This window comes from Onychomys torridus, chromosome 15 (assembly GCF_903995425.1).
Source record: "Onychomys torridus chromosome 15, mOncTor1.1, whole genome shotgun sequence".
Taxonomy (NCBI): Eukaryota; Metazoa; Chordata; class Mammalia; order Rodentia; family Cricetidae; genus Onychomys; species Onychomys torridus.
In genome coordinates this window covers 74,151,794-74,440,151 of record NC_050457.1, presented here as the reverse complement: position 1 = coordinate 74,440,151, position 288,358 = coordinate 74,151,794, and the positions used below count along the sequence as shown (strand labels likewise).

Sequence of the window (288,358 nt, the reverse complement as noted above, 5' to 3'; positions counted from 1 at the left end):
TGTGACATCCAGAGTTCTTTCAATACCCAACTGGAGCAGGACAACTTAGAGTGTAAATAAATGCTGTAATGAATTCTTCATTGAACGGGATATCTAAAGAGCAAAAGAGCAAGTGAAAAGATTTCAGCAGGGTCATGAGGGAACTTTAAATTTAAAAAAATTAAACGCACACAGTAGAGCTGAAACAAAGATTAAAAATAAAAAATCCTCCCGATGTCAACTTTTGATGAGGATGCCCAGCTAGAAGGAGCCTCCTCATTTACTGCCCTGCAGAAGGAAACTCCATGTAGGTGCTTCAGAAAACACCATGGGAGCCCAGCAGCGGCGGTGCATGCTTTAATCCCAGCACTCAGGAGGCAGAGGCAGGTGGATCTCTGTGAGTTCAAGGCCAGCCTGGGCTAAAGAGTGAGTTTCAGGACAGGCTCCAAAGCTACACAGAGAAACCCTATCTCGAAAAACCAAAAAGAAAGAGAGGAAGGAAGGAAGGAAGGAAGGAAGGAAGGAAGGAAGGAAGGAAGGAAGGAAGGAAACACCATGGGAACCGCCTATGAAGATGAGTGTTCTCTTGCCTTGCAAAAGGGGAATGTGATCCCTATGTAGTTAGTTACCCAGATGGCTCTAAAACTTACAGCCATGAAGAGCAGACACGGAAGTGGCTTTGGTGGTGTTTACTCGTGGGATTCACACTTGAAAGTGGTCCAGCCATCCTTCAGTAAACAGCAGAGTGAGAGCAATCCACCAAAGTTAGTCACCAACAAAGGTGTGAATTGATCTTAATTCCACATCAGGAAAAGTTCAAGTTACTCTGAACAGGGAATTTTCCTTAGGAATTCAGTATTAAGAATCCCTTGCTTGTTGGGGAGGGGTGCCCTCTGCTTCAGTGGTATAGCCACAGGGAAGCCCCCCTTGACCCACCCAGTAACCTGCCAACAATATTCAAGCAAAAAGCCATTTAAACTCTCCCAGCTGCTGAAAGTAGGTGGGGAGATGGGGAAAGGAGAGAAGAAAGAGGGGTGACTATTACTGCATAGGAATTTTTAGAATGGTCAATTGTTGATATTCATAATGCCATCATCATGGACTCATGGCCTCGTGCCTTTTTAAATGCTTATACATATCTGCAACACCAACAGTGAAATGAGGCATCTGTAAAATGTTTGAAAGCATTGTTCAGAAGGTCCAGGATTCCTAAGTTAAAGGGATCATGTGGCAGGACGATTTAGCCGCATTACAAATGTATGAAACAATCTCACTGAAGGAGATAAGGGAAAAATTCCATCCCAGGCTAGTTTGAAGATAAGTGGAGTTTGTAAGAAAATGGGAAAAGAATTTGGACCGAGCCATGCAGTGTCACTGACGAAGCTCCCTACTTGGGGTTACAGGTTAATAAGCAGGATACTGCCCTACATGTGTATGAGAACTGTGTAACTGGGTACATGGCTGGCAGAAGGCAGGAAATGAGCAGGTAAGCAAGCAAGGAAGATGAGGTTTGTGTGTGCGGTGATGGATTAGTCCCCAAAGTATCGGTAAAAGTTCATATTTACCATGATGTAAAACATGTGGTTATACATAGAAATATTTATACATATATTTTTTATGTATAGGGGGTTAGAATACACTGCCCATAGATGCTTAATGTAATACGTATCTCTTGCTATGCCAGTTGAGAGAACTAAATATAAATAGCCCAAGAAATATTTATTTTAGACTCTGGGGAAATGTCTGTTTCTGTGATTGTGACCAGAGACAGCCTGAACTTGCAACAGCCTGTGAGGCATAAGCAAAGGACATGCTCATGATCAGTAAAAATGTAAACAAGTATCAGGGTGACAGGGAGATGTCAAAAAGATGTAGACGCCAGCGTTAGATAATCTAATCAACAGAGTCAAGTAGAGTTAGATCATAGGGTACAGAATGAGATCAATATCCAAGAGTTCTTCCAGATAGAAATGGATAATTGAATAAGTATGCAAATGGAGAGGGGCAGGGTCAAATGGCCAATCTTTTCATGCACAATAATTTCAAGCAATTAGTGTTCATGCTCCACCTCTAAGGCAGCAAACACCTCTCCTTACATGTGTACTCTGCATTGTAACTGCCTTCCAAAGGGCTCAATGCTTAGAACGGAGGAGGAGTAGCTTCCAGCAGAGGAACCTAACCAGCTTCTCTCCTCAAGGAGAACAGGCCAGAACCATGATGGGGAGCCATCTTGCTGGTACATACATTTGCTGTGAAGTAACAAAAAGGGAAACTCTTCTCCACAGTCCCTTGTCCAAAATCCTGAAGACTGAACCTAATGAGGGGAAAACATTGACAAATCACCATGATAATCAGTACTCCACAAAACACCTGGGCAGAACTCCTTAAAACTGGGATGTACCAAAGCCAAGGCGAGCCTGAGATAGTTGGGCAGAGACAGAAGAGACAGGACTATGAATTGTAAGCCATGCTCCATTCTAATTAAGGAAAAGCCAGGGCATCAGCCAAGGGTGCACATGTGACTCCATACCAACCCAGCAGTGCTGACCCATTGTCTTTACTTGTGTTCAGTCCAAATGGCAGGTTCCTATAATAGAAGAACCTGTATGGGAACTTTGTTCTTCACAAATTTTCTGTAAACCCAAATCCTAAATGCATGCTACTTTTGATATTGACTCCTCGGAGAAGGAAAAAGACAAAGATAATTTAAGTTGGACTCAAAAGCTATAGAATGGAATGGGTAAGTTCATGACTCAACCATAGTATGTGACTTTATTGTGAAACCAAAATAAGTTTAAAAAAATGTGCTTTTAAAAAAAAAAGTGGTAAGATGACTTTAAAATGAAGTATCAAGAATAATATTTCATATCTTCTGCTTGGCTTATTCAAACCATCAAGACATAGAGACGGTTTAATTGTTGAAGTAAAAACTAATACAAGTGATGTATAGTGATCTTTGTCCATTTCTAGCTACAAAAGTACACTTCTAACCGCTCTTTATGTTAAAAGGTACATATATAGATATGGTACACAAAACCATTGCTGTCTGCAGAACCACGTCAGCTGTGGTCACCTTCATCCTCACCATTGCTGCACAGGCGTCGTCACCAGCACACCTCTTGGGGAGTCATCAGTTGTCCAGTCTTCCACCACTGGGACAAGGTTTCTGAAAAACTCGATGTGAAAAGAGCATGGATTTATTTGAGGCTCATGGGCTCGGAGGGTCCATCCAGTCCATGGTGGTGGCTCCATTGCACTGAAGCCTGTCAGGAAGTGTACGGTATGGAAAGCTGCTGGTCTTATGAAAAACAAAGGCAGAGAGAAGGAGCCGCTATTCCCTCAAAGCCAATGACCTCACTTTCTTCCATTTAGCCCCGCCTCCTAAAAGTTTCACCACCTTCAAACACTACCTGAGGTTGGTGACCAGACTGTTAGCATGTGAGCTTTGGGGGAACATTGGCGATCCAAACCACAACAGGAGATTTATATGATTACTATTCACTTCAAACATCACATTATGTGTGTATCATGAAGGAAGCAGAGGAGAGCAGGAGGCTTCCTGGTTTTCCAGGCCATACAGTAAGTGCTGGATGTGCAAGCGTCCTCATCAGGCCAGTGCAAGAGTACCAGACGAAGATCCCCACTAGGAAGTTCTGCCTTCTGGGGGCAGCCTGACCCCAGGAGGACAACATCTAACCTCTAGGGAATGAAAAGGTCTAGCCCTGCTTTTCTCTATGATGATCAACTGGAAAGGTCATATTCCATCTTCATGCTGTGGCAGGCAGCAAGTCCAGAACAGAACCAAGTACCAGAGAGCCAGACAACTTCCATGGCATCTTAACATATTCTCATATAACTCAGTGCTGCAGTGCTCGGCAGGAGACAGGACAGAATCATGCTGTGGCTGTGGCTCTCAAGGAGCCAAACCCATTGCTCAAAAAACATATGTCTAACAGCTGGGGTAATGTGTTAGTTCAAAGGAAATAATAAAAGGCAGGGGGAAAGGGTGAATGTGTTCCACCAGTTATTTACTTATAACATATGTTAAATAACTGTAATGTGTTTGTTTTCATGGTTTGTAACTAGGAAATTCTACCTTATCTACAAAAAAGGAGAAGACAGCCAAGTCACAACATGTCTTGCTTCTTTCTAAATAAGTCATTTATGAGTGTGGGTGTAATGCTGACTCTGACTGTATTAGCAGCAAATCCTGGCTACTTAAAACCAAGAAAATCGCTTCCAGACGTGTAATAGTTAGCAGACAGCTTCTACTTGAAATAACTCCGAGCAATGCCTGTTATCCCACGTGTAGGGCCCAGCTAGATGAGCATGCTCTTTCGGATTGACAGACATCTTGAGGAAGTTGGTCTCATAATCCAAAAAGGCTGCCAATCTAAAAAAAAAAAAAAAAAAAAAAAACTTCTACCCAGACCCAAGAAACTAGTCAAATAGGAAGTCATGTTTTTTCAAGATGAGATCCTCTAAGAAAGAAAGATTTCAAGTTTGGAGTAAGGACACACATGATAGGTCGGTCTACACTAATCACTACATCCATATAAATCTCATGCCCCAAAGTAGCCTATGTTAGTTGATAGTCTTGGTATATTATAATCTGTATGACCTGAGACATTCAACCATGACATCTGTATGCCCAATACAGAAGACTCCAATTCTATTGATTTCTATATTCTTCTCTACATGATACCACCAAAACTGGAATGGAATTCAACCTAGTTGAAATCTTCATAGTAGTTTGAGGCCATTTAGAAGCAATATTTGAAGGAAGAAGACTTGCCACATAACAAAGAAGCATCATGATTTGATGGCCTCCAGGAAGCATTTTCTCTCACCCTAAACCAGTGGAAATTCCTTTTACCTGAGCTGTATTTGGGATGGGGGCGGGGAGGACAGGCAGAGTAGCTTCCTAGAGTAGGTGTAAAATTTTGAAATAGATGCAAAATAACTTGAACAATGAGCAAAAGTTCTAAATGAGAGGGCACACTGGAGGACAGAACCGTGACCGTCACTGGTATCTGCTGAATTCTGGGTCACATGCCATATGAGAGAGACAGTCACAATTTCCGACTGGTAGATAATAAAATCAGAGCCCCCTCCCCAACACACATAAGAACCCCATGCTCAAGGTCAACCAAAGGAGGAAGCAGGAAGTCAGCTGTGCTCAGCGAAGGACAAGAGTGCTTGCTTAATGCAGCGCTGTTCTGCCCCAGCACCCCAGCCAAGCTCTGAGCACACTGCAGGCCCTGCAGAATGGCTTATTCACATTGGCCTTGCTGTAGCCCTGCACCCAGACTGCCAAATGATAAATATTTGTTAGATGAATGCTGTCTAGGTTGTAACTGTTTGACCCAGGCAATGTCATGATCAAATGGGTGTTTGGGGAGCATTAGTCTGATAGACTGCAGGTTAGTTGGACCAGAAGTGTGGGAGTGGAGATGAGAAATGTCTTCAGGGACTACTATAGTGAACTGGTGTGATGACATCTCAGGCAGCCTCTGAGAGCTTAACTCTCCTGTTTCCACTGCATAGAACACAGCTTGGGAAAACGACAGCTTACCATGCTTTCCAGCTTGTCACCTGTTTCCATGTACAACTTACTATTTTTCTGTACAGTGTTGGAGATTTTTCTGACCCCTTGCTAGGGTCCCTCCGTGGTGAGAAACTACTGGTGATGTATTCATTCTAGAGATCCCACCACTTAACCTTAGATCACATCAGTGCAGAATTCACTTATTTCTTAGTTTCAAAGGAGTCTCCTGGCAAATCTACACATCTGATGTCCAGCACTGTGTCCAGACCCACGGAACACTTGATGAACTTAGTTATTTCTACTTGAAGCCTGAGGGTTTGGAGGGAGGAAAGGGAAGGAAGAAATGTTGTAGTTTTATTATGATCTCAAAAGTTATACAAAGGAGAAACACATGTGCATTCATTTACTGAAAATATATTTCCATATATCTACTATATGCTATGCATTCCCCTTCATTCTAGAAACAAAATGTGATGGTTGCTGTTTAGTGATCTACAGTTTATCATTTGTCATTTTACTTAAGAAGAAACATTCCTGCATGTCCTGGGAATTCCAGGGAACACTGACTCTCCCCTCCACTCCTCCTCAGTCTTCTCTTGTGCCTTTCTCTTTGTGGTAGTTTGAATGTAATGGCTCCCATAAACCCACAGGGAGTGGCACTATTAGGTGTGGCTTAGTGGGAGTGGGTGTGGCCATGTTAGAGGCAGTGTGTCACTGTGGGGGCGGGCTTTGAGGTCTTGTATTCTCAGGACACCATCCAGTGTCTCAGTTGACCTCCTGTTTTCTGCAAGACGTAGGGCTCTTCAGCTACTCCTCCAACACCACATCTACCTGCATGCCTCCATGCCCCCCACCATGATGATAATGGACTGCACCTCTAAAACTGTAAGTGAGACTCCTTAAATAAATGATTTCCTTATTTAAAAAAAAGTAACTCAAATCTCATAACTGTCCTGTGACACGGTCCTTGAAAGTTGCTTCTGTCCGATGTATTTCATTGACAACCAGTCATGAGATGCTGAGTGCCTGACCTCAGGTGATGGCAGTTACAGCACCACAAGACCATCCATCAAGGGATCAGCATGAAAAGACTCAACAGCAGCTTATCACAGTGCCAACAACAAAATCAATGACCGATTTCTGGGTCAGAATAAGTGATCAGGCACAGAAGAAGAGAAGCCATTTCTTCACGTAGACAATTGTTCACTGAGTGAGAGTTGGAGACTTGGGTTTTCATTTATAAATCACAGTATCCAAAACAGCCTAGAATATGCATTCATTTTTTTCTCCTTTTTTAATTTATTATATTTGTGTTTTAATTTTACACATCAGCTATGGGTTCCCCTGTCCTCCCCCTTCCCTCACCCACCCCTACCTGCCCCCCAGCCCTCCCCTCCATTCCCATCTCCTCACATATTAAAATAATTTCTTTAGCTAATTCCTCTCACTAAATAGATCCCTTGGGACGCTCACCCTCAGAATCAAGGCTGACTTCATAATCAGAATTTAGTTTTCTTCAGAAGTATTTTAAGGTGTTAAGTTATATAAAAATGTAAGTTTAAAAATGAAGCAAACATGAAAAAATATTAAGTATTGAGGTAGTTTAGTGTTCCATGAGGGTAATAGAGGTAGAGGAAGTCTGTGGGGTCATACTCTCAGAATGTAAACTAAAAGCATCAGGAAATAAGCACCATGGGAGATGTCAGGTTTGCTAAGGTTTCTTAGGGAAAATCTCCTGGCTGATTAAGGGTCCACAATCCTCAGAGGAACTGTGAGGTGCATGCATTTGTTCAGAACTGGGCAAGGGGACATTTGATTAAGGAAAGGGAGGTGGGGTTTTTCAATGGGCCTGAAGCCTGCAGCCAGAGACACGTGGACAATTACCTTCAACTTTTCTTGGCTGGTGTCAGTGATTATCAGTAATGGGGTATTCTCAACAGAGATCAATCTCAGGAGCTCAAGGGGATTTATATCTTGTTTGAAAATTCCTGTTCGAATCCCAGTTTATAGGACAATACTATAAGAGCTTCATCTGAAGTCTGTACACAGCTTCCTTTCTTTATGGGGTAATGGTACTTGCTATCTTCTGCTTTCTGTATCTGTAATGCACTAATCCCATCAGTAAGTTGGCGTACATTTCCGAGGCTCACACTGACTTACAACAGAGGCCGTAACTGTACAAAGTCTTGGGGGACCACTTTACTATTGTTTTGTCTGGACTAGTTGCATTTGCTTCTACTACTATTTATAATATTTTTATTATTGAAGTGTCTTTGAGTTTATAATGCTTTCAAATACATCATCTTCACTGGCCCAAGGATTTGGCACAGTTGTTAGGCATAGGGAACTATCTAGGGAATGTAGATTTACAAGTCTATCATTAAGCTATCAACAAACAGTCACTGGATAGCTACTGCAAGCCAATCACTGCATTGAATTGTGTGGGAAGTTGGAGAAGGAAAAAAAATAATATCACAATGACAGGTGCTTCAAATAACTTCAAAGTGAGGGATAAAATGAACTCACATGAATACTCAAGAATCAAGAAAAACTGCTGGTGTTTTCTGAAGTGTTATCCTTAATTTCTGTCATTCTTTCCACACACATATTTTCTCCAGATAGGTTGGCAATACAGATCTCCAGGACAGTTCCACTAGCAATTGGCAGTTGTGGTGATATATTGTGTACCTCAATATACTGTTTACCCTAATAAATTTATCTGGGGATCAGAGGACAGAGCCAGTCACTAGATTAGACATAGAGGCCAGACAATTATGGCACACACCTTTAATCCTATCACTTGGGAGGCAGAGATCTGTCGGGATTTCTGTGAGTTCAATGACACACTAAGAACAGAGCCAAGCAGTGGCGGCACACACCTTTAATCCCAGCACTTGAGATCTCATGTCCTTGCTTGGAAAGCACACATGCCTTAAATCCCAGAAAGTGACATGGCTGGGGGAAGAACAGTATATGAGGCCTGAGGAGACAGGAACTAAGCATCAGTTCAGCTAAGACCCTCAGGGGTGAGGACTCAGAGGCTTTCAGTCTGAGGATTGGTGGAAACAGGATCAGCTGAGGAGCTAATGAGGTGAGGTGGCTGTGGCTTGTTCTATCCCTCTGATCTTTTAGGATTTACCCCAACATCTGACTCTGGGTTTTCTGTTAATAAAACCACTTAGCAATTCATGTTACAGACAGTCCATGTATATCTTGAAGAACAGCTAAACACATCATGTCAATTTGGGATGGATTATCTCTCCCCAAAATTATCCTCATCTCACATTCCCATTTCTAGTTACTAACTGACTTTCAAGTGCTTCCTGTTAATCACCTAACCCTTTGTGTTGACCATCTCGTGGTGCACTAAGAGACGTCCTCACTGCTATCTAGGACTCATCACAAAAGTCAAAGCCCCGTCGATGGTGTGTATGGTGTGAGGACCGGAAACTGGAAGCATTGGCTGGTAAAGCTTTTAGGCTTTGAGCAGCAGTTCAGCTGAGATTCATTCTGGATGAGGACTCAGAAGCTTGTAGTCTGAGGAAACAGGACCAGCTGAGGAACTGGCGAGGCAAGGTAGCTGTGGCGCCCAATGTTCATTCATTCGTGGTACTAATTTGAGAAAAAGCTGCTTGCCTGTGACCTTGCGGTCCCCTGCTCAGACACAAGCTACCCTCAGCCAGTTGTGGTGGCGCACACTGGTAGAATTTGCTGACGGAGGTAGAGGCAGGAGGATACCGAATTTGAGGCAAGCCTAGGAGGTTTGCTAAGGAGAAGTTTTGGCCCGGGACCCAGCCACAAACAGTGGCAGTGGAACTATGGAGGCAGTGGTAGCTGCTCTGAGTTGCTGACTACTTCTCATCATTTTGGTGACTGTGGTGATGCTGCTACCTGGGATGAAGTGTTTACTGCTACTTGTTCAGAGAAGAATCACCCGGACCATCCTGTTAGAAGAAGGCATCAGCAAAGGTCAGTTTGGAAAAGTTTAGCAAGACAAATGGTGGGGAGAAATTGCTGTGAATATTTTCTCTTCTAGGGAAGAACACTCATGGTTCCGAGAGACAGACATTTATCAGACTGTGATTACTCCAAACCACATAAGAACCAAAAAAAAAAAAAAAAAAAAAGTCTGCAGGGAACCATAATCACACCTAACAGTGACTTTGAAATCTTCAAAAAGATAAAAAGATGACAGAATCCCACAACTATGATGCCATATGGACTATGGTAAAGCCATTAAGCTGATTAACACCACCAAAAATATCGACTTTGGACTACAAACTGCTTAGGACAATTTTGAGATGGCTAGCTGAGATGATCCAGCCTGACAGACTACTTGAACAAGGACTTGAAACAAGCCCTGCACTTTCTCATTAGGCAGTGGCTGGACAAATGATACAGGACTTAACAATTAACCCAAAAATAGAGTTTTTGTTTAAAAAAGAAAAAAGAGAATATAGATATGAGGTAGATCACTGAATCTACCCTGAGAAAAAAGATAAAGAAATAATAGGATAAATGGGTAGATCACTGAATCTACTGTAAAAAGAAAAAGAAGATATAAAAATGTCAAAAGGTAGATTATCGGAACTTTTGTGAAAAGAAAAAAGAGAGAATATGAATATGATAAGAAAAAAGATCAATTTTTGAATCTACTTTTTAAAAGGAACTACTTGTTTTACATAGGATAAGTAATGAAAATTTTTTTGTCTGAGTATCAAATGTTACTGGACTAGACATTGTTAATATATATAATGGAGTTTTTTGTCTGAATCTGTCAAATGTAAATGGACTAGACATCGTTAATGTAATCTTGACTATGTATATTGTATATAATTATTGGATATGATTTTTCTCGTATTAGTTATAAGCTTTTTAAAATTTTAGACAAAAACAGGGGAAATTTGGTGGTATTGTGTTCCCTGAAATATTGTGTGTACCCTGAAATAAACATAACTGGGGTCAGAGAACAGGACGGCCACAATATTAAACATGAGGATAGGCGGTGTCGCACACCTTTAATCCCAGCACTGAGAGGCAGAACCAGGCAGATATCTGTGAGCTCAACACCACATTGGAAATGGCTAGGCATGGTGACACACACCTTTAATCCCAGAAAGCGAGCCTTTAAACCCAGGGAGTGGTGGGAATGCAAGCTTGTACAGCCACATTGGAAATCAATATGGTGATTCCTTAGAAAACTGGGAATCTGTCTCCCCCAAGACCCAGCTACAGCACTCTTGGGCATATACCCGAGGAATGGTCAATCATACCACAAGGGCATTTGCTCAGCTATGTTCATATTAGCATTGTTTGTAACAGCCAGAACCTGGAAACAACCTACATGCCCTTCAACTGAAGAATGGATAAAGAAAATATGGTACATATACACAATGGAGTACTACTCAGCAGAGAAAAACAATGACATCATGAGGTTTGCAGGCAAAAGGATAGATCTAGAAAAAATCATCCTGAATGAGGTAACCCAGACTCAGAAGGACAAACATGGTATGTACTCACTCATAGGAGGATACTAGATGTAAAACAAAGATGACTAGATTGCTACACAACTCCAGGGAGGCTACCCAGAAAATAGGACCCTAGGAAAGACACAGGGATCACCCAATGACAGAGAAATGGATGAGATCTACATGAACAACCTGGATGAAAGTGGGAGTAATGAAGGGCAAGGTTTGATGGAAAGAAAGCTTAGGGGAGCAGGAGATCCCAGCTGGATCAAGAACAGAAAGGGAGAACAAGGAATAACAGACCATGATAAATGAAGACCACATGAGGACAGGAATAGGCAGAGTGCTGGAGAGGTCCCCTGAAATCCACAATGATACATCCACTGTAGACTGCTGGCAATGGTCGAGAGAAAGCCTGATCTGACCTAGTCTGGTGATAAGATGGCAAAACACCCTACCAGTCGAGCTGGAACTCTCATCCAATAACTGATGGAAGTGGATGCAGAGATCCTCAGCCAGGCCCCAGGTGGAGCTCCAGGTGTCCAATTGTCGAGAAAGAGGAAGGACTGTAAGGGCGTGAATTGTTGAGCCCAAGATTGGAAAAAGCACAGGGACAAATAGCCAAATGAATGGAAGCACATGAATTATGAACCAAAGGCTGTGGAGCCCCCAGCTGGATCAGGCCCTCTGGATAAGTGAGACAATTGAATAGCTTGAACTGTTTGGGAGGCATATGGGACCAGGACCTGCCCTTAGTGCATGAGCTGGCTGTTTGGAACCTTGGGCTTATACAGGGACACTTTGCTCAGCCTGGAAGGAGGGGACTGGACCTGCCTGTACTGAATCTACCAGGTTTAAATGAATCCCCAGGGGAGTCTTGGCCTGGAGGAGATGGGAATAGAGGGGAGGGGGTGGGGGGAAGGCAGGGGTGGGGGCGGGAGGGGGGAGGACAGGGGAACCCATGGCTGATGTGTAAAATTAAAACACAAATATAATAATTTAAAAAAGGAAAAAAATAAACCCACAGAGTGGGGGCAGAAAGAGGAAGATTATATAAGGCGTGAAGACCAGAAACTAGAAGCATTTGGCTGGTTCAGCATTTGGCTGGTTAAGCTTTTAGGCTTTGGAGCAGCACAGTTCAGCTGATATTTATGTGGATGAAGACTCAGAAGCTTCCAGTCTGAGGAAACATGACCAGCTGAGGAACTGGTGAGATGAGGAAGCTGTGGCTTGTTCTGTCTCTCTGATCTTCCAGCATTCACCCCAATAACTGGCCTCAGATTTTATTTTATTAACAAGTACCTTTAAGATTCATGCTACAATGTTAGAACAACGTTCAGCCAAGAGTGTGAGTCCTTTGTCCATGAGAAAGATGTGGTGATCTCATAATCAACTCTTATAGGCTCTGACCTATGGTCAGTATTGGGTCATAATATGAAAGGTATCCAGCAAATATGTGCTAAATAAAAGAATGTCAGAGTATAAAAACTACAGGGTCACTTTTTTCTGGTTAATGATTCTAAAAGGACTCCCCAGATTATGGCTCTTCAGCTGTGCTGGTTAGTTTTGGCAACTTGGCACAAACTAGGAACATTTGTGAAGAGGGAACCTTAGGAAGAAAATGCCTCCATCAGATTGGGGTGAAGGTATGGCCATGGAGCGCTGTCCTAACTGATGACTCGTATTGGAGGGTATGGGAGGGCCCAACCCACAGGGGGCGATGCCACTCAGGTGGTCCTGAGGGCTATAAGAAGGCAGGCTGAGCAAGCTATGGAGAGCAGTTCAGTAAGCAGCACTCCTCTGTGGCCAGTGATTCAGTTCCTGCCTCTAGACACTTGCTTGAGTTCCTTCCCTGACTTCCCTTTGTAATGGACTGGAAGCTGCAAGATGAATAAACCCTTTCTTCCCTGAGTTGCTTTTGGCCATGGTATTTATAGTAACAGCAACAGAAAGCCAACTAGGACACTAGTGTTTATTCATCTCCAAGTTATTCAATGAAATACCAATGAGGTCGCTGACATAAACAGATTTCTCTTACATGTAATTGAAGTCTCAAATTAGTGGACTTTAACCCCGGAAGATTGGAATGTTCAGGTGGACCTCTAACAATCACTCAGCATTTCCTGGCAGAAGAAACCTCAGATGAGAGGCTCTTATAAAACAGAGCTCATGTGGGTTTTGGCTTTGAAGATGGGAAGTGCACATCAGAAATTAGGAGAAACTTCTAGTAGCTGAAAATGTGACCACCCCTTGTCCCTTCGCCAAGCTGTAAGAAGCAGCAACCTCTGTCCTACAGCTACATGCAACCAAACGCTGACAACACACAGAAGTATATCCTTCTCCAGAGAGTACCCCAAGCCTTGTTAGCCTCACACAACCCTGGGTAAAGAATCCAGCCCAACATGCCAGACTTTGTATGAGCTGATGACTGGGAAATGTTTCAGGATTTTAATGTTTTGGTGGATATTCAGGATGCCACGGAAAATTAACACAATATCCTTCTCCTTCAGTTTGTTCCAGAAAAACAGACAAGCATCACTTACAGGGCACAGGAACAACATGAGTCTAAATTATCTAGACTTTGTTCAGTGTACATGGTCAAGGATGAACATCTGTAGGCACTCATCACTTGCCACAGTAATGCTCCTTAGCAAACCACACCATCTAAGCCAGAAGTCCTCAGGTTCTTCAGTGCTGGTTGGTTGGGGCTGAGCTTGGGAAGGGGGGTTTGTGACTATTTATTGGCATCCTCAGAGGTATAAGTGACCTGTAAATTTTTGCATCTACAGTGACCTTGGCTGGGTATGGCTCCACCCCATCTAGCACTAATCTCTATCCTGAGATAGGCTTTATCTGCCATGTATTTTTCATGGCTATTTAATATTATTTGGTGGCTTGCACACACATACACACACACACACACACACACACACACACACACACACGATAGGATAGACACACACCTTCAGCTGTTCAAAGGGAGTCACATGGAAGAATCTAGGAGACCCAGAGGCCACCCTCTAACAGAGGCAAGGAAGTGAAAGTACACAGGGGAATGCACATGAGGAAGGCTGGGGACTGAAGACTACATTGTCATAATGAGGGGATTCATGAGATGGGGTGAGATGCTGAGGATGAACTGACACCAGTCTCCCAGTCATTTCTCTTCATTTTCTCATAGCATTCTACTACAACAATGACATTTAAATGCACTTTCCCTGAAATAGCTCAACTATATCAAAGTTTGATAAATTGCACTAACAAAAGTGTTGCATTTGTCATTTGATCAAAACACTTAGTTTAATAAAAATTCCTCAACAAAAAAAAAAGGATAAAGGAAGGAAGGGAGGAAGGGAGGGAGGAAGGAAGGAAGGAAGAAAGAAAGCAAGCAAGCATGGAATAACCTCATTGAATATAATTTGGATTATCTGAGTCCAAAACCATGAAAATGTCAACATGTGCTTTGAATTAAATACAAGCTGCATATCCGAGATCCACTAATTTCTCAGGAGAGATTCCTCTGTAGCTGTGAAGAGTGCATTGAATTATTAAGAATTCTTACTATTATGAATTATTGAAGACCAGTAAAATACAAGTGGTAAAAGAAATTACAACAAGACACCAAATCATATTTAAAAAAAAAAACAAAACAACATTCCATGTTCCATTAGAAGCTTTAAGCTTTATATTTTTGGATTTGGCCACCCATGTAATCCACTAAAGCAGTAATATATCATCCTGAACCCAAAGTAACTCACAACTTTGCAGACAATATTGGCTTAAAAACTGTATTACATCCTTCAGCCAATTTGTTTCACTTCTATATAAATTAGGAGGAATTTGTCAAACAACAGTATCAATGTCAAGAAGTTAAACTGAAAAAGAAATACTTCCCCATTCGGCTTTCGTGCCAGAGGCCATCTGAATCCAGGATCATCTGACAGTTCAACTGTGTCCACTAACTTGCTTGCTCTAATTCACTTCTTTGTCACCTAGAGGAACCTTACAGCCAGAAATTGCAAATTTGGAAGAAAGGGTTTATTTGGCTTACATCTTCCCACCACAGTCCAACATCAGACAAGTCCAGGCTGGAACTAACGGCAGGAACCGGAAGCAGAGGCCATGGACAAGTGCTGCTTCCTAGCTTCATCCTTGTGGTTTGATCATTTTGCTTTCTTGCAGAACTTGGGACCACATGGGTAGGAGTGGTCCTACCTACAGTGGACTGGATACACCACATCAATCCTCAATCACAACAGTAACCACACAGGCTTGCCCACAAGCCATCTGAAGGAAGAAATTAATCAGTTGAGGCCCCCTTTTCCTAGGTATCTCTAGTTTCTGTGAAGCTGACAAAAACTAACCAGTGTAGAGCCTGAGCAAGCACATTCTTGCTCCCATAAACTGCTAACAAGCAAAAAAAGCACTCACGACAGACACAAAAGAACAATCAGATAACAACAACCAAATATCTGAGTGAGTACCAATTTCATAGTACTGAATGATTTTCCTTTTTCTTCAAAAAAATATTTCTTCTACCTTTTGAGATTATGGTGACATCATTTCCCCTTTCCCATTCCTCCTTCCAAGCCCTCCCAGACACCCCTCTTTGCTCTCATTCAAATTCATGCCCAATTTTTTCATAAATTGTTGTTACATACTCAGATGAATATACATTTGTAGTCTTAAGTACGTGAGTGCAACCTGAAGCTTGTATAATGTTACTTTTATGTGTTTTTAGGAATGACTACTCAGCATTGGATAACCAATTGGAAGACTCTTTCCCCTGCTCTCAGCATTCCTTAGTTCCCAATGGTTGTTTGTGTAGGGTTGAGGCCTTCCCCATCTACCTAGGTGGTTGGTGTCATCCATATTGAGCTCACGTTTAGATAGTCATTTTGGTAAGACTTTATGGGAATGTCTTCTTAGATTCCTAGGAGACACAATCTCACAGCAAACTCCCTGATCCTCTAGTTCTTACCATCTTCCACAGTGGTCCCTGAGCCTTAAGTGCAGGAGTTGTGTTATAGATGTATCTATCTATCAGGACTGGACTCCACAACTCTGCATTGTGATTGGTTGTGGTATTCTATAATGGTCATCATCTGTTTATCTTCATCAATGAGAAACTTCTGTGATAAGGGATAAAGATTATACTGACCTGTGGATATAAGGACCAATACTTAGAATGTAGTTAGGAATTATGCCAGTTTAGGAAAGTAAGGGGCAGTTGTAGGTTCTCATCCAAGATTCATAACTTGATTATCCCTGGATAGTTGTCGAATTTCCCAGCTCCAGGCATGATTTCTGTCTTATTAAGCATGTCTAAAGTTGAATTAGAGAGCTATTGGTTGCTGCCAGGATGGTGTGTGTGTGTGTGTGTGTGTGTGTGTGTGTGTGTGTGTGTATGTATGTGTCTATGTGTCTGTGTGTCTGTGTGTGGTGTACGCACACCAATATTGCATCCTCAGCATTGGTGGCCATTGCTGTGGTTCATAAGTGCCATAGCTCGGTGGTATTCTTGGTTGCTTTCCTTCTTGAGAAGCCTGCACAATTTTCTGTATAGGATGACATTTGTCTGACACTTAGCACCAAGAATTGACAAGTAGGACTTCATAAAACTAAGATGTTTCTACACAGCTAAGCAATCAATTGGGTGAAGCAGAAATCCACAGAATGCAAGAGGATCTTTGCTAACTATACATCTGACAGGGGAGCAATATTCAGAATACATAAAGAACAATAAAAAGGAAAAAATACATTCAAAAATACACTGGGACATGAATGATGAGTTCTTAAAAAAAACTGGCTAGGGAATGTCTCAAAATAATATTCATCGTCTCTAGCAATCAAGGAAATGCAAATCAAAGCAACTTTGAGACTTCATCTTATCCCAGTCAGAGTGGCAAAGAACAACAACAAACAAACAAACAAAAAAAAATGCTGGAGAGGAAGTGGGCGGAAAGGGAACCTCCATTCACTGCTAGCAGTACTGTAAACTGGTCTAGCCACTTTGGAAACCAGTGTGGAATATTTTCAGAAAGCTAAATATGTATCTTCCACTAAAGAATTGAACATCTTGGTCCACAGATACTTGCTCAGTCATCTTCATTGCTCTGTTCACAACAGCTAGGAAATGGAAACCACCTAAATATCCTCCAGCCAAGGAAGGGATAATGAAATGTGGTACATATGCTATGAGATACTACTCATCTCTAAAGAAAAATGAAATCATGGTTTTTGCACATAAGTGGGTGGACAGAGAAAAGGTTATATTGACTGAGATAACCCAGACCCAGAAAGACAAATATCACCTGGTCTCTCTCATTGGGGGCTCTGAGCTCTAAATCTTCAGGTATGAGTACATATTCTGGAGTAACTTCAGAAACCAGGAAAGTATAAAGGGACCATTACTGGGGTGGGGGCTGAGGGAGCAGTGAAGAGAATAATAGGGTGCATGTGATCTGAAGGGGAAATGGGAAAGGAGGGCTCTGATTGGGGGAGGAGGAAATTAAATACAGAAGAAGGAGAGAAGAGGTATAGTAACAGTAGAGATGTCTGAAAAAGTCATAAGAAATCATATTATTCACTATCTAAAAATACCTATAATACATGTAAGCCCGTGCATCAAAATACATATATAATTTAAATACAATTTTTCTATCTGAGCTAAAAATGCTTCCTCCAAGAAACAAAGACCACCAAAAAGACATCCCAACACCAGACATGATAAACACTCTTTTGTGGTTTTGTTTAAGGTTTTCCAAGACACTCACAAAACATACAGGCCATTAGTATTGTCCTTAATTGACTTCAGATGTGGAAGAAAAGTCCCAGGTGCTCAACACACCATGCCCAGTGGCCCCTGAGTTGGAATTGAGCTAAAAGCCTTCTAGAGTTTTTTTCAGTCACCCAGCAGAAGCTGGCCTCTCTCTTAGATACTAATTTTCAATCAATTTCTGCTGGCATGTAGACATGTGTAGGTATTCACTGTGTACACGCTTGTAAAAGAATATGTGAATGTGTGTGCAAGCTGGAGGTCAGTGCCAATATCAACTCTCCATCTAATTTGTTGAGATAGAATCCTTTAAAGAACTGATTAATCTAGATGAGCTGGCTAGGGAGCTCCATGCATCCTCCTCATCCTTCCCAGCACCAAGATTACAGGCACACATTTCTGTGCCTGACTTTTTACATGGGATCTGCCCTCAAATCCCAGTGCTCCTATAGCAAGTGCTGCAATGACTTGACTCACTCCTTCAACCCTTGTTAGATGCCTGTTTTATACCAAAGGAAATCTTACTTGTATAGTGTTCTTGGACCATTTACATGAGGAAATGTGTTGTCTTTTTATGCTGGTTCTCATGCATTCACAGCTTCTCCCCAGAGGAGATGTCTTGATTTAGAGACCAGCAGGTCACACACACAACTTTGTAGATATTCTGATTATAAGAACCATGAACTGAGACAAGCATTCAAGTCACTGAAACCATTTTGGGTGGTTTACTAGGCTACACTTATATCTAAGCCTGTATGAATGCCTGAACCTGTTCTAGCTCCACAAATACCCCCTCCCATTTCCATATGGGTGACTTTACATGTCACATGACTGTGTCTATATGTTTGACTTTCTCACCTCCACTTCCATGTGCCTACAACCAGATCTACCTCTAAGTGGTTTCAAATTTTAAATGAGAAGGAAAGTCATGCCCTTAACACTGAACACTTTGTAGTCACCCCCAGTCTTGCCCAAACAGTTTACCATAAGCACTTAAAATTGAGAGCTATAAGCCAGTAGGAAGTGGCTTGTTGGAATATGTGAAAGCAGAGTTTGATAGGGCTGTGTGCTGGTCAGGAACCATTCACCTTCTTGAAAAGCTTGTATTAAGTTACTGAATTGATTGCCCCTGTGATAGAGTAGTAACCTTGGCCACTTCTCCATTTGGAGATCAGGAGTCCAGAGAGGAAATTCTGACCACAGACAGCTTAGAAATACTGCCAGAGTGTCAACCACACAATAGTTCCAGCCTTGGACACAGAAAAAATTGGAAGAGTCCTGGACACAGAAGAAGTTGTATAATCCAATAACAAACCATACACATGTCTAGGGGAAAGACAGTGGATATGCCATGGAAATCTATAGGTCACCCTTTGCAAGGAGCTCGGATTCCCACCAAGAGTTTGAACTATGTGCTGAGCTCAGAATTAGCTTTGAAGAGATAAAGTCACAACATTGCAAATAAGACATCTGTCATATCCATCATAGGTGAAGAGCAGGTAAAGGTCACCTGACAGAGCTGTGACATTGGAACAAGGCTTGAGCTAAGGATGGCTCCTTGTGAATGAGTGGAAAAAGACCATGCCTGAGAAAGGCACCTCAGCAGCTAAGGGGTGAACAGTCCAGTTTGCGGTTGTATGGCTCCAGCCACTGCTTAAGGGAAGAGATGCACCTACTTGAGGGAGCTGAGATCACCTGGACTTAGAGATGTCTTGCCCCTCAGCACTGACATATATTTTCAGACATGACTCTGCTGTGCAGAGACCTTCAGCTGTATCTTATGAGTGCTGAGTTTGATCTCACTGCTGAATTCCTAGGAGCCTTGGCTATTTAATTGCAATTATGCATTTGAAACTAAGCAAAAACCAAATTCTCACATATACAGAAAAGCACTTGCACATGAAATATAAGAAGAATAAAATGCAACAATATATTTAATATCTATCCTGCCCTATGCTGTAAACATGATTTCCTTTAACCACACAGTAAGTGCAGTTATATGTATAGATTTTATTTTATTTATGTTCCCAGATCTCCAGTCATTCCCTCTATAATCACATCATGGATCCTGCTCATAAATGGATCCATCAGAATGTTCTCAACCCCACTCCTTACTGTTTTACATGTCAGCTCAAATGAGGTTGGAATAAGGAGCGTGTTTCTAATATTAAGAATAAAGTGTTTCCGTCATAAGTTTCCTTGGCTTTGACCCAAGCTGTAGAATTGTGGCTTGTTCAGTATTGAGTTTTGTTCCCCTAGTGCCATTAAACCTGTGTAAAAATGTCCATCAAGTGGAGCTTTCTTTAGGAAGTTTACTTATTTTAAGGGTGTATGGTCTTCATACTGAGTAGTGAAGGGCTATTGAATGTACCCCAGCAGACTCTCATAGACAACAGAACTCAGCTTCCCGTCTATCTTTAAGACTTGAAGTAAAAGGTAAATATCTAAGGCAGAGACATAGCAAAGTGCAGTAGGACATCCTTCATGTTGAGGCCAGATGTGACTTTCACCTCAGACGGAGGCAGACACATGTGACTCTGAGCAGGTATCGAATGAAAATGTGGATTCAGAGAGCTTCAGACAACACGTTCTGATATGGAAGAGGTTTTATGGATATTTTTCATTTTCAGAAGAAAACTTAGTCATCAGTCAGGACATTTATAAATAGATTTGTCAGAGTACAGCTGGACAGGTTCCAGGAAAGAGGGAAAACCTCTGTTCTTGGTCTTGCTTTCTGCATTGGTGGAGGCTGGTGCTGTATTCTGGTTTTACCTCTTAGTTGAAAGGCTGGTAGATTCAATAGAGAAACCAAGATCATTTGGCTATAGGTCTGCAACGTTCCAAATCTTCACAATCATGGAGTGCTGATTCACCAGACAGCCTTGTAGACTCTTTAGCACCAGCATGGCTTTTTCTTGGACTCTCTACTTCATACGCTAAAAATCCCTTCACCTACCTCCACAGCCTCAGGGAGCTCACCCGTATGTCCTCAGCCCTAGTAGATGAAGACCTTCATTTTCTTTTGTCTATTTTGTGAAAGGGGCTGTTTCTGTGTACATTCCTATTCTGCGAGCTGACAGATCCATTGCCCCAGGATGTATGGACCATCATCTGTACCACTAACACTGGAATAACAAGAATACCACTCGTCAGAGCATTAGACAGTGATGGGTGGATAACAGAATGGACACATGGGTAGATGGATAGGATGCATGGTCTGGCAGAGCACTGGAATTCTAAGTCAAGGAGGATGTTGACAAGTCACAGTATCATGTGCTCCATCTCCTTGCTCTTCCTTCTGTTAAAGGGTAAACAGGCTGAGACCTCCAGTCTACTCTGCAAGCTTGGTCCTCAACAGTGGACATGGATGACTACTGTATTTCCATTTCCCATAGTGTGCCAAAACATGTTTAATAAAGCAGAGTTATCATTCTTGCTTTTCAAAACACTTCACAACTCTTATCTTCCTTTGTTAAAACACACACACACACACACACACACACACACACACACACACACACAGAGAAAAAGAGAGAGAGAGAGAGAGAGAGAGAGAGAGAGAGAGAGAGAGAGAATTAGGTGTCCTCTTCAATTAAACCTCAATTTTTTTCATGTACTGTGTTTTCTTTTATCACATTTCTTTGTTTTATCCAAAAGTAATTGATGTTCCTTTCTTGTGGAAGTAATTTTTAGAAATCAGCAATTACCATACATAGTTCCTTCGTTAATTGTCCATAGACATTTTCATCAGGCTTTCAGAACCCATGCTGTCCTAATTCAGAGGCTGGACACGGGACAAGCATTACCTCATCATGCAGAGCACTGCTGTAGGAAACAAACAGGAGAGAAGGAGCAAGCCACACAGAGCAGTGTCCTCATTAAAATGCAATGGGGAATGCATGGTGTCCCTGCAGCCTCACTGCACTAGAGTGAGCAGATGGGGATGGAAACACAAAGCAGATGCCGTGAGGCTCTACAGCATCCAGAAAGACTAAGGCCTGACATAAAGAGGCCTCTGGATCAGGATACAGGCTAGACCAAACCTGACATGACTTATCTCTCCCAGGGCACTGTGTTCTGGAGGTGTGTGTGTGTGTGTGTGTGTGTGTGTGTGTGTGTGTGTGTGTGTGTGTGTGTGTGTAGGGGATGGTGAGACCATATGTACTAAGCACTTGATGAGCTCAGGTTCAGGGAAAGCAAACAGCTAGAGGGCCTGAGTGGTCACCAAGGATGCTCCTTTTCTACTTTCCCCAAGGTGTTTTATTCTCTCTGAATGTCTCAGGCCTGGTCCTCCAGCCTGTGCATGACTCTCGTGGCAAGCAACCTATACCACCATATGGAGGGGTTTGCAGATCCATAGTACTGATGGAGAAGCAGCTCTCTAATTTTACTTGAATTCATTTGCCTGTGCCCATCACTTACTTGGTCAGCTTCTTCCAAGTCCTCTTTGCCAAGTCTATGCCCAGAGCTTGTCTTGTCAGAAGCCTCCAGCCTTCCCATCTACATGCTCCCACGTGAGAAAGAATGCATAAGCTATGGATGGTGGTAGACAAACCTGCCTATCTGTAGCACATAGTTTCCACTGTCTCCTAAAACCAGCACACAAAGGCCTCTGCAAGTGCGCACTGAAATGTCTTGAGCTTCATTCTGGAAAGATATAGAACTCTGCTTGCCGTCAATCATGTGCCTGTCAACTCCAGTGATTCCTGCTTTTACATTTCTCCATCTCAGCTGTGTCTTATTTACCTGGTTCTAGCTTCCTTTGTGACTCACATAAGCTCAGTTCTGTCATCTGCTCTCTTGGGTATCTTTTCCAGTTTTGTATCATGTGCAAATGTTATAAGCATGCTTTTTGTGCCTTCATCCAAACCATTGAATAGGAGTTAGCATGTGATGAAGAACAGGACATTGCCACATGCTGTTAGAGCTTTCCCCTTTGCCTGACCCCAATTAATTAGTGGAGGTCTTTGAGCAGGTTAGTGGAAACAGCTCTGACTGGCTGCACTGTGGTCTCTCTGAGTACACAGGGATATCAGATGGACACTTCAAGACAGGTGATGCAGGAAGCCAGAGGCCCGAGGCATCTGGTGCTCCAGCTGAGTGAGCTCTGTCCATGCAGAGATTGCTCATCATTGCCCTGTTGAGATTTGTATCCAGCAAAAGCTGATTAGTGAAATTAAACGAGAAAAGCCACTGCCATCTGTGTAGCTAACTGAACTGAGTCTTGTGATCAGCGCCTCTTGATGAAGCCCTCATCAGCTTGTTCACAAGTCCTTCTGAATCCTGTCAGTGTGAGGCTTACAGGCCCATCATTTCTGGAATTCATCCCTTTGCCAGTCATAAAATTGAAAAAACATTGGCCTCATCCACTCATCTGGCTTTTCTCCCATACTTCAAATTTTTCTCGAGTAAAATAGCTCCTCTGTCCCACCTCAAATGCCCTGAGCTATGGTTTCCACTGCCTGGGGCTTTGCCCTGTCCCTTTCTTACTCACTCACTTCTGTGGGATACAGAATTATCACCCTAACATGTCTACTGCTCTACCTAACCTGTCTTCTCTCCAAAAGTGAAGGAACAAAATAGTCACCAAGAAGAAATGCTGTCTCTCTGTTCTAACCCCAAGGATGCCAATCCTCCTCTTCTTCTTCTACTCATTCTACATGCATCCAACAGTTCTGTGTGGTGGTTTATCCTAAATTGAAAGAGTTCTCAAAGATAAGATCCTGCCTTGGAGGAGGTGGGAATAGGGGTTGGGTTGGGGGGGGGGGTCCTGGGGGGCGGAAGGAGGGAGGAGAGGGGAATCTGTGCTTGGTATGTAAAATGAATAGAAAATCTCTTAAAAATAATAAAAAGAAGAAGAAGAAGTAGGAAGAACTTTAGGGAGCGGTCCTCCTTTCAGTTTTATGGAGAACTGGAGTGAAGAAATGAGTGCCAAGTCTCTAAACAGAATGAACCCTGTTACAAGTAAAACTAGAACCCGGGATACAGGGACAATGAATATACAGCTATATCCTTAAAACCTGGGTCCATAAAAGAGTCAAAAAATAAACATAAAATATATGGGTGGAGATGTCCTATTTTTTCTTGTGGATTATATTGAAACACATGAAAATAACCAATTAAACATTAGTTACACTGGTTACTCTTGAGATATAGTGGAGTGGGCTATGATGATGTTAAAAAGAAACTGTCGAAACATACAAGACAAATGGATGTACGTGTTTCTTCTGTGCTTGGACATGAATCTCTCAGAGGGACCTAGGCTGGGCAAGTTTGTTGTACCAGCTATTTTTCTAAGTCCCCGAATTGTTTGGAATATCTTCTGGTGACCGGTTTCTATTCTCCTGGCAAAGCACCTGTAAGCTGAGGCGGAAGCTGAGGAGTGGAATGGGTGGGGTGGACTATGTTTTCAACATGACTTCAGCGTGCTGTAATGCAAGCTCTGAGCTCCTGGGTCCACACATATTTCAATGGGGTGTGTGGTTGATTTATTAAAGCTATGCGGTTCAAGCAATCTGAGCTCTCCGTTCATTTAAAATCTAAGAAGAGGCTCCTTTAGAGATGCCTTGAGTGTAAGATACACATTAGCAGCTGACAATAGTAACATGAGTCCATTTAAAGTTTGAAATGCCAGAATAAGATTAATCTAGTTGAGAGAAGACTTAGTGCCTAGAAGCAACCATTCGTTTACACTCTATTATGCACTGTAATATAAGCAAGAGAGAGTAAGGGCAAGGCATTTCTCTCATTGTTTTAAGGTCTGAGATGTAATTATAGGAAAAGCAATTGACTTCATGCTGCCCTCCTCTTTACACTTGCAGTTGTGCTGTAAGGAAAGACAGGGGAGCTACCTGGTGTGCATGAGCAACAGTGCAGGGGACAGCACGTGTGCCTTCCTGGCCCTGTGACCAGGTCACAGAGGAAGACCTAGACCCATGCTTCTCAGTGTGAAGTCCTTAGATCAATGGCCTCAGGTGGAACAGGGAGACCCAATTCCACTGACTCAGAAACCTGAATATAGGTGCATGGTCCTGCTCTCTGCTGTCCTACAGATGGACCTATACCATGCCACAGCCTGCAGACCAGCCAGGGCACACTCGCCAAGAAAGAGGACTGAGTAGTTGTGTCAAAACAGCTTACTCCAAGTCTAGGGCTAGCTCATGCCCAGTGAACACTGAAGGACAAGTACAGATAGTCAAAGCTAACTTCTACATGTACCAAAGACAAGCTCAACAAGTCAGGGATTCATACAAGGCAGACAATAAGGTCTTATAAATGTAGTTCTGTGCAAAAGGAGAATACATTGGGGAGACAATGCAGTTAGTGGCCTTTGGGTGCTTCGTTAAAGATGGCGCTGAATATCAGGATGTCTGCATCTTTAAGGGTCTTCTAATCAAAGGAAGCATCATCTTTACTTGCACCTCATTGGCAAGGCATCAATTAGCAAGGACACTTGGTGGTCAGTATTTGCACTTGGTACACATCTGAGTTCAACTATGTAAACAGGGTTTTTGTCTTCTATTTAAAAATCCCTGTCAATGCCTTGATGAGAAACGAACAGTATGCAGAGGGCAGAAGGGAGGGCAATGGTAGACAAAGGAAAGACAGAAACTCACAGCCTTTCTTTGTGGTTAAATTGTTGGCTAAAGGCAGATAGGTGAAATGGAAAAGCCAGCTCCATGTTCTACTCACACATTGCCACCTTGTCCTAAAGTCTCTTTCAGGAAGAAGACAGACAAGACAGCAGAAAGTTGTCTTACCACTACTATGTTTCCATAGTCAGTCATGAAGTTCTCCTGAGGTTCCTCTCCAGCTGTGTGGAAACTTCTACAAACCCTACCCATACCTGTGGTCTCCTCCTCCACATTTACCATCACTAAAACATGATTTTCAAAGAGCTCATAAGGCGTGTGTGTGTGTGTGTGTGTGTGTGTGTGTGTGTGTGTGTGTGTACATTCACATGACATGCCCTGGCACATGGGAAGGTCAAAGGACAACTTGCAGGAGTCGGTTTCCTCCTTTCACCCCGGGTGTCATCAGACTTGGCGGGGAACACCTTTACCTACTGAGACAACTCAGAAGCCTATTTTAGGTCGTGTATTTTAAGGCTGGGGTTGGTAGTCCATGCCACCTGCAATCTCAGCATTTGAGAAAGTGTGGCAGTTTAGAGAAGGCAGTCAACTTGACAAGGAGGTTGTGTGTTTCTTTCAGCAGCCACATTGCCAGCTAGGATAAGACACAGACTTCTGAAGAAGGGCAGCTGGGAACAGTGTCCTTGCTGCTTTCCTGCAGGGCCACAGACATTTGCAGATGTCATCCCCACACTCTCCTTTCTTCCCATCTGTCCTATGAATGACACAAAAGTACACTGTGTGCCAACTCTGCTTCTCTTTCTTTTCCTATTCCAGTGCCTCTTACAGACCTGCACACCCAGAAAAATTATTCCAACTTTCTACCCATGCTTCATTTCCTGCCAAAGTTATGGTCAGCCCATCTGAAAACCTAAAGATGTTGCGGGAGGACCATGGGAAACAACGTGCAGTGTTTGTTGTAAGTGCATCTTGACCAGGTTGTGGAGGTGGAGGGCACTTTTGTGTAAACACCTACATCTGAATGACATTAACATCAGTAGACTGACCAGGTAGAGAGCCTCCCTAGCACTTACATCCATAGAGAGGCCTGATCTGACCACAGGACTGAGAAAGGGCAAACTCCCTATGAATTCTGGCTGTCTTTAAACTGGGGCATCATTCTTCCCTTGCTTGTAATATGAGCACAGACTGGAACACATGTAGCGTATGAAGAGCATATGTAGCCCCTCACCCGACAAGAAGCATACATTTACTTGCACCAATTAATATCTTAACAGTGGCCCTTTTCAACCCAACTCAGATAAATGTGAACATTACTACAAGGGGTTCAGCTTTCTACTATTTGACCCTGACTGGTCTGTGCTCATCCCAAATCTAGAATGGTCCACTTTGACCAGGCTCAAGCTCTCTGTCATTCCTAATTTGCTGGCAATTCTCAAATGAACTGAGGTTAATGCTCACAGGAATGGAATTTCCCCCAAGGCTAACATATTCTGTAGTCACATAATAACATCCAGGTCACTGTGTGCATGGGGCAGGTGCACCAGTACCAGAGTGGGCTACCCTTGCTCTTTCAAGTACCTTATTTCAGGTCTCTTTTGTGAATCCTTAGCCTCTTTCTGATGGACGGACTCACATGAAACAGTATGCATGGCACAGTGAGCTGAAAGCTCTTGAGAGTGTTTTTTTCCAATTAATTTATAGTGCACATTTTAATATGCTGTGATTTATGGGTCACTCCTTTGAAGTCACTCTGGGAGTTTCCTTTTGATTTGGGTTTTCTAAGTTGATGGCTATAAGCTGAACCTTATGGTATTTAATAAATATATCTGTGTATGTGTTTGATTTGTCATCAAGCAAACTGTTTAGTCTGAGAATCCACTTGCACAGGGCTGTGACAGTGCGCTGAAGTGTCTTACAACCTGGCCTGGGGCTGGGAAATGCCTCGTCATGCCTGACTCATGGACGCAGCCTGTAAATGACAGCTGGAGTTCTACAGATGGGGCATGCTGTCCCCAGCCTCCCTCCACGCTGCAGACAAACTCGTTGAAGTGAGCGAGTATTTTCCTGTCTGGTGAGCACAATAGTGCTCTAGTTGGTTCTGGGTGAGAAGACAGTGGGTGATTCCTGTTGGCCCCACAACAGCCCAGGAGCAGATTCTCTACTGCTGCACGTGCATTCTCGGCAAACACTCTGGACTGACACACTCCGTTCTCACAGAAGCAGAGCCATTGGCAAACAGATTCAAGAAGCAGCTAGGATAAAGTGGCTTTGTTTTCCTTTTAAATATTTTTCAGTAAAATACATTGAAAGCTCAAGCATCTACTCACCTTTATTAAATGAAGGAAATGTCACACAGCCTTGCAGCAAAATCTAAATTCTGGTCTTCTTTACTTAATTGGATGAATGAGTTTATTCAAGAGGTCAGGAAGAATTGTGATAGTTATTTCTTTGTTCACGGTATCTCTCCCTGTCTTATCATATGATAGACAGTCCATAACTCAGTCGATTCAGCATTAGGCGCCTATAAAGTCTCATCCAGAAACCAAAGGAAAGGTTGACTTGGAGTTTGGCCTTCAGATGATATCTAGACCAGAAATAACTGACCCTGCTGACACTGGCTAGAATATGGTAACAATAATTCCAAGTCTCTGACAGTAGGATGTGGCCACACAGTTGACATAGTTCAACTGATGAATGTGAACTTATTGATGTGAGTTCTCTAGATTTCTTTTCATAAAGCTGAACCTGGGAGACCATGTGACTCAGGGCTAACCAAGCTGCTGTCATGTCAATGTACATATCTCCTTTGGAGTCATGAAGCCTTTCATGACTAGAGTAGCATGTGTCCCCCACATCCCTACTTAGGGGACAACTGCCCTAAGAAACTGTTCTCAAGAACACACTTTCTATTTGATATGAGATGATAAGAAATAAGCATCTGTGCAACTGAGTGTCACACCATCAACAATGCCTTCCTACTGAGTGTCACACCATATGCATTCCCATCCCTACTGAGTGTCATACCATCAGCAATGCCATCCTACTGAGTATCACCCCATCAACAATGCCATCCTACAGAGTGTCATCCCATCAGCAATGCTGTCCTACTGTGCTAATTCTCTTGCTTGAGATGTGCTCAGGTTCTATTACCATCCCTTCAAAAAGCAGCTGCCACCAGACAGGTTCAAAGACAACTCCATGAGTAGTGTCCTACATGAGGGACATGGAGAAGTGAAGTCACATATGCAATTGAAAGCTTAGATGCTGAGTATGTTCTGCAAGTTGTGTACGATGAATGTGTGGTCTCCAAGTTTTATAGCCATTAATGTGAAGCAGTGCTAGGGTATGCTATTGCTTTCATATTTATGAATGACTTGAAATAGACAAGTAGATGCAATACACAAATGTATGTGTTTCTCGTGTAACCATCTGTGTTTCCTACAGAAGAGTGAACCTGAACCCTTCGAGGCAGGAGAGCTTCATTAGGATTCTCCTGCAGGAAGTGTCTCATTAAGTGCTTGTCACACTAACTTGACCCAGAACAGAATGGGATGGTGAGGAGCAGAATCCATACAGATCTGTTCTGGGTAACAGCTCTGTCTTCAGGTCTCTGAGTTTTCAACACTCTTGCAGAAAAGTTGTTTCCATTTTTTGTTTTGTTTTGTTTTTCAATACAAGGTTTCTCTGTGTAGCTTTGCGCCTTTCCAGGAACTCGCTTTGGAGACCAGACTGGCCTCGAACTCACAAAGATCTGCCTGCCTCTGCCTCCTGAGTGCTGGGATTAAAGGCGTGTGCCACCAACACCTGGCTTGTTTCCATTTTTAATACACTTAAAACTGTCTGAGTAGAACCACCTTGGATTTTATTATTAAATAAAATCAATTGCAAACTAAGGCTGGAGAAATGATGGCTCAGCAATTCAGAGTGTATACTGTTCTTACAGCACCGACACTGGGTGGCTTACAACAGCCTGCAACTTCAGCTTCAGGGGATCTGATGCCCTCCTTTGACCTCACAGGCACCCACACTCACATGCCCATACCTACACACAGACACATAACTAAAAATAAAATAAATCTGAAAAAGATCTCAAGAAAGAAAACAACAATAACCATTGGAATGCTCATCATTAAGAAAAGGCTCTATTTCTAATAGTGACAAGCTCACCTTGCACACTCTTTTAGAAGGCTTTTTGAACACTTGAGAAGGGTGCCTTCCACAGGCATAATAAAATTGGAGCAGAATGTAACATCAAGAACACAAAGCAGAGACGTGGACCTGGCCTCTTACTTGTTTTTGGTTTGGAGACACTTTCAGGACTGTTCTTCTTCATCTCTCAGCTAGATAGAGGGAGTAAAACACTCAGGAGGGGTAAGCCTGATGAGAAGAATAATCAAATGCACATAACAGATAATCAAAGGTTTTTAACTGTATAACCCAGCAAACCCCTAAAATAAAGAAGGGAGAAATTAGCACAAGCATTTAAATAATAATCCTAAATATAAACAGTCCTAACTCCTCAGTTTACAAACACAAACTTAGTGGACTTAAAACAGTCCCAGCACCCAGTAGGCTGGGGGAAGAGGAGGGCCATCTACCATCTCTTTCCTCAACCAATCTGAGAGTTCAAGGCCAGCCTGAATTACATAAAATGAGACTGCTGTCAAACAAATAAACACAGAAAACCAAGGCCAGTTTTGTTCTGTGTACAAGGAATGTACCTCACTGGCAAAGGCATAAACAGACAGGAACTCAGAGAGAAATGCCGTCCCAAGCAAAGGCAATGAGAAAGCAAGCAGCTGTAGCTAAATCCATAAGTGATACAATAAATTGTAAGCCAAAAAGAGTCATAATTTTTTTAAAAGTCACTGAGAACTGATAAAGGGAACAATCCAACAAGATGTGATGTGGTGTGTGTGTGTGTGTGTGTGTGTGTGTGTGTGTGATGCTGTTGTGGTCAACATATAAACAGTGTTACTGGGCCCAACATTGAATAGCTTGTAAAATCCTTATTTCCTTGCTTCCTTACATGTCTAGCAAAATTTTCTTGTATGCCAAAAACCTGGAATGATACAAGGTACAAGATTATTAAGGAATTGTAGTTTTGTACTAGAAAAGAACCAAGTTTGTGGTGGGTTCTGCCTGTTGTTTTCTTCCATTGAAATCCATCTATTTCAGTTTTCAGGTCACTCTATCCTCATTGGTAAGTCACAGCACCTCCTGGGCTTTTCACTACATGTCCAAGATGGTTTCCTTCAGTGTTGACATGTCTAAACTATGCAGAGTCTCTTATAATCCTGCTCTCTCGGCTCTTCATCAGGCCTCTGCACAGTTTTGGGGAGTGTGCCCCATGGTCATTCTAGAGTCCCTCCTCCATATAACTTCTTCTGAGTCAGCCAGCCCAAATGCCAAACCCTGATGTTTCAGCTCAGCAGCATTACCACACTGTATAGTTCCACCTCCCAGTATCTCCATAGCCTGAGTACCAGGCTGTGTCCAGTTCTTTCCAGAATCCATATCTTGTATTGTGTGATGCTCAGCACCCCCAGACCCTTTGGTTCACATGTTCTGATAAGTGTTATAGCTTTTCTTAATTGGAAGGAGAGACCAAAGATGGGTTCTGAGCTGAAGCAGACAGAGGTCTCATCATCTAGATCTAGATTTCCACAGCATCTTCCTTCTGGCTCCATTTCATCTGCTTCCCACCATCACAGTTCACTCTCAGAGTATCAGGGAGATTTATCCAGGTGGAGGGTGTAAAGACATTCCCAGCACTCAAAACCTTCCCTCAGCCTTCCAGAGGGAATGCTCTCAAGCCTTTATCTGACCTTTATTTACATTCTAGCAGGAAGTTAGAAGGGGATCTCTAAGTCCCCACCCCTAACTGAGGATCTGTGAACAGCTGATGGCATTTAGGAGAAGAGAGAGAGCTAGTTTTTAGTGAGGCTGTACCTTCTGATAGGGGGACCAAGCTCCAGTGATGGCCACACACCTAAGTACAGCACAGCACAGTCAAACCTATGTGATCTTAACAAATAGAAGACCCAAAGTTGGGGGTGTAGAGAGGTGACTGGATCTGGGAGGAGTTGGGCATGGGGGAGATGAATATGGTCAAAATGAATTATATGGAATTCTCTAAGATTTAATAAAAATGTTTTTAAAAAATAAAGGCTCAATCAAAAAAGTTAGCTTTACAAAACAATAATCAATACAGATTTTGAGTATTCTATATGCTTATTGGATTATACATCCAACACTTAAATCTATAATAATCTTTGTAATTATCCATTATATCACTCACAATGAGATTTAAATTATGTTCTTAAAAATACTATTATGGAATCAATCATAAAAGATCACTTTTTCATCTTGCAAAAATTACACTTTGTATCTTCCTTTGTTCTAAACAGATTACAAAGACTCTAACTCATTTTACCGAACAATTGTTGAAATTAAAATAAAAATACCTGATGCCATCAACTGTGACACAATTCAATCAGCAAAATCCCTGGAGCTTTTCAAGGCTTACACTGTTTAACTAAAATCCATGGGGGCTTTGCAAGGCTTACACCATTTGACCTGCATAAGTTCTTTTTCTTTTTCAGTGCATCAAAACCATCTACTTCTGATCCTTTTGAGCAAAGTCAAGCAATTATGCAAATCTTTCTAAAGCATCACATGATCCCCCTGGTTTGAAGGTGATGGGGAAGTGTTCTTCCTGCCAGTGGCTCTGCCTACCTTACTAAGCCTCCAGTGAGTTCTTTCTTTCTCTGGTTTTAATTGATTTGCCTAATGGTGCAAAGCTTGCTCTTAGCTGTAGGTCCTTTGGACAGATGTGACACTGGCCCTGGCAGGTACGAGATTTTGTCTTCCCTCTCTCTGTCCCAAAGCCACTGACTGTGTGGTGATCTCTGCTTCCCCAGAGATCAGTTCACTGTGCCCTGAGCACTCACAAACCCAAGGTAATGGTAACTGCCTTCTAGTGCCCATCTACAGATGCTTGAATTCCTTCTTTGGCTTCTAAACCCCCAACCCCTACCTGTGTAATGATCTCTCTGCACTGCTTTGTGGATAGAGACAGATATATAGCAAGAAAGATGATTGATCAATTGGTAGATAAGAAAGGAAAAGGACAGGCATGGTTAAGAGAGAGACACAGGGAATGGGAGCCATGCAAATGCTCGGTGTGGTGCCCAACCAGGGGTCTTCAGAGCAAACCCTGAATCAATGGCTAGTACCATGCTAGAATTAAGGTGCATGAATACTTCTGTGACCCTACCCTGTCTCAAGCTCCACTCGGGCCAGTGTCTAGCTGCCACCATGCACTTCTCTTTAGGAGTCCCTGGCAACCTGCTTGGCCTTAGTATAAAAACTCTTTGCCACTTTTACCACACAACTGCTGACTTCTTAAATGAAGGAAGAGACATGCAAGGAGCTAACTTCAAATTCCCTCAGAAATTCATTCTGTTTACATGGGAATGTCTTGTCCTCTTCAGCAACAATTTCTGCTTCAGGCCCCTGACTTCTTTCCCAGTCATCTCACAGGAGAAGTGAAGTTTTGGTTGAAGATCCAGAGCTTCCTTTTTCTCTTTTTTTCTCCACTTTGGTTGGAAATCTGTGTGAAATGGACAATGTTCTCTGATTGTTTGTATTGAAAGTTTCTGTGGGCAGAAGGCTGATGTTTGTAGTTCATCAAATATTTGGGGCCAGGATCCAGGGCTGATGAAAAGGGCTTTCTTCCCAGGGATGGGGATTACTGTGTGTAAATGGCCGTATTGGTCATGGAGGATCCTATTTTGTCTCCTGTCTCATTTACTTTCACTCTAGTTCTTAACCGCCCTCGTGATGGGCAGGGACAACACCCACCCACTCTCTGAAACCCTAATAGCAGCCAGTAGTGCCATTGTGTGGTTCACCCTGCCTGTACCCAGGTCTCAATCCCCACATTTATTTCTGTTAATGTCACTCAAAAGGGTCATAAAGGTTCTGATCCTTTTCAAGAGAGAAATGAGTGGCTCTCTTTTTTGACAGGTGACAATAAAGCTCCTCTCATGGAACCCTCATGTGAAAATGTAATATGCCACCATGTTCCTCAGATCTGCAGTGCTCTCATGGCAGCATTCAATGCTTACATGGTAGAATGGAGTGTTCACATGACAGCATGTGGTACCTTCACCTTTGCTCCTGAAGCATCAGAAGGAAAGTGACTGGCTCCCCAAGTCTGCTCCAGGGTGGTGATCAGCATCAGTGACACAAAACCTTTCAATGTTTTCCTGGGCTATTTACCTTGAAAATGTTTCTTATTCTTTGCCTTTAGACAGTTAAAAAAGATTCTGCATAAAACACCATAACACCCTGACATAGGTAATGGTCCATATGGAGGAAATTCAGATATGGAAGGGAAAGTAGCTGATAAGTCAAAGTTCTTGGATAAAGGAAGTCCAGAGCTTTGTGTAGGTTAAAACGGGCCAGTGAAAGAAAACCCTGGCCCTGAGACTAGAGCCAAAGAAATATACCCTGCCCCTAACAAATTCAGGAATTGAAAACCAACTAATCCCAGAGCACAAAACCAACCAAACCCTGAACATGAAATCCAACCAATCTCTTGAGTTTGTCCTAAGCTCTGGAATTGAAATTCTACTAATTGCCCATCCTGAAAATCTCCACCTTGGAAAGCTCCACCCCTAAGAAACCCTATACAAGCCCTGTACCTGTTCAGTTTAGAGCTGCCCTTTTTTCACCCTGGCAGAGGCAGCCACTCTCCTGGATTCTTCCCTCCCAATAAATCTCTCTAGTGAGGTTTTTGTAACAACTTTCTTTCACCTAAACAGAGTGGAGCAGAGATATAACAACTTCTGCCAGAGCAGAGCAGAGCCGTAATGACCCTCACCAAAGCAGAGTGGAACTCTATTTTAATACTTTGGGGAAACTTTCCCTTGCTGGAGCAAAGTGTTACACTTCAGGAAGGAGAGAAGAGCTGTAACATTTCTCAGGAGCAGAGCAGAGCTGTGATCACCTCACTGGGCAAAATTGTTACACTTGCTTTAGAGAAACCTTTCTCAGAGCATGGACTGTAACACTTTGCTGGGGAAACTGTCCCCCACCAGAACAGAGCTGTAGCACTCCTGTTGGGATACCTTTCCCGGCAGAGCTGTAACACTAACACCTTCTATGCCATCCTCCCATCTCAATGATCTAGCCCATTGGCATCACCCCTGGAAGATGAAAATGCTGTTAAAGGCACATCAAGTTAAGGATCATTTTGATCCATGGCTGAGGAGAAATGCAGGTGTTTATCCGTCAAATATAGAAATCAGCTGTGTCAGTTTCTAGAAAGTTCACCCAGAAAATGGCATCTGCCTATTCAATTTCAGATCAGATGCAAAATTTATGTACAGGCTAGAAGATAAATCTAACTAATATCAGAGCAATTATTTAAAACCATTTAACTTCAAAACATGGTTTCCAGGGTGACAAACATACTTAGAAATCCCTAGAGCCATTAATGCATGTGGCTTGAGGAAGGTTTTCGCAGATGTGGTCATTGAGGCTTTTGAACTTAGGGGGCATTATCACAAACTGAGTGGATGCAACCACACCTGCTCCTGTAGAGGAGAGAGAATGCACGTGCAGGAAAGGAGAGGCAGGTACACTGTGTCGGCAGAGTACAGCAAAGCAGACATAGACAGGGCCTCCATAAACAGGCCACCTGCCATGGACAAGACATGGATTCCTCCATGAGCCCCTGGAGATAGCAACCCTGACAGCATCTTCCTAGTACTAGAAACTGACTTTGGTCTGCTGGTCTCCAGAACAGAGAGAGTGACAGATTGTATTAAATCACTGGACTTATGAGAACTTAATGCTGCTGCAGCATGGAGCCAACACATAAACCACTCACTCTATTTACCCTCTCAGAGTATAAGCGCCCCCTCTGTTCTCTTTGTTTTTTCATGGCCTACTGCTGTGTCCTTGGTGCTAAGTGGGCATCTGGACACACAGAGCGTTCTATCACCCAGACTGCATTTCACAGACTTGAGAGTCTGTGCTGTCTAAAGCATGTAATGAAAATAAAATGAGTTTCATTTTGGTGGAGCAAAACGAATAACATCATTAAAATATGCTGGCTAGTCTCAGTCAAGTTGACACAAGCTGCAGCCAATCAGGAAAAGGGAATCCTAGTTATGAAAATTTGTCACCTGACTGGCCATGAGCAAACCTGGGGTGCGCTTTGCTAATTGGTGATTGACATGGGAGGACACAGTTCATTGTGGGTAATGCCACTTCTTGACAGGTGGTCCTGGGATGTATAAGAAAATAGGCTGAGCCAGGCGGTGGTGGCACACACCTTTAATCCCAGCACTCAGGAGGCAGAGGCACGTGGATCTTTCTTTGTGAGTTCGAGGCCAGCCTGGGCTACAGAGTGAGATCCAAGAAAAGCACAAAGTTACACAGAGAAACCCTGTTTCAAAAAACCAAAATAGAAAAAAGAAAAAGAAAAAAGAAAGAAAGTAGGCTGAGCAAGCCACAGATAGGAAGCCAGTAAGCAGCATTCCTCAATGAGCTCTGCTTCAGGTCCTGCCTTCAGGTTCTTGTCCTGCCTGTGTCCCTGCCCTGACTTCCTCCAATGACAGACCTTGATGTGAAGTGTCAGCTGAATAAACACTTTTCTCTTCAAGTAGATTTACATTGTAGTGTTTTCTCACAGGACCAGAAACCCTAAATAAGACAATGCAAGGCGTTTTAAAAAATGATTTAAAAAAATCAATACTTACTTTCAAAATTCCAATATTTATAGATCATGTATATATTGATATTGCATATATATATGTATATACATGAAGTTGTATGTGAGTTGTTATGGAAATCATAAAATGCTATAATTTATCTTTTACTAGAAATTTCTAATTACTTGAATTCTACCCATATCACAAACATTCCCAGGAAAACCCATGATACCCCATGAGAATGAAGCAGAATAAGAGGGTGAGTTTTCTCATCTGTGCAGTTACTTTTGTCACAGTTTTGCTCTGTGTGTCAGCTACAGATGACCATGATGTGCCAGAAGCTTTCCCGACAAAGGAAAATTATTCTCTGTTCTGACAGCTGATAAGTCTAAGGTGACGGCACCAGCAGGCTTGGTGTCTGGTCAGAGCTTCCTGACAAGCTCCACTTGTTGAAAGAGGGCATCTAATTTGAATCTCGAAAAGCAGTGATTTTTCCTGTTGCTTTTTTGTTTTTTGTTTTCCTAGACTGGAAAGTTTCCTTGACCCCATTTCTCTGTGATGTAGATTTAGGGCGTCCTACAAATCCCAGCCTGCACCCCCACTGATACTTCCAGCCTTGAACAGGATCCTGCCTTTCATACCTTCAAAGGTCTAGAGAGACTGCTCCGTGTTTCCTTTTACAGCAGGCATTTGGCATCCTGTTTCCTATAAACGCTGTGTCTATGTTTTACAGGATCCTAAGAAGGTTTAAGAAGGCATCTGGACCAAGAAGAGCCTACTGAATGAGAGTTGGACAGGCCCCCAGGAAGGTGGTAGGAGCCAAGAGAAAGTCCAGGAATGATCAGTGGGGTGTTTGACTGTGTGGGCTGGCAGACAGGGGAGGCAGCTCTCTGTCTGCAGACTGGATCTCAATTCCGAAACCCTCCAGGACTGCCAGCAAGTGTCATCACTCAGCTTCCCAGAGAAGGCATGGACTGGACATCAGTGTCTTCAGCTGAATGAAGAGTTTGTGTCAGATCTAGGAGGTCTCCTTACATAGGTCTTCCTAATTGAAACGTTTCTCCTACCCAGACATGAAAAAGCAATGGCATCTGAAAGTCCTGGGAAGGGAGGATCCCAGGCCAAGCTGAGTCTCCAAGATAGCTTCAGGGGTTCATGGGTAGAATCATTCTGTCAGTTGAAGACTTTCATGCAGGTTTTCAAGAGAAGGGTGCAGCTGCTCTGTATCCCCTGCATTTTAACTGTGGTCAGAAAATGTGACTTTTGTCTCAGTTACCTGGGAAAAGTTCCCTGGCCTCAGCGGTAGCCTCATTTGATATGGGCAAACACTTTCATTGTCCTTCTCAGTTCAGTGACCTGTGTCTTCAGGTTAAATATCCACAGCTTTGTAGTATCTAGAGGACTTAATATCCAAGAAGCCTTGTTTTACCATCAAACACACCACAAGTATGGATCACTGCTGGAGATGCTGTGCTTCAACTTTCCATCCCAGAAGGAGCCCATGCTGCCGCATCCCTGGGAACAGCTAATGACCATGGATGTTTCTGTGGGAGACAATGTCATGTTCTCTGATGGTGTAGCCATGGGGGGCGAGGTGGGAAGAAGAACGATTTCAGAGAGAAGAAAATGGATAGCAGAGGGTAATAGAAGGGTGAATATAATCACAATATATTGTATATATGCATGGAACTGTCCAAGTGATAAATAAAAAAGAAAACAAATCATTTAAAATCTACAAAATTGATATTTAAATACATCATTGAATAACTCCACTGAAAGTCAATGCTGAGGAGTTGTAACTGAATTAAAAAATAGTTGTAAGTGTATAAAATCAGAGTGAAATAGTCAAGGGTTTTGAAAGCTTTTGAATGACATAATGAACTGAATACTGTGAAGCAGAAATTGCATAGCATACAAATTCAAAATGTAAGCAAATAAAGGGGAAAATAAGTCCTGTCATACAAATGTTTTTCAAACCCAATGTGACTGAAACTCAAGACTTTGTTAATAAGTGAAAGTAATCAGATCAAATTACCAGCAATTCTGGGTTCTTCTCTTTCTGCTGCACACTAAATTTTGATTTCTGTGTTTCCTTTTATTATTTTCATGTAGTGACAGAGTAGCGACACTCGCTACCGTTTTCACACTTATCTCAGAATAACGGTTACTATAATTGCTTTTCCCTGGCTATTCAATAGCTGATAAAATGCAAGAATGCCCATCATTTATGATTTTGATAACCAAAATAACTTTAAACATATGCAATAAAAATACAGGTATTAAAAATAAATGTGTGAAAATTCAGGTTAAATTTAATTTATAATTTGAAGAAAATCATTGCCAGTGTCAGAGCAAGAACTACCACATGGACCTGGTGAGGGCTAAGCAGTAAGAAAGGTCATTTGCTGCTCTTGCAGAAGACCAGTGCTTGGTTCTCCTAACCCACACGATGGCTCACATCCCTCCTCAGTGCTAGTTCAGGGCATCTGATACCCTCCTGTGGTCACTGTGGGACCAGGCTCATGTGGTGCACCTGCATATATGTAGACAAAGCACACAAAATAAAAACAAAGAATTTGTTAAAAAGAACTATCAAGAGGGTTTTCCTAGTGTTATTTCCACTGCTGTGACAAAATTCCCTGGAAAATAAGCAAAACATGGAAGGAAAATGTTCACCTGGCTTGCAATCTCAAGTTATAGCCCATCATTTTGGAGGAGCCAAGGCAAGAATTCAAGCAGCTTGTCAATTCACACCTACGATGAAGAGCAAAAACTGAATGCATCTTGGACCTCTCATCCAGCTCTCTCCTCTCTTACACTGCTCTGAACCCTCTGCTTAGGGAATGATGCCACCATCAAAGGGCTGGGTCTCCCTATGTCAATTAATAAGCAAAACAATTCCCCATAGACACTCCCACAAATCGACCTGATCTAGACAATTCCCTCTTTAAGACTGTCTTCACAGGTGATTCTAGGTTGTGTCAAGCTGACAGTTAAATCTAAACAGAACGTGTCCACTCCTTGTCACCTCAATACACAAACTGCCATTTTAAGTGATAATGTTTTACCCCTTGTCACCTGTCTCATGTTCATATCATAATATAAAATATGATCCAATTCCAAAATGCTCCCAATTATTCAAGTATTTCAAAGTCCAAAAGTCTGAAGTCTCCTTACTCTGTACTCTTAAAAAAATTACATAGTTAAGTGTTCTTATTCCAAAAGGGAAGAACCAGAGCATCAAAACATTCATGTCAAACCAAAACCAACATCCAGCAATGTAAATCCTGTAGTTCAGTGTCTGACCTCTGGAGCTCATTCATAACCTAAGCTTCTATTCTCCAAAAGGCTTGGTAAGTTGCACCTCTCCATCTCACCCCCTCACCCACCGCAGCACACAGAGCTCACCTCTTCAGGTGGTACTGTTTTACACCTGAGCTCTCCTTGAGGAATGGCTCATGGTTCTGGACTATCCAGGATCCCAGAGTCCCCAGTGCAACTGAGGCCCCTCCTTCACTTATGGCATCTCTGCCCTCTCCAGAGACTTTAGACCTACCGTATGGTGCCTGGTCTCAGCTATTGTCATGGCCCCCTCATGTTTTCAAACTCAGGATCGTGTGGATGACTATTAGGTTCCCAGGTTCTGCTGCAAGCTTGAGATACAACCTGACCCCCACAGGCCTTACCTTTATTGGCTTCTGTGTTCTGACCCTGGAGAAAACTTTACTATTGTCCTGATGGAGCTCAGGTTTCACCTAAGACATGTTTGTCAATCATTTCTTACCAATAGTAGCTGCTTCTTCAGCTCCAGAATGATCAGCACACATAAATTCTTAGCCAAAAATATCACACAAATAGCCCATTTCCTCACAGAGTCCTTGCTCCCCTCTGAAAGCTCATGTGTTAGGCCTACTCTGTCCATGTTTCTCACAGAATTCTCCTTTTCCAAGTTCCCACAGGAATGGCCCTTATAGCTCTGTCCTCTGCATTCAATGGCTTTTCCAGCCTATGGCTCAGAAATTTCCGCATTCCACCCCCCCCCAAAACAACATGGCTATATTCACTACAGTAAGAACCTCACTATCCCCATTATCAATTTCTGTTCTGGTTTCATTTATGCTGCTGTGATTAAAAGTAAAATAAAGTGATAAAAGGGAAAACTTAAAAGGAAATTATAGGAGGAAAAGGTTTATTTGGCTCATAAAGCCAAGTTACAGTCCATCATATTAGGAAAGTCCAGCAGCTAGTCACATCACATCCATAATCAAGAACACAGAAAGAATAAATCCATCCTTGCTTGTTGGTTTCCATCCATATCTCTCTTTTTCATTTACTGTTCAGCGACCCCACTTTAGGAATGGTACCACCCTCAAGGTTCTGGCTCTTCCTAAATCATTCAGCAATCAAGAAATTCCCCCTCCAATATGTCCACAAGGAAACCTGATCCAGATAATTCAGCATTAAGACTCTTTTCCTAGGTCATTCTAGGTTGTGTGGAATTGCTAACTAACACTATCAAAGACAAGACCTAAGATGGTGTCATCATCATAATCTTGGTATCTCCCTGACCCCGAGATGGCAAATTCCAGTCACTTGATCATCCTGGAAATCATGTGGCATGCTGTTGTCATTACATGTTGAAGGATACAGCCTGTGAAGGCAGAATAGTTTTCTCTATCATCTCAGAGTAAAACTGTGTTGGAATGCAACAGGACGATTTTCTGATTCCTGATTCATGGTCTTTCCACTTCATCAAATGCTGAAATGCTGCTGGTGGCCAAGGACACATTGTTTTCCACTTACACATTTATTAAATAAACACTCTCTGTGTATCAGTCACACACCAGGCAAACTGCTAAGCCTTAGAGGGAAATCTCCCATATCTATATGGACTGCCCCATTTTCATCAAGCATTTGTTAAACAACTTGGATACACTCATGAATAGAATTTGTGTTGTACATATAGAACTCTCACCATCATGAAATTCATGACCTGGGGACAGGCTGGGGATTCACAAAGAAAATGTCTAAGATATGTCAGCAATATATTCTGGCACACAAATGTTATTCAAACCCAAGACCTTCATGGCCCTCTTTCATCTTATCAGCTGACACATACCCAGGGAAATCATTTACAGTAAGCCTTACTAGAGAAAAATGTGAGAGAGTGGTAACTAGTGTCACTTCTCCAATACTACATGGAAGAAAGCAGATAGAGGAGGTGAATGAGGGTTGAATCAGTCAGGGTCGAACGAGTGAGAGAGACCCTGATGCAGATAGGAATGGATCAGTTGAAGGTGGAGCAGTGAAACTTGCAATGGGATAAGACTGAAGACAAGACTATGAGTCCATCTTCCTCTCCCATGAGACTGCCAGGATCATGTCAGAGTTCGCAGGAGTGTCTTCCTCAGGTATGGCATGGGCTCATTCATGCTGTGAAGGTAATGCACCTGCAGCCTTGACCACAGTAAAGGGTGAGCATTGTGTTCTAATCATGGTAACAGAGAATGAGAGGGTGCAGATTTACAGGGTACATGGAGTTGGCAGAAGGAGCTCTATAGATGGGTAGACAGTATACTTGGGGTCATCAGGACACAGGCAGGTCCTTGTATAGAACTGGTGCTTCAGAGAGGGGAAGAAGGGATAGTAGATGTCACAGACTTCCGCATAGTGGACCTGGAAACCTCCAAAGGAGGCAAGTCTTGTCTCTATGGCTTATAAAATGCAGTTGCGAGTCCCTTCCAGCCTCTTCAGAACCCACTGCATATCTCACAGTGATGAGGGAGATGCATATGATTCTCACCCTGGGACTTCAGCCTCTTTAGACAGCTCTGTCTCCTGTTCTACGTATGGTCTCAGCAACTTGATCTTGACAGTTTCATCCAGAGGCAGAGCTGGCCTCCTGTTACTGACTCCTTCACATACCCAATAGTATACCTATGGCTGGTCCTTGGCTCCTCTGAACAGCTGAGCCACTATCATAGCCTCCACTGTCCCACCCCAGGCTCTCTTTGGCCATTGAGTCTAGCCATAGCCTCCTGGCCATGCTTGTTTGTGAATGAGCCATTGAGAATCAATACCACTCCCACCCAGAGGTCAAAGAGACAGTGGATGAAGGCTGACTCCCTTCACCTGAGGCTCCAGGTCTCAGTCTAGCTTATGAGCTCTGACTTCTGATACCTATATCACACTGAGGATTCTCTCCCATCTCTGCCAACTGTGTTTCTTTTCAAACATATATCAAGTCTACTCAGGAGCATGTGGGTTTTAGTCCCACATCACTGGAATAAATTACAGGAGGCATAGTTATCTCCTTTCTGTGTTTACTAATAAGAACACAAAGGATGCTTAGTGATCCGCATGAGATGGTGACCTGAGCTACATGCCACATGTGGCCAAAGGCATCTCAGCTGCACTGAGTGATGGTGTGCTTGGCACTCTGGAGGCACTGAAGATATTTCATGCTTATGGTCAGGGTGTTGGTGCTGTGTTTGGCAGGGAATGTCGTGTCCAGAGGAGCCTGGAGCTGATGCATTTGACACATAATCCCAGAGATTGAACTAATTGCCCCAGCATTTATTCTGTAGGAACTAGAGTTAATAAAGGATCTGATGAGCATCTAGGAAGGTTAAATGGTGGAAAGTTGAGGGTATGCTGAAGATAATCCAATTCATTTTAGTAAAATTTAGTAAACCCCAGAAAGAAATCAATTTGTGGCAGCTTTTAAGATTTCGTATGGATTTCATAGTAGCATTAACTGTGCTTTGCTTCTGGTAGGCAGCCTGCCATTCTTTTATTATATATTCCACCTTTGTGCCCATGTGCACAAGAGCTAGGGGGTTGTGTTTGTGTGTGTGTGTGTGTGTGTGTGTGTATGTGTGTGTGCATGTGAGTTGGATTTCTTTTGTTACAATAAAATAGTCAATAAAGACAGACTAAAGGGAAAAAGATTCATTTATCCTCTGACTTCTGGCATCAGAGGCTCCACAGTTTGAGATCATGATGAAGCAGAACCACTAAGACAGAATGCAAAACTGTTTGCCTCACAGTAACCAAAAAAGCCAAATGAGACAGGAAGGAGAAGGCAGGAGTCAGGCACAAAACAAACCCTCTAGAGGCTGTCTTCCAAGGATCATACCCCTTCAGTTAGGTCCCACCCCTAAGTTTCTATCACTTCTCAATAAGCTGCCAAATTATGAATCCTTCAATAATAATTTACTGATGGGGTCAGAGCCTCAGTGTCAAATCACAGCCCCAGAGGATTTCTTCTGAACATTGATGCATTGGAAATGAAGCCTTGAACATGTGAGTCTTTGGAACACATCTCAGATCAAATGTCAATGTTGCAGGCAGCCAACTTTATACAAACAGCGTTCTAGCTTACTTAAATGAGTACCGGTACACATACAGCTTTGCACACGTAGACATGGGCATAAGAGACAAACAATAAAACTGCCACAGCAGAGTATCTTGTCATAGTATCATTTTTGTTACTTGATGAACATCCATGTGGTTCAAAATGCCTTATTCTGGACTGTTCTGAGCAGTCTCTGCTATCCCCCAGCCTTCTCTTATTTATTCAAGACTCCCCTGCTGGATGAGGGTTCAGTGAAGGAGCCCCTAAGTGCCCCCTAGGTGGCAGGAAACTTTCTGTCTAGTGGTGTCTCACTATGGCCACCTGAGGCCAAAGGTCAGAGGACACACAGGAAATGAAAATTAAGAACATGACATTCACTGAACATCACCTTGGTAGGCTTTCCTAATTATTAATTTAGAACAAATTCTGTGTTTTCTAGGTATATTTTGTAATCAGAATGTAATTTCTGAATATTCATTTATCTCCTTAAAGAAAACTGTGTGTTCATTAAACCATCTTTTCTGAGTGGATCAATTTGTTCTCATTCAAAACTAACGAATCATGAAACCATACAGCCCCAGGTTTTGAAAACATCATGGAAGAAGGGGTAGAAAGATTGTAGGAGCCAGAGAATGGGGAGAAGGGCTGTGAAACTTGGTCTTATGGACATGATGTGGCCATTGTGCTCATAATGGCACAGCAGCCCTAGGCACCTGCACAAGGGTAGAACTGACAACATTCTTTCAGGAATGCATCCGAGCTTCTAGAGTCCCTACTGTTTGCTGTGAGTCTGTGGGTGGTGAATGGTTGTAGAGGGAAGGTATCATTGTCTTCAGCAGTATACCCACTGATAAGTTACCCACGCTCCAGTAACTTCTCATCAAGACTCAAGTGGATGCCATGAAAAAAACTCAGTGAGCCACTACCAAATGCTTGAAAGGAGATGAAGGAACTGTAGAAAAGAAGGTTTTCAGTGCCAGAGAGAGGACTGGGAAGCAAACTGACCACAATTTAGAATATATGAGATTGTCAGAGTGAAGGAAAAGGAATCGTGGCAGTGTGAAGGTGTGCAGAGAACACACCTGAAGGAAAGCTGTCTACAAGTGTTAGATTCATGAGTTTGTGAAGAATGTTCACCTGGTGAACTCAGTATTCAGGTGCTCCACACTCACAGTGCAAAGCTTGGCTGTCAATCATTTCTTATCCCCTACCACATGCCTGGCCCTTCCACAACCCAGACCCAAGAAGGGAGTTGCCTCCTCCCAGCTCTCAGTGATGGATACTGTCTTAGGGTTCTTGCTGTGGAGAGACATTATGACCACAGCAACTCTTATAAAGGAGAACATTTAATTGGGTCTGGCTTACATTTTCAGATGATAATTTCAGTCCGTTATCAACATGGTGCGATGTGGTGGTGTGCAGGCAGACATGGTACTGGAGAAGCAGCTAAGTGTCCTACATCTTTGTGCAGGCAATGAGAAGTAAATTGTGACACTGGGTGTGGCTTGGATATATATGAGACCTTAAGGCCCACCCCCACAATGACACACTTCCTCTAACAAGCCCATACCTACGGTAACAAAGCCATGCTTACTAATATTGCCACTCCCTTTGGGGACCATTTTCTTCCAAACCAACACAGACACTATTTGGGATGTAGCTATGAAAATGATGGCTGTATATTGATAAAATTCTTGGTGAAAATGTGTTTTTGAGAGCTTAACTTACTTTGTATGCATCTTCCATAAATGGAAGTTCATTTTAAATATTGTAACTAGAAATCACTTTGTGTCACCTAGAATTTGATTTTGTTTATATTTTCCCTTGTCTGTTAAAATATCAATACACAGCCAGGCGGTGGTGGTGCACGCCTTTAATCCCAGCACTCACGAGGCAGAGCCAGGCAGATCTCTGTGAGTTTGAGGCCAGCCTGGGCTACCAAGTGAGCTCCAGGAAAAGGCACAAAGCTACACAGGGAAACCCTGTCTCGAAAATACATATATATAAACTCTTGGGACCTATTTACAAATTACTCTCAGAAATTATACTAACCCTTGTAGTTTGTTTACTATTTATTTCTTATCATATGTTGCTTAATTTAAACTTTTATAAATACTGTTTTTCTAAAAGTAATATCAAGATCAAGCATTCTATGGGGAAAGTATTATATAAATATAAGCATATTATTCATTCTCTCATCAAAGTGTCTATCTTTGGATGCTGTCAGCTACCTAAGGGGCTGACAATTATTTGTTTTCATGAGCATTGTTGCTGAGGACACATGGCTCATCACATTTGGGAACTAAATCCATCCCATAAAATCTGAACACTGTTTTCAACAATCCAAAGGTTTGAGTATCTTTAGAATTTTCCATAATTATTTTCATACTGATGTCAAAAGGTCAACTTTTAGAATTCATAAGATCCTTTAATATAAGCCCTATTATTACATTTTAAGTTAATCCTTGCTCTACAGAAGGCCATTTTCATAGTTTATTTAATAAGCTACTTTAATAAAGTTATTGTTTTAGCTTTTAGCTGAGTCACTTGGATAGCCTGGGTATTTAACTGGGTAATCTGAAAATAATGATAGTTCAAATTTCCTCATTCCAGTGTTATTGGAAATAGAATACACTTCATGCACACTAAACTCCAAAGCTGTTGCAGAGTTAGCATTTGTAATCAGACAGGTGCTGGTAACCTGCATGCCAGGTCTCTGAGAATGAGCGCAGGCAGGGAGCAACTGTATTTTCTTCACTTGTGACATGTTACACGGGCCTCAGGCATGGCTTGGGGCAGGCAGCTGATGCATCAGATCAGTACTGACTGGTTAGTGGGGCGAGTGATGGATTCAACGATGATGTTCCTTGTGGGGCAGTAAGTGTCTGACCTATGAATGCTGCTCCGGAGCTCGGGAGTTTATGGGAATTGTTAGCTTATTTCCTTATTCTGATAAAACATCAATCATTTCACAGGAATAAAAGGAAGTACATACAAACCTTATGTATCTTTACTGTTATAATCATTCCTAGAGATTGGTAAGCAATAATCTTTAATAACCATGTGCTATGAAAATCTTGACACTGGCCTATGATTAGAAGACAAACACCAGAGCCTTGTTCTAGCTTGTTGGGACCCCTGGACCCTCTGGAGCTGTGCTCTGAGCTGCCACAGGCCCTGGACACACTCATCTTCAGTTGTTGGTCAGCTTCCCACTCAACTCTGTCCTCTAGAATTATCTCACAAATCCACAAGCCAATCTCTACCAGGCTCCTACTTGCTTAAAGAACCTCTTCTTCCCCTCTTCAGGGATGAAGTCTTAACTTCTCATCCCTACTGATATTAGTTCTCTGCTGGGCTTCAGGAGGAAGCGCATGAGGACACTGACTTCCCTGTGTGGAATCAATAGCCAGGGAGCACTGAGCTGGGCTGGAGCCCATGTCATCATCCACGCCTGGCAGCCTGTGCTGAAAAGCTTCATGCAACACCTTTGCCATTCTGAAACTGGGTCAGCAGAGGACATGACAGAGAAGACTCCTTTCCTAGCTATCAGCTCCCTGCTCTAGTATAGACATTAAACTCATCACCAAGCATACAGCCAAGTCTTGTGAGCCCACAATGAACGGACCTCAATGCCCCTCTTGGGGTCCAAGCATCCTGCCTTCCAATGGCCAGCTCATCCCAGACACACCTAAGGAATTACCATAGTACCTGCCTGTGAGGTGAAAACTAGACAGTCACAAAGTCTGAACCCAAGCTTCGAAAGCTGTTGGAAAAAATGATCCATCTGAAAAGGAATGAATACAAATTCCCATGGCTCTGTGGAGACAGACTTGGTGGGAAATCTGCAAGGACTGGCTTTTGTTCACAGTGATCTTCAGTTTCAAAGGGCATCCAGATGGGTCCACTACCAGAGCACTCTTACAGCCCAAGATAGCCAAACAGCAGGATGCCCTCCGCTTCCCTGCTGTACAGTGGCTCTAGGGACAAGTGTGACCCCTTCCCCTAACTTGGGAATACTGCCAGGCTTGTCCCAGAAATAGCATTTGTGCTTAAGGAAATGGCTCCAACTTCCTCCTCCAGTTTGGATTGATCCTTCTGCTGTAGACACGGCACACAATTATGTTTCATAGATAGTAGGTGTGTACATGTGCTTAAATTGGAAAAGAAGCTCCTCATTGTATGCAAATGATTTGATGCAAGAATGTACTTTAAATACTCTTACCACACAAAATGAAAGAACTCTGCTTTCATTTTCTTGGCTGCAGTAATCTTCACTGTGCGTGCTATTATGTGGCATTAAGTATCACTCAACCTCACATTGTTCATCTTGAGTTACAATGAACCGGTAAGGATGGAAGCCTTTTCAATTTTACATTGTTTCAACAGTTGGCAGAAGATTAGGCAGGAATTTGAAATATGGTTGCTGTCTATTTTAGAACCTACTAAAAATACAATGACTTTCCAACAGCAGCCTTCAGAGGCACTGTATGAACATTGTTTCTATACTGTCTCTACAGCTGGCAGCCCTCCAATGGGAAGCTTGGGCAGCCGGGGCCTTCCCAGGGGTTCTGCTATCTTCTCATGCTCTCCTGGTCTCTGCTCAGTTCACCAGCCTCTGTTCCAAGTTTCCCTTTATGGCAGGGCACACAGCAGAGAGGAACAGGTGTCTACCATCATCCAGCTCTTCCTCCTCTGGCACAATACATGTGGAGGTGTGGCTCTCTCAGCTACCAGGAAAATGCTGACAAGGAGATGAACAGCAGGGTCTGTCAGGGTACAATCAGAGGTAGTAGTGGAAAACTCTGTAGAAAGCACCCCACCAAGGATTCTGTAACCAGTTCAGGCCGAGTTTCAAGGATCAATGTTGTGGGATGTGTGTGTGTGTGTGTGTGTGTGTGTGTGTGTGTGTGTGTGTGTGTGCATATAGATATGTAAATATACACTTATACACCATTAAGTACATGTACATCAGCAGACACCCCTGTTTCTATTATTCTGTCTCTTTTCCCTTCATAGATTTATTTTGCTTGGAGATCACAAGATAGAATTATCAAAAAGTTTCTCAAAGCATTTGAGGTATTTAAAAACACACAGGTGGTGGCACATGCCTTTAATCCCAGCACTCAGAAGGCAGAGTCCAGCAGATCTCTGTGAGTTCAAGGCCAGCCTAGTCTACAGAGTGAGATCCAGGACAGGCACCAAAACTATACAGAGAAACGTCTCAGAAAAAAAAAAAACCCCACAGGCAGATATATAATGTAAGGAAGAGGAGTGAAAACCCACAGCAGGGACAACTGCTCACCTCTGTACTGAGGCTGGGAGAGGAGCCTTGCAATGTGCTCTGGAGGAGGAGCTGGCATTCCTCAGAGGACAGCAGGTTAAGCACTGAGAACTGATGCATGGCTGCTCTCCACCAATCCCTTCCATCCTCTAGAAAGCCTTTCCTCCAGATCAGCTAAGGCTGGGATGTTGACGAGGCTCTCTTTCCTCACAGAAGTACCACAGCCACCAATCTCTTCCCTTCCAGGAAAAGACAGAGGATCCATTGAGATAATGGCAGTCCACAGTACCTTGACATTTCTCTTGCTATCAATCCATATCTGCCATCTCCCTGTCTGTCCCATTGCTATAGGTACTAGGGCTGAAGGCAGGAGCCTGGGCAATAGGATTTAAATCAAAAGAATCCATTGGGGGGATAAAATCCAAGCTTGGAAGGAGAGCTTCACCACTCATCCTTGATCAAGCAACCAGGCGATATGGACAAAGGGTAAGTTGCCATTAGGGCACAGCTGAGGCTTCTTAACCCAATAGCTGGGTAGTTGTCAGCCCTGCAAGTTGGAAGCACAATGAGGAGCTGGAGTCACAGAGTATGAAGCCACTTCTGCCTTTCCCAATGGGCCAATAGGCAGTCAGTTCCTCAGAGGGAGGCAGAGACCAAGGCTGGAGAAGGATTTTCCCAACTACTGCTAACAGCTAATCCCTGGTGGCAGGATGTTGCCTTCTGTCTACTACATATGCTCAGTTCTCAGGTAACCAGAGTGAAAGAATTCAAGGGTGGAGTGTATGGATACAGTTCTGATCACAGGAAACTCAGCCATCATTTGCCTCTCTGTCTATACTGACCTGAGTTTGGCCCTTGGGTCACAGTACAGAACATTGATACAAAACTGCTCACAAGCACTTGCCCACATACTCTGTGCTTTTTTTTTTTTTTTAACCAGGTGGACTTTGCTGTCTTACTGGAGGCTGTAGTTTAGAATACAGTCCATGTTGGTACTATGTGGTAGTATTGTGTTCCCCAAAATATTGTGCACCCTAATAAACTAATCTGGGGTCAGAGAACAGAAATTAACAATATTAAACATAGAGGTTAGGCAGGGGCACTCACACCTTTAATCCTAGCATTCCAGAGACAGAAATACCTCTCTGGATCTCTGCAAGTTCAAGGCCACATTGGAAACAGCCAGGCATGGTGACACACACCTTTAATCTCAAGAGGTGATAGCAGAAAGTAGAGAGAAATATAGGTATGAAGATCAGAAACTAGAAGCATTTGGCTGGTTAAGCTTTTAGTCTTTGGAGCAGCAGTTCAGCTGAGACCCATTCGGATGAGGACTCAGAGGCTTCCAGCCTGAGGAAACAGGATCAGCTGAGAACTTGGCCAGGTGAGGTAGCTGTGGCCTGTTCTGTCTCTCTGATCTTCCAGCATTCACCCCAATAACTGGCCCCAGGTTTGATTTTATAAATAAGAACTTTTAAGATTCCTGCTACAGTACTATTCTCCAAGGCTACAGAATTGACTATCTGTCTTCATCTTCAGCGTTTCAGTCTTAGACATCAGAAAACACCTGAGAGAGAGGATTAGTGATGTGGCCCAGTTACCTACCACACAGGAAGTCATGGCTTTGATCCCTAGAACCAAATAAACTGGGCACCATGATGCACAGCTGTAATCAAAGCGCAGGACTTGGAAGTTCAAAGTTATCCTTGGCCATGTGAGTTCAAGACCAACGGGGATACAGGAGAAAGAGAGGAAGAGGATGGGGGAATGAAAGAGGAGTATTTGGAGGAAGGAGGGACAGATCCATGATGCTGTCAGTGACCCTGAAGGGTGGCATTCCTCACAGAGCTGGTGTATTGCTTAGTGTGGGACTCAGGGCTTATTTCTCTACTCTGTTCTTGTCTCGCCATCGAGAATAAAGCTTCTTAAAGACAAATGTCATTGTGTATCTGGGCCTCTGTATTTTGTAGTAAGAATCCACTCTATTCCACAAGCCTTTTACCCAGTGCTTGATTTTTAGGGTTTCTATCCAGACTTGGTTAAAACCCTCACCTCTCACCTTTATATTCTCTATCGACCAGGAAATCGCAGTGGCCTTGCTCTCAGAACCTTGTGTGTTATACTCAATGAACCACAGAAGGTGGGTCCTTGACAACACCAATGAGCCCTTTCAAAGGGTTCTGGGAATATGTAAAATTGAGGGCAGAGCTCTCCCTTTGGGGTTAAGTCTCTAAATACTACTGTGAGAGTCAATGGCTATGAATCTGTAGACTAGCTTGAGTCTTGCTGTGTGGGGGACAAGAATTTAATATCACAGAGAACTGTGTGGTGCAGGGGACTGTCTACGGTGCTTAGCTAGCTGCAGGTCCTGCCAACTCCAACTCCCCATGTCACTTGAAAAATAAATCTACCATGAATTTGCTAACAAACAGATAAACAAATGGCTGGAATTTTAGTTGTTTTCCCTGTAAGGCACACCCAAGCTATCTGAGAACAGTTTTTGCATGAAAGCTTTAGCAATGACAAACAATTTATTTGAGCTTCAGTTACGTGCAGAAGCTGAGTGCTGCGGACCTCAGCTTGTGTTTGCCATATGAATGTGTCTTGCTGTGTTTTTCTGAATAGTTTTTTTTTTTTCTTTTCAGTCCTGAAAAGCTGTTTCTTCAATGCTCTTGGCTTCTGTGTGAACATCTGAGCAGCCTGAGAACTCGAAGTGAGTTGATGGAAGCTGTTAAAAAGCTCTTATTCGACCTGCCACTTTTGTCTGATACCTGAATCTGATCCTGCAATATGGAAGGGCATATAAGGAGACGGCATGCCTCTGACCAGGTCTTCCCAGGCCTGTCTGGAGGAGACTGTGGGACGGCCACCCTCCCACACTCAGATCCTTAATTGCTCCCATGGTTTCTCCAAAGTTATCAGAAGATGAAACTCCTTACTCTCCAAGGTATTACCCAGAGTCCATGAAGTTAACTGACTTATCCATAATATTAAATATTAACCCAATGTCAAAACAATCACCCTCTACCCAATGTATACCAAAGTCTCTTCTAGAATTAACTTTAGATATCTGTCCCTAATGATGGTTTTAGATTCATCCAGCTGACAGGAGACCTTTGAAATCCAAGAATACCAAGAAGTAGTCTTCTCCTTTATGTCAGAATTCAACATGCAATTTGCAGATACCAGATGATTGAAAATCCTACAGAAGCAGATCAATGCAAAAGAACTGAAAAAATGCATAAATATATACATATTTGAGCTGTAGGTTTAGAAAATAGTTTGTTACAAAATGTAACATTTTAAAGGTGCCCATCTGCTTCCTCCATGCTCTCAGAAGGAATAAAACAGGCAAAGTAATCGATATAATAAAATACATGTCAGAAAAGAGACTTCTCTGATGAGAGCCGAAAGGTAACTAAGGAGTCATGGAGAGGACATCCCAACTTGCCCAAGTCTGGGAAGAGCACTCCCTAAAATTGGAGTGCCAAGTGTCTGCTGTTCAGTGAGGGCTAAATGGCAGGGGGCAGATGTGGTGGGCACCGATTTTCTTACTGATCCAAAGGCGATGTGGACACAGGAATACCTGCATCTTCCCCTGGCGACAGCTCCTCCCAACATGTTTCACTCCTGCCCACAGGAGTGGTTGTTGCTGCCGAAATCTGTCTTCCGATCGTTGCTGTATTGACATCAGAGAGCTGTGATTATGCCCAAGAGACCCTCTCCAGACAGGTACCACGAATGTTTCTTTCTGTAACGGGAGATGGCACTCAAGACTCTTGAAGTACAAATAGCTCCCTCTCTTTGCAGAGATACACACCATGGGAACAGTTCTGGGGAGAGGAAACACTGTTTTAATTTTCTTGCTGTTGTACTCATACAATACCCTGAGAAGCAATTTAAAGGAGAAAGGGGTTACTTCAGCTTAGAGTTCCAGGTTACAAGTCCATCACAGCCGGGGAGTGGAGGTGCTAGGAGCTTGAAACAGATCCATTATATCCAGGCAAGGGCAGAGAACAACAAAGTAACCCAGCATGCTTATCCCCACTCCTGGACAATCCCTCCAGAGAGTAAAGCCATTCCCAATGCATATGGCTTCCTACTTCCTACTACACCGTTGAGATAACCCTCCCACAAAGATGTGCCCAAGGTCCAACCTGATCTCCACAACTCGCCCTCCCAAAAGATTCTAGATTGTGTCAGTGTGACCACTAAGCCCAACCACCACTCCCTCCTTCAGCAGAATGGCTTCCTTTCCCTTATCCACATTCCTGTAACTCCCTTCACCTTTAAATAACTCCAATAAACCCACTGTGTCACCAAATTAGACTTGCGGGGATGTTTGTCACTGCTCTGTCTGGGTGAATAGATGCACACTCACAGGAAAAGTCACGCAACACTCATCTCATGGCCTCAAGCTCATAGGAGTGACATCCATCGGACAGACCTGGTTTATTAGTTACAATTCTGACCATAGAGTATTGGCCTTGGGCCAGCTACTTGAACACCTTGGCATTTAAAACAGCTTTTGTGACACATTCTCTGCCCTGCTCCGCATGATAAAAGGATGCCTGTACCAGATTTCCTTCCTCCTGCTTCCAACATGCCTCACCAGCCTCATCCTAGGGCACCCACCTCTCTCCAGAGAGACTGTTAATTGTGCCACCAATCTCTTTCCTCACATTGTGGATGCCCACGGCCTCTGCCACACTCTCTGCTCACACTCCTGATGCCCATGGCCTCTGCCACACTCTCCTCACACTCCTGATGCCCATGGCCTCTGCCAACATCTCTGCTCACACTCCTGATGCCCACGGCCTCTGCCACACTCTCCTCACACTCCTGATGCCCACAGCCTCTGCCACACTCTCCTCACACTCCTGATGCCCACAGCCTCTGCCACACTCTCTGCTCACACTCCTGATGCCCATGGCCTCTTCCACACTCTCTGCTCACACTCCTGATGCCCACAGCCTCTGCCACACTCTCCTCACACTCCTGATGCCCATGGCCTCTTCTACACTCTCTGCTCACACTCCTGATGCCCGCAGCCTCTGCCACACTCTCCTCACACTCCTGATGCCCACGGCCTCTTCCACATTCTCCTCAGACTCCTGATGCCCACGGCCTCTGCCACACTCTCTGCTCACACTCCTGATGCCCACAGCCTCTGCCACATTCTCCTCACACTCCTGATGCCCATGGCCTCTGCCACACTCTCCTCACACTCCTGATGCCCACGGCCTCTTCCACACTCTCCTCACACTCCTGATGCCCACAGCCTCTGCCACACTCTCCTCACACTCCTGATGCCCACGGCCTCTGCCACACTCTCTGCTCACACTCCTGATGCCCACGGCCTCTTCCACACTCTCTGCTCACACTCCTGATGCCCATGGCCGCTGCCACACTCTCCTCACACTCCTGATGCCCACAGCCTCTGCCACACTCTCCTCACACTCCTGATGCCCGCAGCCTCTGCCACACTCTCCTCACACTCCTGATGCCCACAGCCTCTGCCACACTCTCCTCACACTCCTGATGCCCACGGCCTCTTCCACATTCTCCTCAGACTCCTGATGCCCACGGCCTCTGCCACACTCTCTGCTCACACTCCTGATGCCCACGGCCTCTGCCACACTCTCCTCACACTCCTGATGCCCACGGCCTCTGCCGCACTCTCTGCTCACACTCCTGATGCCCATGGCCTGTGCCACACTCTCTCCTCACACTCCTGATGCCCACAGCCTCTGCCACATGCTCTGCTCACACTCCTGATGCCCACGGCCTCTGCCACACTCTCTGCTCACACTCCTGATGCCCACGGCCTCTGCCACACTCTCTGCTCACACTCCTGATGCCCACGGCCTCTGCCACACTCTCTGCTCACACTCCTGATGCCCATGGCCTGTGCCACACTCTCTGCTCACACTCCTGATGCCCACAGCCTCTGCCACACTCTCTCCTCACACTCCTGATGCCCACAGCCTCTGCCACACGCTCTGCTCACACTCCTGATGCCCACGGCCTCTGCCACACTCTCTGCTCACACTCCTGATGCCCACGGCCTCTGCCACACTCTCTGCTCACACTCCTGATGCCCATGGCCTCTTCCACACTCTCTGCTCACACTCCTGATGCCCACAGCCTCTGCCACACTCTCCTCACACTCCTGATGCCCACGGCCTCTGCCACACTCTCCTCACACTCCTGATGCCCACAGCCTCTGCCACACTCTCTGCTCACACTCCTGATGCCCACGGCCTCTTCCACACTCTCTTCTCACACTCCTGATGCCCACAGCCTCTGCCACACTCTCCTCACACTCCTGATGCCCACAGCCTCTTCTACACTCTCTGCTCACACTCCTGATGCCCGCAGCCTCTGCCACACTCTCCTCACACTCCTGATGCCCACGGCCTCTGCCACATTCTCCTCACACTCCTGATGCCCATGGCCTCTGCCACACTCTCCTCAGACTCCTGATGCCCACGGCCTCTTCTACACTCTCTGCTCACACTCCTGATGCCCACAGCCTCTGCCACACTCTCCTCACACTCCTGATGCCCACAGCCTCTGCCACACTCTCCTCAGACTCCTGATGCCCACGGCCTCTGCCACACTCTCTGCTCACACTCCTGATGCCCATGGCCTCTTCCACACTCTCTGCTCACACTCCTGATGCCCACAGCCTCTGCCACATTCTCCTCACACTCCTGATGCCCATGGCCTCTGCCACACTCTCTCCTCACACTCCTGATGCCCACGGCCTCTTCCACACTCTCTGCTCACACTCCTGATGCCCACAGCCTCTGCCACACTCTCCTCACACTCCTGATGCCCACGGCCTCTTCCACACTCTCCTCACACTCCTGATGCCCACGGCCTCTTCTACACTCTCTGCTCACACTCCTGATGCCCGCAGCCTCTGCCACACTCTCCTCACACTCCTGATGCCCACGGCCTCTGCCACACTCTCTGCTCACACTCCTGATGCCCACAGCCTCTGCCACACTCTCCTCACACTCCTGATGCCCACGGCCTCTGCCACACTCTCCTCAGACTCCTGATGCCCACAGCCTCTGCCACACTCTCCTCACACTCCTGATGCCCACGGCCTCTTCCACACTCTCTGCTCACACTCCTGATGCCCATGGCCTCTTCCACACTCTCTGCTCACACTCCTGATGCCCACAGCCTCTGCCACACTCTCCTCACACTCCTGATGCCCACGGCCTCTGCCACATCTCTGCTCACACTCCTGATGCCCACGGCCTCTGCCACACTCTCCTCAGACTCCTGATGCCCACGGCCTCTGCCACACTCTCCTCAGACTCCTGATGCCCACGGCCTCTGCCACACTCTCTGCTCACACTCCTGATGCCCACAGCCTCTGCCACACTCTCCTCACACTCCTGATGCCCACGGCCTCTGCCACACTCTCTGCTCACACTCCTGATGCGCATGGCCTCTGCTGACACTCTCTTTGCTTCCCAATATAAGTGAAGCTGCAGAAGTAATTTAAAACCTGTTTAGAAAACACAATAACATAAATAGAAAGTTGTTAATCTTGAGGAAACATTTAAATATATTAGCTAATAAGACATTATCACTCCAAAAATATAAAAATTACTTGTGATGGTTTATCAATTTTTTGCAATTTGAGGTCAAGTATAATTTCTACCTACAGTTTGTGGTCCAGATTGGACCAATTTCAAAAACTCAAGAAGCAGATTCCTCAATGTCTACCACTCTGATTCAGAGAAATCCAGATGCTGGTCATGCCTTTTAGCCCATGTGTCCCACCTGTACAGTACAGTGTGTTTTAGATTTGCTGTACCATGGTTATTTAAAGCTTTCATGAATTATTTGAAGGAATTATTTGGATAATTCCTTCCACCTACTACTAAAAATGAGACAAATAATACTTGAATTACCTTGGAGGATCCTCACAATGGGTGTAAATATGTTTCTCTTGCCTTCTTTTCTAATCTCTAGTCCTATCTTTTCCCCTGGTTCCCCACTGAACTCTTCTCTCCACCACAGGAGCTGTCAGAACCTGTGATGGTCGACCATCTCTGTTACCATGACTGGATTTGGAATCACCTGGGAGACACATCTCTGGGTGTGTCTGTGAGGGAGCTTCCAGAGAAGTTTGACCGAGGGAAGACCTGCCCTGAGTCTAATAGGTACTATTCCATGGGCAGGGACCTGGATGTAGTAAAAAGAAGGAAGAAAGCTGAGTACCAACATTCATCATTCTTTGTGTCTTGGTTGGAGACACAATGTCACACCACTGGTACCACACTTTTGCAGCAAGATGTATGTCTACTGGATAAGCAGGACTGTACTAACCATGACCTCAGTTCAGTGTCTTATCCGAGACCTCTGTCCTATTCCTACAGAGCTGCTCTGCTCACTCTCTCCTCACTCAGAAAGTCAGAGGATCACAATTTCACCTCCCAGCTCTGCCTTGGATTGGCAATCAGTTTTTAATAAGTCACTTTATCATTGAAGATCTAGTTTCCTTCTTTGTGGAAAGGGAGAAAATCATCCCCCACAATTTATCCCGACTTACACACATACACACACACACACACACACACACACACACACACACACACACACGATAGATAGATAGATAGATAGATAGATAGATAGATAGATAGATTTTTGAAAAGCAGGTTCTAATTTTATTGAGGCACTGTTGGTGCTTATCTGGGTCATTCATCTAACTTCTCAAGTTTTTGCCCTTCTGCAGTGCGGTCCCGTGGTTGCCTAGCTGGTTAGATGGTTGCGTGCTAATCATAGTGAACTTACAGCCAATCCCTGCCATCAGGACACCAGCTAGAAGATAGAGGAGTGATCTGAGTACATCAGAGCCATCTTATGTCTGTGAGCACATGCTCAGCATCTGCAGGTTTTATTCTTGTCCTAATATGAGTAAAGTCCTTGATAGAAGCAAAATAAAGCCCCTGAGGATGGCTGACCTTGGCTCTCCACTCTCCCGACGGGGAGGTTGACCTTGGATTCCTCATGACCAGAGCCCGGGTTCTGTGATCCTCCTCCCATGGGCAGTGTCATCTGACTGGCTTCCCTTGTCCCTTGGGGTGCTGCTTCGCTGGGCCCAGCAGGGAACTAAGCTGAAGCACCTGGTTTCCAGAGCAGATGACAGCCTCTGGCCGCTGCCCCCATTGCTCCCAAGGGAGGAGCAGCCGAAGATAATAACAGGGGGCTTAGTGCAGCAGGCAACCCACCATGTCCATGAGCCCCAAAAGTCCACCATGGTGGCACAGCCAGTCATATCAGCCGCTGGACAGTGGACAGAAGGCACCTGAGTCCCTGTCCACACCTCAACAGAGATTGGATTTAACCACCTGCCGCTACTTGGGAGGGGTCTCCCCTTAACCAGGCACTGTGCCAAGTTCTTTGTGAGTGTAATTTGGTATGTGTCTCACAAATCCTACTGAGGCACATGTAATCATTAACCACAAACAAGGAAACTAGATCTTCAATGGTAAAGTGACTTATGAAGAGCTGATCACCAATCCAGGGCAGAACTGGGAGGTGAAATTATGGTTCTCTGACTTTCTGAGTGCCACTTACAAGAAAATTCAGCCAGTAATTGCTGGTTTCTTACATACCCTCATCTTTCTGAAAGTTTCAGCCCAGTCACCCAGTTCTCTATGGAGTTTCTCTGATAATCATTTTACAAGATCTTTGGTAGTTTATTGTCTCAGGTCTCACTCCTGTCCTGGTGGAGCACTGAGATTCCTAGAGTTGCGATGAGCCGCACACACCTCTGGTGCTGTGCTCTGTGGACCCTGCAGTCCTGGAAGAAAAGGACTGTATATTAGCCTGTGCATATTATCATCCGGTTGAGGAATATTATTAAAAAAGCATTCAAAAGGAAATGAAGGAAGAGAGGGAGGAAGGAGGGAGGGAAACATCAATTTTGTTTTAACTCTACTATCTGTCAAAAGGCATCATTAATTACTTCTGTTATTTTATTGTATTTATTTGTGTATGTGTGTGTGTACATGTTCACCTGATGTTACGTGTATTGTGGAAAACCAAAACTCAGGCCTTCATGTTTGTATAACAAGAACTTTCAAAGACAAGAGAAACTTAGGGGCACCAAAGATGGCTGAGGAGACCAATAAACTCTCAGCAGTAGGTCTGGTGTGATGATGAAGGGAAGAACAAGGGGGTCATAATTAGCCCAAGTATCAGAGGTTGAGATGTTTTCAAATATAAAAGTCCAGTGCCTCCCATGCAACACTCAAAGAGAATTGAGAGACAATTGAGCATTGGGGCAGGAGGAGAATGTTAGGATACAAAGTACTGAAACTTATAGCAAGAAAGCAGAGAGGAAAAGGTAAGAGTTATCAACAGCAACAACAGAAAAGAAATTTAAAAGGACCAACCCAGATGTTGATTAGACAGATTCGACATCTTCCAAAGTTGCCTCACTCGATGGTATCCCACCAACTCCCTGACATGGGTTATCCCAGTCTCCTCAAGGACCTCTTCCTCTTCTACAAACCCTGGCTTCAGCTAGGATGGCTCCAATGACCATGTGACATGTCTCACCTATTCCCATCCATGTCAGATAAATTTCTGCCTGCGAGCTGTCCCCAGCTCTGTGTGGTAACTTCTACATGAGTTACCTGCTGTTGTGATAGTTTTTACATACTACCTTGAAACACAGTGCTTTTAAAGTATATGAATGACTAGTTGTGCACTGGGAAATGGCCAGCTCTGAAGTAAGTTATCTCTGGTTTTGGCCTTGAACTTACTACCCATTATTTGTATTTGACTGAAATTAGTGAATAACCAGACATTCAACAGGACTTCTGCCTCAACTCAGCCTCTGGAATTAAAATGAACATGTGTCAATAATGCCAGCTTCTAAAGAAAAATACAAAATGGTGTGGGGGTCAGTTGCACACAGAGTCCCAAAAGCTGGCTCTGGGACTTTGCACTCATTTGCCCCCAGAATATATAAGAAAATGTTAAAGATTTACAAGGAAAAAAATCAAATGTTTACCCAGCAATGGTATTGCAGTTCCCTGCATTCCATTCCTGCCTCAAAACAAACAAGCTCTTGGAGAGAAGTCATCAGACAGTGTGGATGACCCACTGGGGTGAAGAGTCATGCTGCACCCATTCCTAGGGTTTGAGACTATTCAGAGCAGCATAAGATCCTTGGGAAGTTTTAGGGGTACTCTGGGGAGGGAGAATTCAGAGCTTCCTTTGGGGTTATGTGGGGGACCAACTTCAAGACAGAATTCTCCTCCAGACAAGTGAAATATGGAGGCCTGTGAGAACAGCATCCCTGCTTCCACTTGGGGACATGCTCTCAGACTCATCACCAAATACCTTCCCAGAGCCCACACAGATGCATCGAGTGCACCTGGGTTTGCGTATTGGTAGAAGTTTACTAAAAGTGCCATTTTCTAAGGAAAGATTCCAACAGAAAAGAGCCATAAACATCCTCAAGTGGAAGATGAGGGGAGCACAGTCATGCAGAAGAGAAGGGAATAGGTAACACCAGGGAGATTCAGGCTCAGCAGTAGACAGGGAGCTTACAAACATCTCTGAGGAGACTGCCAGCTCACCTGCTTCACAGAGCGTGGTGCAAACCTCAGGTCATATGTTGTGGGATAATCTCTTTGTACACTGTAAAAATGTGACTCCGTCAAGGCACCTTCTGACTGGTTTTATAAAAAGCTGAATGGCTGATGGCTTAGGTAGGAGAGGATAGGTGAGACTTCCAAGCAGAGATAGGAACTCTGGAAAGGAATCAGAGAGGTAGACATTCACCAGAGAGATAGTGAGAAAACTGGATGTAATGAGCTATGTGGCAGAATGTAGAATAACATAAACAGGTTAATTAAGTTGTAAGAGCTAGTTGGGAACAAGCCTAAGCTAAGGCCAAAGGTTCATCCTTAATAAGAAGTTTCTGTGTCAGTATTTGGGAGATAGTAGTCCAAAGAAAGTCTGACTACAGTCACAGCTGCTCCTTCCAGCTGACCTGCAGATTTTTATCTTCCCACGTTATCATGGCCCTCACTCTGGAGAAGGAATTGTGAGGTCTCAAAAGCTGCATCCCTGCCTCATATTCTCAGTCCTGGGCTAGCCTGTTCTACAAAACACAGTGGTGTTCAGAATGTTGTAAGTATTGGAAGGGATGGTGTAAAACAGCCTTTGACTTTCTAAGTTGATGAAAAATTTCAGTTTACATAACTGAAAATTACATAACTCCAGAAAATGAAGATCAAGTGTGTGAGCACATCCCTGAATCCTGTCTGAGTGCCCCTCCTCTGTTCCTGTCTTCACAAGGATGCCAAGCAGAATAGGTACCTTTGCAGGACCTTACACAGGCAAGGGGGTGCTCTAGCCCTTGAAGCCCTATTCAGGCATGCTCAGAAACCAGCAGTGCTTTAGGGTGGGAACTGTCATACTTCACACTACGCTTTTGGTTAAAAATAGTCTCTAAATGCATTCACAACATATTGCATACTTGTGGGGATATTGTGTTCCCCAAAATATTGTGCACCCTAATAAATTTATCTGGGGTCAGAGAATGGAACAGGTACTAGATGGACATAGAGGCCAGAAAATGGTGGCACTCACACCTTTAATCCTAGCATTCCAGAGGCAGAAATCCCTTTGGATCTCTGAGTTCAAGGCCATGTTGGAAACAGCCAGGCATGGTGACACTCACCTTTAATCCCAGGGAGTGATGGCAGAAAGCAGAAAGATGTATTGGGCATGAAGACCAGAAACTAGAAGCATTTGGCTGGTTAAGCTTTGAGGCTTTGGAGCAGCAGTTCAGCTGAGACCCATTCTGATGAGGACTCAGAGGCTTCCAGTCTGAGGAAATAGGATCAGCTGAGGAACTGGTGAGGTGAGGTAGCTGTGGCTTGTTCTGCTTCTCTGATCTTCCAGTATTCACCCCAATAACTGGCTCTAGGTTCGTTTTTATGAATAAGAACTGTTAAGACTTCTGCTACACGTACTCTTCCCATTAAGGTGCCACTTGCCCCATAATGCAATGTTCTAAGATTCTCACAGAGCCTTTGCTGGAGCTGTGCGCTAACAACCAAGGGCTCCTGTTCCCTTGCAGTGCTTTTTCTCAGGATGGAGTCTCAGAAGATCTTTTGACCCTGTGGTGGAGGGTGAAGTCACACCTATGCCTGCAGACAAGCTCCAAGAGTTTTATTAGGAGAAGGGAACAATCTGAGAAAGATCTCACAGAACAAGACCTGGGAAAATTCAGTAGATGCAGCTACAGATCCTAAACCGCTTGCCTCCCAAAGACTCTCAGGTGATCGATGTGGCAGAATCTGTAGTCAAGAGCACTAATCTCCAGTGTGGGAGGAAGATAAATCTGAGGCACCCCCAGCCTGATGCGACACTACCCCGTGCCTTCCAAGACAGAACATGAGTTTGGAGATGCCACTCTGTTGACTGTTCTTGGCACTGCCAGTGAATCCAGAATGCCTGGAGTAAAGACTTCCCCAGACAATGAACCAAGAGAAGCAAATTGTCCTTGAGGACAGTGGCCTTTGAGAGGAAAGGAATTCCACCAAGGGCAAGGAAACCCCTTTCAAGGGTAGACACCAACCTCACTATCTCCTGTGTCTCTCAGCGGAAGCTGCCCTGGAGCCAGAACAGGGGTGGGTGTCACACAGAGCTTGCATTGTGACCTCCAGTCTACAGGCACATTTCTCTAAGTGAACACTTGGCTGACTAAGATGTTTAATCCCTGTTCGTAGCTTTTTTTTTTTTTTCTTGAATGATGTTTGTCCCCAGAATCACAAATCTTAACAGTCCACTTTCCATTATAAGAGAATAACCTTCTCTTCTGTACTCATGTGTAAAGGTGAGTAGTTTCCAGAACTTTCTCTTGATCTTCCTTTCTCTATCCATCATCAGCCACTAAATGTTCTCCTCTAATTCCTTCTCCAGATCTGTAGTAGTTATCTTTCTTAAGATGTTTGATTTTAGCATTAAGTTAAGATATATGAACCTGGAAGTAAGTGAAATCACTGCTGTTTACCATTCCCCCTTTTCTTAGCTGTCTACTTGCTACTTGAACAAATCACAGACCTTTCACTTTACGGCAAATGTCCAAGGGAAATAACACTGCCAACGAGAGAGAATCGAGAGCTATACTCCACAGAAACAACTACTCTTTGCCCAGCTATTGTACCCGAAATCCTCTGATACCTACCCAGAATTCACAGGACACACAATCATCTTCCTGAGAAGGCTGCAGGGCTTGCAGCTCAGGCTCCACATTGGAATGGCCAAGGTCATAGCCAACAGCCATGCTCCCTAGCTGTGAGTCTTCTCTTTGCCCCTCCTCCGTCCCTCTCTGCCTATTCTGCTTCTAAGTCTCTTTTACAAACACACAGAAGCAATGTCATCAAATCTCCATGCCACTTTAAATTAAACCATATCCTCCACAAGTTACCCACTCTCTCCCTTTATCCCGAACAATGGGGCCAGCCTGAGCTTTTGTTAGCATAATATTCCAATGGAATCCCAGGCCTATCCACCGCATGACCACTTTGTAAAACATCAAACATGGTCTTAATGATATTACCCTCAGAAGCTCTGCTGCCCCCAGACAGCGCCCTGTGACGCTCTCCACCTCCTGCCACCCCATGCTTCTTTTCCCATTGGGCTCTGGGGCCTTCCTTGACTGTTCAGTGTTCCCATCCTGACTCAGAAAGGCCACCTGGATGGACAGGAAGCTGTTCCTATGGTGATGAGAGGTGGGGGAGATTCTTGCTTCTATTTTCTCTCTATATATGAGGCAGGTGCCTCCTGCCAGCCCTTCTGCACCTGTCTTGAGGACCACAGGGATGCCCACCAAGGGGTCTGCTAGGCATGAAACTGGGGGTTCTCAGAGCATAAGCCAGGGGCCCTGATGACATCTGCAGCTGCCTTGCTGCTTCCTTTATTCTCATCACTATTAATGAATCTGTACCTTACCCCTCAATACCAAAGCACTTCCTGGTAATGCAAAGGTCGCTTCTCAGCTCTGGGGCTTCAGGGAACAAAGGCTAAGCTATAGGAAGAGCCAGCTCCTCTGGGCATCCACACACCCCAAACTGTTACAGAGATATTTTGTAGGGAGTAGGTAAGAGTGAAGACCCTCATTAGCATCACCGTTCTTAGGCTGGTCTCAGATTTTAGAACTATGAGAAAATGAATTCCCCTTGTTTCATCTGCATGTGGCATTTTGTCAGCACAACACAAGCTGAGGTACCCTGCTTCTCCATGGAGACTGAAGCTCTAAGGGATTAATTATCTTTGTCTGGGCACACAGCCAAGGAAGGACTAGGCTACAAATCCTCTCTATTTTAGCCTACATGCAAATAACCAATTAAACTGTAGTGGATAGATGAATTCAATTTCTATTAACTTTAGATAAAAATCACTTGATTTTATGTTAAGGATTTTGGTCCACTTTAAACAGACTTTTGTACAAGGTGAGAGATAGTGATCTAGTTTGGTTCTCCTGAGTAGGGATATCTAGTTTAACACCTAAGGAGTGGTCTATATATACAAAGGAGCTCTATTAAGCAGTGAAAGATAGTGCTATTTTCCAGACAATGGCTAGAACTGCACACCATCATGTTAAGCAAACTAAGCCAGTTTGGAGGACAGGACTATATATACATCCGAATAAGAACATCACAACTAACCCCATTATTTTGTAGCACACATTTAAAAAGTGCATTGAAAAGAATACTTGATGTTCTAGCTGATTCATTCACATTTAGTATTTCAATTTCAAAATAGATTTTAAAAGAATTTTGGGGCTGAGGCCATAGCTCAGTGGAAGAACATGCTTAGCATGTGTGAGGCCCCGGTTCCATCCCAATGACAAAAACAAACAGGCAAACAAACAAACAAATCTGTCCCCATCTCATTCTTTCCTGAGTTGCACACATTCATTTGGGGAGCATGTTAGATTTTAGTGTTACAAAGATGTTCAAGGAGACTCCTGTCTCCTTTGAACCAAGATTCTTCCCGCGCCCCTGCACCGTGTAACCAGCCTGCACAAGTGCAGTGACGTGTTAAGTAGGAAATTGGTATGAAAAGTGAAATGGCGTATATACGAAAACATTGTAATCAAGCCCGTCTCTTTATATGCTACCTTAAAATTAATATGGACCCTCAAAAAAGCAGCATTGACAAGGAGGAGAAAGCAGGAAGGACATGGTGTCTAAATTACACATTCCTGGGATTTCACCTCTTTGCCACTTCCCACCTTCATCCCAGGATGGAATCCTGGTACCACCGTGGCTTTCTGAGTGGCATCCCACGATGTGAAACCCATCCCTACCATTCTTTATGCTGTGTTTGGTCTTGCCTCTCTCATCTCCCCATCTACAAAATCTTCTCAGGGTTCCCTCCAACTTGAGAGTTCTGGGGCATGATGGCCAGACAGGCTGCTGGATGTCCTTCAGCTTAGATCTGCTGGATGATTTTTTGTGATTGGATTGGAATTAATGATTTGGAGATGCTATAAGCATGTGTGTTTGTATACATATATGTGTGAACAGTAATATATAATTATATGTAATATATGTTATATATAGTTTTATATAGATGTGACTACAAAACAAATATATGTATATATAAGTTTCTTTCTAGTTGAAATGAAATAAGGTTTAAAAAATGATGAAAAAATAAAATTACAAGACACTGAATAAATGCTATTCTTTGCAAAATGTGCTCTTCCTTGAGTAACAAAAAATAACAAATGTCTGTGAACTTCATCTGTTTCTGCCAGTTTGTTTATGCTGAGATGAAAGGTGTGAAGCTACCCCCTGTACCCGCACAGCCCAGTGTCACCGCATACATTCCCTGCAGTTCATCACTCTCTGTAGAACATGGTTTTCTGCCCTGTGAAGGAGACCCCATACATGCTAAGCAGTTGCTCCTCTCTCACCCTCCACTATCTGACCTGCTTACCGGATTTGTAAATTTACCTCTCCAGATACTTTCATGTAAACAGAATAAAAATGTTTGTCTGTGGCTGGTTTCCTGTTGAAGTGTAAGACTTTGAAGTTTATTGACACCATGGCACGTAATAGCCTTTCATCACTCACAGCCATTGAGTGGCTGTGTCTGTACAGTGTTTCCCTGGTCTCTGTTAATGGGGTTTTGTGGTGTTCCACCTTATGACTGAGGGATAGGCTGCAGAGAGTGCTCCTCATATGTTTCATTCCCACCCCTGTTTTCAGTTTCGGTTTCAGGATTTTGGGCTGCTGAGTAATATTCCAAGTCAGTCTAATAGGAGACTCTGAACCTTCAGACTTCTGAGAGGGGTTATAATTGCTGACACCAAGAGGACCTTCTGAATCCTGCAGTAAAAGTGGCACTGAGAACCTCCAGAATGATTAGAAATAAAAGACAGAACAACCTATCACCAAAACTTCCTGTGAGCCGCCTCCTCTCTGTGAAAAAAATAAAATGAAATAAGATAATTAGGTTGTCAAAGCAGAGCTTGTCTTCTCCATGCTTTCCTGAGAAGAGCTGCCAGTGGGACTGTGTCAGGGAAAGAGTCACTACACCATGGGAATAGTAAATCACACCCCTCATGCTTCCATTCTACTCCTTCCCAAGGAGGAAAAAGACAAAACACACAGAAGGGTGTCATGCTGATCACTGTAATTGATTCTCCAAGAACTATATCCAAGTCAGTCCTTTCCAGGGAATCAGAGGTAAAGCTGCTTAGTCATGTTTGATCACCACAGCCACTGATTGCTTAGTCATGCCTTGATCACCATAGCCACTGATTGTTTAGTCATGCCTTGATTACGATAGCCACTGATTGCTTAGTCATACTTTGATCACCATAGCCACTGATGCTTAGTCATACTTTGGTCTCCATAGCCAGACTGCTTAGTCATGCCTTGATCACCACAGCCTCTGATGCTTGTCTGAGAAGCATCTGCTTCTTGTCCCTACAGTTGGGAATGATCAAGGACTGATTGTGGTGGTATTGTGTTCCCCAAAATATTGTGTACCCTAAAAACTTATCTGGGGTCAGAAAACAGAACAGCCACAATATTAAACATAGAGGTTAGGCAGTGGTAGCACACACCTTTAATCCTAACATTCCAGAGGCAGAGATCTGCCTGGATCTCTGTGTGTTCAAGGATACAGCCAAGCATAGTGACTCATGCCTTTAATCCCAGAAAGTGAGCTTTTAATCTCAAGGAGTGATGGCAGAAAGCAGAAAGATACATAAGGCATGAAGACCAGAAACTAGAAGCATTTGGCTGTTTAAGCTTTCAGGCTGTGAGTAGCAGTTCAGCTGAGATTCATTCTGAATGAGGACTTAGACGCTTCCAGTCTGAGGAAACAGGATCAGCTGAGGAATTGGCAAGGTGAGGTAGCTGTGGCTTGTTCTGTCTCTCTGATCTTCCAGCATTCACTCCAATACCCGGCCCTGGGTTTGATTTTATCAATAAGTACCTTTAAGATTCATGCTACAACTGAAACTATTTTAGAAGTCTCATATTTAAATCCAAGGGCTCAACAAATGAGAGGACCACACGAAAAAGTGTGAAGGCAATATAGACTCTATCTTAGGGAAAGCTCACCATCTCAGACCACCTGCTGTGCTCAGTTCCAGGAAGGACCTAAGGAATGTGTTATGACAACTCAAACAGATATGGAGCAATTTGCTCCTGTAGGTTTATGGCTCTTGAAGCTATCTAGATAATCCCGCTGAGAAGCCCAGATAATCCTGCTCAGCAAGTTGTGGTTTCCCACCAAAAAGACTAACTCAATAGTTTCAAATGTGATTTTACACCATAAGTCTAGACCAATAGTTCCCAAAATCACCTTGCCCCATATTTCTTCTACGCAATCCCAAATTTCCAAAGCATGTAATTCCTGGTTTATGATTTTTTTCCTATAAAAACTCTCTACCCCTGCGCCTGCTGCTGCTGCTGCTGCTGCTGCTGCATTTTCCTCCTCCTGCTGCTGCTGCTGCTGCATTTTCCTCCTCCTGCTGCTGCTGCTGCTGCATTTTCCTCCTCCTGCTGCTGCTGCTGCTGCTGCATTTTCCTCCTCCTGCTGCTGCTGCTGCTGCTGCATTTTCCTCCTCCTACTGCTGCTGCTGCTGCATTTTCCTCCTCCTACTGCTGCTGCATTTTCCTCCTCCTCCTGCTGCTGCTGCTGCATTTTCCTCCTCCTCCTGCTGCTGCTGCTGCATTTTCCTCCTCCTGCTGCTGCTGCTGCTGCATTTTCCTCCATCTTCCATGCAGTGGCCCAGGTTCAAACCTGACAATAAAAGGGAATGCATGGGAAACTGGTTCCTTGGTGGTCTCTGGGGGTTTCTTGAAACAAATACAACAAAAAGAACCCAGCTCCAAAGAGGTAACTTAGGAAGCACAATAGCACCAGATATATCCATTTTGTTTTGCTTACTGGATTTTACTTTATGAAGTAAATGAACAGAATCTATAAGCAAATAACTAGGTCTTGGAATATACTAAAGCTAAGGTGTACCATCTAGTTATTTCTCTTCCTTCTCCTCCTCCTTTTCTGTAAGGTATATGTTATGTCTCAACATCATAAGAAAAAAAATCTAGATTTCAATGTGCACTTTACTGACCACCACTGCGAGCTGTGGGACACATGTCATGCTTGCAGAGACTCTTCTAGTATTCTTGGATTTTTAAATTGCCAAGACTAGCAACATGAAAGAATTTGTCAGTGACATGCTGAGTGGAGATCAGGCTCTGGTCTCTTAAGCACATCCCCCATGCATCTGAATGTCTGTGATGCAAATACACAAATGTCATTTGTTTACTGAGGTTTTTCAATTTGCCAGCTATCCCTTACTAGGATACCTGATGTTGGAACAGCAGGAAGAACTCTTTGCCTTGTATCCCCAATCTAGCACAGCATTTCCCAATGGACAATTTAGCAGGTATGAATTCCCTGGGTCTCTCAGGGGAATTGTCCTCTGTACAGTGAACAAGATGCTGTCTGATGCTGGACTTTCCTTCCATCAGTCAGCAGGAGAAGGGCTTGGACCTTTGTTCCAGGGAGCCCACCTGGTTGGTCTAACCATGCATTTCTGGAATTTATTTGATCACAAATTGCTTTAATCAAGAAATGACTCCCAGGAGTCCCCGGGAGGGTCTAATGATTCTTTGAGGGGGAACTTGGATACTGGTCATGAAGTTCAAATTCACCAAAGATTTTTTTAAATCTAAGATAAACAAACTCAACAAGGCATAGGAAATTCAAACAAAAGTGGGCACACGCCGAAGCACATTCACACGGACTGCTAAACACAGGGCATCCCAGGAACAGCATAGCATGAGGATCACACTTCTATGACTTTTGTTCCATTAACTAAGTGACCATCATTCACTTTCAAGTCACTCCCAGGCAACCCAGAACATTCCCTCAGAAACTAGATGGACCTTCCCCAGAAGAAAACTATGTTTTGCCCAAAATAAATGTGCAAATCTGAACCAAAAGCTGGTGACTGTTGATATTTTTGATTGGCAAATTACTTGTTTCGCTGAAAGGAAGCCAGACTGTCATTATGGTGATTCCTTTACACTTCCTCATTTCTTAGTAAAATACTAAATATATAAATAAAATAAAATAGAAAGTTTGAGCCATATGTTTGGCACAACAATTCATTTGCAAAAACTTAAGCAGCAACAAGAAGCCTGCGTCTCCCAGTCATGATCTCTGGGACGGCAAGTGGCCATTCTCAGAAAGCCCAGTGGGCAGACACATTAGAGAATGGAAAGTCACCAGGAAGGCTGTGGAAGATCAGATCTCAACAAATTGTTCTTCAAAAGACACTGCTTTATCGATGCACAGTGGTCAGGGGACAGTCACAATAGGAGCAACCTCCACGTGCGTGGTCAGCCAAATCAACTGAATAAGCTGGACTGCAAGGTTCAGAAAACCCGGGGTGTTCTGGAGAAGACAGAGCACCCTTTAGAGGGAGGCCTAGTGAGCCAGGGGAACTGTCAAGCCAAGCTTGGTGCCATATTTCCCTGTGTCCTTGACCTAATATTCCTGTGAAGGTAAATCACAGCTGTGTGATACTGACAGAGCTTCGGGGTGCAGGTCGGGAGGAGCCATGATGGTAAGTAGAGCTCAGCTCTTCTTTGAGCTGTTGTCTCATTGCTGTGGTAAAAATACCCCCAACAAAATCAGCTTGAGAGAGAAAGGGTTCAGGGTTCATTCTATCTTATAATTCCGCAGGGATATGCTCCATCATGGCAGGGGAGACACTGCAGCAGGCAGGGAAAGCCTGGAGGCAGGCACAGGAGGCTGCCTGCCAAAGTGCATCTGTACTATGGAAGCAGAGAGTGAACAGGAAATAATACTGAGCTATAAAGCCTCAGGGTCCACTGCAAGGACCTTGCTGGAGCCAGGCTCTGTTTCCTAGGGGTTTCTCACCCTTTCCACACAGCAGTACCAGCTGGGGACCAAGTGTGCAGTCACATGAGCCTATGGGGGACCTTTGACATTCACATCACTACAGCTATTCCTTAGGAGTTAATCACCAAAGGATGCCCGTGCCTGTGCAGCAGTGTGGCAACTCTGAGAGTCTCTGGGTTCCCAGGCTGCTCCCACTGCTGGTGTCCCTTCCACAGCAGGACTCACTGGCAGATTTTTTTTCAGAGTGGAAATAGAACAGCATCCTTCTCTGAAGCTTGGTGAAACAGACTTCTCCAGCCTGAAGTTGTGTCTTCCAGAGCCGTGGCAGTTTCACTGTCCCCAGGAGGGATGCTGGAGTACTGCAGGCATGGCCCTGGGTGTAGGAGTCTGCAGCCATGCACACAGAGCATGGCTGGCCACCTGAAGGAGTTAGTGTGAGGGTCACTGTCAGGTCATCCGCCTAACCCTGCTCATCCTCCTGGGTTTTAATTGCTGTGATCTTTGGCACACACCTACTATTCCATTGCCCATCCCTACCGTCCTTCAGACAGCGGGAAGAAAGGGAGAAACCATAGACAGGTATCACATGAAGGTAGACATAATGCATCTCAAGTTGTACCTGAGAGAACTTTTCTCTTGGCCATAACAAGCTTAGGGGGAAATTGAAGAATATAGTCTTTATTTAAGGTAGCTGCATGCACAAAAAAATTAAAAACAAGTCTCCTATTATTTAGGGAGAAAGATGCCACCCAATGGTTCACTTGAAAATGCTAGTTTTGGACAAACACTGAAACATTTTCAGTATTGCCATACTTTGGGGACTTATAAACTGATATACTGCAGCTACTCAGCTGTCAAAGAGACCCCAGCATTGCCCTCTAAAAAAAAAAAACACTGAGTGGATGTGGGAAGCATGCTCTGCCTCTGCATAACCCTTCCTGTCACCACAGAAAATATTTAGCTGTGGAGGTTCAGCTGTACCTCTCTAGACAAGGCCACTATAGCCCTGACCTCCTACCCCATCAGCAGCTCCCTGCCAGGTTGTGCTAAAGTTGGCTGCACAGGAGCTGGCTTGCTCAGAAGCCTCCATTACAATTCTCAGTGATGAGCCAGCCACCTCCCTGGCACTCCCAGTGTTCACTCTACAGGGATGAGGTAGTCATCTATCAGCTGAGGAGAACTGAATTTCCAGTGTGATCCATGCTAGAGGCCCTAAAAGTGTTAGAGGGACCAGTGTGTACTTTGTGCAAGCCTACAGTTACTAAATGACAGGGTGGTCAATGGAACAGTGGAAACACCACTTGAGGTTAGATAACTCATGGAATGAGCAAATGATTAACCCAGCTTTGGGTAGCACTCTTCTCCTGAGTGTCCTAATGTTCTTGAACCAAACAAGTTAGCTATGGCTAAGGTAGGAGACTCTTTTTTTTTAAATAAGGTCTGTGCTTAAGGGTCATGAGAAGCCAACATCAGTGTGCTATGTCACATACTTTCCCTCTCATGTACTGATGATGTCACCCTGTAGACAGCACTACAGTCTTCATCAGAGACTGAGGAGATGTCTCCACAATTAAACTGCTTGCTGTGCAAGTGTGAAGGCCAGAGCTCACATCCCATACACCCATGTGAATGCCAGGTGGGTGTCGTGGCGTGCCTGTAATCACAACCTCTGAGACCCGGAATACCCAGATCAAGATTAGTGATCCCTGGATTTGAGAGACCCCACATTAATGACTAAGGTGGAAAAGCATGGAGGATTTTCCTAACGTCAACCCAGGCTTCCACATCCACACAGATAAAAGATGCTTACATACATTCACATGTATATAACATACACACACAAAAATAGAAAAAAAGGAAAAACCATCCCATGGCAAAGGGATCACACATTTGTAGATTTCCAAGCAGAGCTTGAGTACTTGATGCATAAGGCTCCTGCCTAGTAGAAAGTGGCTGTAGCATAAAGATGCTGAATAAAGCAACAGATATTCAAACCAACCACTCTGACAAGGCAACAGATAGTGAAAGACATCATGTGTCCTCTGCACCTGGCTGGTGACTCTGCCCTCCTTCCTCACCATAGTCTCTTTTTGTTCAAACGTCCTGCCTAGCTATTGGCAGTTGGGTCTTTATTAACAATGAGAGCAACAAATCTCCACAGGGTACAGTACCAGTGTATGCATGTGTCTGGGTTTTCAGAGATCCCTGATCTCTGACTTGACCATGATCCTAGGAACACACAAACTAATTCATTGTCAATCCTAACCATCCTTCAGACAGCAAGAAAAAGAGAATGTGAAATGAGAAACCACATTCCTCCCTCAAAGATGGGTATCACATGAAGGTAGACATTCTGCCTAATAGAGCTTTTCCTCCTGACCTTAGCAAGCTTTGGGGGAAATTGGGGCATGTAGTATTTATTTGAGGTGTCTACATGCACAAGAAATTAAAAATGAGGACCCTATTACTTAGGAAGTAAAGATACTTGCTAGTGGAAAATATACATATTTTTCTTGGCCATGTTGCTTCTTAAGATATGATAAGATGATTAAAGTTCTTTATGCCTAAGCATTGGATATAAATACAACTTATTCATTCATTTCTGGGTCATTTTCAATGTAGACCAGCACTACTTTCTAGTTACCTGATATCAGATATATTATTATATCCATATAAATAACACTTCTAATCTTGCGCCAAAATCTGCCTTCCTATCACTGCTTCTGTCAAAATCAGTGTCTCATTCCAAAAGCTCATCTTAAAATGGATAACCAACACAGCACCCTGTGATGTAGCTGGAAGTTTTCTTGTGACCCGCAGCCACTTGGCCCCAAATAAACACACAAAGTCTTGTTATTAATTACAAACTGTTTGGCCTATGGCTCAGGCTTTTTTGCTAGCTAGCTCTGACATCTTAAATTAACTCATTCCTATTAATCTATATTTTGCCACATGGCCATGGTGTTACCCATCTGATGGCATCTTGTTCCTTAGGCAGCTGGATGGCATCTGCCCTGACTCCACCCTTCTTCTCACTTTCTGTCTACTTGGATTTCCTGCCTGGCTCTTATCCTACCTCACCATAGGCCAAAGCAGCTTTATTTATTAACCAATGGGAGCAACAAAGATTCACAGCATACAGAAAGACCATCCCACAGCACTGTGAGAAGCCGTCCTTCAGGTATACACTCCTATCAGCTCACCAGTGATACAAGGGTCATAGTTTTAAACATGGGGACCCCCCTGAGCCATGCGGCTTTCTCTTCTCTGAAGACACCAGATGTGTTCCCTTGTCTTAGGGCTTTAGATGGCTTCTATATAAATCCTAAGTCTTTTAATTCAGTCATTACCCTGGACAATTCTCATTATGGCAGGCATGTGAAGGTCATTGATTCTCATGAACTATTTTCCTTAAAGGAATTAAATGTTTGGTAAAGTTATTTCCTCAGTCACTTTTTTACAGATGTGACAATGAGGCCCAAAGATGTTAACTCTTGGTCCATTCAGCTCATAATAGGTAATGCAATAAGGAACTGGTCATTGAACTTATGCAATATGAATTCTGAGCCACATTTTCACTGTCCACTGTTTGTCATAGCTTTAAACATTCCCAAACTAAATTGAACCATTAACACAATGCCTCAGAATTTGTTCATGCCAATTTCCTGCAAACACTGTCAGACCAAGGTTATCATGGTATCCTACCCACCTCACTGATCTTCTTTCTACTATGGTGTTCCAAAGTCAGAAGTGGCTCCTACATGCTCAGCTTCTGTGATTTTTCTGTGGTGACAGATTCCTGTGTTGGAAGTTTCATTCATAGTAGAAAGCATATTTTTTTTAAATATTTGTATGTGTTTGTGGGTGGGTGTGTAGATGTGAAGGCAACAGATTCTGGAGACTAGAACTGTTGTGCCCTTTCTAGAGCTGGTTACAAGTTGTCAGCTGCCTGGTATGGATGTTGAAAACCAAATTCAGGTCCTCTGCAAGGGTAATATGTATTTTAATGCTATTGGATGTCTTTCTGTATGGTGTGAATATGTGTTGCTCTCATTGGTTGATAAATGAAGCTGTTTGGCCAATGGCTGGCAGTATATTTTGAGAAGCAGGAACCTGAAGGGCCATTTTTTGTTCTCATAAAGAAAAACTTTTAATTGAGGTGGGGGCTTACAGTTTCAGATGTAGTTCATTATCATGATAGAGGGGAGCATGGCAGAGTACAGGTAGACATGGCGCAGAGAAGGAACTGCTACATGTTGATAGGCAGCAACAGGAAGTAGATTGACTCACTGGGCATGGCTTGAGTATATATGAGACCTCAAGGTCCACCTCCACAGTGACACACTTCTTCCAACAAGACGACACCTACTCCAACAAGGCTACATTGTACCAGGCTGCAGAATGGAGTGGGGCAAAGAAAAACCTCTGGTTACCTTTTAACTTAAAGTATATTTTTGGGTGGAAGTTGATTCTCTCCTTCCATCATTTGGATTCTTGGAATTGAACTCAAGTCATCAAACTTGATATCAGGAACCTTTTGCTCATTGAACCATCTCACAAGTTCTTCTGAAGCACATTTTAATCTGTATTTTTGTATTGTTAAGTGTGTTGTTTGACATGCCCAATGTTTATAACACAATCTGATCACATCTGCCTTCTACCTTCTCTTATCCCCCTCCTAGCTCTTCTCCACAGCCCACCCCCCAGTTTTATGTCTGCTCATGTTGTGACCCACAGAGGTTTTTGAGACTTCCTATGTGATCCTGGGTATGAAGATATCCACTGGACCATGATTAACCCACCAGCAGGATTGTTACTGGATACAAGCAACTCTCCCTCCCCTGGACAATCCTCAGTGGTTTTGTAGTCACATGTGTCAGATTGACAAGGCTCCAAAATCAGGACCTTGGCTTCTACCATTGTCACAACGAAAGTATATCCATAGACATAGTTGACTACAGCTTAGGAAATTAAATGAAGGAACTATATCTATAAATATAAGTATGGCTTATAAAATGATAAATATGAGGAAGCTAAGAGAAAATAGAACAAATTTTCAGTCATTTGATATACAATGGTCTTCATTTTGGCAATTAAGAACCTTAGAGATTAATTAGCCTTTTCAAGATGCAAAACAAAGATCCCACAAATAGACATCTAAAGCCATCTAACAATGTGTTATCCATTCTGGACAGAAAAATAAAAGACCTATGTTTGATAGAACCAGTTGGCAATCCTGAATGTCCAGAAGGATCTCTGACAGAAGTAGGTGTGTTCATGAATTACCAGTGATGATCTTTCCATATTGATCCATGAATTTCTGTGCCTCTCACTGAAATATAGAGAGTGTTTGGTACAGGTAATTGATGGTCAGGGTTCCCATGTGCAGCAAAGGTGTTCATGCAGACCTTGAAGCCAATTGTGTCCTTGACTGACCTTTGGTAACACCATCATGTGAGGCTTCATGCCTTGCTCCATAGAAAACCCTTGATGATTCTGTCACCAAGACAATAGTGACAGGCTCAGGACCCTTAACTGATCCAGCTCTAGAAGCTCATAGCTGAGACTTCATAGATTCAAGAAATCCAGGTGCCTCATGTGCTGGGGAGCACTACAGGTACAGCATGGGCATGGATCCAACACGCATTTCCTAGAACTGATTCCCTCAGAAGACTCAACCTCCAAAGGGACCTGGGAAAGAAAACAGGCATCTTCTTCTGGGCTTCCATCAGCCTTGACTTAACTCTGTGGATATATGAGTGGAAGTATGGTCTCTCAGCTACTGGGTGTGTTTATATTTTGTAGTTTTAGCTTTGGGGGATTTTGAACACTCAGCCCCCTCTTCTAAGAAATTCTCTATAAAATCTATTTGTATATTTCAATAATTCTTAATGGATATATTTTGAGCCAGATTCAATGACTTTATTTTCATTATTTTGTGCTCTTCAGTTTTCATGTGCTTTTATATGGTAAGAAACCACCCAATGATGCTGAAATTATAACATCAAAGAGAAGAAAACTTGGGCCAACATTGTGAAGTGGCCATTTGCCAACATGAACTCAAAATTCCATTTTCTAAGGGCAAGCTGGGCACAGCAGGGGGTATGAAGATCAATTGGCCAGAAATTGGTTAGCAACTCGTGCAAGACCTTGCCCAGTTATCTGTTCCTTGGATGTTTTCCTAGCAATTTATTCTAAACACACACACACACACATACACACACACACACACACACACACACACACACACGCACACACACACACACCCTTTATTTTTTTTTAAGTGTCTGCTTTCTTATAAATGAATTCAAGTTTAAAAGTTCTCCCTTCAACCATGCACCTTTCTTAAATTTTCTTTTGCAAACTGTGTTTTGGCACTCTACTGGCTACAGGCAAGTGGCTCTTATCTATCTCCTTAGGTAGCTAGTTTGGAGGTAAGGAAATGGCACTCACTATATTCAATTTCAGCATTTGCTCCATTTTTACTGTAACTGTGTGCTAATTGCTCAATCTCACAGAACCTCAATGAACCTACAAAAACTAACAAGGTGATTCCATTCACCCCATCCTCATGCTGTTGGTACTAGGCCTCAGAGGGGACATCCTCCTAAACTGCAATAATGCGATGGTTACTTTCAAAGGTCAACCTGCCACAACTTAGCATTACCTGCGAAGATAACCTCAACTGAGAAGTTATCTAAATCTGGCAGCTTGTGGGCACATTTGTGAGGGATTGTCATGGTTGTTAATTGATATAGGAAGACCCAGTCCACTGTGGGCAGCACCATTCCCGGGGTTGATCCTTAAACAGTGGAAGAATGAAGAAAGCTAACATGTAAATAGGCAGGCAGTATGGCTGTTTATTTTACCTCAGCTCCTTACTAAGGACATGTTGTTTTAAATTTGGGACTTAATATCCAAGCATGAATGGACTCTAACTTGGAGTTTTGAGTCAAATAGATCCTTTCAGTCCTTATTTTCTTTTTAGGATGTTCTACCACAGCAACAAAATTGAGGCTAGGGCACACATTTCTATGCCTGTAATTTTCATTGGTTTAGATGAGAGTTCCAGTGCAGAGAGCTTGTAGGCAGGTTGAAAAAATCATACTGGCAGAGAAGCCTGGCACACAGAGAGAAGACTAAGAAAGGCAGTATATATTTGAGCCAAGAGCTTCCCAGTTGGGTGACTGAACTAACTCTAAGAAGGTGTTGAACTATTTCTATGGAGCCCACACAACAGGGCACCTCTTCAGAAAATGGGAAATCCCTGTAGCTACCCTTGCCAGTTCCCCAGTCATCAGGGGGCACATATAACTGTTCTCTACCCGTCTACCAAGCACTGCTCATGAGTGGCTTACTGATAGGGCAGGGTACCTGCTACATGACTCCATTTCTTTAGTTATGCAGAAAACCAACTGTCACCTTGCTGCTGGGGCATGTGACCTGAAGAATCCTGCAGAAAACCATTGTCTGGCACCAGCCATGTCCTATGTGCACTATCTTCTGCTGGCTTCAGCTAAATAAATCAAGGGGACAAAAGCTTTGGCCATCGCCCAAGTGTGTACAGTTCAGGGATGCCCTGAAAGCAGGCTGGCTTTCATCTCCTGCTTGATCCCTGGCAGGAACCAGAGATGAAAAGAACCAGGAAGGAGAAAACTTTCAGATATTGCTGTGTCCTCAGGGATGGTAGTTGAGGGACCTAAAGTCCCATTCCCTCAGAGACTTAGTGGCAGAGAATAACAGAACACTACAGCTCCCACTGGCACTGCACCCAGGCGGTGCCATGGTTCCTGCTGTGAACTTGCCCTGTGACACACATTGGCCAGTACCACTGTCTAATTAGAGGAGAAATCCTGCATGTGTTTCACCACCAGTACCACAGACCCTTTAATTAACAAAGCCATTATTAACAAAGGCTTGTGGAGACACTCGTCACTTTTAGAGGCCACCAACTCCACTGTAGAAGTCACCAAACTGTGTGGCTTCCTCATGGAGCATGTCTGTACCACAGCCTCATGGACACATGAGCAGACAGTAGATCTCCCAACCCTGACACACGATGATTTGTGCTTAAACTCATTAATCTATAGGGAGACTACACTATGGTGTCCAGATGACAAGAAACTCCACATTGCACAACAAATTGGTACCCCAGGAAACACCTTTGGGACAAAGCCACTTAATAAGAAATCCATCCCATAAAAGTATTGGACATGTCCATATGCAGTTTCAAGACACATGAGAGAAAACAAGAAAAAAAATGTTACCTGCAAAAGATTAGAACTCACTGGTAACAGTTCTGAAAGAAATTTAGATTGAGAAGATAAAGAAAAAAACAAAAACCTCAAGAGAGCAGTGTTATACTGTATACCTATAATCTTCCCAGCACTTGGGAAACTGAAGCCAGAAGACAGTGAGTTCTAAATCTTTACACTCTACACAGCAAGGCCCTGTCTAGAGAAAAAATACACAAAGAAAACAAAAAGGATAATTTTTTAAAGACCAATAGAATCTACAAAGCTTTTGGCTAAATAAAATTAAGAAAACTATTGAATGTGAGTGAGCAAGTCAACAAGATGCTTTGAAAAAGAACCAAATGGAAACTTTCTAAATGAAGAGATCAAGATGTCAAATGAAAATTTCAGTTAAAAAATCTCAATCAAAATTGCTGTAAAATAAGGAAATACTAGAGCTTGAAGTCAAGTATTCATAAATAAAAACGTAAGAAAGACAAGAGAGTATTGAAGATGTTTGGGAGAACAATAGAAGAGCAAACATCTACATCACTGTTATCTTTCTGAAAGCAAGAAGACAGAGGACAATAGCATAGGAAACAATTCTACAAAATAAGAACAAAATTACCTCATCTTGAGGAAAATACAGATGCCAAGTGTAGGAGGTTTGTGGAAGTTCTAACAGACTGGGCCACCAGAATCAAAAAAGATCTCTTCACTGTCAGTATTACAACCCAACTGTGTGGAACAAAGAAAGACTCTTAAATCATCAGGAGAAAAGCACCCAGGAAAACTCCAGGACACCTCTTTAGACTATTCCTTCTCAAACTTCCTAATGCTGTGACCCTTTAATACAGATCCTCTTGTTATGGTGACCCTCAGCCATAAAATTGTTTTCAGTGCTACTTCATAACTGTAATTTTGATACTGTTATGGGTCATGATGCAAATATCTGTGTTTTCTGATGGTCTTAGTTGGAATGGTCATTTGACCCCCAAAAGGGTCATGACACACAGGTTGAGAATAGTTGCCTTAGACTAAGAACAGATTTTTCAGAAGAAATTCTTCAGGCTGGAAGAACAAGGAATGACATAATTACAGCTTCTTTAAAAAGAAGAAGAAGAAGAAGAAGAAGAAGAAGAAGAAGAAGAAGAAGAAGAAGAAGAAGAAGAAGAAGAAGAAGAAGAAGACAATCTGAATTTTCATGCTCAGCAATGCCACCCTTCAAAAATGAAGGATAAATGAAGACCTTATAAGATAAGCAGAGACAGGGAAATTATACAGTCCAGGCCACTTTACAGAGGATGCTTAGAAGGGGTGGGAGAACATGCAGACATGACAGAAGAGAGGCACCCTCATGGTGATGGTTTTTGAAAGGGTGGAAAAAAAAACATACATTTTTATTACTAATTTTTTTTATTTATTTTACACACCAACCACAGTTTCCCTTCCCTCCTCACCTCCTACTCCCATGACAGCGTGAGGCTTATAATATAAGCAGCCTTTGACCTAGAAGGAGAAACACACACCAGTCCACAGATAGAGGGAGATTTCAGTTACCCACACTGGTCAATAGATCACATCATCCGAACAAAAACAATCCATACAGAAAACAGCACCAGTGGGGATGGGGGAGGGGAGGTGAAGGGGAGACTGGAAGAAGAGGAGGAGGGGATACTTTGGTTGTGATATAAAAACAATGAAAAAATACATAGAAAGAAAGAGAGGAAGAGAGAGGGGGAGAGAGGGAAAGAAGGAAGGAAGAAAGGAAGGAAGGAAGGAAAGCTCTGAGTTAGTGCTGCATATATGTTCATGAGCAGCTTGAGCATGGTAGCTTTTGGAGGGCTGGATTCCTGAGGAAAACTTACTCTCCCTCTTCCGGATGCCATCAATTGCCAATAGCTTCTTATCTGCCAATAGTTTTGTAAATCCCTCCCCCATCCATACCAGGGTCCTGAGCAGGTCTTTTGCATATGCAGTCCTAGCTGCTATGAGCTCATGTGTGCAACAGTCTTGTCATGCCCAAAAGTCTAGCAAATGTTCCATTGCAGATATATGTGACCATAGGCTCTTACAATCTTTGTGCTGTCCCTTGATCCAGGAGCCTTGGGGGAAGAGAGATTCGATATCGGCATGGCATTTAGAGCTGAGTACTCACAGCCTCTTATTCTCTACACTTTGGCTACTTGGGGGTCTCCATTATTCTCCATCTATTGCAAAAAGAAGCTTCTCCAGTGAGGGTTGAAAAATTCACTGATACAGCAGCGTAAAGACAAGAATGTAAGAGTGGTTTATTACTGTGTCCATTTAGCAGAAAAATCATACTAGATTCTCCCCTAGGGCATATGACTTAACCAGTCATAGGGTTCAGGCTCAGTGAACAGTGCTAAGCAGGAGCTCTGTGTTGGGGAATGAGCTTTAAATCCAACCAGAGAGTGGTTGGTTACTTCTATAACATTTGTGTAGCTCTTCTCTAGTGGAACCGTCTTAATAGACCAGTAGAGAGTAGAGCTTCCAGGAATCAAAGGTGGCTGCAATATTATTAAATATTTCTATTTCTTGGCCTGGAAGACCCAGATAAAGGCCTAACAGGGTTTTGGTGTCTGGTTTGGGTGTCTGTCCTGCTTTTCAGAAGACCACTATTAAATGTGTGCTCGGCTCATATACAGAAAGAAGGGAAGGTCAATTGTTTCATCCTATGATGGCTCCATCTGCATGTATTTATGACCTATTCTCAGGATATCAATAAACTTTCATCAGCCCACATATCCTATATAGCTACATTAGTGAATTGGGATTTAACAAACAGAATTGGGAAAACATGTTAAGTCTATACCATTCCATGCTTGGACCCCCTAATGCATGTCCTTCTTGAATGCTAAATGAACTCATTCCATCTGGAATGAGTCCCCACAACACTGACTCCCCAAACTATTGATCACCCAGTATCAGCTCTAAAGTCTAACACCTCATTTAAACATTACCTAAGTCAGAAATACATGGTAATGGAGGTGCACGGATCTCCCAGGGCTTGAGACCCAGTGGGTCTCAGTGTAAACCCCAGAGCCACAGCTGAACCCAACATAGGTGAGTGAGGCAAGCCTGCAGTCAGCAGGTAGAGCCAATAGGAGCTGTGGGGCTTGACCCGCTGAGATAAGTGGCCCTGTATCCCTTCTCTCCACTCTCTGGGATGCTTGAGAAATCAGGATACCTCAAATAGCTACCTGCCCAACCTTGCTTTGCTACAATGCCTTGTGTTATAAAATGACAGCAGAGACAGTATGTGAGTGAGACCCTATAACACGGTCTTGACATTTTTAAATCTTCTCACAGACATCAGAAAACTTATTTCTTGAGGCCAAATAACTAAATTAATGAACAAAGAAACAGCATAGAAACTTACAGGCTTCATCATAACCGTAATCCACCTAATGTGGGTGTGTGGTGTTCCAATTGTGGAATCCAGCTGATCACAGAGGGTAATACTCTATGTGCAGAGGAATATGGAATTCACTTTTGCTACAGTAAAAATGTAAATATTTAAAAGAAATTCTGAGCACAGGAGTGAGGGTATGGCATGAAATCAGACCTTACACGGACAGTGAGGAGGCAGAGGGCCCTAGCGTTGTACTTGTAGGAGAGACATGAGCACACTGAGAAGCACTGAGATTAAGTGACCTCAGAGCCACTTTGTGGGGAGGAAAGGCCTCCTATTGTGTCCTGATTCATGGCCTCTCCCCTGCCTGGAAATTCCAGAATGTCCACTGAGAAATCATGGAATGTCCAAATGTGTCATCCTTGGGAATATTTGTTCTTCAAGTATATACTGTGGGAAATCAACAGAGCTAGAAATAGGAGATAGTATTTAAAAGACAAAAAAAAAATACATTTCAGTAAATAGAAAATTCTATGCACCCATCTATGTCTTCAGTAATCCAAATATGTGGGAGGACATTCTATTAAAAAAAAAAAACACTCACAGGAGACAACAATGGAGACCAAACCTCCACAAATTGTTTTCTTGTTGAGGTTCACATCAGGGAAAGACAAGAATCTCCCTTCTCTGCTGCCACAGGGACATTCAAACCTGCCTGGAAGGGATCAATGACGAACTGTGTGCACATCACCAGTGTGACAGCTGGGCCTTTGGCAACTCCAGCTGTCAGCCACTAACCTCTACCCCACACTTACCAGTCACTAGCTTCTACCCATCTTACCTGTCAGTCATCAACCTCAGCTCACCCCACTCATCAATCACAAACCTCGACCATAAATACTCATTTATACTAACTCCAGTCCACCTCACCTGTCAGCCATTAGCCTGTGGTCACTTATCTCTGCCTGGCAGATTTAAAACTGACAGCAATTCCCAATGTGTCTCTCCCAACAGTTCTGCAGCTGCTCAGACCCAAATAAACATACAGAGGCTTACATTAATTACCAATTGCATAGCCTATGGCTCAATTTCCTTATGAGCTAGCTCTTATAACTAAACTCAGCCCATTTCTATTAATCTATATGTCACCATGTGTTCCATGGCTTTACTGATGTGCCATTACATGCTGCTCCCTGGACAGCTGGCTCATGTATCTTTCCTCTGCCTCTCTTCTCCTGTCTATCTGCTTGCATTTCCTGCCTGCCTGTAAGCTGCCTTGCCATAGGGTAATACAGCTTTATTTATCAACCAATCAGAGCAACACATATTCACAGCATACAAAAAGATATCTCACAGTATCAATGTGCATAAATGAAATGGGACTTCATTCATTTTCTGTATTTGAATTCTCCACATGCCTCCATTGCTTGAGTCATTATAATAATCAAAGAAAATCATACTAAGTATAGTCCTGCATTATAAACGCATTTATCTCTTAACTGAAAACAAAATTCCTTGTCCCCACCAAGCAGCTCATCCTGTTTTCTATTTTCCACTGGCTCAAGCTGTCTCAAGCTAGTTTTGGGATGGCCTGTGGTTCCTGAAGCTCCCAGCAAATGCCCTCTTCCCAGTGAAATCCCTGAGCTCTGTAGCTATTCCTATCCTCTAGCTCTGACAGCATGCCCTTTAAGGTGTAGTAATTCACCCTGGGTTCTCCCTCCTGGCCAGAGCAGGTCTGAGCCCCTCCAGACAACAGGAATTCCTTGTGCATTAGCCTAAGATGTTCCCCTTTTCCAGAGTTTAGGCTTAGGCCTGTGAACACTGCTCCTAGCAGCGACAGCCAGTTTTCTGAAGTTTTGAGGAAGATTGTCTCTCTCAGAAATTGAATTTCATCCTGACTATGGTGACCTCAGCAATTGTGAGGATGAAGTTAGAGGGTTGCTGTGAATCTAAAATTATCCCAAGTGCCTCTCTTCTCTTTCTTCTCTTCTCTCTTCCCCTACTTCCCCCTCTCCTCCTCTTCTCTTTTTGATCTGGTCCCCAATTCCTATACAGATACTTTCTGTTCCAAAGCCTAAACTCTCTAACCCAGTGCCACAGATACTCTGTACCAGTCCATAGGTGCCAGGTGCCACCAACAGGTATGCCTACTGATATTCATACATGACAAGCAGCTTCAATGACTGCAGGGCCACTGTGGTCACCTCAGCCCATTGCAGAGCTACCATGAGATGTCTCAGATTCAGTGTCCTAAGCCCTCATAGGCCACCTCTGCTCTACACCTCTCAAACCCCTTTTTGCTACTCCCAATAGAGAATAACTTTCTCTTCAGTAGATATCTGGCCCACTGAACAAGGCACCCAGATCACAGTCCTACCTACTCCTTCTTGGGAGTGGAACACATTGACTAATGACAGGCCTTGGGAGCAGTCTGTGAACTCCATTTCCCAAAGGTGACTTTCTGTACCAAGCACACACTCTGTTTTTCAGTGGTGACACTCTGCCCCTATCAAGCATACTGTTGTATTCTATGCAATATATGACCATAGGGGTGCGCCTGTGTGAAGAAAACAAGCCAGTCTTTGATGTAGATGTGTATAAGGACTCACAAATCCTTATTGGTACCTGCCAGGCTTTGCCTATATCAAAGCTGACTCATGTCTCTGTCTGGCTATTCTTTCTAACTCAGGCTGGAGGGTAAGGAATGGATTTGACACCCCATGTCCCCAAGCTCTGGCAGGCTCTTGGAGCTCAGACTCCCAGGCCCTCATCTCAGCAGGTTGTGTGTGGAGTAGCTATACCAGATCAGGGCTGGATTCTTAGGCACTTAACCAACACACAGAGATGACCATGACATCAGGAGGAATCCATTCACATTCACACATAGAGATTTGGTGGTATACATTGTTCTTGGCCAGAGCTCCCAAGAGACAACTCACAAAACACACACAATTAGCACTTCTTGGAATGATTGAGTTAACTGAATGATGGGGCTCAGAAGATCTGGCCCTGCTCTCAAAATCCATAAATTGTCATAATTTTCTTGACAAACATACTGAAATAACGTGAGAGGAGAGAGAGAGAGAGAGAGAGAGAGAGAGAGAGAGAGAGAGAGAGAGAGAGAGAGAAGGGAGCATACTTGGCTCTTGTTTTTACATAAGTTCTGCAATTACCAATAAAGACTCAGGAGTCAGATATTGGGGTGAAAACCTGATAGATCAAAGAAGCAATGGAGGAGACCCAGCAAGCGTGCCTCTCCACATGTCCCACACCAAAAAGAGATTGCAAAACTCTTAAGTCCTTCCCATAAGTCCCTCCCTATTCCTTCCTGTGCCTCGCTATCCATCTCCCTGGGTCCTCCATACTCTCTATGGATAATTCTTGTCAACTAGCCACTGGCTCCATCCCTTGATCCAAGGTTAATTTTATTAACACAGTCTAGGAGTTTCACAGTGCAATCAAATATTCTGCAACATGTGGCCCTTCCTATAGGCACAAGATGCAATCATGGATCCCCTTAATAAAGGAAGACAGAGGGATCTGGCCCCAAACCAAGGAATGCTGGTTGGCCACTGGGCAATACTAAAGGCAACAAACACGATTTCTCTGGAGCCCCTAGGGACATTTGCATTTCAGTGACATAACACTTTTTAAACCTCTGGCTGTTAGGAAATGGATGTGTGCCACTTACAACCATTGAATTTATTCCTGTTTGTTACTGTATTCCAGGGAAACACATGTTTATAGGCAAGAGCTCATGTAGTCCTCTGGATAGCTACATGGGCTTCTGTCACCATCCTTATAAGTTCTGAGGTATAGAAACTGAAACCCAGGGAGTCCCAGAGACAGGACTGACATTCAGGCCACCTGCTACGAAACATCTGAGGCTTCAGTGGAGGAAACTTGAGGCCAGGGTTGGGGCTGCCTGTTGAATCCATTCTGTCCCTGTGTGTCCACATGGTTTTGTACATTCAGGACTGTAGAAGCAAGCTACCCAGGGTTTAAACTCATATAAAGCGTTGGTTGCTCTCCAGCTGCCCCAACCAGCCACAGCATCCTGTTAAAAAGCATGGATTAATTTGTCATTTCTGTACAGCGGAAGAGCAGGCATATTGGAGAGATTTGGTGAGCTGATATGTTACAAATGACATATTGTGGCTTCGGCTTACAGAATGTCAGAGGGTAGGACACCCACAGAGTGTAGTAGACCCTTGGGAACACAAACATTATCCTACTGCCAATGGCGTTTCACCCAGTAAAGAAACATCTGCTTCCTTTGTATTGCCTTATCTCGACCCATGGTCCCACAGGCACAGACTTCTCCTTGTAAAAGCCCAGCACACATACAGAAGAACAATGTTCACTTTGTATCTTCTAGGAGTATGCTAGCCAGAAGTGTCTGGAAAGAGACATAGGTCATTAGACACTGGCCCATGAAGGGTACTCATGAACCCAGTGGGGATTATTGACCATGAACTTTATGACCTGGTACATTATAGGTGATGCTGTAGTGGGTGTATATATCATGAATAATAACCCACCCAGCTATAGGAATCCTATGCACATTGGGAATTGTATCAAAGACCACAGGTAATCCCAGAGATGAAGGTAGACAGCAGAAGAAATTACTGGTTATGATTGTAACCTTACAGTCACTTCATTGACAACCTAAGACACATCAAAGAGAAGATGGTCTTTTCTAGATAGCTGTCATCTCCAGAAGGAGCACTGGCATCTGTTTCCTTCGATTCTCAGGATTTGAAGATGGCTGCACAGTCAGTGCCAAAAGTTGTGCTAAAATGCACCACCAAGATGTCTCTAAATGAGTGCTTTACTAATACGCTGAAGATCAAACAGCCGATGCCAGTGAATATCCAGGCTTCGATGGGGCGGTGGCAGCAGCAGCAGCAGCAGCAGCAGCAACAACAACAGCTACCCAGTGCCAGAAACAGAAGACTAGCCCAGCAGATGGAGAAGAGAACCTCTGTCCAGGCAGCATTAAAACTTAAGCAGATCTTAAAGCAGCATCTGGGTGAGAGTAACATCCAGGCATGTTTATGCCGACCCACAGGTGCCCTGGCCAGGGAAGTAATTGGAGGAAGAGGCCTACTCGTAATCCAGAGAGACTTGCCCCGAGGAGGACTACGTGGGGGACGTGCCACCAGAACCCTGCTTAGGGGTGGGATGTCACTCCCAGGTCGGGGTATGATAGGTTGGAGAAGAGGCCGAGGTCATGGCAGAGGGAGAGGTGTCCTCACGTGCCCTGTATGGACAACCAATTGGATGCGTACATATGAAAAACTAAAAGACAGCTGGATGCTGAGTTGGAGGCCTACATAGCACAGGTAGATCTGGAAACCAATGCTTGAAGCTGGCCTGCCCGCCTGCCTATTAGACTCTTGTTTAAATCACCACATCTATAAAAAAGTAACCTTGAGAAAACGTGAGAAGAAACCTGGTTGATGCTGGAAGGACCTATCAGGGGAGGCTGTGGACGTTCCTGCCACAGCTGGCCCATTTAGTCTGTGCCGCCTGCTTTGATACTGTGCTATATGAAACCCCATTTTCTTTGGATTCGGTTAAGTTTGTTTTGTTGTTTATCCAGACACTCAGACTTCTGTTTGAACAGGAATGCATTGGCCTTGTGAGGAGAACATTTTTCCAGCCTGTGCCTCACCTGTCATATATTCTGACATTTTCAGATTTGCTCTGTTCATCTTCATGATCCCAGAAAAGGTTCCCAGAAGGAGCCATTGTTCTCATTAATGTGTGGTCTCTGGGATAGAGTTCTACATCTTCCTTAAAAGCTTCCTGTTAATAGCTAAAACTAAAGGTGTGCCTGCTATGTTAAGGGTGAAGGTAGCAAATTAGAAAAGTTGGTATTGCTTGATACCAAATTCAGAAGCTGGACAAATAATAATTGAATCTCTGGCTTTTGAAAATGCGAGTGCACAATGCAACAGGATAATTAGGCTGTTAAAGGCAAGAGCGACAGCGTTGGAGGAATGGATCTCAGATACAATGGACATTGAATCTCATGACCATCATGATGCTTGGAAAGGAGAGGTGATTTCCAGAGGTTTGAAGAAAAACTGAAATATCAAATGTTTCAATTTTAGTAAACAAGGTCACCTAAAAAGAAACTGCAAACAGGGCCTTCCTAGGAACAATATTTTTGCTAAAAATAATCTCAACAGAATGCCCCTCCCTTCTGGATTATGCAGAAGGTGTGGCAATGGCAAACATTGGACTAATGAATGTAGATCAACAAGCGACAGACAAGGGAACCCTTTGGCGTTGGGAAATCCCTTGCAGGGACTCTCACAGGCCCCATGTCAAGTGTCTTTTCCTGTCATCATGGAGGAAACTCCAATAGGGTTTGGGCCCAGGGTGCTAGTGTTTGGAGATGAGATCGGGACTCTGGCAGATGTCCCATCATCCCTAGAACAGCAGCAGTGTGTGTCTCCCACTGAATAGCGTGTCATCGGGGCCTGGGAGTAGAGGTGGGAGAGAATGATAGAAGGAGTGGACATGCTGTAAGATACAATCCTGGTTTAAGAAATAATAGGTCCTGGGAAATTAATTTCTTCAGAGAGGAAATGCAGACAAAGAAAGAAACCCATGGCAGCAAAGAGCTGCAATGTTAGGTGAGAGACCTTTCTGCACATTAGACTGCACCACTGTGCTGGGAGCTCACATCAAAGAATTTCAATCAATAGAAGAATTCTTTATCTGGAAAACCCAAGACCATTGGGTAATGCAATGCACAGAGAAAGTTCCCACAAGCCCCTGCAGCTCTTCAAAGTATGAATTTTCCAGTATATAGAGAGTAACTATGTGTGTCTTCCCATTGGTTTATAGGCTTACTGAGGAAGCGTTCTCCATTATGGATTCTTGTCAAATACTTATAACTAGTGATCCTAGAGCTAGGGAGGCTGAGGTAGGAGGATTGCTGTGGGAATCTGAGGCCAGCCTGGAACCACATAGTGCGTTCCAGGCTAGCCTGCATTGCAGAGTGAGACCCCCATCTCAAAACAATTGAAAAAAAAAAAAAGATTGCCAATTTTCATACAAAGAAATCCCTTTCTAGGAAATATACATTTTAACATATACATTTTAAAAGCAAGAAGAAAGAAGATACCCAGCCGAGTGGTATATGCCTGAAATCCCAGCATTTGGGGGCTGTAGACGGAATGTAATGATATTTGGGATAGCTGGGGATTCAAAGCTAGGCCCTATCTAATAAGAGAATAAAAGAAAGAGGAAAAAGAGAAAGGAAGGAAGGGAGGGAGGGAGAGAGAGAGAGAGAGAGAGAGAGAGAGAGAGAGAGAGAGAAACAAAGAAAAAGAAAGAAAGGGAAAGCAGAGAGGGAGGAAGGGAAGATGGATGTCACTCATTTTAACTGTCTGTAGACTTTGTCCCCAAACAAGCTTATATTTTGACACACAGAGACTTAAACACATTTAGCATGAGGAGTACAACTCAGCACCTGGATTTGATCTACCGCCTTCCAACAACTAGAAATGAAGGTCCTGCTCAGCTCTCCCTGGAGGGTGACTGGAAGTGGCTAGGGGCCTCCTGACTCTAAGGAGCTATTATAGCCCCAATGGAATGTGCTGCTGATCTTTCCTCAGCCCGATCCTGCCTGCTTAGTCACTCAACACAGAAAACACTCTCCAAAGGCTAGTCCAAATCTCAGGATGCTGAACGCATGGCATGGTGCTGAGGTTTGAGTCTGGAGCATCCCTGAGGCTTGTGTTTTGAGCACAAGTTAGTAGCCCTATTTTGGAGCTGTAGGTTTTGTAGAAGTTGGCACCTGGATGGCAGAAGTGGGTCACTGGGGAAGACCTTTGACCCTGGCCCCAGCCTTCGTTCTTTGCTTCCTGGTCCACACCACACAACAAGCCCCTGCCTCTGCTCCTGTCACCATGCACTGAAGGCTCAGCTTTGTTTCTCACAGTAAGGGACTGTGACCCCCTGGAACTGGGAGCCCAAATCAGTCTTTTCTCCTTGAAGTCACTGGGTCATAAAGGGACAAATATACACAGGGAACAGCAGCAACCACGTAAACTGGTACAAGGAGGAGGCTTTTAACAAACCTTGGTAGGTTGGAGGTATAAGAGTCGTTTTCCTCGACCCTTTTCTTCCCATGAGCCTCCACTGGAAAGCCATAGTGTGCATTCCTCTGCATTAGACAACTGGCGGGAATCACTTGGTCAGCAGAACGTGGCCGAGCGGCAGTGTGGCAGCCTCAGCCTCAGACTGAGGCCGCTCATGTCTCTCATGCAGCTACTCCCAGGGAACCTGGCAACCACCCTGACAATATTCCCATGCCAGCCTGCAGGGTAGGACCAGGATCACAGGCCAAGATGAAATGCAAGAGAGTGAGCCAGATGTCCTCTCCAAGGCAACTCTTTCACATTCCGGTGGTTCCTGTGTGTGGCTGCAGCTGGTTGACAGCCAAGGTTGCCCAGTTACCTCTACCTCTGGGCCCAGCAGAATAAAGCAGGTCAGCTAAAGGCCCCACTTTGGTGGACTATGGGCTTGGCTGAGAAGTGTTTTTACTTTCAAGGTGTCTTAGCAACGGCTCTATTACACAGTCCACATTATGGGAAGGGGAACAAGGGCATCATGGCAGGGAAATGTGGAACTCTGCTACACGATTTCATGTGTGATAGTGGGTATCACAATTTATGATGAAAAATTACTGCAGTGACAAGAAAGGACAGAAAGAGGAAATACAGGGGAAAACACACAAGAAGGAGAAGGAACCCCACAGTCGGCAGTCAATGGCAGCCTCTCACCAGCTGGGATTTAACAACGGCTGTGCAGCTGGTGTTTACTGCAAAGGTTGTCGACATGCACAATACTCTTTTCATATAGAGCTGTTTCCAAACAAAAATGTTAAAATAGCAACGGATCACACTTCATGTCTGGGCATATATGACCTTGAGTGTGGCCTTACTCCTTTCCCAGATAATTTTTTTAAGAATCTCACAATTGAAATGTTACATTGAATATATCCTAACTTCCTACACACCCTTTGTGATGTAGCGTTTTACCTTGTCAGCTGTAATTCTATACTGCCCCATGCTCCTTGGAAACCATCCTGTGAACTCATTCAAGTCCTAGTGGGCTTTTGAAGAGCATAGCTTCAGAACCCACCAAACACATATCTCACTAATATAAAGACCAACAATGAAGTGTGACGCTCATCTGGAACACGATCTTGGACATATCCTGTCCTTCTACCAAGAACCTCCCTTTCTATCAGCCATAACCCCTCACACTTAAATCTATGTGTTTAAAAAGAAACGCTTTAATAAACTCTAACTCGACTTGAGGCTGGCACCTTTTGACATTCCTTTCTGCAGTGAAATCATGAATCCCAGCTTCACCTGAGTGGAGGCCTCTGCGAGCACGCCTGGGCTGTGTGTCTCCTGCTGCACCATCACCTCTGTAACTGAAAATTACAGACTTTTCTAGAAACACAGATTGAATAAAATGCAATTACTGTCATAGACGGCGCAATTATGAGAAGGCAGCACACCGCACTGTAAACTGTGGTGTTGCTGTCCGAGTTCAGGGGAGTCTATCGCAAGTGCACAGTTTTGAACTCAAGTTCCAATGTTCTCTGCCCTTGCTGCTTTCAATTTTCCTCTCTTCTTTTGTCTGCGAACTGTGACATCTCAAAGCGAAGAGGAAAGGAAGACTTGCAGAAGGAATCCAGTATGGTTCTCCTGTCACTCTCAACCATCAGGACAGTTGGGGTTCACCCCAGAGACCCGGGACTGCAATCCTACCATCACTGCTGTGGTCGGGTTGAACAAGGTCTGGGGTAGGACTTTACTTCTGGCGCACCCTGATTTCCAAAGCTATACCTCCCCATGTTCACAGGAAACCCTAATCAATAGGATACATGGTTCCTTATTTTCTCCTAGACTGGAATTTTAAATTTCCTTCCATTAAAAAAATATATTTTTTATTATTTTTTACTATGCTTGATTTTCATGATGGAGGGAAATTCTGTTTCCAGGTCTAGAAATCGCCCTCTCATGGGGTCAAAGGAGCAGCTAGGGGAGAAGGGAAGCCTGGCCTGGTCCCGCCCTGCCATGGGACAGTGGCGTTAGGAGGTGTCAAGTGTGGTCATGGAACTGATTGCCCTCCTCTGTGGGACAGCTGCGCCCCTGGGACCTGCAAGGAGGAGCCAGGCACTTCTCAGACCTGAAACTGCAAAGTTACCTGGCAATACTACATCTCCAGGCCAATGGAATTGTGCTCTTCCAGTCCACACCAAGTGCTAAGTACTGACCCAATTCCCTCAGAAAAGAACATGAACCTCGGCCTTCTCCAGCGGGACCTTTCACTGATTCTCCTTCATTGAGATCCCAGCTACTGGGCTGACTTCTGTGCAGGCTAAACCAGGAACCACAGGACAGCCCAAGCAGCCATTGTAGCACACACACACAAACACACACACACACACACACACATATGCACACACACACACATGCATGCACACGGGGGGGGGGGGGGGAGATGGGAATGATGAAAACAAGAGAGATCTGGTGGAAAAGAGGGGAGATAAGAGAGGATAGTGAGGGGCTTTGATAAAAGATAATATATGTGTGTGTAATTACAAAAGAATGAAATAATAACATACACATGGTCAATCTCAATGCTGCTCCGACCTTTCTGGAATGTATGACACTTAAGGCCCATAAAGAGCCATCCTGGGGTATCTCATCTCAATGTAGGCTGGGGCAAGGACTCTGTAAACCACAACACTACTGTCCATGCATCCCCTTCCCACGCTTCAGGATTGGGCAGGTCAGTCCAGCTGCAAATGCGGGACACTAAAATCGAGTGCATGGGAGCCTGGGTCCTAAGATCTGCAGAGGGCAAGTGAAGGGCGACCTTGAGTTTGGGCCGTCGTGGGCCGTAATCGGCAGTCTTGCGTACACAAACACCGATCTGTCCACTCAGTGCTATATTTGTCTGTACCCACACGGTGATAGTCGCAAATGGCCTTCAAAAATATACAATGGTCAGGGATGGACCAGAACACAGGCCTGGAGGGAGAACATTCACTGGTTGCCTTGGAGGGACCTGGTTTGATCTAGATTGGCATTCTTAGACTTCCTAATAGGATACCTCAGGAACCCAGTCACCTGACATCTGCTCTCAGAACAGGGCAGCCAAATGCTAAGGTGAACCTGAAGGCAGCCATTGCTGTCCAAAACCAAACTAGAGAAGTGGGAGACCCAGCTTCCATGACAGCCTGTGCTGCCCTGCGCTGCCCTAATTCACCGCTTCACATCACATGTCCCAGGACAACTAAGGGCTCACATACATTCACGAGCAGACCCAAGGCTCCCAGTACATCCCGCACTGGAAGGGACGGTGGGCTCCAGAGGTACCATGGCCAGGGGACACAAAGCCTTGGCCCTGTGCAGCTCAGTCCTCCTGTCAGGTGAGAAGTCCCACAGAGCTTCAGCGGTATCCTATTCCCACACCCAGAAAGTTAGTGTCTGGGCGGTTCAGGGGCAGATAGATGACTAGATACGTCACCTTTGTCTCTACCCCAGGTTTGCAAGTAGGTGGACAAAACACCCTTTTGCTGGGTTGTGTGTGTGAAGGATGTCCCTACGGTGGATCTCTCTGTCCTTCCTCTCCTCCCTGGCCTTTCTCCTCCCGGTACCCCTCCCCCCGCTTTATTCCTCCCTTCTCTCCCCTCCCCTTTCCTTCTCTCCTTTGCCCTCCCTCGCCCTGCCCTCTCCTCCCTCTCCCTCCTCCCTGCTGTCCCATGGTTGGGGCGGGTGCTCCACCGCCCCCGCCACCACTGCCACTCCACCCCTGGTGCAGAGCGAAGCTGCAGTGATAACTCTGGTGTGCGTGCGTGGTGGAGTCGCCGCCTGGAATCCCTGCGCTTGTGCGGGATCCGGCCCTCTGCTCCCTGACACTCCACTTGCACCGGGACTACCCAGTGACCCAGTGGAGACGGCTGAGCCGAGTCCTGTGAGCCCTCGGGGTGGCGGGGCCATGCAGCCCCGCGGTTGTGCAGCGCTGTGGGTGCTGCTGCTGGCGCAGGTCAGTGAACAGGTGAGTCGCGCAGGGACCAGCGGAGTCCCTGAAGGCGGGAAGTGCATTCCTCAGGTGGCTAGGCTGTGCAGTCCCGCATTCTCACTGAGGTGCTTTCACTTTTCCTAGCACACACCTGCGTGCGCCCTGGGACCCTCAGCTGCAGCGTCTGAGAGTCTGCGAGACGCGCAACCTCCGCCATCCTCCCAATCCGGCTGGCTGGAAACCGACGGTAAGTCCGCGAGGTGGGACTCTTGCATTCTCACAGGTAAGCATCTGGCAACCCCCTGCCGCTGACCTGCACGCCCCTGGCGGGACTCAGAACGCCAAGAGCTTTGAAGATGCTCTCTTGCTTTTTCTTTACATTGTGAGCTCCTGCTCACGGATGACCTCCCGTCAATACCTGTACCATATTTTCCCAGTGAAACGGCAATGATGTGCCAGCGTTACGTTGGAGAAAGGGTAATGTATCTGTGCATAGGAAGACTCTAGGTCACTTTGTATATTGACGTAATAAACGCGTCGTTAATGTATATACACCAAACCTGTCCTAGGCAGCATAGCCTCCACTCCAGCATCTTCCCTCTGCCTTTCTTCTCCACTCTTGTCTGTCACAGCAGGAGACAGAAGGTGCCCTCGTTAGTATCGGGAGCAGGAGAACATCCCAAGGCACGTTTCGTGTCCTGGGTCATCTTGGGTATGAACTTAAATCTTAGTCTTCTCCAAGGTATGGCCTTCTCTGTGGTTCCCAAGTGGCTTTCCCTTGGGAGGCGTCTTTTGTCCTGGCAATGATGCCTGGTGACTGAGAAGGCAGGCTAGCGCACTGGACGCTAGGAAGTTCTAGTCCGCTGGGTCCGCAGCACCAGTGGGATGCTACTCTCCCTGTCCTTTCCCGGGATGAAAAAACGCAGAGTGTTAGCTGGGTTGGCGACCACAGGCGAGCCAGGTTTATCTTCTTGGTGGATTTTCAGAAAATGTACACAATTAAAGAATCAACACTTTGGAAATCCTCATTTCGCTTTCTTCGCCGTGGTAAACTTAACAGCTGAATGTGCTCATCGGACGCTGAAAATTCCCTCTGGTACATAGTAGTTCTAACTATATGGGATAGATAGAAAGGGATAGACGAGTCTCGACCATAGGCCTCTGAGTACCACTGGAGGGCGCCAGACGCAAACAGTACAGTGCGGCGAGCCCATTTTCAGCGCCTTTGAAAGCTGTTTGAAACCCACCTTGGTCACCTTCACCTCCACCATGCTTCTGCCTCTCTCCCCCTTCCGCAACATCATGACCTATGGGAGGTTTAACTGCACTAACTTTGGACTTTGCTCTACTTTCAGAATAAAATCTTGAAATTTCCTCGGGACTCATGACGTTTTCCACATTGGTTTATTGCATGTGTAGGCTGCAGGGTGCTGTGGAGGTCGTCAGGCTTAGCATGGAGCAGGCTGGGAAATCCAGCTAGCCCACTCGGGACATGTTTACTACACTAATGAAGGCTTTTCTAAGATAACATTATAGACAGAGCATCATTCAGGAAGAGAAGAGAAGCTTCCTGTCTGAGGTCATAGATCTCTCACTGCCTGGCATCTCAGTTCCCGATCCCAAGGGCTCTGCTTCCATGGCAGACACTGAGCAACCTGATAGGAGCATGCAGCACCCAGGGTGTGAGTGATTGCCAGGGTGGTGCTAACAGTGGAGACAGGATGCCTGCTCACCCACCTCCTGATGCTGTCGCTCCTTAGTGACCAAAAGACAAAGTGAGAGGGCAGATGACAGTCCCACAGCAGGGGCAAGATGTGGCAGAACACACAGTGATAGGGCCAGAAGTACTGGTGACCTTCCCGTCCGTCCGGTCTGCATATGGTGGGAAGCCCGGCCTCCGTGATACATGCTGACTGCTTAATTAACTTTCAAGCTAGGAGTTTGGTAGAAAGTGAGACTTGTATGGGTTCCCGCTACTCTGCTGGATGTATGAGGTAATTATGCAGTCGGAAACAGAGTCTCACACGCTCCTTGAAGCAATGATGGCTGCTAACTAAATTGAGATAAATATGATTATCAAACATGAATGTATCAGTTTACTTTTTTTGATGACTCTGTATTGCTTTTTTATTATTCAGTGGTTTTATTACATATTTATCTCTTTATATCTTTTTAATAACATCCATGGTCACCATCAGGAGCATAGCACAGATTTTTAGCTTTTTAAAAACCTTGGGCTTCCAGATCCAAGGCAAAGTTCAGAAGTTCTTTAGAATTTTACAAAGTGTGTTGGGGGGGAGGGGGACAGTTCTAGAGAGATGACTCCAAGGCTACCTGGGTAAAAAAAAAAATCTTTTTTAAAAGCACTTTACTTAGCTAGACATAAAGGATGCATATTTGTGCCTGTATATTCCAGGTTTGCAGTGACTTGCATATAGACATATATGCATAAATATGTATGTATGTATGTATATCCTGAGACAGAGCAGGCCCAGGCTGTGCTCATGAGTGTTTAGGGATTGTGGTAGGACTTGGGGCTCTGACTCATGGCAAATACTAATTCCTGTGCTGTGGATTATTTTTGCTATGGCCATTTTCAAACAACTAGTGTGAACACATGTGAGGAGTAGGTATTCCAGACCAGCCTTCATAGGAGTCTTCGCTGTTCCCTCTGGTACACCCACTGGCATGCCTGAACTTCATGCCATCATTTCTGGACAGGAGCCTTCCCAAACTTGAGGCTGTGCTCAAGAAACCTCTTGTAATCAAGCCACCGGGAGTTCTGAGTCAGGGAGCCCTTTGTGACCTTTTTCTCATTGCAAACAGCTGCAAGGACCAGGTCTTATTTAAAGGGTTATCAAACTGCAGGAATCTTGTTTCTTTTTAAATCACAAGTCATTGGTTTGGGGAGTGATTATCTTAACACATTAAACATTATGTTAGGGTATAGCTTTTGGTTTCTTGCAGTTATTCTTCAACTTCACTGGCCCAGCAAGTGCAGCAGGATGCTTGCCTTCTGAGCTCATTCACTGCATTCTCTGACCATTCACATGCATCTGCAAGTACTTGATTCTAGGTATGACTTTCTTGATAAAATCAAGATTACTGTGCCAGGAGTAACACTTCGCTCACGAGAGGCTGTCCTGTCCATGCTCAGTGTCCACCAGCCTCCTTGATGCAGGAACAGCATTCCCTTTTCCCTCTCTGTGACAACAAAACGGTCTGCACAAAAACAGAGCTCTTTCCTGAGAGAAGCAGCTACCAGGAGGAAGGTGGGTCCAGGCCACGGCAAGGCATTCTGTCCCAGGCCCAGCACACAATATCTCCTGAGAGCTGGTACTGACCTTTCCAGAGAGTTCAATAAAGACAGTGAAAAGAATTATATCCAAAACAATTATTAAATATCAAAATGCTCAAAGCCCACAACTTAAAAGTTTGGGACATTTAAACCTCCCTTGATGCTGAAGTTGTTGAGCCCATGGTGTTTATAACAGGGGTTTCCTGAATGTTTTCTCTTTGGTGACACACTGGTCATTAAACTGTCTCCAGTCAGAGTGTTTGCAAATGTTTATCAATGCCGCACATCAGGTCACTCACCCCAGGCAGCTAGGTGTCAGACATTTATCAAAACAAGACTACTTTATATAAAAGGAAATTAGCAAGAGTTGCTGAACACAATTAATACTATATGCCCCTTGCTCAGATAAAACATATTCACTCCTCCAAATCAAAGGCCATACGAATATAGGTTATGTCACTGGGGAGTTGTTTACATTGTTAGGTAGCACTCACTTTCTTATTCACTGATTGGCATATTGTACACGCTGGTGGGCTTCATAAGGTCTTTGGCACATGAATGTACCGTGTACCTTGACACAGTCACTCCCACCCTCCTCTGCCCCCCATCTCTGCCTCTCACCATTCTCATTCATTGCCCCAACAGTCTCACTTCTAACTTAATATTGTATAGGAACATAAAATTTACACATCTGTGGAAAATATCTGCTCTTCAAAACAAGAGAAAAGATAGTGTGTTTAATTTTCTGGGTCTTATTTTATTTATTATGATGATCTATGGTTACATGCATACATTGTCCTGCAAGCAAATAGCTTGGTTCTTTACCCCTTTGTGTATGTGTGTGTGTGTGTGTGTGTGTGTGTGTGTGTGTGTGTGTGTGTGTGCACGTGTCTACCAGCTTCCATATCTGTTCCATATCTGTTCACTCGATGACCTAGGCTGATTCTGTCACTTGGCTACTGTGAACAGTGTTCAGTGTCTCTGCCGTATGTTGACTGAGAGCCCCCCAGGCACATATTGAGGAGTGGTATGGCTGGATGATGTGGCCATGATCACCTTTCTATGCACAATGAGGCTCACTAATTAGGCTTACAACAAGATTTGTGCCTCTTGCCTTTATTCCACACCCCTGCAGGAGGAGGAAGAATCTAGAAGTGGTATGAGGGACTCCCCTATTGGTGAAATGATTAAGGCCACTCCACATAGTTAAAAGGGAGGTTTATTTTGTGGGCTAACTTACAAATGAAGGGGTAGGTTGCAGGGTCTGGCAAAGGTATAGCGTAGTCCGGCGGTGTTCTCTGGAGAACTCTGCTCGGTCTACCTCCAGCATCCAGGCTCCAGGAACCAAGCGCGAGCCCTCTTCCTGATCCTTGGTCTTCCGCTCCCTCCTCTGCCCTGCCTTGTGGGCATGACCATTACCGAAGCCACTATGGGGGTTGGAACTTCCAGGCCAATGCTGGGATAGCTATCCACTACACTCCCCTATGTGGATCCAGGTGTGCTAGCTAGCAACACCCCCGCAGACTTGCCTACCCCACAATGCAGAGAGCAGTGAAGGTGCTTTGGGGAACTTCAAACCAACAGTGTGTGGACAGAATGTGCCTTCATTCTCACTTCAGATTTGCTGAGTCTTGGTGTGCTTACCTGTCTCCCTTCACCATGTACCAACCTGTCTGACCCTCCACACCTCTGCCTAAAATTCTATATCAACCAGTGTGTCCTACACCACCAAAGCTAAATCACCTGCTCTGATGTGGATAGCCAATCACCTGCCAGAGCCCGCTGCCTCCCTAATCTATGGGTTGCTGCCCAGCTCACCCAGGTGTTCTCACTTGCTAGACCTGCAGATGAAGCTTGGGACTGGAGAGAGGGAGATGAAAGCTGGAGACCTGAAGAAAAGAGTCTCAGGAGCAGAAGCCTGGTCTACTCTCTGCTGTGTGGCAGGCACCAGGGTCCTGCCATTCCTGTTTCCTCACCTAGCACGGTTGTCAGGAAAGCATCCCAACAAGGCTTGGAATCTCCAATCTCCCTTGCCTCTGCTAAACCCTTTCGTGGCAGTCACTGGCTGCCGTCCGTGTTTCTTCAGTTTCTCTTGTTTATTGTTTGGGCAGGACAGAACAGCATCACAGACAAGTGGCTGTGTCCACTCAAAATAAACTGGTGGTAACTACCTGGATATCGCTTCACTATAATCAAATAATACTTTACAAGTGTGTCTGCTCATGACGAATTAGAAAAGGAGCCTGATTACCAAGAGTCTCTGAGTTACCTCTTAAGAAGGAGTCTGTTTCAGGGAGAAAACGTCTGTTTAGAATGTTGGAACCAGTAAAACTCCAAAGGTGCTGTGTCTCGAGTCTGAAGGGTGACCTGCCTCATTGTCAAGTTAGATCCCTTGAGCCTCCATACTAGGAGCGGTGTGCTCTGCAAGATACCTCACAGTACCTTCAGAGCTAGGCCTGACACCATGCTGACACGTTTTTAGCTATTAGAAAAAAATACAGGCACAACAGCCCACCAACACTCATATACAAGTGGACACACACACACACACACACACACACACACACACACACACACACACCATGCTTAATTAAATATTTTAAAGATATAGACTAAGCTAGCTAATCTCAAACTAAAATATTTTTTAACCTTGACCTCGACAAAGCTACCTTGGCCACAGGTCTCAGCTGATAACATGGCTGAGCAGCCAGCTGTGACCCTGATCTAGAAGTCCAGCCCTTGGCTTCTACCCTCCTGGAAATAGCCTTCCCAGATTGTAGAAACAGAGAAGATATTGTAAATGGTGGTAAGGAGCTGAGAAAGTCCTGGTTATCAGCTTAACAAATAAAAAGATGATTTCTCATAATGGCAGAAGATGTTTCAATATACATAGGACCATGGTAGAGGTCAGAAACAAAAACCCCTCTCCACTTCCTCTAGTGAATGGTGACTCTGGGCGTGGATACTAGATGATTCTGCGGTCTTGGCCATGTATGTCTGACAGTGTCTTTGGGAGTTTCTTTTACTGTTATGAATTAGTTTAATTGAATGTGCTTTAAAGCTAGACACCATAGAGTATAGTGGTAACACCTGACCCAGAAATGTGCTACTGACAATGTCATTAGAACCCAGATGGACAAAAGGGAGACCAGGGAAATAGGAAGGTCTATGGTAGTTCAGGAAGTTCAGCACATGAGAGTATCTCTGTATAGTAATCTATGAGTCCTGGGGTGTGTCTGTAGTCTACATTTCCTCCTATGTGTTCAATGCTTTCAGAATTAAATAAACGGCAAGAAAATTTAACATTTTTTCCCTTTTAATTATGTAAAGCCACAATTTCTTGTCAGTCCAGTATAGGTTTTTATACAAAATATAAAGTTTATGAAGAAAGGAATGCTTCACAACTATTATAAAACATAAGACCATCTTGCCATTTCTACCCAGTAAGAGATGGCGGGAACGGGGGAATTCAACATCCACCCAGTCCAAATTCACATGGTGAGATAAACAACACAGCTAAGTGAGGAAATGTTGGAAGCAAACCTCAGATAAATCTCTGCTGCCAGGACACTTTATCTCTGATACAGAAAATTCCACTGCACATAAAAGGGGAAACAAATGCCACATCAAACAAGAATTACTCTTTCAGGATTATATTTCATTACTGATGGAACAGCTATCATATGTAGTCAGTCTGAGATTCTTCTCAGAACTCTGGAATGACTCAGCGTCTTCTCCTTTCTCAATTTCAGAGTATGACCTGGTGTCTGCCTATGAGGTGGACCACAAGGGGGATTATGTATCCCATGACATCATGCACCACCAGCGGCAACGGCGGAGGCGGAGAGCGGTGGCTCAGCCAGGAGGAGATGCCCTGCACCTGCGCCTGAAGGGCCCCAGGCATGACCTCCATCTAGACCTGAAAGCTGCCAGCAACTTAGTGGCTCCTGGATTCATGGTACAAACTCTGGGAAAGGGAGGCACCACATCTGTGCAGATGTTTCCACCAGAGGAGTTCTGCTTCTATCAAGGGTCCTTAAGGTCCCAGGGGAATTCCTCAGTGGCCCTTTCTACCTGCCAAGGTCTGGTGAGTACCAACAGCAGTAGCTGTCCACTGGAAGTGAGGTGCCAATGGGGGGGGGGGGGGACAGGCAAAACTAGCTTCCCTGAGAACATTTTCATTTGTTCTGTTACCCCAGTAGACATTTTTGTGATCTGTGACAGCAGGTGGAAATTGCCAAGTAGCTTTTGAAAATGTTCTATGCTCTTTTCTTGGATTAATAGAATGGTCTCTGCACCTACCCTTTTGTACTCTTAAAAACAAACAAACAAACAAAAAACCTGCAAGAACACTTCTGTTTAAAAGAAACACATAAGAAATTGTGGCCAGGTCTTAATACATTAATGATTAATGATTGTTGTTGTTAATTTCGTGTGTGGGACCACAGTGGAAACTGTAGAAATTGTCATTGTTTTGGACCAGTCACTGTGTTAATGACTTGGTTGGCTTGACTATTTGATGGGATGTCTGAATCCACTAGAATGTTGCATCTGCTATCTCGACAACATCTGTGTACTGATAAATCAGGGCATTCACCCATGGTGGGCCCATGCTGATCCTGTCAGACTATGAATCTATCCAGCTGCTTCCAGATCTCTGAGTATCTAAGCAGACACTGCTCTCGGCTTCAGGGAGCTCAGAGTAAGGAGCACGTGACCACGCTGCACCTTTGTATCTTAGTTGATTGTCCTGTTGCTATGACAAGTTGCCCTCACAGAAGCAATTTAGGGAAAATATGGTTTACTTTGTCTCGGCTTTCAGTTCTGTCTGTCCATCATGGCAGTGATGCCACGGTGGTAGGGGTTTGAGGCAGCTGGTGACATGACATCCACAGTCAGGAAGCTGAGGGAGATGAATTGTGGTTCTCTGCTTGCTTTCCCCTTTTTGTACAGTCCAGGTCTCCTGCCCGGGAATGGTGCCACCCAAAATTAGAATGAGCCTTCCCACCTCAGTTAACCACTTCTAACTGGTCTGTCACAGGCATGGCCAGAGGTATGTTTCCATGGCAACTCTTAATCCTGTCAAGTTGACAATAAGTATAAACCATCACAGCAGGTATCCCTCAGGCTTATACAGGCAGAAATCTGGATGGGTTTTCTTTTACTTTTCTTAAGATAATTCCATCTTTTAAAGAAAACAAAAGGCAAATATAAATTTAGAGATGAATGAAAAAGTAGAATGTAGAGGACTAAAAATACATAGAGGTTGATATTACATTGAATCTAAAATTGAAAGTAGTGAATGAAAACAAAGATAACTACGCATATGTAAGAAGCTGCCGTGATGAAGTCTACTACTTGATATGCCAACATTAAAAATTAAATTAAAAGATATCAAAAGGATATTAGTCTTAATTTTGCTGACTTGTTCTCAAATATAAATCTCTTCTGGCTCTTGCTGTAGTTTGAATTCATCCCTCAAATTCAACTTTTGAAATTTAATTCCTGATGTGTCTGTTTGGAGAAAGCACCTAGTGAAAGTTGACTTTTTCACGAGAACTTGTGGATGAACTCCTGTTGTTACCGAAGAAATAGGTTAATTATTTTTGAAATATTTATGTCATTATTGCGAATTATCAGTGCATGGGGTTTGTGTACTGCACACAACAGTGCATGTGTGGAGGTCAGAGGAAAACATCAGTTCTTTCCTTCTACTTCTATATGGGTTCCAGGTCATCAGAGTTGCACGGCAGTTATGTTACCCACTGAGCCATCTTACCAGCCCAGAATTTTCTAAAACAATGATAAATTTCTGGAAAGCCATTTCCCTAAAATGATGAGGCTTTAATTCAAATGAAGGAATTTACTTTTCTTCATCTGCTTTATAAGCTTTTTTGTTTTGTTTTGTTTTTTTGTTTTTCGAGACAGGGTTTCTCTGTGTAGTTTTGCGCCTTTCCTGGAACTCGCTTTGTAGACCAAGCTGGCCTCGAACTCACAGAGATCCACCTAGCTCTGCCTCGCGAGTGCTGGGATTAAAGGCGTGTGCCACCACCGCCCGGCTAATCTAATTTAAAAAAAAAAAATACATAGAGGATGTTAAAGATTTACCAGAAAATATTTGGGCATTGACTGCACTTCTAGAAAAGGCTTCTAGTCTGTCTGATACTGAATTTCTTCCTTGGAAAGGGAGATTTCAGTCCCCGGGTCTCAAAAGAAATCTGTGTGTAGCATGAATCTGAAAAGTTCTTATTAATAAAATCAAACCTGAGGCCAGTTATTGGGGTGAATGCTGGAAGATCAGAGAAGCAGAACAAGGCACAGCTTCCTCACCTCGCCAGTTCCTCAGCTGGTCTTGTTTACTCAGACTGCAAACTTCTGTGTCCTCATCCCAATGGCTTTCAGCTGAACTGCTGCTCGAAAGCTTTGAATGCTTAACCAGCCAAATGCTTCTAGTTCCTGGTCCTCGTGCCTTATATATCTTTCTCTTTCTGCTGTCACTCCCTGGGATTAAAGGCTCACTTCATTGGATTAAAGGCGTGTGTCACCATGCCTGTTTCCAACGTGGCCTTGAACTCACAGAGATCCAGAGGGATTTCTGTCTCTAAATGCTAGGATTAAAGGTGTGAGTGCCACCATTTTCTAGCTCTGTATCTAGTAGATGTTCTGTTCTCTAACCCCAGATAAGTTTATTAGGGTGCACAATATTTTGGGGAACACAATACCACCATATCTGTGTATGTGTGTGAGTAGTAGATGCCACAAGGATGCTCACAGCCATCACTTTACAGTGCCTAAGCACATGTAAATAATTTTAAAATGCTTTTAGTATATAAATATTTTCTTTGGGTGAAATTCAATATGAGCTGATCTCATGCTTGCTTCTATTTGAATGAGATTTGGGTTAGAGAGCAGACAAAGCTGTGACCCGAGCTAGGGTGGGGGTTATTTAGCATTCTTGTGAAGCATGAAAACACATGGGTGATTTACTCCAAATTACCAAGAAAAATTAATCTTCTTCAATTAAAGACCCAAACTTCTCAGGTAATATACACACAAAAATTTAAGGCATCCTTGCCTAAAAGACTTCATCCAGAAAAGGAAAGTATCTGAGTTATGCCTCTCAGAATTTAGCCACCTTGAGTTTGTCCATAAAGATTGGGGAAGGTGCTTCCAGTCAGCCCTGGGATGAAGATGCTCTGATGACCTGGGGTTTCCCTGCACCAGAGCCCTCCACAGTAGCTTATTTATCCCCTGAAATCTGCCCATGAGTCTAGATAACTGGTTTGAGATTTTTGATTCTCTTTGAACTTGATGAGAATTAACATCAAAAGTTGTAAACATGTATAGTTGGAAGATAGAGAAGTGATAAAGGGTAGACCAGAAGGCTTCCTCTGGGCTAGAAACTATGGAAGCTGATATTGGGACCATGAAAATGTGCTTGACCCTTGACCTTCCAAATGCAAAGGGTGCGGCTTTTCTTTCTCTCCTAGCAAAAGAATTAGAGGTGTTTGATGTAATACAGAAAAAAATCAATGGCATTTTAAACAAAATCACACATGTCCTTCATCTTTAGACAATACAAACCTCAAGCTGGTTCCCAAGGAGCTGTGTGCTGACTAATTTTATATCAGCTTTAGACAAGCTAGAGGTACCTGAAAAGAGGTAACCTCAATTGAGAAAATGCTTCTATAAGATCTGCCTGTAGACAAGCCATTGGGCATTTTCTGAATTAGTGATTGATGAGGGAGATCCCAGCCCATAGTAGGTGGGGCCATCCTTGGGCTGGTGGACCTGGGTTTTATAAGAAAGCAGGCTGAAAAAGCAATGAAGAGCAAGGCAATAAGCAGCACTACTCCATGGCCTCTGCATCAGCTCCTGCCTCCAGCTTCCTGCCCTAATTGAGTTCCTGTCCTGACTTCCGATGGACTATGAACTGGAAGTGTAAGCCAAATAAACCCTTTCCTCCCCATCTAGCTTTTGGTCATGGTGTTTCATCAGAGCAGTAGAAACCCTAACAAAGACAAGCTGTTAAGTCTCTTCTGCATTCCTGACTGTGGTCACACTATCATTCAAATCTGTGCATATTAAATGACATCTCCTTTCCTATTCATTGTCATGTTGACTCTCATATTCAATGGAAGTCATTGGTAGATATCAGCTCTCAGATGAATTCTCTAGTTTTATTTACTGTTTATACTGAGGATAGAACCAGGGCTTCTCCACTGCCAGACAAATGCTGTTCCTTGTGAAATACCCAAGATTCAAGCTGAGATTTGTGCATGGTTTCTCCCATTGGCCCCCCTGCTGCTGCTCTCTTAATGGGAGGCTGGGAGCCAGAGAAGCTTTTGCTCTCTCCTTGATGTCAAGCCAGGGCTTACTGATGCACAATCACAGAAATGCTGGGATTGTTCTCCCTTCACTGACAGTCAGCAAAGAGAAGAGAACTGTAAGCTCAGCTTGGCCTCTTGGATAGGTCTGTGATGGGATTTTGTAAGGTAAGAGAGAGGAGAAGCTGTTCTTAATTGGATGATGAGGTCAGACTTTATACTTCTTTGTACAAACATGGATTGTCTCTGTGGTTTTATGCAGGTATGTCAGGTTCTACAGGGGAAATTTTGAAAGGCCTTTACATAGACAATCTGATTTCTAGGCATATCCAATCTTGTAGAGAAAGCTCTAAATTGTCTTCCAGTGGTATCTGGAGGCCTTTACTGGAAAGACAGTTTAAGCATTTTGTTATTTAAAGGATTTGTATCTAGTGTGCACAGGTCATAGCCATTGATTTTTATTATTACCCATACTTTGGCTGAGCCTAATGGATATGCTGGAGGCAATATCTTGTCTAGCAGAAAATACTGTGTGGCCCTGCTTAACCCACAGAATGAAAATACTACTTTTCATTCAAAAACATATTGCTTAATAATGTAGTATGTTTACCATTTGACTAGAGAGAATGGTGTATGTCTGTAAGAAAACACAGCTTTCAAATATATATGTGCAGATACACTGCCCCATCTTCCTCCAACCTCAAATTTTGATCTTGGAAACAGTCTTTTAATAATCCTCTAGGGAATGAGGGTTACTGTGAAAGTTAATTAATAGTGCTTTCCTGTTGGTAATAAATAAATATTCACCAGAAAAAGATTAAAAAAAAAAAAAACTAAAACAAGCAGTCATTTAGAAGTTACAGTAAGAGCAATGGGTCCTGTCCTGGTTAGTTAGTTTTTATTCTCAGCTTGACAGTAGCTGGAGTCACTTGGGGAAACAAAATGTCAGCTGAATAAATTGCTCCATTGGGTTGGCTTGTGGCCGTGTCTGTGAGTGACTATAATACAGGAGGGCCCAGCCCACTATGGGTGGCACCACCACTAGGCAAGTGGGCCTGAGCTGTGTAGGAGAGACCTGAGTATGAACTACAAAGTAAGCCAGTAAGTAGCATTCCTCCATGGTTTCTGTTTGCATTCTTTCTTAAGTTTCTGCCTTGATTTCCCTTGAAGGAGACTGTAACTGGAAGGTGAAACCAGAGATAAACCCTTTCCTACCAAGCTGACTTTGGTCATGGTGTCTTACCATAGCAACAGAAAAGCAATCCAGAATAGTTTCAACAATGAATGACCCCCAACAGAGTAACTCTGTAGCTTGCTCACTCTGCATCACAGGAGATGCTGGCTGTCTGAGACAGGGGGATGTGTGAGAAAATAAGAAGCATGGGCCAGAGGAGAACCAGAAAGAAGGTGCCTCAGCCCATCTTGGTAGGAAGTGGGGAGTGTCCAAAAGTCAAGTCCAAGCCCTGGTCTCAGGTAGAGCTGGGTTGCTATGACCAGTAAAGGAGGCACAGCAAGCAGTGTATGTGGGGAGGCTGCTCACACTGCTTAACTATGGAACCTGGTAACAACACTACCAGGGAGCCCCAGGAACTGATTTTTACATATTAAACTTAAGAATATTACACTGGATCAGAACTCTAAGTGCTGAAATTATTTCTAATCATCTTGGTACTACCTTCAAGTATTTTGATTAGGAATACACTTTGCTAACTATGCATACTTTCTAACAAAAATGAATCTGTTGTTCTACATTTTCTATGAAATTGACATCAGATGTCAGGGGTCATCACCTACCATAAATACACTGAGGTGCAGCACTCCGTGAGTATCTTCTGATACTTTGATAGCATAAGAAACATTTTGAAGGATAAAAGGAATGGCATGAGCCCTCTTGTCTCTTCTCAGATAATGAAATGTTTACTAAGTAGACTTCCTGGGCAAAGGTAATAATGGAAATGCAGTATGAGTAATATTAACTTATGGAATGTGTGTGTCCATGAAACCTACTCAGAGATAACTATCTTCTTGATTAGAAAGCTTTACTGGGAATGTATGCAATCTGGTTGTCTCACCTTAAAATGTGCAATGCAATGTGCCTTAGTGCAATCAGAATTGTGCAGCTAACACCACATACCTACTTTGACACAGACACATCAGGCCCCAAAAGTCCTTTTATATGGCTTGTCCCCTTTCTCTGGTCCTGAGCCCCTGGTTTCTGTCAGTGTGTGTGTACAACTACCCCATTGTATCTAGAAAACACTGTTTCATCATAACCATTCACTGCCTCTGGGTACCACAGTTTTTCATCTCCCCTCTTCTGTGATGGTCTCAGAGACTGAGAATGGACCTGATATGGATATTCCCCTTAGGGGTGACACTCCGTAGTCCCTTGTTCTCTTCTCGGTGACCAGATGTGAGTCTCTGTGCTGATTGCCATCTACCGTGAAAACACCCTTCTCTAGTGAGGCCTGAGAAATGCACTAACACATGGGCATAATAAGACATCAGGAGGAGTTGGTTTGGTACTATGTAAATTTTAACACAGTAAAACCTTCGGTTCTCTTCTAAGGCCCATGACCTTCCTAACTGTAAGTTCTTGACCATGTTAGAGATGCCAGGCTTTTTAGACTAGCCTATAAATCCTTCAAGAGTAATTATGTTCTTGCCTTTGTAGCCTCAAATTGTTATTTACTAACTAAAATAATTTTTCTTATAATGAATTATTGTCTTTCAAACTTATAAACAGGAATATTAAGTCCCAGAGGTGGCACACTGCCTGAATATGTACCAGACACCTAGCAAGCCCTGAGTTCAGATCTGAGAGTCACCGCTATTGAGAGAGAGGGGGGAGAGACAGAGAGAGAGGGAGAGAGAGGGGGGAGAGAGAGAGAGACAGAGACAGAGACAGAGAGGGACAGAGAGGAAGAGAGAGGGGGGGGGAGGAAGAGAGAGACAGAGAGGGAGAAAGAGGCAGAGAGAGAGAGGGAGGGAGAGAGACAGAGACAGAGAAAGACAGAGAGTATTCCCTACATTTATCTTGGGATACAAATGAGGATAAAATTAGTTTTATAATCCATTCCATCTGATTTCTTTCTATGATGAATGCTAACACTCTAAATTCTCCTTTGAAGTCTATAGTTAGAGAGGTTTGACTGGCCACTCAGAGTTTTGATAAAACTATTTTAGATGCTCTATTAGTCAATACTTCCAAAGGAGTTTGTTTAGAAATCTATCTTGTTGATTATGACAAGAACACACTTTCTTAAAATATTTCAGGCTAGTTCTATTCTTGGATTTGCCTTTTATCTAAAAAGTAAATATGATGTCTTAATGATATTTGGCATAATATTTACATGAAATTTAGTTCCCCTAATATATGCATCATTTTTGTTTAGGTATTGCTGTGTAGAATAGGAATCATTTCTCCTAAAATTAAATTATTCCCTTGCTTTCAAAAATAAGAACATATATATGTCACAATGATCCTTGGTGTTTAAGAGTCCCTTCACATGGTTGGAGAGTTGCTTGGGGAACTGGTTTGAATTGTACTAGTTTTTATTTCCAGCCACAAACTCCAGGAATTCCCTGGAAACTCCAGCCATTGAGAGATTTTTCTAAAGCAGCCAATAAATCCTAGAAAATGCTGAAGTTCTGCCAAACTTTCAACTGATGGAAAACCGTTCTTGGGCCAGGAAAATGAGAAAGCAGGAGTAGAAAGGAGGGAGTCGGTATTGAGGACAGACGACAGGGATGACACAAGTTTTGAGACATTGCCTGGCAATGGCATCTGCAGGTACTGACTCCACCTTGGGAGGAGGCAGGGCCTTTACTCAAAATGGGTTATGATGAAGACGTTTGTCTGATAGCTGTGGGCAAATACCAAGGGATTTTAGTAGTCTCTACTGGTTACATTGGTTACACAGGAATAGATACAATGGTTAAAAAAAGAAGTTTGTTTAATTTTTTTTCAGATATAATTACAACATTTCTCCCTTCTTTTCCTTCTTCCAAACCCTCCCATATGACCCTCGTTGCTCCCCTTCATATTCATGGTCTCTTTTTCATTAATTGTTATTGTATGTATTTATGTATATGTGTATACATATGTAACCCAAAATATAACCTCACATGCTACTCATCTCTGTTTCCAGGACTGGCTGTTTTGTACTGGACAACCAATTGATGTGCTCTTCCCTGGGAAAGACCACCTGTCCCTCTCCCAGATTTCTTTAGTTTCTGATGGTTCTTGTGTAGAGTTGGGGACTCATGGGCTGTTTTCATCCACTTTGGCATGTCCACTGGAGTTACCCTTGTTCAGCTCACATCTGGGCAGTCATGCCAACTGGACTTTGTGGGTGTAGCCTCAGATGTTCCCAGGAGACATAATCTTACAGAAAACTCCCTGAACCCCTGGCTCTTATAAGCTTTCTGTTCCTTCTTCTACAATGTTCCCTGAGACTTAAATACATCTTGTTTGTAGATGTAGCCATTGGATAGGGTGCTACAACTCTGCATATTGGTTGGTTGTGGTTTTCTGTAGTGTTATCCATCTGTTGAAAAGAGAGGTTTTCTTGATGATGGGTGAAAACTACACTTATATGCATTATGTAAACAAATATTAATAGATTGTGGTTAAAAATTACGCTGGTTTGGTAATTTAGTGGTTGTAGATTATCCTCTACTAACCAGGACTTCACTAGCATGCAGTAGCTAGCAGGGTTTCCAGTACCAGGCATGGTTTCCTTCTTGTTGAGAGGATCCTAAGTCCAATTAGAGAGCTGTTGGTTGCTACCAATATATATGTGCCACTACCTCACCCTTAAATTTTGAATTGGAATAAATATATCCTTTTTAGAAGCAGATCAAAGTAGTGTTTCATGAGATAACCTTTTGTGTTTGAACAGAATATGGATTTTTCTAGGGTTTTAACATGAGATGCAAATAAGAATTAAGTAGTCAAATAAATTTAACTATAAAAATATATGTTTTATTATTCTTACCTCAGTTTTTGAGGTTATAAAACTGAGATCTTAAGTGGTAGTGTGCTTGGCTAGCACTCCAAGCCAGTGGAGAGTTTAGACAGTGCAGGATGAGGCTACCAACATTATGTGTGAGTGTGTATGTATACAGGGTTTTGTTCATTGAAATGCTCTGGGTGATATTGTACTTTCGTTAAAACACAAGCAACTGAAAGACCTTAACGGTAGACATTGTACAAAGACCTTGACAGTAAAGCAACTGGAGCCTTTGTCTGGAGCATGCACCAAGCAGCAGGCTGGGGGACAGAGTGACAGGCTCCATCACGGTTACCCTGTGGAGGTTCCAATGTCCTTTTGTGATGAAGCCATGCTGCCCCTGACACCACCCAGGGAAGCAATCATATGCTTTCTTGCCGTGGTCAGCCACATAGCAATAATTTCTACAATGGTCATGGGGTCACAGTGCTCATCTGGAATTCCAGTGTAGCCAGAGATTCTTCATGACCAGGATCTCTCTAAAACCAGCCCAGAGGACCCCTTTAGATAGAACGAGCGTGCTACTGTGAAGGTTGACTGTGAGGGGTGTTTTTTTGTGAGGCTCTTGTTTCAGGAATCAGGCTGCACAAACAACTGTGAGGGAGAAGATGTGGGAGCAAGTCCCAGCCCAAAGCAGGGTCAAAAGAAGCACTTTAAAGCCCCAGCTTTCGGCTGTTGGCAGAGGAGCTGATTGTACCTGCTTAGCCCACATGGTCCTGTTTTCTGTGTGTGTGTGTATGTGTGTGTGTACTTCCATGAATTGTTCTTTATTTTTTATTAAGAAAAATTTTCCATTCATTTTACACACCAAAGACCCCCCTCTTCCCTCCTCCAGAACCCCCAGCCTCCCCCTCCCAACCCACCCCCTATTACCCGCCTCAAGAAGGCAAAGTTTCCCATGAGGAGGCCCATCCAGTAGAGGCAAGTCCAAGCCCCTTCCCCTGCCTCAAGGCTACACAAGGTGTCCCATCACAGGTAGTGGCCTCCAAAAAGCCCCCTCATGCACCAGGAATGGATTCTAATCCCACCACCACCCCTCCCCCAAGCAGATCAAGCTACACAACTGTCTGGACAGGCAGAGGGCCCAGCCTAGTCCCATTCAATCTCCACCTCCATTGATCCAACTGTCATGAGTTCCCACTAGTTTAGTTTGGTTGGCCCTGCAGGTTTCCCCATTATGATCTTGATGCACTTGCTCATAGAATCCCTCTTTTCTCTCCCTGACTGAACTCCTGGAGCTCTGCCTGGTGTTCAGCTGTGGATCTCTAGTCTTGTTTTTTTAAACATCACTGGTATTCTCTGCCCTACTTAACTCACATTGCCTGTGACACATGCAAGCATCCTCACTACAGCCTTTAGCCGCAACTCCACATACTTCATATCCCTCTCTTGGTTTTCTATGTATCAACATGCATTAAGTTTAAAAAGGACAGTCAATTAAAGAGACAGAAACTACATAAAATATTAGGAAAAACTGGTATAAGACACTAAGAAGCCATGAGAGAACTGAGACTTTAAGAGACTCTGAAGTCTCCATTAAACAGCAAGAAGCAGTGAAGGCTGAGGGAACTAAGCGAGAGTTTTGCATTATTAAAATTTAGAAACTGGCCTCAAACCTCTGAATATAAGAAGCTGGCTGTTACTAGAATTATGAGACAGTCATGTGTGTTAGGTGGAGGTGGGTCTAATTGAAATAGGAAATGAACAGGAAGTCTATAGAAGACAGACAGGAAGTGAGAGGGAAGTCTGGAAATACACAGGGTCAGAGAGGAAGAATCTAGAATTCCGCCTTCCTGGATCCAGTCTTCCTGGTCTCCTTGTGTGGACCTGGCAGAAGTTGTTAAGAAGCAGGCACAAAGCATTGTGGGATGTGAAGAGTGAGCTATCAGCAACAAAAAGAAAATGGAAAAGGAGAGACTGTAAATGAGCTCTTTACTATGATGACAGTGAGGACATAAAGGGATGTCTGTCTGAACTTTCTTCTTTCCTATCTTATATTTTAATTTTGCAAAGTGTGCAATAAAGTCTTCCATGAAAATTCATCAAATGAACGAATTGTTCTTAATGCAGAATCAAGAATTCTGTTCCTTAACAAAAATAATAGACACAGCCAAAGGTTTGCAGGGCTAAAGAAGAACCCATAAGCCCCCTGGCAATGGCACCAGGACTGGTCCTGGGTACACAAACTGGCTCTTTAGAGCCCATTCCTATGGTTCGATGCCCTACTAGGCTTGATGCAGGGGAGGGCTAGGTCTGCCCCAACATGGTATGCCAGCCTGTGTTGACTCCCCAAGGGAGGCCTTACCCTCTGTGAGGAGGGGGTGGGGTGGGATGGGGTTAGGTGGGGTGGAACAGGAGAAGAGGAGGAAGGGGGAACAAGGGTTAGTATGTAAAAGGAAAGAAAAATTTTATTAATTAAAAAATATAAATAAAAAGAAGACCCCACAAGCTACTCATCCTACTTCTACACCAAGGAGTGGGGGTAGTAAGCCTGTCTCAGGCCTAGGCCTTGTGAGGCAGGGCAAGCTTGTCTATAGGTGGGATGGAGCTGTGGAGACCTGGCGTGCACAGGTGTTTCTCTCCAGGCAGGCTGTGCTTGCCCTGTCTTACTGGTTAAAATGTGTGCTCTTTGTGTGAAATGAAAAGCAATGTGATTTTTTTCCCAGGAGGCTTTGAGGCTGTATCTAATGACATGTACAGGGATAAACTGGCGCTCAGGGGACTCATATGTACAAGTGCAAGTGTGTGTTTTCCATCTGTGAGCTTGGCAGCTCTAAATCATTCCAGAAGGAGCAACTGGGGAGTCATGACCCATGACCTGAGGCCAGGGTCTGAATCAAAGTGAGTTTAGACATCCGCAGAGGCCACCTGTCCTTCCGCATGGCGGATGATTCTTAGGCACCAACATATCAAGAGTGGACTCTAAACTACCAGCCACTGTTGTGCTTATGTTACTTCCTCAGTTTTTTCAAGTCTATATTGATGTACCAAATTTTATTGGAATCTAGAATAATGTCATCACTCAGCACTTTCTGCCATCTTGTTTTGTTGGTGATTAACTTTATTTTAATCTTTAGGAGATTCATTTCTTAAAAATTTTTAAGGAACAACATCAAGTGTTTTAAAAGGCACTAAATCAAATAAATCTAAGCCTTTAAGTCATTAGCAAAATTGGTGTTAATTTTATTTTTTTTACTTTGATAGAATTATAGAAAATTAAATAAAGGATAGCTGTTTTTTTAAAAAAATCACTCTGTTTTTTGTTGTGAGCCTAGCCTTTAAAAGTTGAGCCATCTCTCCAGCTCAGGAGGCAGAAGAAGGTAGATCTCTGTAAGTTCGAGGCCAGCCTGGTCTATAATGTAAGTTCCAGGACAACCAGGGCTACACAGAGAAACCCTACTCCCCACCACCACCCAAAAAAATAATGGATTTCTATTTCTCAATCAACATTAAGTGAACCTAATAGAGTGACTGTCAGATCAAGTCTTAATAATTTTGAAAAAAAGAAATGTTAATTTGTCACAAATTTAAACATTCTATAAGCTGATTGGTTTTCAGCTTTATGTATATGATGAAATGATTGACAGAAAACTTCATTAACAATTTCTGAATTACAAATTTGCATTGATCTTTGGCTGACATAAGGCACTGATTAAATATGCTTTAGGAGACTCCAGGGTATCTGTGCAGCTCTGTCTCCATGCCTTCCAGAGCATACAGAGAGGCCACAGTGGCTGTGTGAGCCTCTCAGACTTTCCTTCCTTAATCAGCAGGCAGAGGGCAAGTATGTGTTAGCATTCCAAGAATGCACCTTCCTACCATGCTGAGTCCTCTGTGAAAGTGGCAGGTGACATACCTTCTGCACTTTCAGGGATGGAGAAAGGACACTTGGTGTAAGATAATAAACACACTAAAGATTTATTTCCTTCTGCCGGGGAAGTGAGCCATATAGTAAGCAGTTCTCCGACCAACATGCAGAACTATCTGAGTTTTATATCTGCTGCCAAGACAAAATCCTCTGACAAAAAGCAATGTAGAAGATCCCAGGTTTGTTTTAGCAGACAATTCTGGGGTACAGCCCATGACTGTGAGATGAAGAAGCTAAAACAGATGATCACATCACACCCACACTCGGGCAGAGAGAAACAAGTACACACATACCTATGCTCACCTCAGACCTTCTCTTCTCTACACTTCATGATCCAAGCATGGGGGATGGTGCTACCCACTTTAGATTGGGCCTTCCCATATCACTTAACATAATCCAGATGGTACCCAAAAGACATGGCCATGGACCATCTTGATCCACACAACCCCTCACTGAAATTCCCCAGGTGACACTATGAAGACGTTAACATCACAAGGACTAAGTGTGAATATTCCTTTTAGAGTACATACAGTCAAAAATCATAGCGTTTGCCTTGGAAAACAGATAAACTGGGGAACTTGATCGATCACTGCAGTCAGAGAAGAGATTGATGGAGACTGAATTCGACCAAAAAGTTGGAAGACAGCACAGTGAGAAATAAAATTAGAATGGAAAAAAAGCATCCTGTGTGGGACTGACATGCTTTCATCCAATCTGATGCCTCTCACTAGCCAGGCTGCTGTCCACAGAGCTTCAGTCTCCATTAATCCTGGTTAGTAGGGATCTCAAGTAGATGCCTGAGGGTCAAGTAAGGCTACATCAATCTACTGCAGGACATGCAGAGGAAAAGTATGATCCTGCTCTCCTCAGCGCCTCCCTGCCCATTAGTGAAGGATATGGTACAGACAAGGCTAAGAAAATCATCACTCTTTGCAATTCAAATATGGCTTATGCTAACCGGCAGTGAAGTCCCACGGTGGAATGCAAACCAAATTCGAAAATATTTTGTTTTCTCCAGAACCATTATTGGAATTATAGTGAGTAATTAGAAGTATAAATACCAACCCTTTAATCAGGTCTTCTCCAGTGTAAGGCATTGTTTACACACTTTTAGGACAGCTATTTATGCCCACACTTTGAAAGCAAGTTGTGTATCCTCAACACCTGGGAGATCACTTTGTGTATAACAAGGAGTCGTAAATGAATAAAGTGCCCAGAACAGCTAACATCTGACTCTGTATTCCCAGTGCAGCAGCCAAAGGAGCTATAACCCTGGTTTTATTTGCAGAGATTATGTAACTGAAGCTTGGGGAGTTTTGGCTATTCTCTCTGAAGGTCATCACTAGGCAATAAAATAAAGAGTGATGGATTGTGGAATAATAAGCCAAAAGAGAAGCTTGCATATTTTACAGCCCAGTTCTATTCCTCATTGAAATACACACTTGTAGAAGAAAGACTTTAGAAAATAAAGAGTAAATGCTTAACTATAAAGGGCAGTGTCCATGCCATGCGCAGGCTCACAGACATTACCTGTTTCTGAAGGACAGTACTGCAGTTTAACATTTTCTGTGCCCATATACCACACTGTCAGCATTTCCAGTGTTGCTGGGATACAGAACGTGGCTGTATGTTTACTAGCTAAAAGCGGTTTGGATCTAACGTCAATAACGGCTTCCCACCTCTTGCTCCAGCAGTCTGATATGCTAGTTAGGAAAGAGCTCCTAATGTGGTTACTCATTTTAGTAAAGTTAAGCATCCAGATCTCCCACACATTGAAGTTTCCTGCCCTCCCCTATAAGTAGGAATGGCCAGTAGGGTGCTGGTCATTTATCTTTCTTTTGCAAGGAACACAGAAACCTCTTGGGTCTTAAACATTTTAGGACTGCAAATGCATTTGTTTTCTAAACAATCCCACTCAACTCTACTGTTTGAGAATAACAGAACATCGATACAGGAGTCAATAGTGTTGTTTAAGTGGCGGCCATGCCGACGGAGGAGAGTGCTGGATGTATCGGTGATGGAAGAGTCACAAGCCATGGTTACCTTTCTAGAGCTTTATTGAGAGAGAAAGGGAGAGGGAGAGACCACATGGAGGGGGGAGAATACGGAAGGAGTGAGTGCCGAAAAAGAGGGCACAGAGGGCATGCCCGCTTTTTAGGCTGGGACGCAGTTGCAAGCTGGTGACGTAATTAAGGACAATAATCCTTACAAATAGAGCCACAGTATCCAATGAATTTGAGTCTAAAATACTGATTGGAATTATGTAAAAGTTGGCATTTATTTAAGTTAGGGAAAGTACTCCAAATATTGACTAAAAACTAAAAAGTGAAAGGCAAACAGTTGAGAAACCCCCAGCAAAGCCTCTGGCTGAGTCCTATCAGCACTGGCTGAACAGGAGAATCCAGCTTAGACCTCATCAGGGAATCTAAGAGCCCTGGGCACCCTGTGCTACAACATGCATTTGGAAATCACAGTTGTCTGAGACCACTTAAACACTTGTTTTTAAGTGTGAGCAAGTCACTAATCTCCCAGCTTGAAATTTAAATGTCAAAAGGTCCTAAAAGCACGCACAATTACAATATTACAATTAAAATTACAGTGTCACTCTCATAAATGTATCTCTCACTATGTGCAATGTGATATAACTATAAATGACAGCAATACTACAACATGCATCCTATCCAAAATCCATATCCAACCGTGAGAGAAGTGTGATAGCTTCATTCATAACAGCATGCCCATTCATTTGTATTGTTTGAAATTTAACCCTCTTATTCGGCAAATATTCACAGACTGCATCTCACGATCATGTCGCCAACTGCAAAGTGGGTTAGATCTGGAGACTAAGAAGTCTTTTCTGTTTGATCTTTGTTTCAGTGTCAGCCCCCAGCCACTTTTGGTTTCTCTGGTTTCATCTTCTACCCACCACATCGAAGGTGGAGCCATATCAGGCTGTGCCATGGGGTTGAGTGGCCATGACTTATCTGTGATAGACCCAGTGCACACATGGGTGAGGTCGCAGTGTTGTGGGTGTGATTGGTACTTTATTCTTGGGGTACGAGATGGGACTAAAGATTCAGCTGACCATGTTGCAGCCATAGTCAGGAAGCTGCTCTTCAGCCAGCTTTTCCCCATCTCCTTTTTATTCAGTATGGAACTACAGGCCATAGAGAGCCACTCACACTCAGGATGGGTCTCCCTCCTCCTGTGTAATTCTCTTTAGAAGCATCTCACAGACATGCTCAGTGGCGTATCTAGTAGTTGGTTAGCACTTGAGTCAAGCTGACAATGAATGTTAAATACCATACCATCTTACACAAAGGGAGCCAAGCATGTGACCTGCCAAAAGCTGATATCCAGCAGGAAGAGCCCTAATTCCAGCTCCTTGGCCCATGGACTCTGGAATGTGAGGAATTTTCCACCCAGTACACATTCCTCCTCTCAAGGACATTTCCCACCAATATCTTTGGAGTCTTGATGACTGGCTGGGTAACAAAGGATCTTATCAACCAAGTAATTTAAATATATATAACCCGTGTCTTAATCATTGTGGTATGTATGTGGGGTACAATTTGGAAATACTACACAACCTAGCTCAGTAAATCATTTCCTTGAAAGAGTTTGGAAGGCTTCTGAGACAATCACAGCTCGAGTAATCAATTATACTCCTGATACAACATTATTTAGTTGTGGGGGAAGAGAGAAGAAGAAAAGAGGAAGAGAAGAAGAAGAAAGAGGAGGAGGAGGAGAGAAACACAGATTAAGGAATGCAATGCATTATACCAAAAAACAATGCAGAAGCCCAGAAGTTTAAATCCCTTCCTCAGTTATTTCCTCACTTCAGGGCCTTCACAGCTGTCTTGACCTGTTGTAAGGGATCTGGCGCCTTATTGGGTCATCAGCAAGCAACTGCTCCCAGCCTAAAGGCTGGATGTGCACTCCCATAAGCTCTCTTGGTCTCTCTCTCTCTCTGCGCTCTTTGGGTCTCTGCGTCTCTCTCTCTCTCTCTCTCTCTCTCTCTCTCTCTCTCTCTCTCTCTCTCTCTCTCCCCCTCTCTTTCTCTCACTCTCCTTTTCCTAATAAAGCTCTAAAAGTCTAAAAGGTACCATGGCTCCTGATTCCTCTCTCTTCCACCACCAGCCAAACTGCGGCTGCCATGGTACCCAGCACTAGCCACCAGTGCCGCCCTATACCCTTTCAACTGTGGCAACAACAGACATGAAAAAAGTGTCATGGTAACAGTACACCCATGTACTCCAACCTACACATCCACACACATCACACATTCACACACATACACATTCTTTTTTTTTTTCTTTTGAGACAGTTTCCCTGTGTAGTTTTGGTGCCTGTCCTGGAGGCTGGCCTCAAACTCACAGAGATGCTTCCCAAGTGCTGGGATTAAAGGCATGCACCACCACTGCCCGGCCACATTCTTACTCTATACACACACACATCACACATTCACACACACACACATTCTTTTTTTTTCTTTTGAGACAGTTTTCCTGTGTAGTTTTGGTGCCTGTCCTGGAGGCTGGCCTCAAACTCACAGAGATGCTTCCCAAGTGCTGGGATTAAAGGCATGCACCACCACTGCCCGGCCACATGCTTACTCTATACACACACACACACACACACACACACACACACACACACACACACTACAGCCCATACATTCATATTCACACACTGATGCTCCCGCACACATACCTCATGCTCACCCATACCATACTCACCCACACTCACTCTAACATACTCATATGTAATGTCTTTTTACAAGGCTGTACTTTCAAAGACAATGACTCTGGAGTGACCTGAGCAGGAAGGACCTCGCTAGCTGAGAACTGTTCTGGGAATTCCATGGTTGACGTCTAGAAAAAAAAAAATGGCTCTCCCCTGTAGACCATTTACTATTTTAAGGTCTTACATATACTCTGATCACAATATTTAATCATAAGGTTTAAGAAGAGCTTGCTTTCCTGAAGGAATGATTACAGATTTCAAGCATTCATGTCAGGGCTGGTTCAGAGCTCCAGCATGGTGGACCTGGACTATAGGAGAGAATGTATACACAGGGCCAGCCTTCAGCCTTCAGCAGACCTTGATGTGTATGCAGTGTGGCTGATTTCAGAGAGTAGATGAGAGAGGACAGCTTTTGGAGCAGGTGAATCTCTCCTTTGAAATTCCACCCACCTTTCCCCAAGGTTCTGTATTTGTGTCCCAACTAATAACTTGAAAATTATCTATTCGGAGAAATTCTTTCTTTGAGCTGGCAGGTCTGTAGGGGCTAGTCGGAGTCATGGTCATCGTCTTTTGAGTTTTCTGCAAGTCCTAACTCTCAAGAGATGAGCAGCACAGCCACCAGATAGTCACTGTGTGAGATGATTATGGGAGAGACGACACGGATGACCCATGCTGTTTTTAGGGTCAGCTATATTTATAGTTTCTGTGGTTGAGACAATTGCAACCACTACAGCTAATAAAGGAGTTATACAATAAATAAATATGTAATAAATCAGTTATAGTGCTAGTTAACATAAAAAGTATCTTTAAAATTCTGGGCAACCTACTTGTATTATCTCCAAAAAGATTGGCTTTCTGGCCATGAGATGGCAAGAGAAAAACATGGCCATGTCTTTGTGGTTCCCTTGAATCTTCAGAGGCAAAACATCCTTTCTTCTGGAAGCAAAGGCTCCCACAGACGGTACCACGGTGACTCAGAGAGACAGCGGTGACTGACCACTACAGCAAACCTAGGCTGAGTAGATGTTTTTGTTGTTTGCTGGGTGTTTGTTTGCTAACCTCAGTCTTTACCCTCTCCTTTGCTTGTTTTGTTTTTTACTTTTGTTCTTCTAGAAGCAATGGATCTGTTCAAGAATTTTAGCAGTAAATAAACCTGCAGATGAAGAATATCTAGGGTTCTTGTGGACTAATTAAGCCACTGTAACATCAGTGTTTCGAGGAGAAAAGCAAAATACTATTTGCATAATAAATTCTTGACAGTAGCTTTTAGGGAGGTGTTCTTTAAAAGTCCATATTTGGATGCATTTTCATGTCTACAAAGATCTTCTTGAGTATCATTGATCACATCCACTTGGGTGAAGATCCTGCTATTCGAGTTTAAAAGTCTGAAAATACCATCTGTCCTAACATTTATAATCCTCCTGGGGTGCTGACGTGACCAAGAACATATGTAGACCTATGCATAACTGGGTCTGGAATTTATGAATGGTCTAGTTTGGTCTCCATAGTAACAGATGTTTAAAGCAACTGCCTAGACTTTTACGTGTGTAACAGAAGTACGGTAACACAGGGTTGGTACAGATGACCATCTCCAGGCCATGAGCAAATGGCCTTTGAAGACCGTCTGCTCAGTTCATACAGTGAAAGTAGGAGCGGTAGTGCCTGCTCTACCACCACCCCTTTACCATGTCCGAGCGAGGGGCTGTGGTTCGGAAAAACAGAGACAAAAGACAGCGGGTCATTCATGCTAGCAAGATGCTGAATGCCGTTTATTGAAGAAGGGAGGAAACCTTAAATACAGACTTACTGCACAATGGAGGGACCCTGGAGGGCAGAAGTTCGCTATTGATGTTTACAATCTTACATCTAAGCTGTTAACGCCCAAATGCAGGATATACAAAGAACCTCTGGTGAGCGTTCAGGAGGGAGGAGACCAGCAGGGAATCAGCATAGGGAGGACATCAAGGTCAAGGTCGGCAAGCTGGGTGACAGTTACCCAACTTGGGAGTTCCAGGGCACTACAGGTCCCCCACTTTTTACTGAAAAATGAGCTTCTGACTTAGGTTGCGTGGGACATCAGCAGGTTGCCTTACCTGTCATGGAGACACCTGTCCAGGCAACACAAGCGATCTGTGTTAGGTTGGCAACCACCGCCCCTCCCAGCATTACCCGTGTCTGAATACTCATTATCATACAGGCTCAACCACGTGAGCTATAGAGTTCACTGCTGCCAAAGATCTCAAAGTGATGCCGGGCTTGCAATCTGTGCGACACAGAAAAGACCAACAGAAGTCCTAACCCACTCACAGCCACTAGGCTAAAGGCAATTGAGCCATTCCCTTCCTTTATGAGCCTTACTGCAAATTGGAGTCCTTGTAAGATGGTATCCCCAAAGCAAATGGAACTTGAGTTTATAAATTTATAACATTCAAAGCCAGCTTGCATTTTAAAATTCCTCAATGACTTTTGCATCAGGAAGCTCAAGTATCTAAAGCTAACTTGTTTGAAAATAAATTAGGAAATGACCATTACATTAAACTCTGTATGAAATTGGATTGTGTTTGGTAGATAACTTAGAAAACTACACTTTTTTTTCAGCAGTAGCATCTGCCCTTGGCTCCAGAAAACACAGATGACTAAGAGAGCACAGGCACATAGGCACATGGCTTGTCTTGGTGTCAGGGCTTGCAACTCTTATGGAGCATTCATGCTCTCATAGCACAGCCCACACCTGCTTATTCAGATCATCCAGAGAAGGGAAAACATCTCAGATTCCTTCAATAAAAGTGTTTGCACTGTGGGTGAAGGTGGAGGAGGTGGTAGTTTCCTAGGTAACACTCTTCACCTCATACTTCTTTCGGTGACACTCAGTTTCTGCTCTGTCTCTACAGCAGTGAACTCAGGGTCCTTCTCGCCACCTTCCACTGGGTCAGCACAGGAAAAGTCATATGGTTTCAGATTTCAGCTGCCCTCTAGAGTGATGGTGCTCAAAAGCATGACAGACAGACCCTCTGCCCTGCCCAGAGTCAAGGGAATCTACTTGAGTGAACACTTTGCTTGCTTGTGGAACCGACTGAGTCCTCATCCCTCCTTGCTTTTCCATCTGTCATTGTACAGTGTGGCCCTCCATCAGCATTTAGATATCTGCATGTTGCTGGCTAGCTTATGTGTTTCCCCAGGATGCTTCTTGGAATGACTTCATCTTAGCTCCGCTAAACTCCCCAGAGGCAAAAACATAGAAGAAGTGGTGAGCCTAGGATCCCAGAGGGGCAGGATCCCCAGTTTCTCAGTCACACTCCCAGGGGCTCATGTTTCTTTATTTTCTAAAGGCTTTCTTGAGTTACAGTTGATGTAACAAAACCTTACCACTTCAAGTGTGTAATTCACTAACATTTGAGTAGTTTACATGGTCACCCAAAACCTTCTCTATAATCTGATTTTAAAGGTTGATATCTGTGTGCATGTGTGTCTGTCTGCTGTGTGATTGTCTATCACATGTGTGTGGGTACCCACAGAGGCCAGAAGAAAGTGCATCTCCCCTGGAGCTGGGGTTATGGGTAGTTGTGCAACTGGTATGAGCGCCAGGATCTGAACTCAGGTCCCCTGCAAAAGCAGCAAGTACCTTGAACTTCTGATTCATCTCTCTGGTCCCCATAATCTGATTTTAGCCATTGCTGTTGTCCCAGAAAAAGCCCATTCCTTTGGCACTCACTCCCCATTCCCACTCAAACATGGCAATCATGCAACCTGTTTCCTACCTCCACTGCCTGCTTTAGATATCCTACCAGCTGGGGAGTGTTGCTCTGATTCCCTTCTCTCAGCATCGTGTATCTGGACTCGTCCACAGGGCAGCGTTTCTCAGCTCTTCATTTTATTGCCAAAGGGCATCTACTGTGTGTGTTTTGAGAGAGTTGTATATTCAATCATGGGTGGATAGGCATTCAGATTCCTCCGGCTTCCATTTCTCTATAACAATAGCTGCTAAGCACCACTGTGCATCTGTTCCATAGGCTCTGAGTGATAACATGGGACAGAAGGAATTGCATTATAGGTAATCAACAAAAAAGCACAGTCCTCTAACATGCATAGGTACACAGTACACCCATTCCAGGAGCCTGGAGCTTAAAGGCTCTGCTGTAGGTGATGTTGTATATGACATGACTTGGGAGAAAGGAAACACTGCTGCAGGGATAGTGTTGACAGGGGAAAAAGCAGCTGACTCATGAGCTAAGTGTCAGCTGCATGACCCCACCACAGATTTCCCAGCCTCTCCTTAAGTGGAGAGACAGGAGCCCAGCAGTCACACAGGGATGGTACAGGGTATGGGGGAAAGGTGCATGCATTCAGTACCATGCTAGAAGGCCAAGTGTCATGACCCCCAGGACACACAGCTTCTACTAGAAAACATGGGTGCTGGCTGGCTGTTTCCAGACTCGCCTGGCCGCTGTGGCCAACTCCTGCCAGAACATACCTAGCAATAGGTGTCCCAGCAATCAGTGTCCTCTTGTGTGACTTGCCACAGTGCCCTTGGAATTTTGGTCACTTCCTCCCTTCATTGAGTCCCACACAAGCTATGTCTGTCGCATTGGCTGGTTCTAAACAGCACTTCCTTGTTCAAAGCTGTCCTGTGATCTAGACGGCTAACTCTTTCCCCTCCACCTGTGTGAAGTAGGCATATTGACCATGCACAGTGACACGGTAAAACAGCTAGATTTATCCTGTTTCCTGAGACAGGAAGTAAGTCTTTCAACACAAGCATATGCTCTGATACATACGGATCACACACACACACACACACACAAAGCTCAAGCCCTAGAGAAAAACACACCAAGTACTGAAGTCATCATGTCCAGTGGAAACCACTGGCAGCTGAGGAGCTACAGTACAGACATAGTTGGGTCTGTGCTGGTAGCTGACCCACTGGAGAGTGTGGTAAACAGATATCCCCACGAACTTCAATTAAAAGGACAGAGCTTCTTCCACTACATGGACCTGAACCAATGTCTAAGAGCCAGAAAACTTTGGAAAGGAAAGTTCCATCAGTGACATATTTCATAGATTGTGTTTGGTAGCATCAATAATGTCCAGTAGCCTTCAGTAGAGGGTCACTTGCTTGCACATTTCTGTCTATTGCTATTAGTTCACATAGCTTTGCATCAACCCAGAGCAGTCTTATTAAGTAATCAGTCTAGGATAGCATGCTCTAAATGGTTTAACTGTGACAACATTGTTGAAATGCTACATTCTGTGGTTGTAAATATTCTTCTTGGCCTGAGGCTATACCTCAGTGGCAGAGCACCTGCCTACCATGCATAAAAAGGTCCTGAGGTCAATCCTCAATACAATTGAAACAAAACTGTTCCTTGCTGTATACATCATATACTTTCCTTCACAGATAAATGTTGTAAGCAAATCTCAGGCGGTGTTCTGAAACAGGCCCATAACTAGTTGTTCAAGAGCAGTGCTCTAAGATTGTCCAGCGGAGCTTTATACCACGATAGGAACACATGCTGTCTGATATGGTGGCCACATGTGAGGACTGACAGGTAAAGGTGAAATTTCACTGTTGCTAAAGTGACCCTGAATGTCTATTGTATCTGTGAAGCAACCCCAGAACTGAATTTTAATTTTTTAAATTTAAGTTTACGTAGCTCCATGTATTGATAGATTGCCATATCCATGTGACAGGGCAGATAGAAGGTTTCGTGTGATGGACTAGATGCTTGCAGCAAGTTGATCAGAGAGAGAGAGACCATGAAACTGACAAGTGTAGCAGGTTGGCGTAGCGTGCAGGCAGTGGTGCATTTAATCTCTCAGAGAGGGGACGGCCACTGAAATTCTCAGCCATATCTCATTACAATGCCAGTTCTCTTGGCTCTCTTTGTGGTTTTGCTCACTATGTTTCCATGAGGGTGCCTATTTCAGCATAAAAGCTAGATTTTTGTGTTGTTGGAGATCATCTGTTCCTTAATCGCATCAATTTTAATTATTTCCTGATTCATTTATTCTAAATTTCTTTTACATTAACCCATTTCTGGGGTTGGTAGTCGTTCGTTGTGTTTTGAAAAACTCTTAAGTTACTGAAGAGTTTACAACCCTACCTGGCCATTCCTGGACATATTCATGCGAGCAATGCTAAATGGATCCATTCATGTATGTGTGTCTACTTATGTATATATTGTAACAATAATAATTGTATAAGAAGATGCCATGAATTTAGGAGAAGAGTCAGGGAGGAGGGATTGATCGGGAGGGAGATGGGAGTGATGTAGATGCAGTGCTTATGTGTGAATTTCTCACGACAGTAAAATAAAAATTTTTTAAATGTTCCTTTGTTTTATGAGTAAGGACATTCAGGACCCAAGAGTCCCTCACAGCAGAGTCTGTACAGCTCAGCCTCAACCATTGCAGAGTCTTCCTGTCCTATTCATCTTCAGCCTCTCTTTGTGTTTTGCTTTCTGATCCACTGGTTAGCACTGGCAACCAACACCACATTGCTTGTTGAGCCTCTATCCATGTTGGCTATGTGCCATCAGGGCCTGGCTGGGACTCTACAGTGGATGACGGCACATCAGCTCTGCAGAGAACAGTCATACTCTCATTTGCTCCTGCTAAATTGCTGTGTGAGACTGTCCCACATCCACTAAGTGTACATCTCTGACTTTAAGGGATTGGTGTCAGGGTGGAGGAGCTGTCTTAATGTACCACTCTCCTTGCTGTTTACTTACTCCAAAGCTACCTCCATGCTCACATTGCCTTTACTTCTAAGACAATTATATTTCCAAGAGGTCACATTGACCCTCACCCTTCCATTGGCTGAGTTTATCACCCAAAATAGTTTGGAAGGAGGGTATTGAATGGGGGCAGTAGCCACTGTTTTCACAGAATTCCCTGTGCCGTAGCAAGTCAGGTTGTGTAGCTTTGGTCTACACTGACTCTGGTTCAGGTGGGCCTTCAACCTCAAGCAGAAGAGTCGCATTGTGCAGCCTTGGTCTCCAGCATCCTTTGCTACTTCTCTCTGAAGAGAGAGGGCCCTAGTGACTGTGCTTTACAGCCAGTGGCTTGGTTCTCAGCTGGGAAACTGCCTCCTTCCCAGGGCACAGTCATTCTCGAACGGAATGCCTAAACATGTGCCATTTTTATTCAGTTAGTATGACTTCCATCTGAACCTTTTACTGTGAAATTAATGATTTAATAAGGCTGTCAACAAGCTGCTATGGTTTCCTGGTGTGTAAACTGAAAGTTGGGGCACATGACTAACTTAGAGACATAGGACATGAGGCAGCTAAGTGACTGATGTGGAAATGTTCATGACGTCATGATGTTCCAACCCTGAGTGGAACCATGGAATGTCACCACATGGCACAGTCTCCTGGATCCAGTCATTTTCTATCTGTGCCAGGAAGTTTTTGTCAACTTGACACAAACTGGAGTCACCTAGGAAGAGGGGACCTCAACTGAGATGGTGCCTCCATTAGTAGGCAAGTCTTAGGGCTATTTTTTTGCCTAGTGATGGATGTGGGAGGGCCCAGTCCACTGTGAGCAGTGCCATCCTGGGCAGATGGTACTGACTGTATGAGAAAGTGGCTGAACAGGCCACAGGGTACAAAGCAATAAGCACCATTCTTCCATGATCTCTGCTTCAAATCCAGACTCTAAGTTCCTGCCTTTAGTTCTTACCCTGGCTTTCCTGCATTATAGTCTCTAAATTGTGAGGTACATTAACCTCTTCCTGCCTAAGTCTCTTTGGTCACAGTGTTTTCAGCTGTAAGAGGAGCAAACTCAGACACTGCCTGTCTGTGTTTAGAAGACTGCATTGAGAAGAGCATTGATGATTGATATTTATACCTAGGAAGAGCTTGTGTTGGTGTGTATTATGAAGAATGTCCAAGGGTGTGAAAGAAAAAAATTACATGGTACATGGATTATTCCAGCCATGTTGGCATCAGTTTCTGCAACTTTTAAATCAGCAGGTAGGACCTTCCTACTGCTGTGACCCTTTAGTACAGTTCCTCATGTTGTAGTGACCCTCGACCATAACATTCACTTTGTTGCTACTTTGTAACTATAATTTTGCTACTGTCATGAATTATAATGTAAATATCTGTGTTTTTTGATGGACTTCAGTGACCCTTGTGAAAAGGTCATTCGACCCCAAAGGGGTTGTTATCCACAGGTTGAGAACCACTGACCTGTGTCCTAATAAATAGAAAATATCATCCTGCTGTAGATTATAAGTTCAAAGAATGGAAACTATATTAGTAATGATTAGAATATTGCCAGGATAAAATTTCTTGTTGTGATGTTTGTGTTGTGGGGAACCTTAGTGGTGATGGGGAAACTGTCCAGTCTTGGCTGCTCTGTGTTCTTATGATTCAAGTCTCAAGTGCTCTCACTGCCAAGGAAGACCCAGAAAAGAATCTCCACATTCACTGTCTGTTCATTGCCTGACACACTGGGGCCTTTGGGATAATGTCCATTTATAAGCGTAGCTTAGAAATAAGTTATATTTAAAGATCGTATGATGTTATTGTGCAATTTTTAAAAACAAAAGCTCTCAAACCACCTTTAGCACATAGTGCATTAGAATCACCTTCCGAGCAGACACCAGCCCCTCACTCAGAACTGCCCTCTGGGTCTCCTTTTGCAGAGCTTGTGAAGTCCTTACTGGTGATAACTTGATCTCTCACCACACAGGGCTGTCTGCTGGAGCAGTCCTTCCCCCAGGGCACTGATCTTAGCCCCCCCCCCCCATCTCTGATCTTAGCCCCGCCCCTCATTCTTGCCCTTCTGTCTTTCTTCTCTATATCATTTTCACGATATGCTTCCTGCTTCTCCGTCCACCTGGTCCATGCCAGTCCCTCCCTTTAAGCCACCATTACCAGATCCTATGTGTACCTGGCTGCTTATTCACCGGGAATGAGGCCAGGGTGGTGGCAAAGAGGGAGCCAGGCATGGAAAGGACAGGACACAGAAGTCACACAGCCTGGAGCTTCCATCAGCTGTGGCACTGGCTCTTCTGCTGTAACATTTCTTCATTTATCATTCACTTCCTTAAATAGAAACACAAGGGCAGGGTGGTGATTACACACACCTTTAATCCCAGCACTCAGGAGGCAGAGGCAGGTGGATTTCTATGAGTTTGTGGCCAGCCTGTTCTACACAACAAGTTCCAGGGCAGCCAGGGTTACACAGCAAAACTCTGCCTTGATAAAATAAAAATAAAATTTAGAAAGTAGTAAATAAATAAACAGAAACACCATTTCTCACCTTATATATTTGTTATTTGGACAGAAACAGTAAACACCTCATAAGACTTAGTACACTCTTGTCCTGTGGAAGATGTCAAAGACAAAGTCACTTCTATATTTGTGTTTATTTTCATTTATTTTTATCTAGTTAAAAGTATAAAAATAAATGCTTTACTAATTAGTAACCCACCTAAAAGCAGATAAGAGAGGATGTGATTTGGACTAGCCTAATAAAATTTCCCTTATTTGTATTATGAATCAAATAAAAAGCGTGAACTTAAGAAATTAACTCAAATAGTAGACCCAGTATTCATATCCTACCACTGATAAAACTAGTTTTGGAGAACATGAAATATTTGTACAAGTACATGAAATGTCTAAAGTTGAGCTCCAAATTCAGAGCATACTGTGGTTTTAGACAACACCACATCTCTGGTTGTCACCCACTTCACGCTGTTGTCACCCAGGACCGTGCACACGGTCGATAAGCTTGTCCCATGACCAAGCCCTCTCATCATGTGCACTTCTTTGGGGCATGCTTCTCCTGAGAGGTAAATGCTATGCTGTGCATGTTCTGGTCTGAGCTCAAACTCACATGCCAGGCAGCCTCTCCGTGGAGGATAAGTACTAAAGGAGGAGCCTTCACTCTCAGAAAGTCCCTCCAGCCCTGTTCTTTAGCCAGAATGCTGCCGGAAGTCACAAGCATCATTGACAATGGCCTACTCACAGTAAGACAATACTCTGTATGGCCAATCAGCCTGCAGACGACTCCCAGCACTCAGGCTTCTCCTCCTATGGTTTTCTCTCCTTTTCTCCTTCCTATGTCCCAGCAGTCAGGGCTCCAACACTGGACTGTGATCTGGTGTCACTGCAGCAGGGACTCAGTGTGTGGAAACCTCGGGCTGAGTACTCTTCACTGCCTTCTGGTGACATGAGTAATGCCGTAACCAACAAGATTAAACTTGAATGAGGAACCTTGTTGAAATGTCAAGGGTCAAAATATTAGTGTTTCAAGTTGATAGACAAGTAATTGGAAAGGGTCCAGGAACCAAGGGTAGACCTGACTAAGTCACAAAAACGCTGAAGCCCAGGTTTGTTTGGGTTGAGGATGACAGTGGTCCCTGTGGGCAGCATATTGGCCCATTGTCTGAGAAAGCAGCTCTGAGAAAATCCAGAGCCTTAGCCAGGTGTGTTGGTAAGAGAAAAAGAACACAATCCGAGACTGCTTGGAGAGGGTAAGCTCTTGGACTTTCTTTAGCTTCTGCAATGACCTTGGCTGAATTTCTATTTTCAAATCATCATATGTCATTTGGGATCAAAACTGACTGTGGTTTGGAGTAGATGTGGCAAATGATGTGTCGGTCATGGGCTGGGTTCATTTTGATCCTGAAGTTCTGAGGAAATAGAGAGCAATTGAGCTTTGATAAATGCTTTTTGGATGCTGAGACTATTGGAGTGTCTCTGGAGTACCACTGAGGCCCCCTGGTATGGGTATAATGTTGCACCTCAATTCATGCTTTTGAGAACAGGAGGCAGGTTCAAGGAATATCTTTTAGGAGTTAAGCGACTGTGTTCATGCTGTCACAATCCTTTTGTCACTGTAGTTAAGGTAGTCAGCTCTCTTGAAAGGGCACTGGTATCATCTGAAAGCCTTTTGTGTGGATCTATCACACTGCAGGAAAGATGGCTCATGGGTGGGACATACAGCTATTTCTATGCCATTTCCATGTGTGTTTGATCCCTTTAACTCTCGTGGATACCTTCTGTATCCATATCCATGTATGTAGTCTGCAAGTGCACAGGTCATAAAAACTAACCAACTTCTAATTGTGGATAGCAAATACCAGAAAGTAGATGTTCTGTTTTGACACTTCAGTAATGTGCTTATGTTACTGAGAAGCAGCAGGTTTCAGGGTTAACATACCTGCGTCCTTCCCTCCCTTATGGCCACAGCAGGAGACTACTAAGTTTCCAGTGACAATGATAGACAGGACTGGCCAGCTGTGAGGTACAGGCCCAGGGAGGGCTCCTGTTCAAGCTTAGGAGGTACCAACTTCTGCTGAAGCCTGGTTAATGATCTACCCTCTGACAGCACTAGGAGGAGGTGTAGGCAGGGTATGCACTAGACATCTTACGATTAATTTACTCTCTAAATGAATCCTCTTGGTTCACTAAAGAAAGACTCTGATAGGGAAAAAATCATTCATCTTCCATGACTTACTTGTTCTCTTGAATAAGCTGGCCAAAAAACAAGGTCACCTTTTAAAATATTTCATCATCCATTGCTTTTCAATGGTTACCAAAATATCGTTTTTATCGGTTACTGTGCTCTAGATGTTTAGTGAAATTGAAACTTATTTAAATATAAGATATCATAACCAATTAAGTTATTAATTAAACAAATGTGATGCTTGAATAATTTGTTAGTAAAACACACACACACACACACACACACACACACACACACACACACACACACACACCACAATTCCTCTTGCTGTCTCAGGACCCCATTGCCTGAATGTGAAGTCCATTTTCCCAACCACCAGAGAACATCTTGAACCTGAGAAGCTAAAGATGATGTTAATCTAGACAGCCATCACAGAACACACCAACATCCCACAAGGAACCTACAACAAGCCCAACAGAGAATCTGAGATCATTGGGAGGGAAGAATGGCATCTTTTGTTCTTTAATTCAGCCACCTTTCCCTGACTCTTTACTAGAACATGTGTTTTGAATAGACTACTATCCTTTTGTCTACTAACTAGATGACACAATACCATGGAGAGGCTTAACAAATCATCTAAAGTCACATAGCAGATATATGTTAGAACCACAAGATGAAAACTGAGGCGTCTACTTTACATCTACCGTAGGCTTTCTGGAGAGGCAGAGGACCATCTATGCTGGGCCTTAATGATTTGAGGGTATGTTTTTTTCCTAAGAGTTGTTTTGGAAAGTAAGGAGTTGTCCACAAATGAGAAAGCTTATAAAAGTAGGTCATAATTTGTCTTTAAATTTAATACATAAGCTGGTTGCCTTCAATAGTGTGGAAAGCCAATCTGAGGAGCACACAAAGCTGAATTCCTATGAAGGAAGAACTACACAGCAGAGTCCTCTTTCAGCTGAAAGTTCCAGAAGGCCAAAGTTGCTGCTCCTGAGTAGCAGCCTGCTCTTGCTCTGCCTGGTTCTGATCAGAAATTTTAAGCATTGCCACTTCCCAGACCTGGATGGACTCTGAGCCCCTGGGGGGCCAACCCCCCATGGTCCTGATTACTTCACTGATAACTTAACATAACTTAACCAAGTTTTCCTTTGTCCTTTCTGCTTCTCCAGCAGGAGCTGTGTGGCTAATGCTTAACTTCCCTGGTGTGAGAAGCCTGTACTTTCTGTTAGACCTCCCACCACTGATCCCTACAAAGGAAATTGGCCTTTTCCCAAGATATAGAAAATGTTTCTCCATGCCTATCAACCTAGCCTGCGTGAATCTGCAAACTCATGTGGACAGCCTGGGAAACACACTGTTTCCTTTGGTGCATAAGTGTGAGAGAGGGAGACTCCCTGTCCCCAACCTCCCCATGAGAATGATCACAGGCTCCTGAAATCACAAACTTAGCCATGTGTCCACTTCATCCTGCATATACTGAATCATCAAAAAAGGCTTTAATAACAACAGCATAATAACAACACACAGTTCCCATAGACAAGAGCAACTTAGAGTTCTGAATCTTCTTCATCCATCATGAGCCTTAATGATGCTCTTCTTGGTGTCCTCTTCAGTCCTCTGTCAGCTTGTGGCATTCTCCTTGTGGGGAGTCTTTGGGCTTCTTCTTTGTTCCTATTGTGTATAATCGCTTTCCTGATGTCTCAGACCATCTCCCCACTGCTGATGATTTTTTCTGTGCTGACTTTGTGCCCTGCAAATATTTTTGATGGACTCGGGATTTTCTGTGTACAGCTTTTGATCATGAGGATACATAGGCAAAAGGGGAAACTGAGACCACTGTCATCAATACATGCAGCTAGGTGGCTTTCTCTCTCCCCTATTTAAATGTCCTTTATTTATTTCTCTCTCTTGGTTGATGGTTCTGGCTAAGACTGCCAATAATTTATTGAATAAAAGTGGCGAAACAACATCCCTACTTTGCTCCATACATACTTTTGTCATTTCTCCTGTTAGAATACTGATACTTAGGTCTGTATGTGAGTACAGCCTTTATTATTCCGAGGAGCAGTCCTTTCACACCTAACTTGTTCAGTGATTCTACCCTGAAAGGAAATTGAATCTTATCCAGTGCCTTCCCCCGCATCTGTGGTGATGATCACATGGGTTTGGCCTTTGTTATTCTGAGATGATGTCATTAACTGGTGTGTATTGAGCCATCTTTGCCTGGGTACCTCACTTGATTGTGGTGAATTAGCTTTCTAGCATCCTTTGTTTTCCAATACAAAGTCATGCTTACAAGAAATATTTGGCAGGGGTTGTTAAGGTTTAAATCCTAGACTTGAATGGTGTGTTTATAATCTTGACATGTTGGAGAGCCACAAAGCATGGCTCTTGAGTGTAGCCTAGGTTCCTACTTCCAACTGTTTGTCCTCATTCCCATCAATAGCTGTCTTATCAAATTTAAAAGTGTTTGCTGTTCTAAAAGTCTAAAACACAATCTCAATCTTGTCTCCTCAACATATTTTAAATGTCGTTTTTCTTATTCAATTATGCTATAAGGGCATTTTATTGTTTTCTTCAAATCATTGATCTCACATTTCCTATAATATCTTGTCTAGAAAGATCTTCTTGTGTGCTAAGATCTTCATGTTTTATTCCGGATTGAGTCTGTTAACATATTTTCTGCAATGTATCACCTTCTTAAAAATTTAAAGTTCATTTGAGTAGACCTTTGGAAATTATTAAGATTTTAATTTCCTCTCTCTACCGAGATTACACGCCAATATCAATATCTAACCCTGTGCACAGGTTTTCTCAAAGCTCAAGTAATTGTCACTTAAATCCACTGTCTCTGGTGTGTTTTGACACCACCCTATCCCACCCCACCCCATGCCACACCCAAGCCATCTATAAATCAGGTCATAGAGCCATTCTGTGCCCCAAGCTTTCTGGGAAGGTGCAGATGAGGAAAACTGGGGTTGTATGCAGGACCTTCCTACCCTTCCTCATCAGCCCTTCTTACACAAGGTTGCATTGTTGGGGCAGCCATATTAGAGGAAAAACGAGAGCACATCCCGTCTGGAGAGCTAGCTCAGCTTCTAACCTCGGTGTGTTGTCTCTCCCCCTCCTTTTTTCCAGTTAGGCATGATAAGAACAAAGGATGCTGATTACTTTTTAAAGCCACTTCCTCCACACCTAACAGACAAAGCCAGCAGGTCTGCACAGGCTGGCTCTCCCTCCCACGTACTGTACAAAAGATCCACGGAGCCCCAGGCTCTCAGAGAAAATGAAGTCCTGATGGTCACCAGGAAGCGAGATCTGGCGAGACCTCACCTTCACCGTGGCAACTTCCATCTTGACCTCCCATGGAAGCAGCATTTCTGTGGTAGACGCAAGAAATGTATGTAAGGGCAGTTTTTGTGCATCTAATGATTTGGATAGTTGTGTAAGATAATGGGATACTTTTAATTGATTAAAGGTATGTCCTGTACAAGGTGAAGTATACTGTCACTGCTGTCATGGGGACTCTAGTGATCGTATCATATCTCTCATGAGTGGTGGATGGATGTGGCAGATGATTTTTTTTTTTTTAAAGCTAGGGAGCAGATTACAGTGACACACACCTCAGAAGTATAGACCCTGCCAGACATCTTAAAAAAACAAGAGCCCTGGCATCCCCCTCAGTAACTCTATACTTGAGGTTTAGACATATTAAAGCTCACATAGTTTTCCTGCTGAGGTAACTTATTTATATGCATATTTGGAGCTTTACACTACCACATCAAAGAGGTGAGTGGAGCACAGAACTTACCTGCAATTTGTCAGCAAGGCTTTATGAGCATCGTGTTGTTTTGACCCCTTAGTGAGAACTCCTGTTTGCATGTTATCCAGTTCTCATGGTCCAGGAACCCACAGTTCTCTAGAGTCTACTCTTGGCCCGAGCATTCAGGCATCACCTGATTGGCCCTTACCAGGGAACACAAAGGCAACCTAGGCCTCTAGCCCATACCTACTCTGGCTCTCATGGTTGCTTGACCTACCTCTCTGAAGCCGAAGAGAGAACCTGGCAGGTGTTCCACGGATCTTGGTGAATAAAGAGAATGGATGAAGCCACTCGTGCTCAATGAACAACAAGTGCCCCTGAGGCATCAGAGCCCATGCAGTATCTGAACCCATTTTGTCCCGTGAACAAACTACAAGGGCTGTGTTCAGATGGGCCTGGAAATCTCAGTGAATCAAGTTCAGGGGATCCCTCTTTGGCCTGCTTGGCTTCTTGCAGAGTTGGCCCTGATTGTCTTGGTGGGTCCTAGTCTTCTAAGAGGATGCCACTCATAGAAAGGTTGTTCCCATTAGAACCCCTGCTTTTGAAAAAATGTGAGTGTGTTCTCTTTAGAAGCAGATGCTTTTAGTTAAAGTGGATGCTGAGATTGGAGGTATGGTTGGTGAAGGAAACTCTGTCATCTCAGCTGCGGGCATCCGCTGATGCAGGGTTAGCTAGACCCACATGTTCCCAGGGCATTCGGAAAGCACTGACCTAAGGCTGACAGTGTTTGCTCTCAGGGGCTTCTGAGAGTTCTGCCCCTGTAGCTAGCATTGGGAATAGGGTTGTCCTGCCCTCTGATGTGTCCTGCCTTTGTGTTGCACACATTTTCCCACCACTGGAGGTTAAGACCAAGGGATCTAAAGGGACCACACATATATGAAATCCGTTGCTAACACTTTCTAGAGAAGAACCAGGAGTTGGCTGTATTTACTCCCTCTGAATATGTGGTCCCACAGCATCTTCTACAGTATCTGATATAGAAGCCAAGTGACCCAGAACAGCTCCTACAAGGGTGTCTATTCATATGTAAGTTACAGTGGTCACAAAGCTTCCATTAACCTTAGCTAGGGCTTGTTTAAGTTTGAGATACAGGCTGAGTGAGTCTCCCACAGATGAAATACTTGTGATGGGAAATTTTACATATTTCTTCATGTTTCGAGTTGTAGAATACTTATGTGTACACATAATGAACAGCCTTGGGGAGGGATTCCAAAACTGAACAGAGACTTCATTATTGACAATGTGCCTTAACATGTACCTGGAGGTAATTCTTGATGATTTTCTCAGTGTACATGGGTTTCAGGTATGACTTGTCACAAAGACATGGTATAGGATTTCTACTTGTGGCTTTATGTTTCAACTCAAATAGTTTTGGATATTGAGTCACTTCTGGATCCAGAGTTTTTGATTTAGTATGCTCAATCTGTATTTCCAACTTAACCAACCAACAGAAAGATTTAAAATGCATCCTCAGTGATCATCAATCAAGCGGAGTCATATTTGTTCATAGCAGGTTCTACAGGTGAGCTTCTATAGTTGGAAGTTTAGGTCGCCAGGATGGGGGATTGAAGTAAACTTTCCCATGAAATGGTTCTGCGGTTTCTTAGCCGTCTTCCAAAGTTAATCATTTTTAATGTAGTGTTAATTGTCATAATTACAAAAGCATGTTAAAGGGGTTGCTGCACAAGGGTAGAGTGTGGTCGGCTCTGTAACAAAGTTGGCTAAGTATTACTGCACAAGGGTAGAGTGTGGTCGGCTCTGTAATAAGTCGGCTAAGTATTCACAGCCTTCAATAGACCATTCGGTACCCACTGAGTGCAGCTGCCACCAACAGTGTGCCACCGACTGAGAGGACTATTGGAAAGCTAGTGATGTCCAGATGCCAGCATCAGCTGTGAAAAGAAAGCCAACTGCTTGCTACTCTGCCAGTAATGGTGTGGAGGAGCTCTGCTCTGGAAATCTCTATGCCTTCATGCCCTTGGCCTAGGACGTGCTCCTTTTAGATGATAGGGTTTGGCTCACATTTTAAATCAGAACAAAACCATGTAAATTCAGTTCTGGCAATGATTTCTAAGACACCAAGATTATAGGAACCTCATTTAAGTTTAGAAGATGACTTTAACATGTCTTGTGTCGCAAAGAATTGGCAATTCTGTGTTCTTCTAATATGAGAACTCTATTGCTGTGTTTTGTTTTGTTTTGTTTTTGTGTAGCCCAGGCTGTCTTTAAAACTCAGGATCATCTTGTTCAACATGAACATATAAGATGAATCTTAAAAAAAAAAACAAAAAACCCAGAGACAGATATTGGGGTGAAAAACTGAGAAATCAGAAGAATAGGAAAGCCACAGCCAATCTCACCTCACCAATTCCTCAGCTTCCAAACAGAGCTACTTCCTGTATACCCACACCTATATGCCTTTCTGTTCTGCCATCTCACTTCCTCTCTCCACCCAGTTACATTACTTTCTCTTCCTGCCCAGCTACATCATTTCCTGTCTGTCTGTAAAGACCTCCAGACCTCTATGGTTAGTGCTGGGATTAAAGGCATGTGTCACCATGCCTGGATCTATTCCTAGTGTGCTCTTGAACTCACAGAGATCTGCATGGATCTGAATGCTAGAATAAAAGGCATATGCTGTCATTGTCTGACTTCTATGTTTAATATAGTACCTGGCTTTTTCCTCTGATCCTCAGATAATCTTTATTAGGGTGCATAATATATTGGGGGGCACAATATATCACCACATGAACATTCATTTTTCAGACTTCTGTAGGACCAGCTTTGACTCTGGCTTTGTGTGTTTGCTCTAGCTTTACCTCTGCCCATTCCTCCATAGACATGCCCCAGCCTCCCAAGGATGACCTCTACATCTTGCCGGATGAGTACAAGCCTACCTCCCGACGCAAGCGCTCCCTCCTAAAATCCCACAGAAATGAAGAGCTGAATGTGGAGACGTTGGTGGTGGTTGACAGAAAGATGATGCAGAACCATGGCCATGGGAACATTACCACCTATGTCCTCACTGTACTCAACATGGTAGGGATGGCCTCTTTGAAGTCACAGGCATACATGTGTGTGTGTGTCTCATGCCTGTGTGTATGTGTGCATGCCTGTGTGTGTGTATGTGTGTATGTGTGTGTGTCCTTGTGTACATTATGTGTATTTCTTCATGTGTACATGCTTGTTTGATTGTGTGGGTGTTTGTATATATGTCCTTGTGTGTGCACACCAATGTACATTTCATTTCTTACTTGTATACTTGTGTCTTGATGTAATAAATTCTTATTTTACTAATCTCCAATCAAAAGGTGAAATTTCAGAACTTTGGGGAATTGAATAGGGGAAAACTAATTTGATCATAGTAGCAATGTGGCTTGTTTCTGAGGCACTTAGGGTACACTGGTGCCCTCACATACTAAATGTCTCACCAGGACATTGACACACACATTTTGAGACATCTTTATCAGTTTAACATGTAATTTTAGGCTCAGATAATGCCTATCTTTTTAAGACTATTAATGTTCAGGTGTTGAATAAAAATTATTTTATCTGCAGAAAGTGAGAAACTCCTATTTTGGAATATCTTCCCAGACAAAACATGTCTTTATCTTAAGGAACACCCATGGGAGTGATTGTAGCCATGAGAGGTGCTCTGCCCCACCTCCTGTGAACTAAATCCACATCGCAGAGAGAAAAGCTGGGCTGTCCACATGTCAGGAAAAGTTAATCAGTGTTTTAAATATATGTTTGACCTTCCAAGTCTGTGAACTGAATACCCCACATGGCTCTGTGTCTCCCCTAGAGTACCCCAAATATGTCTCACTCCCTACAGTTACCCCCAATTTTCTCTCTCCCCACAAAGAAACTTACTGTATATCTCTTTCCTCACAGAATATTCACATGGCTGTATCTTTACCAGAGTATACACATGGCTCTCTCCCCACAGAGTACCCACATGGCTCTCTCCTCACTGAGTATCCACATGGCTCTCTCCTCATTGAGTACCCACATGGCTCTCTCCTCACTGAGTACCCACATGGTTCTTTCCCCACTGAGTACCCACATGGCTCTCTCTTCACTGAGTACCCACATGGCTCTCTCCTCATTGAGTACTCACATGGCTCTCTCCTCACAGAGCACCAGGTTCTGTGGCTGTACTCTGTCTAGAATCTCAGGGTCCTGATCTGTGGCACCTATCATTCTGTAGAAGTGTTCCAAGATTCCTTTACCTCAGTATCAAAGAGCTGCATGGTTATCTGCAGCCTCCAGGATTACCACACTACCCCTGCTCCCAATCCTGAATGTCACTTTAGGCCTTTGTTTCTGCTTCTGTGTGCTGTCCTCCCCTTGTGTTCACACATCACACTCATCCTGATTTCTGTTCCCTCCTCTTGGTCTGGTCCTAAGCATTTCTCCTGTGGTCCCAGAAGTCCTTGTGGTGTACTTGGCATTTGCCGTCACCACTAAGACTGGAATGATTCTTCTAGCAAGACATAGCAACACATGCTTGTAATCCTAGTACTCAGGAAGGAAGCTGAGCCCAATGCAATGTGAATCAAAGATCAGCTTACCTACATAGACACAAGACTGTTGCAGTAATGATGTTGATGAGGATGATGGTGAGAACCATGATGATGATAGTGATGATGATGATGATGATGATGATGATGAGGAGGAGGAGGAGGAGGAGGAGGAGCAGGGGGATTTTTGAAAACTGTCTCCTCTTCATGTTAGGTAACAGATAGGCACCCTTATCCTCAAACTTTAACTTTAGATTTCCAGGCTTCCACAGTAAGGGTTCCATCATCAGCCTTCCCACATATCTATACTACTTCAGAAATGTAAAGATGTTACGCTCACTTAGCTAAGGCACTGAAGAAATAGGGTTTACTCTTTCACACTCATGGCTAATGCCCATTTTCTGTTTTTAGGTGTCTGCTTTATTCAAGGATGGAACAATTGGAGGAAACATCAATATTGCCATTGTAGGACTCATTCTGCTAGAAGATGAGCAGGTATTCCAGCTTCAAAAACAGCAGTTTTATTTCCCCTGGAGGAAAATGAGTGTGAAATGCTTCTTAAAAAAATACAGTTGCTCTGTGCAATGCATGTTTATTTCTCTTTTACTTGGGAAAAGTAGGATTTCATACTTTGTGTTTAAAATGACTCATTTGTTTTCAGTTCTTTCTAATGGTGCATGTGCATGTGTGTGGGGTATATATATGTGTAGTGTATGAGTGTATGTGTCTGTGAATATCTTTGTATGTGACAATATCTGTGTGTGTGTGTGTGTGTGTGTGTGTGTGTGTGTGTGTGTGTGTGTGTGAGTGAAGGTGGTGGTGAGTTTGTATTGCCACTGCCTGGGGGGACAGCCCCAGCAGTGCAGGGCTCAAAGGGAAATCCATAGCGTTGGTATGTACTATGCTTTTGTATCAGAAGGGGTTAGAGGAATAAGATACTCACACTCTTTCCTAATGGTTTTCTTTTTCATTCTTCTGAATTCTTCATTTTGTATTCTGTATTCTCTTTTCTTATCTCTATCAAAAAAATGTTCCTTTGTCTCTCTTGATGTTTTCCTTCTGATTCTATCTTTATTCTTGATGTTTTACTTCTAACTCTCATTCTTGATGTTTTCCATCTAACCCATTTTTAACTCTATTCTTTCCTTTACAGGTTATATAGCCCAGCAAAATCTTCCAGACAATATAACAATTACAATGTGGTTACATTCTGTTTTGCAAGTAAATGATTACAGTAAATACAAGTAAAAAACAGCATGTTTTCCATTTCTCTTACATGATTACACATTTAAGTATTTCAGATTAAAAGCAAATTATCCCAAGAACCCATATACATTCATATCCAAGTAATTTGTTATAGATTAACTGTCTGGGTAAGTAAGATATTCTTCAGGTTTTTACTGGCAGGCTGTGTTTTGCAGTTGTTAAAAAGAAAGGGCCAAATTACTTTGTTATTTATCTTGAAAGGTAATCTTAGAAGGAATCTTAAAGGAATCACAAGCCTAAACTTTTATGTGAAAAAGAATCAGTCAGCACTTCTTAATATCTTTAGGGTACATACCCACTCATCAATAGATTTTTATATCAGGAAATTGAGGGCAAAAATGAGTATAAAGAATTAATCATCACCTTTGGTCATCAACCAATCCTAGCAAGAAAAGTGCATCAGCTAGTAATAATTGGGCTGCTTTGTTCTTGTTCCCTGACCTTATTGAGTTCCTCACTCAATTATGTGCCTTTCTAAAACTTTAGATTGTCCTCTTGGTTTGTGTTGTTGTTGTTTGTTTTGTTTTGTTTTGTTTGCTTTTGTTTTTGTTTTGCCTCAAAGCTGTTATTGAAACATCTGATCTAACCTGAAGTTATTATAAGGCTTTGTTTCAGCTAATGCACACCGAAACTTGTGACTGCATCTTTCAGCATTAAGAATGAAAGAATTTAAGCTAGCTGGGCTACTGAACTCTTAATCATGAACCTAAGCTAATAGTCTATATGGCTCTTCAATAGAAACTCATCTGTTCTAGCTATGTGACACTTCCTTGTTTATATTTTTTAATCATCAAAACTCTATTTAGACTAACATTTTTTCTTTTTTTGTATGTATCTTGTTTGTTTGTTTGAGACAGGGTTTCTCTGTGTAGCCCTAGCTATTCTGGAACTCACTCTGTAGACCAGGCTGGCCTTAAACTTCCAAAGATCCACCTGCCTCTGCCTCTCTGGGATTAAAGGCATGCTCCACCACTACTGCCCAGCATATGTGTGTGGTTTATGCATGTGTGTGTGTGTGTGTGTGTGTGTTTGTGTGTGTGTGTGTGTGTGTGTGTGTGTCTGTATATATGCATGTGTGTGTGCTGGTGTATATGTACATGTGTGTGTTTGTGTGTGTAGTATATGTGGGCTCATGGGAAAACAGAACAGAGGATGCATTTGTCATGAGACTGTGGGAAGGGAACACACGAATGTGTCTTCAGCCATAATGAGCTTCCTGTGAGTGCTTTGCTAGAAGACTGCTGTCCCCAGCATGGATGGTGAACTGTGCTGTCTCCTGCTGTACCATGTTGTTTTACCCTGCCACCTTCTGCTTCCCAGATCCCCACAATCCTCAGGCTTAGATTGTGACTTTTCCTTGGAGATCCTGGAAGACAGAACACATTTTCCTTATTGCACACTGATCTCAGTTAATGGTGTCTGGGTGGCAATGGGGAAGGAAGGCCCTCCCCTCCAATCCAAGCCTCCTGCACTGCACACAGCTGTGTGATGCACCCTAGGGAGCACCTCACAGGGTTCACAGTGTGCATTAAAAGTGGATTCCACTTTTATTTCTTCATTCTGATTACTGACTCAGCAAAGGCATGAAGGCCCAGGGCCTGAGCCAGACACCAAGCAGCCACTCCCACCCTTGATGATGTCTTCAGTGTCTCGTGGTAGCCACGGCGCTCTTGTTTACAAAGCAAAGAATGTTTTGGATGGAATCAGAGATGATTTATAACATCTGTGGGACACCCCTTTTCCACACAGGTGGGATGCAGCAGGGCAGGCTGTCTGGCCTGTCTAAAGCCATTGTCTGCTCTGAGAGCATGCAGCTGGGAGGCTTTGCTGAACTAGTCAGGCTTCTCAGGTGACAGGTTAATTATTCTCTGTATTAAAAATGTTTTTACTTTGGAATTCATCCAAGCCACACAGAATAAGCAGCAAGGTTATCGTTTGATCATACACCTGTGTTCACTTTAATTAACAACAGTTTCCTGGAAATCACCAGCTGAGGAATGCAGACGTGCTTCTGCACTTATGTGCAGCAGGTCGCTTATGTGCATGTGACTCTTAGAAAACAAAATAAACATTGAAGGGGACAATGTCTTCAGTGACTAAGAAACAACTTTTTTTAATCGTGGCTAATGCTTTTTACAAAATGGCATTCTGAAACAGGGGCATATGAACTGATATTCTCTAATTGTCCTTACGACACTGTAGCAAGCCTACAAGTGGGTTCAAGAACTCAATGCACCTGTTGTCATAGTGTTCCTGGCCCTCCATGCCCCATTCCTTATAGTTCTTGACTTCATGCCCATGGTTCACTGCTGCTTTATCAGCACTCAATATGTATGGGTAAGTTTAATGGTATTCTATATTGTTTCCTTGATGTTTATTTTTCAGAAATAAAGCTTTAGGATTTGATCTTTTTATGCAAGTAAGTTGCCTTTGTGTAGAAAAGTTACTGACTTAACACTGTTACAGTGGAGGTGGGAATGCTGCTATTCACTTAGGTTGTGAATTCACCGTTGGTGAGGTTTTGTGTGTGTTTGAGGGGTGTGTTTGTGTGTGTGTGCGTGTGTGCGCGCACACACTGTACAATCCATATGCAAAAGATTCTATTCTAGCTACAATTTTTCAAAGTATTAGTCAAAGATACTTTTACTCAGAAGATTCATACTCATATTTTGTCTTTCTTGGTCATTGAATCCAAGAGTCAATAATAAACATTCCAATTGGTTGTGTATAGAAATTCACATAAGTGTGTTCTCTGAATCCATACAGATATGTAGAATATACTGTCATTGGGATGATAATATCATATGTAACTCTTATATTATGTACCTTCTGGGTCCATCTGTGTGTTTTAAATCTCCATTAAGAATATCCTGCTCTGTTCAAAATGGCTTTAGCCTATTTTCTTTACATTTCCATGGGTGTCTTTGCCTCTCTTGCCTAGCCAGGGCTGGTGATTAGTCACCATGCGGACCACACTTTAAGCAGCTTCTGCCAGTGGCAATCTGGACTAATGGGGAAAGATGGAACTCGCCATGACCACGCCATCTTACTGACTGGGCTGGACATATGTTCCTGGAAGAATGAACCCTGTGACACATTGGGTAAGGTTCTCCAGTATGATTTGGAGGGATGTGGAAGGGTGTCACGTTAGAGGTTGATGTGGTTAACCATCATTACAACCAGGAGCTTGGCTTATCAACTGATGTGTTACAAGAAAAAGTCCCATCTAAAGTTCCAGAGTTCCTACCCTTTCCCAGGTAAGAACTGCCCTTCCCCATGTTTTCTACCACCACGAATGGAGCCAGGAGATTCAAGCCTGTCTCATGATCTGGTAAGAGTAGTGGATTTGTTGATACTGATGGAAATGCCACAGTAATATTGCACTGTCCATTTTCATATTTGTCTGTAAAGATCTGAGCATCAGCAATCCAGTTGTGTTTTAGACACTCACAGAGTGACACAGCACTTTGACATTTCCACATGGCCAAAGAGTGTGCTACTAACCTACAGAGCATTTCTTTTGAACTCTATTTCTTCCCCAAATTCAGAGAGGTAGTTTTATTTTATTTTAGAAGATTCTGTATAAGACTCAGTCTAGCAGAAGTTAGCTCTGCTTCTCACCAAAGCCTGCTTATGCGGCTGACCCTCACCTGGCCCTAGAAGACATGTGTTTTACCCACCCTAGTCAGCAAGGCTCATAGTGTTTGGACTGTTTAGACACTGCTTACCATTTACTTGCTTTCTCCAGAGGTCTGGAAGTTTTCTGTGTCAGGCACTAAGTACCTCCATTACCAGCTCCCAGGAACAACTGCAGACACTAAGAACCTAGTAATATTTCTGGATGGATGGCTCTGCATGGATGTTACAATTCCGTGCTGGGGACATCAGGATGCCTCTGTGTGATGGCCTGAAGGGAAGTCTCAGAAGCCCAGCATGGTCTCTTCTCATGTCTCCTATGAGCTTTTCCTTCTCTGCCCCTTGTCTTTCTGCAGTATTAAATCATGAATCATAGACAGCAAGTGCTTAGCATTGCAAAAGTGAATCACTAAGCTTGGGGTGTGACCCAGAGGACCTCACAACACACTCATTCTCTACTGTTTTTCCCCTGGAGGCTTTACTGGACAGATATTTCTAGGAAAAGGCAGGAACCATCCTCATCTGCATTTAATCCTCTCTTCTATTTCATTCCAACTTTAGTCTTTTTCAGGAATATTGCATAGAAACTGAGCCTGTTTACCAGAAGACAGAGTCCATGGGCTCCTGAGAATACTACATAAGATATATCACTTCCCTCACATCAGCATATCATATTTACATGACTGTCCAAAGGTAGCCCATCTCACATTTCCCCAAATGAAGATGAGAACCAAACTTTAGCAAATATTAGAAAATGAATACACAGTCACTCATTGTCCATCAACCATACTATGCATCCTCTTTATCTTCATGTCCTACAGGGTTTGCACCCATAAACGGGATGTGCAGTAAGTACCGAAGCTGCACCATCAATGAAGACTCGGGACTTGGACTGGCCTTCACCATTGCCCATGAGTCTGGCCACAAGTGAGTCTGTCTCATGGAGAGGGAGGTGCTCTGCTGACGACATGATCTCTGCATTTCAGTATTGGTTCTGTGGTTTCATCCCATTTTCCATTTGTCTGCTATTGTGGTACTCTATTTGACTAAACAGAGGAACAAGGCTACTACTCTGGAGTCTCTCTCTCTCTCTCTCTCTCTCTCTCTCACACACACACACACACACACACACACACACACACTCACATATGATTTGTAGACATGCTGTACTTGGAGGCATATAAGCAGAGCTTGGGAGTGTGGTCACTGGGAAGTTGCCCTGGTAGGACATGGTTGATAACCCAAGTTCTGACTCTGACTTCCAAGCTATTCCTTATGAAATGAGGTAACCTCAGGTTGTGCTGTGAGCTGGGTGGTTCAGCCTGGATTAACAGAGCCCTAAACAAACAGCAATCAACAGTGATAATGTTGGGCTAGTGAGAATGCCCAGTGCTTAAGCTGCTTGCTATCAAGTCTGACTTTCTGAATTTGATCCCAAGACATACATAGTAGAAAAAGAATCCAACTCCTGCACATTGTTCTATGACTTCTGCACTCATGCCTTTGTATGTGTGCACCTAAACAAAGACACACAAAGAGAGATAGAGGATGGAGTGACAAACAAGTGTGATAAGTCACCTGTGGTGTCCTTTTTCTCATGTAAAAGAATCTTAAAATTATAACCACAATGGCTTATAGAAATTGTTATTTTTATACAAAATTTCATCCTCATAATCCTGTCAGCTGTTTCACCTTTGAGCATGGTCTATTAAAACTTTTCCAAAGGCCACATTTATTACCACATTGCTACGGACATCCTCTGAGAACCCTGAGGACTACAGAGCTCAATTGTCATCATAGAAGTTATTTCTGCCCTGTTGAGACTGTACTTGAAATTTCTCTTAGAAAATGCACAACTTGGGATTCCCCTTTTCTGCTAATTATCTTTCTTGAAGCTCAATTTTCCTGTTAACAAAAAAACAAAAGCAGTGTTGTTTTTTTTTTTATTTGTATTTTGACAAAGCCAGTTTTTCTACCTCCCATTGGAAAATGAACTCAATTCACCTATTCTCAAAATAACATTCACACGTGTGTGCTCACATGCACACATATGAACACACACACATACACACACCACAGGTGCAGGTGTGTGATTCTTTGTTCAATCAAATCCCACAGAGGCCCCTTAGGTTTTAACTTTTTGTAAACTCTTGACCTGCAGACAAAGCTGAACACCATGTTACCATTCCCTTCATTTCCACAGGTAGTGATTGATGATTTCATTGCCTAGAAAATTACACCTACACTCTGTAAGGGTTTCAGTTAAAACATAGTTGTAATTTTAATAGTCTGCCAGAGTTTAAAACTTTCATTATTATAATGACACTGGACTCTTGTCCTCTCAACCTCTCAACTGAGAAATATTTAAGTCACAGATAACTCAGCCTGTAAGAATTTGTTAAACAGTGAGATAGAGACACAGGCATTGGTAGTATTATCCACTACTACAGGTGTCAAATTTAACTGAAACTCAGCTTGATTCTTCCTAATTAGAGCTCTCAGCCTTCGGTCTCACCTGACCCATTCACTGGATCTGTAGAACATGAGAGCCGGCCAGCTCTTGAACCATCCCCTACCCTAGTGATTATCCCTCAGAGGAGACCCAGTGTTCATGTTGGGTTATCCGTTGCCATTCCTCTTTATAGTTCTTGTATTTGAAATCACCCGGCATTTGACCATTCACCCCAATACCCTACCACCACATATATTCCCACTGTTGGTATGTGAAGATGTTTCTGTGTGGGGTGATGTGTCAGGAGCACAGTGCATGTTCAGTATGTGTGGAGGGCTTTGTCCTCTAAGTTTACATAGGGAGAAACTGAGGCTCAGTGAGTTCAACAGTTTTGCCCAGTACCAAACAGCTCATATATAATTGAGCCAAGATGTTGACTAAGCTCTCTTCTTCAACACACACACACACACACACACACACACACACACACACACACACACACTCCCATAGCTCCTCTTACTCCAGCAACCCGTCTGAGGTCTGCTAATCCCAGCCCACCTGTTGTTCTTCCTCTGTCCCATGGCTCCTGGTGAGGGTGCTCTTCTTATCTAGGGAAGGCTAAGTCAGAGCTGTGGACAGTCTGGTCTACATATGGTCACCCTCATCTCTCCAAGGGGGATCAATATCTGGATGACATTATCTCCTTGCCCCACTCAAGGGCATCTCACTTCCTTAACCACACTGTCCCAACAGCCTGCACCATTTCCTAACACTGCTTGCAGTTCATCACCCTGGAGATAGGTTGGTGACAAGTAAAGTACTTATAGCAATGGGACACTCAGAGAGAATAGTGGAAGACATGAAAGGCACTGAATATTGAATGTACTTCTAAAAGCCAGTTTATTGGAAATGATGTTGGCAATTTTTTGTTTTATTCATGTTGTTATTATTTAGTTATTGTGCTAAATGATGAGTTTGTGATGAGATTTTCTTGTACATATATTATTGTACCCTGTTCTTATTCTCACTTTCCACTGGCTCTCCTCATACCCCTTCCTCTTCATAGCCCCTTCCTGATTTCTTGTCTTATATATGTATTCATATGTATACATGTATGTCCATACATCTGTATTCTCCATGTGAGAGAAAGCAGGCACCATGTTCTCTTTCTCTGTACACTATCCTGTCTGTTGCTCATCTCCTTATATCTCTTCCTTCACCCTCATTGTCCACCTTATAGTTCCATTTAATATTGTATGTATATATGTAGGAAGGTAGGTACATACATAGTAGGTATGTATATATGTGTATGTATGCAAATATACACTTTTAAATCTAGACTCCAAATACAAGAGAAAACAAAAACCATTCTGTTTTTCTGAATTTGGCTTATTTCACTTAACAAAGTGACCCCCAGGCTAACACTTTTGTATCTGAGTCACAGTCATTGCTGGAAGATTGCCCTTTAGTCAACACACAAAAATGATTAAGCTTCTAGGGACTGTTGTGATCACAGGCAGCGTGTGTGTAAGCCTGGGTGGGAGGCATCTAGATCCTTTAGGAGCAAACTATTAGAGATGAAGGGACAAATACTAATAATTATTTAGCCTATGGGATAATGACCATTTTAAATAGAGTGTCATGGTGTATGGAAAAAGAAGTGTAATCGGGCACACATAACTTAAATTATACTTCTTGGTGATAATCTAATCTTTGAGATATGTCTATTCTTTCTTCCATGACTTTCACATTAATATCACATGTGGTCCCTGTGGCATATTTATGTTATAGACATACTCATCATATCTATACATGATGCACTGATTGGAAAGAAACCCTACGATATAGTGGGGCACAGATTTTGTAGGCACCAGAATCATATGCAGTGGGTGAGCACACTGTCAGATGCTCACTCCTATCTCACAACCTACTTGTACACCAGAAGTCTCCCAGGGCAGTCTTTGGGTAGCCAAAGTGTATAGAATATTTCTCCGATGCTTTAATACTAGCAGAATTTAAAATTTGATCATTGAAAATACCTTTGATGAAAAATAAATAAATAAATGAAAACCAAGGAATCTCCAGCCCCCAGGCATTGTTATCTGCATTCCTGAGCATGTGGCCTGAAGTGGTAGTGAAATTATCTAGGTCATGTGAGGGGCTGTGACATTCTTCACTGAGAGCAGGCCAAGGGCCAGCCAGGACAGCGTGCTTTGGCGTTCAGTTGCCATTGCTCTATCCCAGTGCAACCTCCCTTCTGGGATTTCAGCCCAAATCCTTCTCACAGCCATGACACATTTCCCCTGCCATGTGGTTGCCTTGGCCTTGATTAATTGCCTTTAAAAGAACTTCAGAGAATGGGTGGAGGTTTAAATGACCACATCCTCATCACCCTTGGTACTGACCAGGAATTTTGCAGAAATCTGACAATATTTGCCTGTAAGATCTCCTTGGATACACCCTCCACTCACACTCTACTTGGACCACATGGGCCTTGATCCTATGGGCCTTGTGATCTGAGTGTCTGAGCTCTTGGCTTCGTCCTGGATCAAGGATTCTCCCTAGTCCTTAGCTTTGTCTTCATTGGGGTGTAGTATAGTAAGACAGCAACTATAAGCCACATGTTTAATGCCATGCAAACATGGCACACATCTAAGTCCATGCATGTGTTCTCAGCCTCTGTACAAGGACATAATCTCTTGTTCCCTTTAGAGCACACCCCACCACCACTGAAGGTCTTCCTGTCCTGGTTGACTTCTAGCTACTCATGATGGTAGTCTTGACAGTGGCTCCTAACCAAGTAACCATCTTGCCAATTTCTGTTTTCTCTCTTGAGTCTTTCCTCTTTCCTATGAGTCTCATTCACTCAACACCTGTTCTTGGGTGGTCAATATAAAGACAGAGTATCAAACAGCAGTAGCCAGTAGTAAGTGGCCCTCCAATAATGTGCTTACACTAATGGCAATTTTCTGGGTCACGTGGTTCTTTCAGGTGCCCCAGGTTTTCCTTCAAGGCAGTTTGAAGTACTTTCTAGGAAAGCTGAAAATGGTGATGTGAGTCCTTCTGCAGTCAAAATCCTGGGAATGCAAAAGATGCAGAGCTTTGGTAGGAGGTGGCTACTTGAATCACTGGTCTTTCTAGGTTCAGGGCTGCCCCACGACTCTCCTGAAGAACATGCTATTTGGCAATGAGGGATACTTGGGCATCTGTAATACCCTCTTACATAGCTACCTTAGCTTGAGGTGTGTTCATACAGGAGGCCAGCGTAGAAGCCCCGAACTGTTCTGGTTTCCACTCAGTCACAATAGGTAGAAATTTATTCAGTTCCCACCTATGCTCCTAACCTTGCCTAACTTTGCAGAGAGACACCCTCTGGAGCAATAGAGGGATTTGGGTTAGGCAGTCAGGTACTGCCTATCTGCCACAGCCTCCAGTTGTGAGGAACTAGAACCAAGGAGAGCCCTTGCATGGTTGTGAAGATGACTGTTACCTACCTGGCAAGTACCTGTGGCTGCTCAGTAGTTCTAAAATCAACCTAAGCATTCAAATCACCGGGGGAGCTTATTTGAAAAGCCCAAACACCTCCGTCTTTTTATTTTCTAGCTGGAAACCTGGCTTCTGTATTTCATTTTCTCATTTAAATTTTTAATTTTTTGAGAATTTCATATATGAATAACTGTATTCACATAATTTCTCTCTCTTTCTTCTCCTCCAACTCCTCCTGTATGTATCCCACTCCCTGTCAAATGCATGACTTCTTCAATTACTGTTGTTACATATAAATACACTTGTATATATACATTTTTATATATAAATACAACCTGCAGAGTCCACTTAGTGCTAATTGGAAGTTATACACATGAAATATCAACAATATGATCAACTAAACAAGACTAACACACCAGTTGACATTCCAACATGGATGGGTGAGCACCCCCAGATCAAGAGTTACAGGTAATTAATGTCTCCTGAAAGAGATTCAGTGTACTCTGACATCAAATCCCAAGTTGTCAGCCCTAAACACATACACGTATGACTTCTGTATTTCTAACAAATATCTCTGAAAATTCTCCCAGGCCTGGTAGTATCCATGAGACCTCTGGGATTTGATATGTTGCCCTTTGAAGCTATGTGATAAGTCATTTGTTCTTCCAAAAGGCTCCACAATTTGGAACACACAAATATTCTCTACAATTTGTCTGATAATTTTTTTTGAAGGGGGTGGTCTTCATATACTCAACTTGCCCTCACCGTGTATAATAGATACTATAACCCAATATCTGATTTAAAATAACCGTTTTCTGTCTTCCTTAGCTTTGGTATGGTCCATGATGGAGAAGGGAATATGTGCAAAAAGTCTGAGGGCAACATAATGTCCCCAACACTGGCAGGACGCAATGGTGTCTTCTCCTGGTCCTCTTGCAGCCGTCACTACCTGCACAAATTTTTAAGGTATGGATCCCTTGAGCTGGCTTTGTGCTCACTCTGAACTTGGCTGGCTTTTTCTTTTTTCACAACAGCATTCTTGATTATTTTACATTTTTGTATGTTTTTTATTATAAAATTTGTTTGACAATTTTATACATGTATATAAAATGTATTTTCATCATTTACACCCCCATTATCCCCTCTCATCCTCTCCCACTTACACTAGTCCTTTCCCCAAGTTTCCCAGTCTCTGTCTGTCTGTCTGTCTGTCTGTCTCTCTCTGTCTCTGTCTCTCTCTGTCTCTGTCTCTCTCTTTCTCTCTCTCTCTCTCTCTCTCTCTCTCTCTCTCTCTCTCTCTCTCTCTGTGTGTGTGTGTGTGTGTGTGTGTGTGCATTTGTATAAGTGTAGATAAGTGTAGGGTTGGGAGGTAAACACAAGTGTGAGGGCCCAAGGCTGACATCAAGTATAATTCTTCAATTGGTTTATTGCTTCCTACCTTTATTTTTTTGACACAAACGTTCTTCCTGAACCTGACATTGAGGTTTGACTATGTTGGAATGCCAGTGAGCTAAAGGGATCTGTCAGCCTGCTGGTCCCTTGCTACTCACCCAACAATTGGGGTTACAGGCACCTGTTGTTTACCTGGTTTTGTATAAAGGATATGGGGATCTGAATTCAGGTGCTTGCCTTCTGTGTCTGACAGTTTCCAATTATGCAATCTCCCCAGCACCCCACATCCCTTCTGTTTCTGGTTTATTTTCGTATTACTTTAATTTTGTGACCCATTGAGTTTAACTGGGATGAGTTCTATTTGCAAGGGTGGGGGTTACTTATCAGAGCAAGGGTAAGTTTCTATGCTGAGAAAACTTATTTCCTCTTCCAACAGTGATCTTTAAGTGCCTGAGTCCTCAGAGATAGCTGAGACTCCATGCTGGGATGTCAACAGGTCCCAGTCTTGCCTTGTGCAGAGAACCAAAGTTTCTATGAGTTTATGAATGCAGTGGGCATGCCATTCCCAAAGGACATGAGTGTTTCATAACAACCACCTCCCTCCCACACCCTGCATCCCCAGGCCCTTACATCCTTTCTGCAACCTCTTCCACTTAGAGGGCATGATGTTGGCGTCTGATTCAGAGCTGAGCACCCACAGCCACTTGTTCTCAGACTCAGACCACATGAAACAAGGTGAGAGCAGCTTTGACTGGCCTCTCATCTGGATTCCTTCTCTTCACTGAGAGTTCCCTGTGATCTCCATCCCACACTGGGGGCTGGTTGGAGTGTCTTTAACTCTTTCCTGCAATTATTCATCTTTTTCTGGTCTGAGTGAAACTTTCTGTAATGGGGGAGAGTTTTTCTCTTTAATGTGACTCTGCACTTGTTTATATTAACACAGGAGATTTGGAGTTTCTTTACTCAAAAGCATTTCTATAATTTTCTTGGTTCTTGTTCCAAATTTTACAGAGCTCTCTTTCATTTCAATGTCTATGAGACAAATATCTCAACATTTTTAGAATTTTAAATTACAGTCTGACAACTTGGAAAATTAGAGGATGAAAATTTTAGTATGTAGTAAGACTTTGCATCATGAGAGGGCCAAAAAGCCAGGATACAGATCCATTGCAAGGAAACCATTGCCCAGTCACAGAAAAGTCATCTGAGGACATTAGAAGTGTGCCTGCAATCTTCAAATCAGAATGTGGCTCTCAAAAGTAGTATTAAGATTCTAGAATTAAAATCCAGGTTTGTTCAGCAATACTGAAAGAGGAAAATTAGATGCTGAACTGTGCTGGTTTGGTTTTATGGTAATCAATAAAATGTTTTTCAGTGGTTTTGTAATGAAACTATCTTTAGGGACTTTGCTAATTTGTAGATTTTGTAATTACAAATAAACATGCAATATTTTACACTGTCTTTTTTTATGTCAAACTTTCCAAGAGAGCATCTCATTGTCAAATCACTGTGAAGGTTCATTTAAATTGAGAGCACAGCTTCAGATGGGACAGCCTCACATGTGTGAAACCTAGAGTTTTCAGTCCTGAGGAACCCGAGGTGGCTGTCTGCCTGGTGTGGTTGCTGGCTTCCTGGTTTCCTCATAGTCAACACAGTGTTCCATCCTCCACCAATTAGCTAGCTGTTGGGATGCAGTCCCAGCCATGAGTAAGCTGCTGCCCTCTATCAGCAGCCCAGCATGTGGGAAATGGAAAAACACATACTAAAGGAACCTGATGGGTCTGGGGTGGCCAGCAAGGCTTTCCTCCACTCTAGGTGGAGTCGAGAAGGACAGAGACTTGTTTGGAGAAATTCACTCAGTGAAGTCATGTGTCATTTACCATGAATACACACAAAGTTCTTCAGTTACTCATGTCTGAATACAGAGTCAGTGACCCAAGGAGACTCTAGCCTGTCATGTTGCATTTCACAACACAGACTCATCTTTAATTTTTTTCTTCATTTGGAATCTTGCCTCATAGACAAATGCCTATGTCTACCCTCTCACCAACGTGAGTCTATGAGTTGAGTGCATAATGTATTGGAAAGAGAACACCTTGAGGAGTTGGAGATGTGAAGGGGAGTGGATTCCCCTGTCAAACTCCATACCACTCTGTGGGTGAGGAAATGGGATTCCCACTGAGAGACCATTGGGATGCTTTCCTTTTCTGTTGTATCCAGAAGCTTTCTATTGTTCACCTCGAGGAATGCTAGCCATGGCTGACATTGGTACTGAAGACATGAGATAAGAAAGCAGGGACCACCAGGAAGGGAGAGAAAAATAGAGGGACAGTGTAAACCACTTAATAAACCATTGAGTCACATCATTACTGTCTGTCTGTGTACAATACCAGGTCAGAAATAATGTTATGAAAACAATGGCAGAGGCCAGAGACAGCATGAGAGTGTTTCAAAATCCTTCACTGTTTTAATGACAGCAACACGTAATGTAAAGAGCTTGATATTGTTCAGCTCAGTCACAGTCCGTCATTTTCCAAGTGAGAAAGTGGGAGATCTCAGAAAACATTATCTGCTAACACAGATGCCTCTGAGAGGTGGGTTTAGATAAATAAATGTTGCTCTGCTTACTAACTCTTATCTTTATATTCTTTATGAAGTTGAAGGGATTTTCATTTCCTCCTAGTTTCCTAGGAATGGGTGTTAGATTTTACTACATGTTTTTCTTGCATCTATTGATGTCATGTGATATCGACAAACTAGATTATGGCAACTGACTTTTAATGTTTTTAAATTTTTAATTGTTATTTTATGTGCAAGGGTGTTTTGCCTGCATGTATGTATATGTATCATATGAATGCCCAATACCCACAGAGGCCAAAAAAAGATGTTAGATTCCTTGGAACTGGAGTTTCAGACAGTTGTCAACCACTGGAAGTGAACCCAGATCCTGTGGGGAAGTAAATAGTACTCTTAAATACTGAGTTATCTCCCCAGCATGCCCTCCCAACTGACTTTTGAATGTTGAATTAGGATTGAGCCCATATGGCTGTGGTAGATGTTATTTTTTTTTTTTTTTTTGAACCTAGGATTCAGCTTGCTTGGCTGTAGTTTATAATTTAGTTTATGTATTTCTGAGCTCTCCACTCCTGTTTTGTTACAGATTTTTGCAACTATCTTCATGACAGAATTTTGTCTGTAGTTTCCTCTAATATCTTCCTCTGGGCTTGTTTTTGGGTAGTGTTGACCTCACAGACTTCGTTTTGCCCCCATATTCTGAAGAGATTGGGGAGAGCCACTGTACTTTACCCACAATGCTTGGTGGAATCTGCAGTAAGCTTTGGGACTATATACTACCTTTGATGCAGACTGATGAGCTACAAGGTGTGGGATCTGGAATTAACATTATGAAGAGTACAGCCAAAGTTCTCCCAATCAGGGATTCAGTCTGCTGTGATTATAGCATTTGGGTTTAGTAAGATGTTTAGAGAAATGTGGGCTCTTGGAACTCATAGGAATGACTTATTTGCTACTTGAAAGCATAAAACTATAAAACACTCACCACAAATGCACAAATTACACCAGGTGTTCTGGACTTGGACCTCTACCCAGTAACCATCTTGAGTATAGATAATGGCTACTGGAAATTCAGTCTTTGAAGAAGAAGCTGTAGATGTTGTGTAGGTACCCCTCAGCCAGGGCAGAAGTGGAGGGAGAGAAGAGGAGAAGGGAAGGAAAGAAAAGAAGAGAGGAATGGAGGGAAAGAAGGATAGAACAGAAAGGGAGGGGAAGGAAGGAAGTGGGTTGGCATATTTGAGATAGTTTGATTATGATTTGATTTTCATGGCAATTTCTGCAGTCCAACTGTTTCTGGCAAGAAGTGTGTGTAAGTGTTCCTGTGGTAGAAACTCTCACATTAAACATCTGGTTACAGTTATTCAGTTTCATTTTCCTTGATGATAATCTTGAGATATCTAAGAAAGAGCAATTTGTCTTAGATAGGTAAAATATTTAATGAATAATTTCAGAAAAATGTGGCTTCTGTATTGAGATAGGGTTAAGAAAGATATTGTGCCGAACTTTGAGGGAAAGAGAATAAGCTTCTCTAAACAAAATGTTGTCATCAGATTGCACGAGGAAGGATGTATGTCCCTTGGTAACTCCTCCTGTTTGCTTCAGCACTGCTCAAGCCATATGCCTTGCTGATCAGCCAAAGCCTGGGAAAGAGTACAAATACCCTGAGAAGCTGCCGGGACAGTTATATGATGCGAACACACAGTGCAAGTGGCAATTTGGAGAGAAAGCCAAGCTCTGCCTGCTGGACTTCAGAAAGGCAAGTGGTTACTGTCACATGCTCACTACACCATGATTCATAAAACTGTTTTATTTAGTGAAACTGACAGTGATGTATTCCACATTTATTGGGCACCTACCAAATGTCAAATCCTATATGCTGAGACTGGCCCCGATGTAACAGGGAACACATGCTTTGCTGGCAGAGCAGATGAGGGTAGATACTGCTGTGGGTATCAGCTTTCGTTTCAGAGCTGACTTGGCTTGTTAGGTCAGATCTTTCTTTCTGATTTATCATGTGGGAGCACAGTAATAACTTTTAGTTGGTTTAAGTTGGCAAATTAATACTCTGCATTGTATTAAGGAAACAGTGTTCCCACCCCCATCCCAACATGAGCAGAGTCTATTGGAAGGCGACAGTACATCACGGGGCTTCTGACTATTGAGTTTCTCAAGTAAAGTATTTATAGAGCAGTTCCTCACAAAAGGTGATGCCTCTGAAGCCCTAGGGATGTCTCCTCAGAGATTACCCGCATAAATCCTTCACAGAGCACAGATACACACTCTGGCTAGACAGGGAGAGTACAGATTTTAGGAATTTGCTCTCCTTAAAACCACAAGGAAAGCTACTCATAAATCAAATGAAAGTAACTAGTTTTGAGGTTTCTTTTATTCTAGTTTATAATGAAATCAAGAATAAAATACACAAAAATATGTGCAGGCTTCCAGAGAGCCCTCAGCACTTCAGAAGTGTTAGTAATGCCCCTGCCTCTTTTCTATCCTGCACAATCATCTCCTGAACTCAGCTGGGGTTCTCCTAAAGGCCAGTTGCCCTTTTGTGGGAAATACCAAGAATTTTTTCCCCTACATTATTCTTATACTTGTTAAAGGGAAAAGCATATTAAACTAACGTTTTTATTTAAGGCTTCAATTTGCAGACTGTGGACTTGGACTTTGCAGACTGTGGACTTGGACTTTGCAGACTGTGGACTTGGACTTTGCAGACTGTGGACTTGGACTTTTCATACCTCCATGCTATTCACTTTGTGACTATGCACCATGTCATCGATGGTAGCCCAATACCATTTACAAAATATAAACAACATCAAGCTAACTGTAGGTTGTCTGTTTATTATTGATGAAATAGTTACATGGAGTGAAGTAAAATCACCTTAATTCCAATCTGTTACAGAATATGCATTGCCCTTATCAGCATCCCAAACAAGGTATTTGCTTTAACAAGCCTCAGGTATTGGGACATCAGTTCCGACCATATTTACTGTTATGTCTTTGGCCTGCCTGGTGCTGTCTATTTCAGCAATTCGGTAGGGAAGGGCATAAAACCTCCCACAACGCTCCTTTGCATCTCCATTTCTCCTCCTAGTTTTACTTCTGCCAGCTGCTGCTTTGTGCAGCCAGGAACTCTGGCACTAAGTGCATAAATGGTGAGAATTCTGTGTCTCCCTGACTCCTGAGTTGGATGGGTCAGTGAACGGGTAGATGGATGAATGGATAGACAGATGCATGCATGCATGAATGCATGCATACACAGGTGAATAGATGGATGGCTATGCCAACAATGTCTTGATCATTGTTAGTTCAAAAATCGGAGAGGAGGCACAGTGCTAAGTACCAATGGTCTCAGATATTCAGGATTCTGAGGTAGGAGGTTCATTTGATACTGGAGGTTCAGGGACAGTCTGAATAACAGAACAAGACTGACTCCAGATCTAAAGGAATTAATAAAGAAAAAATAAAAATAAGTTTTCCTATGTGAGGAAGTTAGTGAAAACTGAGTTAGAGAAGACTATATAAAATGTTATTTGAATTAATTTTTAAATTACATTTTATGGGCTTCCTTAGTGCCTAGATTAATCCTATGTTACCTTTTGGTTTAGAAAATATGATCTGCAGATGTCATGACTGCATAAATACGAACAGTAAAGCTGCGTGGCTGGAATTCAGGGGAGTGGAGGCCAGGGTTCAGGTTTTCTGGCTGCTTCTTGACTTTGGGGACATCTACTCCCACTTGCTGACAGATCTGGGATTTTGTCACAGATGTGTAACACATTTGCATCACTAATGGCTTCTCCTCCTTTAGGATATCTGTAAGGCCTTGTGGTGCCATCGGATTGGAAGGAAATGTGAAACTAAGTTCATGCCAGCCGCAGAGGGCACCCAGTGTGGGCAGGACATGGTAAGGTGCTGCCTCCAGCAGCGTCGTCCACTTGGACCTCCATCTTACAACCCACACACCCTTCTTCTCTTACACTGGCATTGGAAAACCAGTATTTCTTACACGCATGTGCACACCTACATCCTTGCTGAAACACTGGAACTCTTCTATGTCAATATCTGTATTAGTAAGCTATATAGAATTAGTAGAGTGAGCAGTCAGGCAGTAGGTGACCACTGGATGGACTCCATGAAGGGAAAGACAAACACTCAATCCCCGACCAAGTAAGGACCAGTTTCAGTGCTGCTTGGGCCTCAAAGATATTGGTGAAAAACCAAGCATACATTCAGATTGAAGCACTACAAGGAAGAAGGAGGTGAACTTCTTGAGACTAGCATCCAACATCCACTCAGCCTAACTGAGTGTCAATCAGCTGTGTAGCTGAGTCCCTTGTTGGAAGTGAAACTCACAACTGGCCATTAAATAGTTCTAGTGATCCAGGCAGCTGCCACTCAATTGACTCACAGTAAAACTCTCACAAAAAGCGTTATTTTTTTGAATGAGCCCATGGAAAAAAAGGAGCACCAGTTGTGGAACTTTTAATTGTCAAAGAACATTGTGCAATGTTCTCAAGTATCACATAAGCATGACAGTGAGTACCAGTGATAGCAGGACATAAGGTACACAACCATGCCTTTCTTCGGAAAGATGTGTGTCCTTTCTTTTGCCACACTGTGTTGTCCTTCACACTAGACATGGAGTTGCACCCCAGACACTCTGTGCTCTTTATGGCAAATACTGTCCTTTCTGGGTAATACAGCTGTTGTGTTCTCTCAATACAACTTATATGTTCTTGCTACATTTATTTAGCTTAAAAGTACATTCACTTTCAATAGTATTTTAGGTTATTTTCCCTTGCATTTTAAATACTGCCTTTTCTCCACATCGTGTTTGGAAGAATTAGAGCCAGTTCGGCTGAAGTGGGTTTTTTGAGAGTTATAGTGCTGAAGCACAGGCTGAATCAACAGTGTTGTGCCCAAGATCACATGGTGCCTTGTCCTGGTGATGTTTCTGTTAGTGTAATAAAATGACCAGAAGCAGCTTAGCTCATATTTCTAGGTTAGAGTCCATCAGAGCATGAGAGTCAATGCAACAGCACCTGAAAACAGCTTGTCACATGAGGTCCACAGTCAAGGGCAGAGAGATGGTTACATGTATTTCTGATACTCAACTAGTTTTCTTTCCTCTTACAGAATATAGGGCCCAAAGTCAGGGACCAGTGTCTCCCACAGGCATGGGCACAGGCCAACATGGTACAGACCATCTCCCATAGACATGGCCACAGGCTGACATGGTACATCGAAACTCTTATCAGATGATTATAGATTGTATCAAATGGCAAAGATGGGGTGTTCTCCTTCCTTGCATTCCCACAGGAACCAGGCCCCACCCCTGAAGCTTTTCAAGTGCAGGCTTCAGGAACATTATGTACCTTTAACCTATTCATGCACATTTGAAATTTTCCATTTGACAATTTAATTACAAAGGAGATAGAAAACTTTTACAATGTCACCACCCATGTTCAATATGTAGACTCAGCCAGGACATAGCACATATGATTCACAGCAAGATGGCCTGCAGGCACCAGGAAATGCTGTGCTTCTCCCATGCAGCAAGCTCCTTGCTTGGGAGACAGGCCTGGGCCTTTGTTTACCTGCCTTGCTCAGGAGCTCCAATCTCCTGTCTTCAAACTAAGACAGGCCTGCCTGAGAATATCCTCAAGTTGGTAAACCTGCTGATTCTGGCTTTCACATTTGCCACTTCCTGCTGTGGAATAATGCTTTTGTACACTGGTTTAATAAAATGCTGATTGGTCAGTAGCCAGACAGGAAATATAGGTGGGAAAAGCAGACAAGGAGAATTCTGGGAAGAGGAAGGCTGAGAGTGGAGATGCCAGCCACCATCCAGGGAGCAGCATGTAATAGCACACAGGTAAAGCCATGGAAAATATAGATGAAGAGAAATGAGCTGAGTTTAAGTGTAAGAGCTAGTCCGTAGTTAGACTGAGCTAATGGCTAAGCAGTTTTAATTAATATAAGCCTCTGTGTATTTACTTGGGTCTGAGTGGCTGCTGATCAGGTGGGACACAGGAAAACTTTCAGCTATAATTCCCTGTGTGGAAAGGCTTCAACCTGATGGTTTTAAAACTGAATAAAATCAGCAGCAAACACACCTGACATCTTCCTCCTCCCACCAGGGGCCCATCCACAGGTACCACACCTTGGCGCAGCTTCTGTCCCTTTTGTCTTTCACCTGGGATGGGGGTGTGTGAGAGTGGGAGTCCAATTTATTCCCAGCTCTGGGAACTTCAGGGAGCAGAGGTATCTCTTAGAACTTTGTTTTGTCCAGTGGAATGAAAGCAGATGATGAATCGAGAGAAAGATTTTTCCCTATATAGAGAAAAATATAAAGAACTACATGGAGGAGATTTTTGAAATTATTTGTTTTTTATATATTTTTGATTAAAAAATATAATTTTATCACTTTTCCCTTTCACTTTCCCGGCCCCAGCTCCTCACAACAACTTCTTTCCAACTCCTTCCATGTTCCTCTCACTCTCACATTGATAGCCTCACCCCTAACTAGTATTGTTTTTACATGTGTATTTATATGTGTAACATAATTTATAAAACATAGATATATAGAATGCATGTATATGTGCACAAATATATAAATACAACCTGCTGAGCCCATTTTTATTGTGTTTGTACATTTTGTTTCAAGGCCAACCACTCTGTATTGAATGACCAGTTGGAGGTCTCATCCCTGGTAGATTCTAACTGTCCTTCTCCTGCCCGTAATTCCCTGTCTAGTGGTTGGGCCCTGTGAGATTGTCTCCTTTCCACGTTTTCATGTGTATTGATTTTGTCATTGGTCAGATATTGTTTCTGCAGTCATTTCTAAGAGACAGTGTTTCACAGCAGGCTTCTTGGCATTCTGGCTCTTATATTCTTTCTGCTCCCTCTTTTGAGAAGTCCCCTGAGCCCTAAATGCAAGAGCTGTGATGTAGATGTGTCCACTGAGACACAGCCCCATAATTGATTGATCTCTGCATTGTGCCCGGTCCTGGTTTTCTTCGGTGTCTCCATTTACTGTAGAGAGGCTTCTTTGATGAGGGGAGATAGCTCTACCTATCCATGGGCACAAAGATAGGATGGAGAATACAGTTAGGAACTGAACTGTTCTAACAGAGAGGCGGTAGATTCTCTCCCAAGACCCATGACCTCATTAGCACCAGATGGTTGTCTAGGTTTTTGGCACCACACATGTTTTCTTTCTGTTGAAAGGGGCAGAGGTCCAGTTAGACAGCTGCTGGTTGCCACCAACATAGGAGTGACATCTACTGCACCTTTACTAATATCTCACCATGTTGAGCGTTATTGTGGCATCACAGCTGGGTGCTGTGTTGGCCACTACTGTGGCGTCACAGCTGGGTGCTGTGTTGGTCAATGTTATGGCATCACAGCTGGGTGCCGTGTTGGTCAATGTTATGGTGTCACAGCTGGGTGCCATGTTGGTCAATGTTATGGTGTCATAGCTGGGTGCCATGTTGGTCAATGTTATGGTGTCACAGCTGGGTGCCATGTTGGTCAATGTTATGGTGTCACAGCTGGGTGCCGTGTTGCTCACTGCTGTGGCGTCACAGCTGGGTGCCGTGTTGGTCAATGTTATGGCATCACAGCTGGGTGCCGTGTTGCTCACTGCTGTGGCGTCAGAACCGGGTACAACGGTCAGTTTTTCTCCCTTAGAATCTGGCGTAGGATTTTCTGACACTGTAGAATCTAGACAGAAGAGAGACTTCCAAGTCAGATCCAGCTCAACTTATCAAAGTTCTGTATCCCGAGTATGTAGTGTCTTCAGCAACAGGGTCTCATCTTCAGCATCTGAGAATCAGCTATTGGCAGCTGCCACATTTTGTGTTGTTTTGAGAGTCATTTAGACTACCCCGGCCAACCATTCTAGAGGGGGTTTCCAGTACCTGGCACTTTGGGTTCTGTTAGTCTATGTGTGGAGAGCATTGTCAACCTTGGTGGCATAATTTCCTTTAAGCTACACCACACACACACACACACACACACACAGAGAGAGAGAGAGAGAGAGAGAGAGAGAGAGAGAGAGAGAGACAAACAGACATACAGACATACGCATGTATGTATGTACTATAAATGCGTGTATATGTACATACATCTCTGCATATATGCATTGTGGTTATTTAGGTCAATGTAAAATAACATGATTCCTTGAGGCTTTCTCAAACAACCCTGTGTCATTTGTCCCTCTTTTCCCGTTCTCCTTCTGTATTGACCTCCCTTGAGACCCTGTCCCCATTTTCCATTTCCTCCTTTATCTTACGAGTGTCCTGATATTTCTTTAACATTGGTTGAAACCATTTCCACGTATCAACAATGGTCAGATGTCAGTAGTTGATTTGATGTGTTTTAGGCGATCAAAATGGTGTCACTTTCCTTTTTCAGAAGTAGCATTGCTTTCTCTGAGTGCCAAGCCATTGCCTCAGATCCTAGAGATGCTGTGTGGCCTGCACCTACTGCTCATGAGCCAGGATCGGTTTTCGGTTTGTTTGTTTTTAGTGCAGACAGCAAAAAATAAGGCGTTTGTCTTCCCTCTTCTTAATAGATACCCCGGATTACTGTGATCCTTGAGGTTGAGGTCATACTAATACTACAGGAAGAAGTAGCAGCGTGTGTGTGTGTGTGTGTGTGTGTGTGTGTGTGTGTGTGTGTGTGTGATGGAGGTGAAGGTATCATATGGAGTTCAGTGGGAACTGAGATCAGTGAACCATTCTCTTACAAAGGGGGACTGATAGCATCCCTAGTCCTCATGGGAAGAGATGGAATTCCTGAGTAATTGCCTCATCTCTGCAGAAAGCTGGGTGACATCTAACCTGCCCTAAATGAACAGGTTGGTTTCCCTGAGCCCGGGTGTTTTAGAGTAAAATCCAGGTGATGACCAGAAATGACAAGGTGCTGAGTCCCAGGTCTCCTCAAGCTGGACTGTTCTGTCTGAGACTTTCTTTGCAATGCAAGATTGGAAAAGAACGTTTGTTTTTAGAAGTCGGGGGCCATGACTTCAGAGACGAGTGATCAGACCAGATGCTCATGTCAATTTTTCACTTCTGTCTGTGTTGGCACTGTAGAGCTCAGGGTTCTGCAGTGACTGACCCCTGCATCTTCCTTTTACAGGGATTCACTGGGTGATGCTTGGTTTGAAAAGATAAATGAAGAAACACTAAATGTGACTTTAGTGGATGCCACTTGAGTGTAGAGATGCCAATGGTTGCATATTTTACAAGACACCTTCCCCTTGGTGTTACAAGAGAAATAAATCCAACTATGTGGGACTCATGTAAATTATTTTAAATTTATGTTTAAAATATTTAGTGGTGTCGTGGAGGACAGTGTGTGAAGTATGGTGATGAAGGCCCCAAGCCTACCCATGGCCATTGGTCAGATTGGTCCCCTTGGTCCCCCTGCTCCCGGACCTGTGGGGGAGGAGTATCTCACAGAGACCGTCTCTGTACCAATCCCAGGTATGTACATGACCTGCTTCCTTCCTTCCCAATGAGCCTTCCCACAGCATCCAAGCTTGTTAACACCAGACTATAACTTACACGGTGTTGCAGAGAACACTAAGAAGGGAATTTTACTCCATTCTATAGCGGTAATTAACGAAGCAATTACACATAGTTTATCTGGTAATTAAAAGAGGTTTATTTCAGGGGTAACTCACAACCAATAAGGGGTCAATTAGAAGATCCGGGAGATGAGGTGCAGTCCAGCATAGTTCTCTGGAGAATTTTGACTTGGTCTGTAATCCAGCCTCCAGGACCATGAGGAGTTAAGAGAGCAATCATGTACACATCTCAGGTCTTAAGGGGTCTTCTCGACCCCAGGGGCAGGTCATAGGCAGGTGTGACAGTTACCTGCTGCCACACTAGGGGCAGTGTTTCAAGGTCAAAGCTGGAACAGCTACCCACTAGACCATTCCCTAAACAATTTTCTCTCTTTTATGCGGTTTATGATGCTTACCACTTCCTGACTCCCAGGAAAATATAACAGAGCCAGCAGGGTCAGGGCAGAACTGAGTTTTAACTACATGACTTGAAACTAAAATGCTACCTAACTGTAAAAGCATGAGGCCCCAAAGTCACCATTCACTCCTTCGCTCCACTGTTTTCTTGAGTTTACCCACCCAGGCTCATGGAGACTCTCCAGAAACCAGCAGGCTCTTGGGTTGCCCTGTGATTCTCTGACTTGGTCCACAGGCCTAATGTCCTGGCCTTCTCACAAGGGATCTGGCAGTAGGAAGAAGATGATCTTGACTTTCTGCCTCAGTATCTCACTCTGAATGAGGCATCCTGGAAAGCCAACCTCATTCTTGACAGCAAACCTACCCACCTATAGGATATGAAGAGCAGTTCACTTTTCTGCCTCTTCCAGAGGATGCTGGATATAAGGAACAAGTTCACACAAGCCTGAATCTTGAACTCCATCTTGTCCTCCAGCATCAGGACCATAACACTCAGGATGGATTCAGGATGCTTCCCTACACTGTCCACTCTAAGCAGTTGATATTAGCCGCTATGTCACCCCAGTAAACATAATGTTCAGGAAGAGCTGATCTCTGGCTATGATGTGCATTCCAGACCATCTCATGGAGGGAAGTTTTGCCAGGGATCCACACGCACTTTGAAGCTTTGCAACAGCCAGAAATGCCCCCTGGACAGTGTAGACTTCCGTGCTGCCCAGTGTGCCGAGTACAACAGCAAGCATTTCCGAGGATGGCTGTACAAGTGGAAGCCTTACACCCAAGTGGAAGGTAAGTTTCCAGTCCCACTCTGTAGGGTGCTCCATGTTTCATTACCTGTGTTTAACATACATCATATGTTAGCACTGCCATGTTCAGACGAACAGATACTGTAGACCTGGGAGCCCATTGTAACATTCTTCTCTTAGGGGATTGGTTTGATCTGACCTACCCCACTGCCACTGCATATTACCTTCACTTGACCCACAGCCAAAAGTCCACAGGCCAAATGTGTTAAATGAGAGTTATTAAAAATCAGTAATGACTGTATTTGATGCTGATGTTATCACAAAACACCATCCACTACATACTTAAATATTAAAAGCTAAAAGATAACTATAGTATGCATTATAGAAAATGAATAATTTTTCAAGTATACTAAAGCAGTAAAATCTTATTCTATAACTACAAAATAAGAAACTTACTCATGGAGAGAATTAGATTCGCAGTGACCAGTAGGAGAGACATAAGCAAGGTGTTATGATAGGGTAACTAAAACTGTAAAAATGTTGGTAGTTCAAGAGGGATGGTTTGAATGTATTTAAAGAATATCTAATTGTCTCACTACTTGAAACTGAGAATTCTGTCCAGGCAAGTGGCAGATGTCCAGGGGAAGTACAAGAGCAGAGATATTCCATGTGGCTATATATCCATCATTTCAGTACGTGCTTTGTGGTAGTGGGTTTTGAAATTACTTAGCCCTGTGTAGGGAGTTGCAAGCAATCTCCCACAAGGCAGATTTAGTTTGGAACTTATGCATAAACTGTAAAACTAGAGCCCATGATAAACAGCACTGGACCAGAAGAAACAGTCTGTGAGATTTGAGGGAAATGGAACTGGCCTGTGACAGGGTGAACTGTGTGTGCTACCCCTGATTATGCTAGTCTGCAAAAATAATCATATTAAGCACATGCAAAATTTATTTTTAAAATCCTTAGTTAACTATCTCATCTTAAAAAACATCACAAGAAACTGTGAGTGAGTCTTAGACCTGAGAAAATTCCCAAGATGGTGTGGCTTCCAGCGTCAGCTGTCCTGATTTTATCCAGAGGAAAGAGAGAAGGTCCCTATGAAAGCTTCCTCTAGCCATATGATCTGTAGAGCCTTGAAACCGGAGAGATTTCAGATTCCTGGGGACCTACCACTGTTCCCACAGAACACATTGTACCCTGGAGTTTCTGTTCAACACTTCTTTCAATTTAAAGACAAAGCTTGATGTTTACTGCATCTTAATTATAAGAATCTTGCATAGTGTTACCAAACACTCCTGATCAGCTTACAATCCTGTAGCATGGTCTTTATATCATGAATGTTGTAGTCCAGTCAACAAATGCTTGTTGAGTGCCTACCGTGTGCCAACAACTATATAAAGGAACTGTTAGGCAAGGGATACTAGAGAAAAAGTAACAGTGAAGCATTAATAAATAATAATAATAAATTTGAAGGATTTTACCCAAGATAAACATTGAAAATTCTTTGCAAGAACCAGAATGGTGGTATATACCTTTACTTCTGCACTTGGGAGGCAGAGGCAGATAGATCTATATGAGTCCAAGGCTAGTCAGGGATGCGTGGTGAGGCTCTGTCTTAAAAAAAAAAAAAGTCTTTGAAATGCGTTATTGTGTGGGACTTACTTTATGGGGGGAGACAAAGAGAAATCTACCTAAACCTCAGAGCAAAAGTAACCGAGCTTAAGTATCTTTCTCATTTGTGTTTGTGTGTGTATTTCTTTTTAAGATCAGGACTTATGCAAACTCTACTGTATCGCAGAAGGATTTGATTTCTTCTTTTCTTTGTCAAATAAAGTGAAAGATGGGACTCCATGCTCGGAGGATAGCCGTAATGTTTGTATAGATGGGATATGTGAGGTAATAATGATTGCTTATTCATTCAACAAATGTCTCCAGACAGTCTGCTTTGTGCCAGGCATCCTGTAAGGGCTAGAAAAACCAGATATGAGAGGAGCCCTTTCCCTCCAAGTCCCAGCCCAGGGGGAGAAAGCCAGAAGAGCTCATGTTGATGGCACTGCTTTGTGATGGAGGTGTGTACAGAGCATGAGCAGAGGGGAGAGCTGATTCTCAGATGTGGGTCTGGAGCATTTGTGGGTGCCTAGGAGGAGGGAGCATCCACACCTGAGCTCTATCTGGAATGGTGCATTGGAATAAAGGGGTACTGAGAGTGGAGTACAGTGGATTTAGAAAGCCAATGGGGTAACCAATAGGCAATAGGGATCTCACGGTTCTCAGGACATGAACTAGAGTGCACCAAGGGCACCACTGCCATGTAGATTAGAAATTTGGTTTGGGGACAGCAGATCTACAAGGGGTGCAGTTTCTAGGCAGGGTTATGAGTAGTCAATGGGGGAGGGGTAACTTTTCAGCTATCATAATGATCTCCACATGATAGACTGTCTAGACCTCAGCTGCAGCAGGGCAAGAGAAATCAAATAACTCCAAAACCCAAAAGTCTGGAAAACTAACCCAAAAACATAGGAGAAATTTTGGAAACCTGAATTAGCTTGGTGACATAATCTTCCCTGTCCTCATGTATAACTGTTGGTGGGCTTTCTTCTTCCCATTTCATATAGATATTTGCAGTAGAAATATCAATGTATTCACTCTATAGAGCACAGCCTCAAGCCCTGTGAGGACCTACATACATGATAGACTTGACACAGTTGATCTTTCTAAGTTCACACACAATAGCATTACAAAATATGTCTGGCCATGAGGATTTCCAGCATGGGACTAAGACCATGATTGGCTTATTTCTGAATGGATTTTATTCTTAGACACTCATTGATAGGAAATATGAAATCAGCAAGTATCATAGAAAAAATGACAAGCTCCTTAAACTATGCAACCTTGCACAGATCTATCTTCTATTGTCACAGATGGGGCGAATTTCCATGCAGTGTCAATCACTTTCAGTTATAAACCCACTACAGCAGAGCCTTGTGTGAACACACTGATAGTCATCTTACCAAGTCAGTATTGCTCTGAAATTCACTCCAACACAGTCTAGAGCTTTAACTTAGGACTCAAGTGCTACAGCTGGGGATGAATACTACACAAGATATACAGCATATTACAAGAAAAAAGATGCCAGGAGGCCAGGAGCAGCCATGCTGTGCACATAGTTGGTATCCAGCACCTATGTGTTAACTATTCTCTGTTGGAAACTTGTTTGGCTGGAGTGGGAGGAAGAGTTTGTCATGAGGTTGGTGATGTTATTGCTTGTATTGTCCTTTTTTTTTTTCATGAATGATTCACGACCTTGTGGGGCCTCTAGAAAGTTGGCTGTGACCATGTCCTTGGATCGGACGCTGTCGAGGACTCCTGTGGGGTCTGCAAGGGGAATAACTCAGATTGCACGATGCACAGGGGACTCTACAGTAAACACCACCATACTAACCGTGAGTAACTCTGGGTCATGCACTTCCCAGGAAGTGGTGGGGTCAGAGCTTTTGATGGGAGATGCTAAGGAAGAAACAGCAAACAGCGAGTGCTCCATTTCCCTTTGCTTCTGGAGCAGTAGCTCTCAACCTGTGGGTTGCAACCTCTTTGGGGATCACTTCAGATCATCAGAAATACAGATATTTACATTAAAATTCACAACAGTAGCAAAATTATAGACATGAAGTAGCAACAAAAATAATTTTATGATTGGGAATCACCACAACTTGAGAAATTATATTAAAAGGTCATAGCATTCAGAAGCTTGAGAAACACTGGTGTAGCCAGAAGTTTTCCTGTGTCCTGTAGCCAGTCAGTTCCAAGTAAACACACAGAGGCTTATATCAATTACAAACTGTTTGGTCTATGGCTCAGGCTTCTCTTTAACTAGCTCTTACAACTTAATTCAAGCCATTTCTATTAATCTATGTTTTGCCACGTGACTCCATGGTGTTACCTGTGTTCCATTACATCTTGCTCCCCCAGCAGCACTCAGCATCTCCTCTGACTCTGCCTTCTTCTCTTTGTCTCTCTGCTTGGATTCCCCACCTGGCTCTATTATGCCTTGCCATAGGCCTCAGCAGCTTCTTTTTAAACCAATTGTAGCAACACATATTCACAGCATACAGAAAGACCATCCCACAGCACACTTGTCTGGAGCTTCTGGTTTTATCTGGAAGTGGGTGCTAGGTTCTTTGAATTAAAATGACCCTTAGAAAGATCAAAAGACCTGTTCTCCACCTGATGAAGAAGGACACCCAGAGCTAACAGCAGCTCTAAACTTGGGCTCTCACATCCCATTGTTGAGAAGCTAGGTTCAACTAAATGCTGCATTCCTCTATCCAGAGTACTACCAAGTAGTTACCATTCCTTCTGGAGCTCGGAGTATTCACATCTATGAAACGAACATATCTACCTCCTACATTTCTGTGCGCAATTCTCTCAAGAAATATTACCTGAATGGACACTGGAGTGTGGATTGGCCTGGACGATACAAGTTTTCAGGTACCACCTTCAACTACAGACGGTCCTACAAGGAGCCTGAGAGCTTAACCTCCACTGGACCAACCAACGAAACACTGATTGTGGAGGTAGAGACCAGCTTTTGGTTCTGGGGCTGGATTTGGTGGCTTGGAGCTTTTGTGAGCTTATTGTTGTGCCTCAAATTGGAAATATGTGGACAAACTGTTGCTACCAGAAACAGAAGCAATCCATCCAGCAGTCTCAAGGGGGCAGTAGACTTATTGTTATTGTCTTCCCTTGCTTGGCATATGAGTGTGTACATGTCTTCACCTGTGTTAACATCTCTGGGTCTTTATCAGTAGATTTTATGGGCGATTGCTGTTTTATTTTAATTAATGTTTTATTTAGCTCACAGACTTACAGGTTATTATAATATGGCTGGATGTGTGCATTCTTGGGCTTTGTATTCATTCCCTCATTACCCTCTCTTGTCCCTTTTCCCCTCATGCTGTTCTTCATACATATGGTGCCTGTATGATTGAACATCATGGTTGGATAGAGAAAGGTGATACATAAATAGAGATAGATGATAGACAGACAGATAGATAGATAGATAGATAGATAGATAGATAGATAGATAGATAGCTGATAGAAAGATGATAGATAGGCAGGTATTAGGTAGAAATCACATATGAAGATACTGTTTTGTCTTTCTTATTATTCCCGTGTCTTGACTCCCCTCTTTCTCATCTTATGTTCATTCTGTCACTCCATCATCCTTCTTCTACTTTCCTGTCATATATGTGTGTGCACGTATGTGTATGTCACAGATATGAGAGGAAACATGAATATTTGCCACCCTAAGATGGGCTTATTTGTTTGTATTGTGATCTCCAGTTCTATCCACTTTCCTTTCAACAGCATAATTTTACTTTTCTTTTTAGCTGAATAAAGCCAGGTTGAGTGTATGGATCACATTGTATGTGTACCTCATAGTGTATATACCAAATAGTGTATATACCATATAGTGTATATACCACATAGTATATGTACCACATAGTGTATGTACCACATAGCATATGCACCACATAGTGTATGTACCACATAGTATATGCACCTCAGAGTGTATGTACCACATAGTGTATATACCAAATACTGTATATACCTCATATTGTATGTACCACATAGTGTATATACCAAATAGTGTATATACCACATAGTGTATGTACCCCATAGTATATGCACCACATAGTGTATGTACCACATTGTATATGCACCACATAGTGTATGTACTACATAGCATATGCACCTCATAGTGTATGTACCACATAGTATATGCACCACATAGTGTATGTACCCCATAGTATATGCACCATATAGTGTATGTACCCCATAGTATATGCACCACATAGTGTATGTACCACATTGTATATGCACCACATAGTGTATGTACCACATAGCATATGCACCTCATAGTGTATGTACCACATAGTATATGCACCACATAGTGTATGTACCCCATAGTATATGCACCATATAGTGTATGTACCACATAGTATGTGCACCACATAGTGTATGTACCACATAGCATATGCACCACATAGTGTATGTACCACTTGCCTGTGGATGGACAGCTAGACTAATTCCACATCTTGGTCATTGTGGATAGTGCTACAATAACCACATATGTACATGTGCCATCTCTGTGGTGTGCTGACTTAGATTCCTTTTTTATGCATCAAGGAGTACTATAGCACATGGTATTCTAGCATTAGTTTGGTGAGGAAACTTCACACAGCTTTACACAGTGGCTTCATCACTTTTACTTCCAACAGCAGTCTCTGAGGGCTCCACTTAACCCATATCCTTGACAGTGTTTCTCAACCCTCACTTGTCTTTTTGAAGACAGCCATTGTCTCACTGCGATGATAAACTTAGAGCACCTTTAATCTGTATTTCGCTGATGCCTAAGGATGTTGGACACTTTCTGGCATTGGTTGGGCATTTGTATATCTTGTTTTTGGTCATTATTTATTCAGTTCATTGGCTCATATAATGACTGGATGGTCTAAGTTCCACAGCTCTGTATACATATTAGGTATTAATCACTGACATGGTGTATATGAGCAATAATTTTTCTATCACTTGTCTCCTAATGATGAGATTGTTTCTTCTGCTGTGCTCTTCTTTTATAAATTGATTTTTTTTGCTACAATATATTCTGATTAGTTTCCCTCCTTCAACACCTCCCAGATCCTCCCAACCCTGACCCATGCAATTCTATATCCTTAGTTTCTCTCTCACTGGAAAAAAGAAATAATAATAATAATAATAATAATAATAATAATAATAATTTGTTTTGTCCTATTCTGGGTTTGTTTATTTTATCTGCTATGCTGTTTTTTTTGTTTGTTTTGTTTGGTTTGGTTTTTGGTTTTTGGTTTTTCAAGACAGGGTTTCTCTGTGTAGCTTTGTGCCTTTCTTGGATCTCACTTTGTAGACCAGGCTGGCCTTGAACTCACAAAGATCCGCCTGCCTCTGTGAGTGCTGGGATTAAAGGCATGTGCCACCACTGCCTGGCCTATGCTATTGTTTTTAATATTGTACCATTCTATTCACCAGCTTTTGCTATTTCTTGAGTTGCGGAAGCCTTTTTGAAGTTTTTATCTACAACTAGTCTTTGTTTTCCTCTAGGATTTTCTGAGATCCTGATCTTATAATTAAAGTCATTGATCCATTTTGTGTTTTCTTTAACAGGATGAGATCTGTGAGTCCAGTTTAGTTGTTCTATGGTGGATATGCAGTTTTCCTAGCAGCATTGAAGATGCTGTCTTCTCTCCAGTGCATGTTTTGGAAAATTTGTTGAAAGTCAGGACACTCTATCTGAAAGAGTTTAGTTCATTCTTTATTTTGTTTCATTGGACTCAACATCCATTTTATTTTTACCAGTACCAAGCTATTTTTGTTACTATGTCTCTGGAGTATAAGCTTAAAACAGGAATTGTGATGCCCCCAGTGTCAATATTTTTGTATGGGTTGTGTTGGCCATCCAGGATGCTTTATGCTCCATAGTGAGTTTCAGAATTATTTTTCATATCTCTGTGGAGAATGTCATTGGAATTTTGACAGGAATTTACTGCATCTGTGGATTGCTCTTGATGATGTTAATTATGCTGTTAATATGTCTCATACTGTTAATTATGCTGAAACATCTGGTCTTTATACATTCTAGTTTACTTTTCAATTTCTTTATAAAGTGTTTTGAAGTTTTCTATATTGAAGTCTGTTTATTCCTCATAATTTTTTTTAAGGATTATGAATAGATTTGTTTTCCTGACTTCTTTCTTGGCATGCTCACTATTTGGAGAGAAGCTACTTCTTTGTGTATATTTCTATAATAATTTCCATTGGCTTCTGAGGGTGGGTTTATTCTGTCTCTTAGATGATACTTTTTTTTAGGTATCTGTTAAGTTCCTATGATCTATGATTTGGTATGAGTTTGAATTTTCTTTGTTGCTTTTGTTGTTGTCTGTATGTTCTATTTGTCAGTTTGTTTACACACCTGTGGAAAGTGTGGCTTTGAAGTCACCCACTACTGTTGTCGCTGGACCAGCCAGTGCCTCTATGTCTGTTTATGCTTGTTTCATGAATTTGGATTTATTAATGTTTGATGCCTATGTATGTATGATTCTTATATCACCTTGGTGGATTGCTTTCTTTATTGATATGTACTGACCTTCTTTTGGGCTTAGTGTCAGTTTACCAGAGAGCATAGCTTTCCCTGATCTTTTTTTCTGCCTCACTTCCATATCTTCACTTTCAGGATGGATGCATCTTTGCCAGTTTTGTACAATCCATTCTTACTGTTCCATTCAACCAGCTGCTCCACATCTTTCAACTGGAGACCTAAAGGTGTTCTGTTGAGAGGGATTTATTGAGCCCTGTAATTTTATTGTTTCTTTTCTTAGTAGACTCATTTTTTTCCATTTCTTTCTCCTTTATTAGTATTTGGGTTTTGGTGGTTTACTGTGTGGGACATTGTAGTGTTTTCCTACATCTCCTTTTCTCTCTTCCCCACGTAAAACTTATTCTTTCCTGAGTGTTTTAATGGATTCTGCCTTTCTTACTTGTTCATGTGTAAGGCTCCTTTGACTGTCCTCTGCAATGGCCACCTATGACCATGTCCTGCTTCAGTTGTATTTGTCTTGAAATATCTTTAGTTCTCCACAGGTTTCACTCTATTTATTTACCTATTATTTTGTATATATTCTTCCTGGTTTTAGAAGATAATCTTGTAGCATGTATCAGAAGGACATTAGAAAATAGACACTGTTTTATCATATGATTTTTAAGGTATTATTTTATATAGTTCAAAGCAAACTAGTTATCAGGTAGTCATTGATTGTATTGTAATTCACTTTTTGTTTTCTTTCTTTTTCTGCAGCTTTTGTTCCAGGGTAGGAACCCTGGTGTGGCCTGGGAATTCTCACTGCCAAGGTCAAGTGATAAGAAGACTCCAGCTGCCCACCATAGCTATACCTGGGCCATTGTACGCTCAGAGTGTTCTGTTTCCTGTGGAGGGGGTAGGTCACTTCTTTTGCAGCCCCAGAGGAGGTATGTAGGTACCAAATTGCCAGCCTAGCTATACATGGGCTGTCATGTGCTCTGAGTGTTCTGCCTCCTGTGGAGGGTCTAGGTCACTTCTTATCCTGCCCTAGAGGTCGTATGTGGTACTGAATGAAATCAAGCCACTGGTGATGAGAAACAGAATCATACATGGAAATATAGTGATAAAGTGTGAGAGTTTTAATTCAATCTTATAAATAAAATTAACTGTAATTTGTCACCAACTCATATCCTCAAGTCCACCAAGAAACTTCATGAATGTTATAAAAACAATGTTGACTGTGATAATAATCATCATGGCAGAAAGATATAGTAAATAATAGACTTACTACCTTAGTAGCATAGAAATTTAAGAGAAATCCAAGGAATTATTTCATTTTGGGGGGATTTTCTTTATAGTTTAATGTATCATCTGTCTTTAGAGAAATTTCCATGAGCTTCTGAAAGTAAGTTTGCTGACTCTTAGGTTGAGTGTTCTGAAGACACATTAAACCTCTGGCCATATGCACATGATGAGAAGGGCCACCATTAAAAAAATCACAGCCCAGGAGATTACCAAAGACACCTTTGTTTGTGTTGATGCAAATTCACAGTCTGCTTCTGTTTCAATTCTATCATTATAATAAAAGACCACAGCAAAAACTGACTTACAGGAGCAGGGGTTGGTTTTAGCCCACAGTTCTGGGTTCTAGTCCATCACTGTTGGCAGGAGTTTGGCGTATCCATCACATCACATCCACAGTCAAGATCTGAGAGCTTGCTTGTGCTCAGCTCAGTCTCTGCATTCCTATATGGTTTAGGACCCCCTGCTTAGGGAATGGTGCTCATCCACTATGGGCTGAGTCTTCATATTATCAATTAACTTAATTCAGACAGCCACAGAAAGAAATTTCCACAGGCCAACTCAACATATACATATAGGATGTAGGCCCTTATTGAGACTCCAGGTCAGTCAAGTTGACAATAAGCTAACCATCATACAATCTCTGTCTGTCTGTCTGTCTGTGCCTGTCTATCTGTCTCTCTCTCTCTCTGTCTCTCTGTCTCTCTCTCCCTCCCTCCTTCTCCTTCAGCACCTCCCAGGAGCATGCTATGCTCATTGCAATCAAGATAAAAATCCCACATTGTCATCTATGTGCACTCACTGTGGTCTCATATACAGTATCTTGGAGAAACCAACAAGGGTTCAGAGTAGGACTCTTGCAGCCAGCTCAGATTCCAAGGTGACTTCTGAAAAACATTTGAGACTGCTTTCTCTCTATAAAGTTGAGGATTCTGTGATGATAAATGGTGGGAGTCAGTCACCCTCAGCATCTTGGAGATGTTGGTATTGCTGTCTCTCTCTATAGAAACCAGAAGTTTGGGGAATGGCCTAAGACCACCTAGCAGATAACTTCACTTGAACTCATCTGCTGAGTACCACGTACATGGTTTTCCCACTCTAGCAGACTCCAGATGGTTGTACTTTTTTTTTTTTTGAGCTGAGGATCGAACCCAGGGCCTTATGCTTGCTAGGCAAGCACTCTATCAATGAGCTAAATCCCCAATGCTAAATCCCCAACCCTGGATGTACTTTTTAAAGTTACATTTACTTACATGTGATTTACACGTGTGTGTGTGTGTGTGTGTGTGTGTGTGTGTGTGTGTGTGTGTTTGTATGTTCATGTACACATCACCATGGTGCACATGAGGAAGTCAGAATGCAATGTTGAGGTCAGTTCTCTTTCCACCACGTGGGTCCTAGAAATCAAACTCAGGTCTTTAGGCCTGACAGCAAGTGTCTTTACCCTCTGACCCATCTTATTGGCCATGGCTACACTAGAGAGTTATGCCCATCAGTCCACAAGAGACTTGTATCCAGGAAACACAATGTTTTCTTCCACCATCTTCCTTTCATAATATTTTGTTGACACATGAATGTATACCTCACCTACAGGTGATGCAGCTCATGGCCATTAAGGATTTATTTAGTCTCATCTCCTTAATTTCCCTTGTGGAACCTCTGTTGGGAGGCATAGGCAATGTCTGTATTTATTTACTGATGGTTAGTTAATGTGACTTACTTTGAAGTGAGGACTTTTCTTCTCCCACATTTAACCACCAATTCATCTAAAGCGGTCATCTTGATGAAGTAGTTCATTAGAATGTATTGTCTCTCCACTTCTGAACCTTCAGAGTTTGAGAAGTCAATGGAATCCAATGACGCACATCTTTTTACATTTATGGAATGTAGTCCTATCATATTATCCCTGGTTTGTCCTCTCACTCTACTTAGTCCCTTTCCTCTTCCCAAGTCCCGCCCTCTTCTAACGTCATTCCCGTGTGACTCAATGAGTTACGTCAGGTTTGTTCACAGGACATAAACCCCTTACCAATGGCTACACTACTAAAGAAAAGGCCTCTCTCACACAAAACATTAACTGTGTATAAATCCTCAGGTGGGTATGGGACTTACAAGTCTTCCCATCTTCTATGATGAGGTGTTTGATAGGCACAATATTGCACAAGTGACCACAGCTGCTGTAACAACCATGCCATGGCTGTAAGTCAGAGAAATCCAATAAAAAAAAAAATGATTGGTTACTTCTGATACTGAACTACTACCATTGCACTACTAGATATTTCCTTCCTGGGTACTCAGTGTTTTTGTTCATGGGTTCTCTGAGACTGCTAATGACAATCCCATCCTCCTTATCATATAGATCATCTTCTAGCACCTTGAGAATCAGCTAACAGGGAGGAGACTTCCAGCCCATTTCTGACTTGGGTTCTCTAGGTCTTTTTAACCAAGAATGTGGTGTGATAACATATAGACTTCAGAATGGAATCCTTGGTTTCCCTAAGTCTGTAAAATTATCCAATATGTTCATGCTGTTGGAGCTTTCTAAATCACAAAAGCCAAGTAGAGTTGTTTAAATTATATGCTACCTGAAAATAGCTTATTCACCTGGTATAAATCAATATTAGAGCATGAAAATCCAACATCAGTATCATTTTCATATTTACAGTTCTTGAAGAATGATAACTGCTCATGAGTCTGATAAGTGAGGTGGTATTGTGTTCACCCAAAATATTGTGCATCCTAATAAACTTATCTGGGGTCAGAGACAGAACAGCCACAATATTAAACTTAGAGGATAGGCAGTGGTAGCACACACCTTTAATCCTAGCATTCAGAGGCAGAAATCCATCTGTTCAAGGATACAGCCAAGCATGGTGACTCCCGTCTTTAATCCCAGAAATTGAGCCTTTAATCCCAGGGAGTGATGTCAGAAAGCAGAAAGGTATATAAGGCGTGAAAACCAGGAACTAGGAGCATTTGGTGGTTAAGCTTTTAGGCTTATGAGCAGCACAGTTCAGCCGAGATCCATTCTGAATGAGGACTGAGAGGCTTCCAGTCTGAGGAAACAGGATCAGCTGAAGAACTGGCGAGATGAGGTAGCTGTGGCTTGTTCTGTTTCTCTGGTCTTCCAGAATTCACCCCAATACCTGGCTCAGGTTTGATTTTATTAATAAGAACTACTAAGATTCCTTCTACAGATAAGAATATCTCTTGACTGTGCCTTCCTTTCTCAATGGCTTTGCACGGTTCCTCACCTGGAGGAAAATTTGATTCATAATATTCTGTACTTTTAAAATCATGTCTCATACAGACTTTTCAATACACTGTGTTGCATCATCTTCTTATCTATCTACAGATATCTAAGACCCAAATCACAGAAGACATTTGGAAATATCTTCACCTCTTAGTTCAATACACGTCACCTGGCATCAGCAGTAGGGGTCCTCCTTCTGGTTTTATAGATGGGCATTTGATCTTCTGTGATGGGCCTGACTCTATAAGGAAATGGTGTCCTGATGGTAACAAGCAGCCACTGGTGTCCACCTTCCTTTCTGGCTGCTTTATTTGCTCCTTAACCTCTGCTCTCTATTCATGACATAATCACACTTTAGTTCAATTTTTCTGCTCTGTGGGGCCTGAATGGACACTCATCCTGCCCCTGGGATGTGGCAGTGAGAGCCAAGAGTCTTATGGGGATCTGGCTGATCCGATGGAGTCTGTGCCCAGAATGGAGACTTGAATTTGGTGCTGAACTCAACTATCTGCTGTTTATTTCATGAAGTCATCAGCTTTTTTCAAATTTTCATGAAATGTAATTTTTGAATCTTTCTTCTGTGATTTAGTTGGTCCAGTGTGTCTCAAGCAACTAATCATAAGCTCCTGTTCCATACTGAAATGTTTACAAAGCAGGATTCTCTAATATGCAATGGGCATTGCTAAGGATGAGACTTTTCTTTCAGAGGAAAATATTCACCTCATACATGACTCAAGTGTCCCCAACAACCTTTAAGATGGGCTTTGTAAACCTCTCATATGTTTCCTTAGTACTCTCTTCATCTATACTGTTTCTGGTACTTATACTTTCACTAATTTAGGAGTTAGATTTAGAAAATAGTGACCTTGCCCTTATTTTATTAATATCAAATCATTTGTTCACTTGTTCATAAATTCCTTCCCTCAGCAAACGCTGAGGTTAAGATCTGAGAATAAAACTTCTTAAAGCTATCCAGGTAAATGCATGAGATCTCAGAGACCATGGCTTTGTCCCTTTGTGTCTGCATTGGCAGTGAAATATCAACACGCTCATTAAATTTCATGAACATGAATGATTGACTTTTTAGTAGATAGCCGATGTCAGTGCAGTATACCAGAACACCTCCATGAACCAAGTGGGTGTCTCTATGAACTCATTGTTTCTTAAATGTATGATGACCAGGGCTGGGCTCTGAGCCTTTAAGTGTGTGTGTGTGTGTGTGTGTGTGTGTGTGTGTGTGTGTGTGGTGTGCCTGAGGAGGCCTGAGAGGGAACTGATCCCCAGGATATGGGGATTGTGAGCCATTCAACATGGGTGCTTGGAAATGAATTTAAATCCTCTGCAAGAACTGTATGCACTATTAACCAATGACCCATCCTTCTAGCCCCGGTTTTAGACATGATGGATCCACAAAAACACACTCAGTCTGGAGTCAGATTTTCCTAGTCTTCATGTGTAGTGATGGAAGATTGTAATCCTGTTGTATGAAATGATCCACAAGGGAGCTCAGTGTGACATCACAAGTGCATGTCCTATAGCGCAGTGTTACAGAGATAGCTCTTGGAGAGCAGAAGGGCTCTCTGGTCCTACTACTTTAATTGTCTACACCTCCACATCTGCACAAGACCTGACTCTAATTACACCCTACTACCTTTGCTTTATGTGAGACAATGTTCTGAAGCTCAGCATGACTGCTTCCCTCTTTGAAACTTTACCAGAAATGTGAGGTGGCAGAGATGAACTGGAAATGATGCAGGGTTTCAGTTATCTTTGAGCTGATTCACTACCTCTGTGTCCTTGTGTTCTTGGCCAAGAGTTGATAAATTCAAATCCATCCTCAATCCTGTCCTCCTACCACCTAAAGGAAAATAAGTGAAAGAAAAATAGTGTGTGTTCTCTAAAGATGGAAGACACTTTCCTCAGTGGACCTGAGTTGGATTGACACCACACGGGTTTCTTCAATATGCTCATAGTTCAGGGTGAAACAAAGAAGTCCCCCTTACCAAAAAGCACTCATCCTTCCTCCCATAGCCTCTCTCTCCATCAAGGCACTAGGGTAAAGTGTCTGTCCTGGGCCCTGGGCATAGGACACTTGCCTTATCCTGGTGGACATAGCCATCTCCCCTCTATACCCTACTGGGGTGTATACTCATGCATACAGGGTTTCATGTCTGTACATTTGGAACCTGAGAAGGTAAGCCATCAGTGTTTATGTCAATATTACCTGCACATCTTCTCATTTCAATATGGATTTATTCCCCCAAGCTCATGCAAGAGTTCAGTCCCCAAGGTCCCATTTTAGTGCACTAACAGAGTAGAAAATTAATTCCACTACAGTATTTAGTAGACAGGCCTTTGGGAGAAGATTATATTAAGCTGCTCTGAGGATCCTTCTGCAGGAGTTGCATGCATAAGGAAATCCTGAGGATGGAAGGGGTGGGTGGAATTGGATACACTGAAAGCACAGGAACTCGTAGGGGAGGAGGGGTGTTTTTAGCACCAATGCAAAAATAAGGGGATGTTATTGAAGGACACATATCCTAGACTCTCATGGCCTGAGATATAAGAATGTAGCTGTCAAAGACTAGAACCCTAGAACCTAATCATTGAGTAGGTCTACCCTCTGCTGAAATATGAGATGAACATAATTAATATTAGTATTTATTTAAATCAACTCAATAGGTTACCTGTATTAACAATAATAATTAAAGATGATGAAGTCATGAATTTGAGGTGAAATGAGGGGGTATGGAAGTAGAAAGGAAAGGGATGGAAATGATATAAATGTAGTATTCATAAATAAATTTTAACTAAATTAATATAGTTGGGAAATTAGCATGTTTTGTAAAATGATTTTATTTCATCAAATGAAAGATAGCATTGGTTGTAAAAACTATGTTAAATTTATTTTTTGTTTTGTTTATTCATTCATGACAGTCCTGGGGATTGAGCCTAGGCTTTGTGCTTATTTTAGGAAAACATTCTACCCCTCAGCTATACCCTTAATGAAAAACATATTGAATTTAAAGATACAGAGAAATATGTAAATTCTGAAATATTGGGCATTCACACAAAGGCATGCAAGCATAGTGAAGGTTTTTCAAAAGATTTTTAAGATGGTTTTGCTAGCTCTTCAGCACTTTTATCTCTGGGCATGGCTGCAAGTCTTTATCACATGCTCCCTTTCTACAGGCAAGATGAACTCAAAGGAGGGATGCTACAGAGACCTGAAGGTTCAAGTGAATGCATCCTTCTGCAACCCCAAGACACGACCTGTCACAGGGCTGGTGCCCTGCAAGGTGTTAGCCTGTCCTCCCAGGTAAGAAGGGCTCAGGGTTCACAGATCATTGGAGCTCTTGAGTCTGGAGACTGAGAAGTAATCATTGCCAGCTCCTGTGTCATTTCAGCAAAGAGACAAATGAAACAAGAGCTGCCTTGATGTAGGACCAGGAAAAAGACTTAGGGGTAAATAGCCTGGAAATCCTTTCACCTGTGAGAAGGAGTTTTTCCCTTAGCATCCTGACGTTTTTATAATCATGTCTATTGTGACAGTGGTGGATTCTCCTGAAGTCTCTAGTGTCAGTCACTACTCTTTGCTACTTACTGGTGACAGGTACTGGGAGAGCCATTCCCAATATCTGCCCAGAGTATTGTCACACTCTTGTGCATGGGTGAGCCAGGCTGTCTTTCATTTCCTTTCTGCCCTGGAGACTGTCACCCCTATGTTCTCTGAGATGTGGGGTTGGGGAGCTTCCTGAGAGACATGTAAAATCTGATTCTGGAACTTCACTGTCTTTAGTCTTTATCTTTATGTGGTCAGGTCACAATGAGAGGTGAAAAATCACCTGAGATGATAAAACTCTAACTTCAATGAGCCAAGGGAACTCAGACACTTAATAAAAACAATCATGACAGGGTGGTGGTGGTGCACACTTTTAATCCCAGCAGAGGCAGGCAGATGTCTGTGAGTTCAAGGCCAGCCTGATCTACAGAGCAAATTCCAGGGCTACACAAAGAAACTCTGTCTTGAAAAACAAAAACAAAAACAAAAAGACAATCCAAAAGTATCTTTATGTGACGATCCACAAAGTAGAGCAAATGGATCCTCAATTTGAGGAAATGCTCTGCCAAAGTACATGACTACAGTAGGGCAAGTTGCCAGCTCTCCACTCATGGAGCTCTGTGTGAATCCAGCCTCTCTTTCTCTCTCTCTCTCTCTCTCTCTCTCTCTCTCTCTCTCTCTCTCTCTCTCTGACACATATAACAGTTAAGCTTGGAATTGCCTCTGTCAGAGCCTTCTCCAGAAGATGATGCCATCTCAACAGAGATGCCCCAAATATGTATGGGGATCTACTACTTTTCTAGGCCACCAGCCCCACCTCAACCATGGTTCCTTGACATCATATCCCATGGCTAGCCAGGTGTTGGTCAGAAGCTAGACAGGATTTGATGAACCCTCAGCCACTAGGGCCTCCAAAGATATTTTTGGATTGTTTTTTGTTTGTTTGTTTGTTGGTTGGATGGTTGGTTGGTTGGTTGATTGGTTGGTTTTTTTAAGACTCTAGGATTTGTACTAGGGTGAAGGGCTGTTCTTAGAATCCATGGACACTAGGGACAATATTTTATAGCAGCACTAGTCATATAGCTTGCCATACAGCCCAGAAGGCTGATAAAAGATCACTACTGGTCACCTCTTATCTGAGTGTCCCACAGGCTGAGCTAAGCCAGACAGAAAGAGCGGCGTGTGCCATGGGTTTGCTCTGGTCCTGTGCAGTTCAGACTCATAAAAATTAAGAAGATGGACTCTGTCCTGTCAGCTGAGGAACATGCATGGGCCCTCTGAATGTGGTGACAGTTATGTGGATAGATCTGTTTGAGAGTCCTGGGCAGTGGTTCAAGGACTTATCTCGGTGCATGAAATGGCTTTTTGGAACACATTCCCTAGGGTGTGATATCTTGCTCAGCCTTAACACAGGTGGGAGGGGCTTTGTCCTGCCTCAAAGTCTAGTATGCCAGACTTTGTTGACTCCTCAAGAGAGGCCTTGCCCTCTCTGAGGAGTGGATAGGGGGGTGGGATGGAGGAAGGTGGGGGGTGAGATAAGGAGAAGGAGGGGGAACTGGGATTGGTATATAAAATGAGAAAAAAAAATTTAAATTAAAAGAGACAAAGAATCACCACATACTCCATACTAATCAATAATATCCTCACTATGAACCTATCAATACTGCTAGTATATGATGTAAGTCAGATGGATATATTTTTGTATGTTTGCATGTGTGTGCCTTTGCGTGTATGTGTGCCTTTGCCTGTGCATATGTGCATGTGCCTGTGCATGCATGTGTGCGTACGTGAGTGTGAACAAAAGTAGAACAATATCTTGGAGATTTAAAAATATTTCTGCTTTTCAGAAAACTTAGGAAATTCCTCATGTTAAACCACATATAAATCTCTCATAATATTTTCACTATTCTGGTCTCCAGCTCTCAATGTGACTGACTCCAAAATGTCCACATTCCCTGCATAGGCGATATAACTGTCATCTGATAATCCAACTTATGACATGTCTCAAATACTTATAGAAATGAGTAAATATACAGAATAAATAGATCTACTGACACATAGATGATCAACAAATTCATAGACATATAGATAGATGATAGATGAAAAATGGATGGTAGATCTTAGACACAGATTTTTAGATATTTAGTTCATAGATAGAGAATATATTTATAGATATACAAATAGATTACATATATAGATAGATGATAGGTAGGAGATAGATAGATAGATAGATAGATAGATAGATGATAAATAGATAGATGATTGATAGATGATAAATAGATGATGGATAGATAGAGAGATGCTAGATAGAGAGATAGAGAGATAGATGATGGATAGAGAGATCATAGATACATAGATAGATAGATAGATAGATAGATAGATAGATAGATAGATAGATGATGGATGGAGAGAGAGAGACAGAGAGAGAGAGAGAGAGAGAGAGAGAGAGAGAGAGAGAGAGAGAGAGAGATGTAGATATAGATGACTGATAGAAAGGTAGAGGATAGACACCTACATGCAGCATACATAGCTGACACCCAGAGAGGCAGGCTGTATTGCCAACCAGTGTCTGTTTTCACATGATCATTGCGTGTGTTGCTCACTGGAAGCTTTAATCAGAATTAGGACTTTGGAGAGAAAAGCACAAGACATTGGAGGATGTTGGGCACAGTTGGTGCCATTGGTTTTTTTCTCCAATCCTGAAATTATTTAAAGCTGTGTCTCTGCACTTCTAAGTTTATTGAAGTTTCCAGATGGAAATTATCTCTCTTTCAAGCATTTTTACTTTGCAGAAGAGGAGTTCACATTATACCATTTTGGGTGGTTTCTTGGATAGCTGGGGAATGGCAGGCTTTAGATCCCTGTGCTCTGTTCTGCAGAAAGGTCATTTACATGACCATCAGATGGAAATGCTAGGGTGTTGATTCAAATCCTTCATATCCTCATTTCTGCTTGCACTGTATAACAAAACCCCACATTACAACTGGCCATTTCTCAATACTTTCTCATAAACTTACTTCCTAATTGACTTTAAAAGTGTACCATGCCCATAGGGTTGTAGTTCCACCGTGAGTTGTTGTTATTAAATAGGGACAATTCTTAGCTCTAAGACTGCTTTCTGCCTTGCAATCTGTATTATGTGGGATGAACGTGATGGAGCCAGCTTTGTGTCCTCTGTCTTTGTTCAGGCCGATGCACTCCAGTCCTCTTTAATTTTAGATAGCTATGCACATTCCTTCAGTGGGTTTTGTTTGATCAAGTGAAGAATATCTTTTTATGTATAAATGTAATCTATTTTTATGAACTGTGGCTACTGGTAAGGTCAATTTGGATCAATCTATTTATTGTGTCATCCATCTACTGGATGTTTCTCTTGTATCTCACACTTTCTGTCATATCTTAAAATCAGTTGTATTCAGGATATAGATTCATTTTTGTCCACTGTTTCCAAACCTTTTTGAAATTTTCATACATGTATATAATGAAATACGATCACAACCAGCCCCCATTTCATCCTTCCACCTCCTCCCACATCCTCCCTAATGACTTGTTTTTGTAGTTTATATTAAAACTTTCTAAGAATTCAAACTACATTTTAGTTATTTGTTAAGGCATTTAATTAATGAACTACCTATAAATAAACAGTGCTTTTCACACATCTTCCCTTACAATGTGAGAGTCTAGAAGAAAAGGATTATTCCTGCCTTTTATTATATGACCATGACATTTTTGACAAGTATTAATAAGATGACTGAATCTTAGCAGTTTTTCATCCTTTGCTCCTCCTGTCTGTTTACACAGCCTTTATTTTACTAGTGAAGTTTCCAAGGAATCATGTATAATCTTCCATCGCTTCCATAAAGCTCCCATGTATTTTTTTAAATTTTTTTCTTTATTATTATGTGTTTTAAATTTTATACATCAGCCATGGGTTCCCTTGTCCTCCCCCTCCCGCCACCCCCCACCTTTCCTCCAACCCCTACCCTCCATTCCCATGTCCTCCAGGATCAAGGCACCCCTGGGGATTCATTTAAACCTGGTAGATTCAGTACAGGCAGGTCCTGTCACCTCCTTCCAGACTGAGCAAAGTGTCCCTGTGTAAGCCCAAGGTTCCAAACAGCCAGCACATGCACTAAGGACAGATCCTGGTCCCACAGACTGGATGCCTCCCAAACAGATCAAGCTATGCTCCCATGTATTTTAAAACATATTCCTCTGGTTGTATTTTATATTAAAGCCTCACTTTCAAACAAAACCTCCCATCATTGTATAAACAGTGTCTCAGGGTGAGAACAAGATCATGAGACATCATGAAGTCAGTTTGAGCTGTTTGCGCAGGTCCCATCTAAGCTCGGTGTTCTCCTCCTCTGCCCTGCTCAGCTCAGGCCCCTACCATGTAGCAAGTGTCTTTCTCCGTCTGCTTTGCTCTATGTTGTCGTCACCCTTAGTTCATTCTATCTCCTTTCCGTAATCACAGCCTGTTGATCTGTTTTGTAGTCCCAAGGACAACTGTAGGGTCTGATGGTCTGTTCGCATGAACCAGGTGGCCGGGCCAGTCTCTTAGCTAGTTTCCTCACTCTTCAGTTAGGTACTTCGGGTCTTTGCTGCTTGGAGGGCATGAGACTTAAGAGGAGTCTCAGAAGGGTAATTATAGTCTGGGATTCTCAGCTGTGCTTCTCCCAGCTCCAGTCACTGCCCTGTCTCACTCTCTCTTCTTGTTGTCTTTATCCATAGAGTCAGCATTCCAACATTTCCTAAGAGAAGTCTAGCTGGTGAACCTGGGTTTGCTGATGTCAGTCTTCCTACAAAATTCTATTTCTTAGTTGTGTGGTGCTATGTACACCTGACATGAGCACTTTGAAGAAAGGGTGTTTCTGGGTTCTGTTCCAGGCTTCTTTCACCTACTCATTTTGTTTGGATCATCTCTTTCCAAGTTATTGTGAGACCTGAGGTACATGTAGCTGCTGCCGCCAGCTCTGTGCTTTCCTGGTATGTTATGGAGCCAGTGGTGGTGTATGGCACAAGTTGTGTCTAGCAGTGGATTGGGATGGGAGTGTTCTGTTATTTTGTCTTGTTGTTTGTTTTTCTTCTTTGGGTGTGCTGAGTGTCTCAGCTGTTGGACTGACTTTTGAAAAGAAGAATCTGTGCTGTTTAATTTGAACCATCATTTCCACAGTTCCCACCATGACTTTTAATTTTAAAAAGGGATCAAAGATCTGTGTTTTCTTTATGAAGTTATCAATGTGATTTTCATCCACCAACTGTCTACTTTTCAAGCTACTAACAACCTGCATTCAGAATTCAGTCTGTCTGTCAGCAGGAGCATTGCTTGTCTCTGAAGCCATGGTCTGATCCCTGCCTGGGTAAAGGGTGCTAGTGATGGGCTGCCACAAAACTGGAGGTTGCCACTCTCTCTTGGTTCTCATTGTGACCACATAAATGATGTGATCATCCAGAGAATAGGTGCTGCTCACAGATTATGCCTGGCCCCAACTCTGCCACCTGCTCTTGCATATTTTGGGTACATTTGAACCTCAGTTTCACCACCTTTGAATTGGGCATAATACATTTACCTATTACAAAGATTTGTCATACATTATTAGAATTTCTACAGATTATACACCTTATTTAGCCACTAGCCATCATTACTATACTATTGAAAAAAAATCAGTAAACTAGATGGATTTGGACACTGGATTTATCAGCACAGATCATTTGCAGGTGTTTGAGAATGTTTGAATATGTGTGTGTGTGTGTGTACACTTCCCAGACATTGCCAATGATCCTTTGGAATGAATGTTCACTGACTGCTCCTCTGGCTGGCTGCCACAGCCCAATCATTTAGACCATCTGAGCTAGAGAATAAACAAGTCCTTAAATATGGATTTTCTTTGCCCCAACTTAACAGAAGAATATCAGGCATATGTAAAACCACTCAAATACAAAATAATTTCATATGTCCACCATACAAAGTTAGCATTATTGAGCATTAGACTTTGAACAGTATTCACTAAGAAGACACCCATACACTTCATGCCTTTGGATTCTGCACAAGCACTTGAAGAGCAATAGATGACATGACATTTGCAATATGAATCCCTTGAAAACTTGAGATGTCAAGATGAAGTTTGAAGGAGGATGCTTCCAAAGGATGATACAGACACCAGAATTTAAATATTTAGTTAGTGTCTTGGTCACTGTTCTATTGCTGTGCAGAGACACCATGACCACAGCAATTCTTAGAAAAAGAAAGCATTTCATTGTGGCTGGCTTACAGTTTCAGAGCTTTAGTCCATTATCATCATAGCAGGGAGCGTGACAGCATTCAGCCAGACATGGTTCTGAAGAAGTTGGGAGTCCTACATCAGCATCCACAAGTGGCAGGAAGAGTCACTGTGCCTGCCTTGGGCTTTTGAAGCCTCAAAGCCACCCCAGCCCCCAGTGACACATTTCCTCCAATAAGGCCACACCTACTCCAACAAGGCTACACCTCCTAATCCTTCTCAAGTGATACCACTCCCTAATGACTAAGCATTCAAATGTGTGAGCCTGTGGGGGCCATTCTTATTCAAATCACCACTGTTAGTTAGATGTAATAGCTAAAGTGTTAAATAATTAGATCATCTAATGATATTCAACAAGGTTTTCAGGGCCTGCTTGGCAGTAAAGAATCCAGCCAGTGAAGACTTGAGAGTTCCTAAGGAGAAAAAGAAAGTAACTAATCTGCAGATGTCCTGAGATGAGTGACAGTATCTGAAGAGGTGATTTCCATGGAGCCAGGAAATTATACCATTGTAATCTTACCTGCACTATGGATTTATTTCCTTGAATCAGTCTCTTCACAAAGGGAGTCCTGCCTGCTGCAAAAAAAAAAAAAAATGGAATTATCCAAGATATCACAAAAATGACAATTCTGACTTTTATAAACATATATGCTTAGCAGATATCTGACCACATACTGTCCACTGACCAGAAAGAACTGCCCAAATCCACCAGCCCTTCACACTCAGCTCCCTACTTGACAGCTACTTAAAAGCTTTAAGGATACTACTGTGTAGCAGCCACAGTAACTACGGCTGGGTCTGCTGCTGCTGCTGCCCCACACTTCCCAATGCTCACACCCACACCCCACCATCTAACCTAGACTGACAGTTTTCAATGCTCACACCCACACCCCACGATGGACAGCTTTCAGTTTTTATACAAAACAAGGAAATACAGTTCTCAGTTTTTTCTTAGCAAGATAGTTTTCCTGAAGGCAACATGGACTAGTTCTGAGACTGGCATATACTTACTGTCCCTCTGCATCCCTTGACTCAGAGAACTGTGACTGAGACTTAGAGAGGGTATGAGCTGATTTAACACAGTATGTCAGGAGGCTGGGGGTCTGACTCTGAGAACAAGCACATACAATCTGCTTCTTTGGTTTCTCTCAGAAAACTCATTGTGTTTCTGGCAATTTGCAGTTTCTCAGTTACCATAACTCTAGCACGGAACTTGAGAATCACCCTAACTAGAACTTTCTGGATTAAATCCTGAAAGTGTCCCCACTGGCCACGTTTCCATGCCTCAGGGGCTGAAGGGCTGTGCTCCAGACTCCCATAGACCAGATGCACTAGACTTGGAGCACCTGAAATGTACTCAAGAGCATGGTGAAGATCCCTTCTACATATTTACCTAGGAATAATCATCCAATAAACTGAGAGGTAGCATGTCAGAAAAGCCTGCAACAGAAGGAGAGATGCCACCATGTTTACATCTTTGTGGTAAAAAGAAAACACACAGCAGGGAAGCTCTGTCTCCTGGGATGGAACAAGTTCCTGATACTTGTTCTATAGAATGTTCTGGAAAAGGAGTCGAGCTCAGCGGTCACTGAATCCTCTGCACCCCAAAACTGCATTTTGCACCTTGAGCAGTGAGCAAAGCTTCCTGCTGTGGGGAGATCATACATGACAGAAGAAAGACAAGTGAACCCAAGTCCTCTATGAAATGTTCATAGCCGTGTTAGACACGCTTGTCCTGGGCCACCACAGATCGCCTTCTGGAGAAGAAGAATGACGTCTCAGAGGTTAGAAAACAAGACGCTTCTGATGACTGGGAGGAACTGTTTTGAACAGAGAAGGACACTACATCACTGATCCAAGACCGACTGGAAAGGAAGTTCGAGGTTCCTATTACTCATGGGAGCCAAGGACGAAGAGCCACACACAACTCTCAGCCAGAGCAACAAAGTGTGCACAGACTGAGTGTGAAACAGATACGTGTGACAAAGCTGCAATTGCACAGTTGGGATAAGCAAGCCACAGAACCCCTGCCAAGGTGCACACCCCGGGAGCTTTAGAACTGGGTCCAAGGGAATACCAGCCTTGTAAAAATCTTATTTTTGCCTCAGTGAGTGCAACAGAGGAGGAAGGAACAGAGCCTCACTCTTCCTTTCTCGACCCTGCTGCTTCCAGATGCATGTGCTTGACCACCATGGATGGGAGCTGCAGCCAGGATGCTCAGCATCCCTGGGCCTCAGTCTCCTCACCTGCAAAATTGGATTCAATGTCCCCTCGTCCCTAAGGTACTAGGAATGTTAATGTAGCTCAGAACTTGGCCTGGCATTGGCACCAAGTGGGCCGGCTGTTACTTCATGGGATTCACTGTGAGGTGCAGTGTGTGGGGACACCTGGAGAAGCTCATTTAGTTTGTTAATATTTGTCCTGGGAGTGTCAAGATTTGATGTATGGGACTTAACAGCCGTTGTTGTCTCACTGTTGGCTACCACAGCCTTCTTTGTCCTCTTCTCACACAGCTCCAAGGCTGTGCTCCACATGTGTCTTCTGAGATGTCTCAGCTGACGTCCGTAGCTGTGTTCAATGTCCTTTCATCCATCAACAAAATTAACCAAATCATAAGGGCCCAATGCAGCTGCCACCAAATCTGCATATATGGTTACATTAGGGCTGTAGGTGACGTGGTGGGAACGCCTCTGCTTCCCAGATGGATCTCTAAACTGAACCTTTTATTGTCTGGCCCTTTTGGTAGGATATTTGCCTCCCTCAGGCCAGGTGACCTCATCCCTCAGTGTGAGTGTCTTCACGGGAAGCGTTGTATCTGCATCAGATGCTCTTTCCCAAGCCTTGGATGCTAGGATGCTCAGCAAAGTCTCATGGGCATCTTTTAGGGTGATTTATATGATGTGTTCATTAGCAGATTCATCTTCTGAACAATTGGGGTGGCATCTCTCCTCAGCTAGGAACATGGCACATCCTAGGATAGGAAAGCTCCCAAGCGATGAAGCATCTTAGATGAGGAATTGTCACACCTAGGTAGCATGCAAGTTCATGTTTGTATAGATAGTGTTCACCTATATTCCCTGGCCAGCAAATAAGATGCCTGGGGGACCCCATTGCCTATGGGTGTGAGGGTGAACAAGAGGAAGAAAGACCTCATCGTCTTTGGGAGCATCTAATGGTGCTGGCTAAAATAACACAAAATAGCCCAGGCTTCTCATTTCTTGACTCGGTGGGTCTCTGCAGCTTCTTCTGGAAGCTGTTCAACTACTTGGTTATGTTTTCTCTATGAAGCACAGGATTCAGGAGAGCTACTCACAGACGCTTCTTTTCTATGCTCACTCATCTGCATGAGCTCTGGGACACACTCTTCCAGCAGAGATGGAGGGCACTTTTGCAGATCTTTCTGGTATTTCTAGTTCAGTGAATTACTTCTTCCTCTTTGGAAAGGCATTGATGCACCTGGTTTTCTTTCTTCATTCATTCTTTTCCTTCCTCTCACTTGTAGAATTTTAAAATTTACAGTATTGGTGACAGACTGAATATTCCTGCAGAATAATGTTCTCTTTATTACTTTATATGTGACAGGAAAATGGGAAGATGCTATACAACCAGTATTCATGTCTCTGTGGTTATTTTTGGCTTAAAAATAATTCATGTTGATTGGCCATTCTTTTAATGGCCTTTCAAAGATTTTCCAAAAACATACTTATAAGTAATGCAATATGAAACATAGTTTTATCTTTTTGTTTGTGTATGAAGTTGATAAGGGACTGGGTTTATTGAGTCCTGTGTACCACATAGGAGCATGCTCACTTTTCTGGATAAGGGCTAAGGATAAGGGCCAAGGGAAGGATGAAAAAGAGAGGATGGGTGCCTCCATGAGAACTGCAGCTCATGGTTCAGTAGCTCCTGCTGTATGCCAGCTCCTTTCTTCTAAACACTGCATGGGGAGGGGTTGTGTTAGGATGAACTCCAGTCTACAGATGATGATACATATATGGATGTTCATGATTTTCTAAAAGGCTCCCAAGGAAGAGGAGCAGAGATTTGAACCCAGACATCATGACCCAGGGTCATTTTTCTATCCCACAGCACACTACCCCTGTGTTCAGAACCCAGATGGGCAGCAATGTATGCAAGGTCAGGAGCAAAGACAGGCATTGATTAGCACAATCCTCTTGGCACATGGTTACAACCTGGGGGATTTCTGTATCTATAGGGGAAATGTGTTCTCCGCAGCACAAGTTTGCTATGGTGAACCCAAAAGGAAACTGTAAGGACTACCATGATGCTTCACCCATAACAGCTTCATGTTTGTGCTCGGTTGGTGGAGACTGTCAATGTGTGAGACTTTGCATTTTCTTCAACCTGTGAGTTCCACAAAGGTGATGGTACAAAAGCCAATTCTGGAGCATGTGCTCTGTGGACAGTTGGCATGAGCCACATCGGTGAGGAACCTGCCACCAGCACCTTGTCCACAGTCACAGTAACATCCTTTGAGCCCATCATCTCCAGTGGCACTGTTTCTTCTGATCCTTCCCACAGACACAGAGCCTTTCTCTAGATGCTGTCCAGTCTGTCTCCCCACCATCATTGTCTAGACTCCCAAATACTATCTAAGGCCTCCGACTCCCCACAGCCATCACTGCCACACTCTCATCCTCTCTAGTCCTTGGTTCTCTAAGACTTGTCTCTGCCACACTGAATTCACCATGCTGTCACCTTGGGGGCCCATGCAGCCCATCTTAATGCTGCCAGTTCTATGTGGCTGTCATTCCCATAGGCTTGCTCAAAGTCTGTCTGGCTAGGTATGCTGCCTGGTCCATAGGCAAAGGCCCGTGGGCTCCCCTGGGGACAGTATCTACTCAGCTAAGTAAAGTGAAGGCATGAGATAGCATGACACCTCACGGCTGCAGTGAAGAGTTTTGCTGGGGAGTGGAACAGTGACTGTGGTTGAGGGGACAGTGGCCAGTGTCCATCTTCAATGCAGGGTCCTGCACAGGTAGCAGGAGTGGAGATGGGCCACTGACTACTGAAGGAAGTTACTCATAAGCAGGAATTCTGCATGGATGGTCAGAAGTCATCAAGACAAGGTCTTTCTACCCACTGTTTTTTAAAAATCAGTGAATTTACAGGATAGCCAGGGGTCTTGAATATTTATTTTCATTTGAGATCCGTAACAGTGTCATTTGCCGAGTTTCTTAATTAATGGCCCAACCCTTTTGATGAATAAGGATCCACCTCCAAGCTCAGAGCACCAGGTTTTGAGTTTGAGTTTTTGAAATGAGTGAACTCACCCCACTCATCTCAGAGCAAAATCTCTTCAGATTTTTTTTTTCATTTTTCTCCATGTTTTTCTTCAGCCACACCTAATTTGACAGCAGTCCCACTTAATGACTGGTCTTTACTGAGTCATTCCCGAGATCCAAGTTCATTTTCTTAGAAACAAGCCTCTTTTTTCATGCTCATGTTTCACAAAGTTACACCAAACCTAATTACATTACATAGTTCCAGTGACAAGACCAGTTGGCATAAACAGGTTTTAAAGGCTGACGCAGCAGGATGGATGGAACCCAAAAGACAAATGTGACAGCAAAGGGCTGTGGGCATCCAAGGGCAAGCTTGGCATCTCCAGGATGGTACTTCAGTGGTGAGCTGGTCCAGAGAACTCCCTCAGGGTGAAGTCTCAGGGAGTGGATACCTCCATTCAGTGTGAGTACACACCACCTTCTAAAGAGGCCAATGTGAGCTCATGGGCAGGGAGGAGACCACCCAGGCCATATGGCTGATGTCTTGGGAAGAATACAGCAGGCACAGGGAACCACCAAGACAGATTCCCATCTGAGTGGCTCTCTACTGACAGAGAAACATGAAAGGATACTATAAGAGCCTGCCAGTGAGAAAGTGCTTGTGTGCTTCAGTGCAGGATGGTGTAAGTACAGTTTGGGTCACCTGGGCCAGTCCTCAGCTCTGAACATCCCCCCTGCCTCAGCCTGCCTTTTCCAAGCAGTGGGGATGTTTCTTGGCTACTTCCCAAGGTGGATTGTCTGAGAGACTTGGAGAAATAAACTATTGGGGACAATTTCCCCTAACTTCCCAGGTGGTTTTGCTTTGACACCAGGAGGCATATAGACTTCCACCAAAGCACAAAGGTGGCTAGGTTCCCAGAGGACATCCTAAGCAAAGGACCTTGCAGACCCAAGTACCTAAGGAGTAGCTTCCTCCTCTGCAGTAGCTCAAAGGAAGTTGTGTGGTGATACTTTGTGTATGCTCTAACAAACAAAGCTTGCCTGAAGGTCAGAGGGCAAAGCCAGTCACTAGTTAGCACAGACCCAGGCAGTGGGTCTCAGGCCTTTAATCCCAGCACTAGAGCAATAGGACAGGAAGTGATATGGCTGGACAGAGCGAGGAATATAAGACGGGAGGAGCCAGGAACTCAGATCCCTGTCAGCCGAGGACTATGTAAAGTAAGAACTAGTGCGTGGCTGCCCTTTCTCTCTGATCCTTCAGCTTTCACCCTAAGATCTGACTCTGGGTTTTCATTAACAAGACCAATTAGAATCAGTGCTACAGAGTTGTTGCCACAAACTGAAATTTGAACGCAGGAAACTCTAGTTATTCCCAACAGAACAAGGGCAAATGTGGACCTTGGTTCTGTCTGGGGACAGAGTCTGGGACTGAGACCACTGCCTGTTCCTGTTTCATTTCACTCTTGTGTTGGCCACCAGACCTCTTAGGCTAAACTTCCTCGGAGAAAAGCTGGTGAACAGGAACTGCTTCTGCTGCCATATCAGGATCAAACACACCCTTTCTTTGCCCATTCCTGGTGGAAACTGCATGGAGGGCAGACTTCCCAGGAACCATGACTCCACCTTCACTCAGGACTTAATCAGTCCCTCCAAGGCATCATGAGAAGGTCACTGCCACAGCCCAGTGTTCTGCAGAAAGTACTCAGATGGACAGCTTTTGTTAGAACCTGGATGAACTGAGACATCCAGAACATGGAGGTCAACCTGCTGTTTGTGTATCTCCCAGAATTCTCTCCTCCTTGTCTTTACCTGCATAAATGAAGCTCTGTGGTCCTTACTGATTATTTGTAAAGTAATGTGCAATGACAGGACAGTAAGAAAAGAAAATCTGGTTAAAAAAAATAGCATTTTGGCCTCTGATAAGTGAACCTTTACACGCCTTTGGCTCCCCACAGTTTATAAAATTAACACCACAGTGACTCCTTCGGAGCAAGCTTTTGATGTCTGGCTTTGCACGCTTCAGCAGAGAAATCCCGCATCTAGACATGAGAACAATTCTGGGTCTGGGTCTGGCTCATTATAAATCTCTCCTTCAGCTCTACAAAGGAAAAAAAGTGGTCCAACTTTTAGAAGCTAAAGAAAATGAAGTAACTGCTAAGTGGAAATCCTTAAGGTGCCAGGGAGGGCTTGGCTGCCGGCACTTGCCCCTTGCCAGCCATTTGTCAGGAGCGGGCTTTCTGTTCTGACCTAGAGCTAGACACTGCATGAACTCCTAGAAGGGCATGCATGTCACAGGTGACAAAAGAAGGCCATACCTGCTGATCAGTGTATGTCTGTCATTTGTGTAAACCACCTCTGACAGAGAAGGTAGGAGAGCATGCACCAGCCATGCTGCACCATGACTTCTTTGTTTTTGGTGCTTGCTACATGTTAAAAGAACCTGGGGATTCTGGGTGCATTGATTCTGGGTGCATTGTTCAAGAGATTGGCACATGCCCAAGACTATAACAGTCTGCCATGCCTGTGCACCTGGTCCCACAGCTCACACTTATGCATCTGCTTACCTAACAGGCCCTCTGGCACCTACAAGCTGGAACTTGTTTGGGGGGCTGGTGTGGAGAGATGGTGACAAAATACCTGTGGCAGAGATCAATCCTAAATTCTCATCACCTATAAGAAGGGAGAGCTACAGGGCCTTGGCCACCTGCCTCCTGTACATCCTCCATCCTCCGACCCCAGCCAGTGTATAGTCTGCTTGTGCTGTAACTAAACTTACTTTGTCTTGTGGAAGGGCAGCCACTTCTAAGTGCCCATGTTTATTGCTGAATGTGAATTGTCATATTTACAACATTTCATTTGAAAAGGGTGGTGGATCTCAAATGACTTACACATGAAAATGAGGTTTATGTGGCTTCGGAACATGACTAGCACCCATTCTCTCAGACCATGGAAGCAGCTGGAAACGGCTAAATGCTGAGGGGTGTGTGTGCACTGGGTGGAGGGTATCGTAGAGCTCATTGGGGCTCACTTACAAATGTAAAGAAGATAGCTTACTAAGAAGGAACCTGAGTTCTGGGACAGATGCTATTAAGTGTGAAAGCCAGGTTGCAAGAGACTGACCTGGTGACAAATGCTAAATCCTCTAGATGGTGACTGTCCTCTGTGCCCCCATCTGTCAGATGACAGCTATCTGTGAGCACATAACTCTCACCAGAGCTCCTTACAGGTGTGTTGTGAGTTCATCATTCCCATGTTTACTACATCTAAGAGCATCCACTGAGAGTCAACCTAGGAAACACAGAACAGAATGCCCGACTTTGAAATGCCAACAAGACAACAGTTGACAGGATAAAGACACATGCTAGTTTTGTCTTTAAAATTGGACTGGATGGTGAGGTGCCGGGGGTGGGGGTTTAATTGAGACACATCTAATGCTTGGTGTGTCAATTAGCTCTCTGTTACTATGGCAATGCTGGGGATGAGTCAACTGGAAAGGAGAAAGAGTAACTCTGGTTCACAGTTTGGGAGGTCTCTACAGCTGGCTACACTGTTGCATGGCCTTATGGGAAAACATCACATCCTAGCAGGAATGTGAAGCTGAGAGAGCTGCTCCCTCACAGGGACACAGAAGCAGACAACAGACCAGAAGGGTCTGGAGTACCAGCATCTCTTTCAGGGACATGCCCCAGTGACCATTCCATCACAAGGTCTCACTTCTCAACGTGTCCTGCATCACAGTAGCACCAAGGACTGGCACCAAGTTTTCAATACCCTGGCCTTTGAGGAACAGTCCAGATCCAAACCTTAGCAGCTGTTGACCAGTACAGATGCTAAATGTGGAGCAAACGATCTGAAGGACATAACTTACAGTCTAAGAGCAAGCAACTCTCTCTACGACTCACAGTCATGGTAAGATCCACACATGTAGGCCCTGTGAGGGAGCCTCCACAGTGGAGGGAGGCTGTGTGTACCCATATCCTGCCTGGGAACCCTGACTGTCTGAGGAAGAGCAGACTTCTTGTTTCTACTGGTAGACACAGGCGAATGAAACAAAGCAGTCTTTGCTGTGGTCCCTAGTCAGCTGGTGAACGAGGTTTGCTCCTGCATGGGGAACCCTCCCTCAGGCAGCAGCAGGGGAACAGTATGGACTGCAACTCTTTTCTAAGCTGGAGTGAAGGCATTTCCCCTGAGCTCTCTTTGAAGCAAAACAGACACTTGGCACTTGCAGAAGCAATCTGCATGATCCCTGTTCAGAAGGCTTTTCTTAATGACTTGCAGTTAAGGGAGATGGGTAGAGAACAGATCAACCCAGTTGGAGTGGCTTGAGGTGGTGGAGACAGGAGACTTAGGGAGGAGGTGTGGAAAGCCCGTGAGCGGCCAAGATGTCTTTCACAGCCCCAGCGTGGACACCAATTACCATTTATAAGGCTGCAAGGCTGAGAGCAAACCTAAGAAATGGGAAAATATAAAAAGACAACATGAAAGCACACTGAGGTGGCCAAGGAGCAGCCAAGAGGATCCACAGGCAGAGCCATCACACCACAGCAGCAGACAACAGTCCCTCACCAGAAGGATGTGCCATGGATTTGTTTAGCGTATAATAAAAATCACTCCTCTCGCTGATACTGAGAATCTGAAGCGTTGCCACAGTTGACATGGGACCAGTTGCTAGAGCCCTTGTGTGTTTTCTTCTTATATGTTTTAAAATGACAGGGATTTTACAATTTGCTTCAGCATGTAATGGAATCTTTCCAGGAATAAAACAACATAAGGCTTCTCCAAAATAAAACTAAGCACAAACACCCTGATGCAACCAAGAGTGGGTGATTCCTTTTCCCAGGAAGTATTGTCAGCTTCCTCTCCTTTCAGATTTACCACCTTAGTCTAAAGACAATCAAAGGAGTCCCAAGCTAGACCAAAGAGAGTTTAATGAGCAAAAATCCCCCCTTCCACTACAGTGTGTGTCCTCATGGCCTCTGTACTTGCTGAGCATCATGGCCACACTGCAGTGTGTGTCCTCCAGAGGAGGACAGCCTATACTGGCTGAGCATTGTGGTCACACTACAGTGTGTGTCCCCAGAACCCCTGTACTGGTTGAGCATCATAGCCATGCCAAAGTGTATATCCTCATGGTCCCCTGTATTGGTTGAGCATCATGTCCATGCTGAAATGAGTGTCCTCATGGTCCCCTGTATTGGTTGAACATCATGGCCATGAAGCCCTCCTACACAAGGCTGTGAAGTCCTACCCAAGCTTAGCTCATACCTAGCAGGGCACCACTGGCCTGAACTTGGACCCACCTCCATTCCATCTCCCATCTCCAGCCAGCACATTCATTAACAAGGATGCTTTTAAAACCAGAGAGGGAATCCACAGTGTAGCTTTGGGAGAACACACTGTGAAGAAACTGAAAAGATGATGAGATGTCACAACACCCTATCAAAAGGGTCTGAAGTCTTGAGTGACTACAGGGAAAGTCAAACCAAATCTGAATTATCCAACTACTAAGTGACAGGAACGATAGAGACACAGTCTCAAAATCCTATGAGCAGGGGCAGGGGAGCAGGCTGTAGGAACTAAGGAAGGTAAGGAAGTAGCTCCTGTCACTGACTGGAAGTAAATTGGTCCTTTGAGAACATCATTTATTCATACAATGTATTTTGATCATCCCCTACCCCCTCCAGCTCCTCCACATCTTACCCCCATACACACATTAAGAACCATAACGTGTTAGATATCATCATGGTACTGTCTGTGGTTATGTTTATAAATCACAAAGAATTTGAATCTTCAAGGAATGCACATAGAAATCCCTGTCTGAGATTTGCATGTAAATGTTATATAGAAATAGCTGCATCTGAGTTTTGCATGCAAATGTGACATAGTTAAGTTAAGGCCAGGTGTGAACTGGTGACTGTTGAAGCCGGGTGGGTGTAAGCACAAAGGTCTTTTATTGGGGGTGTGATTGAAGCTTTCTAATTTTATAACAAAAAAGGTTTAGAGGGAGATCAGAGATCTGTTCTAAGGTGGATTATTTGCTAATATAGGGAAACCAGATTCCCACTTAAGTTTGAGAGACATATCCAGCACCGGTGACGCATGGGCAGAAATGGCCTCTCTGTGTAAGGAGTCACTGAAAACCCATGGGCCACTTGTCAACACATGCACGCAGATCTATTGACTTGGAGCCTTGACACCATCCCTTACTCACTATAGGCTTCTGTGTCCCCTACCAGCTGGTCTGTAGGAAACTGGAGCATATGCAGCCAGACATGTGGCGGGGGCACTCAGAGCAGGCCTGTGCAGTGCACACGGAGGGCACACTACCGGGAAGAGCCCATCTCAGCCAGCCTATGTCCACAGCCTACACCCTCCAGCCGCCAAGCCTGCAATTCTCAAAGCTGCCCACCTGCTTGGAGCACCGGGCCCTGGACAGAGGTGAGCGGGTGGGACTGAGAAGGGGCGGTGGCTGGATCAAACACTACGGAAGTTTTCCTGCCTTTTCTGTACGTTTTGCTTATTTGCTCTCTTATTCAGTGCTCACGGACCTGTGGGAAGGGGTGGCGGAAGAGAGCAGTGGCCTGTAAGAGTACCAACCCCTCAGCCAGAGCCCGGCTGCTGCACGACACCGCCTGTACTTCAGAACCCAAGCCGAGGACCCAGGAAGTCTGCCTGCTCAAGCGCTGCCACAAGCACAAGAAGCTGCAGTGGCTGGTGTCCGCTTGGTCTCAGGTATGGTCATGGGATCCCCTCAGAATGGGGTCAGCCTCTTCTCTCCTGCTTTGCTTCTGCTACTCTACATTCAGTGTGTCTTCTCACACTGCCCAAGGCCAGTGAAGCAGGTGATCTGAGGCCATGACTGAGGGAGGTAACAGACCAACAGCATAGGAAACTGAACATATTTTCTCCCTGCTCTGACCTCCCTTCAGGCCCAATCCCCCCTCACAATGACACCGCTAACCAAAGAACATCAGTAGCCTTTTTCAAGCCTTGTGCAGATCAGGGAGAAAATATGTGGATTCAGAAAGCCCAGAACTCATTTCTGAAGACAGTCTCCATGGGCAGCCAACTCCTGTTTGTAGAAATGTCTTGGGTTGCATGTGCTGAACCACTGGCTGTGTAGCCAATGACAACATGGTGGAAAATGAAGGGCATGTCCCCACTCATACTGCTTGGAGATGTGCGGACCCCAAAGAAGGACTAGTCAGGGAGATCTGAGCTTGGAGTATAGATGTTTCCTGACTAGCTTTGGCCTAAGTGAGGCCAAAGGAGCCTCAGAAATCTTTCCACACCAGCCAAGGGTATACTGTTCACCCAGACCAAACCTCTACCTCCCCATGGTATCTGGGAAAGACAGCCACTAACTGTTTCTGCTCATGCTTCTCAGGGCAGGGCCAAAGATGCCCAATTGCTCCACACCCCTTGAGCAGTGCCTTATTTAGGAAGGAAGACGACCCCCAAGGGTTTGCATCTTCCTGAGATACTGTTTGTCAATGAAAACTAAGTGCAGCACTGTCCATTGCGTACAGGAAGCTCACCACTGCTGGGCAAGTGCACAGGTTCGAAGTCACCCAGAGCAAATGGATGAGTGACACTGGATGGATTTCCATCTTTACTAGAAAAGCTGAATCTATTGGGCAAACATCTGAGCTGCATGTCTAGACAGAGGAGGCATAGGCTGCATAGTTTATGGGCTCTTTCCAGGGACAAAATTCTTGATGTGGAATTTAAAACACCGCGCACAATATGTGTGTGTGTGTATGTGTGTGTGTATGAACATACACATGCTATATATGTACATATATATGATATATACACACACATATACACACATGCAGCACACATGCATAGAGAATATGTATACACACACCCTGTAATGCACAAACACAAACACACACTTACACATACAGACTTACACACATATACCATAGCTCATCTCTGTGCCATACTCAATAGGCAGCATAGAATAGTCTTCTATTGGGAACTCTGTCTAGGATGTAGGGACACAAAAGGCACTTGGGCCGGATGGTGGTGGTGCTTGCCTTTAATCCCAGCACTCAGGAGGCAGAGGCAGGAAGATCTCTGTGAGCTCCAGGCCTGCCTGGGCTAGAGTGAGTTCCAGGAAAGGCGCAGAACTACACAGAGAAACCCTGTCTTGAAAAACAAAACAAAACAAAAAAACTAAACAAAAAGAGAAAAAACAGAAGGCACTTGGAAGCCAACAAGTGAGTGTGAGCACTTCTGCTCCCTTAGATCCCCTGTTGGCAGCTTGGACCAATGGTCCTGGGCTATCCACCATTGCCTGTCTACCCCAGTAAAAGTCAGCATTATCTCTCAGAGCTGGGGTCCCTACTGCAGACACCAGCACTGCCTGAGGTGTAGAGGATGTTGCTTCACATGCCATTTCTGCTTAGCAGATGCTTCAGCCTCCTCTGTCCACTTACCAGTCTGTCCAGGGCCTCTCCGCTCACGCAGGAGCCAGGGAGAAGGGACCACTGGAGCTTAGCATGCAGCCCAGAGGAAGCAAATGCTTGCACCCCCTATGCCTGGTTGCTTCCTTTCCAGGAACCACTCAAGTTTCTAGGGGAGGTTTATGAACCCTGGAATACTCTAAGGGCCCATATTGTGGCTGTAGAGGAGGTGTGGGGGCGATACAGGGAGCTGTGACTCACTACATATCTTTGTTCATAATATTTTTCTAATGTTGTTATCAGTGACAGCCCAACATTTAAATTTCTCAGTAAAAGTGTCCTCAGAATCAGCCCCATGAGGTTTCTGTCTGCACCTCCCCTATTTATTGTCCATAATTCCATGCTTCTATGATCTATTGTTTCTGGTTTTGTTCTGAGATAGGGTTTTAAGTTTGCCATCCTCCTGCTTCAGCGCCACAGTGCTGGGAGTTACTGTGCCACAGTACTCTACCTCAAATCCTCCTTACTGACTTTAATGTTGGGTATTACACATGCCTTTTTTTAAATGCCCAGACCCAAGCCAAAAAGTGTCTATATTCATGTAAGTTAAAGTTGGTATCATCAGGGAACACTTGGGCCACAGAGTTCACTCAAAGACCCTTCTTTGCCCTCTTCTTTACAGTGCTCTGTGACATGCGAGAGGGGTACACAGCAGAGAGTTCTCAGGTGTGCTGAGAAGTACATCTCTGGAAAGTACCGAGAGCTGGCCTCCAAGAAGTGCTTGCATCTGCCAAAGCCAGACCTGGAACTGGAACGTGCCTGTGGCCTGTTTCCCTGTCCCAAGCACCCTCTGTATGCTGCTGCAGGTCTCCCAAGAGGCAGCTGGTTTGCCTCACCCTGGTCTCAGGTAAGACATTGATGCTGGTGGCTGGCATACATTGGGAAGGGGGCAGCTTTCTGTCTGAGTATATTCCCTAAAGCTCATTGAGCCCTCCTGGCCTTTCTCTCTCACATGTGGGTGGCCCCTGAAGGGAGGGTGTGGCATGCTGAGGATGGACTCCACATGTTGCTGAACATTATTGGGCCCCTGTGTATCATTGCAAATGTTTATGCCATCAAGTGTAAGGAAATGTAATACTCTTGGTAAAACCTGGGCAGAGATCCCCAGAGATGGGTGTGAATGGAAAAACTATGAGATCTATAATAAATCAGCAGTTGTTAGTTTATAGCTAACCAAGTAGCTATGAAAATGAGATGGGGATTTTCATGTGGTGCCTGGGCCCTTGGAGCATCAGCCTCAGCTGAGGATATACAGGGTTCCTCTAGTACAGTGGTTCTTAATCTTCCTAATTCTGTGACTCCTTAATACAGTTCCTCATAATGTTATGACCCCCAACCATAAAATTATTGTCATTACTACTTCATAACTATAATTTTGCTATTGTTATGAATTGTAATGTAAATATATGATATGCAAATGGTCTTAGGCACCCTCTGCAAAGAGGTTGTTTGGACCCTAAAGGGTCCAAACTTATCCACTACCTCACCTCTACTGTGACTGTTTTGGCTTGCCTTCCTTCCTTGTCTTGTTTCTGCTTGACTTCCCAGAAGCTTAGTCCTGTGGGCTTCTGTTTCTCAGGCCCTGGTTTCTGGGTACCTGTCACTCATCTATGCCCTGCCCCCTTTCTTACTGCTTGATATTAGTGCTGTCAGATTGGGTAAACTCAGACCCTAGAACTGCTGAGGCCTGCATACAAGTGATATACCTCCAGCCACCTGCTCAGCATAGTCCTTTCATGTCTCTCTGTTCTAGTAGCCAGAGAAAGGCACACATCTCAAGACCCCACCCCACAGGCCCATGCCCCACTTCCTTTAGCTAGGTCCTACCTCTCAAAACTCCCACAGCCTCCAAAAACAGTGCCATCTGCTGAAGACCAAATGTTAAAGCACCTGATCCTATAAGGTTGTCTCACAATCCTGTGAGTATTTCACAGTTAAACCTCAACAAGTGGCTGTGGTTAACATCTCAATCTGATGACCACCTACCTAGTTCCAAAGACTAGTACCTATTTTGATGTAGGTAAGTTTATAAGGATTTAAGAGCTAGGCAAACCACTGCTCACTACAAGTAAAGCAGTGTCAGTCTTCACACTTTGTTCTGGGGAGGAAATGACTGTAGGAATAGATTTTTAGTCAAAGCCCTAAAACTAGACAGGGCTTGTGGTCATGTGACCCAAGTGATTGGTGGAGTTGACCAACCCAGATGGTCCATGTCAACAGTGACCAACTCTCTCCAGTCTGAGTCTCTTCTCTCGGAGCATATAAAGCTTTAACAATACTTTTCTTAAACCCAAACCTAAAACTTAGCATACCTCTTCAATAGCTTCAGTAGGTCTGAAATGCCTAATCTGTCTAATGAGTCATTTGTATCAACTGACTCCAGTTTATATCCACTGAGATTCCCTTGCTGATTCAATATCATAACCTTTATAGAGCAAGCAATAATTCATGGGGTATATTTGCCTTAAGCATATGTACCCTTGACCCTGCACATAAACTGTGGAAATTTTTCAGGCTGGAAATTTTTCAGGTAGTAATGGATGGTCTGTGCCTGGCTGACCCTCCACTGCAGACAGGCTTATTCTTGTCCCAGTTAAAGGACATTGTGGTGATTTGCTATCTGGGGTCTCTTCAGACTCAAATAGCTTTGTTTATCTTCTCATTTCATGGTGCACTGTGGTATAAGGTTGACCTAAATCATTTCAGTCATGTGTACTGAGGATCTACTGGTTCCCATGCTGTGAGGTCTGGGAACAGCTTCAATGTGATCACCTGTTGGACCCTTCTCACTTCACATGTTAGAGATGAGTGTGTCAAAGGTTGGCAGGGCAGGGCCACTTCACTAGGACAGTACAGGTTATTTGGGAAGGACATTGACTTTGAGGGGTCAGCAGCTGTGTCACAAATGACACTGTTGGCTTCCACTGATGACAACTATGACTGAGATCATAAAAACTGCAGAGAGAGAGAGAGAGAGAGAGAGAGAGAGAGAGAGAGAGAGAGAGAGAGAGAGAGAGAGAAGGAGGAGGAACATGCACAGAGTACAGATAGATGCACAAAGATTACAGCTGGATGCTGCTATACACACAATGCAGTCACTCATCTGCTCTCATCTCCCAAAGCTCTAAGTGGGGCATGCAAAAATAAGGACCAGCTTAGAGCTATTGATGAATAATCCACAATCTATGCTGAATGACTTTGCACAACCCCATCCTTAATTATATCAGAAGTTGTTATGAGTAAAGCCATTGAAGTTTGTGCAATTCCATTCTGAAGAGCATTGGCCTGTCATCTCCATGGCCATGGGAAATGCTCTGGATTTGGAAAGGAAGAAACTACATTAAGTGACAGACTTAATGGTCCCTCTCAACAGAAGTTCTAGAGAAGAAAGGTAGCAGAGTGGACCCTTTGTCCCCATCACTTGGGTGTGTGTGCTTCTGTATCTATTGTCCTTTGTATGTGAGGGCTGAGCTTTGCACTGTATGAAGCCCATGGTCTCCATCTCTGTGGTCCTACAAATTCAATGGAATCCATCAGCTAAACACCCATCCTTCCTGGGGGATTAGCAACTACCATGTTCCAGAAAGAGCAGTGTTACAAAGAGGCAGGCTTGCTTTCATTACATCCAAAAGTTCTCAAAGCAGACACTACTATTTGTGATGCACCTATTTAGTGTCCTCACTGACGAAGTGAGTAATCCTTCTTGCCTCTTCTAGCATCTAGTACCTCTCGAGTATGAATTAATTGTTGATCTCTCAAACATCAAGATCACTTCTGATCCAGAAGCATTCTGAAGTCTGAGAAGCAGAAAGGGAGACAGTTTTGAGTAAGGAGTGGTCAGCAAATGTCTTCAGTTAGTCTGTCAAGACAGGAGTAGATGTAACCCCATCTGCAGTCTCCCTGACTGTGTGGATTTAGTGTGGTGGTCTTCTTATTGAGAAAGGAAACGTTCCCAGACTAGAGACATTAATTTCAACCTAGAACTGCAAGAAGACCATCTTCCTGGACAAGACGGTGCCTCCTTGTCCCATCCAATCTCCAGAACTGGGCAAAAGTCTTTCAAAGAGTTCTTGGGTAGTGATCTATTGTACTGAGTTCTCCAACTGGTTCCAATGTGAGAGCCACAGGTCCAGCATGAAACCACCAGACCAAGAGGTTTGTACAGGTGTCTGCAGCAGGTGGCTGTGTGGTATCAGCTCATCTGATATAGAACAAGGTTACCAAGCAGCAGGCTGTCTGCACCACAAGCAGATTGCTCAGCAAAAGTCTGAGAAACTACAGGAAGATGGCCAAGCTTTGAGGTTCTAGACTCTCTGTTGAGCATTCTTTCCTGAGAAACTGCAGGAAGATGGTGAAGCTTTGAGGTTCTAGACTCTCCATTGAACATTTTTTTCTTTCAAAGCTGCTGACATTGACTCGTCCACAGCAAGCAGCCAACTGAGGCTCCTAGGCCCTGGTCTTCCACTGCCTTCTCCTGGCTCCTGCCACCTCAGTGTCTTCTCCTGGCCTCTGCCATCTCCCTGCTTTTCAGCCCTCAAACTGCCTGCTCCAAGGGCTCCAGGTGCTTCTTGTCCGTTTGTAAATGGAAGACCCAACAAGAACTCTGTGATAAAAATCCTAAATATGCAGCTGAGTTTGAAGCCACTGGGTTTGTGTAATTGATAAACAATTTCATAATTCCCTGTCCTGGAAAGAAAAAGAATACACATTTTTAACCTTCATATTTTCTTTTCATCTCCTTGTATATTGCAATCTTTATCAATTGAAAACATTTCCAACATGTTGAGCCAAGTATCTTTTTTCTTCCTGTGTAATGTGGAAAATTGTGAATGTTGAGGATTTGAGAGACTGTTTCTTACATAAATATGCTTTTCTTCTCATGAAGCAGTCTCAGACTCTCTAAACCAGAGTTTCTGAATCACCAGGAATGCTGCCAAGCTTGAAGCAGGGTGGTGGTGGTGGAGAGCCTGGGGGTGAGGGTGCCGAAGCTGGCACTGCAGAAGGCCTGAGCTTCCACGGCTGCTGGCACTGCGTGGCTCAGGACCATACTCTGGCCAGCGGCTTCTTCAAGTACTCTGAGGCCAGGTGCTGAGTCACTTGTTTTCAACACCAAGTATCAAGTACCTAGAACATTACCTGGTACAGGGGTGATACGTGATTGATATGTGTTCATTAACAAAATCCGTGGCAAAGCACACCAAACCGCACATGAATGGCTTTGAAACTGTGAACTGTGTCCAATCTGTGGCCCTCAGCTAGCAGAGGACAGCTGTGAATGCAGTATAACTCAGAATCATAAATGTATACAAAACATGAGGAGATTTTTATAACTATTTTTTTGAAGTTCAGTTGAGCAGTTCACAAGGGTGAGTCTTGTAGAAGATGCTACATAGCTGTGTCATAAGGTTAGACACATCTCGTTGTCACTCTGAGTAGAATCCTCAACTGAACAGTAACAGAATCCTCAGCTGAACAGAAAAAGGTTCTGCTTAAAGGATGATGAGAGGCAGGTGGATAGAAATGGCTTCAGATGTCCCCAGTGAGACCAGGCCCATTGCTGGCTTGGTCCTATTCACCTACATCCCAAGAGCTCTTAATAGCCCATGAGCTGAGTGGGGGGCCTGACATGCACAAAACAAAGAATAAAGGGCTGAACTGAGCTTTTGCAGTGTCAGAAGTATGATGCACAGTGGGAAACATCTGTTGACCCATCTGACCCTGGCAATTCAGAAATAAAACGTGTATCTGCCCACTGCGTTGCTTGTTCTGGTTGCCATGGTTACAAGTTGAAACTGAGCTATGGTTGACTTTCACTAATTCTGATCTTGAAATAAAGGAGTACAGTCCTAGGAAATGTTCCAGACATGGGCTCCAGGCACGACCATGCCTTACCAGAAGAGGAAGACATGAACAAAAGCGATTCCTTCAGCTTCAGATTCCCAGTACTCTGTGTGTCCAATTTCTCTCCTCACTGGAGATGGGAAGGTGATTCATCTGGTGTGACACTAGACTTGGGGAATCTGAGATCACTCTGAAGTCTCTGAGGGTGGCAGGCAGGCAGGATAAGCTCAGTATCCAGTTGGCGGACACTGGCATGCTGCTTTGGGTGGGTGAGTTGGTCCTTGCCTGATGGTCCAGTTCCCTGCGGTGGGACTCCGCCTTGAAAGTGTGTGCGAGCAACACCAGTGAGTCATGTGTGTCCCAGTTTTTCACAGAATGATTCCTGCAAGGTAAACAACTGGTCCATTTGTCTGCCACACATCAGGACATCCCAACTGAGAACTGACCTCATCTTCTTCCAGGTGTCCTTTTAATTGCCCACATTCTTGACATACTTGAACCACCAGTCTTGTGTAAACACGCCTTATACAATTCATTCTAGACTTGTGCTGTTTTCTTTCTTGGGTAGATTAATCTCCACAGGCCCATTAAAGTTCCTCTGTCAGTCTAGCTGCTCATCCTTACATTTTTGTGCATGGCTGGTGTCAGATGGTTCCTACGCAGTTTTCATGGAATGTGCATCTTGACAGCTAGTGAACAGGATCTATTTGGCTCTCTCTCTCCATTCTGCCTGTGTTAATTCTGCCTAGAGCGCTGAGACAGGATGCCCTAACTCAAGGAACTCCTGGCTGGCATGCTGGGGTCCAAAAGGGTCTGGTCTTAACACCTCTGAGGCTCCCCAGGATTCTCAATGAAGGTGTCTTGACCCAAAAGACACTGTCCCCTCATGCCATTAGAAACCAACCTGGTAGCCTCCTGCAGGCACTAGCTCCCTGGGTCCATCAGACCCTCAGTGACTCATCCAAGAACATTCAAGACAGAGGTTCATATCTGCAGTTAATCCTGGATATGGTTTCCTTCAGGGTAAAAGAGAGTAGGGAAGGGGCACTAGAGTTTCTGCACCATGGGCATGAGAAGGTCTGGTTCAAGACAAAGCCCCACACAGGTGAGACAATACCTGGCATTGGCCTCAGTGTCAATCAGCAAGTTTTCTGAAATACCTTCAACAGAAACCAAATGATGTGGGAGAAAACTTCCTTGATTTTTTTTAAAACGTAAGAGTAAAGTGTGATCACTTCCCTGGAGACAGGATCTGAGTATTCTCATTTTTCACACTGTCTGTAATTTGAGGAGCTCCTAGGCAAATCCACAGATTCTTGTGTTCTTATGCAATACACTGATGCCTTTAGCAAGAGTGTTCTGCCTCAACATGCTGATCCCAGGAAACCTTAATCAAGGCTGCAGTATCAAATCCCCACCTGAGTGCATCCTGACAGACCAAGGCTGTCTTCTCTTGGTCCTCAAGAAGGGTAAGACAGCAGCCACATCATGGGGTAGCCATATTGTGGGCCGGTTTGTGGTGCTCTGGTACAGGGCACCTCACTTCAGGAATCTTCGTCCCCATTACTGTCACTTTGGTGTATGACACAGCCCTCTGACAAGCGGACATGCCAGTGGATAAGCTTGTGCTCACATCCTGGCTGCGTGTAACCAGTGTGCTTTGCCTTTGCAGTGCACAGCCAGCTGTGGGGGTGGCGTGCAGAGGAGAACCGTGCAGTGTTTGCTGGGGGGACAGCCAGCCTCGGATTGCATCCCGCACCAGAAACCAGAGACCTCCTTGGCCTGTAACACTCATTTCTGCCCTATTGCAGAGAAGAGAGGTAAGTGCCAGAGCCCCTCAGGTGGGCCTGGAGATTCAGGTGGTGATGTCATACTCCTGGAAACGTCCGTTAGAAGATCCTGGGAGATGGGGTGCTGGCTGGAGCACCCTGGAGTTGGGACCTTGTGTCTGTAATAGTCTTTTCTTCTTCTTACCTCCTCTACTTTACAATGAAACTGTCACAATGCTCTCCCTGCCACCCTCATCCCACCCCAGAAGGGACAGAGCCATTTGTGATGTGTCTGCCCCTTCAAAAGCATAGGCTTACCTCTTTTTATATGCCGTTTGTGGTATTCGGAAAGACAATTTTAAGAAAAGTTCCCTTGAAATACACAAAACTTCCTTACTCCTTGGGTAGACTCTAAAAGCTATCCTTGTGTATGCATAAGGTACCTTAGGCAATTGCCGAGCCTAATGCCTTGGCTGCCTGGGCTGAATCTTAGGCCAGATTGCCTGGGAGTAAGGCTAGTAGCTGGACCCACCATGAGAGTTAGGCACTTGGCATTCAGTATCCATGTTTTATACATCCTTCCTGGACAGGGAGTTTGTTGATGGAGAGCTTCTCTCTCCAGGTTCCACCAAGCCCCTGCGGTCCCACAACCCACGTATAAAATAATCATACAGACACTTATATTATTTAAACTGCTTGGCCATTAGCTCAGGCCTACCATTGTCTAGCTCTTACTCTTATATTTAGCCCATTTCTGTTAGTCTATACTTTGCCACATGGCTTGTGGCTTACCGGTATCTTTACGTGTTGCTTCTCATGGCAGCGGCTGGAAGTGTCCCCTCCCAGCCTTCCTGTTGGCCCCGCCTTCTCCTCTTCCTTGTCCCGCCTATACTTCCTGCCTGGCCACTGGTCAATCAGAACTTTATTTACACAGAGCGATATCCACAGCAAGAGTTGCATCCATGTATTTAGCACCAGAGGAACCCAGTTTCGTAGGGCGGGTTTTATGAAAACAAGGCCCTGCAGACCCTGTTTACACCTCATTGCTGTGACCAAATGCCTGACAGGCAGCATCTTTATGGACTTAGCGATTTTCTTTGGTTGATAGTTCCAAGGGATATAGTCCTGGTGGCGGGGGTCAGGGAGATGGTGGCAGGAGTGTGAGGTAGCTGGTCATATTGTATCCACTGTCAGAAAGCAGAGAAGGGAAAGAAAGTGAGGGTCCAGCTATGCAACTTCAAGACCTGCCCCTTATGGTCCCCTTTTTCCAGTCAGTCTCGACTCCCAAACATTCCACAACAAAAGAGTCTATTGGGGACATTTCTCATTCACACAACAACCAGCCTGGAGGAGAGCCATCACAAATTCACTTTTCTTTGTGCAGCCGAGTCCAGTGCTGCCCATAGGAGCCTCGAGCTGACACGCAATGTGCTTGTTTCTAGATACCTTCTGCAAAGACCTCTTCCACTGGTGCTATCTGGTACCTCAGCATGGCATGTGCAGCCACAGGGTCTACAGTAAGCAGTGCTGCAACACTTGCTCCTAGTCCAACATGTAAGCTGGGACCAGCACCAGCAGACAGAAGATGCCCCCGAGGACAGCAGAGAGAGGCCAGACCAGAGAGCTGTGCAGTGTGCATTGGGATGCATCCGAGAAGACAGGAGCTGGAAGAAGAAGGACTGTTGGGATTTTGACTCAAAGTGCATCCATGTGTTTCTGAGTATTGGAACACATACCTGCACCTACAAAGACATGTTCTGTTCTCCAGTTAGGTGGGAAAGTAGGGTCCTGCTGGTTGATCTCCTGCACATGGACGGGAGGGCCTGTGTTATAGTTTGCAGGAGGCAGCTTTCCCCCATATGCCAAAGACAGGCATAACTTAGCAAATGCTGGATGTGTTTCTAGAAAGAGAAGGGCAAGTAATCAGAAAAATGTGCACAGCCTTTACCATCCAGCACACCGGCCTCCCTCCTACCTCGGAGACCCCACTATCATCATGAAAGTTCTGTGAACACTGAAGGGCAAGAGGGTAATAGCTCTCTCCTACCCCAGTGGCTCCAAAAGCTGGTACCTGCTGGGGACTCTGATTTAGGATTCACATACTTGGAAATGGAAAACCAAAATTCCCACTAAGGTGCTTTCTGTACTTCCAAACCTCTGGGCTGGAGGAGCAACCTTGATACTTTATTTCTTGGTTATTTACAGTGAGTTCCTATTTCAACCCACTTCTCAGTGTTGTTCTGGTCTGTTTTAAATGGGGGATCAGAAGTACAGGTGACACTAATATCTAGGTGTCCCTGGAAAGACAGGATCCCCAGTAACAGACGTCAGTCAAGTGGCTGATGTGCTGGTGGTGTTAAGCCCTAGGCTTCTGTTTTGAGTGGTTTTTAAATACATTCTATAGGTTTGATTGCTTCTGAGCTGAGAGCAAAGGCCAATGACCTTCAAATGAAAGGCCTCATGGCAACCCTCCACTCTACCCCCATACCTCTCCCTGTCATTATTGGTGCTTCTTTCTGATCTCCCCACCTAGGGCCTTCCAAATAGGCTCCTAGATATTTATATTTGCTGGAATTTTATAATAAATTTTATATTGTATGGTATACTTTGGAATTACATCATGGTTTGCCCCAAGGTTTACCTCTGAGGTGAAGGGCTGGCAGAAGATACTGGGAAAGCGGTGTTGAAGAGGGTTTTAGAACATCATGGGAAGTTCTCCACCCCTGACATAGAAGAGAGGATGGAGCTGCAGGAGAGATGGGCTGGGAAAGGTGGCGGAGGCTTTGTGCTGAGCGGCAGTGTCTGTGCAGCAATCCTTACTGGCTCTGTTCGGGGTTGTCCTGAGAAGCAGAGGCCCACAGACACTACAGAGAGAAGAGAGGACATTCAAGGAGAGCTCAGTCACCTTGAGGTCTGTAGTGGAAGTCTGCAGTCTGGAAATAAGAGACTTGGAGTTGCCATTTTGAACATGAATCCCAAAAGATATCAGACTACAAACTCGGGTACAACTTCCATTCAGGCTGGCTTTTTATCCACTATGTAGCCAAGGATGACTATGAACTTCTGATTCCCCCTGCCTCCATGAATCATGTGCTTGGATTATTGAGGTATGCTACCATGCCTGGTTTATGATGTGCTGGGAATGGAACCATAGTTTTCTTGGTGTTCAGCAAGTCCTCTATCAATCAAGCTATATTTCCAGTGTTGGCCCACCCTTTTCTGGGGGGAACTGCCTGTCTTTTCTGTAGGGCCCTTCAGCTGGTCTGCTAAGGTCCATTCACATGCTGGAGCATAATCTTCCTTTAAAGGCTAATAATTAAAACTTCAATCATGTCTAGAAAGCACATTCACAGAGCATGTTGTCTCGCATTTATTTGGCCAGCACAGGCCTTGGCCAAGTTAGCCCATCAGAATAACCACCACAGCACTCTCTCTAGTTCAGAGGTATCCAGACCTACTTGGAGCTCATGGGAAGCCATTGCTGCTCCTAAGACTGAGGTAGACCACTTCCCACGGGGACTCATCAACTAACCAACTGTGGGAATGTCAGCTCCCTGTGACTGGCCCACTTACCAGCACAGTCTGCTTTGCTTGGAAATGACACCTGCTGGTGCAAGAGCATACCATTTGAGTACACAGACTGTCTCATCTGCCTGAATGGAGAGACCCCATTGTAATAGTTTAACAAACAAGAAGGTGACCTTCAGCAGATTGGAGCCAAGGGGCACCACAAAGTCACACCATGCAACAGAGCTCACATGGGAGGCTTGTTGGGAGGAGGTAAAGAGGTGGCCTCTGAGCCAGAGCAGAAGGAAAGAGAGAGAGAGGCGAGGTGGGAAGATCTTGCCTTTTATAAAGGGATATAGTGCATGCGCATAGGTAGAGCTCTCTACTTGGTGATGGTCTTACCTACAGTGTCACATCTTGGCTACTGCTGACGACGTAGCCTGCTAGGTCCCTGAGAGCAGCCCAGTGTAAATGCCTGAATGCTAACACCCACAACCCATTTTACAGACAGATCAAGAAGTTCTATGTAGTGTTCCCTGAAGACGCAGACCAAAACAGGGATTCCTAAGTTTCTATAGGATGCTATGTAACTTAGAGTGACACATTCCAAAGTCCTAGTTCTCCCGATCTCACAGCCCTGTTGACTCACCAACCCTCTAAGGCAGCTTTCCAAGCCGCCGCCAACAGATCAGACTTCTAGGAACCAGGTCCTAAGATACCTGTTGGCCTAGTTTTGTGAAAAGGGCAAATATGATCAAGATGTGGTGCCAACACCATCATGAGACAGTATGCAGTCACAAATTGACATGAGCGACCACAGCAGCATTCCACGTGGATAGGACGAGGCAGACAGGTGCTGCCTTCGACAGGGAGCAGCTGTGATAAGAGAGAAGCAGCCTTTCCACCTGGTGCTAAGAGAGAAGCAGCCTTTCCACCTGGTGCTGAAAGTGGGGGTGGAACCGTAAGAAGAGGAGGCAGTGAACGGAGCAACCACCACTTGCCCGCGGCTATGCTCTCAGGGAAACCGTGAACAGAGATGCTCAACTGCATCTGCCAGAGTCAGACTGGTAAGACTAGAATACCCGGACCCTTCTCAGCCTCCCCACCCCAGGCCATCACCTACTCCTGGTCTTCTTCAGAAGTGGACAGAAAGGATCTCACCCAGGCTGGACCAGGTCTGACTCTCTGCTGTCAACACTGGAGTGTGCAACTGCCCAGGACTGCGTTAGCTCTGGATGTCGCTGAGTACGGAGTGAGATATGAACTCAGCGCTGAACCTGCAGCTCTCACTATGAGGGGCCATTCCAGTTTCAGAGGGAGGATTGGCTCCCAGGCCAGCAGGTTGGAAGCTGCAAAACTGATTTGGGCCAGAAAACAGAAGCTCAGCAGCGACAGCAGCCAGAGTCTCTGTCTTCATGTCCACAGCACATATTTTAATTGCACTCTGTCTGGTCCTTCCTTTTGGTGGACACTCCTGTCCCCCACAATGCTCTAGCTTCTGCCTCTGCACCAGGCATTCTCAGCCAGTCATTTTCAGTAAGGCTCCAGTCACTTGAGCCATCTGCAAAGGCCACTGACCACTCTGAAAGACAGAGACGTGTTGCTGCCTCCCACTGACAGCCGGGATTTCCTTAAAAGTAAGTGCTGGACTTGCCCACTGCACCAAGACCCAACCTCCTGGACCTGGACCCCACTATACTCACTCCCCAGTGTCCTGAAATATTGGGTCATCTGATAATCTCTTCCTAACTGGGAGACATTTCTCAACCTTTTTCAACTTGTGTGTTCTGATGTAGTCTCTAGCTTTGGGCCAGAAAATGGTTCTAGGGACAGAACATATAAATGCCACAGGGATGCTGAGCCTAATTCCAAGTGGATGGCGGGGTTCTGTCTTCCTACCCTTGTCACCCCCCACACTCCATATGAAATGTTTAACACTGGGTACCAGTGGACCCATGGAGGTGCTCAGCCCCCCTCCTTGCCCCTTTCTCAGGGCTCTTCACTCACCTCTGAGCACTCAGACTGCCCTGGAAGCACTGTATGGTTCCGAGCCCCAAGGGGCTACGGTCACTTGATCGTGATGAATCCTGGTGTGTCCTGTACTGCCCTCTTCTCAGCAGGTGACAAAGGAGCCAAAGCCAGAGCAACAGAGAGTTCAGAGACATCTTTACAGCCTCGGCATGCTTGGTGATAAATGAGTTTACAGTGAGTAAGGGCTCTGGCTGCTCCTTATCATGGGGGCTTAGGCGGGATTTTCTCTGCTCCTTTGTCAATTGTCTCCAGAAGCCATGGCAGAGCCACAGACCGCCAATGTCCTATCTCACTGGCCTCTTGGGAATCATGCCAGGTGCTGCTTTTTGGAACCCAATGGGGTGAGGCCAGAATGGCCCAGCAACAGGCACCACAGCCATCTGGACTACACGCAGACCCCAGGAATTCCAGGGTATGAGGGAGGCAGGCAGACAGCAGACAAAACAAAGCTGTGGGGAGACAAAGTGAGGAACCAGCCCTAACCAGACAAACCAGAGCAGGAGGCACTCTCCTCCCTGTCTGCCTGTCTGTCCCCGTGATTCCCGCCAAAGCTCCCTGTTGCAAACAGCTCCTCCCAGCCTAGCCCAGCAACTCCAGTGCCCAACATCTGTAGGAGACTTTAAGATAAAGCAAGCACCCCCCCCCCCAAATTCCTATGACAAAACTCACCCTTCCCCACCCCATACCCAGTATTGCTGCTTATCTTTGAAATTCTGAGCCTGTCTGGGAAGCCAGAGCAGCCACGTTTCAGCTCCTGGCTTTACTCCTGGTAGGGTCTCATGCCTCTGTACCTCAAGGGGCACATCAAAGCCCCCTTGGGTCTGTTTCAGGCAAGCCCATTCTTGCCGTGGGCTGGAGAACAGGCAGCAGCTTCACATTCTCGCTCTCCTCTCATCTTTTTTGACTCTGCTCTTTGTACTCCAACTCTGATATGCTGCCCTTCTCGAAAGCTCCTTGTCCTCTTCCTTACAGTAAATGTTTCATGCCCCTTGGACTCTTTCTCCTTTACTTCAGGAGGCTGAGGCTAGTGAGCCTTACAAGTGGTGGTCCCCAATGGGAGCAAAGCCTTGACCATGCTCCCTGAACAGCAACTGCAGGTCCACCTGCCCAGGTACCTGGCTTGGGGGGCTCTCCACACATTCCTGATATCTCTTTCTTCTCTACGTGAAAAAGGAGAGGCCAATCATTCCTTCCCACAATGGGACCTCTCTGTCTGAGTCTATGTGAGCCATAGGCAGAGACCAGAAGGTCTTCCCAGTAAAGACAGTCCCTGAGCAACCCTGTAAGCCTCTCAGCTCTAAAGCAGATAAGAACCTAAACTCCTGTTAGTGTGGTGGTCCCTGACCCTTACCAAGGTCCACCTTAGAGGTCTGTGCAGTCTGGCTCCACCGTGTGAATTCCAGGTTTGTAATATTTCAGCCAGTGGGAGGTTATGTCTGGCCTCTGGAACAGAAAGTGGAAACCAGAATAGTCATTGTTGCCTGCTCATCACTGCCATCCTGTCTTATCACAGAGAAAATAATCAACTCTTCTAGAAGGAAGATAGCCAGATTTGATAGACCATCAAATACCCCCTACTTACCCATTACTTCTGGCTTATTCCCTGAACCTCCCCATGACATGGCTATTAGAAGAGGCACTAAACACTTCCTGGTTGCCAAAGCAAAAGCCAATGCTACATCTCACATGGATTCCCTCATGCTTCCATTCGACGGACACCATCACCAGCATAAAATTCCCCCTCACTTTAAGCACTGCCTCCCCTGTGGTAAATGCAGACACTTCACCACAACATACCCCATACTCCTTCCTCTCTACTTCCACAGGCATTCCTGGTGTCTGCTGTAATTAGGGCCATACTCAACGTGTTCAAAACCAGGAAGTTTGCCACTGTTCTTGGAGGTTCCTCCTTCTAGGGCACCCCCAGAATCTCTATCCCAAAGCACTCACTGAGCGCTCATGCTCCCCCATCCGACATGCCTTCCATTCCTTTCTCTAGCCTGGATTGTCACAAAGGTCACAGACTCCACAGCGTTTCTTCTCTCATCCTCTTCCCAGTTGGTGCCAGGAAGGACTTTCCACATGGTTCATACCTCCTATGGTCCACACTGCTGTTCACTGACGGCCTCCAATGGCCTCCTCTCCACCTATTTCGCAGAAATCTCACATCACCATTCACCCAAAAACTCCCTTTCTTTTCTAACACAAGTAGAACATTTCATGCTTCTGTTGCTGTGATAGAATTCCACGACCAAGGTACCGAACAGAATGAAAAGTTTATCTGGATTTCAGAAGGATGAACCCATCGTGGCAAGGAAGCATGGCAGCGGGCAGCTGGAACAAGAAACTGAAACATCACATTTCCACCCACACGTCAGATGCTGAGAGAGTGACCTGGAAGCTGTGTGAGGCTCTAACCCTCAAAGCACCCTCCAGTGATGCATTTTCTCCAGTGAGACTCTGTTTCCCTAAAACCTCCCCAAAGAGCACATGAATGAGTCCTAAGAAGAGAGACTGAAAAAACCTTTGCACTTCAGCTAGTCATACTTGCTAGTATCCAGATTGGGTAGTTTTGTATCCATGTCTGGGTTAACCCTAGAGTGTCCACACGTTTCATTATCAAATAGAATCCCCCTGAGATTGAAAAAGGGCTCATTGCCTGCACATTTCTGGAAAGAGGCAGGACAGGACTTATGTACATGACACATACCTACCTTGAATGGCTCCCAGCCTTCTGAAAGTGAGACCATAGCCTCTCTTGTGCTTATGACCCACCAAATGTTTTCCCATGGCCAGAAATAGGCATGGCTCATACCTTCTGTGAGTTACCAGTGGTGAACAGTTCATCTGTAGAGCTGCTCAAGACATACCCCTCAGGCAGCTGCAGCACAGTAGTGCTACACACACATCAAGCTGTCTTCATGAGAATGCTGACCACCTCACATCCCTTATCCATGTCCATATCCCCCCAGTGTAACCTCCTAAATGATTTCTAAAGTAGTGGCCAAAGTGTGAACAAATACCGCATTAGGAGGTACCGCACCAGTATGGAGTGTGACCCTCGACAGGTACCCTTCTTTGGAGTCACCACACCATCATTGCACACCTTCTCTTTTGGGTTCACCCTAATAACAACCTTAGACTTCAGACTGGCCATTCCATATGTGGACTGCACAGTGACTTATGGGTTGTTTTGTCCAGCTTCCAACATAGACATAGCATTCCTTTAGCTCAGGAGAAAGGGTGAGAAGCTACTAGACACACCATCTTCCTCTGTGCTTCTGCTCTGAATGGGAACACTGTCATCTGAGCACACTGTCCTCTGGCCAGATCAATGCATGACACCCACTAGGCAGGGAAGGAGTTCTAGCAAGATGGCCCTGTGCGGTCCTTGGCAATGCAGGCTGTCTAATGCACAGCCACCTAACGGGAGTGAAGAGCAGTACAAGGCTACTGATGGATCACATCTCCTCTGTACCAGGTCCCTGCTGTATCAGCTCTGCCCTAGGACCTGTGGTGCAACAGGGGGGTTACACTAGCTTGGACTCTACCTGTTGGTTTTATTGTCTATAAAACAAATAAACTTTCTGTGGCTTCTCAAAAAAATTCTAAGATAGTAGCCTTTCTATTTTACTGACTATCATTTGTAGCACGAATCTTAAGAGGGCTCATTAATAAAAACAAACCTGAAGCCAGGTATTGGGGTGAATGCTGGAAGATCAGAGAAGCAGAACAAGCCACAGACACCTCACCTCACCTCACCAATTCCTGAGCTGATCCTGTTTCCTCAACTGGAAGCTTCTGAGTCCTCATCCAGAATGAATCTCAGCTGAACTGCTGCTCAAAACCTAAAAGCTTAACAGCTTAGTTTCTGGTCCTCATGTATTATATACCTTTCTGCTTCCTGCCATCACTTCCTGGGATTAAAGGTGTGTGTCACCATGCCTGGTTATTTCCAGTGTGACACTGAACTCACGGAGATCCAGATGGATCTCTGCCTTTGGAATGTTAGGATTAAAGGTGTGTGTGCCACCATTTTCTGGCCTCTATATCTAGTGGCTGTTCTGTTCTCTGGCCCCAGATAAGTTTATTAGGGTGCACAATATATTGGGGGACACAGCATCACCACAATCATTGAGTTAATTTGTCTGTGTTCAGGTGCATTCAACACAGTGCTTACACAGGCCAGAAAGGGTCCTGATCCCTGGAACTGGAGATGGAGTCAGTTAGGAGCAGTCATGTGGGTGCTGGGAATGAAACCTGGGTCCTCTGGAGGAGTGGAAAGTACTCTTAAACACTCAGCAACTCTTAATGCCACAAACCAGCCTTGAAGTCGGAGACCTCACCTCTCAGGTAGCTGGTTGCAAAGTATTGCTTTAAAACAGAAACACAATAAGAAGAGATTCTGTAGGTTTTTCAGGGATCACTTTGGCCTTGACTGCTGAAATCCTTATCCCCAAACCCAGACTCCAGTTCACAGGCAGAACAGGAAGAGGTCAGGTCTGTAGAGTCGAGGGTTACCTGGCCACTTGGGAAGGGAGGAGAAATGTAGACTGAGAGCCTGGCAGTGCCCTCGAACAAGCCGTCTTTTCTATGTGCACATGCCTCTTGACTGGACTTGGAAGAGCCTGGGTGCAGGACTGGAGATCTCAGGGCACCCACCTGGGGCTAGCATTGAGTCATGACTCACAGGGATGGAGATTTCTTCCTCTGATCTTGTGCTTTCAACAGCTGGGTGAAGCTGTTCCCTCAACTGGGGACTAGAACCCACAAAGGATCAGTAGAGGGTATGCAAATCTTAAATGCTAATCCAAAGTGAAGGCTGAGCTAGCCACAATTGTGTGCCCTGTGGCTAGGAGTGTGGGAAGAGCTGGACCATGCCTTGCTCCTAGGCAGGCAGCCTGGTGTACAGAGGCTCCACTGAGTCTGCCTGCTGTGCTTATACAACTGGTCACCACCACCCTCTTCTCAGGGCCAAGGAAGGCATGCTGCATATGTCTCTACAAAACCCGGGAGGATTACTTCCTCTGGCTCATTTCTCCATGTGACTCTGCGCCAAGGGATGCAATTAGCTGCCAATTCTCACTCACACTGAACTCCACGCCTTCTGTAGAGGCATTTGATATCACAGAACTATCCTCCCTAGAGGAAGCATCTACCAATACAAATGAGGTTACACAGTTCTATTTTCTTCAGTAGCTGGGGTACATCCAAACCTCCCTCGTTACCCTGACAATGTGTCACTGAGAGGAAATGGACCAAGTATTTGTTTAATTCCTCTCTCCCCCCTCAGTCTTAAGTGACTGCGAATGTTCTGGAATTCACTGTGCTTGGCCACACTTCTGTCCTTGTTACCATGGCTTCCAGAACCCTGGGAAGCTTAAGATCTCTTCCCCCTCCTCTGTAAATGTTATACATGGAATTATGTGTGTTGCCCCCCAGTCCACACACTGACACCCTAAGCTTCAGTGTAGCTGCCTTTAGAGACAGGATTTTAAATGAGTTCAGTAAAGCCTGATGAGGTCATGAGGGTGGGACCCTAATGCAATAGGACCACTGTTCATAAGAGAATAGCCACCAGCCACCCCCTGCAAGCAAAGGCCGTGTGAGGACACAAAGGTTGCATCTATAAGCCAGGAAGAGAGCTCTCACATGAAGCCAGCCCTGGTGACATCTTAATCTTGTGCCTCTAGATCTACAGAAATATCAGTCTCTGCTGCCAGAGTCACCTGCATCTTGGTTTATCTCCTTTTCTCTCTGAATGTACTAGAAGAACTCTCTTACTGTTTCTTTCATTTTTGCCTTTAAATGACTGTTGTGTATTCAGTACCTCAATCAGCAGTGGACAAGATGAAATGAAGAAACAAGAACATAGCTTGTGAAGTATATGATGTTGTTAGAGACGTGTGGTCACACAGAGGTTGAAATCGTTTCAAGTATAAGCACATGATGGCATGTGCTTGTAATCTCAGGGTTGGGGAGGTGGAGGTAGGCGAATCCCTGGGGCTCACTGGCCAGCCAGGCTCACATTGACAAGCTCTACACCAGTCAGAGACCTGTCTCCAAAACAAAAACAAATAAGGTGAGCGGTGTCAAAGAATGGCATCCCAGGTTGCTTTCTGGCCCACACAAGCATGTAGGCATGCCCATGCCCCTAGGCACATGCCAGTTTGGGAGGCTTAATCAAGCAAACCTGAAGGCTTGCCCTGACCCTGTGTGGCTTCCCCAAAGGCTCAGCCATACATCCTCCCCAGGTCAGCTTTCCTGGACCCTCCCAGCTGCTTCCAAGGGCTCCTCTGTGCCAAATGCTCCCCTCTGGGTCTGTAGCCTGGGAATCCTCCCTTCCTAGTCATCCTTCCTGACTCATCCCAGTTCCCTCCAAAACAATCCCTAGCTGCCCGGTGCACAGCTGACACCATCTTCCCACCTGCTGCCATTCTTCATATATGAAGGGCGCCTTAACCTCACTTAACCTCACTCCCTCTTTCCATTCATACCCAAAGTTCCTGGTTTGAATCTTCAGCCATATCCTCACTACAGAATGGACTCCTGGTTAGGATATCAGAAGTTAGATGAGGATACAGCTCCTCATCATCCATCTCATCCAGTCTCAAGAGAGAGCCCTCGGAAATGCATGCATATTCCCCATGCTGTGTGAGCACCTGCACTTTTCAGACTGGGGCAGGCTGTGAAGCACTTTTGTTTAGGACTCACTTAAGCCCTGCTGCTTAGGATTCCTTCTGCAGTAACTGAAAGGGGATAGAAAAGGCTAGACCCCATTCAAAAGACCAAGGCCAGGAGATATCAGGGACTCAAGGAGTCTCTGGGGCTAGAAGGGTAGTTCAGGTAGAGTGCTAGGCTCACATGTTGGACAGAGCACCGAGCAGGCATGCACAAGGCTGCAAGTGTGAGTGCTAGTCCTACACAGAAAGAAGACTCGGCACTGTCGAAGTCGACGATGCACAGCCCAAATATCTCATATTCCAAGTCTTTTGGGCAATGGAGTTTGCAGAAATGAAAGGATGGAAAACATGGCAAACATCCCCTGAGCATCACAAATGGGCCAATATGCAGAACGGAAGAGCAAAGATTACTGTCCTAAGCAGTGCGTTGTTGTTAGGGTGGAGGAAGGCATTAGGATTGGTGGAAGAATAAGTGAGTGGGTGTGGGTGAACATCGATTTCTTTGCTAATGACATAGCAAATGTGAGGTGACTACTGGTTGGGAAGTCTATGACGAAAGAATGTGTGAAACTGTATGACCCATATCTGTGCAAACAAAGTCACAGTGAGGGAGAGGGCCTCTGCCCGGAGGCTGGTGGGCCAGCTCTAGCTTCCTTTTGAAAAGTCAGTAGTTTAACTGCCAGAAGGTATGGAAGGTAATGCCCTTTAAAATGTCAGATATTGTTAGTTCTGAACCTTCTGCTGTTCAGGGTGATTAACTACCATTTTAAAAGAAAACCCAGGCACATACCTCAGGTCCGCTGGAATCACTCCTCCATTCCTACCTTCAGATAAAGAAACACTGAATCACCACTGGAGTGACTTTCTTTGCCTTCTCCCAGCCATGGATGGCATGCTGCTAGACCGTCAGTGCTAACTGAGCAGTGGGCATGACAGGGAAACAGTGAGTATGAATGCTTCCTTTACAAAGGGATTGCCAGGATTGCCCCTGCCTTTGGGATTGCCTTCTGCTTCCGTGTGCCAAAACTCTCCATCCCAAAGGTTGCATTCTGATGACTCAGGAGGCATTCCTTTTGGGTGCTCCCAGGTCACAAGCAAGAGCACATTCCTCTGGGCTCATCAGTTCTTGCTGAGTACCAGGTCCCAAAACTTGTGGTTCTTTTCATCCCCAAAAAGCTCTGTGGATCCTCCTCCAATTCCCATTTTTCTTTGTCTCCCGTTTACCCTGTTCAACCACATCAAAGCTCCTGAGACAATCAACATCCAAATGTCCAGTAACTCCATGCACTTCTGCAGTACTAGCCTCAGAGTCATGAAGACAAAGTATGAGAGGTTTGGGGAGTAAATAAAGCCATCCTGCCCAAGTCATCAGGAAACTCACGGGCCCCTACTGTTTACACAGAGTGGTGCTGTGGGGACTGATGGATCTGGTCTCTACCCTCGAGCTGCTTCTGGATTTATCATAAAAGATGTTTTGCCGTGTGAACCAAGGAGCCTCTAAAGAAGCGTGGTGTGAATTAGTATGGACATAGACATACTGGGCACTGTTTGGGCACTGAGTTCTCTGTGAAGTTGGAAAAAAAAAAAGCCTAGGGATGTGGGGAGAGACTGGAGACTCTAGCTGGCATCAACATGGGAATACAAAGAACTTAAGTCAAAAGTGTGTATAGACACGGTGACCCTTGGACACTGCTGGGAGCGAATGTGGATTTGCAGGCAGGGAGAGAACCCTCACTCAAGCCTTGGAGGCAAGGCTTGGAAGCAAGGAGGTGACCATTCACGAAGCCGCCGTGCATATGTCATGGGTAGGACATGGATGATGTGGTGAGGACAGGGATGGGAGTGGGACAGCAGGAAGAGAACAGAGAGCTCACTCCTGCAGGTGGAGAACACTGGAGGGCAAGATGAGCCAGCAACGGATTTACAGCAGCAGCGGAGACAGGAACCCGGGAAGGGGAAGGTGGTTGAGCAGGAGCGTGCAGAGTGTAAAGGAGCTATCCTGGGCTATGACAGACTCCTGACTCCTCTGCTGGATTCTCCCAACACTCAATGAACTGGTTAAATGAATAATGGCATCTCAGAAATTAATGGAATTTCAAGACATTTCATAAAGCTACCAAGTTTGTGTTTAGGAGTGAGTTCTCCTGTATAGGTTCCACTATTCAGGGCAGGATAATTCTCCACTCTGAACAATCATCCTGTGGGATGGTTAGTGTAATGTAAAGAAACTCCAAGCACACTCTCCAGGAACACCTCATGCCTTCCAAAGAAAGCCAGTGCCAGGTGGTGCTTGGAGAGCCTTTACTCCCTGGCTCAGCCTTGGGTGGCCCCACTTACACCTGAGAAGGTTTGTATCTGCTCACAGGAAAACAGGGACAAGAACCTAATAAGCAGTGGTGGTTCCACGAGGACAAATCTACTAACAGAGTCACATAAAGTGCACGCTACAGAAGCCTGTGAATAAGCAGAGGATGCCCAGGATGACCTAGCCAGAGTCAGCCATACATAGTGAAAGGATTATAGGGCATGTTAGCAGTGGGGCAGGAACCACAAAGACACTGGGCCACTGTAAAATGTTTGCTTGCAGGTCCCACAGTGAAAGCTTCTCCACACCCAGCATCTGTACCCATGCTCAGACCACTTTTGACATAACAGCTAAAGTCAAGAAGAATATTAGGAAATACTACCTAGTGGAAACCAGTAGACAATAATCCAAAACTATGACATTAGAAAAGAAAGTCAGATGCTAGATTTCATTTACTATGAAAGTTGGACCTGGACAATTCAGTAGAATAGGATCCTGTTTCTAACACCAGACATTCAAACAAACCCTGGAGCAAAAGAGTGAAATTGGCCTAGGCTTTGTGGTCCATGCCTATCATCCCAGCATTTGAGATGTAGAGGCAGATGCATCAGGGTCACTGTTGCCCACACATCAAATCTGAGGCCACATGAGATCCATTCATATATGTGGTATGTGTGTGTGTGTGTGTGTGTGTGTGTGTGTGTGTGTGTGTGTGTTCATTCCAGTGTCGGACACTGGAAAAATAGACACTGTGGAGATGACTCCATGGTAGGAGCCATCTGTGAAAGCATGAGTTTGAATTCCCAGCATCCATATAAAAACTCAGGCATGGCTTCATACTCACCTAGAACCCTGGTGCTATGAAGGTGCAAAGGCAGCAGGATCCTGGGACTTACTGGATTCCAACCTATCCAGGTTCAGTGAGAGATCTTGTATCAAAGGGGTAAATTTGAGGGTGATGGAGAAGGATTCTAGATGACCTCCTCTGTCCTCCCAACACACACAGGGTACACACACACACACACACACACACACACACACACTCACACAGAAGGAAAGGAAGTGGATGCTGGACCTCACCATTACTGAATGTGCCCAGAGGCCCCTGTGCTCAGGATTTTGTCTCCAGAAATGTGGCGCTACTGGAATATGGGGAGCCTTCAATGGGTGATGCTTCACCTCCGAGAAGGAATTTATACAAGTAGAGGTGTGCCCTTGAGAGGAAACAAGGATGCCAGCCCCTTTGTTGCCTGGTTCCTGAATGCCGAGCAGGAAGTGGCTTCCCCTCTACATCATCACCACCACAAACTGCTCTCCCTCCTTTCTGATCCTTCACCGTCCAGGGACTGACGCTGCCAAGGCTGAGGGAGCACGGAGTGGCCTTTTGGTTGATATCCTCCACCTTCTCAGGCCCCAGAGCTGCGAGGCAAACACTGGTTTGCAGATTTCTCAGTCTAAGGCAGAAATGACCTCTGCTTCACAGTGAACCAGCACATGTTTTCAAGTTTACAGCGCCATGAAACTGTTCCCACCTGTCCGTTCTTGTCTCTTTTCAGTGTAGCACTAGGTAAATTATGTGAGCCACACAGCACTTTGTCATCCTGTGTAAAATGCAGGCTTCCAATTAGACGACCAAATCTACCTGTGGGCTAAAAGAAGCATTCAGAGCACATATGATGCAGCCTAAGCCTAAACCATGATGTCGATGAGGCTGGATGAATGAAATGTGTTTTAAGTTTAGTGATATTTTCAACTTAGTACATTAATCGTGGCCTACCAACATCCCAAGTAAAAAAGAAACTATATGATGTAATGGCCCACAATGATGAAGACCAGATCCACTATCTAGAAATGCGTAAAACTTTTCAAATAACAAAAGGGCAAATAGCTCAACTGAAAAAAAAAAAAAAAAACTCATAGAAAAAATTCTAAACTGTTTTTCCAAAAATCTACAAATGGTCAGTAAGAAGATAAAGAAGATAAAGAGATGGTAAATGTTATTAATCATTGGGGAACTGCAAGCGAACACCACAGTGAGCCAGCACTTCACACCCACGAGCAGAGTCACAATAACAAGTTCATTATATAGTCTTTGGGCGCCAAGTATTGAGAATGCAGAAAGCTGCAGCCAGCCCCTGTGGAAAGCAGCTTGGCTGCCCCTCAAAAAGCACAACAGATTTATCACATGACACAGCTATGGAACTTTTATGTATAAGAGCGAGGAAATTGAAAACATATCCACTGAAAACCTTATGAATATTCATAATGGCGTTGTTCACCATGGCCCAGCCTACACTCAAGGGTCAGCCACATGCACAATTTCATGAGAATGAATCTTGAGTCCGCTCATGAATGATCCACTGTGATTCTTGCCCCTTTCATATGAGTCAGGGAGAGTCTGCTTCATCAGCAGAGAGATAGGCATGGCAGACAGGCTGAAGTCCAGCTGCAGGATCTCCTGCCCACAGTCAGAGCTGCCCAGGGGAAGCAGAGGCTGGAAAGCTCTATGCCACACTGCCACTGTACCTCTGCAGCCTCCAGGAGGCCGTGTACCAACATTCCTGCTCAGATGCAACAGACTCAAGTCTAAATGCCCCCCCCCCACCGCCCCGCCCGGGCCTCTCCAGGGCTGTTTCTCTAGGTGCTTCCCAGAGTCAAGTCTAGAAATCACAAGCAAACCTACAGTCACATTTCTTCTTTTCTCAGAAATACCATTGTGCCCTTTCAGAAGCAGCACCTTATGGTGCTGACTGCTCTATTTCGTGGTGAGACATACATTGTTCAGAGTCCAAATTTACAAAACAGTTATCGATTGACCACTTTGATTTGTATCAAGGAGCTCAGTGTCTTCATTTTGGCATTTCCCTCTCCTCTAGAAGGGTCTGGGGTCAGATGAGAACTGTGTGAGTCTCTGGGAGTCTAATTCTTGATAATGGAGGGGGATGGAGAGAAGATAGAATCTCAAAACCACACAAGTGAGAAGCGCAATTAATCCACCAACCCACGCAGGCAAAATTTACTGCCATGAGACAGCAAGGATTCTACAACTAGCAACAAGGGAGCATGGTGCAGATGAGGCTAAACACAGCATCTTTTTCCCAGCCTGCCCACCCACACCCGGAGTTCTGTCCCTCCAGGCCCTGCTCCAGCCTCCTCCATTGGTGGGATCCTCCATGCATTTGCTTCCCGTTAACATGACTCATCTTGTAATTGCTCAGCTTTCACACGGCATGGGACCCCTCACATTCCCACAAGGCTGCAAACTACCCCTTCCTGACTTCTCCTCTTAATGGATTCTGATTGGTTTATTTCTAAGTGTATGGAAAATCAATTGCAGATGGAACCTTATAGCCTTGGACTCTTCCTCTCTGTATCTTTCCTGCAGCCTGTGTGGGTTCTTAGAGACTACAAGTGGATGGTCCAGATCTGAATTCAGAGAAACAAATGACCTTCCACTCATGAGCATTACCTATGTGTCCAGCCCCTGAAACTGACGAGGAATTTATTTGAGAAAAACTAGTTATCCCAAAACTGTGCAACATTAAGAATTGGTAGGCTGGGAGATCTAGTGATTTTTCTATGCTTAAGAGTACTGATTGTTCCTCTAAAGGACTGAGGTTCGAGTCCCAGCATCCACATGGAAGCTAACAATCATTTGTAACTCCAGTTCTAGCTGTATGATGCTCTCTTGTGGCCTCCAAAGGCACTGCATGCAGGTGGTACACAGACTTGCAAGCAAATACTCAGAAAAACACAGAAAAAAAAGAAAGGAACAAAAAATGAGAGGAAGGAGGGAGAGAAGGAGGGAGGGAGAGAGGAAGGGAAGAAAGAAGGAAGAATGAATTGGTGGGCAAATAATCAGCCTGTGCCTCTGAATGTCCCCATAGGGGAAGAGTCAGGCCCCACCAACAACACCACAGATGCTCACCAATAAAAGACAGCTCCTGTGACAGAGGCATTAAAAGAATGTTCAGTGTCTCTGGGGACAGCTGGTAGGGAGGGGAAACCACTCTTGCTTTCTACACATCAATTCTTTGCTGACTTCAGAATCTGCTTCTCATGGGACTGACTGCTCAGTTCCTAGAGAGAGCAAAAGGCTCCCCTGGGAGCAAGCCACCATCTTTTAGCTCCCATGCTAAGCCAGTATCTACCTTGTCAGCAACTAGAAATTACCCTTTACCCAGAGTCTCCAAACCATGCACATGGCCTTTCTCTGAGTACTTTCTGACATAAATACAGCAAGGGCTCTTACCTAGGCTCCCCATTCCTCCTGTTTCCTGCCTCCTGGCCACATGGGTGCCTCTGTATGTGGTCCTCTGTGGTCTGGTGTGCAATCCCTCTTCTCGGACATCCTAAGTAATACAACTATTCCCATGACATTTCTGTGTCTTATCCTCCTTGGTGAATACTCAGTTGCCTTCATGAATCAGAACTCTTGGCACCTTCTCACTTTCCCCAAATGCAGCACTGTTGATATTGACCAAGCCACAGGAATAGCAACCTCCACCTAGGGCTGGGGCTGGTTGGCCATCCTGGGCCACCCTCACCCCTTCTACACCCAGGCAGGAGATCTTTCCTCAGTGAACTGTTTTCTTCATTAAACTACAGACAAGTCCTGGAGCGGGTGGGCTGTACTGTGCACATCTACACAGCACCCAGAACACAGGCAGAAGTGTGAACATATTCCTGTTCTGTCCCTGAAATGTCTCAACTAAGGTTGGACACTATACAGTCAGTTGTTCTCTGCATTTTGGCCAGATGTGGATTTCTATAATAGTCTCCATCTGCTGCAAAAAGAAGTTTCTTTGATGAGGTGTGAGAGCTATACTTATCTGTGGACATAAGGGTCTATTTTAGAAGGAAGTTAGAAATACTGTTTAGGACAGTAGCAGTAGCAGGTTCTATTCTGGGATCCATGATCTCACCTTCCAGAGGTAGTTGGCCAGGTCCACAGTACCAGGGTTGAATTCCTCCTATTCTGCTGACCATAAGTCCAATTCATTGGCAATCGGCTATCCCCCCCCATTGTACAAGCACGACTATTGCACCCTTGATGATATCCTGCCATATCGGTCATTGCTTGGGTTTGTAGTCTTCATAGCTAAAGAGGGCAGGAGGAATGAAAGTGGTACAAATACAGAAGTTACATATGATATTCTCAAAAAATAAAATAAAAATAAAATGTCTAGTAATGTTCTGCAGTTCTGTTTCTTTAATGCAGCTCCCACTGGCTTATTTACAAATGTCTGTGAAGCTTTCTCCTTCTCGGCTTTCTTTAAAGTCAAGACATAGTGCATAGTGCCTCCAAGACTGCTTTAGTCTATCCACAGTTCTCCCTGCCTCCCAGTTCCAGAACATTTTCATCATCCCACAAAGAAACTCCATCCGATAGCAGTCAGATTTCCAGCCTCTGGCAACCACTAATTGACCTCCTGCCTTGATGATTTTGCCTACACAATCTTTCATGTAAGCGGACTCATACAGACCACAGCCATTGTCTGTGACCTCTCTCACTCACAGCTAATGAGAGCAGACACTTTGTTTATCCACTCTTCGGTTGATGGGCACTCGGGTTGTTCTCATGCTTTGGCTGTTAGCACAGTGCTGCTCTGGACATTTGTATGTACATATTTGGATGAACATGTGTCTTTGTTTCTTTGGGGCTTGTCACTAGGAGTATAGTGAGTTCTGTGGTAACTCTGTTTAACTTCGGGAGGCACATTCAGCTCTCGAGGCAGCTACTGCATTTCTGACACGGGCCAGCAGTGTATAAGAATTTTATTTTTTCTACTTCTTAACCTGCACCTCACACCCTGACCCTCCTGAGAGCAGTTGTCCTGATGTGTGCAAAGAGATAGCTCATTTTGGTTTTAGTTTGCTTTTCTCTAATGACCAGCCTATTGGCCATCTTTGGGTATATGCTAATGAGATGCTTTATTTTCTTCTTTGCCTATGAGAAACTTTGTTTCATTGTTGAGTAATAAGTGTTCTTTAAATATTGTGGATATAGTTCCTTGTTGAATATATGTATATTTTCCTCTTTTCTGAGATTTCCCCCCCTACTTTCTTGATATTGTCCTTTAAACAGCAAAAACGAAGATCGATGGAGTCTGGACTATTTGCGGATTTGTTTGTCTGTTTTGTTTTTCTCCATCTTTGGTTGCTTGTGCTTTCCATCTAAGAAATGGCTTCCTAAAAAGAGGTCATCACAACGCATTCCTACTTTCCCATAAGAGTTTAATTCTTCTGCACAGCATCTGAGTCCCCAGGTGTTCCTCACTGTTTGAGGAGGATGAAAAAGAGTTGAGTGAGTTCATCTCATTCTCTCTCAGTTCACTGAGTGGCTGACCTCTGACCCCGGAAAGGACCCACGCTTAGGGCAGATGGGAAACGGCTGATTATGTGTTTGGGCGGCTTTGTCATTTTTACAGTGTTCTTTCTTTACAGTGTATCCTGGGTTCCTTGGAGTGTACACGGCATGGTGTGATTTGAGTGAGCACAGTTATCAGCTGTGGGTAGCATAGACACCACCACCACCCCCCTCCAAAACCCAAGTCCCCAAGGCCCCTGGAACCTGTCTCACTGAAACTCTCCTTTGTCTCTCCCATTTTGTAGTCACAACACTGCTGCACATGTGGCCTGTCACGTGACTGTCATGTGCCAAGAGTGGCCTACAGGAGGTGTGCCTCTCAGGATCACATGGTACTGAACAGTCAATGCTGCATTTCCCTGTATCATGGGAGATAAAAACCTTTTTTAAAGGATCTGTCTTTCTCTGGTCCTTGGATTATCCCACACCCATTCCTCTGCACACTAGACCTTTGCTCTCTAGGATGTGTTGCACACATCAGAAAATTAAGTTTTCCTTATGCATTCAAGAAAAGGGTCTCCATCTCTGCTCTAGCCCTGGCTGTAGATGGGAAGCTACTGTTAACTTCCACAATCTAATTAACTAAGGTGACCTAGGACATTCATGAGGCTCACCTTCCAGTACATCTGCTAGAATGTTTTCAGAATCAATTTACCAAGCCAGAAAGACTAACCCTGAATGTGAGCAGCACCATCCCAGGTTCCCAGTAACTACAACACTACAGCATGCCAGTGTGGAAATCTCACAAGGCCCCGCCCCTAGCAGAGCTACAGGCAACCATTGCCTAAAGGAGGGGAAATCAGGTTTCTCCAGGTCTAGCTCACAGATAGTTTACCAATTCCTAGAGATCAACCATCAACATGTGCATATGAGTATACTGAACAATTCAGCGTGTTATGCACATATACACCATATATACATGTGTGTGCAACAATCACAGAGAAGAGGTCGTGTATTTGAGAAGGCATGTTGGGAATGGGGAGGAGTTAGAAGTAAGGAAGGAGGAATGACGTAAACACACTGCTCATGCATGATATTTTCAAAACAATAAAATGAATACAATTTAAAAGACAAAGCCAGCAGAGTATCAAGACTCATCTCTCTTTGCGTCCTGGACCAGCCAGGTGTGAACGTGTAACAGAGCCTGCAGCACCTTCCCTCTTCTAGACTCAGTTTCCCAAAGTGATCTCCCAGGATGCATAGTCACCCTTCTCTTCCTTCAGTCCTGTAGCTGCCAGAGTGCACTCCACCAAGACTGCGGTTCTGCCCTGCCTCCTCCACAGCTGCCCCCACCCCCACATCCCAAGTGATAGGATTAAGGGTGTGCGCCACTACTGCTGACCTCCATGTCTAATTTAGACTCTGTCCTCTGATCCTTAGATAAGTTTTATTGGGGTGTACAGTATATCACCACACTCTGGGACTCACAGCTGTTGCTCACAAGTGTCACTGGCATCTTCAGGAAATTAAGAAAAGTGAAATAAAAACTCGTTCAACCCATACCTCCTGGCCAGGAAGAATCCTGCCATGGTTCTTCCCCAGGCAGCATCCCTAAAAGTCACTTTCTTAAAGATCTTATCAGACCTGTCCCCAGAGGCCAGGGCTTCTCACTCATCAGTGATTCCTGGAGAGCCTTTGGCTTGGTCTCCCTCTTGCCAAGCCTCAAGGGTCTAGGATCCAAAGCCAGCTTCTAGCATGTAACCGCAGTTCTTCCACCAAATTACTTAATTACTTCTGATAGGACAGAAGAGAGAAGACAGATAGTTCTCGTTCTCTCTCTCTCTCTCTCTCTCTCTCTCTCTCTCTCTCTCTCTCTCCCATCAATAATACCTCAAATGCATTCGGCTAACAGCTCTAGCTATACAGTGTGATTGGCACAGTGTATTTAGTTCTCACATTTATTAGAAAGTCGCGCCCCCCTTGGCTGCTGCCCCACTGTCTAGATGCTCTACTGCCATATTCTCTGGAGCCACTGGATAGATTTAAAACAATACCAACAATAAACGCCTTCTCGCAAGCCTCTGTGCATCCAGATTCCTCGGACCCAAATCAGTCAAGGGATTTAAAAGTGAAACTGGGAACGGTAGGCAGTAGCCAAGAAGTTTCTTCAGAATACGCAAGTGGGAAACACCCTAAGTTCTCAAACTACATGAACAAAGCATCACAGGACCCCCAGGAATAAAAAGACTTGCCAAACAAGTGTTCCCCTCATGTTTGAACAACACCAATTGCTTTGACTTGATGTTTGAGGCACATGAGTTATCAGAGGATGGTTACCATGTTTTTTAACAGAGAACTGTGAAACAAGTAACATGTTCAGGGCTTGTGTACAGGACTCCAAAACTTAGAAAACAGTGTTGCCTTCATTTATGGAACAGTAGAATTAGACGTTAAATGTTTCGTCATTGATTCAATAGATCAGAAGCCTAGGTGACTGAACTTTCAATTTGTCTTCTTCTTGACACCCTCTATCCCTTGAAAAAGAACCTTCAGGAAGGGTGGAATGGTTGCCATGGGTTTGACAACCACACATTCGGGCCCCTAAATCAAGCTGGTACCATGGCGAACCTTGGTTGAACAAAAGGTTTATTTTAGATTGGAAGCCAAGGTCACGAAAAGCATGGTTCTCTGGCTGTTCATGGGGATGTGGTGGTAACCTCCCAGGTCAGGGGCGTGAGAAGCATCAACTGGATGTACAAAAACTTGTACTTAGATTCTGGGAGGCTGAAGGAAGGGGCCAAGTGAGCACTGCTTTGGCATTTATTTTTAGTACTGGTGTGCACATTCGGTTCTTTTCTGACACCTCTAGCTCACTAATGGCCTCAGACAAAGCTGCCAGTGACTTGATTGTTTCTCAGCAGAACACCTTAAACACAGGTGTCCTGTGGTCATCACTGACTCCCTGAGTCTGAGGCTTTTTTTTATGACTGTGCCACAGTAGTCCCCAGTGAATGTCAAGCCTCTCTTGGCAGCCCCCTAACATGTATCAGCTCTAAAAGCTCTGTACCCGGTTGTGCCTTCATGCTTTGCTTAGCTCCATCCTGGTATTCACTGAGTGTGGTGGAGCCAATGTTCCTCATCCAGGATCATGTAGGGGTGCACCTACAGATTTGTAGATATCACAGTTTCATCCAGTCACAAGGAACTGAGCCTGCCTTGTTTGCATACACTTCGGATATAGTCAATCAGGCCTCAGCAAAGTTCCCAGATATATTGGAGTTAGTATACAAGTTTATATGAGAATATATTTGTCTATATACCAAGTTAACTGTCTTGAAAAACACTTTTAATAAGGCTTGGAAAAATTAATACTCTTTTATTTTCAAACGAACTATCTCTGCATAAGAGCTTACTCAGCTCAGCAAAGACTTTGAAGGCTTTCCAAAAAGTAAATAAAGGTTCTGAAAAGTAAATACAAAATAATACAATGGATACTGGTGGGGGACGGGGGGGGGGGGGGGGGGAAGGGATCCAAGGACTTGTAGACGAGACAGAACATAATGGAACCAGCGCTAAACTATGAGATGGTCTTTGAGACACACCCTGTAACTGAGTTTTGTGGGAAATGTAGCTGAACACACAACAACAGGACTGACCGGTAACTATAAAATAAATTTAGTGTTCAGAAAAAAAAAATGCATTGTATTAGTCACTGGTGCTATTGTTGTAACACAGTAGCTGTCAGACGCAACTGAAGTTAGGAAGGGTTTGTTCCAGCTCTCAATCTGAGGGTGTCACGGCGGAGGGAAGGCAGCAGGAGCTGGTGGTACCTGGTCACATGACATCCACAGTCAAGAAGGAAAGAGAGATGAATTCCCACACTGGGCTTGCTTCCCCTTCCCTGTTCAGCCCAGGATCCCAGCCAAGGGAATGGTGCCATCCGTATTTAGGTTGGGTCTTCCCACCTCAATGATATCACCAAAATAACTCAAATCTAGAGATTTGTCTTCAAGGTGATTCTCTATCCTGATGACTTGACAATCAGTATAAGCATCACAAGCATGCCCACAGTCATTGAGACATGAAAAGTTTTTTAAGTCCACACAAAGACGACCACATGCCATGCCCATTTCAACAGTCATCTTGGGACACCAGGTTTCTTCTTATTTCCTGTGCCTGGTTTGGATGGATGAAGATGAAACCAAAGCCCAAGAGAATCCTCCCACAAGAATGGAGAAGACCAGTTAGATATCACAGAAGATTTCAGTGCCTCTTCTGTATATGCCTAAATCATGATCGGCTGTGGGGTGTGTTTGAAGGATTGTTTTGCTGACGTGAAAGCCTCCGTGGTGATGATTTCTGCTCCTAGAGAGCTAAGAGACACACGTGAGCAACACCTGGAGCCAAGCCCCTCGCTTCAATGTCATTCAGCACTAGGTAGGTTTGAATCTTATCTGGGAAACCGAAGAAAGTTCACTAGGTTGTGGATTAAACCTGGAACTTCCCAAGGGAAAGTAGATATGGAGAGACTGTGGAGGCTGAACTCGACATTGAGACCCTGCCTTCAGCCAAAGCACCTGAGCCCTACCTTATTTCCAATCATCTCATCCTCTACTTTTCTATAATTGGTCCTAAAAAGTTCTGGCTGGAGGTATTCATTACTATACTTACCTCTATAAAAATATACAAATGTCATGTGAGTAAATTTCTCTTGGAAAAGACCTCAGCTGTACAAATGTGTCTCCATTTCCATTTAAATTTGTCTCCTAGACTGCAGGCCTCTCTGCATTCATCAGTCCCTGTGCTATGTACTTACTCACACATGCACAGAACACACAACACACACAGGCATACAACTCCTAGGACACTCACCTATAATTTCATGCACATAATTCACTATCAGCACACACTCACATCCTACCTCCATCTGTTTCCATACTCTCACTTTCACAGACACAGACAACTTTACCTTTTAGAATACATGTATGAAGTTTATATTTGACGTGAGTTTCCCCGATATGCCCCCATGTTATCTGGATTCAGCACTTAGCCAACATCAGTTTAGGTCCCATTTTGCTTCATTTTTCTCTAGGCTGGATCTTAAATTGTTTAATAAATTGTGCACTACATCCCATGTAAGTCATATATGTATCTCAGAATGTGACCTGAAGTTGAGATTTTTAAAGAATTTCATCCTGATACACTGAAGTCATTGACTATGCCCTAACACTGTTCCTGTAGAAATATGAAGACACACACAGACACACACACACACACACACACACACACACACACACACACACACTTAATGCCTGCATGACATTCACACAAATGCACACACACAGCTGTGAGTGTGTGCAGACACATAGAGGAAGAGCAGAATGTCAACATGACCATGCAAAACAGGTGGGGTCCAGGACTGAGGGCCCAGAGGGCCTTCCTCTCCTTCTCCTTTAAGGCTGATCCTATGTTGGTGGCTCTCAAGTCCACAGAGATCTACGGAGGCTTTGTTAACAGAACCTTGGTGGGTTCACACAAAACCTCAGCCTTGCCAAAGGCCAGCTGGGGAAGACGTATCAAGAGATATTAAGAAAGAAAACAATGGACACTGAATAGCATTCAACTCTTGTATCCAATGTCGGGGGTAGGATGCTCAAGGAGGAAAAACAAGAGATGGAAAACAGGGCAAAGGGCTGAAACCTGGAGCTGCCCCAGGGTACTTTAAGATGGGAAAATCCTAGAATTTGGGGTGATGTCCAAAGAGGAGCAGGGAGATGGCTTTGAGGAAGGGACATGGAAACTACTGGATGCAGCACCCGAGGGAAAGTCTTGGGCCTCCTCCGCACAGCACAGGATAGGAGTTCTTAGTGTTTCCCAGGCTTTATTTTAAGATTGTCTTCGGCGTTTCCAGGGGGAATACTGCATACACTGCTGCCCAAGAAGCCTGCAAGTGCCTTCATGGTAGATTCTTGCTTGTCTCTGTTTGTGCCCCTCCACAGATTCCCACAACCTGTAGACTTTCTCAGGCTCTGCTCTCTAAGATCCTAGCGACAAGCTTCGGCGGCTGTCCAGATGAGTGACAAATGGCTGTGCTGACCGTCTGATATTTATAGACCAGCACTAGATAGCCATCTGGGCCATAAATGTCTCGTGTCTCTTTCATCCCGTGGAACAGTGTAAACAGTGTCTGTGTGCTTGTCTGACTCCAAGCTCTGCAATACTGGGCTAACAAGCTATGTCTGGAGAATAGGGTTCACAGAGAATGCCTGGTTGCTTTTCTTCTCAACTTCTTGTCGCATTGTGACAGAGTATATTCACTTTCTGGAGCCCAGGTGACATACTTCTGCCTGGATAGCAAATGATTCTCTTTCCTGGGGACAGCAGCACTGGGTAAACAAATGGATAGATAGGTAATAGGCAAAAAGCTAGGGAGATGATAGTGATATGTGGTAGATAAGTAGATAGATCAATCAATAGAGAGATGGTAGATAGATAACAGAGAGGTTTAGAGATGATAGTTATAGATGATAGAGAGCAGATAGATAGATAGATAGATAGATAGATAATAGACTAATCAATAGATAGATAGCAGATAGAAAATAGCAAGATAGTAGATGATATAGTTGGTGGTTAGTTGAGGGTGAGGGAGAAAGATTGAGAGAAGAGAGGAGAGGAGAGGGGTCCATCTGGTACACAGTCTGTGAAGTCATCCCTCTTCAGTTAACAGGGCAGAGCTGTGGAGAGATGGATGAGGAGTCACATAGAGCCACTCCATGAAGTGGGCACAATCACAGTGCCCTCCTCCAAAGGGTTGCCGAGAGAAGGTAGGGAGATAACCCCTGTGAGTTACTCCTGGCCATGCCTGGGACACAGGAGGGACCCATTAGATCTTGTCACCTGTCAGCAGCCTAGTACTGCTTCTCTTCAGCAAAGCCTAACTCAGAAGTTCATGTTGTTTGGCAGGGTGTGAGAAAACCTGCTGATTGTTGTTCTGACACAAAACTTCTTCCCTGGCTGCCTTAGTACATTGAAATCTGTTTTGTTTATACTCTTAGCCTATAGAATTTGCTTTTAACTCTAGGCTTTGTTAGTAACTAGTAGATGGACTTTGGAAATATATAGTCACAGAAACATTACATGGATTGGACTTGCTGCCTGTCATTCACCTGAGGAACACTCACCCATATGGTTTCCTTAGAAACCGAAAAACTCGGGAGTTATGTGGGACAGGCAAATTTGTTCTCCAAACCACATCAAATGTCCCCTTTAATAAAGGCACACAAACCACCCCGTGAAATCAACAGTGGCTTCTGAAAGATGTCCAGTCACTACATATCACTCCGTAATCTGTCCCTGTGCATTGAACAGCAACCCCTTAGGTACTCAAGCATAAAGAAATGAACACAGATGCTCAGTGTCTGATCTTGGAAGCTAAACAGATTCAGGCTTGGTTAGTATGTGAGTGGGGACAATTCCTCTCTCTCTCTCTGTCTCTCTGTCTCTGTCTCTCTGTCTCTCTGTCTGTCTCTCTGTCTCTCTCTCTCTCTCTGTCTCTCTCTGTCTCTCTGTCTCTGTCTGTCTCTGTCTCTCTCTCTGTCTCTCTCTCTGTCTCTCTCTCTCTCTCTCTCTCTCTCTCTCTCTCTCTCTCTCTCTCTCTCTCTCTCTCTCTCTCTCTCTCTCGCTCTCGTGTGTGTGTGTGTGTGTGTGTGTGTGTGTGTGTGTGTGTGTGGCCACAAACTTGAAAAGGAGCAGGAAAGGGCGTATAGGAGGGTTTCATTGAAGGAATGGAAGGGAAAATGATGATAATGAGGATGACAAAAACACTTTTCTTGGCTGCATTCTTCTGAGTCTCAGGCTCCTGCTCCATGCGAAGCAAATCCCCAGATTGACACGATGGTAGAGTGAAGAGGGCCAGTGGCATCTGAAGGTGTTCACTCTGGGAGGAGACTGGAAGCTGCCCACAGGGTGAGCAGGCATTACGGTGCAGCACCAGCTGGGGGATTGGGCTCAGGAGTGCCTACCTGCTCTTCTTGAAGGGGCTCTGCGTGCCTTGTACCTCCACGGCATGGCTCTGCTACCTCCAGAGCTTGCGGAGCACCCCACTGTGCTGTCCATACAGTTCTGGATGAGACGGGGGTATACTTTCTAGGTCATCTTCATGGCATCCTCACCAGCTCCGCCTCATGCCCTCCAGGCCAGTGTCTGACACCCCCAAGTTCCTAGTTAATTTTATGGGAAGAATGTTCTTCCCACAGTTGAGATCTTCTGCAGCATGCTGCTAAAGCGTGGGGAGCTTTCTCTTGGAATGAAGCTTCAGAGTAGTCGTCATGAGGATGCCTCATGACTTTCAAGCTCAACAAAACTCTCTGCAGACTCCCATGCTCCTGACCCCAGAAACATCATCCTTGGCTGGGTATCTGCAATTCAGAATTCACTTTGGGTCACCTTTCCTAGTTCTGTTAGAGTCCAGCTTTTCAGATGGGATGCTGTCTCCTTCCAGAGACCTCCCTATCCCTTTTTTTCTTCATAACCCAAAGATGTCCCTTGCACCCAGGGCTCTTCTGGTGGAGCCTGTGGCTTGTTGCTGTTTGAACAGAGTCATTCCAGTGGTGTGTCCTCTCTCCTCATCATAACTAGCTTTTCCCACGAGTCTGACAACAGGAGCTAGTCCCATGTGTTAACTTCCCATGTGAAGTTAACCTCTTCGGCCTCAAAACGTCTTTTCAAATCCCTCGTCCTGGGCTGGAGGGATAGCTCAGCCGTTAAAGGCTAGGCTCACAACCAAATCCCTCGCTCATTTTGATTGTGTTGGTTTTTGAAATTGAGATCTCATTACTGATTGAAAATCCACTCTCAGGGGTGGGTTTTATGACTGTTACTCCCTCTCCAAAGCCTGGCCTTCATTGTCCTGACATCAGCTTTCACAGAGCAGAGCTCGGCCATGTAGATGGAGTCCTGTGGTCGTTGAATCTAGGACTTGAGCTCTTCTTGTTGCTTCACCTGAGAATCCCTTGCCTAACTCAAGGGTGCAGATACTGTTTTCTCTTACAAGTTATCTCTCTTTCATTTTTTTAATTGACTCTGTGAGCATGTGAGGAGTAGGGGTGTGCACATGCATATCACTGCACCCATGCGAAGGTCAGAGGGCAACTGGTTCTCTCCTTCCACAAGTGGATTCTGGGATTGAATATAGACAATCAGGCTGAGTAGCAGCCATCTTTACCTGCTGGACCACCTAGCCAGCCTCCTTTAGAAGCTGTGTAAGGGTCCGAGAATTGCTGAAGGAGACCCCAGACCCAGGTAGTATGTAAAAACGAAGAGCTTTTATTCCAGCACGGGGGGGGGGGGGGGGGGGGCTACCACATGTGCAAAATGGCGACCCCGAAAGGAGCACGCAGTCCCCTTTTAAGTTCAGCTAGGGGAATTCTAGGGACAGGTGGGTCATCTCAAAGACAATTGGTTAGGCAGGCTGCAGCTACATTAGTACACTGTTTTAATTGGCTGTGGTTATAGTTTCACCATTTTGGGGCATACTTGGGTAAAGCAGGGTAGGTCTTGGGGAAATTACAGGAACTGTCCTTTTTGGCCATTGCCTTGAGGCACTGTAGGTCTGGCTCAGGCCTGGTATGTGTTATACCAGGAAACTGAAACTCAGGCCCAGTTGTAAAATGGGGAACTTTCAGACCTTTCAGTTCAATATGGTGCTGCCTCTGTGCTCATGTTTACAATCCACTCTGAGCCACCTCTGTATAAGATGTGAGGTCTGTTTGTCATATCTCATATCCCACAAGCCAGGCAGCACTCGCTAAAGTAGTTTTTTGTTTTTTGTTTTTTTTATGTTACGAGTTCTGGACATGGTGTCTCATATGATATTTCCCATGAAGCGCCAAGTCTCTGTGACAAATGAGATGGAGCAGTCAAATCTCTGTGAAAGAAAGGTAGCCCATGGCAGAAGGTATATGCACACTTACCCAGCATCACATGGACTTTGAAAAAGGAAGCTGAGACTGCCATTGTCTCATCAGCCTGAAACACGGGGCCTCTGTAGGAGTTGCCCTTTCTCAGTACTGTGACGAAATACCCAGCAGAAGCAGCTCAGGGAAGAGTTTACTGTGACTCACTGTTTAGAGATACAGTCTGTGTGTCTCTGTGGCTGGAAGTCACATGGCTTTCACAGTCAGGAAGGAGAGAGAGAGAGATGTGTTCACCTTGTTTCTCCTTGCTATTCCATTTGGGACCTGAGCCCACAGGATGGTACTGCCCACATGCAAGGCAGGCCTTCCTAACTCACTTGGACATCTCTGAGAACATCCTCATAGACACATTGGAGGTGTTCCCATGGTGATTCTACCTCCAGGCAAGTAGGCAAAGGAAAACTGTTTCAGCTCCTATGCAAGTCATTCTTCTCCTCTGGTCTGTGAGCAGCAGACACGTCAGAGCTCGGCAGCACCAGACAATGCCTGTCTCTCTGGGGCTGAACATGACGCAATGCTCAGTGTACACTAGGATATAAATCTTCGTGTCACAGCTAGCCTGGAGAAGAGGAAGAAGGCAGAAGCCAGGGGCTCCCCCTAGAGGCCAAATAAAATTTACAGGAAGAAAAGCCTGTTTTCAACCAAACAGTAGTGGCCTCTCCTAAAGCCAGGGCTTCATTTTCAAGAGAGGAAACACGGTCCCACCCAGGATAAACATCTCGACATGGCCCCACCCCACATAAACATCTTAATGAAAACGGCAAGGGGCTATGTCTTGTTGTATTTTGCAGCTTCTTTTATCCTATTCCAAACATTGGTTTTGGACAGCAGGGTCAAAGCCCCGGCCCTATTTGATCTAATCCTTTGTAAGATCATGGCCATCTCTACAGTCCTGCACTTCTTTCATGCTTTCAATAAATAAATGACTCTGACAAAGTTGGCCCCCACACTGTGACACCATGGCACCCCCACAAGTCTGTCCTCAGTTGCAGATGGAAAGACACCCACGTCACTTAAAAACAGTTTTATGATTCCACACATTCCTAGTGTTTCCTGTTCAAGAAAGCCAGATGCTCAGCCCTGAAGAGAACCTTTCACTCTAGACTCCGCAAGAAAGACAGTCATCAAGTAGCACCTAGAAATATGTAAGAACTGTAGCCTTAGATCTCTGGGTTATAGAATGGAAGTGTGACTAATACCAGCTACTGATGTTACCCCCATGGCAGAAAATAGTGTTTCACACTGGCCTCAGCTCATGGCCAACACTAGTTCACCTCTTAAGTCACTGATTTAATCATCTGGGAAGACAGCCTCCATTGAGGAATTGCCTAGATCAGACCAACAAATGAGCATGTCTGCCTGGGATTATCTTGATTGTTAATTGATGTTGGAGGGCCCACTGTGGATGGTAGCATTCCTTTGGCCTGTGGTCCTGAAAAAGTTCAAGGAGCATAAGTTCGTGAGTGACCTGGAAAGAAGTGATTTCCATGGTTCCTGCTTCAGTTTCCTGCCTGAGTTCCTGTCCTGATTCTCTTGGTGACAGACTGTGATCTGGGAGTGGAAACCAGATAAACTTTTTCTCTCCCTACCCTGCTCTGGGTCAGAGTGTTTTGTAACAGCAGCAGAGATGGAACTAGAACAAAGTCTGATTTTGTTTGTTAATTTTTCATCTGATGGCCCAGTTTAGTTCTGCTGTTGATGACACTACGTTGCCAATGCACGGCCCACCACAGCTGTCCACTATGGTCTTAACCATGAATGCCAGGGTTTCCTTGTGTATAGCTTTATGAACATCCTTCCAACCAATAGGAACTGGTTCTTCGACGAAAAAGAACCAGGCTCCACAATTTACATAACCACAGAGGTTAGATATAGAGTAAGCGACTAGTGGGGAGGGAAGTGTTTCCCATGACGGGGAAATAGCATATAGAGTTGTTGAGAGATGGGGGGGGGCTGGAATGTGAGTATCATATGGAGAGGGGGTGAGAATAAGGGTTAAGGGGGAGCATAAAAGGAAGGACAGCTAAATCTAAGTGCGAGCTGGGATATCATATGGAAATCTACTCTAATAGAGTTTATATGTATGTAAAATGCAAATGGGGCTACATAATAACAGGGAGACAAAGTCCCAGCTAGATGTCTCCGACCACCAATTGTTGGCCAAAAGGGCCCTGATGGAAACCCACAAACAAGGAAGGCTATTGGCTGCTCTCCACAAACTGATGGCAAGTTTCTATTGCTGAATCAGACATCTACACAACTCATTGAATGTCGAGAAGTCAAGTTGTTGCTTCCCTGGAGTTGTCACCCAACTGAATTGTGTCCATGGTTCTGGAAGGTACTCTGCACACTATCAGAAGAGAAAGGTAAACACCGGCCCATCTATAAACTCTTCAGTTTACAATGGTGACCTGCCTGTGTGATACTGGTACAAGAACAGCACAAAGCTTACAGCAGTAACCAACCACTACCTGATTGGATCTCAGTTGACTCTGTGTGGTGAAACCCTAACAACATTCTGCTGTACCCACAGATGAGTTTCTCACTCAGCCATCATCAGCAAAGCTTCCGCCTGCGGTAGAAGGGAACAAGTACAGAGACCCATAACTGAACTCTGAGGAGAGAATGAGAGACTTGGAATGTCATGTTCTAAATGGGGTAGCCCCACAAATCCCTCTCCTCAGGCTTAGGGAACTCTGCAGAAGAGGAAGCAGAAAGGTTGTAAGAGCCAATGGGGTCGAAGACACCAAGGAAACAAGGCCTTCTAGACACAACAGGAGTAATGCGCATTTGAACTCTCAGAGACTGTGGCAGCATGCACAGGGCCTACACAGGTCTAAGCTAGACAGGGAAGTGAACCCAAGCCCCCTCACCCCCTTCCCTAGCCCAGAAGCAGTCTCCAGTTGACAACTACTCACAAAGGAAAAATTAGTTTTCTCCAGTGGAGTCTTACTGGGCCTACGAACCACACTTAAGTGCATCCCCCATGACCAGGAGTAGACAGCCAGTAGAAAACAAAACTCAGTGGTGTTTTTTAGAGATATTTTTGTCTCACAATACTTTGCTCATTTTTTTTAAACTTACTGGTCTTTTGCTTATATATTATGGTTGTTGACTGTTTTATGGGGTGTGTGTGTGTGTGTGCATGTGCACATGAGCGCACCCTTTTTGTGCTTTGTCTTTTTGTTTACTTGTTTTGTTCTATTCTGGTTTGTTTTTATTTTTTATTGGCCTTGTTTGCTCTCTAAAGAGAGAGAAAGATGATGTGGAGTTGGATAGGTGGGGAGGACCTTGAAGGAGATGAAGGAATACATCACATTGTATAGAAAAATATCTGTTTTCAATTTCCACAAGAAAGGAAGAAAAAGAAAAAGACCAGTCTTCCATAGACACCACTTATTTGACTCATCCTGGGCCCCAGGAGCTGTGGGGTGGTCTTCAGCACATAGAATGAATGCTGCAAGTGGTTCTGGCCAGGATCACACTTCATGGCCCCATTGGGGTGCCCAGAGTCCAGGTCCTCAGAGCTCTGGCAGGTCCACCAACTCAGATACCCATCTCCACACTGAACATGAAGATTCTGTCCCAGGGCATGGTGGTGTCTTCAGGAAATCCCCTAAATTGCCCCTGTGCAATTTACATTCTATATTCCTTTCAAAATCTCCGAAATTCATCAACTTACAGGTCTACAATCACCAAACTTTGAACATGTCCAGTTTTACCTGACCTTGAAAAAGAAAAGAGATTGGTGTTCACGAGATCTGTGTGAGGCTAGGAAGCCCTTGCATAGCATTCCACATCTCAGAGAAACCCAGTTCTTTAATGTAAGACCATTAAATCATAGGTGGGTAGATGCACAAAACTTGATATTGCTAGCAGAATTATTGATTTTAATATAGTCAAAATATCTGGAGGATAAGTTACAGACATTTAAATTACTCAATAAATAGAAATTGCAAGTAAAATATTGCTGAGCAGAAATTATAAATCCCTTGTAAAACCTCTGGATTAGATATGCATTTTTAATAAAAATTAATTCTTCAACAGTGAAATTGGAATCAGAGAGATAAAGCAATTGCATGTAGATATGTGTGTTTCTACAGTCATCTTAGGAATAGCTGAGGATCATCTGGTCCTAGTTAGTCTGTATAGAGTATACAGTCTAGTCAGTCACAGGTCTCCTAAGCACACAGACAAGGCATTTACCTAAGAAAGATGTACTCTTTCCCTTCTGAAGTTACCTCCTGGGAACATTTCTCAATAGAAAGTTTTTGGACAATTCCCAAGCTGGAAACTCTGAGAACAAAGAAGATTGATTAATTTAGTCGTTTTAGGGACTGAGATGAAACATTTTCATTAATTGTCTTCAAAATATAAATAGCCTATGATTATGAATCAGAGACTCATTTTGGACATGTGATATCCCATGCCTAAAACCAAGATAAACCATTCTCAATGACACAAGCAACAGAATGTGGTCCAGAAAGATGTATCCTGCTGCAAGTCATAAAAGAAACACATGAGAACACAAGCTTATTTACAGTGGGGACTTCACCTGTAGTCAATGACCTCATCTCCACTTAGAAAGCTCATCTGTGTATGACGTCTAAGGAGAAGAATCCCAGAAGACAGTCATATTCCCGAGAAGAAAAGAGAGCTTGGAGAATCACTGTCCTCACAATAGGACAGTTTTTGATCATTCTGAATAGTGGAATGATGTGCTTCAAGACATGTTATAATACCAAGACAGGGTTTTTCCGGGCATGTAATGATTAAGTTCAGTGTTAATTCACATTCTCCAATATTCTCCAAAGATGAATGTAGCACATACTGTATAATGATTATCCTTGATGTTTTCATATTGAAACTGACATTTGAGTTCCTTGCCTGACATCATGAGTCAATCACAGCTGTGATCTATCTTTGTGTGCTGAGGCACAGCCTGCACAAGTGTACTCAGGGGTCCTTGTGACCACCACAGCCAGCAGAGTGGTGATCTGCAAGAAGCAAGAAGATAGTTTGGTTGAACACAACTCAGTAGGCAGTACTGGTTCAAACTTAGAGATTCTGATCTTGAGTAGTTTATTTTAGTCATATTTAAGCATAGCACAATTTGGACAAAAGTTTCATGGTGATAATTAACTCAATCCCATGTGCACAACAAAGCTTAAGACATGACTACATAAAGTACATGTGACATCTTATATAAAGAGGGTCTATAGATAAACTAAGAAGACAGGCTCAAGATAAACAAGCTATAGATAAGGGTCTGGGGGAGGATCCACGGTGGCCTTGGCCATGCAGATAGCACAAAAGTCACCAAGCTATTAACCATGTCTACTCCCAGCCTTCTGGATGGAAAACTGGTTATACCCTCTCTCCCTTTGAAGAGACAACCTTGTGTTTAACATTCCTGGTTCCCCTGGTACTTATCTGTGAACACACAAACCTACATGCCTCCTACAAATGTTCTCACAATTTCTTATTTCAAAGATGTCACAGAGTGAGCCTAGCTGGGGCCTCACCAACAGAGAGAGTAGGCAGGTGGGCACAGTGTATATGGCAAGCTCATCAGCATTGCAGGAACAATGTGAAGATCATTTAAGCCTAAATTCTATGTAACCGTGGGCCAAATGTGTTCAGAACTTCCAGTGTGCTGATAAGGAATGGACTCTGAAACTGAAAATATTGTTTTAGAGTGGTGGTTAAGAGTGAAGGCTACTGAGACAGATCTTCAGGGAGACTAAGAATATCTCTGCACCACTGGGGCATTCTGAAGAACCCACTGAACCCAGCAGTCATTAACACCCGCCAGCCTCCAGTCCTAAGCTTTTATGATACCTTGGAACAATGTAACTTAGCATCAATGTAAATAAAGGAATTACACAAGCAACCATCACACTACCTTTGGTTTCTGGTAGTCTCTTGGAGAAAAAGATCTTTGATTCACTTTCTCATAGAGACATGTGTATCCAAAAGAATGGTTGGTGGGATCCTTAGACCAAGAGGTTCAGGAGCAGGTGGGAATGATCAGGGAGTCAGCCTGGAAAGAAACATCCTGGAGAGCGTGAAAGAATACCAAGTCTCCTTAGCGAAGGCAGCCTCTTCCCTTGATGTCCTGGTTTGCTTCCTTTGCTGTGTTTAAATACTACCCAAAAGCAACTTGGGGAAGAAAGGTTTGGGTTCCACGTCCCGATGGCAGTCGATCATTGAGGGAAGTCAGCGTAGGAACTCAAGCAGGAGCAGAGGCAGGAGTCATGGCCTGCTCGGCCTGTTTTCTTACACATCCTAGAACCACACACCCTGGCACCACCCACACTGGGCTGGGCCCTCCTCCCATCAACGATTAATCAAGAAAATGCCCCCACAGACTTGCCTACAGGCCAAAGTGGTGGAGGTATTTCTTTCATTTGAAGCCCCTTCCTCCCAAGGGACTCCAGTTTGTATCAAATTATTGGCAAAAGCTAGCATACCAGTTGTAGACAAACCCTATTTCATCTGTAAACACATTCTCAAACACTGAAAAGATGAATATGCACTCTCCCACACACACTTTAAAGAGGAGCCCCTGCATGTGGGACCCACTGGGAGAAATCGCTCCATTCTCAACAAGGACGCACAGATTCTGCTTGGCCCACCTGCTGTTCACGGGGGAGAGCTGTGGAGAGCTGATTTTATCATCTTGTCCAAGCTCTCCTGGTTTGTTTGGTCACGTGGACTCTACTCCAGTGTCCTGGATTTACTAGGGCAGGCAGGCCATCAGCGCCTAGCCCACGCCTGCTTTCAGCCACAGACTGGCAGTAACCAGCATTCCTGCTAGCTGCCATTCCTTCGAACCTGACACAAAAACCCAGGTGCGATCTCTTCTCTTGCCTCAAGCTTCCCAGAACTGACTCCACCTGGGGAGACTTTACAGCATCATAGCAGAAGGGAGGTATGGTCCCTTTGAGCTCGGCTCCAGGACAGGGGCCTTCCAGCTGGTGTCAGCATCACCTTATAATTGGCTAGTGACATGTGCACACTCACACAGAATAGACATTCGGGTGTGCACCAGCTCACTATCTCCAGAACAGTTGTGGGATATTTGTACACTGTGTTGCTGTGATTGGTGTAATTGAAAGCTGAATGGCCAATGGCTAGAAAGAGGGTAGGCGGGACTTCTGGGGGATAGAGTCATGGAGAAAGCAGCATGGGCATTATGGAGAAATGAGATAACAAGCCATGCAAAAGAATTTAGATGAAAATAAATGGGTAAATTTAAGTTATAAGAGGGAGTTGGACAAGCCTAAGCTAAAGGCCAAGCTTTCGTAATTAATAAGAAGTCTCCATGTCATTATTTGGGGCTGGCGGCAGAAAAAAAAATGTTCCTCTATGATGGCGTTTTCTCTGAGTCTCATTATAGTTGTTTTTGCTATTGTCTTATTATCATCTTTAAGTCAAACCAGTTCTTGACGAGACTACTGGCACACTTAGGGTAGTGCCATCAGACATGTATCTGGACATTCATACAATCAAATATAACTCGAGTGAGATAAGGCAGAAGAGTCACAGGTTCAAGGCCTGACTGGGTAACTTAGAACAAGTGTCTCAAAAGTTAAAAAATAAAAATAAAAAAAAAAAAGCTCAGTGGTGGAGCCCTTGCCTAATACAAGATGTCTTGAACTGAATCTCCAGTACTGATTTGAAAACGTCAGGTGAGTTGCTAAGAGAAAGTATTTGACAGTAGGAGGTGTGAACATGAAGATTCCTCCAAGATCCCCCCACAACCCTCCCTCTCCATCAAGGAAAAAGGTCATGTGACATCTTGCCATCAAGAGACCTAGAAACACAACTAGGTGATGCACCTGCAAGGCTTTTGGCGATGAGGAGAGGATGGAGCAGGATTCAGATGTGCCTTTTCCAACTCAGACACCCTCGCTGAACACGAGAGGCTTCAGTTAAGCTGATGAAGCTGATGCTTTTGTGATGTACTCACATGCTGTGGGTGGAAGGGAAGCCAGGCTGCTGCCTGGATGTAATTCTCAGGGCATCTTTGATAAACACCCATCCAGCCATCTGTGGAGACATTCTGGGACTGAGAAAGGGAATGTGAGAACTGTGTATCCAGGAGGAAGTGAACTGAGAAAGCAAGTCAGGAGGGAAGGAGAGCAAAGGAAGAAATAGGAAAGGTGTTGCTTGTACCACAAAGACATCCTTCCTTCCTCTCCTCCTGCCTCTCTTCCTCCCTCCCTTCCTCCACAGAGCACCTCATTGGCAGACTAGAGGTGGGGGAAGAGGGCTTGACCCTTCCATAGCAGCAGCCACAAGTCCAAACACAGTGAAAGAGGACCACAGGGAGGGCTGAGGGAATAAAGGCATGAAGGAGAGGGACTTCGGAATGTCAGAGCCAAGTGAGATGTGGCTGGTTTCCTTCCATAGAAGTAGTGGGACAAAGAGGGAGACCTGTGCATGATCAGTACAAGGCCATATGTCCACCAAGTCTGCTCTGACGTATGTAGATGCTTAAACAGGTGCTACTGAGATTCCATGCAAATTTGCAAGTGCTCACCTTCCAAATGTAGATTCCGCTTTCTTGACTGTGACTTGTCAACAGTGTGCCTCCAGCAGGGCCTGCCTAGGATCCAGAAAAGCACACGTAGGAGGGGCCAGAGGCACACACCAGGAGCACAGAGCATCTTCCCATTGGATGTCCAGACAGGTTGATACGTTTGACAGAAAGTAGCTACCTGATATGATAGCTAACTGAATACCACTACCCTACACCCGAATCTTTGCACCACTTCCTGATCAGACACTTTGGTATTCAGCAATTTAAAACTCAGCTTCAGTAACTGAATATTTCTTCCAGTTTGACCCAAATCAAAAGACTAGCATTTTCGCAGCCTCGGGAGGTGAAAAGCAATGTTGAAAGAGACAGGTGAGAGTTGAAGGAACTCAAGGTTTTGGTCGTAACACCTTAGCCTCGCGGGCTGAACATAGATCTGAGAACTTGTGAGAACTTGTGGCCTGGCGTCCCTTCACCTATCCAAACCTGAAGTCTCTGACTGTAAAACATCTTCGAGCTTGTGAAAAGGACAAAGCATCTCTAGGCAATCGACAAGCTTGCTAAAAGAGCAGCTGGACACATACACATAGCAGAGGCTCTCCTGCTCTTCATCTGCTCTGCTCACGTGACGAGGAGAGACATCTATTTTCAGGATGACCCCCTGGCTCACAGGGCTAAGGCTCCATGATGACCTAAGCAGGACATCAGCAAGAGAGCAGGACTCTCCAAGCCTGCCACCTTCTGCTGCTGTAACCATGGAGACGGAGCCAGATTCAGTCCTAGAGGACAAAGAGCCCCTGTCAGGAGGGTTTCCTCCATCAGCCACGGAAGTTGAGGCTGAGACCCCCTTGTGAGCAAACACATAAAGGATGAAGAACCTCCTCCAAGACGCATGGGAAGGAATTAGTCTCCTCTTGCCATTACACTGGTTGTTTGGGTTTTGAAATTGTTCTTATCTGACAGAATACCACAAAGCTCAGAGCAATAAAAATTTTCTGTTTAAAAAAAGGTATTAATTTATCATATATATATATATATATGTATGTATACTGTGAGTGTACATGTTCCTGGGGTGGTGGTGGATGACACGCGTGCTTATGTTAGTATATGTATGTGTGGTGGCCAGAACTCCAGTTTGGTTGTTTTTCATCTTGTCTACTAAGACAGTCTCTCTCTGAACCTGGAGCTCACTACTTCAGTAGGGTTGGCCTACCAGCATCCCTAGGGACACCTACATCTTCCCACACACCCCAGCACTGAGGTTACAGGTTTGCACCACCAAATAGGTGCTGGGGATTCAAACCCAGGTCTTCATGTTTGTGTGACAGGCTGTTTACTACTGTGGCTGTCTCTCGCCCCTGCTCTCCCTCTTTTCTGTACGTGTACTATTTAGACGATCACATTTAGCTTTGCTTGAAGAAAATATATTGCCTTGTATTCAATGTACTCACAAAAGCCAACTGATTTATAGTAACACCCCCCGCCCCCCCAAAAAAAAATGAGAAAAGAGAGGAAAGCTTGCCTTCCTTGATGCCAGGGTAATTGTGGCTTCCAATGTCATGCTTGTAAAACTCTAAGACCTTTGTCAGGCACACACTCAATAACGCATCAAAGTTGTCCAGGTCCTCAACACATTTCATATGCAAACTGACTTCACACAGTTCACAGATGCTTTGTTCCTGGAGAGAGTTAAATCAGTGCAATTATTTGCCTCGTTAAAGCATTTCCCATTTCTGGCAGGAGTTACTTTGAGTCAGGATTGGGCCCATTATAAACAAAATGACCCCACACCTTACATTTGGAGAAAACATTGTTGATCACACCTTCTGAATGAAATGTGTGAACCACAGTACTTTTCTACATTCTCATCACATTTTCCCCTCAGGAAGGGCCTGTGGTCCATGAGGGGGCTCTGCTGGAGAGCTGGAAACAGGATTTTGACCAACTGTGAGTGTTCATCTGTTCCTAATTCATCTCCACCTGAATTAGGGATAAGTAGTCACTCCCCCAGGAGCGGGAAGGCAGGTTTAGAAGAATCATTCTCCAGGATATTTCTTCTCTCTTGGGTTGACTGTTGGCAGCTGAACAGTTCCCCTCTTGCCAGGGAAACCCACAGACGTCAGAACATGCTGATACACACACAAAAAAAGGTCACCTCTTAGTTCCCTTGGCCCTGAAACAGCTGTTTGGGGACCCAGATTTGAAGAGGGACGAAAGTAGGGGATACCTAGCAAAACTGGGGTAAACGTGGGAAACATTTTAAACATCCCATTCCACCCCAATCCTACAAAGAAGAGGGTGCTTATCTTACCAATGAGAACACTTGGTCCCAGAAGGGAGAGGTAATATGTTCTTCTGAAGATAATGGCTTCATTTTTCTTTTTATGTTAATTAGGATTTTTTTTCCTTTTGGTAAAATTCAAAGCCATACAAGTCATCACTAAGTGACACGCAACACATTTACCATTGAATGAAATTGTTATAGATTATTTCATAACAGTTTTGTTTTAAAATGAACTATCAAGTCTGCAAATAAACAAAGCACTTGGCTTTATCTTGAGGCCAGAAAGGACATACAAGGAAGAGTGAATTGCTGATGTGGACACAGAGACCTATTGTTGGTTGGTCTTTGGTCTTTATTTTTTTTTTGGGGGGGGGTGCACCAAGCTCCAAAATAAATCACACACAGAGGCTTGTAGCAGGAATCTTAGAAGGTATTTATTAATAAAAAACAAACCCAGGACCAGGTATTGGGGTGAATGCTGGAAGATCAGAGAAGCAGAACAGGCCACAGCTTCCTCACCTCACCAATTCCTCAGCTGACCCTGTTTTCCTCAGACTGGAAGCCTCTGTGTCCTCATCTGAATGGGTCTCAGCTGAACTGTTGCTCAAAAACCTTAAAACTTAACCAGCTAAAAAGCTTCTAGTTTCTGTTCTTCATGCTTATATACTTTTCTGCTTTCTGCCATCACTCCCTGGGATTAAAGGTATGAGTCACTATGCTTGGTTGTATCCTTGAACACACAGAGATCCAGGCGGATCTCTGCCTCAGGAATGCTAGGATTAAAGGTGTGCGCTATCATTGCCTAACCTCTATGTTTAATATTGTGGCTGTTCTGTCTCTGACCCCAGGTAAGTTTATTAGGATGCACAATATTTTGGGGAACACAATACCACCACAGATGCTTATTCTGCATTATGAATTTCCAGCCTTAGCTTGGCTTAGTTTCTAGCCAGCTTTCCTTAACTTATTGCAACTACCTTTTGCCTCTGGGCTTTTCCTGTTCTCTAATTTCTATAAATCTTACTCTTACTCCATGGCTCACTGTGCAGCTGGGTGACTGGCCCCTGGAGTCCTTCTTCTTTGGCTGCTAGATCTTTCCTCCCAGATTTCTCCCTCTATATATTCTCTCTGCCTGCCAGCCCCACCTATCCTTTCCCCTGCCTTGCACTTGGCCAGTTCTGTATTAGACCATCAGGTGTTTTACACAGACACAGTAATACAGCTTCACAGAGCTAAACAAACGCAACATAAACAAAAGTAACACACCTTAAAATGTTATACTATACAGACCCCTCTCTTCATGAGGCATTTATGAGTGAATAAGCAACCCAACATGTGATATATGTGCATGCCAGGGTTTGCATGACACTGGACACATGGCATCTTATCCACACTGGCACAGAGAACTTGGCTCACCAAGCCACAGTGGACAGCTTGCTCACAGCAAGCCCAGGGTGAGAATGCAACCTCCACTGACTTCTAAGCTAGTCTCCTCCCAGCAGCAGAGACAGTGTTTCGTTCACTTTGGGTGGGGTCTACAGTAAAGAACCAGCTCTCTACCAGGGGGAAACAATGCTAACATAGAGAACAACACAGGCATTCAAGGGGCCCAGAGGCAGAACCACCCAAGGCCTCCAGGGGGTGCTCCATGGGGCTGTGTGCTCCTTCCATTGTCCCGCCCCCTACAGGATGACCTCCTCTACCTTGATGTCTGCTACAGCTAAGGGTTTGCTGTGTGTATCAAGCTCAGGAAGTCACAAATAGCAGATAGACAGACACCAGTCCACTGGGGTGAGGCCAAAGAGGTCTTGCCCCAGGCCTTGACACCAGTCATTGAAGGCATGGTGCTTGCCTTTTAGCGTGGCTGCAGTGGACACCATCACAGGTCACTAGAGGGGAAGGTGGACATAAGCCTAACTTCTCGTGGCTGCTGTGAACTGAAGCTCCCAGAGAAAACAAAATAAAACAGTAGCCATGCCCGGGGTTGATGATTCTTCAAGGCAGATTGGAGGATCAGAACTTTGTGATCCTGGGAAGTTGGAATGTTGCAGATCCAAAATGATCTTTCAGGCCCACAAATTAGCGGCCATTATGTTTGTCCTAACTTTTTTGTGACTATGAGATAAAGCTTTTGGAATGTATTAACTTGAAAGGTCACTGAATTTCGCCAACTAGAAATCACAGAATTCCCACAGATAGCATCTAGCCCTACACTTAGACTTCCCCATACCGCTGATATTTTGGCCATTGTACCTGAAAAGCACCTTGACTTATGAGTGTCTTTTTTGTCTGTGATTATAATAACCTCATGAGACCATTTCTGTATTAGAGTATGTTATTGGTGGCAACCTGAGCCCATGTTCTCAGGCCACAGTCAGTTTTATTTGGCTCAAAATAAACTACCTCATTCTCTTTGAGGTGAGGGCTGTATTTTTTTTTTTTTTTTTTTGGATTATCTGAGAGCCTCCTAAGGGCCTTTTAATTTTCCTTTGAGGTAGAGTCTCTTGTAGTACAGACTGACTTTGAACTCTCTAGGCAACCAAGGATAACCTTGAATGTCTATCTTCCTGTTTCTGTCTCCAGAATACTGAGAACCCAGATGTGGGTTACCATGCTCAGACTATGTGGTACTGGCATCAACCCAGGGCCCAAAGCATGCTAATCATGCCCACTACCAACCTAGCTCTGTCCCTGTGCCCTTAAACACTCCCTTTAAGAAAGGAAGAACAAGGCAGTGGTGGCGCACACCTTTAATCCCAGCACTTGGGAGGCAGAGGCAAGCAAATCTCTGTGAGTTCAAGGTCAATCTGGTCTACAGAGTGAGTTCCAGGACAGCCAGAGCTATACAGAGAAACTCTGTCTTGAAAAACAAAAACAAAACAAAACAAAACAAACAAAATGCTGGAGAAGTGGCTCAGAGGTTAAGAGCACTGGCTGCTCTTCCAGAGGTCCTGAGTTCAGTTCCCAGCAACCACATGGTGGGTCACAACCATCTCCAATGAGATCTGGTGCCCTCTTCTGGCCTGCAGGCATACATGCAGGCAGAACACTGTATACATAGTAAATAAACCTTAAAAACAAACAAAAAAACTACAACTTCCTTGGGGAAAAAAAAGGGAAGAAGAAGAAGAGCATGTGGATATCTTTGTGCACAATGGACTCTCCATCCTCTGCGCTGGGGTATAACCTTACCATGAGCCAGAGAGCTGCCTTTTCTCAGCACTCAGGTCCCTGCCACATCCTAGGGTTGGGGCCAGGGGCAAAGGGAAGTAAAGTCCCTCAAGGTTTCCAGTATGGCCTCCTTTCTACTGAAATTTGACACGCTTGACCATTCCATGTTTAGGAAGGGGTGTTCAACCAACCCTTCGCTGTGAAGCTAAAAGCATCCAGGCTGTCTAACCTGGATCAGCAAAGTGAAAGTGAAAGGGAGGATGGGGAATCTGTTCTTGAATTTGCGAAGACCACATAGTTCGTTTTGATTCACTTGGAGTCATGTGATCGAGAGAGCTGAGTCAGACCCCTTCTCCTGGGGCTTTTGACTGTCCTGTGGGATTGAGATGTGCTTTACACTCAGTCCTCGAGTCTGCAAGTGCAGAGGAATCACACACAGTCCTTGGTGAAACACTCAAGGATTCTGAGTAAACCAAAGATCACAATTGCCTGGGTGCAGCAGGCCCTCTGAAGCCACGTTGGCTCAGAAAAACTGACTTTTCACTTGGCTCACAAGATGAGTCAGCAATGGATGAAACCCAGCATCTCTGTGTCCATGCTGCGTCTGCCTCATTTTTTCTGCATCACACAGAGCTTGCTGCTGTACGTTGACATGGTAACCGCTCAGGCAGTACCATCTACCTAGCTCATGTCCCAGAAGGCTGAAGAAACAGAAATTAGCTGTTGTCCCAAACCTGCAATCACATTGGATTTAGAAAGAGCAAACTCTCTCAGATGAGAGCAGTTTTCAGTGTGTGTGACTTTGCACCCTGTCCCCTCAAGCAAGATCAACCACCTTGCAGGATTGGAGCTAATAAAATAATCACAGACATCATATAGGCAAGGACTGCTTAGTTATAAGCACCCCATGCCCCTATTTTATCTTAAAGGTTGAGTCAGTAATCCAAAGATGGGCCTGGAGTCACAGGACCCCTTATCTGCCCTTCTTCCCAGTGTGGCCACACCGAGTGAATCTCTCTTCTCTGCATTACACACTTTTTTACTTGCCATGTTGAGACAGTGGCTGAGCTTAGCATGTTGTGATGCCAGAGATCAGGTTTCTGCCCTAAAACTAGGAACTAAGCTGCTGTTGCTGCTGCAGCTCCTGCTGCTGCAGCTGGCCCAGTCCTTACTTTAAGAACCTGTGATCTAGCCGGACCGGTGGTGGCGCACACCTGTAATCCCAGCATTTGGGAGACAGAGGCAGGTGGATCTCTGTGAGTTCGAGGACAGTCTGGTCTACAGAGCTAGTCCAGGACAGGCTCCAAAGCTACAGAGAAACCCTGTCTCAAAAAACAAAACAAAAAAAAAAAAAAAAAGGACCTGTGATCTTATTCTTTCACTGTGGCCACTCCACAAGTCTACACCCTCCTTAGCTCTGCATGCTGTGGTGATGATGGGAAGTGATGGGTGTAGGAGTGGCCTGTCAGTTGTGAGCAGCTCAAAGCTCCCACAGGCACATGGATCTCTATCTGGTGCACTTGGAATGAGGATTACTGAACGCTTGGGCTTTCAGCTCCTGGGCTTTTAAAAAAAAAATCATTGCAATTAATAATGTTCTACTTCCATTGGGAGTGTTAGCACTTAAGTGTGGCTTCCTGCAGATGATGTCAGCTAACAGTGGGCAGCATCATATCTGTAAGTCACCCTTTAAAGCCTCTCTGGTAGTCAACACATCTTTTGTTTCTAACATCCTGGGATATTAGAACCAACTGTTTACCAGATCAAATAAAGCACTCTCTCTGTCTCTGTCTCTGTCTCTCTCTCTGTCTCTCTCTCTCAGGCTGTGTATGTGTGTTGTTTGTTTACACTATTTCTGAGGGCACAGGAGAGCCTAGTCTAGTGTTGATTGTCCACACACAGCTGGATGGCTTTCACCCTTTGCTCCCTGAGGGTGAGTTGAAATAAACATCTCAGAAAGAAGAAAGCAATTTTGTGAAGACAAGGAGGGGAGAGTACAATGTGCTTCCTCAAGCCAGAGGACCAGGTTGTGCATACAGACAGAGTCTGGAAGAGGAACTGAGCATACAGCTGGGACATGGGGCTTACTAATCCTTAGTTTATACAATGGGGATACACATGTATGTGCTGCACCTGTAAGTGAAGAGCCTGGAGGGAGAAGAGGAGCCTGGGGTGCTTACGTAGAAGTGAGAGGCCATGTTCACTGATGCGTGGACATACCAACGACTCAGACCTGGGCCATGGTGTTGCCCACTTTCTTTTCCCTGTGACTCTTATGTTTTCCATTTCTTTAGGAAATCCATGAAGTGAATCTTCAGAGACACCATTGTCCTGCTATGAACTGAGCTCTACAGATGTTCCCACGTCAGGATGAGGCTCTTCTATTCCACAGTCCAGAACTGTGACCAGCTCAATCTAGCCCCCTGCTATAGTGAAAGCTGCCTTCCCCACCTCTGTTTTAGTTTTGAAATATCACTGACACGGGCTCCCAGGCTTTGCTTCCAATAATTCATTGCCATCCTTGATTATCTTGGAGTTGGGATTGACCCAGTTTGACTCTTTACAGTGGCTTCATATCCCTGGGGCACACCCTCATGACTGTTGTAGCATTTCCTTATTTTCTGAGAACAAAAGATGTTTTAATCTGACAGAATCTTCCCTTAGCCAAATTCTATGCAGATTCTCTTTGGACCCATTCCCACTGGCCTTGACTTTGGACTGTGGTGTTTGTCTCTGTACTGTCCAGTTTCGTCAAAAACCCTACCCAGTCAGTTTAGCAATAACTTGCCGTTCCCTGCACCCAATCACCCTTAGTATCCAGGCTGCTTCCTCCTCTTCCACTGTCTCTGGGGCCAGGCACCTATAGTCTGCTTGCAGCAGAATCCAGTTAGACTGGTTTGGACAGATAGCCTGAGTCCCACTGCTTTCAGAAACTTTCTATCTTCTATCTCCAAGGCTCCTCAGCCTCAGGACAACATGCCTGGAGGTAAGCAGAGCTGAATACAGTTCCATATTAGGTTTCGGTTGAAGTTTCTGGAATATATATATCCTTCCGCCAGCTGTGTAGCTGTGTTCTTCATTGGGAAACACTCATCTGAGTTCATTCCTAGGGTCTGCCATTCTTATGCCTGAGATGGGCCTTCTGTTCTCTAGCTGGTGTACTTTAATGGTATAAAGAGAGTTGTGCTCCCTACATACCAGAAGTTCTGAGATCAAAGACCACTAGTAGACTGGGATTTCTTGGGTGCACAGAAACAGAAAATTAGACATGAATATGAAACAGTACCCATTTGACAGAATCCGGGGAAGACCTGGATAGCCTACCTGGAGAGGAAGGCATCTCTAGTCCTAGGATTGCTGAGCCTTGATGCAGATGCTGTGGCGCATCCTTGGATTCAGGAACTGGATTCAAAGTCTCTCAATGAGCAGCTATGTCCTCCTGAGCAAGGCACTTCAGTTGCCAAGGTCTACTAGTTAAGAATTTCTGATCGGTCCCCCGATGGAGAGGCTCATTTCCAGGATCTGATTTCCTACCCCAGGTAAATCAAGAATCCTGTGGGCATAGCATAGGCTTGTGGAAGAGCTGGATGGTTCCTGATTTGATCAAGTGGAAGGGAACAGAAGAGCAGGGTCAGGGAGCGCCAAGGAACCTTAGCTACATCAGTGAGAGCTTTAGTGTTCTTGCACAGCAGATGGTGTCTGAGTTTGTTTTCCTCCTAAGCGGTACTTCAGTGTGACCTTTCCAGTGACCATAACCCCTTGTGATTTCTCTGACACAATGCCCTGGTGAGAGCCACAAACCTCAAGCTTCAAGTGCTAACCAACAGCACTTCACTCTCTGTTCCTGAAAAGGGAGGTCACCAAGAGATGGGTCCTTAGTCCCCGTGACCTCAGATAACAGGCATGGCCTCTTGGGTCTTGGACTGGGTGGAAAGTCACTTTATGCTCAGACGTACCATGACGATGAGTCTGTGTTTGAGCAGACTTATTATTCTGACAGCTTTGGCTTTGGCTTTGCGAGAGCTCAGCCAAGCCATGACTGTTGGTGACCACAGATGGACTTGAGAGCCCAGTCATGGACTCCTTTCCCTCCCTATTACCTAATTCCCAACTCCCTTCTGGCATCCTTTTGACATTCTTCTGGTTTGGACCCAATCTATGGGTCTTGTTTCACCCAGCAGATTCCGAATCAGCTGTGGCTATTGACACAAGAAACAACTCACCAAAGGACCTTCACCCCAAAGTGTCAGCCATGGTCTTCATCGTGCCAATATCTGCTTCACCACACAGAAAAACCCCTTCTGCACAAACGACACCTTCACACAAGATCCTGAGAACAGTCACTGCAAAGCCCATGGGGAAGGAACTGAAAGAGGCCAGGTCCACTACCAGAATCAATGCCATGAGTCCTTTGGAAGAGGATGTTCTCGCAGCAGAGGCTCAGTGACTCCAGCTTGGACTTTATGGCAACAAGTATCATGTTTTTAGGGCCATGAGTATGCCTGCAAAGTGGATTTGAGTCTAAACTCTTGGTTCTACCATGAGGGAGGGATTAGTGGTTCCTCAATCCTGCCAGAAACCCAGCTGTGTAGACAAGCCACAGTGATCTAACCTCCCCGGCTATGAGCTGGCCGGCACAGCTGTAATAGGGGAGCACTAGCCTGAGGTGTGAGAATGAGCTTGTATGGAGTGGGAAGGTTTTTGAGTGTTTGTGGATTCTGGGACTGAGCTGAGGGTTGCTGTTTCTTTAGAAGAGAAAGAGCTGTGTGTCACCACCCCCAGGGGACCCAGAATGAGCAAAGCAGAAAACAGAAAAGACATGGTAGTTAACCCATAAGGAAGACAGCCGTGCCTGGGGACAGATGACAGGCAGGAGAAAAAGAGGTGGGCCACTTTCATCCAGAGGAAGTGACTCATGCTCCAGCTTCAGAAAACTGGCTAATAAAAAGACACACTAAAATTCCATGTCTTAAAATATTTGGTAATTCTGAGGCAGAAATTAGAGAGACATACATGCTCTTCTTGATCAGATTTTTCCTGGTGGTGCCTTTGGGCCAGCTCATCGCCTCACAGTGCACATGCTCCTTGGGACTTGTGTAGGTTCTGGTGGGATGCCTTCCTGACCACCACTTCACAACCGTACTGTTCTAATGGTAGTCAGGCCTTTAGCTGTGAGGTGGGCGTGGCCGCTCCTCTGTCTTCATGCTGTTCTCCCCTACCCAGGCTGACAGACCAGGGAGCATGCCTTAAAGCACAGAGGTTGACCTGCGCTTCCATTTCCTTTTTCTAGCTCTTTTCGTTTACCTTTCAACAGTGGGAAATTCAGTCAGGAATATTGAAAAAAAATTTTTTGCTAGCTCCTTTGAAACAAATATTTTAAATGACATCCCAAGAAAAGAAGTGCAACCAAACCTTTAAGACAACAAACTCTGAATGCTCCTGTTGTCTTGTTTCTCCACAGCAGAGCTAAGCTGATTATTCAAGCCAGAAAAAAGAAATAACTCATTAAAATGGGGTGTTGGTCATCTTCCATATGAACCCTAACTAAAAAGTTAGTTGTTTTCAAATGTCTAAACATCACTAGTTTAGAAAATCCAAAATCTATCGCCCCCACTAGATGCTAACATCTACAAAATTAGCATATTCTTATACAAACGGACCAGTCTAGGAAAGAGCAGAGTTTGTGTGTTTTCCAGTGGGAGTTGGTTCCCCCTTCTGTTTTCATGTCGTTCCACAGCATTGCTGATGGAGATCTATAAAACTGTCTGAGGAGACAGCAGCTCAACAGGTAAAGTACTTGAAACACACATGTAAGGTCCTAAGGTCAGATTCTAGAACCCATGAGAAGCAGGAGGCTATAGCACACATCTGTAATCCCAGCATTTCTACAGCAAAATGGGAGACAGACACAGGAGAACCCCCAGAAGCCCATGGGTCACCCAGCCTGCCATGGGAAGTAGCAAATCCCGTCTGAAATCACCTAACATGGGCTTCTAGGGGCTCACAACGACTGAACCCACCACCAGGGAGCCTGCATGGGACTGACCCAGGCCCTCCGTGTGTACGCGACAGTTGTGTAGCTTAGTCTACTTGTGGGACTCATAACAGTGGGAGCAGGGGCTGTCTCTCTTTTTCTGGCTTTTGTGACCCTGTTTCTCATGATGGGTTGCCTTGTCCATTCTTATTACAAGCCTAGTCTTACTGCAACTTGATGTGTCATGTTTAGTTGATTCTCATGGGAGGTCAGCCCTTTCCTGAACAGAAATGGAGGGGGAGTGGATGGAGGGGCAGAAGGGACATGGTGGTGGGTCAGGGAGGACTAGCAGAGAAGAGGGAGGGGAAATGCAGTTGGGATGTAAAAGGATGATGATAATAATATTTTTTAAGAATCATTTAAAAAGTAGATCTGTCTCAAACAAGGCAGAGGATGAAAACCAAAACCAGAGGTCTTCCTCTGACCTCCATGCGCATGCCCATGGCACCACATGTATCCTTGCATCCCATACACACAGAGAGGGACAGAGATAAAACAAACCACATGAAAGCCACAGTGACTTTGGGGACATGTATCTTCCCCAGGGCTCCCTGTGCTGCTCTCTGAATCCCTCCATGTGATGGACTGACATGAGGACTGAGAAACAAGATCATGTGGGTGAATTCGACTGAAAGTCACTTGTCTCAGAAACAGAATGCCACATTGCTCTGTGGACTTTCCAAGGACTGGAACCATGAGAAAGGCAGCAGATGACACCCCAGAGTAAAAGTGAAAGCCCATGAAGGTGGCTGCGGAGAGTGACTCACTGGACTGTCTAGGTCAGCCTCATGGGCACAGAGTGGTATCAAAAAGGTGGACCACAGAAGCATAGAAACACACACACAGTGAAATGCCCTGAATGGTGGAAAATGACCCGCTCACTCCCATCACCTGGATGAATACTATCCTGAACTCCATGACTGCTCTGCCCCTTGCTTCCCCTAAAGGCCTGGCGGTTGAATTCATTTACAAAACCTTTGAATAAATAAGTTTATCCCCATTTCAAATTCAAATGAGCACACTTCTGTTATGTGTCTCCACAACAACAACAAATCGGGCTCTCCTGAAATTTTCCCTCTGAATATAAAAACTTCTATTCCTATAAATCCACCGCCTCAGTCGATCAAAGGGATGGTCTTAGACTCTGTCTCCATGTAATGACTAGCATTCTTGATTGACAGAAAGAATGGCGTATTCTCACTGAATTGTGTTTTGCCATGTATGTATAGAAAGGACAGGACAGATAGAACTCTTGTACTAGGGTTTTAGCCTCCCATGGGAGTTCTGGAGCACAGTACCCAAGGGTATGTGCACAATGACACCCACATACAGCAGTTAATGGCATTGCTTTCTTTCCATTCCTGACAAAGCAAATGGGAAAAGTGGCCATAGCATATTTTGAGTCAAAGGCCCACAGATGTCCTGGGTTTAGCACTTTCAGAATTCTGTGTTGAAATCACCCTGGTCAGAGAAGAGAGAGCATGAGCCCAGTGTTGGGTTGGTGTTCTCAGGAACTGAGGTAAGGCTGGTACCTCCCAGAGTGAGGGGCAGGGCGGGATGCCACTGACTACCCATCCCACTGTAGCAAAGTATTTCCAAAAGTAAGAGTCTGGAAGCTCTGTGCTTAGGCCACCCAGTTCTACTGCGTGCTACTCTGCACTCCCAGTGCTCCCTGAACTTGGGTGTTAGCATGCCGTCTTCTGAAAGGGAGTCATGATTTCTTGAGTGATAAAAAACTCAACAGTCATCCCTTTTTCCTAATGCACAGTCTAGACCGATGCTGTCCCCATGAGAAGTCCTCAGTACCGTCCAGTAGAACTGCACAAACTAGAGGAAGAGCCCAGAGGGTTTGGGTGATGAAGGAGAACAGAACAGCAGTGGCAGCCTCTTTAGCTCCATCACTGTCGTCTTGGAAATGCAGGCCTGGAGACAGTCACCACTCCCACACCCTGTTCTGGGAAACACATCTCAAAACCCTAAGGGACATGCAAAACCACAATGTCAAGTTTCCTTCACATGTATTAATACATGAACCAGCATGACGTCACTCTTCCAGTGTAGCAAACACTCATCTACACTATAGTCAGAATATTTGCCCCTGGGGGAAACTGAACCTGAATTTCTTATTTGTTTCTTCAGTCTCCCAAGTGGAAGATATTATCTTTTCTTACCTTATTAAGATGAAGACTTTGTCTTTTCACCTAGTAGAGGCACTTGATGGCTTCTTTTGGGTAGCCTTGCAAGGCTAGCCTCACTACTCCTGTGGTCCAAATCTCTTATTAAGTAAGTGTCACTCCAACAGAAGCACTGAGATACCATACAGCAGACGTGACAGATGAGATGGTTACTGAGTGACTAGCAGGAAGGTAAGGTGTAGCACCTGGACACACTGAACATTGGTGATCCATGTCCCTAGTGGGATTCATAGAGATGATCCTGGGTTTCACCATGTTTCCCCAAGTGGAGCAATTTAAAACTTATGACTTGTTTATTTTTTTTTATTTTTTTTTATTTTTTTTGGTTTTTCGAGACAGGATTTCTCTGTAGCTTTGGAGCCTGTCCTGGACTAGCTCTGGAGACCAGGCTGGTCTCGAATTCACAGAGATCCACCTGCCTCTGCCTCCCGAGTGCTGGGATTACAGGCATGTGCCACCACCGCCCGGCTGACTTGTTAATTTTTTTAGCATTTTACATTTAGTGATTTTGAACCACACTAGACCTGGGTAAACTGAGTCTATGAATGAGGTTTTAATATTGCAAACAGATCTGCTTCTGTGAAGACTGCATGGAGCTCCTGTTGGGAACTGAGGTAGGAATGCACAGCCCAGGGCTACTTGTGACATGGCAGCTCACTGAGCTTGCACATTTTGCCAACCTTGAAATAAAATAAAAACCAATCACCTCTCCTGTTGCTTGTAGGTTTCTCAGTAATGGTAATGAATTGTTTTTCTGTTTCAATCTTCAAACCCAGAACACTGTGCAGCTCTTTAATGAACACAACTGGAGAAAACCCAAAGGACCAGGGTAAACATGCATGCTGTCCAGGAGGTGGGGGCTGATCTCAAATCCTCTTGGGAGTCCACATATTTCTGTCGTCAGCAGTATGTTCTCTTGAGTAAGCAAGGGGAATCGGAATCCAGCAAGGCTCTTTGCTCAACTTACACAATTTGTATCTAAGTTTGTAGGAGCCTTTTCCCTGTTTTTCTACCTAGTTTGCCTCATAAAGTGAAATCTAACCCAACAAAGAGGCAAGCTTACAGAAACAAAAAGATAAGACTGTTGGACCAGAGTGAGATAAAATCTGAAACTGGACTCCCCTCCACTGCAGCCCTTGGTAATGGAAAGAATCTTTAGGAAGGTGAGACTCAACCACCTGGGTTCCCCTCTTCCCTGTGCCCTTCCATTCCACAGTCTGGTGTCTTAGGAAGGATTCAGATTCAATAGGAGCAGATAGTCAGGGAGAAAGCTCACTTGATATAAAAGTTCCTTTTATTAAACACAAGGAATTTGTCTCTGGCTGATCTGATGACTCAAGGCTTCATGTTGGCCCCCTCTGGGGGCTTTGGAAAACCTCTCGTGCCCACAGCGGATGCAGCTGACCAAACAGAGGCAGCCACGGACAGCTGTGTGTTCCAACAGCAATGGTGTTTTCTGGTGGATTCCAATGTAATTGCAATACCTTGTTTGCACTGACTTCCCCAGTACAGAAAACTAGAGCTGGGAGTGTCAGCCTATTCCAGGTTAGAGACACTGTCTGGGTTCTGATTATTAGCCTCTTAGGACTGTTTTCTATGTTTGAAGAGAGCATCAAGCCTCCAAGGTGTGCAGACCTCATCTCTTCAGCATCCACTCTGCAGATGAAAAAACCAATCTCACAAAAAAGCAGGACAGATCACCAGCACAGAGCAGAAAAGACGTCCCTTCCAGCATGCACACTGCCACCTCCCCAGAGGCAATGATGGGAGTCCTGTGCCTGTAATCACATTTCCCAGGACAAGTGCAACTACCACACATGTAGGACAGCTATGTACAGATGTTGACTATGGCAGGAAATGTTTTACAGTGGATCCAGTGTTTTAAAACTTTGTTGTTCTTAACCACACAAGACACCTATAAAGAATATACGCGTATCTCTGTGAGCCAGCAAAGGCTGGGAGCAAAGGCTGGGAGATACTTGGATTACAGGGCTACATGGGGCCATCTGCTTCTGTATAATAGGGAAAAGAAAATTGTTTTCTCCCTAAAAATGTCTCCATAGCCTGATAGAGCAGTGAATGGACACCACTGTACTAGAGTTTAGTGTAGAGTGAGGCAAAACTCTTCAGTGAATACATACATACACCATTCAAATATTTGCACCTTTAATGATCATAATTAATTAGTGGGGTGGGTTTGGCTCTGAGGAGCTGTGCTTGAGGCTGCAGCAGCCTCATGTAAACGAGGAGATCAGCATCTCTATCTGTAGCTCAGAAACTGTTGACACAGATGTTTGGTTAATCATTCATAGCAAATAACTATTCCCATAAAGGCTAAGATTAGTCGGACTTGGCATGCAATTCTTTCTTCTGTGAGTCTCATCTGATTATAGATGATGTTTTGTTAGAATGTATCCATGCAACCTCATAAATGATGTAAAGCCCAAGAAAAACACACAATCTCTGCCAAAACCAAATTAAATACTCATCAGAAAAAATGTGAGTTTGATTTAGGCTCAGGTACCATGAAACTTGTCTTGCTCTATTGTTGTACAAAACTTAAGAAAAGCTATAAAAAGCAACCCTGGCATTAATATCAATTTAAAGTGTACTCCACTGCCAACATTCATTCATTCTGCTCACAGCAGCAGGATATATCATTTCAGTTAATGTTGGGAAGGCATCGCAGCCTCCAACAGCTATGAAAAACTGGCCTTGCAGGTGGGCAAGGGAACATCTCATCTGTATAAACGCACTGCCTCTGTGACCATGTGACATGTGTTCAGCGCAGGCATGGCTGGGAGCCAGTTATACTCTCTTCCTTTCTGTCTTGAGTGGCAGTTTCAGAGACTGTTGTCTGAGTCAAGTTCACCTTTCTCCTTTCATCATCTGAACCCACGAGACCTAATCAGCACAGCTTCCTCCTTCTGCATGATTACTGTCTTCTCCCCAAGTCCCTGGAAACAAGGAATTATCTGTATCATTGTTTCTGGAGCTTCTGCAGAAGTCGACAAGCCCACTGTGCTATTTCTCTGCTTCCTGCAGTCCAGGGAGGACAACGAGATGAACGAAAGCCACGGTGAAGTCTGGCTTCACGCTGCTTCCTTAAGCAATGAAGCACCATTTTAGAGGACACGTCTTTGAATGTGAAATGCCTACTGGAGGGGAGGATTCTTCCAGGTGCTGAAGGGAAAGCAAAGACCTATATAAAGTATTTGCATAAATGTCCCCAGCCAGTCAGGAACCCGAAAATAAAGTCACAAAGGGGAAGCCAATAGAAAGCTTGGAGACATCTCCTGTGTGTCCACCACTTGAGCACATACCCTGTCAAGAAGGCAGCTGACATTGAAGGAGTGGGAGAGGAACCCAAGTGAACTCTCACTGGGCAAGGAGCCTAAGCTATTGGCATTGGGGACACATGGAGCCCCAAGTTTGTGTATGGAACCTATCTAAAACTGAAGTCGCTATAAAGCATAGTTTTTCCTCTGCAGAGGGTAGACTACAGTTGGCTTCTTAGAATGATATTGTTTACATACATGTGAACACAGTTCCTGCTCTGGTTTGAAAGTGACCTATTAGAATTTCCACCATGGCCATGTGAAGAAGCCAGGAGCTTTGAAGCTGGGACTAAGATAACTAACCTTTTCTTTTTGAAAAATTTCACACATGTAGGCGATGAAATGTGCTTATATCTACTTCCATTTTCCTCCTCTAACTCCCCAAATATCTTTTCTAATATATCCCCTCCCAACTTCAGATCTCTTTTGTGATAGCCCATTAAGTCCAGTTGGAGGTGCCTATAAATATATGAGTGTCAGAGCATGCACTGGACCACAGACAGGATGCTTAATCCTAAACTGTCAACTTGACCGGACTGAGATGCAGGTGGTAACAGCTGAATATGTCTGTGAAGGTGTTTCCAGAAAGGACTGACGGGGAGAAGGAAGGAGACCTGAAGACCTGACTCATGTGGACAGCAGCTTCCCACAGCCCCAGGTGGTTCTACTACCAATAATGGAAGCTACTAGTCCAAGCAGGTGTGTTCTCTGCCTGCTCCAGAAACCATGACCACAGTTTCTCCACACACTGACACCTCTGAAACTGTGAACAGTGACAATGTCTGTCTAGGGCATTTGGCCACAGCAACACAAAAGTTGCTGATACTACATTGATGAAATGACTTCACTACATTGGTGCTTTAGGAAAGGACACCAGAGGGAACTAACTCAGCCTTTGTTTTTTAACCACATAAACTCACAGGATCAATCTCCTACAGAAGATGCAGCAACAAGGAGCTATCTTGAAAGGAAAGCCACATGACATTGAGCCATGGCCCTGGGCTTCCCAAGTTGTACAGTTCCAAGAACATCAATTTCTGTTCTTTATATGGCTCTTACCCAAGCACTTAGTGATAGTACCACAAGTGGACTAAGGCAAAAGCTTGTACTGTCTTACAGTCTCCATGGGGAAATTTCTAGTTAAGTTGCCCTTTAGGCAGCATTAACTGTACCGAACGAATGCTACCAATATTTTACTGTGGCATCCCCCAGTCCATGTCAGTCTGGGAATGTAAAAGACAAGTTTATTGCTTTTTCTTTTAAACAAAGCATGCAAAGAAGAAAAGAAAGAAGAACAGATAAGCCTTGGAGCCTTCCATCTCTGCTAAGTCCCTTACACCTGTGTTTATTTTCACAATGCTTTGCTAGAATCCCTCCATGATCTACCATAGCGTGTCTTTTCCTGGTAATCCCTCCTCCTCTTAGAAGATCAGCTCAGGGATCAGCAATTAAGGGATCCCCAGCCTCTGTGCATCCTTAGCATAGTGTGTGACTGAGGAGCTAGGCATTTTAATTGTGTTTTGTTTTCATTAAGTCTGTGTCTCAACAGCTGCACTTGGTCACGGAGACTGTGAGATAGCACAGGCGCTTAGGTACTCAGGAGAATGGTAAGCCTTAGTTTGTGGTTTAAATGGTTAAACCTTCTGAAATGCTGGGGAAAACACTCATTTTATTCATCCATGCATTAGCTGTTTTTATCATTGCTAGGACAAAGTACACGACAGAGCAATTTAAGGAAGGGAGTGTTTGGGCTCAGGGTCTGATGATTTGATGGTAGCTCATTATGGTGGGAGGGCACCCTGTCCAAAGTGGCTCCAGCTGTGGCAGGAGGTGCCTGGTCAGACCATGGCAGCAGTCAGGAAGCTCAGAGATGAATGTCAGCACTCAGCTTGCCTTTTTTTTTTTTCTTTTGGTTTTTCAAGACAGGGTTTCTCTGTATAGCTTTGTGCCTTTCCTGGAACTCGCTCTGTAGCCCAGGCTGGCCTCAAACTCACAGATATCCGCCTGGCTCTGCCTCCCAAGTGCTGGGATTAAAGGCGTGCGCCACCAACACCTGGCATTTGCCTTCTTTTTATTCATTCTGGGATTCCAGCCCATGGGATGGCGCCTTCCACATCCAGAGTTTTTCCCTCTTCAGCCAATCCTCTCTGGAAATGTTCAGAAATGCACTCAGAGTTGATTCTCCCATAGGGTTCTATATCCCAGTCTGGTTGACGATGATTAACTATCATCATCCATTCATTCAGTTCTAAATTTGAGAGAGTTCTGTATGACTTGGTGTTACCCTTAGGACTTCTGTTCCCAAGGTTCATGTTTCATGGCACCAGTGCAATAGTCTGGAGATCTGCATCTGAACTAACACCTAAGTACCATGAGATAATCTAGAGGGAAGGATTGTACTTCAGACGGAAAGCTTGGGGCTTAGACAACCAAGTGGAAAGGGGCCTGGTGAGTTCTCCAAATTCAAGAAAAATAGCACTCCAGAGGTCAGCAATAGGGAGAGCTAGGCATCAGAGAATGTGGGTTCTACAGAGTGTAGAACATTTGATATTAAGCATGATAAAAAGCCTTTGGAGTACTTGAATCAAGGACATGACAAGATGCTTCTCGGATGTTTAACCTTTTCCTCTAGCACCTGTGAGGATAGGAAATAGTAGGGTGTAAAAGGGAGGTACTTTGAGTATTTCTGGGAAAGAAGTAGCCTGCTCAGAAAGGAAGAGGCAAGTTTGTGAGATCTGGTGGTGGGACAGTGCTCTGAGGAGGTCATGACACGTCTTAGAATGAGGTCTAAGGGATGATGGAGCTGCTTAGGAGGAGGGTGTCATCTGGACAGTGCTAAGGATATGCTGGAGGCAGGGAGTTCCAGGTCCCCAGGGATATGGTGTAGGTTCAAGTAAGTCAGGGGATGCCCCAAAGCCCTGACTCCGTGTCTACTATGCTGAGATGTGAGGTCTATTGATAAGAGCACACATTACAATAGAGGTAGACAAGAAGCCTGTGGGAGGAGTCCAGGCCAGCACCTGAGCTCACACCCCAGCAGGGGCCAGGCACACTCATGAGGAGCAGGAGACTGTCCAGTGACTGCCACCCCACTTTCCTGTATCCTGACCTAGATCTCCTTCAGTTTTATTTCTCACAGTGGACCATCAGCAACGAAATAAATTTAGATTTCCTATTAAGCAAGCCTTGCCATGGTAATTGTACAAGCATGATGTTTTAAATTACACTTTTATTACCCCACCTTCCTCTTCCAGCTTCTAATCCTTCTTTCTCATCTCTGCTTGTTCCTGTTCACTATCCCTGTCTCCTCACAGGACAGTCATTAAGCTGCTCCAACCTCAGGCAAGAGGTGGAAAGAGTGAATGAGTTTGGCTCTCAATATTCCTCCACAGTGGGGAGGTGGCTGGAAATTAAACCCAGGCTGCTTGATGATATGAACATGGCCTGCTTGGGAGAATGAGCCTCAGTCCTGTGTCCCTGGGCTTGCTGTTATCAATGACATCAGTTCCCTAAAAGGACAGCTGGTCTGGGGTCCTGCTGGTGACCAGCCTGGAGCAGAGGGACAGTGCAGGGAGGGGCCTTCTCTTTTCTGTCCAGGGTAACTTAGGCGTCTCATGAATGTGGGGACTCACGGCTCCCTCCAGTCGTGTAGAAACGGATGGTTTCCAAAGAGAGGACTTAGGATGGAGGCCTACTGGGGACAGTCTTTAGCATCTCCCCAGCACTCGTTCCCAATGCTGCTGGAAAGAGAATGCATACAGCAATCAGCACCAGGGGAGTCCAATTTGGCTGCTGTTTTCCACCAGCTAGGATTTCACTAAAACTGTTCAAATCCAGAGACTTTTGCAAACTTGTGATTAAGATCCTAGAGAATGAGATCAGGGTGGCCTGGGAAATCAATGGCACACAGCAAGGATGTGACAACCACGTCAGAATGTCTCAATTGGGGAATTGGGGTTGGTGGTTTATTTCCCCATGAGGGCCAACAGAAGGTAAATTATATTAATGTCTCTTGGTACTATGGTTATTATTTAACTCCCCTTGCCCCGGTGTAGAAAGTGTCCTATAAACTGTGAACAGCAAAGCTCAAAGTGGATTCTGCAAGCCGTTCCATCTCCAATAGGCAGATTCATTTGGTTCCTAGAGCGGAAGGGCATGGCAGCAAGGAAGCCCTCCTGGTAAGGTCAGAGGAGGCCTTCCCAGATGGTCAGCATTCTGCTCACTGACCCATCTCTGAAGCGTCAGTGCACCCCATCAGTCCACTTGCAGATCATAGGTGGCACACACAATACCTCCAAAGCAAAAGGAAAAATCTAGGACAGTGATTCTCAACCTATGGGCCATGACCCCCTTGGGGGTCAGACAATCTGTTCATGGGAATTGCCTAAGACCATCAGAAAACACAGATATTTCATTACAAACCATAACAGAAGTAAAATTAGTTATGAAGTCACAATGAAAATAATTTTACGTTTGGGGGTCACTACAACATGAGGAGCTGCATTAAAGGGTGGCAGTGTTAGGAAGGTTGAGAAAGGGCAAGCGCATCCTGGCACAGTGCACAGATGTGACGTGAGGATGAACATGGGAGGCAGAGCACTGTGGAGCTCCTGAGATAGCCCCTCAGTGCATACAAATTGCCCCTAAAGTATTCAATCAAATGTTGGCTAGGCACTCCTGTGACTGTGGCTTTCTAAGTGGCAAGAAGGTACAAAAACTTCAAAAAAGAGACATCTTCCAGCTGAGCCTGATCCAGGCACGTGAATTCATAAAATGGTGAGGCTCTTCTCCAAGAAATACAGAGTCAGGCTGAGGGGATTCAACGAGGGACTGGCTGCAGCTGGCATGAATGAAAAGAAATGTCGACATGCCCTGAATCCATGGCCCCTAAACCCTGAAGAATTAAATATGTGGGTTCCTGAAGGCCTTGGAAGCAGAGTCTTCTACCTGAGCTCCCCAGAAAGGAAGAAAGTCTGGCTCACACCCCGACTTTACCATGTGAGACCCTGAGCACAGAACCCAGCCTCACTATGCCCCAGTGTCAACCAACGGACAGTGGTTATGTCTGAGCAGTACAACTTAGAAGGACCTTTCCACAGCAAAGGAAAACAAATACAACTTGTTTTGGAATCGATATAAGCAAATCCTTGAGTAGGACCATCTCTCAGTGGGAGACTGTCAGCATCCTCAGCCTGAGCCGGTTAATCCACACTTCTAACCTTTGCCCTCCACTCCTTCCTGGTGAATTCACAGAAGCCACTTCTAAGCATAGCAACTGCCATCTGGAGTGGAGCTGATTCCATTCCCACTGCTTTGAGTATCAATGATTGCAGCTGAGGTTGTTTTCATCCCTAGGGACACTGTGCCTTTTCCACAACTGGGCAGGATCATGACAGGATCATGGCCTTTCACAAGCTGCCTGGTGAGTCTCAGAGGTGCCACTGTCTACCTGTCCCCCACTCTTAGAAAGTCATTGGATGAGAACATTCAATGGCCTGCCATCGGGAAGCCTGCTGAGTCTTCATATGGCACTATCTGACCCATCTGGCCCCACAGCATTTTCCTTCAGCCACTCTGAAAAATCCATGGCACTAGAAGGGCCCCTGGAGTCTGCTGGGGAAACCTGGTTCTGTGGCTTGTGACCCCAAATCACAAAGACTATGATGTTCAAAAGCATCTAACTTTGCTTTATCCTGAGTCTGAGTGTATACACGATGTCTACCACCTGGGACTACCAGCCAACATTCAGATGACCCCTGTGTCAGGGCATTCTCATGCTCTATGGGCACAAGAAAATTAGCCCTGGAAATAATAATGAGAAAGGCGGCTCCACCTTCAATGGAGTCAAACTATATGTGCAACCAAACGACTGGAAAGTATGTAAATACAACTGACAGACTATTTCACTGAGAAAGGACGATAACTTTTAGTCGAAAGAATACTTAGTCTCCAAATGACAACTCACTGCCTTAAGATAGCACTTTGGTCTATAAAAATAATCTATTTGCAAATAAAAGACATTTCAATAAGGCCCACTTTTCCAGATAAAGAATTATAATATGAATCAACAGTAATTTATGTTGGGTGGCCTTCAGCCAAGATAACGGGCAGACATGGGGGAAAGAATAGGCAATCAGGAGGATGAGGATCCTCACAGACTTCACAGATGAACAGCATGATGGGGGAGATGAATTATTCAATAATTAGACTTGAGAAGAACAGCCAGCTCTCTGAGGGGGGCGGGTAGCTATTTTCTAAAAGTCACTCATTTTAAAAGGAATCTAAGTACAAAATAACAGCCTCAAAATATAGTACAAGAAAAAGTATAGATGAACATTCTGTTCTGGGGTTAAGAAAGGGTATTTCTACATAATCCAAGAATTAAAACCATAAATAAAAATACTGATGGGTTTGGTGGATTTATACTGCATGTACATTTCTGCATTGGAGAAAAGCACAGCTCTAATGTGACATCGGGAGATTTACAAGGACATTTGCGACAGGTGTGGAAGATGAGATAATGACCATGTGAATGAGGAAAAGGCTGAGTTCCCAGAAGGAAAATGGACAGAGACATGGACAGGCAAACTGACTGGAACACACAGCCAATGAATGCATGCGAATTCATTTGGCCTCAGTGGTAATAAGTAAACAGAAGGAACATAATGACCTGAACCATAATCTTCATGCTGGGCTGGCTGTGCACAGGATCAGATGAAGGCTGGGCAGCACGTGAGTTGTCAGCTGCCTCCTCTAGGGTCCTCTGTGAGGACTTTCACCCACACCCCTCAGTCAGCCTCCCAGGCCACTGAACATCTCCCTGCATGAGATAAATGTGTCATCTGCATGGGTTCTCTGTGTTTCCATGAGAGACCTATTTGTTTTTATTTTTAACTTTTTTTTTTTTTTTGAAAGAACTTAGTCAGAAATCCGACAAGCATCTACCACTGTCTAGAATGAATGCCTCTTGCCTGTAACTGTCTTTTTGCTTCTAGGAATCTATCCTCTAATATCATCGAATAGGGGATGAGGGTGACTGCTATAATGAAGTTCAAGTTACTTTTCTAAAGGTATTTTTAAGAAGAAAGAAGACTAGAGAAATGGCTCAGTGGCTAAGAGTATTGGCTGCTCTTGCAGAGGACCTGGTTCAATTCTCCAACTCATGTGATGGATCTCAACCTCCTGTTGCTCTGGATCCAGGGGATGCAACACTTCCCTCTGGCCTCTATGGGCCCCAGGCATGCAAGTGGTACACAGACTCAAATCTGTATGCTTTATGTGAATTAACTCATTTAACCCCTGAAAAAAAAAGAAATAAAGAAAGAAAGAAAGAAAGAAAGAAAGAAAGAAAGAAAGAAAGAAAGAAAGAAAGGAAAGAAAAATTGTAGAAAGCAGATCCTGTATCTATACACAAGGGAAGGCAAGGGGGGAAAATGCATATATCTGATTCCATTGGCTGCTCTGCTTCATTGCCACAAGCCTGGTGGCCTAACACAGCACAAATGTCTTCACTTTGTGTCCCTGGAGGCCAGATGGTGAAAGTCAGATTCAGGAACTGAAGTCCTGGAATCACCAGTTCCCTCCATGCAGACTTAATGGAGGAATGCATTCCCAGCTTTCACCCAGCTGCATCAGCCACCTATGTTCCCTGGCCTGTCGCCTCTCCCTCCATCTTCAAAAGTCTCACCCCACCCCTGCTCCTGTCTACACACTGCTTGACTTCTGCATCCACCTGACCCGGTTTCTATCACACACGTGTGATTGCATTGTGCACACTGATAATCAAGAACACACCGTCTATGCCATGAATTTTAGCCTGAGCGCCTCTTCTAAGTCTCCTTTGCCATCGGGGGTAGAGGATGAGCGTGGCTCACAGTAGCAGCCATTATCCAGGCCACCACCTGAGACAGTGCTTAGTGCTTAGCCAGAGAGACAGCACTTACAGGCAAATGATGTGTTGGAGTTCACAGATAGTATGTTAAACTGCTTTATTTTTATTGACTTTTTCCTTTTTTGAGACAGAGCCTCATGATATAGCTTTGGCTGTCCTGGAACTCACTGTGTAGCCCAGGCTGGCCTCAAACCCTGTGCAATCCTCTTGCTTTTTGTCTTCCTACTCCTGGGGATTACAGGTATGAACCACCACACCCAGATAACTTGTTTTTCACTTAGAACACCAAGGAGTGCATTGGTTGTCCGTGTTGGACTGCTTCTACCAGGATCTCAGCCCATGAAAGGGGAGGGGGGTGCAGAGAAATGGATGAGCACCAGATTTGGGAACATGATGTCTCTACAGCTTCACACTCATCACTCAAAGAACTCCTGCCTTGGATCTGGCAGGGACACTGAATCTATGCACCATAGCACACTAGGAGGACTTGTTGCTCCATATTATGAATGCATCGATAAAGACCCTCCCAGGCATTAGGTATCTGGCCAAAGTCACACTGAGGGGATGTGTCCTAAATTGTTGTGTAAGACCACATTGGTCCCTGTTATTTCCAGACAGTGAGTACATGGTTGCTGGTTTCTTTCCTGTAATGCTTTGCTGAGTTTGCACACTGTGTGTGTGTGTGTGTGTGTGTGTGTGTGTGTGTGTGTGTGTGTGTACATATATTTGTGGGCAGCTTTGGGTTTTGAACGTTATATATGTCCTACAGAAAAAGAGAAGAAAGCCATCCCTAGAAAGCTTTTGACTTTGAAAGTCCAGATTGCTAGAACACACAAAATATGATGTTCCCACTACAGAGGTCCTCCCTGGAAGTTACAGACTCCCCAAATCCACCTTTTGGGTAATGTTTCCTCATCACTCCCTGGACAACCTCTCTTCTAGCCTTGTGCCACTTCTCACCTGTCTTTATGAGGCCTGTACCCTGTGTTCTGTGCCTTGGCCAAAACTCTTCCCCTCCTGGCCCTAATAACAACAGCACTGTTCCTGGAAGAGCCCAAAGGTCACCTCCTCTGTGACTATTCCTGGATCCTTGATGGAAACTGACCCTGTGGGCCCTCTGCTCATGTACCAGAGCATTCACAGTGGCCAGCACACTTGGTCTAGCTCACAAGGTCAGGCTGTAGTTACCTAGAGGTGGAGCGGTGCCTCCTCTGCCTCCTCACTCCTGGATGCTGGAGAGCATCTCCTCAGCTTCCATCACACTTGCATACAGAAAGGCTTCTCCTCAGTTCCCACACACTAGGAGAAGAGGTTTCATCTCCTTGGCCTCCATTACTCCTGGAGATGGGAATGCATCTCTTTAGTTTCTGTTGCTCCTGGAAACAGGACCGCTTCTCTTCCCTCCACTTCCCCAGAGCACTGGCTGGCTAGGGGCAAATATGAAGTCCATCAATGGTTATTCAATGAGTAAAAGTCGAACAGAAATGGGTGGATCTCAACGTGGACTTTTGCTTTCCTGAGGGGGTGTTTAGATGAGGGAACCACACAACACATGAGAGTTTCATCAGATCTAGTGGGAACCAGGAATTTCCCCTGAAAAAGAAACATGGGAAGACCTTCAGATAAGGGAATTGAAAACATAAACTCTGGCTGCCAGAAAGGTTTTTTTTTTTTTTCTTTCTCCTTCTAAATTACTACCACTTGGTTCAAGGACAATAGATCACGTTTGTCAAGTTTAAAATAGATTGGATTCTTTCTGCTCTTGTCAAATTGAAGATCTGTGAGTTAAACCTTCTTCGTGAAGAACATGACCCTGTGCTGGTCACGTTGCTGTTTCCCTCTGGAAAGCAAGTGCTTTGCAAACACCACAGTGCTCTGTGGGATTCCAGAGCTGTGAGTCAACACACTTACCCCCTGGTTTTGGGCAGAAAATCTGAAACACAAGTGAAAAACAAAAGGTTTTATGCAGTACAAGACATGGATGACTGGCTGATGTTACAACATAAAGTATTTCACACCACCCTCAAGGGCTGCACATAAGACACACTCCCTGCCTACCATTCCCGAGAGTTTCCATTAAGTGATTATGGATTAAACCCTGCTTTGTGAATTGATTTGCAATATACATTTATGTATTTATGACCTACAGATTAAAGAGTATAGAAGCTCTAAAGAGAGGAGGGGGAAGGGTGTGTGTGAGATGGATGACATGACTCTGTTGCATTCTAAAATCTACCTTAGTTAATATGGCAGAGCAATTACTCTGAGCTAGATTAATGCAGTATAAACCATAGAAAATGCTGGGTTTGGGCAGGAAGTTGTAGGTGGCAAGATTTGGTTGGATGAGACAGACAGACAGAACTCTCCATGAAGGGATTATACAACACAGATCAGTGGCAACCCTGTCAGGAGGTGAGGTTGAGAGATGATGGGACCCTACTCACCAGTAGGGAATAAAGGTTCAGAGATGGAATGGGAGGACAGGACTTCTGTTTCGTGGCAGCAGGCCTTTCTCCAATACAGTGTGAGGGATGTTAGGACTAAAGAACAGCCTGGTTTCTTCAAACTGCTCTAAGGAATGTACACCTGCTCTTCAGGGGGTACCAAAGTGAGAAAGTCCCTCTGAGTGAGTGCACTGGAGCCAAGAGGGAGGGGATGCTGGCAGAAGGGAGACTGGGCAGCAGAAGGAAGATGAAAAGCATGGGGGAAGGGAATGACAGGGAAGCTGAACATCAGTGACCGGAAGGAGGCAGGTTTGGAGAACAAGACCAGAGGCTCAGGGGAAACTCAAAGAAGGAATATGAGGCCATGCTCAGGACAAATGCAAGGAGCACAATCCACTAGCCATCTTTAACAGACACAGCTGGGGTCAGGCTTCAGGACTGCTGATATTTCAGGAGTAGTGGGGTGGATGCCAGAGTCCTGGAGAGCTCTTCTGAGGGACTGAGCTCTCAGAAGGTGAGAGAGGTAGGCCATGGTGAGATCACCACTGGTTGTGGCAGGAACACACTCAGGAAATTGCCTCTGTGTGTGCTGATGGGAGTGCTAGACCATGAAACAAGGCCATGGTGGCAGTTCACAGCTTAGCTCCCTAGGAGCTCTTCTTGGAAGGCACGGACTGATTCAGAAGCTTACTTCCCTTCAGTCCACTGCAGGAATGTCAGTAATGACATGGCAGATACAGGAGGGCATGGCAGAGAAGGTTGGAATGGTGGTAAGTCTGGCACTAGAGGTGTCAGACAAAACTGTTTGACCACTCAGAGCCAAAACTGCCACAATACAGCACAGCACATTCCAAAAGTGGAATTGTCACTGGGCTCACTGAAGTCTCTGTCACACCTGGCCATTGTACCATGCATGTTTGCTGAAGACCCAGATGGCACTGTTCCTTGCCTTCTTTTGCTCTGATCTCCCTTTAAAGCCCACAATCCAAACATGGTCAACTCTGCATCCAAAACCTAACCAGCAGGTTGAGCAAATGCCAAGCTTGTTTAGTGAGAGAGTCTTAAAGGGCACATGGTATCTTTCACACTCACTCAAGTTGGGGTGCATGTTGTGGAACAATCTTTTTGCACACTGTGAAGATGTGTTGGTTTGATAAAGAGCTAAATGGCCAATAGCTAGTCAGGAAGAGGTTAGGCAGGTCTTGTTGTGGACAGGAAGAGAGCTCTCTGGGATGAATAAGGGTGGAATTACCAGGAGACACAGGGAGAAGCAAAATGAACATGCTGTGTTAAAAAAAAAAAAGGTACCAAGTCATGTGAAAGGACACAGATAAGAAATATGGGTTAATTTAAGTTGTAATAGCTAGTTAGTAACAAGCCTAAGCTATTGGCCAATCATTTATAATTAATAATAAGTCTCTATGTAGTTATTTGGGAGCTGATTGATGGGGCAGAAAATTATGCCTACAGGTGCATTTGGGTACATCTGGAGTTGTTAACATTCTCCCTGTGTGTCGTAATACCTGGTGAGGTAATCAATGTATCAGCTACCCAGTTTTAATCTTTCTATCATGTAAATATGTATTCCATAAAAATAGACAAGTATTATTTGTCAATTTAACATTTTTTAGAAGACATTCACTGTTTTGAGAAGAAAAATATTTAAATACAGTTTCCATAGAATTGCTGGGCACTGGGCTGGAACCTGGCTGCAAACTGGTCTCTGGAACAGCAGCAGGCCTGGCCAGACAAGAGGAAAGAAGCAGAGAGCACCCTCTAGTACTCAGGAAGGCTGAAGGCAGGGAGACAGCTGCCACCTCCTGTCTGCATCAAGAACCTCTTTTCTTGTCCAGAGCAAGAAGCTCTGGGTTCTGCTGCTACTGAGGGCTTCAGGGCTCATCTGTGAACTGCTAGGTACACAGCCAGCAAGACATGTCCTGTGAGTGTCTAACTACTGAAGTATAACTTGTATCTAAACTCCAGTTACATTGGGTTTTGCTTAAATCATTGACATATAATAAAACTGATACATATGTATGAAGCACAGTGTGGTAATTTTGTGTGACTTGTTGGGTCATGATCAGTTCAAGATAGTTAGCATTTCCTTCTCCCTAACTGTGTGTTATTTTTGTCTTAGGAACCTTCAAACCTTCTATTAGTTTTTACAAAACATATTATAGACCATTCTCTCTCTAATGTTCTACACAACGCCAGAGAGTTTCAGCTTTGAAGGTTTCAAATGAGATGAAGGTGGGTTGAAAAGTTGCTTTTCTGATCACCCCATTTATTGCATTGATCCATCTTTGAAGACCAGACATTAATTGATTACCATCACTTCTGCATTCGATCTGAATTAATCCACCCCAGGTGTCGATTTGCTGTCCCAAGCAGGAAACTATGGAAACCTGCTGGCTTCATCTCCTTCTCCAATAATCGCTAATCACTGAGTGTCCTGTTTGTAGTCACTTAATCAGAACCACTAATCTAGCTAGGAAGCTAAGTAAATGGTCACTAATCTAGCCTTTCTCTCATTCCCTAGTTTAAAATAATTACTTGCATGAGACCAGACTCTGAATGTCCCATTTGCATAAAGCTTTTTAAATAAATGCCAAAAGACATACAGACCTTTTTCCATTGGAGTTTTCTTTTTTTTTTTTTTAATTTTTTTTTTTTTTACCATGTCTTTAATAAAGATATCATTCCAGCCGGGCGGTGGTGGCGCACACCTGTAATCCCAGCACTTGGGAGGCAGAGGCAGGTAAATCTCTGTAAGTTCGAGACCAGCCTGGTCTACAAAGCGAGTTCCAGGACAGGCTCCAAAACTACAGAGAAACCCTGTCTCAAAAAATAAATAAATAAAGATATATTCCCATTTCATAGCTTCAAAGACAAATATTCATGGCTCCAGGTTCAGCTATTTGTCTCAGAAGAGTTGAGGCAAGTGTTGGCTGGGCTAACTTCTATTGTTTCTATGAGGAGGTGAGTTCCAGTGGAAGGGGCATTTTGGTCTATCCTATGACCAGCTCTTGGCACAAGGCTTCCCAAAGAACAGAATGAGGGCTCTGTGTAATATGTTGATAAATGAACCAGTGAAAGAAATTGGTTTTCACAGCAATCCCCTCCTCCTAATATGGTTTCTCTTTACCACTTAAATTCTGGCTATGAACAGTCAGTCACCTTAGGAGAGCCAGTGAGATGGCGTAACAGTAAGAGATGCTTGCCACCAAGACTAATGACTGAGTTCAATCCCCAGGACCCACATGCTGGAGGAAGAGAATCAATTCCATCAGGCTGTCTTCGGATCCCAGTGAATGTACCATCACATGTGCATACATGCCCTGACACACACAGGTACATAGGCACAAATAAATAAATGTTAAAATATCAGTGAAATTAGGAATGTCAAGTAGCAGTTAAGTGTCTACCTGGTTGGGTGGCTGTCATCTCTACAAGGTTAAACTCAAAGGTGTTGACAGTCTACCCAGGAACCCCCACCCTTCGTTCATGTGGTTCTAGCTAGACTCCCAGGAATCAACATAATCCCCATCTTTCCCTCATCCCACCAACCTGCCAACCTCTCTTGCCAGCACCAATGGCATCTGTTCACACCGGGTCTCCTTCCCTCTTGTTGCCCTGTGTGGACAGCAGCCAAGTGTCCCCTGATGTCTGCATCACAGCTATGGCACAGTCTCTCTGCCTCTCAATTCCCAGGACAACCACGTTAATCATTGTTCACACAGCAATGCTCTTGCATTTCTAAACTCAATTCCATAAAACCTCTCTCCCTCAGCTTGCAAATGCCTATCCAACCTGACCGGTGCCCACCTCTTGCCTCAATTATTCCAGGCAAGTGGCCTTTGCCCCTTGCCCTTTCAATCTTTGCAGATTGCTCTGTCTTCATCACACCAGATTGCCCCAGACTCAGAGGCTGCTGCTGCTCCCACACTTGGTTCTTGTTTGTTTTTCAAGCAGACTTGACTTTTAAAAGGTTTTATGTTTGTTTTAAAAAGCAAGTAGACAGTACAGAGAGGTTTTTTTCTTCCCATGCATTCCTGTCCCTGCCTGTGCAGCTCCCAGAAGGACTGGCTTCCCTCAGTGCTGAGTCATGCTTGTTGAGGAGAGGTTAACGGTCCACATTAGGCTTTACTCTTGAGTTGTACTTTCCATGGGTTTGTAAGGCTCTACATGCATACATCATAAGAACAGCTGCCTGGCAGTGAAACTTCCCTCTGCTTGGCCATTTACCCTTTCTTCCCTGGAGCCCCCAGGATCTCCTCAGTAACTTTACAGTTTTATTTTTCCCACATGCCATGGAGTCAGAGAGCATGCAGCCTTATTACATGGCTTCTTTCATTGATGAATCAGCATTTAAAGTCCACCCCCCATACCCTTTAATGATTGGTGGCTCATTATCTTGAGTACTCAATAATATTCTATTGTTGGGATGTACTATGGTTCATCTGTTAATTCACCTTCTAAAGGACATCTTGGTTTCCCCCCAAGTTTTGGGGTTATCAGTAAAAGTTTTCAAGATGCTGACACCTGCACTTTTCTGTGGTCCTAAATTTTCAAGCCCTCTGGGTCAATATCAAGGCACAGCATTGTTTACCTTTTCCATTCCTCTTCTCCCCGAATTGTGGTTTTCTTCAGATACCAGCTGGAAACCTTCCATTCATTCATTCCTTCAATCCTGCTTCTTTCAACAACTATTTTTCCCCCCGAATGATTGTCATGTGTGAGGAATGATGTCAGCCCTGGGACACAGCAATGAGGAAAGACCTGGGTTATCCTCAGGGAAGCCCCCACTCCTGGGGAGAGAGGCAGTGAGCAGATGAATAGACACCTTCTCCTGGCAAATGGCAGCTGAAAGGCAGGGAAGGTATGGGGTGGGATGCATGCCAAGAAGCTCTCTGACAGGGTAGCCTTGGAACAGGGATATGAATGAGGTGAGGTCAGAGGTCAATGGGAAGGAAAGGAAGCCAGAGAGAATGAAAAGCAGGACACACGGTGGTTTGTAGAGGGGACACAGCTGTACTGGGGAGGAGAAGACAGACAGGCATGAAAAGGGTCGCTGATGCTCTTCGAATTTTAGGGTTTCTTTTCTTAATTCATGGAAGACATTGTGGACTTACATTTAAGAACATGTTTATTTCGATGTGCGTGGCATGTGCTGGGCATTGAGATGGGAGTTGACACTGCTTGTTTTGAGACATGGTAAAGGCTGCATGGGTTATTCCTCTTCTTGAACTGCTACCCTGAGAAGCTGGACATGATTGTCCACCTGGGATAAAGAGAGTTATGTGGGAGGTCTCAGCTTCAGGTGCTAGCTGTAACTAACAGGGATGAAGTTACATGTCGAGGCATGTCATGTCAAGCCTAGCATATCCTGATGGAGAATGAGAATTTATAGCTTGCAAACACTGACATCATGAGCCCCTTAGAGATTCTCTTTCAGCTCTTCCACATTTTTCAAATTCTTCTAGAAGACTCCCATGAGAAAAAAAGCCTACATCCTGGTTCACAAATGGAGAAGGATATTTCCTCAGATGGGACCAAAGACATCAAAGGGCTATTGTGTGGGGAACATTGAATGGAATCCACCAGCCCTTGTTTTAGTGACCACAGAATGGTGATGTGGGATCTGTCTCACAGCAAGGTCAACTTAGAGATTTTCTGGTTAAGTCAGCAAAGATGTTCCCCTGACATGATGAGACACAGGGATCACAAAGAGGGGCCTCCCTATGGGAGTGTCTCTTTGTTTCCTTGGAATATTCCCAGTGGCAGCTTGTGGTTATCTTAAGGGTCTGATAAATTTTTGTCCTGCATCCATATATGGTTTATGGCAGGAGTAATGTGCACGAGGGCTCCTTTACAGAGGACACAGATGACCTGGGTAAGCAGACAGACAGGAAGGAGAGGCAAGACCTAGACATGACTTGGCTAGTGCAGGAAGTCAATCAGCCAGCAATGCCCTTGGCCTCCTATGAAGAGGGAGAGAATTGGACACATGGTTACAGATCAATTTGAGCATGTTTGAGAGTGGTGGTGGACGTCTGTGACTCTGGCGTGGGGGGTGATGACACTGTGCACATGAGGAGCACTGGTCTGGTCATAAAAATGTACCCGGCAAGGCCATTTCCTTTGCAGGCTGTCTAACATAACAGCAAACCACATTCCTAAGGGCTTACGTATGACTTTAAGGGTCTTGAACCATCCCTGATGAATTTAGAGGGAAGAGCCTCTGGTTTCATTTGCGCCACACCTCACAGGTTGCACACCTGGTCCTGGTGCCTGAAGGAGCCAGAGAAAGGCTGGTGGCACGGGAATTTTGAGGTAGGAGAAGTAAGCCTGGCTGTCAAAGAGACTGCAAGGAGTTAGGGTAGAGACCTGGGGAACTCTGCCTGTTGGAGAGACTCCTTCCCCCTCTCCTGCTCGCTCGGGTTCTCATGTGCTAACAGTGCCCAGCACCCAGTTTCCATTCAGTTGAATGCTGCAGGGTTGGGGCGGCAAGCAAGGAGAGATGAACAAATTGTGGGACCTGGTGCCAGGGAAGACAGGCGCTCTGGGCAGCACATCCTCACTGAAATACCATGACAGCTTTGTGGGCAAGTGCCAGAGATTCCAGAAGGCTGGGTCTCAGGTGCGTATGGGGATAGACAAATGGAAACAGGAAGGGTGAGAGCCTGCAAAGCTTCAGAGAGATGGTAACAGCCCATCCAAGTGTGGAAGACAGACTTTCTTACACAGACCCGGAAGAACTGGGGTGTGGGGGAGATGCAGACTATACCCCTCCCCCCTGAGAGGGCTGTTGGAGAACTGCTGTGTATAAATAAAGCACTGTGCTGGTATCTGGGAGACAGCTAAGAATCATAAAGCAAGACACACAGGACCAGCCACTTGATGATGCTGACCCCCAAGTAGGAGCTGTAAATCATCACAGGCCTTGCTAGAGTTGCAAGACAAGCAGACTCATCTGTCTATCCAACAGACACAGACATCCCTGCATGGTACTTTAGGCTCTGAGCAATGGTGAAGAACATGACTGTGAGTTCCTACGCTCTCGTGCTCCCCTACTTTGAATATTTCATAATTATTTCAAGTAATGTTATCCAGAGACTGTGGGGGAGATACCTGGGGGTGCAGGCTTGGAGGACCTGAGCTGGTTACATTTGGGCTGAGGGTAGGCAGCCATACAAGATTTGGAGAATGATAGGGACCGTACACAGAAAGTCTGACTTGAAGCAGATCCACCAGAAGGAAATTTGGTTTTGTGTCCACTGCAGAAGAATCTGGAACCTGTCCAGGCTCTGTGTCTCAGGCGCTGCTCACAGCTGGGAGGTGAAGGACAGTGAGTAAGGATGGTGCAGGTGGGAAGGACATGGCAGTGCTCCCTCCAGAATCCAGGGGGAAGCTGGGAGCCTGAGATGGGAGTGTGGAGGTGACAGGGGTGGCTTCCGAGGGAGACACAGCTAGGGGTGTAAACTCAAAGCCAATGTATCCATTGTGGATGTGTAATCACTTCCATGGGATTTCACTGGGGTCTCTCCTAGTTGCCATCTCAGCATGGACCTTGGCCTTTACGGCCCCTTTGAGAAAACACAAAGTCCCTTTCAGTTTGCTGGTCAGCCCTGTCTCTCTTATCTTCTAGTTAAAACTTCTCCCAGCTCCTTGTCTCTCTTATCTTCCAGTTAAAACTTCTCCCAGCCTAGGAATTCCAATGAACTACTGAGGGTTTAGCTGGGATGGGGGTAGGGCAGGAGGGGCTAACCTTTACTCCAGGAGGATCCAGTATTCTCCAGCTGGCTGGTATTCCTCCAGGATTGGACAGGGAGAAGCTGAACCAGTGGAGACATCTCCCATGCAGGACTCATTCAGCTGTCACATGCATCTGTGAGGTGTTTTAAACTAACCCAAAGTCACAGTACCCTTCCTCTCATGACCCCACAAGGGCGGTGAGACTCTGAAGATCCTGCAGCTCTACCATGTTGCTCCCCCCTGCACAGCCTTCCTCAAGGTCAGCCAGGAGCCCCAAAGCACCCCATGATTGACCACAGATGAAGCAAGACAGGACCATGAAGACGTCTCACATAGGGCCATTGCAGGAACCTCAAAGGAAGAAGAAGAAGGCCAAAGCTGAGCAGCTTGAAGGAGGAGCCCTCAGAATTGGGCTTTGATATTTTAAAAAGACTTTTTTATTTTTTGAAATTGTTATAATTACATGATTCCCACCTTCCCTTTCCTCGATACACTTCTCCTTGCTTTCTTTCAAGTTCATGGCCTCTTGTTTTATTGTTGTTGTTGTTGTTGTTGTTGTTGTGTGTGTGTGTGTGTGTGTGTGTGTGTGTGTTATTTCTAAATGTAAGCTACACAGTCTGTATAATGTTACTTGTTTGTTTTCAGGGCGGCATTTGGTATTGGCTACCTGTGCTCTCCTCTGGGGAGACGGCTTCTCCCACGCTCAGCACTCTTTAGCTGCCTGTGGATCTTTGTGTAAGGCTGAGACCTCAGGAGCTCCCCGCAGCCCACTTTAGCATGTGTGCTGGTGTCATGTTTATTCGGGTCATGTTTAGGCAGCCGTATCGTTAAGACTTTATGGGCGTCGCTTCTCTGACATTTCTCTGACAACCTCACAGCAAACTTCTTCCTCCTCCAGCTCTTACAGTCTTCCCACCCCCTCTTCTGCTATGAGCCCTGGGTAAGAGAACTGTTTTATAGATGGTAAGTCCAATTAGAGAGCTCTTGGTTACAGCCAAGGTACACATGCCATTACTGCCTCCTTAGTATTGTCACACTACACTGGCTGCTGCTGTGGTTCATAGGCATCATAGCTGGGTAGGCTTTGACTTGAGGTGCTGCTGCTGCTGTGGGCTCTGCACTGGGAGGCATGAATCCATGGAACTGGGGACAGATCTCGTGTCACAAAAAGACAATAGTATGGAACTGGTTCTGCAAGAGACACTGCATGAGGGATACAGATGTTGCTGCATGAGAAACCATCACAGCTAAGATGCAAGAGAAAGGATTTGGGCACAGAAATGAAGCAAACTGGAGCAGGAGGTGTGAACTCAGTCACTTTGTGATACGATGTTGCAAGGCACACATCCTGTGTCCCAACATCACAAAGCTGACAATACAAGGAAATGGTTGGGATTGAAAGGTCAGTTCAGCTTGCAGTTCAGAGCCCCAGAGTCACATTTCCCAGTTAGTAGAAGTGTCAAAGGGCAAAGGAGGATCTTCCACTAATGGGCCACCAGGAGAACTGAATGACAGATGCAAGGCGCCTGGAAGTTGCCTTGATGTCCAGGACAAACAGGAACAAGTTTTAGTAAGCTGATGGCATCATAGACTGGCTGCTGGTGCCCTGGGGTCACAGGAGAAGGTCAGAGCTCCGGACAGCTGTGGTTCAGGGGATAGTGCAAACAGAACAGTTTAGCCTGCCTTGGCCCTGACTGCTCCCGAATACCTGCGGGCCCCATTCCCTACCTCTTGCTTTTCTCTTGGGTCTAAGCCACTGTGTTGTCTATCATAGCACACAGGACCCTGCCCTTCTTACCCCAGTGTTGTGAAAATGTAGCTCATTACATGTGTGTACCTGTTTTCCATGAGCACAGGTGCCTCTAATCAAGGTCCCATAAGCAGCCCACAGCTTCCTGGAAACTAGTTCACCGAACATATTCAGCTCTAAGTGCGTCATTTGGTGGTCCTTACTGGCCCCAGATAAAGAGAAACACTTCCTTCCCTTTTGTATGCTCATCTAGAGGGCCCCCATGTTAGCCTGCGTCCCCTCCAGGCCTTACTTCCTCCTATGAGACAGGTCACGACAATCACCATGTACGCACAAGCAAGCACAGAGGTCCTACCTGTGTCAGAGTATGGCAGCACAGGAGCCTGTCTCATTTCTGCTAGGCCATGACTGATTTAAAACAGGGGAGGCCTTGCTGTTCTTTGAGCAAGCACAGGAATTGTTCCCAGAACTATGCTTGTCCTCTGGCTTTACTCATCCTGAAGGGTAGAGCTGAAGCTCAGGACACTCCACTAGGACACCTGCTGCCGACTGTCCAGACAGAAACTGGAGAAAGGCCTTTAGGGCCAGGCAGAGTGGACGGGCAGTGGAGGGCTAGGTCACTGCTACAGAACCCGCTTCTGTAGAAGGTCTCAAGGGCCATCTTCCCTTCCCTAAGGAGCTCCTAAAGGCTGTGGGAAAGATGCTCTCTAGAACACTCACAGGGAAAGATGGCCACCTGGTGGCCAGATCCTAACATTACATCACAGAACGAGAAGGTCACACTATCAGAAGACATGACAGAACTGTAGGTTCTTAGGGGTGGTTGGGGGATTTAAAATTAATAACAAAATTCAGCCCGCTTTGGGGTAGTTGATCAAATGAAAGTCTCTCCTCTCCTTGTGTGTGTGCGTCCGGGTGAAAACACACCTGTGTGAACATGCGTGTGGAAGTGGAGGACATCCTTCAGGGGCCATCCATGTTGTTTTTGGAGACAGAGTCTCTTGCTGACCTAGAAATCACCATGTACTCCACTCTGCCTGGCTAGAAAGTCTCCGGGATTGGCCTGTCTCTGCTTCCCTAGCACTGAGTTTAAGAGCGTGCCTACTTGTTTTGTTTATCTTTTAAATGTGGGTTCTGGGAATCAAACTCGGGTCCTCTCCTCCTGCCTGTGCGTTGTGCAGTAAGCACTTTGATGACTGAGCTCTCTCAGCCCACAATATATCTTCTCATAAAGCAAAACATCATTTCAAATAACAAGTAGCTTCCCATGGGGAGTTTTCCTTGGTTTCTGAACCTAATCTGTCAGCTACTCCAGCTAAGGCACATCACTCAGTCAGGCAGCCAATGGCCTACTAATCCTACCATCTTCCAAAGCTTTGCTTCCTAGAAGCTGCATATGTCTGGAGGAAGAGAAAGTGTGAGGTGAGAATGCAGGCCTTCAGGTGGATTCTTGTAGTGGATGGTGGGACTTGGCAGCACAGGGAATCTCCCAGAGCTATGGCTGGAATTCAGGTACCCCACTAGGGCTGAGGACACTCTGACAGAAAAACATAGTTCTTGAAAGTCTGACAGGAAATATGCTAGCTCTCTTCTCTTCTCTTCTCTTCTCTTCTCTTCTCTTCTCTTTGTCTTACTTTTCATTTTGACACTGGGTATCTTAGTCAGGGTTTACAATTGCTGTGAAGAGACACCATGATCATGGCAACTCTTATAAAGAAAACATTTAATTGAGGGGGCTCTCTTACAGTTCAGAGATTCAGTCAATTATCTCATCATGGTAAGGAGCATGGCAGCATGCATGCAGGCAGAGGTGGTGCTGGAGCAGAGACTGCTACATCTTGCAGGCAACAGGAAATCAGCTGACCATCATACTGAGTGAAGCTTGAGAAAAATACTTCAAAGCCCGCTCCCACAGTGACACACTTCCAACAGAAGGTGTGGCCAAATTAAAGGTGTGCCCTCCAGCCTCAAGTTCTAGACTAAAGGCCTGTGTCATTCAGCCTCCTCCAACAAGGACACATCTCCTAATAGTGCCACTCCCTATGAGCTTATGGTGGCCAAATACATTCAAACTACCACACTGGGTATCAGAACTCACGCCATGTTCCCAGCCTAGGAGATGTGCTTTATGAAGTGTTGTCGTTTCTTATGAGTAGGCTGAGATATGTCTCGGGCTGTTTTCTGTTACTAATACCACATATCCACACCTGGGTAAGATTTAAAAAGAGGCTTGCTCTGTTAATGGTTCTGCAAATCTAAGGCCAGGGGAAGGTCCTCTTGCAGTCTCAAGGGTGTCAGTGTGTGGCATCACAGAGAGGGAGCAGGTGTCTGTCTCCTTCCGAAGCCACAAATGGCCATCTCAGGGACTCCCCTCTGGTGGCCAGATCTACTCTTAGGCACGTCTTCAAGTCCCTTAATCTAAACACTGAAGTCTTAACCCTGGTTGCAACTTCTGAGAGTTGCTTTGCTGCTGAATGCAGGAAGATGAATCCAAGATATCCTGGGCAGTGAGGCCAAGAGTGCATGAGGCTCGGTCTCAGGCCACAGCAGCTCCTTAGGCTGACCACTCCCTGTGGTTGCTGGCCTCTTTGACCAGTATACACTCTCAGCTTGTAACCTTTTCACTCCTGCCAGGCTGCAGGTACTCCAGTGGGTCAACACTTTCCTATTTTGTCATGACTTTTGCTCAACAGTCTCACGTTGACTCGAACTCACAGTAGCCAAGATGACCCACGGCACAGCTTGAATGCTTTGTTTTGAAATCTCAGGCAAGTAACCTAGTGAATCACTTTCCAGTTCAGTCTTCTACAAGCCTCAGGATGTAGGACCTATCACCAAGTTACTTCGTTGTGATGTTGTAACAAGGGTGAGGATGACCTTTCCTCCGATTCCCTGTAGGAATCCTTCCCACTGGAGAGTAGTTTCCTCCTCTCATCCTCTTACAGATCCCTTAGCATAGCAGTTCTCAATCGGTGGGTCACAACCCCCATGGAGGGGGGTTGGAAGAAGCTTTCATAGCGGTCATAAAGCAGATATCCTGCATATCAGTTTTTTACATTATAATTTATAACAGTTGCAAAATTACAGGTTTGAAGTAGCAACAGAATAAATTTATGGTTGGGTGTCCCCACAACATGAGAAACAACTGTATTAAAAGTTCACTGCATTCAGAAGGTTGGGCTTAAAACTTACTAGGTGCCTGTTCCTCCAAATTCCTTCCAGTCTCAAGCTATCCACTCAATTGTAAAGCCACTCCTGCATTGTCAGATACTTGCTACCAGAAATCCCCTCCAAACTTGGTAGGAATGTTGTCTAAGTCTGTTTGCGGTTGCTAATAAGAGGCCCCACACTGGGTGATTTAAAGGATTGATTTGGTTTCACTGACTCAGCAGCCTAAAGCTAAGGGAGAACACCTGGCCTCCGTGGCCCTAGCCTGGGGCTGCCCTGAGGCAGGGCATTGCAAGGTAAAACACAGGGGGTGCACTTGTGTCTCTCCTCTGGTCACCCCTCTTCTTCTAAAGCTACTGTATCCCATCAAGGGGCTCCTCTCCAATTCTACTGGTCTCCCCAAGTTTCTACCTATAAACGCTTACCTAGTGGTGTAAATTCCTATTCTCTTAATAGCATGCCAAAGGAATTAAATGACAGCACATGTTTGGGACTGGACAAACTATAGCAAGATGTGTTTATTTGTCTTCCAAGATGGATAGAGCCACCAGTGAATGACAAATACTTGATTTCTACATAGTGAATCCTGTGGTTAAAAAAAAAAACAAAAAAAAAAACATCAGCACACAATTCAAAATTTGGTCTTTCAAACATTTGTTGAAACTAAGAAGCAAGCAGGGAAATG

At 44.3% G+C, this 288,358-nt stretch overlaps 2 protein-coding genes across 2 annotated transcripts; both read left to right on the top strand.

The window, feature by feature from the left end:
• The first annotated feature begins 86,569 nt into the window (after nt 1-86,569).
• Nucleotides 86,570-87,145, top strand: LOC118596061 (chromatin target of PRMT1 protein-like). Its single transcript, XM_036206774.1, has one exon. It carries the CDS (start codon nt 86,570-86,572, stop codon nt 87,143-87,145), a length of 576 nt encoding a protein of 191 aa, XP_036062667.1.
• Nucleotides 87,146-93,750: 6,605 nt separating this feature from the next.
• Nucleotides 93,751-209,846, top strand: Adamts16 (ADAM metallopeptidase with thrombospondin type 1 motif 16). The gene is given in 23 exon segments (XM_036207144.1): nt 93,751-93,907; nt 94,016-94,118; nt 100,922-101,256; nt 133,685-133,946; nt 137,209-137,408; nt 139,304-139,387; nt 143,100-143,259; nt 144,616-144,721; nt 150,561-150,698; nt 155,301-155,454; nt 157,516-157,611; nt 163,050-163,198; nt 164,315-164,487; nt 166,213-166,343; nt 167,767-167,890; nt 168,777-169,021; nt 173,338-173,476; nt 180,308-180,434; nt 198,444-198,645; nt 198,745-198,939; nt 201,301-201,525; nt 208,192-208,339; nt 209,731-209,846. Coding segments are annotated over 23 exon segments (3,672 nt in total). The 5' UTR covers nt 93,751-93,847.
• The last annotated feature ends 78,512 nt before the right edge of the window (nt 209,847-288,358 follow it).

Bases quoted from the DNA above. Each gene is read 5' to 3' on its own strand.
- LOC118596061 (XM_036206774.1), top strand. From the start codon at position 86,570: ATGGCTGCACAGTCAGTGCCAAAAGTTGTGCTAAAATGCACCACCAAG.